At 50.5% G+C, this 285164-nt stretch overlaps 8 protein-coding genes and 1 long non-coding RNA gene across 15 annotated transcripts in view; 6 read left to right on the top strand and 3 right to left on the bottom strand.

Annotated features, from left to right (window-relative positions):
- The window catches only part of SH3PXD2A (SH3 and PX domains 2A), a gene marked incomplete at its 5' end in the record, with an annotated part of 237019 nt that extends 158908 nt beyond the window's left edge, over window positions 1-78111 (top strand). The window contains 9 exons of one of the 4 annotated variants that reach the window (XM_079715282.1): window positions 19500-19544; window positions 26417-26548; window positions 55773-55886; window positions 60118-60201; window positions 65271-65388; window positions 69039-69376; window positions 70499-70548; window positions 73839-73958; window positions 76089-78111. In XM_079715282.1, coding sequence (XP_079571408.1) covers window positions 19500-19544; window positions 26417-26548; window positions 55773-55886; window positions 60118-60201; window positions 65271-65388; window positions 69039-69376; window positions 70499-70548; window positions 73839-73958; window positions 76089-78062 — 2975 coding nt within the window. In that variant the 3' untranslated portion in view covers window positions 78063-78111. The remainder of the gene's footprint in view (window positions 1-19499; window positions 19545-26416; window positions 26549-55772; window positions 55887-60117; window positions 60202-65270; window positions 65389-69038; window positions 69377-70498; window positions 70549-73838; window positions 73959-76088) is intronic. The other 3 variants (XM_079715283.1, XM_079715284.1, XM_079715285.1) reach the window with 3 other exon arrangements.
- Window positions 78112-88926: 10815 nt separating this feature from the next.
- NEURL1 (neuralized E3 ubiquitin protein ligase 1) lies at window positions 88927-168824 on the bottom strand (the record flags this gene model as incomplete). Of its 2 annotated transcripts, none has more annotated exons than XM_079705121.1 (6): window positions 88927-89165; window positions 89703-89849; window positions 93286-93975; window positions 106198-106519; window positions 107040-107281; window positions 168740-168824. In XM_079705121.1, the coding sequence occupies 6 exons, from the start codon at window positions 168822-168824 to the stop codon at window positions 88927-88929; spliced, it is 1725 nt and encodes a 574-aa protein (XP_079561247.1). The 2 variants fall into 2 exon arrangements, with proteins under 2 accessions (XP_079561247.1, XP_079561248.1); XM_079705122.1 differs by lacking the exon at window positions 168740-168824 and adding an exon at window positions 121259-121292.
- Window positions 168825-185233: 16409 nt separating this feature from the next.
- CALHM3 (calcium homeostasis modulator 3) lies at window positions 185234-190905 on the top strand (the record flags this gene model as incomplete). The annotated part of the gene is made up of 3 exons (XM_079711996.1): window positions 185234-185520; window positions 187463-187718; window positions 190387-190905. 3 exons carry the CDS (start codon window positions 185234-185236, stop codon window positions 190903-190905), a joined length of 1062 nt encoding a protein of 353 aa, XP_079568122.1.
- A 14-nt stretch (window positions 190906-190919) lies between these two features.
- Window positions 190920-209303, top strand: CALHM1 (calcium homeostasis modulator 1; the record flags this gene model as incomplete). The annotated part of the gene is given in 7 exon segments (XM_079711976.1): window positions 190920-190998; window positions 192132-192198; window positions 205437-205591; window positions 205594-205907; window positions 205909-206034; window positions 208821-208931; window positions 208935-209303. Coding segments are annotated over 7 exon segments (1221 nt in total).
- A 5382-nt stretch (window positions 209304-214685) lies between these two features.
- CALHM2 (calcium homeostasis modulator family member 2) lies at window positions 214686-217661 on the top strand (the record flags this gene model as incomplete). The annotated part of the gene is made up of 2 exons (XM_079722398.1): window positions 214686-215240; window positions 216579-217661. The coding sequence occupies 2 exons, from the start codon at window positions 214686-214688 to the stop codon at window positions 216993-216995; spliced, it is 972 nt and encodes a 323-aa protein (XP_079578524.1). The 3' UTR covers window positions 216996-217661.
- A 1237-nt stretch (window positions 217662-218898) lies between these two features.
- PDCD11 (programmed cell death 11) lies at window positions 218899-259645 on the bottom strand (the record flags this gene model as incomplete). 2 transcript variants are annotated; one of them, XM_079728585.1, is made up of 35 exons in its annotated part: window positions 218899-219238; window positions 219975-220140; window positions 220637-220790; window positions 221352-221520; window positions 222216-222466; window positions 222685-222834; window positions 223521-223637; window positions 223835-224141; window positions 224522-224644; window positions 225205-225327; window positions 225801-225857; window positions 228223-228400; window positions 228834-228936; window positions 229128-229217; window positions 230735-230843; window positions 235676-235738; window positions 236627-237168; window positions 238617-238732; window positions 239154-239303; window positions 240107-240326; window positions 241075-241245; window positions 242204-242398; window positions 242901-243035; window positions 243586-243837; window positions 245193-245339; window positions 245981-246041; window positions 246197-246321; window positions 246976-247182; window positions 248289-248396; window positions 252819-253000; window positions 253500-253623; window positions 255322-255483; window positions 256975-257142; window positions 258215-258346; window positions 259547-259645. In XM_079728585.1, the coding sequence occupies 35 exons, from the start codon at window positions 259643-259645 to the stop codon at window positions 219067-219069; spliced, it is 5628 nt and encodes a 1875-aa protein (XP_079584711.1). In that variant the 3' UTR covers window positions 218899-219066. The 2 variants fall into 2 exon arrangements, with proteins under 2 accessions (XP_079584711.1, XP_079584712.1); XM_079728586.1 differs by having other exon boundaries at window positions 222216-222463.
- Window positions 259646-261215: 1570 nt separating this feature from the next.
- ATP5MK (ATP synthase membrane subunit k) lies at window positions 261216-266513 on the top strand. Its single transcript, XM_079705488.1, has 4 exons — window positions 261216-261337; window positions 264756-264851; window positions 264940-265032; window positions 266413-266513. The coding sequence occupies exons 2-3, from the start codon at window positions 264765-264767 to the stop codon at window positions 265027-265029; spliced, it is 177 nt and encodes a 58-aa protein (XP_079561614.1). The 5' UTR covers window positions 261216-261337; window positions 264756-264764; the 3' UTR covers window positions 265030-265032; window positions 266413-266513.
- Window positions 266514-267339: 826 nt separating this feature from the next.
- Window positions 267340-280594, bottom strand: TAF5 (TATA-box binding protein associated factor 5; the record flags this gene model as incomplete). 2 transcript variants are annotated; one of them, XM_079714478.1, is made up of 11 exons in its annotated part: window positions 267340-267557; window positions 267884-268061; window positions 268694-268871; window positions 269634-269798; window positions 271496-271625; window positions 272375-272495; window positions 273189-273324; window positions 273432-273595; window positions 274363-274678; window positions 277881-278118; window positions 280036-280594. In XM_079714478.1, 11 exons carry the CDS (start codon window positions 280592-280594, stop codon window positions 267340-267342), a joined length of 2403 nt encoding a protein of 800 aa, XP_079570604.1. The 2 variants fall into 2 exon arrangements, with proteins under 2 accessions (XP_079570604.1, XP_079570605.1); XM_079714479.1 differs by lacking the exon at window positions 269634-269798.
- Window positions 280595-280623: 29 nt separating this feature from the next.
- On the top strand, window positions 280624-281176 carry LOC307066959. Its single transcript, XR_013811397.1, has 2 exons — window positions 280624-280754; window positions 280925-281176. It is a non-coding gene; the product is annotated as an uncharacterized lncRNA (long non-coding RNA).
- Window positions 281177-285164: the final 3988 nt, after the last annotated feature.

Genomic DNA, 285164 nt, shown 5'->3' with positions numbered 1-285164 from the left:
GGTTCTAGGCGCGCCGGCTTCAGAAGTTGTGGCGCAGAGTCTCAGTAGTTGTGGCTTGCGGGCTCTAGAGCACAGGCTCAGTAGTTGTGGCGCATGGGCTTAGTTGCCCCGCGGCACGTGGGATCTTCCCGGACCAGGGCTCGAACCCGTGTCCCCTGCATTGGCAGGCAGATTCTTAACCACTGTACCACCAGGGAAGCCCTGGGCTCAGATTCTGGCTCTGTGTGACCTCAGGCAATTTTCATAACCTCTCTGCCTCGGTTTTCTCTTCCTAAAAAAACACAGATAATGATGGTCTCTACCTCACATGTAGAAGATTCAGTAAGTTAATATGGAAAAGTCCCTAGGACCAAATAACTGCTGTAGAAGTGTCAGTTTATTGTCATCAGCATTACTTTCTGAAGCCCTGAGACCCTGGGTGAGTCCCTTCTCTACTCTAGGCCTCAGTTTCCAACTGTAAAGTCAAGGGCTGGGCCTCATAACCTCCCAGCTGCCCCACCCTCAATCTCTAAGGCTCAGGTTCTGTGCTGCTTCCTAAGCAAGACAGGGCCCCATCCAGGGAAAGCTTCCCCAGTTTCTCTGCCTTCCACTCTCCAGCCAGGAAAGGGATGGATGGAAAAATTTAATTTACGCTGGCGTGCTTATGATAATGGCCACTTAGTGTCATGGTTAAAAGTGCCAGCTCTGTAGCCAGACTGCAGGAGTTCAGAGTCTGGCTTTTCAGACCTTGGGCAGACTTCCTACCCTCTCTGTGCCTGTCCTCCCTTCTGTAAATTGGGGATAATATTCTTACCCATCTGGTAAGGTTAATTTTATGTGTCGACTTGGCTGTGCCCAGATATTTTGTCAAGCATTTTTCTGGATGTTTCTGTGAAGACTTTTTTTTTTTAATGAGATTAACTTTTAAATCAGTGGACTTTGAGTAAAGCAGATTACCCTCCCTAATGTGGGTTGGCCTCATCCGATCAGTTGAAGACCTTAAGAGAAAGACTGACCTCCCCCAAGCAAGAAGGAATTCTGCCAGCACCTTTGGACAACTCTTCCTTGCGTCTCCAGCCTGTCAGCCTATACCGTCAGACTGTGGGCTCACCAAGCCCCCCCAGTCACGTGAGCCAGTTCCTCTCTCTCTCCCCCTCCCTCTCTCTCTCGCTCTCTCGCTCTCTCGCTCTCTCGCTCTCGCTCGCTCTCTCGCTCGCTCTCTCGCTCGCTCTCTCGCTCTCTCTTTCTCAATATTCTGTTCTGTTTCTCTGGAGAACCCTGACTAATACATACCTCATATGGTTATAATGAAATTACATAAACTTCTATATGTAAGTGTGCTTAGACCACTGCCTACAACCTGGACAGTTCTCCCAAAGTGCTAGCTACTGTTATTATTTAGTGAGCATCTACTATGTGCTGGCAACTTTACATATATTTCTTTATTTGCTGCCCAGAGCCATGTTGCATGGTGGCTGGTGGGATTCGCATTTCACAGATGAGAAGCTGTGTCTCCGAGGGTGGCTGCCCGGAGTCTGTGGCAAAGTGAGGGTTTGAGTTCATATTTTGGGCTTCACTCTGCTGTGTGATGAAGCGCATGAAGCTTCCCAAGGTCGCTCCAGTCAGGGATGTTTGCATGGAGAACATGAATGCTTGTTCCCTGGTCATTTCTTGTCACATTTTAGTCCCCGAAGACCCTGCTCATCCTTGGAGGATCTCTTGGAGGGCTCTCCTGTTGAGCACAGAGCCAAGACTACAAGGCAGGCCTGGGGAGGGTGGAGTCAACAGGAAGAAAGTTCTCAGGCGGCTGACAGCCTCACAGAGGAGGCAGGGCTGGCAACCTTGAGACCCCGAAGACAGTGTAGCCTCAAATTTATTTCTGCTCCTTCCCTCCATAGAACCTGCTGCTTCCTTCTTGCTCCATCCACCCTGTTGCTCAAGCCCAGCATCGAGAGGTCATCCCTGACTCCTCCCTTCCTCTCACTTGCCCACCTGACCTCCAGATCCATCCCCTTCTCCCACCTCCACCGTCACACCTGTTGGAAGCTCCCTTCGTCTCTCAGGAGGACCCCAGCTTCCTCCTCAGCCTGTCTGCTCCCACCCCAGCCTCTCCACACCGCAGCTAGAGTGAGCTCTTCCACACATGGATCAAATAATGTGCTTTTCTGCCTAAATTCCAAGCTTTCCCATCCCACCCAGAAAAACTCCTTATCCCGGGCTTGCAGAGCCGTGTGTGCTTTGGCCCCTGCCTGCCACCCTGCCCCAGGCTCTGCCCTCATCCCCGTCCCCCATTCCCACCCCAGCACTCTGCTCAGCTGCGCCCATTACCTTCCATTCCTTAAACATTTCAGGTTCGTTCTCTCCACACAGTCTTTGCATTTGCTGTTCCCTCTGCCTGAATACTGTTCCCCATTCCTCCACATGGCTAGCTCCTTAAGATTTCTGCTTGTCACCTCAGAGAAGCTGCCCCTACCTCCACTGTGTAGCTGCCCCTTTAGGTCCCCCTGCTTCTTGTACATCACCAACCGCACTCTTACCTTGTGGGTTTTCTTGTTTGTTATCTGTGTCCCACCACCTTGAAGGCAGAGACCTCGCGGCAGGGCTCGCACCAGTAGCAGGGTCCCCTGGTGCTTGTTGAATGGGAGGGTGGATGGAAGAAGGCGTGGGTGCATGAATGACACTGCAGGTCAGGAAAGAGAGGTCGCTGCAGCCTCAAGTCAGGAACATTATCTGGGAAAAGGAGGAGTTTTTCTGATTAGGGGTGGGGAGCGGGGGCTTTGCTAATCAAGAGACAGCACTTGCGCAAAGATGGGGGAGCAGGACCAAGTGCAGCTTGTTTGGAGACCAGATACTGCAGCTGACCTTATTGAGCACCAGCTGTATGCCGGTACCGTGTAAAGTGTTGACGTTACAGGAATGTGCCTTTCTGCCCTCGAGGGGTTTGCAGTCCGCTCTGGGTGATGAACTGTGCAGACAAGAATGTACTGTTGGACAGGGAAGCAAGGAAGTGGCATGGTTACCTGAGGAAGAGCAGTCCAGACCAAGGGCACAGCCAGTACAAGGGCCCAGGGGTGGGAGGTCTGTGGCTGGGTGGAACGTAGGGGAGGTCAAAGCAGCGATGTAGTGGGGTTGGGGCAGCAGCAAAGACCGTGTAGGGCCTTGCCAGCCATTTTAAGGGCTTTGGCTTTCACTGTGAGTGAGATGAAGAGCCCCTACGGGGTTCTGAGGAAAGGGACACATAATCTGACTTAGATCCCAGAAGGATTTTTCTGACCGGTGAGTGGAGACGGTTAAGGGGGAGGAGACAGGTGACGAGAGGATGAGGACTCTGGCAGCAATGGAGGGATGAGATGGATTTCCATGATCGGGTGTGGACCGTGGGGGGCAGTTTATGTCAGATTGCCTGGGCTCCCATTCTCAGCCGCACGACCTTGGGCAGATCACCTGAGCTCCGCGACCTCACTTGTTCTGTGGTATCAGTCAGGTTCAACTAGAGAAACAGAACCAGCAGGAGCTATCAAATTTCTGGCAAGGAACTGGCTGATGTGATTGGGGGCAGGGGGGGTGAGTCTGAAACCCAAGAGCCGACTGGGGGTTGCCGTCCACAGGTGAAATTTCTCCTGCAGGGAAGCCTCAGCTCTGCCCTTAAAGCATTTCAGCTGATGGACCCAGGACCCCTCGGAGTATCAAGTATAATCTCACTGAAAGTCAACCAATTATGAACCTGACTCCACCTGCAGAATACCTCCCCAGCAATTCCTGGATCAGTGTGTGGTTGAATAACTGAGGATTGTAGCCTAGCCAAGGTGACACATAAAAGTGATGGACACGCCCATGAAAATGGAGTAGCAGCCACCTGCAGGAAGGTGCAGATGATTTAAGGATGTGATGCAGTTAGAGGGCTTTGTGCCGGACCTGGTGGTAGCAAGAGCCTCTTGCTGTTAGCTGTGATTGGCCGCCCCCCCGGTGAGCACTGCTGCGGGAGCTCAGAGGTGGGCTGGAGCAGGCCCCCCCCACCCAGAGCAGGGGCTTGTCTTCAAACCTGAAAAGATGGGCTGGGGTGCCCAGAGTTCTGGGAAGCTGCCTGGCTCCGGCGCTGGTGGCTGGGGAGTTCTGACTTGCACCACGAGGGGGCGCAGGTGGCCACGGATACTGTGAGGTCATCCTGGCCCTGGGATTGTGTCTGAGGCCCCGTCCCACCCAGGAGTCCTGTGATGAGCTGCAGCTTGTTTAAATGCAAATGAGGTTGCTCAAGTGTTGCAAGTTTGTTCTTTGGGGCCAGTGTTGATGTTCCTCGTGAAATCCTGTTTATACTTTTCCTTGGAAACTTGGTGAGCTCTGCCTGCTTCCATTTTAGTACCATACAGTCTGCATCATTGGATGGAGTTAATGAGATCAGCATTACTGTAGTTTCACTGAGGAGAAGCATGCTGCTTGGAGTTCAGAGTTTAGGTTTTGGCATCAGACAGGGTTTGAACTCCTGCTCTGCCATGTGTTTGCTCTATGACTGGCAGCTGCTTAACCTCTGACCTTCATGCCCCCATATGGAAAACAGGGGTAAAAATAGTACCTGCCTCTATTAAAGGTAAGGATTGAATTAGCAAGGGGCCCAGCACATAGCAACTCCCAATGATAGCAGCTGCCATTGTTGTTATTTTAAGTGTTGATAGGTTCAGAAAGGAGGGGAGAAGTTGGTCCTACCTTGGATTTGAGAGTAAAAAGACACGCTTGAAGCATTATTTTCATTCTTTGAGCCCAGGGCCTGGCCCCAGAGGAGACAGAACCTAGACTCAGAATATTCTGTAGAGTTAAGAACACAGGCTCTGGAGCCAGAATGCCTGGTTTTGTGTCCCAGCTCTGCCAGCTGTGTGGTCTTGGGCAAGTCCTAACTTCCCTGTGCCTCAGTTTCCTCATCTGTGAAATGGGTATAACAATAGCTCTTCACCAGGTTGCTTGAGGCTTGAATATGTGTTAATACGTGTGAAGTGTCTGGTGCAGGAAACACTAAGGGTTAAGCCTCTTCTATTATGAGTAAGAGGCAGCACCGTGGATGTCTAGCAGAGGTCCACCGTGGAGGTCCCCCAGCAGAAGGGACCACTGGCTTTGGCATTTGCCCTCCTGCAGGAGAGACTCCTCTCAACCAGAGGGGGAAGGCAGAGGGTGCACCATCTCCTAGTTGCCAGTCAGCCTCCCAATAACCTGGGCAGGTGGTCTTGTCCCCCTTTTAAAGACCAGGAGAGGTAGGTTCAGGAACCTGCCCAAGGTCACCTAGCCAGGTAGATGCGGGATTTGAAGCTGGTCCTTCTGATCCAAACCTCTTTCCACTGAAGTCTGTTCCCTCCTAAGCTAAGACCCAAGGGATCCACAGGTGAACAGGACTGGGCTCTGGAGACCTCTAGCAGGAGGTTCCACAGGCTGAGAGAGGGACTGCCCCAAGAGAGCCCCCCACTGCGGTTTCTAGAAGGAACCCATTGGTCACCAGGGATTCTTAATTGGGTAAAGGGTCCCTTTACAGGGTGTGACTAATATCCCCTTAATCTCTCTTTGTCTGAATTTGGTCTTTAATAAGGTGTATTTGTTTTAAAGCAAAACCTGCCCATAGGTTCTGGCTACTATAAAAAGTTAGTCTACCCTCCTCGTTTTATAGAGGAAGTAACTAGGAGAGGGCCTGCCGCCTGCCCAAGGTGAGGGGCTGGGCAGAACCTGGCTTCCTGCTCATCACATTCCCACCAAACCCTGGAATGAGGCGGAGGTGTGAGGAGGGCCACGGTGAAGCAGAGAGCAGGTCTGTAAAGCCTCTGGTGCCTCGTCTTCCCACAGGATGAACGCCCAGTAGGACAGAGAGCAGGGCCAGGCTCTCTCTTGACCCCCGGCCTGCCCTGCTCACCAGCCACAGAGGGAGAAGGGTAGAGACAAAGCAGACGGCAGCAGCCTTCACACCTCTCCCGGAGGCTTTCATTTCTCTTAAGCGATTGCTGGTCTCCGGTCTCCGGCCCCACGGAGGTCACAGCTGAATTGAGAAAGCAGGATGCTCTCAGTGATTCATTGATGAATGCAGGGCAGGATGGGTTGTGATCCACAAGCAGTGGGAGTCAAATAGAAGGGGCTGGGGGCGGGGGGGGTGGTACTAGTCAAGATGGGAGGGGCTGGAGATGCGTCCTGGAGGATGGAAGGGGTTGCGATGAGCAGAGGGGTGGGCGGACGCCCCTGGTAGAAGGGCCGGGCCTGAGCAAGGACTTGGAGTCTGGGATGTGATTGAGAAGTCTGAGGGAAGAAGAGATGTCTAGCCTGGCAGAAGTGAAGGGCTAGGGAAGGGGAGGGCAGGAGATGTGTCTGGAAAGGGAACCTGGGAGAGTGTATCAGCAAGACATTTCCTTTTTTTTATATATATAAATTTATTTTATTTTATTTTTGGCTGCATTTGGTCTCCGTTGCTGCGTGGGCTTTCTCTAGTTGCGGCGAGTGGGGGGCTACTCCTCGTTGTGGTGCACGGGCTTCTCATTGCGGTGGCTTCTCTTGTTGCGGAGCATGGGCTCTAGACGCGTGGTCTTCAGTAGTTGCGGCACGCGGGCTCAGTAGTTGTGGCTTGCAGGCTCAGTAGTTGCCACGCAAGGGCTCAAGAGCGCAGGCTTAGTAGTTGTGGCGCACGGGCTTAGTTGCTCCGCGGCACGTGGGATCCTCCCAGACCAGGGCTCGAACCCATGTCCCCTGCATTGGCAGGCGGATTCTTAACCACTGCGCCAAGGAAGTCCCAGCAAGACTTTTTCAAAGCTTTCTTTTCTGCCCAAGCCATCCATCCTCAGGGAGAAAGGCCCAGACTGCTTAGAGAACACGGCCAAGACATTACTGGCACCCTCCAACGGCCGAAAGTGAACATGTCTTGTGAAGGCATTGTCTTCTGGCACATCTCACCCGCGTTGGTGTTTTTAAATAATTTTTGTTTTCGTGGCTCTGGGTCCTCAGCCTGATGTCACCCTGGAGTTCAAAGCCAACTAATTGGAAGTGAAAGGAGGCTGATTGATTTGGCTGCTCCACAGCCAGCCAATGTGGCAGCAATGTGATGGAGAAAGTGTGTGTCTGTGCCACGACTCCCCTGGCACTGACCTACTGGCTTGCACACACAAAGCAGGGGCGAGGGAGGTGAGGGCTCCCCGAATCCTGGAATCAGGTATCTCACTCCCGGGAAGGAGGCAGCTAGCTGGTATGTGGCCTTGATTCCCTCTGCCCTGCTTGCTTAACTTCTTTCTGCTCCCTCATTCCTATCACCCGACCTCTCCTGCTGGGGTAATGGGAAGATGGTCTGGAAGGGGACAGCATGGGCAAAGGCCCGGAGGTATGCTGAGAGTCCTGAACCTGCTTGTTGAAGTGCAGATTCCCAGGCCCTGCCCAGACCGACTGAATGAGCATCTCTGGGGGTGGCGGCCAGGAACACCAGGCAGTTTTGATGGGCTCCCCAGGGATCCTGAGATAGAGGCGGGGTTGAATTTGGGATGGGTCGTCCACGTGGGTTGATGGCAGTGTTCAGGGTAGGCAGGCAGTGAGGAGGCCGCAGGATCAGACCCCCAGGATGGAGTGTGACTAGAAGGGGCTGCTCCTGGAGGGTGCATTTAGTTGTGCCCCAAGTTGGGGGTGGGGGGCAGAACCAATATGGGAAGGGGAGCGCAGTTAGAGGACAGAGAACACCGGCCCGGCATTCGGGGCCTTGGAGAATGGCTGTCCACTGGGCCTGCCCAGCCACTAGCTTCCCTTCTGCCCTCATCAGGAGACTGTGACGAGACCCCCGTCTGCCTTTTATTTCCACAAGGTTTTCCTCTTCAGAGGAGGAGACACCCACATTGTGGTCCAGCAAAGAAATGCTTCCCACCACGGCCCTCAGCCAGAAAATAACTTGTTCCCCACTTGGGCTTTTTGACTTATAAACATGTGACAAAAGAGGCAACATTTCCAGTAACAACAAGGCCAATGGAAAAACAGAGATTTGGGGGAAATGTGCATTATTTATTGTGTTAGCACCTTTTTCTGATCTAAAGTTACTTTGTTTAGAAATAGAAATGTGGCGTGTGTAACTCAGTTGGCTTGTGACATTTTTATAATTGGTCAGTTTTGAAATGTGACGGCAAAGAAAAATTTTCCAAAGTTTCAGTGAAACTTAGAAGTTTGCGGGGGGGAAAAGTGTTTTTCCCCAACTCTTTCTGCTTTGCCCTCGGGATCTTGTCATTGCCACGTGTGACCCAAGCAGCTGGTATGAAGATGGATTTTCTTAATGTTAGAACTGGATTCTTGTACCAAGAAAACTGGGCCATGTTAGAAAGTCCCTTCACTTCCCTGTGCTCAGAAGGAAGAGCCACCACCTCTTCGAGATGCTTCCTCCCAATGTTGCATCTGGCCACCGGATGCCGTGTTGTAGAAAAAGGCCTCCCGCAGGTGTCTGGGAGCTGCCTTTCCTGTTAGCCAGGGTCTCCCCCTGGGCCCTGGACCACCTTAGGCTCCCTGAGTGTTGGGTCAGGGTCAGACTGGGTACATAACTGTTCCCGGAAGGAAGTTGAGGCCCTTGCAAAGCTGTGATGACAGGCTGGTGATAAGAGGCCAAATTAGGACTATCTTTGTTGGCAATAGCCACCCCCCACCCCGGGGTGGGGGGAACCTTGCAAACATGGCAGATTTTAACATCTCTTGTCCCTGATCTATCTGGGTGGGGCCGTTTCTCCTGGTCTGTCACCTCTTGGCCATATACCGTCCCTCCCTGGAGCCTAGTGGCTCTGAGAGCCCTCTGTCACTTCCTCATTTGCGTTTGGTCACAAGGTTCTAAGTAAGAGGGCCCTTTCCCCATCTTCCTTAGTGACCTCGGTTTCTCTCTCTGCTCTAAGCCCGGGGCTCAGTTGACACTAGTGGCAGCTCTGCCAGGAGTGAGGGTATGGCCAAACTGATAAGAAGCAAGTTTCCGAATGGATGCTGGTACCAGACTCTGCTGGGATTAGGTGGTTCCTGCCAGACCTAGAGCTGACTCACTGGCACTGGCCGTGGCTGTCATGTAGATTTGTTCAGTGAACATCTTAGTACCTCCTCTGTGCCAGGGCCTGTGGTCCAAGCCTAGGGATACCAAGGTGGATACAGTGAGGTCCACGTCCTCAGGACTCTCAGTTGGGTCAGGGAGGTGGGAAAGTAAACAGCAGTTATGATGTGATGTCCAAGTGCTACCATGGCGGAGGCGCAGCGGGTGGGATGTAAGGGAGCCTCCCCAGGGGAGGCATAGATATGCCTGTGGGTGGGGTGCCGAGTGAGACCTTCTACCCCCGGTTCCCGGAGGTTTTAAATGAATCAGCCCGGAGAAGAGGGAAAGCAGCCTGCAGAGGCATCTGGTCAGTCTTAGCGTTGGCTGTGCAAACGTGTCACATCCTCTAAACCGGGCTGGGGCACGTCCTCCGCATCCCCCAGGTACCTGCTGGGCAGTGCTGTTTCAGAGAAACCACTGCAGATGGTCACTCGTTCACTAAAGTTGTTGAAGCTTAAAAAGTTCTAATTATAAAATTAATACATGTGCCTGGGTTGGAGAGGACTTGCCCCAAAGGTCGCCTCTGACCTGTTTCTTATTGTTAGGAGGACTCTGGCTTCCACTGGTCTCCTAGGGGACACATGCCCTGCCTGTAACAGGAGGGCATGAATCCTGATTCCATACAGCTGCAGGGCCGTGGCCCACCCAGCCAGGTGCCTGGCATTCAGAAGTGTTAATAAGTATCTGACAACAGACGGGTCTCCATTGGGGAAATCTTCATCCAGTGGGTCTCCCTCGTGGTTGATGATTGACCGGGATTGACAGGACAGAGAGAGAGCAGCCCTTTCAAGGCACCGGTAAAGGCCAGGGGGATGCAGAAAAGTGGTCCCAGCTTCTCACACTTGTGCAGCGAGCCAGGACAGGGCCCTCTGAGCACCGGCCTCCTTCCGGGCTTCTCCCCGGGGTGGAAGCTCAGTATTAGCCAGAGTCCCTGAGCTGTGGTGCCAAAGGGTTAACTTCATGCTCCCCAGAGAGCTCGCACACTCCTGACCCTCCCCTGTCCTCCAGGCCCTCCCAGCTGCGGCCTCCTGGGCATAGCTCAGTCACGTGAGAGCCAGATGTGGGGATTTCCCAAGCAGTGATATATATGTGTATGTGTGTGTGTGAGCGTGCACGCACGCACACACACACACACTGCTCTGTTTACGTGGCATCCGAGAGCTCAGGGGATTGGTCCAAACGCACGCAGAGCAGGAGCGGGATGGGGGTGAGGAGAGGCCCCAGGCTCCAGCCACACACCCTGGGAGGCTGCGCCGAGCCCTGCTGAGCCGTGCTCCCACCAGACAGCATAGATAAGCCAGTTGTTTTTGCTCAGACTCCCATTTCCTGCAGCATCCATCTTGCCATAGACCATATTGCTTATGGATAAAATTTTTTTAAATCTCTTTGAAGGGCTTTACCACAGATGCTGGAAGCCCGCAGCCTTCCAGGGATGTTCTGCCGGGCTTGGGGGCCTGCCTGTGAGTTACTCTGCACAGCACCAGCTAGGCTCAGGGCCTTTCCTGGCCTGAGGATGCCCGTATGTACCTCAGGCCACCCCAGCCAAAACCTAGACTAGAGGAAATACAGGGCCCTGGGGGCCAAGAAGGCCCTGGAGCAGTGGTATCAGCTGGACCTCAGTTTCCCCGTGAAACCCTTGGGACTGAGGGCATTGAGTGTGTGTCCTTCCAACAACCACCATGGACCTTCTGGGTACCACCTACTGTGTTCGGTGTGCTGTGAGGATGCTGACAGGGTTAAGACCCTGAAGGAACTTCAGATCTGATTGGAGAGACTCATAACCAATTTTGATTAAGCGCCTACTATGTGCCAGACACTTGCTAGGATGACAACACTATCCAGACATTCTGGAGCCAGTTGACACAGAGACCAGTTGAACAATACAGAGACCCTGCCCAGGGCAAGATAAGGGCAGCCTGCAAACCTTGAAAAGGGGGTCACCCTCAACCTCAGTTCACAAGTGAACTCTGCCCCTGGCCCCTGCCCCCCTCATCCCCACCCCCATCCTCCTCTGGCAGTGTCCAGCCAGGTGTCAGCTGAAGTATTGTGAGCCCTGCTCCGAAGGTGGGGTCCAGTTACAGATGCGAGGCCTCCAGGTCTCAGCCCTGCTGCATCCCCCCTTCCCACCGTGAGCCCGCACCCGGGGCCCTGCCTGCTATGTTTGGCTGCAGCCTGCTTTGCGGTGGGGTCTTGGCAGCCTGGGGCAATGAGGATACACTTGAGTGGCAGCCCTGCCGGCACCAGGCAGGTGGGTGAGGGAGCCATGCAGCCTCCCCCAAACCTACATGACCCCCGAAGCAGTCAGGAGCGCCTGGGAGAGTGTCTCTGACTGTAAATATCTGTGCCCCGTCCTGATTGTAAATATCTGTGCCCCATCCTGATTGTAAATATCTGTGCCCCATCCTGATTGTAAATATCTGTGCCCCGTCCCTAAGGCTGGAGAGTCAGTTGGTCGTAGCCAGGAGCCTCCAGCTGTGGTAGATGCTCGTTAGATAATTGGCGGTTGATTATTGATAATCTGTTAGTGAAAGTCCAGTCTGGGGAAAATAAAACATTGCTTTTTTTGTGGCCCTGGGGTGGGATTGTCAGTCCTGGGTCCATTGCTGTTGACTCCATCTCTCAGGGCTCTTGTGGAGACTGAGCCAGGGGAGGGGGTGGACTGGCGGGCTGGGGGCTGGAGACCCAGCAGCTGCTTACTTCATCCTGCACCACTGGCCTCTGTTTCTGCTGCTGCCGCTGCCTCATCCTCACGGGCTTTGGCGGGGGGAGCTGGTGGGTGGGGGAATAGGAGGGGGGATACTCCAGTAAGTGGGGGAGGACCACCAAGGCAGCCACCCCAGGGAAGGGGGTGGCTGGGATCCGGGAACTCTGAACGGTGTTGAGTTTGAATCTTCTGTGCACACCAGCACCCCGGCATGGGGAGAGGTGAGAGCCTGAGAGCGGAGGGGGAGGCCACCACCCCAGGGGCTACTATGGGGTCAGGCAGCAGCTGTGTGAGCACAGGCTCAGAGCCCTGCTGGCCTCCCCACACAGTGCCCCTCTGTCCGCCCACAGCACCTGTGTTTAACCAGAAGCTGAGGGGTTTTGAGCAGGGTGGGAGAAGGAGGCAGACCTGCCTGCCAGGGCAGCCCCCCTGGGCAGCTGCGGTGCTCCCGGGGGCAGCCTGGGCCTCTGCCCACACCCACTTGGGCTGGGCTGTCTCTACTGGCCCGCCTTGGCCTAGGTGGGTGTCCTTGGATTTAGTCCCTAAGGGGCTGTGGAGTGGCTCCAGCCCTCACGCACCCCATTCCCCACCTGAACCGGGAGACTGACTGTGCTCTGACTGCATGGCTTAGCGGTCAGAGGGTCAGCGGTGCATTCCTGCCCCGGGTTGGGCTGCCCCGACATGGACTCTGGGTTCTGGGAAAGGCAGCTCCTGGAGAAGAAGGCAGGCCCCTTCCTACTGAGAGTAAAATGAAAGGAGTATGGCTGCATTTACAAAGGGAAGCCCAACAGAAATAAGTGAGCCTCCCTTGGCCAATGGCTGGGGAGGATCCAGAGAATGAAGTCCCCTGTTTTTAGGCCCCTTTGTTCCCCATTCCCAACCAGCTTGCCTGGGCTGGAGTCTGACCCATCACTCCCTTGCTGTGGGGCCTTAGGAAAAAGCTTAACCTTCCTGAGGCTTACCTTCTGCATCTGTAAAATACAGATTGTTATAAGGATTAACCGTTTAGTCAAACGTTTAACCCAGTACCTAGCATGCACGTTAAGAAAGTGGGAACTGGGGGCTTCCCTGGTGGCGCAGTGGTTAAGAATCCACCTGCCAATGCAGGGGACATGGATTCGAGCCCTGGTCCGGGAAGATCCCACATGCCGCGGAGCAACTAAGCCTGTGCACCACAACTGCTGAGCCTGCGCTCTAGAGCCCATGAGCCACAACTAGAGCCCGTGAGCCACAACTACTGAAGCCCTTGCACCTAGAGCCCGTGCTCTGCAACAAGAGAAGCCACCACAATGAGAAGCCCGCGAACGCAACAAAGAGTAGCCCCCGCTCGCCGCAACTAGAGAAAGCCCACGCGCAGCAACAAAGACCCAACGCAGCCAAAAATAATTAATTAATTAATTAAAAGAAAGTGGGAACTGGTATGCTTGTTCTAGCCTCAACCCTGCCACTAACTTGCTGTGTGATCTTAGGCAAACTTCTCCTCTCTGGTCCTAAGTCCCCACATGCTCCTTCCAGCCTTTATTTAGCTCAGAATCCTGTGGCCCAGAACCCTCAGGCCCTGGGCAGGACCAGCTACATGATTTACGGGACCTCTTGTTCATAAATTATTAAAGATTTCAAATTGGGGACAGAGGGTATTAAACCAAGAGCAGGGCCCTGCTAAGTATGGGTCCCTGTGTACCTGTGCAGATCACACCGCCTGAAGCCAGCCCTGCCTTGGAGGCTGTGAGTGTAGAAGGCAGGGCCAGGGGTCTGGGCTGCTGGTGTAGCAGCATTGACCCCTCACCTCCCCAGTCCAAGGGCATGATTTTTTCATGCCGTAGGTATTAATGATGAGCTGGAGGCTGCTGCTCACCCTGGAGCAGGCTGCAGAGAACTGCCCCTGTGGGTAGCAGCTCACACACCTTACAGCAGGACACTCTCCAACTTCCACCCGTGTGACTGTGGACTGGAAGTCGTGTTTTGAGTTATTGCTTCTTCTCTGTCTTGACCATCTTAATTCATGCCATGCTTTTTCCGGATGCCATTTGTATCACTTTCACTGTTGTGCCACTGTTTCTGCTGCTCTGAGCATGATGACCTATTTCAGGCCCTATATATCATGTAGGTCAAGCTGCTACTTCTTTGTGAAGCACCGTTAGCCCTCGAGGGCTCTGGTAAAGATTTGAGCTACTTCATGCCTATGACAGTGCAGTGCCTGCCACAAGGGATGTGCTCTCGTGAAAGAGTAGCTCCTTCTCCTTCTACTGTTAAATAAAATAACAGGGCTAGCAGCTGTCAAGCCCTAATTAGTTGATGACCTGAAAGCAGTGGCTGAGTTCCCTGGTGGCCTAGTCAAAAAGGAAAAGAAACATGTGGAGTCTAGGAAATGTAAGAAATCTAGCCCTATGTAAGGTTCAGTTGTACAAAAAGAGAGAAAAGACTAGAATACAACAGATATTTAGAAACCAGTTCAAGGCTGCAGTGAAGTAAGAACAATAGAATTCCCAAAGAGAGAGAGAGGTCTTGAGTGTTCAAGTACGCTGAGATATTGAAGAATGGAAGGACACAGAGACAACAGGGGGGTATTCATTCCTGGCGGGGGCCCTGCTCCTCCTCCCCTCCCAGGAGCCCAGGGTGGGGGCTGTGTAAGCCGATAAGGCGGGTGACCCTGCCCTGGTCCCCCAGAGCCCTTGGTTTGCTTTCATTCTCCGAGGAGTTTATGCTATTGGCTGTTCTCCTGTCTCTCCCACCTGGGCTTTCAGCCCACTCTGGATTTATTAGTTTGGATGGGTGGAACTTGCTTTACACCAGGGAAGAATTTCTAGAGGCATGGTTTGAGACTACATTTGGGTAAATTGAACCCAATTCTCCCTGCTCTGGAGTTACTCAACATTAAAAGAAACATTACAGAGCAACAGGAGTCCTTCTCCTAACTTAAGTCTATCCAGTTGTTTGTAACATAGTCCTCGGGTGTATATGTGTTTGGGGGGAACGTCCTTAAAGTGAGGGGCCCCTGTAATATTGTTCTTTGATTTCTCATAATCACCTGGACTTGACAAGAGTCAGGTTCAGCACCTAAGTGTCATCAGGACTTGCAGGCACCTGGTTTTCTCTGGGCCTGGATTCTTGCTGGTCCAGCAAGCCAGGAGGAGTGGCTGTGGCAGGAACATGAGTCCTGTGGGATGGCCATGGGAGGGACCCTGTCTCCATGCCTTCCGTCTCCCAGGCACACACTGCTTTAGTCATCAGCTTTGTCCTTGTCACCCACTCCCCTTCTGTGTTGCAGGGGCCCAATTCCTACCCCTCCAAAACCTTTCACAGGCACTAGGCCATTTCACTCTTTTTTTTCTCCCATTGCGGAGCATAGGCTCCGGACATGCAGGCTCAGGAGCCATGGCTCATGGGCCCAGCTGCTCCGCGGCATGTGGGATCCTCCCGGACCGGGGCACGAACCCACAACCCACGTCCCCTGCATCGGCAGGCGGACTCTTAACCACTGCACCACCAAGGAAGCCCCATTTCACTCTTAAAGCAGACCTACAACAAAAAAGACGTGGTAGATATTTTTATCCCCATTTCACAGAAGGAAAGGGGGCTCAGAGATTTGCTCAATGCCCCAGAATCAGTGAGCTAAGTGAGAGAGTAAGTGCAAGAACCAAGATTTTTTAAAAATTCTTGCTCCAGTTCCTCTCTGTCTTATGTGCCTCCCGGACGAACTGTTGGACTTCTTCACTTGAGTTTCCTATATTGAGCGTGTGTTCAAGTGGTTTTCCCTGGAAAGGTGGTCTGTTTCTCTGGAAAGATTTGTTTTGACTGTGGTGTACTTGCATTATGGAGATTAGCAGGTTACTGCTGGAAGAGTCTAGAACATGAAACAAGTATCTTGGAGATCAGTGGGCCCAAAACGCTTGATTTTACAGATGTGGCCCAGAGAAGTCAAGCCATTTGCCCAAGGTCACACAGCCAGTTCTTAGCAAAACCCGTTGTGCAGATTCCCAGTCTCACGCCCCTTGCTTTCCACCAGGCCCCGTGACTCTGCTCTGTAGGACCCTTGGTTCTGTCACCAGAGAGAGGGGGGTAGAGACAGCAGGGAGGGCAGGAAGCAGTTGGTTTGTGTCACTCACAGCTGCTCATTTGGCTGCGCCTGCCTTTTGCTCCTTTGCCCCATCTTTCCTTCTCACCATTTTCCCAGCCCTGAGCCAGCAGCCATGTCTGCCTCCTGGCCAAGGGGCCAGGGTTTGTGAGCCAGGGGGCCACTCCTCTGTTCATCGCAATGAGGTGGAGGGGGGTCCTTCCCGCCCTGGGGGAGGGCTAGCTCGGGTGGGCTGGAGAGAAGGCACTCCAAAGGGGGGAAATTTGGGGTGGGAGCCATGGAACTGGATTAATTCTGCGGATCCAGGGGACTGGGAAATAAATCATGTTTTAAAAAGGCTTTTTTTTTAAAGACAGGCTCGTTTCTGGTCCGCTTCCCATTTTCCTTTGGAAAGAGGGAAGGCCTGCTTATTGGGGGGGAAGGGGGTGGGCATGAGTTCAGCTTGTTCCACATTTAGGAGTGGGGGCTCGGTTTCCAGAGGCCGAGGGATCTTTTCCTGTCTGCCCTCCCTGGCCTGCCCAAATGCCCACACCCCAAAGGCCCAGAAGGGCATCGGACCCTTCAAGATGACTGTTGAAAAAACCAACCAAGCAGCAAAGGCCTCGGGAGCATTTAGTCCACATGGGCCAACAGCCTCCACTTCTCTCCCCTGGGGATTTGGAGCAGTTCCCCTTCTCTGACAACCTCATCTCCCAGCCTTGGGTCTGGCAAACCACTGCCCACAGGCCAAGCCCAGCCCACCATGTGGTTTTTTAAAAATTTATTTAATTAATTTATTTTTGGCTGCGTTGGGTCTCCATTGCTGCGCGCGGGCTTTCTCTAGTTGCGGCAGGAGGGGGCTACTCTTCGTTGGTGTGCGCGGGCTTCTCATTGCGGCGGCTTCTCTTGTTGCGGAGCATGGGTGCATGGGCTTCAGTAGTTGTGGCGCACAGGCTTAGTAGTTGTGGTGCACGGGTTCAGTTGCTCCGCAGCAGCATGTGGGATCTTCCCAGACCAGGGCTTGAACCCGCGTCCCCTGCATTGGCAGGCGGATTCTTAACCACTGCGCCACCAGGGAAGACCCCCACCATGTGGTTTTGTAAGTAAAGTTTTATTGGCACACAGCTCATTCATCCCTCTACGGATTGTAACAGCAGAGGTAAGTAGTCTCGACAGAGACCACGTGGCCCACAAAGCCTAAAATATTGACTCTCTGGCCCTTCACAGGAAGTCCGTCGACCCCTGTTTTAGCAGAACACATCTTCCTGGGTCCTCCAGGCCCAGGCCAAATGAATTCCCTTGGCTCACTGACGGACATTAGCACTTCCCAAAACGTTTCCTTCCAAAGAACCCAAAGCAAAGTGTACAAAGTAACGAAGCCAGCAGAGATGGAGAGAGGTGTGGGCAACCTCTTAGTTGGCTCAGCCCAGGGCTGGGTACGGCCAGATGGTGTTGGGATGGGTCTGGCGTTAGGCCTGCCCAGGGGCGTTAGGATGGCCTTGCTGGGTGGCAGCCACTTGGCCACATTTGGGGCACAGCATCAAGAAGTCATAACCCCAGCAATATCTGGCACCAGACAATGAAGCCCCACATTCTGAACCGAGACCCCCTCACCTCAGCCACAGCAGTTGAAAGCCTCGGAGTGTGTCTGCTTTGTCTCGGCCCTGCCAGGGCATGAAAGCTGGGCCAGCATGGCTCCTGCTGTCCCAAGAGGCTTCTGGCTGCTAGGCCTGGTCAGAGACTCTGGCCACAGGTTGCTTGTCTGTGGGTGTAGTCCCCCAGAGTCCCTTTACCCCCAATTCCAGCTGACCCAGTGTCTGTGGGAAGCATCTCTGTGTGCCAGCATTTTCTTGATGCATCTAGTATTGAAATGCCATCTGGTTCTCGTCCTTGCAACTCCAGGAGCCTGATTTTCCTGCTGCCCCCCAGAGCTGATTGAACCAAGCTCATGGGATATGCCGAGGGAAGCGGTTCAGAGAGGTTAAGTAACTTTATCAAAGGGGCAGAGCCTGGATTTGAATCCAGACAGACTCCAGAGGCCACGCCACACCTCTCCAGCGGATCCCCACTCTGTTGGTTTACAGTGAGCTCTGGAAGGGCCAGGCCTCCCAGGTCTACATGGTGAGCCAGCCTGCAATTGGAAGGTGGCTTGCTGAGCGAGGGAGAGTTAGGTGCTTTAAATGGTGAGTGGCATCAGACTGAGGCCTGAAGCCTGTGTCACCACAAGAGATGAACACTGTACTAGCTGCGTGACCTGGACCAAGTTACTTAACCTCTGGTTCATAGTCTTCACCTGCAAAATGGAAGGAGTTCCTTATCACTGTAGGTTTATTATGAAAAACAGATGAGTTACTATATGTAAGTGCTCAGCACAATGCTTGGTGTACAGTAGATGCTGTATAAATGTTGCTGCTGTGATGATTACCATTACTATCTATCAGGCCGCTCTCCTGGCCAACACCAGGCAAGCAGCCCAAGGGTTTGCCTCTCAGACTTGCATCTCCACGTTTCCTTCTCACTGTAGCCACTGTAGCCAACGCTGTTCTCCTTTGGAGGCAGTGAGCAGTTCAGCAGGGGAAGCACCAGTTGGGGTGTCCCAGACCTGGTTCCATTTCTGGCTCTGCTACTCTGGCCTCATGGGAACTTGGGCCAGTTCCTCCCCTGTCTAAGCTCAGATTCCACCCCTGTAAAATGGGGCAAAAGGTGTGTACCCAGCTCAAGGACCTGGGTGTAAATGAGCCACTGTTCACTGTAGGTAAACTGTCAGCATTACGTGTTGACCCTCTGATATTCTAGAAATGTCCACACCATTGATTAGGCTAAGAGCTTTTTGCCTCGTGATGTTACTGTATCACATCTCATGATCTTAAGTTGTTTTAGGTGCTTTGACATTGTTCCTCCCTCTCGGCAGGAAGACAACTTTTAACCTCATTTCACAGATGAGGAACCTGAGGCCCAGATCACACATGGCTGTCTGAGCCTGGACGAGAGCCCTCGTTTCTTCTGGTCACTAAAGGTCCCCGTTCTTCTGGGTTGGAGTTGGGGTGTGAGACTTTTTTAAATGAGGCTTCCTTCCATTTTGCCAGGCCCTGTCTCTCTTCCTCAATGCTTAGGGCTGGGGTAAGGGCTGGACAAGACATTGAGGCCCAGAGGTGTGGTGGCTGGAGACTGGCCTTGGGCTCCCCAACCTGACGTTTAAGGTTCCAGGCCCAGGCTGCTGAGCGTGCTGGCCTGGTGAGGATCAGGGCCAGCCACCCACATGGCCAGAGAGGAAGGTCCAGGCTGCCTTCTCCAGGGCAGCGATAACCCACGGGCCCTGTTCCAGGCCCGGATCGTGTAGGATTCTCTGTGCTCCAGAGGATTCCTGTGTTTTGCAGACACCTCATTATCCCCGTCCTGGCCAGCAGTGTCCCAGCTCCTCTGTAATCACTCAGGCCCACGCCCAGCAGCACTTCCAGGGCCAGGAAATCACTCGTCTCTCCTCCCCTCCCCTCCCTCCCCTCCCTCCCCTCCCCTCCCTCCTCCTCCCCTCCCTCCTCCTCCCCTCCCTTCCCCTCCCTTCCCCTCCCCTCCCCCGCCTTCCGCCCCAGCGGCCTGACTCCGCGCCTGCAACCACTCGGCCCCGTGGACCTCCTGCCTGCCTAACGGTTCTCTCTTCTCCTCTGATTCTCTTCTCTCCTGCTGCTGCTTGCTCTCGGGGGACTCGGAAGTGTGGCTCTCCAGCTGGGCTGAGTCTCCTAAGAAGAACGTGACAGGTACTGCCTGGTGTGCATGTGAGTGCATGTGTGTGAACATGTGTGTCCCTGGCATGCAGGCCCACGGAGCCAGTGCCCTGTGATGTGTAGCAGCTCTTTGTCAGCATGTTGGCGTCTTCTCGGCCGTCCCCTCTGCCTTCCTTTCAACCCTTTTTAGGTCCCAGATCCAGCCTTGGAGCCCTTTGATGAGTGATGACCACATAGCACAGTGTGTCAGCAAATGCACCCTGGGCCCGGAATGTGTGGGTTTAAATCCCGGCTCTGCCACGTCCTGGTCTCGGGTTACGTAACCTCTCTAGCCTCCCTAAGCGGATGCGGTAGCATCTCACTGGGAGTCTGGTGCACAGAAAGTGCTCAGGTGGTGGTGAGGCTCCCATCACCTTCCACCCCTGTGAGATGGGCCAGCTGAAGACGATTAGTCTCCCTTCAGGCTGTTAACCCGAGGCAGACAGCTGAAGTCTCCAACACCCCAGCTGAGGCAGTGGTGGGTAGGGGGGTGGGGAGTCTTGTAACTGTGATGAAGTCACAGCCCCCATGCCCCAGGGATCCAGAGCTGGGACCTGCCTCTGGTCTCGGGGCTCCTGGACCTTGGGCTTCCTGGGCACCCATAGCCCTCAGGGACGTGGGCTTGTGCTCTGTGTCTGGGCAGAGCTGGGACAGAGGTCAGAGGCTTACCTTTAGCCTTGGTTTTACTGGACAATGGTAGAAAAACCTGGATAGCAGTGTTCTCAGCTGTTAGATGGAGATGGTGTCAGGTAGAGGGAAGGGATTTCCAGAAGGGACTTCTAGAAGCCCCTCCATTTTTGCGAGTGCCACCTGGCCCTCCTTCCCCAGCCCAAACCTGAGAGCAGAGGTGAGGGTCGGGGTTGGGGGACAAAACGGAAAGGTCAGAGGTTGAGGGGAGGGGTTTGGACCAGCCCCTCCCCTCACAGCCGTAGGCAGGAAACAGGAGGTGAACAGCCTGGGCGGGCGGGCAGAGGAGAAGGCAGCAGGCAGAGGACCTCTTGCCTGTCCCAAGCCCCTCGCAGTCATCCTTCTCGTGTTGCCTGTGACGAGGGCCTCGGCCTGAGCTAATCATTGGGCTCCCGTCCCTTTTTTCCCTCTCCCGAGACAGTGAGCCAGAGCCCACTTGGCCCACAACAATACATTTTATTCACCAAACGTATAGCCTGGCTGCCCGAGGGCCTATGGAGAGGCCGGCAGGCTGAGGCTGGCCTGGGAGGAATCAGTTGTGAGAGACTGAAGGGACCTTGGTGGGACACCCAGGGTTTGGGGGGTCATGGAGAGCGTGGGGAGCCTGGGATGGGAGCCACCGTAGGGCTTGGCTTCTCAGGATGAGCCCAGCTGTTTGGAGAGAGAGCCTGAGGGGAGGCCATGTGGGCTGGGCGAAACCGCCAGACCAGGGCCGGAGTCCTGGGCGAGTCGCCACGTCTCTCTGGACCGGCCTTGGTTTCCCCATCTGGAATGTTGGCAAGTTCAGTGAGACTGGAAACTCAGAGGTAAGAGGCTGATGCTGGGGATCCTTGTAGATAAGGGGCCTCAGGCTGCTTGGGCTGGCATCCATCCATAAGTGGGCCCTGGGGGTTCTGATATGGCTCTCCAGCTGGCAAATTCTGGCTGCCTACCGGGAGGTGGGGTCTGAGGAAGGCATGAGAAGGAACGCAGCCATGGCCGCTTCTCCTGGCAACTGTGGTCCTTGCCCTGACCTGCGTGCTGGGGGTTTTTTGTTTTTTTATAAATTTATGTATTTATTTTGGCTGCATTGGGTCTTCATTGCTGCACGCGGGCTTTCTCTAGTTGCGGCAAGTGGGGGCTACTGTTTGTTGAGGTGTACGGGCTTCTCATCGCGTTGGCTTCTCTTGTCGTGGAGCGCAGGCTCTAGGCGCGCGGGCTTCCGTGGTTGTAGCACGCAGCCTCAGTAGCACGGCTTCCGTAGTTGTAGCACGCAGCCTCAATAGCACGGCTTCCGTAGTTGTAGCACGCAGCCTCAATAGCACGGCTTCCGTAGTTGTAGCACGCAGCCTCAGCCTCTCGCGGGCTCTAGAGCGCAGGCTCAGTAATTGTGGCACACGGGCTTAGTTGCTCCGTGGCATGTGGGATCTTCCCGGACCAGGGCTCGAACCCGTGTTCCCTGCACTGGCAGGCAGATTCTTAACCACTGCGCCACCAGGGAAGCCCCTGCATGCTGGTTTTGAGGCTTCAGAGGAACCTAAGCCCTTCCCCTCCTCCCCAAATCTCCCATTTCCTGTTTGCTTTATAAACAGTCTACAGTTTACATAGGGCATTAACCCCATCACCTTATACCATGCTCAGAACAATCCCACAAAGTAGGTACTGTTATTGTTCCTGTTTATGGATGAGGAAGCTAAAGCTCAGAGAGATTAAGTGTCCTCTGCAGGGTCACAGAGCTAATAAGGACAAGGCAGGACTGGACTTCAGACCCTCAGACTCCAGTTTGGTGCTTTTGCATCACGACTCTCAGGCAATTATTGTGTCTAGTGCCATGTCCTATGGCACCAGTCTTGAGGCGTCTGTCTACCCTCATCAGGGAGACTCTTGTCTAAAGCACATGATCTGGTTGGGGAGCAGTGCTCCACAAGAAAATCCAGTGCATGACAGGAGCAAGCACTGTAGCTGAGTGATTGGATGGTTCCTGGAGGGGCAGAGATGGTTGGGTAGAATTGGGGTTGGTAAAGGGGAAGGCATTCCAAGCAGGGAGAACAGCTAAAGCAGAGGCTTGGGCATAAGAACCAGCATAGAAGAGTGTGACTGGCACACAGTGGGTGCTTGCTATATGTGTGTTGGATAAATGAATGTTGCCTGGATCAGAGGAGTTGTGTGTCAGGGAACTTGGGGAGCTCAGGTTGTCAGGAAAGACTGAGCTTGAATTTGGCCTTTCTTCTTTAGGCAGCAGGGACCCAGTGAAGGTGCTGGAGCAGTGGATTGACTTAGCAAAAGCCACATTTAGAAGCCTAAGTTGGCAGCCAGATCAGGCAGGAGCCAGGGGTCCATCCAGTTGGTAGCTAGAGGAATGCAGGTGTGAGGCAAGCGTGGGGCAGGGCTCTGGGGCACTACCAGAGCCCCAGGAGATCCAGCCAGGGGCTCTGAGAAAGGCACAAAGATGAGATGGGTGAGACCCTGACAAAAAGTCCCCTTCCAATCTGGGAGGGACTCTTCTCTCTACAGGGAGTACTCCCCTTCTCCATGCCACTGCCAAATGCTTCCTATCTGAAGACAGGAGGCTCGCTCCACTGCATCTCCCCCTCCCTCGGGCTGACTCCTTCAGCCCCCAATTTTCCAGGCCTTGGCTGGGAGGGGATCCAGAGCAGCCTCTGTGGGATGACATCACCCACCGGCCTGCCTGCCGAGTGGTTTCTCATCTGGATACCTGCTCCCAGCTCACGCCCGTCCGAACAGCCCTGGGCAGGCAACACCCTAAGAGGTAGATGCCAGAGAGCGTGAGCTTGTGCTCGGGGAGGGGAGGGCAGTGAGGAAGACAGAGTGTCTGTCTGTGTGTCCATCTGTCTGTCCCCTAGGCTGTGTGCTACTGCCTGTCTTCTGTGCTCTGGAATGCCTGGAGAACATTTTCTTAACTTTTCTACCTGTGTCCCAGAGTGTCAGACTTCAGAAAGCTCAGGCCAATTTCCAAGGGGTGGCGTGGAGGTGGGAGCAGTATGTGGGTTTTTCCCCTTTGAAATCTTGCCTCAGGTTTCCTTGGCTTGGATTAAAATGACCTGATGTCTCTCCATTCCCCAGCACCCCGCTTATCCTCTCGAGCAGCTTTTGGCCACAAACCCACCACTCCTTGTTTCTCCCTGCCTCTGTTTCCCCAGCTCCCCTTTTTCTCCCTTCCAGAATTTAGTTCTCTAGTTTTCCCAGATTTCGAAGGTGAGGCTCTGCCTGGTTTATCCATGTTGGCTCAGAGCAAGCCGTTAAATCACTGTTCATCTATCTGTCCATTCATTCATTCATTTCACCAACAGTTACAGAGTGCCTACCCCGAGTGGCCACTGTGGTCTGGTCAACAGATGCTACAAGAGTCGAGAAGAAACCCACACTCCAGTCTTTATTAAGCAGCAACTATTTGCCAGATGTGGGGTGGGTAGGATGAGGCAGGGCCCCTCCTCGGGATCAGTGGCTCTCTATAGGCCACAGACAGGGCACAAGTCAGGACACAAGCAGTGGTGTCAGCAGGACACGGGTTCGATCCCAGCTGTGTGACCTTAGGAAAATTGCCTCATGAGCCTTACTTCGTCTGCCTGTGTGTGACATGGGGCTATAACAAGGGCCTACACCAGGGTTGTTCTGAGGATCAGATATGGTCTGCATTAGGTAGTGCTGTCCCGAGTGAGCCCTAATGAAAGCTTGCTATTAATTGTCAGCATCATCTGGGCTCTCAGGATTTGGAAGCTCTCTAACCAGCTGGAGAACTCCTGTCTTCTGTTTGTATCCCGAGTTTTCCTTTCCCACAAACTGGAAAAGGAGCCCCTGGGTCCCACAAGGGCAGGGGTGGCCCTTTTTGTGCTGGGTGCACTCACTGCCAGCCCCCCGGGGACACAGTGGGAGGTAGGCTCTGTCAGCTCCGTGCCCAGCGCTGCCTCTGTGCAGCTAGCAGGGGTAGGCACGGAAGCTGGCCCAATCTGAGTGTAGAGCCGGGCCCGCCCTGCTGCCTAGCTGTGGGTCGCATTTTGGCCTGAAATACAATCTTGGCTTCGGATGGGCTGCCTGGGGCAGTGCCTGTGCACATCCATGTGGCAGGCCTCAGCTGGGACAGGGTCCCTCCTGGGTCCCCAAAGGACTGAGCTGGGGCTGCAGGGTCCACACCACATGGGAGAAAATTGCCAGGGGCAGTGGGTTTCTTTCCCCTCCATCGCCCCCACCCTAGGTTGGATGGAGCCTCCCGCACAGAAAGACCCAAAGATCTAAGCAGCGTTTCACACCCTGGCTGTGTATGAGAACCATGGGAGAGGAGGGTGTGTCTAAAAAATACCTGAGACCAATTCAGTCTGCATCTCTGGGCGTGGGGCTCAGGCATCAGGGTACTTTAGAAGCTCCCCACATCTTGTGGGACCAAGTTGAGGATCATCGTGCTAGGAGAATGGGATGTCTGGAAACAGAAAGCAGAGGCAGTTCTGTCATGGAAAGAGGGATGGGCTTGAACCTAAAACACTCAGTGAATTTGGTTCTCTCCATAGCAACTGTGTGAGCTGGGGCAAGCCTCTTGTCTTCTCTGGGTCTCTGAGGTGTCTTTTGTGAAGTGGGAAGGTAACAAGGTTGTTGTGGGGATAAAATGGGACTCAGGCATGTGGGGAAGGTAGCTGCAGGCTGACGCACCAAGGGGGCCGTGTGGAGCCTGGGGGCCCTCTCAGCCATTTCTATAGCCGGGCTGGTGGCGTGAAGGAGCCCCCAGCCTTTCAGGAGGAGACTGGTAGATGTATAGGGTGATAGACACAGAGTTTAAGAAGTATGCTAGGAATTCCTCTTGCCGGGGAGATGGAGAGGGGCGTCTGGGAAGGCTTCCTGTAGGAGGTGACCAGTGGGTCTCTGGTTCATGGATCCTTTCAGCTCCTAGCCGGCCATGTGTTATCTTAGGTGCTCAGTCCCCACTGCACCCTAGTGATGGTAATAGTGAGGTGCAGAGAGCTTTCAGCAGCACATTCAATGCCGCACAGCCAGTAAGCCGAGATGGGCTCCCAATCTGTCTACCTTCCAGCCTGGCGTTTGCTTAATAAACGTTGCACTGGTCTAGTGGCTAAACAGGACAGAGAAGCTGCTCGCTCCCTGCCCTCTTCCCGCTTAGCCCCACCTTTTGACCCCTCAAGCTCCTGAAACTGCCAGGAGAGGGCAGCTGGTGGCTTCCGGGAGCCTGACCACAAGCCCCAGCAGAGCTTAAAGGCAGAGGGAGGCTGAGTCGGTCTCCATGTGGCCGGAGGGCGGCAGCCAGGCCGGACGATGCCCCGTCGGGAAGCGGGCCTGGGGGCACGGGCCTGAGGCTGGTCCCCGGGGGACCAGGCCCGTGGGCTCAGTGGCCGCGCCTTGGTGAGCCCGAGGGGCAGCAGTGGAGCCGAACTTGAGGAAAAGTTGGCGGGGGGCGGGCTGGGCTCTCCAGCGCCGGCGCTGGGACTTTCTTCTTGGGTTTCAAGTAAACAGTCTCGGCCCTCCTCCCCCTCTCCTGCCTCCACCCCCGGCTCCTCATTCGATGGGTCTCATGTGTTTCTATTTAAGGGCTGCGAGTAAACCCCAGTGATTGGCGGCCTCAAACCCTCTTGACTTCTCGCCTGGGCCCAGCCTGCCGTGGAGCCGTCCTCTCCCGCTCTCTCCCTCTCCCGCCCGAGGGGAGGACTGCTGACTCTCTTTCTCTGGGTTTACAGGGGTTGGGGAGAGGCCCGAGCCCTCCTCCTCGCCTGGCCTTTCCTCTCGCCTCTGCTCCGGCCTCAGCCCCCATGGGCCGCCCTCCCGCCCTCCCCTCGCACCCCTGCGGCCGAGGGGTCCGGAGAGACCACGTCCGCCCCAGGCCTCTCCTCCGACTCCCTCTCCCTCGTGCCGGGCTGTGATTGATTCATCGCGGCCGCAGGCTTTTTCCTCTGAGTCCCCTCGGCCTCTGTCTCGTCTCTGTCTCTCCCTCCGCGCCCCCCACCGCTGGCCCCCGGCTCCCCATGTCCCCCGGTCCCCGCGGCACAGCGGGCCGGTGTGGGGCCCTGCTATATGGCCTGTCCTTGGGGCCCGGCGAGCTGCGAGCCCTGGCTGCGGGCGGCCCCTCCGAGCGGCGCTGGCGACCGAGCAGCCTCCCCCGAGGCCGATGGACAGGGGGCGCCCCGGCCGCGGGGCCATGGCTGGCCGCTGGCTCACCGCATGCTTTCTGCCCTCGCCAGGTGCCGACACCCACGCCGAGCCCATGATCCTGGAACAGTACGTGGTGGTGTCCAACTATAAGAAGCAGGAGAACTCGGAGCTGAGCCTCCAGGCCGGGGAGGTGGTGGATGTCATCGAGAAGAACGAGAGCGGTGAGTGCCCAGCTGGCTGGCCGGCCACTCGGGCGAGGGGCCTGGCTGGTGTTTGTTCCCCTCCTCCCCCCCCACCTCTGCAGCTATACGTTATTTCCATCTGGCGGGGAGAGGGCCGAGGAGGCTGAAGTTTCCCCTGTTGGTTTGGGCTGCAGGCCAGCAGTTTGCCTGATGGTGGAAGAATGTCTCCACCACTCGGGGTAATTAACTGGCTTGTGTTAATGCAAGGCCAGGGTGGCAGCATGGGCACGACTGTCCAGCCCATGTTCAGGGTCCCTGTGCCCTCTGAGGCCGGGGGAGGTTGCTCCCAGCTCAGGGGCATCCTACAGCAGCTTCCCCCTTGGGGCCATATTCCAAACTGGGGACGAGGCAGGGGTGGGAGGACCTGGCTGGCTGGTGGGGAAGGCAGGCCATGACGTCACTGTGGGGTCCCGGGTCCTCAGGCGGGTTGTCTGAGGAAAGGCCAGGCCTGTGGAGGTTGGCTAGTGTCTGGGCGGTGAGCTGACTGCCCCCTGCTGAGCTGAAGGCTGCCAGGCCCTGGGAAGAGGGCCCAGACAGGGGGATGAAGTCAGGTCCTGGGGCCAGGGAGGGTCCTGCAGCAGCCGCCCTGTCATTGCGAACTGAGGCTTTGTCTTGGCTATCCAGGGGCCTGCCAGTTCCAAGGTTCTCACCGAGTAGGCCTCAGTGCCCTTGGCAGCAGAGGTCTCTCAGGTGGAGAGAGGAGAGCCCGAGTCCGTCAGTCTGAGGTGCAGGCGTGTGTGACCCCTGCAGAGCCAGGGATGAACTCTGGCCCAGGACATCCATCATCAGTTTGCTCGTGACCTGCTGGCGCTTGAATTGGTTCCTGGGGTGTTCTGTTTTGGTTTCGGTTTGCTGTGGGGGAAGGCCCCCGTGCGGGCGCGTTGGAGCCTCTCTGAGCTGTGTTTGGAGGACACTCCCAGAGGGGAGGGGCCTGTTCTTCTTTTCCTGTTCCACTCTATTCCCCTCCAGTATTTTAAGCTCTGACAGGAAGACAGATCAAAGGCTGTCTGTGCCCATTCTATAGGTAGAATAACTGAGGCACAGAAAAATTGAGGGAAAGTGAGTCACCTGAAGTCAAAAACAGAACAGAACAGTTCTTGGGCCCCTGATTCCTATGCCTGTGGGCAGCAAGTAGCTGTAGAGATACTGAGGAAATCCCAGTGGGCCTCCTGGAGGAGGTGAGATTAGTTTCCTGCTGCAGGAGTCGCAAGAGCTGTGCTCTCTTGAGAACAGGGCTGTGATGCCAACAAAGACCTGACTCATGGCCCTCTTGGATCTGGAGTCTTCAAAGCTCGCTCCCCTCAGAGGTGTCAGGCTCTGCCCTTGTGCCTGGTTGGCAGTGGCTGTCACGAGCATAAAGGCCTGGGCCCTTCACCCCAGGTGCCCACACCTGGTCTCCTTCCTGCACCGCTTGGCTTTCAGCCTTTGTCACAGTACCAGCCCCACCTCCTCGCCCCCACCCAAGCTGCATTGTCAGAGGGGCCTGGCCCTAGGAGCACTAAGCACCTCAAGACCCAAAGGAAGGGTTCTCTAATGGTGAGATTGGAGACACCCACTGAGGAGAGAGAGAGATGTTTGTTTTGGGGCTTGCTCCAAAGGAGGGCGTGTCGGCTTTTCCATATAAGGTCAGGGCTGCTCAAAAGTAGACTTCTGGCTTAGGGACCTTCTGCCTTGTGTCACCAGCACAGCTATATAGCCCTAAAGCAGCAGGAGGAGTGAGCCCCCATGTCTCTGGGTACCAGCCACTCCAGGATGGCTGAAGAGGAGACCCCACACAAAAGGCAGTCAGCCTGTTATCAGACTCCCTGCTTCCCTTTGCCTCCCACCCCGCATCCAGGACCCTGCCTAGGAGTGGAGGAGGGAGAGCCTGGACAAAGTGGGGCTTTTGTAGCAGGGCTGCAAAGTATTAGGCACCTCCTTCTCCTGAGGAGTCCCCGATGGCTGTTTGAGGGGCTCAGGTGGCCTGAATCCCCAGAGCAGCCCAGTCTGGTACACTGATCCTCTGAGGGAGCTGCCGTCTCTAGACGCAGGATTCTGCCCACTACCATGTACCGGCTGGGTGACTTCAAGCCCCTTGCTCCCTCTGGGCCTCAGCGCTCCTTTCTGTAAAATGGAGACAGTCTCGTGGCTGCTTGGAAACAGGGCCTGGAGTAGATGACCCCCTCCCAGATCTGGGCTCCGTGGCTCGGAGACTCCTTGGGGCCCTGGGTGTTGGGGTAGACAGAGCCCTGAATGTGGCCTTCCCACTTCTCTGGGCTTTGTGTCTCTCCCCTTGATGCAAACAGCTGCTCAGCAGCAGATATGTACACGGGGACCTTGGAGTGCTGTGTCCATGGTGCAAACCCACACCGTCTGTTGCTGTCAGAAACAAGGAGGCCTCCTAGAGTGTACAACCAGCGTAACCAGAGGAACTAAGTGGGTGGAGGGCAGCAAGGAAGAGGGCCAACTGCAGATCCTTGGGAGGGTGGTTTCCCAGTTCAAGGAAGCTGGATGGCTGACGGCGGGGGGGAGGGGAGGTGTGTTGGGCATCCTGCAAGCTGGCTTTGGAAGGAGTGGTGAGTGAGGCTTTTGAACTCTGGAACAAAGACCCAATTGTGAGGCCTTTGACCTTAGGACTTGGTGGGCGTGCTGAGGCATTTCCACTTAAATTGTTGGGGCAGTAGCCCCAGTTAGCACCACCCTGCCCCCTGGGGCCTTGCCTTGCCCCCTGGGAGCCAGGACTCTGCCTGTGTCCCCTTCTCGCTTGGCTGAAAGTCCCTCGAGTAGAATGTTCCAAGAGGGACCCAGCCATCTGTGGTTCTGCTTGCTCATTAGAGCCCTCTGGCAGGGACCACAGCCCCTGAGGGATTTGGAAGTGTGCTTGTGCCAATGCTCTGTAATCTCATTGGTCTAAAGAGAGATGTGTCTGATGAGAGGCAATTCAGAGTCAATAAACAGTAAACACCAAGTCCAGGCCATGCACTTCACATGCATCATCTTACTGGCATCATGGAACGACCCTGTGTGGTAGAAGGCATTCTAATCATTTTGTGGCTGAAGTAACAGGCTAAGAGGTTAAGTCATTTCCCTAAAGTCCCAACAGCTGAGATCTCTCCCTTCTACAGAGGAAGTGTGGGGAGGGTGAGAATGGGCTGATCCCGGGAGGGATCTTCACTGAGCTGGTGATGCTGTGGGTCAGGGACAGACATGGGCTACCTGAGGGTGGTGTATACCCAACACCAAGGACAAGCCTATTCTAGGGAATGTAAGTGGATAGAAGTCAAAGACACCCACAGTGTTGGGACCTGAGTGGCTTCAGGGAAAGCATTTTTGATCCAACAGTGGGCCTGGGGCCCAGCCAGAAAAGGACTCTTTTCCTTCATTGATCAGGGACAAATCTAGCAGAAAGATTAGCAACTTTGTTAGCTTTGCCAACCATTTTTGTCTTGTCCTTGAAAACCCCTCCACCCTGACATAAACAACAATGCCTGAGATACCACCTTTGTAGGACATTCTTACACCTCAAAGACCACATTGGCTTTACCTTCCAGGAGGCAAAATCTGGTCTAACTTCTGGCAGAATGGTGATGGCAGGGTCCCAGTTGCTCTGACTTCTGTGTTAAGCAAAGCTGCTTCCAACTTTCCAGGATGGTTTCCTTCTCTCAGGGTTAGGAGCCAGGGGAGGATGTGGGGATATGAGTCAGCAGATGGTCATTCTTTTCCTGCTCCAGCTTTCCTTCTCTGAGTCTTTGCGTCTTTCCTGGCACTAGTGTGATAACCCTGGGAGATCTTATACTTCCTTGGAGGCACATAGCTATTCGACTAAGGTAAAAGCATTGTGTTGGCAAGAAGTTTTGAGCTCCTGGTCCATCCAGGTGAGAAATTGTACAGGTGAGAAAACTAAGCCTTGGGGAGTTGGAGAATCTTCAGTCCCCTTCAAAGTCAATGCTTTAGTCCCAATTGACTTGTGAGCAGAGGACAGATGCCCACTTAGACTTGCTCAAGAGTCTACTGAAAGGATTTGGGAAAATCGCACCAGAATCCCAAGGGTGGGAAGTACATCCCAGCTGCACAAGGACTGGGAACCAGAAAGCTGGCACGAGACAAAGCAGCTACTCTTCTTGGGTACCATGTGGATTTAAAGTCCAACTGTCATCTTCTCCTAACTGCAGACCAACCTTCCTTGTCTTCCTGTTCACTTGTAACAGTGGCCTGTTCACCTGCTATTGGTTTGTTGAGATAACTGCCACCAACTGACAATGGTCTCTGGTTCTCTGAGTTCAAAATTTGAAGTTTGAATCTGATTAGTTTCTGGCCAGCCAATGGATGGGCAGACCTTAGATCAGGTGTCCAACCCTGGGCCAATCAGCTGTGTCTGGGGGAAGGGTCATGGGGTATAAACATGGCTACCTTGCCAACCTATTCAGCAGTGGCTGCTGGAGCACAGGTTTTAAAGAGAGGAGGTATGGGGGGTAAGCTACCCCAGAACATGTTGGCTGCATCTATTTTACTTATTTAGCAGCTGTGTGTAGTGAAGAGAACAAAGAAGCAGGAGTCTATTAGGTTTAAGATCTAATGCTACCCTAACTGTGTGATATAAACAGGAATCCATTTCCTCATGAATCTAAGAGAATAGTGATACATCCTACATGGGCTTTTTTTTTTTTCCTTCAATGAAATGTAACTATTCATTATTTGAGGAATATCTTTATCAAGAAGACAAACTAATAAGCTTTCCCCTCAGATTTGTGTGTCATAATGATTATTTTGTGTTGTCAAAGATGATGCATTCTTCAGCCATGTATTTTGTGAGTTGGAATCTTCTTAACACTGAAGATGTATCTATTCTGTTACTCAGGTATTTCTTCATGAACATTGTTATAACTGGTTCTACATGGACTTTTTGTAAGTGAGAAATACACTGTATATACTCATCATTTATTCACTCTTTCATTTATTTCTCAAGTCTTGAATACCTCTTTTGTCCCAGGCTCTATGCCAATTGGGTGCATACCCATACGATTCCTGCCTTTATGGAGTTTAAACTCTAATTAATGTGAGCATGCTGGGTACTTAATGGGTGGACTGTATTGTGAGACTGGGATAGCTCTGAAGATTTTCTGCTGTCTTAAATGGACTTCTCCTATATATCTTCTATGTCTTTTACTTAGATTCTGTGCTTACTAAGGAACCTGCTGATTGGTAATTCAGATTGCCAGTCTGTTCTTGAAAAGACATGTCCCAATAAAGATAGGATAGGCTCTTTCTAGAAGGGCAGGTTTGTTGCAGTCTACATTACAGATAAGTGAACTAACACTCTTAACTCTGTAACAGCTTTTTAAGTGTTTGGTTCCAGGGAGCCAGCCCCATTTAGATGTGGTGACTGGTCCCCACGAGGTCCTGTCCCAACTGACAGAAAGCCTTGATCTGACAGCCTTCTCTCTCTAAGTACAGCACATGTATGGTCCTGCTGTGTCAGGCTAATCAGCAATTCCAAAGTCCATTCTGGTCCAAGACTGTCTCTGGTGTGCGGTTGTTGCCCACTTCATGAAGCTGCCTGGAAGGGAAGGGGCCATTGAGTATAAATCTAGGAACAGAAGTGAGCATCTAAATCCAGACTTGGGCCCCTCAGCCCAGCTTTAGTCACCTGGGCTGGAGATGGTTTTGAGAATGAGATTGCACGATAGCCTAGCAATTAAAAATATGGGTTCAACTTAGATAAGCCTGGTTTTAATATTGATTTGGCACTTACTAGTGGTGACCCTGGGAAGTTACTTGAATCCTCTAAGCATCAGTTTCCTTACCTGCAAAAAGGAGATAACTGTACCCACAGCTGTAGGGTTAGTATCAATGTATGCTGCTTCAAGAGGAATTCAATGCTCAGTATGTGATAGTTGCTAGTAAGACCGCTGGACTGGGGCAGCTCTACCACAAACCGACTTTGGAACTCACCTCTGGTTAGATGCCCTCTTGTGTCCTCAGTTTCCCCATCTGGTTGGAAAATGGATTGCACTTCATGGTATCTGAAGATTCTCTCAGCCCTGATGGTTTAGTGAGGTGGGTAGGGCATGGAGGGAGCTTACTACAGGGTAGTGACAGCAGGAGACCATGCTGGGGACCAGAGTCGCCGCCCTGGAGCCTTTGCTTGGCAGCTATCCTTGGCCCAGCCTGTGACAGGAAGAAGAGTTGGAGTCAGATTCCCCTTGGTGACCCAGGAGTAGACTTCATAGGATCAGGAGCTTCATGCAAGGCCGGGAAGAGGAGAGGCCCACCTGTGATACCCTCATGCTGGCTGTCACGCAGTGGCTCTGTTGCATGGCACAAAACTGAAGCGCTGGGGGCAAGGGGCCTAGCATCGTCGGGAAAGCCTGCCTGGAGGAGTTGGAGACACTGAGCTCGGCCTTGGAGAGTGGGGAAGGAATTCCAGTTCCATGTGAGTGGAGTGTCAGGTGGAAGTCTGGGCCCACTGAGGCTAAGACAGGAAGGCAGGTGTGTGGTTGGTTGCCTCAGGAGGTGTGTCCTGGTGCAGAAAGCGGAAGTTGGGCAGCAGTGGATGGAGAGGAAGAATGGGGCCATGGAAAATAGGTGAGCAGGAGAGGGACCTGAGAACAGTAGTATTTGAAGCGAGTGATCCTGGCTGTGGGGAGGAAGATGTCAGGGGAAGGTGTGTCTGGGACTGGCAATAGCTCTTCCCTCGAGCTAGATCTGCACGGACAGTTGTCAGGAAGACATCCAAGGGCTTGTCAGCACTGAGTGCTGCCAGCCACCTGCCTGGAGCCAGCTGCCAAGCGGCCGGGTGGGGCAGTGGGCCCCCAGGCACTCCCTCTCTCTCACCTCCACCTGTTCAGGTGGGGCAAGTGGAGTGGCCGGTCACACTGACCTCACATTAGCTGTATGGACCTATCGTGCCCCACGGCCTTTCCTTGAATAGACATTTCTGAACAAAAGATGTGGTTCCATGGTGACCTTGGAAATCCATCCAGCTGAAGTGCCAGAGTGACACCAGCTCATCCCAGCCTCAGCCCTGGAGCAATATGTGGCTGCCTCCCCTTTTTTGGGGGAGGGGGCAAGCAAGATTGCACTGAGTCCTTTCACAAGCATCTCAAATGCTGCTTTTCTGGGTTTGAACACCAGGGGACCAGTTGAACCACACACTGCCCAGACCCCAGCAAGGCCAATCTTCAGGTGATCAGTCGTCACTAAGTCCATATTACTTGACTAAGTGCCAGGCTGGTGCCCAGAGGTGACAGAAGCCAACAAGGTCCTACACTTATGGGGCTCACATGTGGTAGAGAAACAGCCATATGTAAACAAGGAAGACAAGTCTAGATTTTGAAAAGTGCAACGCAGGAAATAAACGGGCACGTGATAGAGATTCAGCAGAGGAAGGGGATAGAGTGTGGCCGGGAAAGGCCTCTCTGAAGAGGTGCCAGTGAAGCTGAGAATGCTTGAAGCTTGGTGAATAGAGGAAGAACCAGAGGCTAGTTGCTCTGGGGGAGAGGTGGTAAGGACAGAGAAGTAGGAGAGGCCACGGGGTACCAGGCCAGGGCGTGCTGTTCTAGGGGTAATGACCACCACACACCAGGTGGGAGTCTTCTAGTGTAGCGAACTGGTGACTCCACTCCCCTCCCCAGACATATCCTGGCCCAGGTGCCCCAGGAATGGGCAACACCGGAGACCCTCCACCTGCCGCCAACACACACACACACACACACACACCCACACACACACACACACACACCCTTTTGTCCCCAGGAGAAGTGACAGACCTGCTGAAGTGCAGGGCACATTTCCTGCACTCTTACATAACAGATTTCACCCTGGGACTGTAGCACTTTCTGGGTTATAATTTGTCAGGACCAAGGGGAATTTGGGTTGAAAAATTGCTACCCCTTGTTCTTTCCCCAGATCATCCCGCAGCTGTGTGCTATTACACCCCTCAGCAGTTGGGTTTTCAGTAATCGCTCTGCTGGATATGGGGTTTGCCCCGGGTGACAGCCCTCATCTCTATCAGCATCTTTTCAGATTCCGTAACCTCATCCTCTGGGTTCCCGGGGCTGACCTGGACTCCCTGGCCTCATTGTGGGGGAACAGCCAGGGTGACTCAGTCGTGAAGCCTGGTGTTCACTGGGGTCTCCATCCTGGGAGCTGAGCTGTCGAATCCCAGGAAGTGGAGGGAAGCTTCTGGCTCATGTAACCCCGAACTTCATTTCTATCTATGTTTGGAATATGCTGGATGGAATTACTGGGGGGAGGAGGGGTTGTTATTTCATTTACTTGTCTCAGCCCCAGCTCTACATTCCCTTCTAAGTCAGGGACCTCTCAGCCTCATGCTAAAATGCAACTGCCCGTGTAAGCTTTTATTGGACTGGATTGTGGGGAAGTGGCCCAGGCACCATGGGAGGTGATAGAAAGCCAGACTCAGAGAAGGAGTCAGCCAGGGACTGGCCACAAAGTGAGTGAACCACGAGTGGGTTTCTGAGCCTGGTGTGCTGTGATAGCAGAGCCCTCTCTCCTGTTGTATCTGGCCCATTGGCATTGCCACTGGCCACCCTTGGATCACTGTATCCCAGAACCTTGTGTTTTAAGGGATGTTCTAAGCCCAGTGGCCTGAAGCCTGCATGTCTATTCTCTGGAGACTCGGCTAGGGGGATTATTGGGGAGGTCAAAGCCACCGGGGGAGCAAGTGGCTGCTTATGCCAGCTAGTAGGGGATTTGGGACATTTTTCAAGGTGACCTGTTTCTGAATCAGAATAGCTTGTTTTACAATATATAAAACCATGTGGTTTATACAACATCTTGGTAAGAGGAATGGCAGATGTTGGCATTCTCTCCTTTCCAGGCAGAAATTGAAACCCAGAGTAGTTAAGTGACCTGCCCAGAGGTTGCACAGCTGGGAGGTGGGGCATGGGCTTCCACACTGTTTATCCAGTGCTGTCTGTACAGTGTTTGGAAATCTGTAATGCAATCAGTGTTTGCATTTCTCTTCCTTGTGGATTTTACTTCTTTGAAAAGCCAAACCCCAGAGCGCTCTGCTGTGTGAATTCTCCAGGCCACAGAGAACAGGGGAGCAGAGGTCAGTCCCGCTGAAGCCCCAGCTGGGGTAGGAGCAAGGCCAAGGGGTAGGGCAGAGGGAATATGAAAGGGAAGGGGAGTTCGCTAGCTCGGTTTCCTGCAGAAGAGTTGCGAGTGTTCCAGTGTTTGGCTCAGCCAGGTCCACGGGGCAGGGCTGGACTGGATGGGTGGATGGGTCAAGGGCACTTGGGATCTCACCAGAGATCCGCTCACCAGGACTGAGGGTGTGAGAGCAGAGCCTGGGCTGTGCCTGGGTCACACCAGTCAGGACGCCTTCCCCTTTGTCCAAATAGATAAGGCCTGTCTTGGCCCCGCCCCAAACCCCACAGGACCCAATGAAGAGCTCCATTGAAGTAATTGTCCCTATCTTCCCATTGCTGGAGGTGACGATATTCTAGGGCTCTCTCTTACCTGCAGGGTAAAGGCCCAGATGCAGTGAGTCTAGCACATTCACAGAGCACCTACCATGCGCAAGCCAGAAAGCACAGTGCTGCTGGGGCCAGATGGTATTACTGAGGGGGCGGGAGGGCCGGACCAGAAGGCACAGTCTGCTCCCGGTGACTTTGGGCTTTCATGAATACTGTCAGGTTCAGAGATGGGGCAGTGGCTGGTTGGGTGGTCAGGGAAGTCTTCTGGAGAAAGTAGGCCTTGAACAAGGATCTGAAGGATCTGAAGCGCTCCAAGCTAAGTGAATGACATGTGCAAAGGTGTGGCATGACACAGATGAGGGGGGTCCAGCCAGGTGCTGGGGCTGCCCGAGAGGAGACGTTCCCCTAGCGATAAACAGGCCAGGGGGGTGCCTTGAGCACCTCAAATGTCAGGGGCAGGAGAGAAGCTGCAGGAGACATTTCTGACCATCTGCCCGAACCGCCCTTTGATAGAGGAGGAATGGAGGCCTGAAGTCACTTGCCCAGTGTCCCACAGAGTTTGTGGCAGGGCTGCCACATGGCTGAGGACCGTTGGTGCAGAGGTGCCGTCTCCGAGGCGTGCTGGTATCTCCTTTGAGGCCGTGCTGCCCGCCCAGGGCTGGGTGCACCCCATCTCCCCTGACTGACTGAGGCCCAGCCTGTCCCCCAGGTGAAGGGAGGAGGTGAACTGGCTCTTCAGCTCCCCACCTTGGGCCGCTCAGCTGCTGCTGCAGCTGGAGCCTGGACACAGAGAGCAGAGGCAGCCCCAAGAGAGAGCCGCTCCCTGTGTGTCCTCCCCAGCCCCCTGCACTCAAACAGGCTCATTTTTCAGACAAGGTGCCTTCCCCCACAGTGAGGTCATTTTCAGACACCCCAGCTTGAACGCAGACTCCCCCTTTCAGCAACGCCACTTCTCGGGGCTTAAGTGGGGCTATCCCACTGGCTAGCTGTCCCCCCACCAGTCCAAAGCACTGCCTTCTCCACCTCTTATGTTCCTCCCTCCCCCCGAGGAAGGCGGTGGGGTCGCTGTGGAGGTTGGCCAGGCCTCCAGGCCTGGTGTTTCTGGACACTCTGTCTTTTCTCGTTTGTTTTCTGTACTTCTAACTGGTGCCCTCACAAAGCCCTAGCCTCCTCTCTGCTCAGCGTGCTCTCCGTCTTTTGACCGAGGCAGAATTCTGAGCTGCTGCCATCAGGATGCACCCGCAGCAAGGCCTGGGATCTTCGCCCTGCCCCAGTGCCTGCAGTGTTGGCTATAGGCTTCTTCACAGCCAGGCCAAGTGACCTCCTTGTGCCCCGGGGGGCTTTCTGCCAGTTCCAGCCACCTACTTCTTGCTCAAGGCATTGGGTCAATGGGTTGCCACTTGGCACTGTGCTCGGGGTGTCATCTGAATGGGCAGAGTGGCCGTGTGCCCTCGTGGGAGGAATGACAAGCTTTGCATGAGAGGATCTCAGTCAATCTAGGTTCCAAGCTCAGCCACCCACTAACCAGTGGTGGCTTGATCTCAGACAAGTCTCTTTACCTCCTGAGCATCAACTTTCCTCGCCTGTAGAAGGGAGGTGTGATTAGGAGTGAAGACAGTGGCCACGGCTGCTTTCCAGATACCAAGCTCTGCCGTTCCCCTGACCATCATGATTTTATCAAGCCAGGCAAGAAGGAGGCCTTTCATCTCCATAGTTCCAGAACTCCTAAGATCCCCTCTAACCCCTGGGGCTCCAAGAAAAAGCCAGTTTCAGCTTAGAGGGAGCAGACAAGGGGAATCTGACCATGCTGACAACTTTCAGCCAGCTCTCCGAGCAGCCAAATGGGTCACTGGCTACAAACATCCCTAGGTTTGTAATGATCACAGGGCCTGTGGGCTCCTGGACACCTTTGGAATGGGCTTTGTGAGGCCAGATGCTCCACAGATTAAATTTCCAGGGAGAGAACAGCTGAGAAATAGTCTTGAGCTTTGCTAAGCCCCTTCTGTGCTATGACAGCAAAAGGGGTGTGTGTGTGTGTGTGTGTGTGTGTGTGTGTGTGTGTGTGTGTGTGTGTGTGTGTGTGTGTGTGTGTGTGTGTGTGTGTGTGTGTGTGTGTGTGTGTGTGTGTGTGTTCTCCACTAATAGAAGGGAGGGGATAGGCAAAAGAGGGCGACTGTCCAATCCTGAGCCTCCCTCTCTCCTTCAGTTTGCATCAGCCAATGGGACAGCTGGTGCTGCTGTGTTTTCCAGGATGGTGCTGGTAACAGAAGGAATATGATTAGTGTTGTGGAATTTTATGGTAGGGGTTGGGGGTGGCTTTTTTTTCCCTCCTTTTAAAATAAAGTGATGTTTTGAAGAGTTGCCCTGGAGAACTGCTGAAAGCAGATAGGCTGACAGATGTTTTTTGGTCATGTCAGACGAGGACAAGATTATTCAAGTGAGCGAGGGGTGTCTCTCCCTGTCAGCCGTGCTGTGGGCTTCCAGGGCTGTCCTGCCAGAAAGCGAGCAAGGGGCCGTAATCGCAAACAGGCCAGGATCAGTTACAACCAGAAGTATTACTTTGGACTCTCGGCTTTGATGGGGAAGAATGCAGTTTTCCTCGCCCCTCCTCCCCCGTCCTTCTCAAGTTAAACAAGGTCTGTGAAAGCAATCACTCTGGGACTTAAAGAACGGCCAAAATTCAAGCCAGCGCAGGGTCCCGAAGGCCCAGCATAGGAGAGTTCCACCAACATCCACTCATTTGGGGGCAGGGGTTTGCCCGCCCCGTCTGCTGTTCCTCCTTGAAGTGAACTGGAGAAGCCCCTTTTCCCTGAGTCTTTTTTGTCTACCTGGGGCATCCTCACCTCCGTCTTGCCCACCAACCAAGCGTCTTGACCCTTCTGCATATTTAAGCTGGCATTTTCTGCATGTCTGCCGTGTACTTAGCACAGTGGGGTGGGGATATAATGAAAATGGCTTAGCGTATTGGAGCAGACCCTGACCAGCCTGTAAAGATAACAAAATAATGGGACTCTCACCCCTCCTAGCCCCAACCCAGCCCTGGGAGGCCTGCTTCTTATCCCCTTCCCCTTGCCTCGACCAGCACCTCCTCAGCAAGCAGCAGATCAACTCCTTCACACGTGGGTGTATATAATACTGCTTCTGGAGTATTGACATTGTGAGGGGCATGCTTCCCCCTGGCCTTGGTAATGGGAGCAAAACCAGAGGTGGTGAATGCCTGGACCTCCTTGCCAACAGAGCCAGATTGTAACTGACTGCTCTTTGGAGGACAGAGAGGAAGCTGACCTCTTCGGGGATGGAGCATCCAGGGCTCCTGCCGCAGTGCCTCCCTGATGAGTGCTTCACCCCATTCTTCTGCTTCCATGCCAGCCCTGTGTCCCAGTCCTCACTGCACAGCTGACACAAACTCGCCTCCTTAGACTTAAAAAGCCTCCACTTTTGGTGGGGCCAGAGTGTCTTGTTGGTGCTGATGTGGCAGCTGGGAGGAGGATTCTAGCCTGCCCTCCATACCCTGATCTCTTAGCCCCCTTGGGGCTGTCCCCCCACCTCAGGGGCCTAGATAGTGTCAGAGCCAGGTTTGGTAGGAACTCTGATCCAGAGGCCAGGACAGAGAGAGGGGATGGAGACATCCACATCCTAGGCTAAGGGGCAGGCCAGGGTCGGGGAACAGGAGCTGATGACGATATTGCTCACTTCCTGGGAAGTGAAATTAGAGCCTGCCATCGCTGAGGGCTGGGACTCAGCTGCGGTGTGTTGGACCTGTCACTGCAAAGGCATATTTAAAGGGGGGAGCTCTTCAAGGCCCACCTCGATCCCCAGACATCTGTTATCTTATTCCACCCAGGCCTCCCCACCTTAGAACCACTTCTAGAACAGAGTCTCTCCTCCAAGGGCCCTGAGGTGGTGGGATGACCCCATGGAGGCCAGGAGATGGGGTTCTGGAAGGCAGGCTAGGTCAGTGACTTCCCAGCTTCCTACCCTCTCTCTCTGCCATCAGGTACCAGGATCTTCCTGCTGACCCTGGTGTGGTGTTGCTCACAGGCTGGCTCTCATTTAGAGTGGAGAAAACCAAACCATGTGATTAAGTGAGTGTGTAGTCAGGGGCTAGAAATGAGACACTCATTCATTCTCCAATTTTTATCTCCTGCTATGCGCCAGACATCGAGGCACAGGGATGAGCAAGGACGGCTTGATCCCCATGTCATGGAGCCTTCAGTCTCATGGGGAAGGAGGGGACTGCGATTGCTGATGTGCCAGAAGGTGGGGTGATGACTCTGCAGACCCTTCCCCTTTGAGTGTTGGGGGCAGGGTCACCAGAGATTGACAGGGCAGAGGTGGAAGGAGCTCCTTGATAGGTGTCCATAGGTGTCAGTCACTCCTGCCTGACCAATCACTGTAACTGTGGTGAGACTAGAATGAGACACCTGGCCACAGGCAGTCTCTGGGGCAGCTGGACCAGGGGTGTGACCTTTTCTCCTTGGATTGGGGTAGGAGCTGTATTAGACCACATCTTAGGAACTAAGAAGACAAGATGTTGCCCAGAGGCAGGAGAAGCTCAGGGAGAGAACCTTCCTAAATCATACACACCCAGCTGGGCTCCAGGATGGTCATCCCAGGCCCAGGGTATTCCGGCCTCAACTTAACCCATCTGCTGCTCTCCGGATACCACTGATAGCAGAAACTCCGGGAAAGGCAAGAAAGGGATTGTTGAAGCCCCTCCTATATATCACACGGTGAGCCAGTCACCTCTGTGCTATAATCACCGCCCCTGCCCTGTAAAGCACAGGTAGCATGACTTCCATTTTACAGGTGGGAAGTTGAGGCCCAGAGAGTTAAGGTAGTTTGCCAGCTTCTTCCCCGCACACTCTGCTGCCTCTTGGTGAATCCTCTGTTGTTCCCTAGGGCAGAAGCACCATGCTGGGAGAAGCTGTTGCTTCTGTGTAGCTTTTTCCCCACCCACCCTCTGGGGCTTGGAGGCAGCAGGGCTCTGGGGCTGCTCTTTCCGGAGGCCCCTCCATGAGTCGCACCCACCATGGAGGAGGGCTTCGTGTTTCCTGTATGAGACACCGTGGCTCCAAGAGTCCCAGTGGAGGTCTGCAGCCGGCCCACGAGGCTGCTTTGAGTGGGTCTGGGGAGGGGCCGCTAGTGCATGGAATCCCTCTGCATTCTTCCAGAAGCCTCACCCAGGGCATGGGCTTGTCCCTGGCACTTGGCCTGTGGGACCTCCCTGAGCTTTGCTTTTCCATTCCTGTGAGGGGAGAGGCCCAAATGAAAATGGCCCAGTCAGGTGTGTGAGCAGACAGGTGGCAGTATTAGCTTACTGGGCGATCTTGGGCAAGTTAGGCAACAAGCAACAGAAACCTCCCGGTCTCAGGTTCCTGTGGGCACATCCCTCCAGGTGAGCTGAGGGTGCTGTGAATCCGAGGTCCCTCCCCAATTTAGGGGACCGGAGGAGGGAACACTGCCCAGGGGCTGAAGAGCTGTGCTGGACTCTAGCTGGGCAGAAGGCCCTGGGGCCAGAGGAATGGGAGCTGTAGAGCAGATGCCCAGCTGACCCCAGGGGCTGGACTCAGAGATAACTGAGGCCAAGGGAAGCAGGAGGGACTGTGGTGTGGATGGAGAAGCCAGGCAAGGTGGAGGAAGCCTTGTGCCCATCTGTCATTGCATTTCGTGTTCAACAGCTGCTCACTGGTCAAACACTGAGCCAGGCAGGAGCTCAACAGGATGCCAAGATGAGCAAGACTTGGCCTTTGTCCTCAAAGACCTCTTGGCCTAGCTGGGGTGACAGCCAACCCAAACCTAAGGTCAGGGTGTCAGGGGAACATAAGGACACAAGAGCAGAAGGGCAGCTCATGGGGAGACACAGGAACTTCACAAAGGTAATGGTTTTGAAAGATGAGGCCCAGGCACAGCGATGGATCAGAAAGACCAACATATTTGGGGCTTCTGAGCTCTGCTGGGTGTGCACCAAAAAGCAAGACAGAGGGCGTGTTTGTTTGTTTGTGGTATGCGGGCCTCTCACTGTTGTGGCCTCTGTGGAGCACAGGCTACAGACGCGCAGGCTCAGCGGCCATGGCTCATGGGCCCAGCTGCTCCACCGCATGTGGGATCTTCCCGGACCGGGGCACGAACCCGTGTCCCCTGCATCGGCAGGCGGATTCTCAACCACTGTGCCACCAGGGAAGCCCTGTTTGTTGGTTTTTTAAAGAAAACACTAGTACAGGTGCTACTCAGACTGTTTAATTGCATGCCTGCTGCTTTATAATGCCTGAGGTTTGGGAAACACAGTTACAGGACCCCAGGCGGGACACTCCCAGGTACCATTCTTCTCCCACAGTCTCCTAGGGTGACACCAGTGGCTCCCAAATCCCAACTGGGAAAGAAGCCTGGAAAAGCATCAGCATTCACGGTGGCTGCTCCCCACAGCACGTGGAAGAATCCACGTTGTCAGAGAGCTGTTGACGTCAGGCGGTGCAGGTTTTTGCAAGACCTCTATTTAAAATTCCCCAGAAATTAAAGAAGGAGGGTTTGGAGGGAGGGATGCCCTAGACAAATTGCGGAGTGGGTTTGTCTTGTTTATGGACATGGTCTTTAAAGTTGAAATTGCCCCTGTTTTATTTTTGCGCCAATTGAAGAGGGGCTGAACTCAGCTAGAAGGGAGGGGACGGTTGTCAGTCTAAGGCTTTTAGTTGAAACCACCTCAATTCTGGGACCAAGAATCCTCCATTTTTAGCAAAGAGAGAAAAGGGGAAAAGTATACAAACTCATCCATGTGTACTTCTTTTTTTTTAAAGAAGATGTTGGGGGTAGGAGTTTATTAAGTTATTTATTTATTTTTGCTGCGTTGGGTCTTCGTTTCTGTGCGAGGGCTTTCTCTAGTCGTGGCAAGCGGGGGCCACTCTTCATCGCGGTGCGGTGCACGGGCCTCTCACTATCGCGGCCTCTCTTGTTGCGGAGCACAGGCTCCAGACGCGCAGGCTCAGTAGTTGTGGCTCACGGGCCTAGTTGCTCCGCGGCATGTGGGATCTTCCCAGACCAGGGCTCGAACCCAAGTCCCTTGCGTTAGCAGGCAGATTCTCAACCACTGCGCCACCAGGGAAGCCCCCATGTGTACTTCTTAGGCACTGGAGTAAACTAGTTAAAAGGATAAGGATAACCCCTTATATTTCAAATGACAGGTAACAGTTCCGGAGGGTTCCCTCAGCTCTTTTCTCCAGACTGGATATACTCATATAAGACACCAGAAACGTTGCAAGGTGCCCCCCATTCTTTTCTTTTTGATTTCTCAGCACAACCCTGGTAAATATATGCTATATTAATATCCTTATCTCACTAGTGAGGATACTCCATCCTCTTTTGTCAGCCATTTTGGACGACCAAGTAGTGTTCTAGCTCAAAATTGGTTTCCTAAAAACGTCACCCACGCAACACCGTGGTACACAGGGTGCTTCTAGATGGTATAGAGAGGCAGTATTTAATATTTCCGCAACACACGGTGAAAAAAAACTTTGTCCTGTCCTGTTTCAGTTCTCTTCCAAGCCTGATTTATCTCCGCCTGCTGGTCACCTCTCTCTGACCACTCTCTAATAAATCTCCCTCTGTAACAAAAAGGAAGCAGCCTACAGACGTAGCCTCTTTGGTCACAGCACAGCTCGAACTTACTCTGTTACTTTGTTCTCTGCAATTTTATGGTTGGGGCTGGTGGTCCTAACTGTTTATTCATGATGGCAATCTGAAGTTTCCTAAACAAATTATTTTCTTGAAGTTAAAAAACAAAGGGAGATTGCTTTAAACATATATTTACTATGTGAACCACGGTATATGTAGTTCCAGGATATGGCAAAAGTCATCCATGGCGTGGAAATATCTGAGGTTTCAGAAGTGCTGATCCAAAGTCACTCTCTCCCGGCAGAGCCCTCGGGTGAGATCTTGTGCCAGAAAACTCTGTCAGCCAGGGTGCCCCTGCCTCGCCCTGCTCTGTGGGCTCGGAGAGGGTGAGGGAGAGGCTGCCTAGAGATGGGGGCAGAAATCACCTGTTAGCCCCTTCCTGGGGGAGCATGGCAAGAGGGGGAAAGGCCATGCCCATGACTCTGCTGAGAACTGGGTCTGCTTTGTGGACACTGACAGAATGGAGGAGAAGCAGATGAGGGGCTGGTTTCCCGGCTCACTGGTCAGATGGAAATTCAGGGGACCTACAAGAAAGAGCAGGCGGTGTTGGTCTCTTTCTGCGAGGCAGCAACAGATGGAGTCGTTTTTAAGCCGAGCCGCGTGGCTGCTGTACTGGGAGCCAGACGCGGGTGCCCGTCCTGGCACTGATCCTTTTTAGCCAGCACCTGGGTAAGTCACCCAGGCCGGGTGCTTCCTAACGCAGCCTAAGATTTCGCAGGCTTATAGTCCACCCCCCAAACTCCAGGAACTTTCTCATCGTTGCTGCCAAGTAGGGTGACCCATGCGACCCAAATGCCTGAGACACTCCCAGTTGGCACCTAGTATTTTGGCATAATTATGAATAACGTCCCCATAGACTCCAAAAAGTTTAGACAGTGAAGTATAACACTGCTGTCCTGAGCCATGTCCTTTTGTCTCTCTGTTTACTCCTTTTCTCTTGTCAGATTTGACCTGTCATTACCATCTGTTCAGATCTTTCTTTTTTTTTTTTTTTGGCTCCTGATCCTGGCACAGCTTTTACTAAATGAGATGGTGCGGCCAACACAGCTTCCGACCTTGTACTATGTCTGATTAAAACATCCAACGGCACAGGTTCCCAGTGGGTGCAACCAGTGAGTTGTCACACCCTCTTTGGATGTGACCTCTGTGGTCGGCCATCAGCTGCGAATCTATTGCTGCAGCCCTGCAGCCCCCAGCAGGATCATGAGAGCCCCAAGGTCCAGGTGGCTCAGCTGGGACACATCCCAGACCCGCTGGGACACATCCCAGACCCGCCGGGCCAGCAGTTCATGTCTTACCAACATCCCACATGGTCTGGCCCCCTTCCTTCCTGTTGTCTCTACTCAGGGCTGCCTTGGTCATGCTCAGAACCGCATTCCAGGCTTTCCAGCCACCCCTCAGGGAACCCAGGTTTCCCTTCATCAGGACCCATATTGAGGTCACCTCTACTCTGGAATCTACCTTCTGCTTTGAAAGTTGGGACTGTGGCCCATTCTGCATCCTCTGGCCTCTCTCCCGCCTCCGCGTCTTTCAGGGTTGCTCATGGTGGCCTGGCAGGCTCTCGGTCAAGTGCTCTCTGGCCTTTTCTCACGCCAGCTATGCGAGCTCGCGGAGGGCAGCTGTCCGTGCCGCGTCCATCTCCGCCTTGCGGCCATTTGCCCGCCACCCTCCCAGTCAGCACCCTCCAGTGTGAGCCCCTGACTCCGGAGGGGAAACGCCGAGCTTCGGACAGGTGCCCCACAGGCCCCCTTCCCCGTAGAGCCACGCAGTCTGCGCCCACACTCAGTCTCTTCCAACTTCCCTCTTTCTTACTCTCCCTCTTGCCTGGAACATCAGGGGAAACACCCTTTTGTTGCCCTGAACATTTTTTCAGGGATCCACGTGTGAGACTTTAACCTTCCTGTCGTGATTCTGAGAGGTCCACGCCTCCCTCCTCTGTTTTTCTCGCTGCCGCCCCTCCCTGCATCTGAATGCCTCACTCACCCTGCAGAGCCACGTCTCGCCCACCGTTTGCATCCTTTACAATCATGGCAGAAAATACCTTGTTGCAATCCTACCCTCCTGAGCCACCTTCTGTCCAGGGTAGGAGGAGGACAGTGACGTTGAAGGTGATTGCCCCTCTCACCGTCATCTGGAAGAATCCCCACCGTGGAGCATGGTGAGCATTACTGGTTAGGGCTGCATGTACTCCCATCACCTGCCCATCCTGTTCCTCCCGCCAGATTGCCGTCTCCCCTCCCTCCTTCCCTCCAGATTTAATCTGAGGTTCAGTTCAGGTCTCCTCTCTTCTAAGAGTTCTTCCCTGACTACTCAGTTTCATCTCTGATGTCTGCAGTTTCCTCAAATGTTGCATCAACAATCACTGTGTCTATGGCATGAGGCTGCCTGGGTTGCCCTGTCCCCGCCCCCAACCTGTGCCAAGCACAGAACCAGATCTTCAGTAGAGACCTTCTAAGGTCAAGGCCAAGTAACAGTGACACCAAGAGGCTTTCTCTCCAAGAAACTCCAGACACCTAAGACCACCTGCCTCCCTGCCCAGCCCTGATACCAGTCATTGAGAGGCATTGAGGTCTTGGTTCCTTCTTTAAAATTCGCTGTGGTTTGCAGTTAAACTTTAGTGATAGCTCTTTGGTGCGCCTTGCCAGGGACCAGGCGCTATTCAGAACCCTTTTCATAGATTTACTCATCCACCAATACAGTGAGATGTGGGCATACTATAGGTCCATTTTACAGTTGAAGAAATTGAGGCGATTGCTCAAAATCATGCAGCTCTAGTAAGCAGCAGAGCTGGGATTTAAACCCAGGCAACCTCACTCCAGAGCCCTTGGCTTAAAGACATGATTCTCCTCTACCCATCGTTCTCGCATGTCCCCCCTCTCTGCCTTCTGCTGGGTGCCTCGCTCATGACCTTGGCCTGCCCAGACCCAGCGCTGGACTTCTGGGCTCGTCCAGTGCGGTGGGCAGGCTGGAGCAGGGTTGGGGGAGGAGTGGCAGCGGCCCAGTTCTTGCTGTCTTCTTGCCACGGATCTACAGAGCCTTCCAAACTGTGACGTAACAGCCTGTGCTAATGGTCTTGGAATTCAGGCCTCAGGCACCATGGGAAGGTTCTGGGGCCCTGGTGGCCTGAGAGCCCCATCTGGGGGAAGGGGAGGCTGTGGGCAACAGAGAGGAGGGTAGGGGCCAGAGGTGGGACCAGAGGAATGGGTCAGGCAGGAAGGCAGGGGCTGTGGAGGTACTTTGGAAGGGACTAGGGGAGCCTCTCCGAGGGGGCGGGTGACTAGGAGGGACCGTCACCCGCTCCTGTTTGCTTTGGACTGTAGAGGCCACGTGCTGTGAGCTGGAGTGTGTCTTGGCAAGAGGCTGCAGTGACAGAGCCTTCTGACCAGGGGAGGCCTGGCCCAGGGTGGCCTCCTTTCATTGTTCTTAAAGGCACAGCATGCCGTGGACATCCTGCACTTCCCACATCTCTGGCCGCTCTCAGGTAGAAGCCTCAGATCTGCCCCAAGGTTATGGGAGGGGGGATCAGGGCAGAAGCGGTCCCTTAAGGCTTAGCCTTGTGCCAGGTGTAGTGTGGCCAGGTGGGCAGGGCTGGTGACATGTGCCTGGCCAGGCCCCCTTAGCCCCTTTCGTCCTCAGCATCTCCCCTCCGTCCACCATTCGGTGCCCCCAAATTCTTCATCCCCTCCTCCAAACCACTCCAAGGAAAGGACACGAGAATGCCTGGACATTTCACTCTCACGGAGGGGCCAGAGCCTGAGCCAAGCGTACACGGAGAATGGGGGCAGGTGTTCGAGGCCTGGGACTGTGTCTCTGCTCCTGGCTCCTCACCCCTTGCCCGCCTGCACACGGAAGCCCTCGCATAGGCCTGGGCATACAGTAGCACTGCACACACAGATACTCTGGGTTAGACCACGTGAAGGACCAGGCGGGGAAGAAAAGGCAGGCTCGGAGGTTACCTCAAGGCTGCTGTGTTCCAGACTCCGCCCAGTCTGTCTCATCCTGCCCGCTATCCTCTGGGTGGGCGCCCAGGGCTAGTGGGAGGCAGACCAGCCTTCTCGCTGGCCCCAGCGCCAGTGCACAGGTTGTGTCTGTGCCCACCTTGGGTGCCGTGCAGGGGGAGATAGAGGAGGAGAGCCTGAGTCCTGACTGTGGGTTGTTCTCTGCAGTGTCCCGATGCCTAGAACAGGGCTTGGCACATGCCAGGTGCTCAGTAAAGGTTGGTTGTTGGGTACACCATGTGTCTTCAATACACCAGCCCAAGTGCACCACAGGATGCCAGGCAACCCTATGGGCAGCTCGTACTATTTTTTAATTAATTGATTAATTAATTAAATTTTTTTGGCTGTGTTGGGTCTTCGTTTCTGTGCGAGGGCTTTCTCTAGTAGCGGCGAGCAGGGACCACACTTCATCGTGGTGCGCGGGCCTCTCACTGTCGCGGCCTCTCTTGTTACGGAGCACAGTCTCCAGACGCGCAGGCTCAGTAGTTGTGGCTCACGGGCTTAGTTGCTCCGTGGCACATGGGATCTTCCCGGACCAGGGCTCGAACCCGTGTCCCCTGCATCGGCAGGCAGATTCTCAACCACTGCGCCACCAGGCAAGCCCCCAGCTCATACTATTGCGGTAAGGTCAGCCCTGTTCCCGGTCACCAGTGAGTACGTGGTGAAGCCAGGATCCAAACTGAGGTCTGTCTTGGAAGAGGGGCTAAGAGGTGCCTGCGGGCTGAGTCCTGGGGTGAGCAGGCTGGGGAGACCTCATGGAGGACGGCTCCGCAAAGGACAGGGGCAGTTTCAGAGGGAGAAGGAGGAGTGGGGTCCCCCTCCCCCACCAGCTGTCTTGTTCTAGTCGGAGCTGTGACCTCAGAGGACTTTATTCACATTCTGATTGCATGCAGCTGGCCTCCTCTGGCCCTAATGAGCTCATTATCCACTCTCATTAAGGAGGCCATTGTGGCCTGGTCACCCTGGGGACAGCAGTGGCCTGGGAGTGCCCATCACTTCCTGCCACCCATGGCCAGGCTCAGCCCCCTTCTAGAGAGGCTAAGGCCCCCAGTCCCTCTCCCAAGTCCTCCCATTCCCCTCCCTCTGTCTCCATCTCTGACTCCCTGTGTGTGTGTCCATGCCTCACTCTGTTTCTAGCTCCACCCTTTCCACCCCAGTTAGAGTCAGTTTGAAAGGGCTTTGAAATTGGCCCAACAGCTAAGGACTACGCTCAGCCTGGACAGAGGGAGAGCCCGCCTTCTGGGCCCGAGCTTTTGCCTGCTGTGGCTGAGGGGCTCCCTGCCCCACCTGGTGTGGGGAGTCCTCCAGCGCTGCCCTGAGCTGGAGGTGCTGGCCAGGCCACCTGGTGCTGCCTTCTCCCACCCTCGGCCCCTGAGCCATTGTGAAGTGGGTTATAGTGAGTCCCACTGAGCCGGTCGGATGCTATGACAGGTGACCTTGACCTTGCTGTTCTTTCTGGGCCTTTGTCTCCTGGAGAGGGCTGGGCCCTGGCCTATAGGCCAGCCTCGCTGAATTCTGTTCTTCTCTGGCACTGTGGACACGCGGTCCTCACAGAAGGAGAGGCCAGCATGAGGCGGCTCTCGGACGCTTGGCCAGTTCAGCTCCCAGACAATGTCCCCAGCCCGGGGGCTTAGCCTGGAGCTGCCAGAAGGAAGCCTTCTCCTGTACGTCTGGCATCTGAGTGCTCCTGGACATCAGCTTGCAGTTTCCCATTCAAAAGAATGGACATGGTAGCCCTCTCTTGCCCCGTCTGGGGGGCATCTCATCATAAGGCACTCCAGCTGGGAAGACCTACCTGAGCAGTGGCCTGGCTGGCGCTGGTAGAGCATGGCTGCCGGGCTGGGGTTCCAGGGCGTGTAAGGGGCCTCCCAGCTAGCCCAGGCCCCTTGGGGGCTCTCCACTAAGTCCTCTGCCCCCACAACAAAAGAGAGCCTGCTCCCCTCTTGCCTGGGAACCAGGGTTGACCTCTTGGGAAAAGGCCAAGTCTGGCAGCCTGTCGGGGAACAACTGGCCCCAACTGGGCACAGGTGTGGCCACTTCATCAGTCCAAAGCTCAGTCCTTTAGTAGAACCTTGCTGAATTTCCTTTCCCAAGAACGGAGGCTAGGAGGATAGAAGAGGAAGGGTAGCAGAGGCCAGCTTGGAGTTTGGATCCATCTTCCGAGGATGTGAGATATTGTGGCTCAGGCTGGTCCCTGGGCATCCACGAGTGCTGGCCACCTTACCTCCCACGTCCTATGGCTTTAGTCCTTCATTCAGTAAAGCTCATGGCTTCCATTTAATGGGCGCCTGCTGGTGTGCCAGACCCCACGCAATGTTCTTTATCTCATCCTCACGCTAGCCTGTGTGGTAGTCTTACCATTTTACAGATGAAGAAACCAAGGCTCAGAAAGGTTAGGTCACTTTCTTGAGGCCACAGAGCATGGAAGTGGCAAAGATGGGATTCAGAGTCAGATCTTTGGCTCCAGCACTTAGGCTCTGTGCCTCAGTTTCCTCATCTGCTGTTCTGCTTGCTGCAAGCTGAGCTCTGCCCTAGAGACAAAATCGACGAGATACTTAGAGTCCCAACGAGACTTATTCTCAGAGTGCATAAGCTGCTGTGAATTGTGGGGGTGATGCTTTGGACGCTATTGGGACTTGGGGGTCAGTTAGGGAGGGCTTCCTAAAGGAGAAAGGAGGCTGCAGGACCTCTGTGCTGGGGAGCTGTGTGAGCTGAAGGACAGGAGCCAGGCCGAGGGGGCCCTGAGACATGTAGGGCAAGGAGGAAAACCCCAGGGACATCTCCCCCCAGCCCCATTTCTCACCATGCTTGCTTTCATGCATTGCATCAGCTGAGAAAAGAGCAAGCCATATTGCAAAAGATAGCCTTCCATTCTTCTGAACCCCCTGAAGACAGTCCCCAAATTCCATAGATAGCAGTAAACACACACACATGTCAGTTCACCAAGCTGTATTGAGTACCTCCTGCCACACTCCTTGGGCACACACACCACCTGGCCACCCATGGATGCTGACTCGGTTAGTCTAGAATACCAAATACCCACCACCACCCTGATCAGAGCTCAGGGTTTTCAGCTCCTACTCTGTGCTAGGCCCCAAGCTAAGCTACTTATGTCTCATCTGTTCATTTCAACAACCTTAGGAGGTGGGCTCAGTTTATTACTCCCATATCAGAGAGGGGAGACTGAGGCTCAGAAAGGTTTAGTAATTTTCCCCAAATCACACAGCTAGGAAGTTGCATGCCAGGACCTGAATTTGAGTCTTTCTGACCCTAGATTCCTAATTATTACCCTCTACCCCCAGAGGATCCTCACCTGTAGACATAGACTCTCAAACCTGCGACTGGACTCATGGTGTACGCACAGAAAGCAAATGCTCAGCGACGTGGACATACCCACTCACAGGTGGCACATGTATAAAGCACCAGTATTCAGGGACCCTCGTTCTCAGGGAGTCACGTCTGCGCTTTTGCGTACCACAGATGTGCACATACTCCACTTCTGTGGTGGTTAAGAATATGGGTCGTGAAGCTGGACTGCTTGGTTTTGAGTCCAGCTCTGCGTCTTCCTAATTGTGATCTATTCTGCCTCAGTTTCCACATCTGTCAAGTGGGGATGATGACGATAGTAAAACATAAGGTTCTTGAAGATGAAATCAAGTAATGTGTGTAATGTTAGCTCCTGACAGAGTGTTCTTCTCAGCATCTGACCGTAATCATCATCATGTGATGCATGTACAGACACACCTCTGTTCCAGGTGCACAGGCAGCCATCCACGCATGTGTGTGTGGACATAACCTACCTCCCACTATGTGCCTCTGCAGGAACAAGGACACGGTGTGTGCTGGAGGGGAGCCTGGGAGCCCTGAGGGCTGGCTGACGTCTGAGTCCTCTTGGCCAGCTGGGCTGCCCCCACAGTGGTTCAGGTTCTAATTGCTCCTTGGTGGAGCAACAGTGACCTTGGTCAGGAGCCCCAGTTGCAGCATTTGACGTCTGAGCTGCTGGCATCTGGGAGAGGCCTGTCAGCAGCTGTAGGTGGGTGCAGGCCCCGGGAGCCTCCCCCAGAGGCCCAACTGTGTGACTCACACCAGGGCTCCCAGGAGGTCTGCGTGTAGCTGGGTAGGGCACCTCTGCCCCTGTTCAGCCACACCTGTCTGGGCAGTGACTGAGCCTGTCCACCTTTGCTTCGCGGAGGTGCCTACAGCCCAGCCAGTGGGGAGCTCTTCTCCGCAGGGCCTGGTGCAGGAGGGACCTGAGACTTGAAGCCACACAGCCCAGCTCTGCGTGTGTCAGGGCTGGAATGGAAGTCCAGGCCAATGTTCTCGGGCAAGGTCGGCAGGTCCACAAAGCCGTGAGGATGGTGAGAGTCTCAGCCCCAAGTCTTGGGAGTGCAGCAGGAGAATAGGATCCTAAGTTGCTGCCCTGGGGTGCGATGATCACAGTCAGCCAGTAATGTGGCCCACGCTCCATAGAAACTCGTGGTGCAACAGAGATTTTGAGGTGGGAAGGACTCAAGACAGCCCTGGCACCTCCAAGGGGCACCCAGGTGGTGTGAGGCGCAGACCATCGTGCTGCCCTGCCCATTGGGCACCTCGGCCCCACTCTCAGCCCCTCGGCAAGTCCCTGCCCAGCTCACCCTGAGTGCCAGGCCTATGCAGCAGAGGTAGGAGGAGGGCCAGCCCTGCCCTGCCCCTGGGAGATTCTCTGCACGGACAAGTCCAGATCCATCCCTCCATCACCCATCTCTGGCTCCTGGGGGGAGGGAGGGAACAGAAAGTACATGGAAGGTTGCAAAAGTGTGAAGTTAGGAGGGAGGGGAAATGATGCCACCAGCAGAAAAGAGCCCTAAATCCTGGGATTATGAGGCCCTTGGAGCCAAGGAGAAAGGTCCATGCAGGGCCCTGGTCTGGAGATGGCCATGGGAAGAGGTCAGGAGAGGGGACAGCAAGAGGTCAGCAGGCTGGTGGGCTTGCTTCACACATGTGAGGACACAGACAAGCTTGGCTGGGACTGATGGAGAAATCCCCTGCAAGCCCTCCTGGTACCCATGGAGGGGCTTGCCTCCTTCACCTCTGCTGAGGATGACTTTGGAGCCCAGATTCCAGAAGTAGAGAGAGGGCTTAGGAGACAGTCAGCCCAGCCATCAGGAGATCACCAAGTCGCCTTCTTTCCTGGGAAGCCATGGGGTCACACAAGGAAAGGAAAGACTGTGCTCCTACTGAGACAGCAAGTAGGTTGTTTCAGAGGGTGGAGTTGGTGGTGGACACACCTTGGTGTAGAAAGAGAGGCTGAGAGGGGCTGGGCATGGGAGAGATCTTGGCAAATCCTCCACGAGACACATGCATCCAACCTCCGCTGTTTCTCCAGGCACATCCCTGTTCTGTCTGATGACAATAAGGTCCCTGGCCCCAGCCTGGGCCCATCCTGGGGAAACCCTCTCCTGGGAAGAGCTTCCCTTTGAGACTAGGCCTTCAGGGCACTTCCTTGGCCTACTGGGACTTGGCTTGGCTTTGGAGGCTGGGACTGGTCTTTCATCTCCCCAGACACAGTTTGGTGAGGGTCTGGAGGGTGTGGTAACCAAAACCTTTGAGCTTTTGGCATTGGGACCTGGACCTGGGCAGGCATGTGAGAGCCTCAGCCTTCTAGACCCTCCCAAAAGTGACTCCAAGTTGGGAATTGTGATGCCTGCTCTTTGGGGCTCTTGGAGCTTATCCTGTGAGCGGGAGGTCGGGGAGGGACCGCTTACCCAGAGTGTCTCAGAGGGCTTCATCCTTACATGCCAAAATCCGTGGTGGCAGGTGCCCAGTGGGCTTGGGTTTTGTTCTCCAGACTTGACTCATGATGGTGGACCTTCGATTATGAACCTTGCTAATTGCTGGGTAGGGGTGGCATTAGTGAGTGAGTGAAACCCGCTCTGGCTCAGTTGAACAGCCCAGGAAGGTCACTGGCTCACTGTAATTAGCAAGTCCAACAGGGCAGTCTAGCTTTAGCACACCTGCGCCCCAGGGTCCAGTCATGGTCATCAGGACTGACTTTCTCCATCTCCTGACTTTGTTTTATTGACTTAACTCTCAGGACGTCTCTTCCCACACACCCCTGCGATTCCTGGTTAACGTGGGATTTAGGGTTCAGGTCGCCAGAGCACCCATGTCAGTTCCTGGAAAAGCCCCTGAACCATTACAGTGTCCGGGGAAGTGGCAGACGAGTCAGAACGACTCCTGTGGCCTAGGAGGCGGGGCCGCAGGGCAGGAGCCTCTACGAGGTCGGGAGCTCTGTCCCGTGACCTCCAGTCGGGCTCTGTGGAAGAACACTGGGCCCGGGGCCTCTTGGCAGAGACTGTTGGGGTTCCTGAGAGTGTTCCCCCAGAGCCTGCGAGAAGGGGAGAAGACATCCCAGGCAGAGACCCCTCTGGCTTCTTTGGAGTCTCTCAGCCACAGCCTTCTGAGCAGCTGTGCCGCTGTGGCCTGGGTGTCAGGGAGGATGGCGGTGCTGCCCCAGGCAGGTAGGCCCAGAGGGTGCACGTGGCCGTGGGTGTTGTGAAGGTGGCCCACACCCATCCCACTTGGGGGAAGGACAAGGGAATTGACCTGAATCTGGCAGAGGGAGGGAAAGAAGGCATCTATCCCAGGTTCCGGAGGGGCAGTGACCACAGAAGTCCAGACCGTTGTCTGAGACTTTCTCTTAAACTTTTTTTTGAAGACTTTGGTTTTTTTAGAGCAGTTTAGGTTCCCCGGAAAATTGAGTGGAAGGTACCGAGGTGTCTCATACACACCTGCCCCCACGCACGCACAGCTTGCCCCATCCTCAACCTCCCGCACCAGAGTGGTGCATTTGTTACAACTGATGAACCTGCATTGACACATCCTAGTCACCCAGAGTCCCTAGTTTACATTAGGGCTCGCTCTTGGTGCTAGACGTTCTGTGGGTGTGGACAAACGTATAAGGACATGTATCCAACATTATGGTATCATACAGCTGTCATGGTGTCTCATAGGTTTTGCACAGCTGCTCACAGAGTGTTGTGGAACTTCCTGGAAAGGGTGGGGTGCAGTGGGCATTCAAGACTAGACCACAGGCTGTTTGCTCTCCCAGGCCTGTGACGTGGGGCATCGGAAGTTGAAGACCTAGGTGCTGACCCTGGGTGCTGAGGTCCTGTGCAGTGGTGGGACTTTGGTTGTCCATCCCTCTCCATTGCTGTCACAGCAGCCCCCAGGCAGCCTCCACCACCTCCCAGGGCTAAGCCCAGCTGGGAGCACCTGGAGGTCCCCTTGTGCCCCTCCTTGGGCAGCCACTCACTGCTGTGGCCACGTGGTGATGGGGCCTCAGTGCTGGCCAGGGAGGAACCCTGGGGTCTCCTGACAGGCTCCAGTCCAGGTTTGGACATGCTGAGCTCTGTCATGGACAGAAAAGAGAACTGGTGCCACCAAGTTTGGAGTACTTTTGCTCAGCGTTTATTTGAATGATGAATGAACGAGCCAGCAAAGGGGGAAGAAAATGAATGAGCCGTTATCACTTGGCCACAACCCTCAAGGGTCCCTCAAGGGTCACTCAAGGGTGCAGCGCCCACTTACTGTGGTTGAGTTGTCAACATACTGAAGGGCAGCTGTGAGTAGCACTGATGGGAAAATACCACTGACCCGAGGTGGGGAGCAGGAGCAGTGACCATTAGAACGTATCTGTGAGGCCTTTACCCCCAGGGTGCCTTTAAAAGCAGAGAAATTGGTCCAACTCCAGGTCACACCGGTGGTCTTAGTGGGCTTGAAAGACCCTACACCATCTCTGTGTTTGGTCGGAGCTCCCTTGACCTTTCCTGCAAGGTAACTTTCACGTGTTGGGCATATCATTGTGTCAATTTCATTTTCAATTTTTTTAATCAAATGCTGTGTGAGTGGATTGCGATCCATCAGGCCCTCTTCTCAGGGAGCGTGTTGGTTTCTTCTTTCTCAGCGAGGAGCCTGGGCTCCAGGAGGCTGGACGTGGGCAAGACGTTTGCCAGGCACCCAGGCCGTGGGGCTCTGTGCCCTCGCCTCCACGCTGCTCCTTCCCTCCTCGTCCTGGCCCCATCCACCTCTGCCATCTGCTGGGCTCTCATGGCTGCTCTCTTGTCCCCGCTGCAGGCTGGTGGTTCGTGAGCACCTCTGAGGAACAGGGCTGGGTCCCTGCCACCTACCTGGAGGCCCAGAATGGTACTCGGGACGACTCAGATATCAACACCTCCAAGACTGGGGAAGGTAAGCTCCTGCAGGTTCAAGGGGTCAGGGAGATGACGCAGCTTTCCCACCCTTCTCCCTAAAACCATCAGAAGCTCTAAAACGATATGGATCATGTCTCCCCCCCTGCTTCTCCCAGGATCCCGTGTCACTGAGGCCAACCCACAAGCTCACCTCCTATGCCAGGTCTGTCCTTGCTGGTCCCACATGGGGCTAAAATTAGAGGGGAGATTCCCGTGGGGTGTGGATCTCAGGTTTTGGCAACTTTGGGGCAGAGACTGGGGAGAAGGGTCTTAGGGCTGGTCCCTGTCCCCACCAGCAGGCCTGGGTTCCTCTGGGGGTCCCCACAGAGATCCACCTTTGCCCCCCTCATCCCACACTGTGCTCTCTGCGACAGGGACGACCCCAAAGGGACTGTGTGCACACAACTTCCTGCCGTGCACAGTCTGTGCAGACATGGAGGGCAGGTGTGTGAATCATTTCTCAGTGTTGCAGGAACCCGGGGATGGCTCCAGCCCCTGCACCGTCAGCCTCTCTCATTAGCTCTGCCCTGGTGAGGTTTTTCTGGGGTTTTCTCCAGTGCATTCCAAGGAGCCTGCCCCCGCTCCCAACCCCAGCCAGCACTGGCCTGTTCAGCCTATCCGTGGACTTGGGTATTCCCCAGAGCAGGCTGCCAGAGCCCAGCGAGTCTGAGCCACCCTCTTCCCGGCTGCCTGCTCCTAGTGACTTCCAAGCCTCCCTTATTCTAGCAGCAGGAACGCTTGCCCTAACGGTCAGTGGGGACCGTCCAAATGGGCACATCTGAGAGCCAGGGGGATGCATGCCTGCCACCCGGGGCTCAGGCCACCTCCAGGCCTGCCCCTCCCACCCCGTTCCACACGGCCCAGGCCCAAATTAGCGGCCTGCCGAGCCCCAGCTCCGTATTCATCCTTCCCCCAAACGTCGGTTACTCTGCAGGCAGGCAGTTGGAGCCCCGCCCTTCCTCCCATGTAAATGCTGTATTTCAGTCCCTTGACCAGTACTGCAGCCCCTGCAGTGCATGTCTGCCTTGTGACAGGTTTCCAGAGACCAGGCCCCACTGAGAAGGGCTGGCACGTTCAGGCCAGGTACTCAGTCTTTCCTGGCTGCTCCCCGAGCCCAGGGGATGAGCCTGTCCCCCATCTCATCTCTGGTTCCCTCTCACCTCTGCAGCGATGCAGGGTCTTAGCCCCTGAGCTGGGTCCGGTCTGTTTTGTCTGCAGTCACCAGGCCTCACCTCCTATCTAGTTCCACATTCTGGGGGGTATCCCAGGGCTTTTCAGAAATAACAATCCCTAGAGTGTACTGAGGTCTCACTCACTCCTAGGTGTCTGCCCTGGTACTTGAAATGCCCTCACCGCCCTGGGAAGGCTCTGTCACCATCTCCATTTTCCAGATGCAGGAACTGAGGCTGCAAATATTTAGATATGTATTTGTCCTCATAAGGCTTGAGCCCTGGTCAGCCTCCTCCGCCAGTGGTCTTCCCACCGTGCCGCATGCCTCTCCGTGAGCATTTTCTTGTGAGCAATTCTAGGAGGGTGTATGTGTGTCTGTGTGTGTGGAATTGGAGCCCCACCTGAAAAGGTGATGCCAAGAGAGTCAGAGTGGAGACGTCAGGTAGATGCTGGAGGACCAGGACACCAAGTGGGCAGGAAGGAGGCTGAGAGGTGCATGGGCACTGATGCTACCAGGCTGGTTTGAAGAGAGATTGGGTGCTTTGCACAGAACAAGCAGTAACAGGTTATAGAGAATTTTGACCTCCATGGAGTAAGAACCAGGCAGCCAGTGGAGGTTCCGCCTTCAAGCGGGGGCGGGGGCGGGTGTGTATGTCCACGTGCGTGTGTATGCTCAGGGCGAACCTCCTGATAATAGGTTCCTCTGCACACGTCGATAGGACCTGTATGCCAGCACCCCTGGCAACATTTGGGCAGCTGTGAGTTCCATCATCACATCGTGGGCATCTCCCCGCAGCTGTACGGAAAGGCTCAGGACTCAGTACCCCAGCCCAAGGCCCAACAGCTGTGGTGTGTCCGCCAGTCTGCACTGGCAGCCATGTGGCTAAGAGATCAGCCCACCCTGGTCCCATCTCTGGCCATCTCTACCCCAGCCCTGTTGCCATCCCACTGTAGGTCCCCTGAGCTCTATAGGCAGAAATTGGAAGCCTTCATCCCATCAGAGCTTCCCGAACAGCTCATGTTCCATTGCTTCGGAAAGAAAAGAGGCTGTTTCGGTTTATTTCTATTATCAGATATTCTGGCATATGTTCATGTTTCTCCTGAAGCCAGGTGTGCTGTGGAGAATGCAGAAATGTTTCAGTAGGGGGCAGGAGGGCCGAGGTGGGGGCTGAGACCCTCTTGTCCATTGCTGATGAGGAGGGTCCAGGCCCGACGTTGGCAGGGTGCTTCAGTGAGGCGCATCACCTCAGAGGTGAGGAAGTGGAGGCCTAGAGGGGTGTCACCTCCATGGAGTCCCCAGATCAGTTAGTGGCAGAGCCAAGACCCGAACCTGGGTCTCTGCCTGTGCCCTGCGCCCTGCAGCCACCGGCAATGACCTGCCTTTCTCCCTGGGCTGGCATTGGCCCCAGGGTCCAGGCCTTCTCCACTGTTGGTGCCTAAAGGGCGCAGGGTCTAGAGTCCAGGCTCCAGAGCCAGACTGCGTGGATTTGCGTGCCGCCTTGACACTCGGGTGTGTGACTCAGAGGGTTCCTGAACATCCCTGTGCCTCTGGCCTCCCATTTCTAGAATGGGGAGAGTGCCAGCTATGTGGGGCTTCTGTGAGGCTCCAGTGAGATGGTCTTGGTACCTGGTTTAAACCGGGTAAATGTCACTTACTGCTAAGGTGGCCCCAGGCTGGGCATCAGCTGAAGTGAAGCTCCTCTGCCCACAGAGAAACCAGGTGGACACACCCCCAGGAGGTCAGCTGTCCAGGTTCCTCCCGGTCTGACCTCACACAAGACCTCATCTCCATTCCACAGAGCCCGTCCAGTCCCTGTCTTATTTCACGCCAGGGCAGGTGGTGTCAACCCCAAAGACAGATGAGGAAACAGAGGTTTAGGGAGGGATGGCAGCCTGCCAGGGTGACACAGTAACCTGGCAGTGCAGCCTGGACTGAATCCATACCCCTAACCTTTTGTCCAGGCCTCCTGCTTACAAGAAGCAGGTCAAACAGGCTTCTCTTCTCCCTCTGGAAAAATAAGTACTTCCCAGGAGGCCCTGGGGGGATGTGGCTCAGTTGTGTCTGGACAGTTTGACTCTTAAGTGCTGGCCTCCCTCCCCCAGACCTGGGCAGCCTGGCACCCTCCTTCTGCAGTGCCAGCAGGTGGGGGCCCCGATCCACCTGGGCGTCCCATAGGAAGGCGGGGGGCATATGGAGCTTGTCCATAGCAGCCAGAGGACCTGTGCAGATGAAAGGAGTGTGGAGCAGTGAAAAGCTGGGAGGCAGGTCCTCCGTTGTCAGAAATCCAGCGGGTAGCATGTGGGGAAGGAACAGACCAAGGCCTGTGGCATCCTACTGTGTGTGCTTCACTCGGCATCATTTCTGAAGGATCAGCCCCGTGCCAGGCCCCGTGCCAGGCCCTGGGGACGCAGAGATGCAGAGTCTTAGCCCTCAACAGACTTGATCCATTGGGGGTGACTGAAAAAGCAAAGACATAAACCAACCCAGGATGGTGAGAGTTATAAGCCCCCCAAGGAAGAGACCCCACGTCTCTGCTGGGCACATTTATTCTTCTACCCGCAGTGCCTGGCCCGTGGTGGCAGGTTCACAAGCAGGACTTGCTTAGTGAGTGGGGGCAGGGGAACAGGTGGATGTGAGCCCTGGTGGAGAGTGGGGCACACCCTCCTGGGAACCATCACTGCCCAGCATTGGTGGGAGCCGTGTCCTCCCCCTAGGGCTGCAGCCAAGGGTCCTCCTTGCACTGGGCTGGAGCCAAGGCTCCTCTTCCCCTCTCAGGTGCTGGGATTCTAAATTCCTAGCCCCTCCCAGGCTCGGGGGCATAACCCGTGCAATTTGGCTTTGGTTGAGTTATTCCCCACCTGCCAGCGTCCTGCCACTGGTCAGATCCGCGCCCCTCCAGCAGGCATGTGCCACCGGGGCTCAGTCCAGGCGGTGAAGACCTGGGGGTGCGAACCTTCCCTCCCTCCATCCCTTCCCCACCCATCCCATCTCATGCTCATGTCCATTCTCTCCGCCGGTTCCCGTCGGCCGCGTGTTCCATCGCCATCTCCCACACCAGTGTCCAAGAGACGCAAGGCCCATCTGCGGCGCCTGGATCGCCGGTGGACCCTGGGCGGGATGGTCAACAGGCAGCACAGCCGAGGTGACGATGCGGGGCCGGCTTCTCCTCACCCAAAGCTGCTGCCTCTCTCTCTCTCACTAACACTTCTCCTCCTTCCTGGGCTCTGCTTCTCTCTGCCCTGTGGCCTCCTTACCCAGATTCACCAGCCAGACTTTCCTCTCACCTACTCTAGCTGGCGGGAGGGGGGCGCAGGGGCCGCTTGGGAATCGGGGTGACAATGGGGGCAGCTCTGTCTTTGGCCAGCATCCTGGGGGCAGGGGTCATGGGACTTAGGACAGGATTATGGGGGCAGCTGGACTCTAAGAAAGGCCACATTTACCCTGAAGCTTCAGATTGAGAGAACTGAGCGTGTCTGGGTCTCTGCCTGGGCCGTGCCCCTCACACCTGCCCTTCATTGCCTCCCTCCTCTGAGGAAGGGCTCCCTTGGCCAGAGCTATTCTAGCAATTACTTAGGGACAGTGTAGGAAGAAGGAGCAGCTCACAATCTCCTCATTCAGCTCCAGGGAAACTAGAGAAGGAACAAAACCCAGACACAGCCGGGCCCCAGGGCACAGCCTCAACAAGTTCTGATGGTGGGGTCAGGTCCAGCTGGGGGCTCCAGCAGCCCCAGCACTAGCTGTTGGGACTTGAGCCTGACCAAGACTATTCCAGGGAAGCCCCTGGCCTGCCATACAGGCTGATTAGGAACCAAGACGTTTGCCAGTCCAGGGCCTTTCCAACATCCAAGAGCTTGTGAGGCAGGGAAATTAGGGACAGGCCTCTGAACAAACCTCTAAACACCTCCAGAGCCCCAAGGCCAGTGGGTGGCCCATTTCTCCTGCCTCAAGGAGAGTGGAGGGTATGTGTTCCGGACGGTGACGGCACAGCCGGAAGGGTGTGTAATAAGCATTAGCTTTTCCAGAATTAGCAGGGATGCCCCATGACTCGCACCCTACCCCCAAAGCTTGTTCCTGAACCACTGTGAGACCCTGTTTTGGTATCTGCCCCAAGCCCCAGGCAGCAGCAAGCCTGGACTCAGGGGTGGCCACCACCCGTGGCTGGCTCAGCATCAGGCTCAGAGCACTGGCTGCGAGGGGTCCCAGCTTGTCCTGAGGGTGGAGTGTGGGTTGGACCCTGGGTGCTGGCGCAGGGCAGGGGGCCAAGTCGTGGAAGCAGAGGGAACAGGCTGAATGTGAAGCAAAGGCACCCTAGAGGTAGGACGGGTGGGGCAGCATAGCTGGGGGGCCAGGCTGGGAAGCAGCCCTGAGCCTTGGCAGCAAAGGAGAGTGGGACACTGGCCTGGAAAAAGAGCAGGGTGGAAGGTTTGGCCTGTCCCCATCCCGTCCCACATCTGCTCCAAACACCATCACACACTGAACCCCAAACACACCTCTTGTCTCCACAACCACATGGACTCTTGGACACTTCAATCGGTGAAGCATGACCGCCAGCACACAACCCCGAGAGCCACGGGCATGGCCACGGTACAGTGTCCCATCCAGGCCCTACACAGCTGCACGTCTGCGGTCCCGTGCACACAGCCACTCACAGTACACACTTACGCAGCCTCGCGTAGACCATTCCACGTTTGCATTATTTACACGGTCACAGATGCATTATCCACACAACCACATCATAGGTACACCTCTGCAGCTACCCCCCAAGTACACGTATAGCTTCGTATGCGGTCTCGTATACATACCTCCTATACCACGTGTATATCGGCAACAGTATTTACAGTTATAAACATAACATGATGTAAGTAGACACAGATACCCAACTAAATGCATAATTCTGTGGCCAGCCACACATTTGTAAATATGTAAGCAAATGCAGGCCCACGACTTCTCTCTCTTGAATAAGAGACCTAAACAACATCATTTCCCAGTCTTAGCCCTAAGTTAAATTAGGGCTAAGTTAAATCAGGCAGCCAAGAAAAACTTGCAGGAAGTTGGCTGGGAGAAACTTCACTGCAAACAGCCGAGCTGACGAGGGGGGAACAGGCAGTGGGTCGTATATAACTAGACAAGAGAAAAGCAGTGCTTCCCTGGGGCCTCCACTCCCCCAGTCCCAGAGCCAACCAGGCCTCTGGAATCAAAAGGCCTCTTGCATCGGGGTTGGGTAAGTTGTAGGGACTGGGAGGGGAGCCAGGGAGACTGCTGACGGAGGGGAAAGTGTTTGGAAAGGGGAGGCGTCTGTGGTTTGGAAACAGCAGGGCTCTCCAGCCCCTGCTTTCAAAACCAGAACAGGCCCGGCCACCTACCCACCCCGTGGGCAGCCTGGCCAGCCCTCCCTGGGGTGAGGTGGCAACCGTCCTTCGAGGGTATATCGGAGTGACCTTGGCGTCAGCACCTCCCAGAAGCCCAGAGGTGCCCCCCAGAGCTCCCAGGCCCCTTCCCACAACTTGATTCCTAAGGGGCGTCTCTTCTAGAGACCCCAAGCAACGCAAACGACTCAGCCCCCTCCCCCCAACCAAGGTCATTTCCTTCAGTCTGGGTATCCTCCTGTCTGGCCCCCTAAGGTGGGGTTTGTGGCCCCTGTTCAGTGGAGGGGCTGCCTCTGCTTTCCCCCCAGGGAAACCTGTGAGGAGGGAGCTGAGGCCCACAGGGCACGCGGCCACACATAGGTAACCCACACCTTTGTCATCCCAGCCAAACATGGCGGAAAACCGAGCCCCCAAACACACCAGCTGGAGGGGTTGCCCTGCCTGGGACCAGGGCTCTGAATTCTCACCTCCTGGAACCTACAGTGCCAGGGTAGGACGAGCCTCCAAGCCAGCCAGATCTCTTCCTGGGAGCATAAACTCCCAGACATCTGTTCACATCAGCCCCAGGGCCACCATGAAGAGGGCTTTGTGCAGGAGCAGCTCAGCTTTCCTGAGTAAAACGGACGTCCTTGGTTCTGCCCACCAGGAGGGGCAGGGGAACGCAGGATGCTTACATGGCCCTCGGGGCTCTGTCCTCAGCACGCACACTGGGGACTGGGGAGGCTGGTGCTGGGGCCTGGCCCCCATGACGCAGTCTAGGCCCTGTCCTCTGCCGTGGGGCAGAGAAGGGCTCCTCTGATCTGCCCAAGAGAAAGGCTGTAATTTTTCTCTGCAAAAGTAACTTTGCCTAGGGAAACTTTAATGATGGCTTCCTGCACGAACCACAGGCTTTTAAAAATAGCCCAACTGGGCAAAGGCAAAATGTGGAGCCCAGGCCTCGGCTCACCCAAGCGTCAGAACCCTGGGTCCCTGGGGCCTGGCGCTGCCGCTCCGGCCACCACCCGGGCCAGGATTTACGGTGTCCCACTGGAAAATGGAGCGAGACCAGGAATAGGCGGGAGCGCAGGGGGCTGGACTATAAAACATGGACCTTCTCAAAGGCCCGAGTCAGAATCTGGCAGGGCCAGGTTCTCAGGCGGAGGCGGTCTTGGCGGCTCTCCCCAGCATGGCTGGATTGGAATCTGAAAGCTTCCAGGAGCGAGTTGACGCTGAGAAAGGCTTGCATTTGAGAAGAGCGTGCTGAACTGTGGAGGCTCCCGTGGGGCATCACCTACCTTTTGCCCTTTGGCAGCCTTTCAGATTCGGCCAGCGGCCCGCCAGCTCTGTCCTTGCGGCCTGGCAGGGCAGCTGCCTCCATCCCAGAGGAAGCTGCTATCTCCGCCCGGCACAGGGCCGCAGACAGGACCCTGATAATCTAGGGAAGAATGAACAGATGGCCCTCCTGAGCAGGGGGTTAGGGTGGCAGCTGCCCTCTCCCCCACTACTGCCAGAGGCTCAGGCAGGCTGCCTGGCAGGGTCCAGCTGAGGGGGTGGGGAGCGCCCGTCTCAGAGCCAGCTGTTCTGTGCCAGCATCCTGCTATTTTGAGCTCAGAGAGTCTCCCACTCGGTGCCCCGGCTCAACACACCTTTGTCCTCATCAATGTACTCCATAGTCTCTTTGCAGCACCTACTGTGTGCCAGGCACTGTCTCAGCCCCCAGGGAGAATCCAGGTCGGAGAGGACAGCACAGGTTCAGGGTGACCCTCCCAGAGTGTGTGCCAACCTCTGCCGCTCACCCTCCACTGAGGGGACAGGTGGGGCTGGGTGTTCCTTCCCAAGCCATTCCTCTGGGGAGACTCTCCCCCCAGGAGGCAGGGTGTCTGTGGCCGGCCAGCTGTGGGTCTGCCAGTCCCCAGCAGACAGGAGGCCTGAGCAGGGACTCCCCTGGAGGCACAGGGTCCCTGCCAGGAGAGAGGCCCAGGAGAGGCCCAGGAAGACACAAACTGCCCAGCCTCCCCACACTTGCCCCCCACGCTCCTGCCCAGCTCCCCACGGTGCCTCTCTCCCAGTGCCTGGGGAGCCCAGAAGAGGGCGTGCAGTCCTACTGTGAGACCAGAGCAGGCAGCTCCCAGAGGGGCTCCACCAAGCTGTGTGGTCAACTCAGCCCCCCCAGGGCTCCCGCCTGATTGTGCCGCAGTCAGTGTTGCCCCTGCTCATTTGGCCCCTGGACCCTTAACAGGGCACATAACCACGCCCATAGCATCCTCTCAGGGAAATTATGTGATCAGGTGATCAGATGAGTGGTCAGGGGAGGCTGAGGTGTCCCTGGAGCTGTCAGAAGGTTGGGCAGAGGAGGGGTTTATGGGTTTGAGGTGGGAGACAGGCTGGGAGAGCAGGTCTGGGGCATAGATGGACGTGTGGCATGTTCAGGAAGGAGAGGGCTTGCCTTGAGGCCTCCAGACATTGAGGGGACGCCTGGGTTTGTTCTCAGACTCCCTGACTCGGGCCGCAGGAGGGCCAGGTTCCTCGTGGCCCTGCCCTCAGCCCAGGGAGTTTCTGGGACCCTGAGGACTCCAGGCCCCGGCAGCCTGGCTGCAGTTATTGGACTGGGAGGCTGGGAGAGCCAACTCTATGCTGCCTGGGGCTTGCAAGGCCACCTGGGGCCCTGGCCAGCTTTGGCACATGCAGGGCACAGCTGTGAGGCCTGATCCTTTCTCTTCCCTTTCCCGGAAAAGCCAGAGGCTGATGCAGTACACCTTGGCCACCAACTAAGTGAGGCCAGGCCAGGGGGAGAAGGAGGCAGGACAAAGGGCCTGTACCCTGTCCTCAAATAGTTGTGCTTTCTTGCTTCACCCACCACCCACAGAGGAGAAGTATGTCACTGTGCAGCCTTACACCAGCCAAAGCAAGGACGAGATTGGCTTTGAGAAGGGCGTCACTGTGGAGGTGATCCGGAAGAATTTGGAGGGCTGGTGGTACATCAGGTAAGAGCCCCAGCAGAGGAGCAAGGTGCCTCTCTGCCACCCTGGCTCCCAGGCTGGCCCTGGGCAGCAGAGTGGCTGAGGGCACCAGCTGGCAGGTAAATCCTGACAGCAGCTTTGCACCCATGGCCTGGCTTGACTGCTTCAGCACCGCGAGGCTGAATGGCCGTAACAGAGAGTGCTCATCTTGCACATACCCTCCCGGGACACATAAAGCAGAACCTGAGCCACAGCCAGCGGGGCACAGGGGCCCCGGCTCGGCTTGCAGGCAGTGGTGCAATCCCTTCCCATGCATCCGCCAAGAGGGTCCAGCACATCTGAATTTGGTTTTCTGTGTCCGGCCTTGGTTGCTTGGCGTGCTCTGCAGCTCAGGCCGTCTGCAGTGCTGGCGTCCACGTGCCTTGCCGAGGTCCCAGCAGGCAGCCCCTGCTGCCCACAGATGCAGACTCGGTCCCAGGCTGTTCCGCTCCGCAGGGCTGGCTTCTGTGGTTGAGAGAGCTGGGGCGGAAGTGAGCCCGAGCCCAGGCCTCGTTCAGAGGCCCCTTGCTCGGCCCTTCGCTCTCCTTGGGCCTCATCACACTTCCCAGCTGAGAAACCCATTCGGGGGTGTGAGTAGGGGAGTGGGGAGCTTCCTGACACTCCTGGAAGCAAACTAAACCCTATGGGTTTCACTCACCTCTCCCCTACCAGGTTCTTCCCCCCAGGCCCCTCTGCCCTGGGGCTCCCAGGCCAGCTAGCACCCCCCGCAAGGAGGGGCTTGTTCCCAGGAAATGTTCCTGGGTCCTTTAGAAGCAACTCCGCTGTGATGATTTTACCCAGTTTCTCTTCTCTGCCTGTAACCCAGATGACAGAGAGAGTCCCCGTCATGGGCTCCGGGGACCGCCTCTCCAGCCCACCACACCTGGGAACCCCAGACCCACTGTGGGTAGGATGCGTGTTCTGAGCTCTCCCCCACCGAGGGCACAGATGGCCGAGGCGGCGGGGGCACTCACAAGACAGTTGCTCAGAACACAGAACGCCACGTGGTGTTCAGATTGGTCTGTGCTGACGGGTAGGATGAAGGTCGTTGGCCACATGGGATGGAACCTTAGAGTGACCTGCCAGGACATAGTCACCCCTGCCCCCGGCCCTGTGCACACCAGTCAGCGGGCTGAGGTGTCCCTTTCTGTCCCGTTAGGTGGGACAGGACTGTGTTTGCCCAAATCCACTGCCCCTAGGCTTTGATGTTCTCTGAACAATGGAAACTAGAGCCAAGCCCACAATCCAGCCACCACGAGTCTGCGTGGGAAGGCCAGTGAACATTCTGGCAGGCTGCTAACCTAAACCACTCACCCAGAGGTTTTCTACAAGGCTGCTGGGTGTTTTAGTTTTCTAAAATGACCAATAAAATCACTCTGAGTTGGTTCATCTAGTCAGCTCTTGTCCCCATGGCCTGGCCATTCAGCCAGTGGGAGCTGCAACCGAGAAAACCCTGCTGAAAAGGTTCCACCTTAAGAAGGCTGCCAGACACCCCCTTAAATATGCCTTTTCCCAGCATCCCAGGCTCTGTGTTGATCCTTACTTCCTGTCTTTCTTCTCCACCCCCCCACCCCCCACCCCCATCCCCGCCAAACACACACACACACACACACACACACACACACACACACACACACACACACACACACACACACACACACACACACACACACACACACACACACACACACACACGCGCTCTCCCTCTCTCCCCATCCTCCTTTTCCAGTTTGCTTCCCTCTGGAATCATTCCGTGCTCCAGAGCTGGAAAGCAGATGTGAGCAGAGTTGGACCCAAACACACACAGCCTCTCCTGATTCACTTCCATCTCACTGCCTGGAATCTAATTTTATCCATGTAACACTGAAGGAGCACATCAGGGTTTAGAATGGGAGCCCTCAGGACAGTGCGCAGTCCTGACCATCACCCCCAGGAGACCTCGCGCCCCATCTCCGCACAGGTGCTCCCAGTGGCTGGCAGGTTCCTCATCTTTCTTCCAAGATGAAGGGCACCAGGTTCTGGGCCAGATGCTGCCAAAAGCTAGCCGTGTGACTGTCTGCTACTTGCTTTGCTTTTCTGAGCCTTGGTTGTCGGTATATGTAAGATTAGGTATCTTTACTAGTTGCTTCCATCCACCCCTGAAATTCTGTGCTTCTGTCTGCCGGCTCCCTGGCTTCCATCCATTTGTTCACTGATGTCTGCCTTCCAAGCCCCAAAGCGGGGATAGATGGCTGAGCTTGGGTCAGCCTGCCTGCACATTCATGTGACGTGAACATAAGAAGCCGCCTCCTGCCTGAACTTTCCAGCAAAGCTCAAACACGTTAGAAACTTGAACTTTCACATTTCCTTTCCTCCTACCTAGTGAGCCCCCAAGAACAAGGTCAGATCAGGGAGGCAGGAGGGCCGGGGATTATCAGACATCTGGCATGGAGGAGCCATTCCAGAGAGCCAGATGTGTCCCGGGGAGCAGGCGGGGACATTGCACCCCAGGCTGCAGGGCATTGGCCAGGAATTGCTGGACCAGGAAGTAAGTTCTCAGTGGGTTTGGGTAGAAGCTCAACACCATGAGGGAAAAAGGGAAAAACTTGTTTTCAGAAGTCAGCAAATCCCCTAAAATTAAGTCGGCCCTGTCATTTGCCTTTTGCTCTGTTTATGGGTTTTTGGTTTTGTTTTGTTTCATTTTGTTTTTGTTTTGCCATACCAAAGGCTTTAATTTTATCCAGTCATGTGCTTTATTTAGTCTTTTCATTTATGGTTTCTGCTTTTGGAGTTCCACTTAGAAAGATTTTCTCAGCCCCCAAGATTAAGCAAATATTCACGACTTGCATTTTTAAGTTTGCTATATGGTTGTAAGGCCAGAGTCTCACTTGTTTTTCCTAACTGGATCAGTCATCCCCAAATCACTCATTGAATAATCCATCCTTCCCCCACTACTTTGAAGCGTCACCTTTAGTGTTGGTCTGTCTGTGGACTTGTTCTGTGAACTTGATCCATCTGCTTCTCCTGCAGTGGTGTCGATACTTTTCCCACTTGGTCACTCACTCTTTATACACGTCTTCCTAGTTGGTCTCAATATGTCTATCCTTCTGTATAAATGTTTGCAGCTACTCTATCCCAGCATTTTTCAGAAGAGAAAAAATTGAGCTCCAAGGTTGGGACTTGTCCAAAGTACCGTAGGCCAGAACTCGGGTTTCCTAACTCTCACCTATGCTGCCTCTTCACCTCTCTGATCACACTTCCCTTTCTGACTGGGCATTTAACTCTATATACCTTCTTATTTCTTATCTCTAGAATTGCCCTCTGCTCTGGTGAGGTAGTAGGCCATTGCAAAGTCTACCTTTTAGGCAGCCCCAAATCTGAGGAATCTTCTCATCTCAATGTCCCATGTTTGCCTGACGTTGCAAACAATGAGAGCCCGCACCAAAAGGGATCAGGCAAAGAACTAGGAGACAGAGAGGAAGAAGTGATGTTCCCGATGTCCTTCCACTGGCCCTCGTTCCAGTTCTCTCCAGAGTAGTGGCTTTGCCAAGTGTCTTACAGAGCGCAGCAGAGAAAGCTCAGCTGGGCAAGGCCCAATGGAGACTGGGGCCTGGACAGGGTGCTCTCATGATGCCATGTCCCACTCCTCCCTGCAGATACCTGGGCAAAGAGGGCTGGGCACCAGCATCCTACCTGAAGAAAGCCAAGGATGACCTGCCAGCACGGAAGAAGAATCTGGCAGGCCCGGTGGAGATCATCGGGAACATCATGGAGATCAGCAACCTGCTGAACAAAAAGGCGTCTGGGGACAAGGAGACCACCCCAGCTGAAGGCGAGGGCCCAGAGGCCCCCATCACCAAGAAGGAGATCAGCCTGCCCATCCTCTGCAATGCGTCCAATGGCAGCGCCCTGGGTGTCCCCGAGAGGACCGTCTCCAAGCTGGCCCAGGGCTCCCCAGCCGTGGCCAGGATTGCCCCTCAGAGGGCCCAGATCAGTAAGAGCCTCACTGATCCCCGGGTCCTTGCCACACAGCCCTTTAGAGAAGGGGCGTGAGGTGCAAGGAAAGCCTAAGGTGGGGGGTGGGGGGTATGTCTGCATGATCCCCATGTTATTCTCTTCCTGAGTTGTAGGCTGACCCCTGACCCCAGGCTCGCTTTGCCAGCTTGTCTTAAATGCTAATCACAAGCATGGACAAGGCAATTCCTTCCGACTCCTCCACCGAAGATGAATTGCATGCATATATAAGCTGGTAGCATCCCCTCCTCTTCTAGTGGGGAGCCATGAATGGTCACGCTGCAGATAAGTCACCTGGGCTGTGAAATGGGTCCCTCGATGCAAGGCTGCTCTGTGAGTGACAGCTGACAGCAGATCACCTTCCTGAGCCTAACCCCTTGTTGCCTATTGTCTTCCTCCAGTTACCGGAAATCTAAGATACTCGGAAGGGTGACTGTACCTCCCTCCACAAGCACTTTTAAACATCATTCTTCCGGAATCTCCTCCTTTCGTACAGGAGAAACCCAGCTGCTGGCCCCTCCAAATCTCTAGCATCTCAGGGGCAAGGATGCCTGCGGTTGAGGGTTAAACTGTTCTGTATTATGAGACCAGCTTCTGTTTGTGTCCAGCCATTCTTAAAATCTGGAGGAAAGCTGTTTTTTAGTTTAGTTCTGAACTTGGTTACATTAGCTTTATGCCTGAAACCTTCTGAGCAGTCCGTCGGGAGCTGTTTTGGGGGTACTTCCTCTTGCTTAGCACTGTGCTAGCTTCCAAGGATTCGGTAGTGAGCAAAAAATAGACATGGTCTCTTCTCCTAAATTTGGAAATCTGATAAAGCTATCTACCCTTTCCCCTGAAATCAGCCCCTATGTCGTACATTTTGAAATGTGCACATCATTTTAGGGGGTTCACGGATCCCCTTGAAACACGGCTAAGGAAGCTTAAAGATCTCTCACTTCCACTGAAGAAGCCCAGCTATCGTGCCTGTGGTGACCGAGAACATGGGTTCCTCATAAATGCGGGAGAAGACAGGAACTTCCCAGCATCAGGAGGTCGCACCCAGGGAAGGCAGGGAAGCCACTGTGTCTGGCTGCGATTTCTGAAGCGCTGTTTCTTCTTCTAGGCTCCCCGAACCTCAGGACAAGGCCTCCACCTCGCAGAGAGTCCAGCTTGGTACGTGTGCTCAGTTTCTTCTCTCTTTCTCATTCCCTTTCCTGGGTGCCCTGTAGCAGCTCCCAGTAATTGGCTGTCTCAGTGCAGAGTCTGTTGGTCCAGAGCTTCCCCAGGGCCATGCTGGAGCTTCCAGCTTTGTGGGGCTGGAGGCAGGGAGGGAAGCCTGGGGAACCCAGCCTTCCTGGGGCCTAGCTGGACAGTTTTTAATCGAAAACACACTGCACTCTAAAGCTAAATAAATCCATCCCAGCCACGGCACTGGCAGACATAAACATTTAGACTGGCTGGCGAGAGTGTCCAGCCAGGGCATTGCCAGGGGTGGGAAATAGGGCTGCTGTCCATGTGAGCCTGGAAGACTTTCAGCTTTGCCTTCCTTGCCCGGGAGTGCCCAGTGGATGCCAGAACCTGGGAGGGCACAGGGCAGATCAGTGAGCATCCTCTCTGGGGAGGAGGGTGGTAAATGGCAGGGACTGGTTTATGCTGAAGCTCAAAGAGGCTCAATGCTGCTGGGGTCTGTGGCGCCTGTAGGTGGGGTTTCCTGGCATCCAGACCGCCACGGAGGTGGATGTGTACTCAGGGTACCGGGGCTTTGGGTGAGAGGTGGCAGACTGAGAGGGCTAGAACCAAGAACTGTCATCTGGGGCAGTGGGATGCAGTGGAAAGAATGGGGCTTCAGGCCTGCAGGCATGGATGCATACTCCGTTTCTGACACTGAGAAACAGCAAGCCCCTGGCCAGGTTGCTTACCCTCCAGAGGCCTTGGTTTCCTTATTTATAAGAGGGGGACAGTGCCAGCCATCTCCTAGGGCTGTTGTAAGGATGGGATGAGATGGTGTATGCAGAGGGCTGGCCATCGACTTTCCACTTCCTCTGTCAGCGCTCTGTGCACTATGTGTGGACAAGGATTCTGAAGTCACATCTGGGCTTAGCAGCAAGATTTACTGTGGTCAGTGACATCCGCCCCAGGGGGGCGGACAGCAGCAGTCACTGGAAGAGTTGGCCTTCCATAAACAGGATTTTTGAAGATTTGGCCCCTGGAGATGGGACCGTCCTGGCCCTGGCCATCAGCCCCAGTGGAGTTTTCTATCTTGTTTCTCCTCCCATTTTACACAACTGAACGAGTTCTCCCCTCCCCCATCTCTCTCAGCCCCAGCTGATTATTTTCAGGCAGACTTGATTTTGGCAGGAATGGGGTAATTCTTTCCACACCTGCCAAAAGCAGGGCTTGCTAGGACAGAGCTGCCCTTTCCAGCTAGGTCCGTCCGGCTCCCACCTGGCCGCGGGGGTCCAGGCAGGGCTGGGACCTGGGCCACATCTGTGCGCATGCACGGCTGCAGAGCCAGCCACCAGGGCAGGGAAAGTTGACCTGGTCCCTCAAAACCAGCCTCCCCCGCACCTTTCTCTCACTTGACCTGAGGCAGCTCAGCTGTGACTGGCAGGATTAGAACATGCTGAGCCTTGAAGGATGAGGCAGGGTAAGAGGAATAGGATGGCGTTTCAGGAAGAGCGTTCGGCTTCAGCTTACGTTTATAGAGCTTTTCCTGTGCTGTTGGCTGGACCAGAAGTTATGTTCATTATCTCATGACCCTGTTATTAGTTCCATCTTACAGATGAGGAAACTGAGGCTCAGAGAGCGCAAGGGCCTTGCCCAGGGCCACGCAACTGGTGAATTGCTGAGCTGGGATTGGAGCCCACATGCATCCACCTGCAGGCAGAGATCTTTTGAGGTCTTCCTGCTACACTGTAGCTGCTTCCCCCTTCTAGCCTCCCAAACACATGTACCTTTTTTATAAGATTGTTTTATTTTAACTCCTTTTTTTTTTTAAGGGTTTCAAATGCTTGGCTTTTTTTTAAATTTTATTTATGACTGTGTTGGGTCTTCATTTCTGTGCAAGGGCTTTCTCTAGTTGTGGCAAGCAGGGGCCACTCTTCATCACGGTGCGCAGGCCTCTCACTATCGCGGCCTCTCTTGTTGCGGAGCACAGGCTCCAGACGCGCAGGCTCAGTAGTTGTGGCTCACGGGCCCAGTTGCTCCACGGCATGTGGGATCTTCCCAGACCAGGGCTTGAACCCGTGTCCCCTGCATTATCAACCACTGCACCACCAGGGAAGCCCTAACTCCTTTGTTTGATACCAGGCCATACTGGGAGTGATGGGGAGGCGCCAAGGCCATGTTGGCTGGAGTAGAGACTGGCTGAAGCTGGAATGTCCTCTCCACGAGGGCAAGGGGGTTGTCCTGTCCCTTTGGTTCACTCTTGGATGCCTGGTGCCTTGGACCAGAGTCTGGCACCCAGTAGACACACAACAAACATTTGTCAAGTGAATGAATGAGGCTCACAACTCATGGGCTGTGGCCATATTCTACATCTCCTTGCATGTCAGGCTTAGTTATCGACGTGCCGGCATCTAGGAAGCATTTAGGCTGCCCAGCGTGTTCTACCCAACCCCAGAGCAAAGGATCCTGAGTTTATTCCGTGCTTGCCTAACCATTTGGCATCATCATGATGACAGACCAAGGGGTTTTCTGACCAACCCCACACCCCCTTACATCCACCCCACCTCTGCAGTCAGGTGTCACCCCAGTGGCCCTTCACCTGAGACTCAAGGACATGGCTCTCCTCTCCCAGGGAGCAGTGTGCATGGGCTTTGCTACAACAATTTCTCTGCTTTTGACTTTCTTTTTGGGACCTAGCTGTTGAGGCTTCTGAAAACTGGATTCCAAAGATGTAAGGGTGGAAATTTACTTAGATGATCATCTTCATAGCTCAGACAAGTCTCAAGCGAATCCTAGGTATTCTTTTTTTTTTTTTTTATATTGGGGGTAGGAGTTTATTAATTAATTTATTTATTTTTGCTGTGTTAGATCTTCGTTTTGTGTGAGGGCTTTCTCTAGTTGTGGCAAGCGGGGGCCATTCTTCATTGCGGTGCGCGGGCCTCTGACTATCGCGGCCTCTCTTGTTGCGGAGCACAGGCTCCAGACGTGCAGGCTCAGTAGTTGTGGCTCACGGGCCTAGTTGCTCCGCGGCATGTGGGATCCTCCCAGACCAGGGCTCGAACCTGTGTCCCCTGTGTTAGCAGGCAGATTCTCAACCACTGTGCCACCGGGGAAGACCCCTAGGTATTCTTAGAGAGCCTGGTCAGGAGAGTGGTCTCTTGGTGAGACACCCTGAGACTCAGGTGATTGATACATCCTCAGGTCATCTGCTCTCCACCTGGTGTAACCGCCACTCTCACCTCAGTTACGGTTCTGATCAGGTGGGTCTTGCTGACTTGAGTCCTTCTCTGCCTCAGGGGTTCCAGCTGCCTAAGCCGCCAGAGCCCCCTTCTGTTGAGGTGGAGTACTACACCATTGCCGAATTCCAGTCGTGCATTTCTGATGGGATCAGTTTTCGAGGCGGACAGAAGGCAGAGGTGAGCCTTGGGCCATGGGGCTAAGGGTTATAATTCATGATGGTCAAATACCTCCCGTGTTTCCCATTTATGTCTTGCTGGAGACATTCCCGAGGGGCGGGCAGGAAAGGTGCAGAAACAGGACCCACAGGGATTAGAATTTGCCTAAAGCCAGTCAGTGCCACAACCAGGACTAGAACCCACGGCTCATGTCTCCACCCAGCTCCCGTCACAGCAGCAGTTTCCCAAAGCATAGTATAGGAGCTTGTGATGGGGGTACTTTGAAACAAAGGGCCTCTGGGGTTGAATGAGTTTGGAGGACAGTGAGTTAAACAAAACCCAACCAGCTTTGTTGTTTTAATTGCAGAACTTCTCAGAGCCTAGATATGGGGGTATCACTGTGTGTCTCTTAGAAGGGACTGGAATAGGCAGTATCACCTAGATTCCTCTCCCAGGAGCTCCTGGGGGCCAGGGTTCCACAAGACCCATATTAGGAAGTGCTGCTGTTGGGAGAATGTGGTCCAGGCAGCCGGAGTAAGGCACTGAGGACCCCAGTTCTGGCCATGTCCATACCACAGGCACCTCTGACATTTGATGCAGTCACTTCTCCCCCAGGTTCTGATGATTTCTCTCTGCAAATGGGCAGTAGACCCTCTCCTGCTCCCTCCCAGCTGGTCTCCTAACATTTATGAAACCCCACTTTGTGGCCAGCGCTGAACATGGCATTCCAGGGGCCAGGGAAGATCTGTGACTCAGATCTTTCCCTTGAGTGGCTCTGTGTAGTAATGGAGTTAAGTCCAATTAATACCTGTAAAACCATCAGAAGAGTAATTGGGCAGCCTCTGCCCATTGAAGAGGTGATATCTCCAATGTGAATGTTTTAAACCACATGCCTGGAACTTAGAACTAAATTTCTAAGAGAAATCATTCTCTCAGTGGTGCTTATGCTTCCAGAAGAGCCTATGAAGCTCATCATGTAAGAGAACTGACAATATTTAGGATCTACCCACGTATGCATTTTGAGTATGGAGTGGGCAGAGTGAAGGATGGAATCTAGCACCCAAGGCGGGGCGGGGGCTGCAGAGGGCTGACCTCAGGCAGACCTTGCCTTTGGTGGTCTCTATCCCCCCTTCCTTCCTTGCCCCTCTTCCCCCAGTGCCGGTGCTTTCAAGCTTCCCTTCCCCTCCCTGGGACCTCTTCCTCCAGCAGTGTTCCACAATTCAAAATTACAGTTGTTCCTCGGGATCCGTGGGGCATTGGTTCCATGACCCCCAGTGGACACCCAAATCCTGGGATGCTCAAGGCCCTTATATAAAATCATAGTGCGGTTGGCCCTCCATATCCAGGGATGCGGAACCTGCGCACATGGAAGGACAACTGCCTCTTCCATTCGTACTCCCCGATCCAAACGGACCTCAGTACAGCCAGCAACCACACTCCTGGGCTGTCTCCAGTCCAGTTAAGAAAGAAGCTTCTTGAACGAGTTTATACTAACAGGGAAATGACTGAGAGGCCCTAGCCTTCCCCCAGGAAGCCATTCAACTCAGAGAAATCTCCTCAGCTGGTAGGATTTCAGTGGGATTCCACATGTAGTGAAATGACCACGAGCAATGGGGAAACCAGAGAGGTCCGGCCTCAGCCTTACCTCCAGGTTCCACTCACCTGCACCCTCCTATTCCCTTCTGCCCTGAGAGACCCTTTCCAGGGTCACCGAGGGAGGGCCTAGCAGTATGGGGGTGAGAGGATGGAAGTGGTGGGATGGCAGTCTTTTGTACGTATGGGTCCGTGGTGAGTGGGGTTTTGTAGGGACTGAGAACAGCGCATCTTCCAAGTGTAGTAGCTCAGCGGGAGGAGAAGTGAGGGTCTGGAGAGGCCAGCTCGGCCAGGGTGTTGGAGGAGACATGGAAGAGCAGGAGAGGGGGCCTTGGAGAGTGGGAGCCCCCCCATCCAGGAGATGATAGAGACCTGGGTTTGAATGCCAGCCCATCACTTCCTACGCTGGGTCCTGGGCCACTTACTCAGTGGCTCAGTTCACTCATCTGGGAAATGGAGATAATGTCTCCTAGAGCCGAAGTGTGAAGCTCCCCCCCGGCACATGGTAGGGCCCCAGCGATCCTCCCAGCTCACTGGCCTGTCTGCCCCTTCCCCCAGGTCATCGACAAGAACTCGGGTGGCTGGTGGTACGTGCAGATCGGTGAGAAGGAGGGCTGGGCCCCCGCGTCGTACATCGATAAGCGCAAGAAGCCCAACCTGAGCCGCCGCACGAGCACCCTGACGCGGCCCAAGGTGCCCCCACCGGCACCACCCAGCAAGCCCAAGGAGGCCGAGGAGGGTCTGGCAGGCGCTGGTGAGAGCCAGGACTCCCCGCTGAGGCTCAGGTACGAGGAGCCCGAGTATGACATCCCTGCCTTTGGCTTCGACTCAGAGCCAGAGCTGAGCGAGGAGCCCGCAGAGGACGGCGGCTCGGGGGACAGGCGGCCCGGCCAGCCCCGCAGGCCCTCGCCCGCCTTCTCGCTGCAGCGCGCCCGCTTCAAGGTGGGCGGATCTGCAGAGGACGTGGCCCTGGAGGAGGAGACCATCTATGAGAACGAGGGCTTCCGGGCATGTGCAGAGGACGCCCTGTCGGCCAGGCGCTCCTCCCGGGACAGCGACTCCCCAGGCGGCTCCCCACTGTCCCTTGCCAGGAAAAACTCCCCCAAATCAGGCTCCCCCAAATCATCGTCGCTCTTGAAGCTCAAGGCAGAGAAGAACGCCCAGGCGGAATTGGGGAAGAACCACTCCTCGGCCTCCTTTTCCTCGTCCATCACCATCAACACCACCTGCTCTTCCTCTTCCTCCTCTTCCTCCTCATCCCTGTCCAAGAACAGTGGGGACCTGAAGCCCCGTTCTGCCTCGGACGCAGGCATCCGCGGCACCCCCAAGGTCGGAGCGAGGAAGGATGCTGACCTGAAGACTGGGCTGACCTCCTGTGCCCGGGCCAAGCCATCAGTTCGGCCCAAGCCGTTCCTGAACCGCACAGAGTCCCAGAGTCAAGAGAAGATGGACATCAGCACTTTACGGCGCCAGCTGAGGCCCACTGGCCAGCTCCGGGGTGGCCTCAAGGGCTCCAAGAGCGAGGATTCGGAGCTGCCCCCCCAGATGGCCTTCGAGGGTCCCGGTGAGGGGTCCAGGAGAGGCTCGGCCGACCTCATCACCCTCCCTGCCGCCACGCCCCCGTGTCCCACCAAGAAGGGGTGGGAAGGGCAGGCCACCTCCTACACGACGTGTAGTGCCTACCAAAAGGTCCAGGACTCGGAGATCAGCTTCCCGGCAGGCGTGGAGGTGCAGGTGCTTGAGAAGCTGGAAAGTGGCTGGTGGTACGTGAGGTTTGGGGAGCTGGAGGGCTGGGCCCCCTCCCACTATCTGGTGCTCGGTGAGAACGAGCAATTCGACCCCCCTGGCAAAGAGCTGGACACAGTGGCCACCAAGAGCAAGCAGAACGAGGGCAAGTCAGACAGCCTGGAAAAGATCGAGAAGCGGGTCCAAGCGCTGAACACCGTCAACCAGAGCAAGAGGGCCACGCCGCCCATCCCCTCCAAGCCTCCCGGGGGCTTCGTCAAGACCTCGGGAGCCGGGGCGGTGAAGATGAGGAATGGCGTGCGGCAGGTGGCCGTGAGGCCCCAGTCGGTGTTCGTGTCCCCACCGCCCAAGGACAGCAACCTGTCCTGTGCCCTGAGGAGGAACGAGTCACTGACGGCCACTGACGGCCTCCGAGGCGTCCGCCGGAACTCCTCCTTCAGCACTGCCCGCTTGGCAGCCGCAGAAGTCAAGGGCCGCCTGGTCGAACGGGCCGCCAGCCAGGGCTCGGACCCTCCTCTGCTGCCCACTCAGCGCAACGGCATCCCGGTGTCCCCTGTGCGCCCCAAGCCCATTGAGAAGTCCCAGTTCATCCACAACAACCTCAAAGATGTGTACGTCTCGATCGCGGACTACGAGGGGGACGAGGAGACGGCGGGCTTCCAGGAGGGCGTGTCCATGGAGGTCCTGGAGAGGAACCCCAACGGCTGGTGGTACTGCCAGATTCTGGACGGGGTGAAGCCCTTCAAAGGCTGGGTGCCCTCCAACTACCTGGAGAAAAAGAACTAATGAGGGGTGGGGGAGGGCCTAAGTCCTTCCAGCCTCAGTATGGGTGAGCTGTGAGATAAGACAAAAGGGAAAGGGAAAATGGGAGGGGGTGGGGAGGACAACATTAAACCTGCAGAATGTGGGGCCTCGAAGATGCTCCCCTCCAGGCTGTCCCCCAGCTGGAAGGTAGGGTCTGGCGGGGGCCCACATTTGAGCGGGGAGTGGAAGGGGCAGGGGTGTCCTGGGCCTGGGACCGGAGGCAAGAAAGCTGAGCTTCACATGTGCACCTTGGGGACTTTGCTGATGGACTTGGCACCATTTGGGACAGGCCATGTAGGAAACCCCGATTTGTGCCTTGGCCGCAAATCTGGAAAAGGTGTGGTTGTGCGGGCGTCCTGTGCCCTGCCCCTGCCTAGCCTGGTTTCCGTTGCTGGCATCTTGTACCCTGGAAGTAGCCCTTGTATCATCCTCATCTATGTTTGTGAGTTATGCTGGTTTCCCAGGAATCGCTGCCGCCGGCCATGGGTGGGTGTGGTAGGAGATACCACTGGCTCTGGGGCTTGGAGGCATCTCCTGTGAGCTCAGGCTGTCCCTGGGCCAGGCCACTGTGTCTTGTTAGTTGAAGGAAAAGCAGTTCCCCAGCTGCCAGCAAGGACCACCATTCTTAGCCGTCACTGCTGCTGGCCTTGAGAAGAGAGCCTGCCCTGCCTGGGGCACCCCCGTGGAGGACCACCAGCCCCAGTGTTTACAGAGAGGGCAGGCAGAGCCGTCGGTCTTTTCACAGTCTGCACAGACTTTATTTTGGATATTTCTGGGTGGGCAGTTCTTTGCAAGTTTTGGGAGAGATGTATTGCTTTGGGCCTTCTATGTCAGGCCTTGGGTTTTGGTCTTACTTTAGGAGTTGTTTGGGGACCCAAGGGCGGTGAGCCTCACGGGACGGGAGGGGTAGTGGATGGCCTTTCTATCATACTCTTGTGGGGAGGTTGTTTGGTTTGTGTTTTGCGTTCTCCCCTCCACAAGCCAAAGTCGCTTCATTTGGTTTCCACTGTGTGGACAGTACCGGTGCTTGCCAGAGGGATCTCAGGCTGGAGGAGCCCTGGTCCCAGACGCGGCAAGGCAGAGACACTGTTCTCCTGGTTCTTGTGCAACCTCAGCAGGGCAGAACCCTCAGCAGGGAGGAGGGTGGTGTTCAGGAGAGGGGCAGCGAACGTTCTCTTGCCTGGGCAGGGCCCGAAGCCTTATGTGAAGGCTGTGGAGAAGCAGCCATTGCCCTCACCCTGGGCCAAGGGGAACCTGCTGGGCCGACACCACCAGCCACCCCCTGGCCTGCAAGCAATGCCGCAGGTGCCCGAGGAGACGAAGATCCCTGGGCCAGGAGCCAACCTGGTCTTTCTGAGGGGCAGTGCCCCTGCGAAGAGAGAAGGGAGAGAATGACGTCCCTGTCAACTCTGGATGGTGTCTTTCAGTCGACACTTCAGAGGCCAAACTGGCTTCCCCAAGGACTCACTCTTCACTGGGAGTGGATTTCCACACGTGCCTTTGATTGTGGACAGATCAGGCTTCACAGCCCCTGACTCAGCTGCCAGATCCTGGACTAAGGAGGAAAGGCCCTCCCTCCACCCACACTCCCCCCCCCCAGGCAGCGTATGATGCCTGAAGAACAGCGGGGGACCCGCACCTCGTGCCCTCAGTCCCCAGCCGCCCCGCCCTCCTCCTTTGCCGTACACTGACGCCTGGCAGCTCTAGCAAACTGCTCCCGTTCTATGTTGAAAGGGCCGTGGTGAGATTTTGCTTCCTTTTGTTTTGTTTGTTTAAAATTAAAATTAGTTATTATTTTCTTCTGCTGGACAGTATTAAATAGAGCAGGATGTTGAGTTATCTGCTAGATTGCAGTACTAATGGTAGTGTTGTAGTGTCTTCATATTAATATTATTTGGACTTATTTGAACAATAATGATAAAGAAGTGGTTCATTATTTTTTAATTAATGCACTTTAATACAGTGGAATGGAAAGAAACCCAGAGAGCAAAGTGCATTACTTAAAGATGCAGTATATACTTTTCTCATTTTTAAGCAGCACATATTTATTAAAAGAAAAAAAAGTAATTTATGATTATTTAAAATAAAATTTAAAAGTAGAGTGATTGTCGGGTTAAAGGACCTTCCACGTAGCTATCTTCCAGGGGGAAGGCCCCAGCGGCCTCACTCCTCAACGTCTGCACTGAGCCAGTTCAATCAGTAACACGCCAGCCAGGCCAGGAAGGAGTGCAGGACGCATCTGCCAAGCACAGAGCATCTCAGTCGGACTGGACCACAGTGCTCCCCAGAGCCTGCCTTTCCCTGCCCTTCCTCACTGCACTGCCTTGTGGGACTTTCCACCACCCACAAGGCAGATGTTCTCCCAGCCCCCCAAGGACTCTCTCTCCTCAATCCCCAGTGCCCTTAAGTGATAGAGTCATTATAAGTGACCTTCAGGGTCACTCCAACCCACACCCTCTTGTTACTGCAGCCCAAAGACAGGAATCAGCTTTCCCCAAATCACATAGCTAGTTAATGGCAGACCTCCCCATTGCATCCACCCCTGCACTCCTCCCCAGCCCCGCTGGAGTTTATAGTGTGGTCATCATGTTTACAATGTGACATCCAGCCCTAAGGATGGCTGGGGGTTGCTCAGGCATCCAGGAAAAGTAGAGAATGCTGCCACCTGGTGACAGCATGTAGCTTTGGGCAGTGAACAGGGATTGCCATGCCCCGTCTTCGCCCCTTGCCCCTCACCGTCACCCCCTTACTCACAGCACAGCACAAACCCTGCAAACCCAAAGAGAATATTAATACTTGAAGCAAAAAGGGTGCATGCCAGTCCCTCTCAGACATGGCCAGGGGATGCCAGGCCTTGTGCCCCTGGACTCCTAGCCCTGCCCAGGGCAAGAGGGCTTTTCCCTAGAGCTACTGAGCTGCTTTGTGATGTTGGAGGGTACTTCTGGCAGCAGGTAGAGGAGGGAGGGGTCTGTGGCTCTGACCCATCTGGAGGAAAACCAGATCGGACTTTAAAAGGTTAAAAAAAGAAAAAATCTCAGCAGTGTCCAAACCTAGTTTTCCATTAGTTGCGATTGAAAATGTGAAATGACGTTGTATTGCTGTATACTGCAACTTTAATCAAAATGAGCCCTTCTGAGGTCATTATTGAGGTTTATATAATGCCCGAAGATGCATCATTTGGTGCTTTTTCTTTCAGCTTAAAGACTTTTTTCTTTTATTACAAGGGAAAAAGATGTCTTCATCTCTCTCCCACTTTGTAACAGGGGCCTGGCTGGGCTCCCTGGCCCCATCATGCTGTTCCCACGAGGGTGGCAAGAGGGAGCTGGAGGGGGCAGCCTGAACAGCAGGTGTGCCATCTGCCCCAGCTGTGGCTGGGCCCTCCGGCCAGCCCTCAGCCCCGTTCACCCCCAGCCTAGCCCCACAGGGCCCTCTTTCTTCCTCCTCCATGCTCCATCTTGACGAAGGCATTATATAGAATCGTTTTAATCACTTTCAGATGTTAGAGCAGCATATTTTACTGGCATTTATATCCATTGCTTTCCTCAGCAAGGCATGTTACTATTATCATCTAAGGAAAAAAGACAAGGGAATTTCGGTCAAGCATTATTTTCATATTACTAGTATTTGCAGAATAGGTGTAGAACTATTTAAGTTTAGACCTTGGTTTGGTAGTTTGTTTTGTTTTTATGGAAAAAAAAAGATAAAGTAACCCCTACTTTTCCTGTTTTTGTATTTAACTAATATATTATTTCTTTAAGGTTACTCACTTCCCCTACCCGCTCCAAATACTTTGCATTCTCAATCGAAAATGAAAACAATCTGAGAGACAGGAAAAGTGCAATATTATCAAGAGGGATGCCAGGGCTTGTTGGGACGGTGGCGGGAGAGCCAGCAACCCCGTCTCTCGCTAGGGGAGGTGGGGCTCCTGGAAGGAGTGGTAGCTGTGGAGCCTATAGGTGACCTGGGTATTGATTTTTTTTTTTTTTACTCCTCCTCCCCTTCCCCCTTCCCTGGCCAGATGGCAGGGGTCCCCGCCAGAGGGCATCCCCTTCTGCCGGGTGTTGTCCACCCAGAAGAGAGGGATTCAGGGAAGTAGCATGGGGCACTTGGCCTCCCCGGGGCCCCAGCCCCAGGCACAGAGCAAGGGCCTCCAGGAACCGCTCCTTGTTTTCATTTCCGTTGTTTTTCAGCCAGCTGCTCAGAAAGACCTGTCCCAAAAATAACCCTCAGCAGCCCTCTCACGCCAATCTCTTGATGTTTGGGCCATGATCCTTTTGATGTGTGTTTCAGTCTTTCTAAAACTACGTAACCTCAAGTTCAGTTTATGGGCAGGAACCCTCGATGTAATCAAACCCTTTTGCAGGGATGTGGGTGCCTTGAGCCCAGCATTCCCCAGTGACGCACCAATTCCCACAAGCCTGCAGCTGGGCCTGGTGCTGAGCCAGGGCCACCCATTCATCTCAATGACTTCAGCCCGAGCGTGAGCCCTGCCTCTGCTCAACACCCCGACAGTCCCCAGAAGGTCTTGGAGAAGCGTCGGAGGAGCCTGCTGAGGTCCCTGCAGACAGAACTTCCCACGACAGGTACCAAGCCACCGCCTCCTACCTGGGTGCCGGTAGAGAGGGGACAGGACGGGAAGTCTCTGGGTCCAAAGCTCTGCCCCTCAGGGCGACAGGGACACCCTTGCGGGCTCGTCCCCTCCACCTCCAGTACTGTACGCTTGCTGCTCCATCCCGTTCGGTGAATTTCTGTACAAATGGGAACCTGGCGCCCAGAGTGGGACCGTGCCCCCGTGTGGGGGTGGCTCTCCTTGGAGTGTATATGTCTATAGGTCCAATCTTCAAGAATCCTGATGCAGAGCTCTCTGGAAAGAGAACCATCCACAGTGCTAAAGAATTAAGATTCCCTCACTTTTTTGAGGGCTGTGTGCTGTTGAGGAAGTGTGTGTGTGTGTGTGTGTGTGTGTGTGTGCATTCGAGTGCGTATGTGAGAGTGTTGGTCATTTCCCACTTGAACTAAAGAACATGGGGTTAGAGGAAAAAAGTACTGGGCAAGCTGTCTCCATTGAACAAGTCCTTGGCATCGGGCAGGCCCCAAAGGACTCGCAGCTTCTGGCAGCAAGTGTATGTGTTATTCACACGTGTATTTCTGGCTGGAGAGTGCAATGTGTCTTTTTTTTTTTTTTTTGGTAATTATTTTATTAAGTATTTAGTTGGAAACTTCACACTGGCATTAACAGATCTAGCAGAAGCCGCCTAGGCCATCGTCCCGGGCTCCAAAATGAAGATGTGGAAAGGTGCCGCCACTGGGTGTGGAAGTGCCGAGGCGGTCAGATGGGGCTGCCACCTGCACAGTGTCTCTAGTAGGCTGACGCCCAGCCTTTGCCATGCATATCGCCACTGTGGGAATCCCCATGTCATGAGAGCAGCTGGCCCTCAGTTCTTATGTTGCTGAGGGTGGATCAGGCTGGTCGGGGCGAGAAATTGGACAGTGAGCTCAGTGGACCTACCCGTGCGCGTACGTCAGCACCCCTGGTCTAGACTGCAGGCCTGACTGAACGCTTCATGGGAATCATGTGGAGGGCTCCCCCTTGACAGCACTGAGCTTTTTGTCTAAATCATGATCTCTGGTTGGGGCAGCCCCTGGTTCTCACGCTCTGTGATCAGAGCCAGTGACAGAACAGGGTCAGTGACCTATAGCTGCACTTCAGGAAGAACAGCCCCACTGACATTAGCATCCCTCCTGTTTTGTCCTGTGCACCTGGGTCCTCAGGCCAGAAGTTGGGCACACTGGTGCTTATAGACTGGGCAGAGACTCTGTCTTCCTGGGCCTTGGTCCCCAGCTGCCTATGATGTTGGTTTTACCATGCCATCCCCGTTCGCGGAGCCTGTCTTTTTAATCTTGAGTTTGCACTTGACCTTGACAATCAGCCCCCTCTCCCGTCCCAGAACTTAGTGGCCTTAGAGAATGGGTCCCTACGATGAAGGTCCCTCCTTTGCTCCCATTTCCGTCCTAGCTAATGGGCTGGACCTCAGGAGGCAAGAGAGAAAGGAAGAATTATCGTTTTAAAGCAAAAGTATGGATTGAGCACGTTGGAGGTGAGTGAGAGGCACGTTGGCAAGATGAGTGTGCACGTGTTTGGGGTGGCTGGGGCTTACCGCCCCTTCCCCAAGGAGGAGGCTTCCAGAAGAGGAGGTCTGCTAGGCAGAAAGGGAAGAGTATGAGAAGGTTGAGAGAGGGTTTGGAGTCTGGAGTTTCATCTTTATTAGAAAGAAGGAGGAAGTCTATTCTGAGTGTTTCACGAAGAGAGCAGGTAGGGAGGGAATTTAGTGATTCAACACCCAAGGGTCCAGCCAGAACAGGTTGGAAAAGCCCCAAGATTTGGCTGTAGAAGAAGCTGGCCTCAGGAAACAGCTACTTGCTGGGCCGCAAGCTGGGTCCCCAGCGGGTTCTTAATGGTCATTGATTTACTTAGTGGAAAGCGGGAAGTTGCCAGCAACAAACCAGTCTTTGAGTTTGAGGCCCTGGCTCCAGAACATTCATCCATCTCTCAGGTTCCAGGCTGGGCTTGCCCACCTCCCTTTGTCCAATCCAGAGCGAGCCTCTCAAATTGCTTGAATCAGAGACCAGTGACCATAATGGGTCACGTAGTAGGGACCCACCACCCCCAAACTGGAACCTTGGGGTCCAGACACCATCAAGCATTATCTGGGAGGAAGACAACTTCGTTTGCTCTTCTGTTGACACCAATTATTCTGAAGTATCTCTAATGATGCCTGTGGTGGTTCAGTTTGCTGAGCCTGCCTCAGTGGTGTGACTTAGAAGATGGAGTGCAATGCACTCATCATGTTTAGTGGCCTGTGACCAAGGCATACTGCTCTTAAGCATTTCAGAGAAAGAAGGGTAAAGAGAGCCACCATTCTTGAATCTAGAGCTTGTTCTCTGCAACAGGTTTTCTTTAAATCCGGGACACAGGATGGCAAAAGGGCTTCAGGGCCAGTTTACAGGAGGTCTGCATGAAGGTGACTTCTGAACAAGGCAGATGTTAGTGGCAGGTTCGTGAAGCGTGGGTTTGTGCACTGCATGGTTGCATGTGAACTGCTGGATGCCTCTGGGCACTCCTCACGGTGTCCACTCAACCCCTCTCGGCTCCTAGTGGGATCTGTGGGGTCTGAAGGAGGTTGTTCCCTCTTCCCCCTCAGCAGAGAAATTTAAGAAAAGGGCAGCGAATCCAGTGCTGTCAATTTGAGTGCTAAAAAATTTCCAGGATCAATGGTGGTGCTAAACTCTCTCCATGTTTCTAATATTTTTAATAGTGGGTTTTTTTTTTTTTTTGAATTGTTCTCATCACAAAAATGCAGCGTCCTTGGGGAAGGGACCCAGCCCCTTGACCTGCCGCTTTCCAGGTGTCCTTTATCATTTTGACGGGATTCTTTGGTCTGCAGAAAATACTCTGTCTTGGCATGCTTCTAGACTGTAAGATTTGGGTTGTTTTGTATTTTGTTTATGTTTACATGCATCTTGTATTTCCCTGAAAACTAAATAAAGTTTTTGCCTTTTTAATTGAACAGAATCACCTCCCGATTCTCCCTGCCACAAGAAAACATATCCAGCTGAGTGGCAAAAGCCACATCACCCCAAATGAAACATGAACTGCAGGGTCCGGGCCCTCTGAGGACACTGGAGGGGTGGGGGGACAGGTAAGTTCCCACTGTCGCCGGTGAGAAGCGTGCTCAAGCCCCGCCACCACCACCCCGCCTTTGGGAGGCTTTCTGGGCAGTGGCCAAGGCTTTTAGAGAGGGATACAGATCTTGGGGCCAAAAAGCCACATTCAGTGGGCCTACATGGCCCCTCAGCTTAGAGCCCCTGACCCTCCCCTACTTTTGCTGGACTCCAGTAAGCAGGGCTGGGCAGTCCTGGTGTGGGGAGTAGCCCATGGCTGTTCAAGGCCAAGCAGAGGCTGGGCAGCTAGAGCATCCTCCCAGGAGAGAGGAAGGCAAGCATCCCATGTCCCTCTGAGGCCCAGCCTGCCAAATGAGTGCAACTCCCACATTGTGCCCGGACCCCGTCCAGCACTCCAGCTTCTACCGCCACCCAGAGGTACTCAGCCCATCTAGAAAGTTTTTCCGAAGGTCCCTGACCGAGGCCTCCCGTTTCCTCCTAGCTGTGCCACTCATTTGGCATAGGCCTCCGCACCGGCCAGTGGGAGCGGCAGCTGAGCTTCCAGGTCTGGGCTTGGGGTGAGAGACCGGCAGGCCCTGTTCTGGGGAGCTCAGCACAGCGCCTGCCACCCTTTAGCCCCTAGGTGGCGCTGCCCCTCCACAAAGGTTGCACTCCAGATTTAGACCCAGCTCAGCCTCGGGAGCGCCACGGACTCCTGCTCCTCCCGGACCCAGGGACCTGAGGCCACCGAGGGGCAGTAGAGTCTCCCTTTCAGCTTACAGTGAGGCTCGCCTGGCATTCTGGCCCCTGCTATCCAAGCCCCAGGTCACGCTCCAGCCGCCTCCCCGTCCCCTGATCGTTGACTCCCCGCCCGCACACCCACCCACCCGCCCGCCAGCCCTCCGTCCCCAGCCCTCCAGACTGCACAGCACAGCCCTCAGGCTGGTACGATATCACCTTTATTCACAATCATCAATCACGGTGACCCAAGTTCACAGAGGAGGCAGCAGCTACCCCTAGGCTAGCAGAGACAACAGGACGGTGGCTTCCTCTCCCTGGCGCGCAGGCTGCACAGCCCCTGCATGTACGAACTCTCCTTACCTGAGAGGGGACCCCTGACCGGGTGGGGCCACACCAGCCCCACCTCATCCCCCTCCCACAGAAGGGGTCTACAGGGTCAGTGGGGAGGGGAGACCCATGGTAGGACTGTGGCTCCCCTGCCAGGCAGGTGCAGACAGGGCCTGCCTGGCATCCTGACCCCCTCCTTGTGCTGTCCCACCACACCACCCCATAGCAGCCCCCACCAGAGAACCCCCGAGAGTCACAAGGAAAGTCCCCCCCCCCCGACCCCAACAATCACTTTACAGAGGTGCCAGCTGAGGCTCAGAGAGGCTATGACCTGGTCAGGGCCACACAACTGGTCAGTGGCCAGGTCCAGAATCCCACGCTCTGCCAGCCATACGGCAAAGCAGTCTCCGACAGGCGTAAAAAAACTATCTGAGGGGGACGAGAGCCGGGAGGCTCGGGGGAGACTAGGCCAGGACTCTGAGAGCTGGCCCCAGCCATGGCCTATCAGGACAGGGCGTGCAGGGCTGAGATGACTATAACCTAAGAGCAGCTGCGGGGGGCACTCCCTCACCCCAGCATCAGGACTAAGAACCTAGAGGTGCTGGGACCCATCCCCTTCCCTTCTCCTCTTTCCTGGGAGCGGAGAGCCTAAGGACAGGCTCCCTACCCCTACAATGATGAGGCCAGCTGGCCTTCCCTCCCTCAGCCTGCCCAGAACGTTATGTCCTTATGGAGGAGGGAACTCCTGGGCCTTGTGATGTCTAATGAGCCAATTATGATAACCCTGCTCCAGCCCAAGAAGAAGGGCATTTTGTGGCTCTGGGGTGATCCCCTAGTCCCAGGGCACCGCAGAGGCTCTGCTGCCCTCTCTATAAAAGGGATACAATTTGTCAGAAGGCCTCCCACTTCAGCCCCTTTGGAGTTCTACTTCATGGTAAGCAGAGCTGGCTATGGACTTCTGGGCTGCAGTCTGGGGAAGATTTTGAGTGATGACTACCTCTGCTGACCCCTCTAACCAGGCACTCCGTCCACCAGGGCAGCATTTCTAGGGGTCTGGGGGATGGGAATTCAGTCCCCACCCCCTGCCAAATAACCCCTACAAACCCAATAAATAAATAAATTAAAATACAGAAAAAGCCTGTTCTTACTCCAGGGAACCCCTACTCCCAACCCAGGGCCCTGCCCTCTCCTGTAGGGGATGCTACAGCCTCTATGAGTATCAGCCCGGCCCAGAATAGCACTGAAATGGGGGAGGAGAGGTCACAGAGGGTAGCTGCAAACCTGTTCTTAAGAGAGCCTGACAGAAGACAGACCCTGCTCTCCAGCGCACACCAAGGGGCTGCCCCTGGGCAGCAGCATCCAGCAAGATGACTGGGGCAGACAGGCTATGACCAGAAAAGGGCCCTCCACATCTCAACCAGGCCAGGGGGCTAGGGACCCAGAACCTGGAGGCTTCTGTAGCCTGTCGGTCCACCCATCCAGGGTGAGTGGGAGATGGACATGGCATGGAGGCTGCAGCCTGCCCAGGATATGAGAGGTATCCACTGGCCTTCTTACCCCTGGCTTCCAGGCCCAAGGGGCAGGGAAGAAAGGAAGGAGAAGGTAGGTGTAGGTCAGAGAGTAAGGCAGCAGCTCAGGAGCTGCCTGCCTAGGGCTGCTGTTGCACAGGTTGTGCACTGCTCAAGGGCAGTTGGCTGAGGGAGAAAATGGAGGCTGAAGTCCAAGTCCACACTCCACTAGCCAAGCCACATGTCTGGGCTCAGGGCCACATCTGCCCAGAGGAAGGGACACACTTTCTAATTCTCACAAAGGTGCCACACAGGCTAGAAGGACCTCCTGGGAATCTACCCCAGATGGGGAAGGATCAGGAGAAGCTGAGACCCCGGTTTAGCCCCTCGGCGTGCAGGGAAGAGCAGGCGATTGGCTTCTGCCCCCACCTCCCTGCCTGACACCCCTTCCTCCCCAAACCTTTGGGGGCTGTTTCCCATGTTTAACGAGAAGGGAAAAGAATTTCCAAAATGAGGAAGGAGAGAAGGGGCCCTGTTGACTTGCCCCTCAGGTAGAGCTGGGCCGGAGTCTGAGGAGGTGGGCGTGAGGGGTAGGGCACCACGACGGGCTAGGAGCTACGGTAGGTCTTGATGATGTCCTTGATGGGGCGGCGGCAGATGGGGCAGCAGGCGTGTAGAGCCTTCTTGAGGCGCAGGCCACAGGCATAGCAGAGGCACATGTGGCCGCATGTGTAGATGACCGTGTCCACCGCGTGCTCATAGCAAATGGTGCACTCATCGCTCCACGGGCCCCCGCCTGGAGTCACTGGCGACTCTGGCAGGCTCACCGGTGAGTTGGGGGCCGTCCCTGGGGGCAAGGGGAAACCAGTCAGGAGGAGACATGGCCCAGCCTGGTCCCAGGTTCATGAAGAGAGCCCCCTGGCCTCTCCCCCTCCATTTATCAGGATCGGCCTGTCTAACCTACCACCCAGCTTCCTGGGCACAAGAGAGGAGAGGATACACTCTGGACAGCCCCACTTCTGGCCCCTCAGTGCCCAGACCAGGGGCCAGGGTGTCCATGAGGCATTGAGAGGAGGAGGGAGGGATGGAGGAAGGAAGGGGGCCCCAAGCCATTTAAGGAAGGCCCCTCCTGAGTTACCCTTTGGTGTTCTTTGTGCTAAAGAAGTCCTTTGGAGAAAGCTGCCCAGCTGGGGGACAGGATGGGATACACCCCGGAAATTACCACTCAACCAGGGCTCACTGGGCCCATCTCCAGCTCCTCCAGGGCCCAGTCCTGATACAGAGGCTGCATGCCTGCCTCAGCCAGGGCGAGGGTGGGGATGGGGTCCTCAGGGTGGGAGGCCTGGCATGGTCACCATGGAACTGGAGGGGTCAGCCTACGTACCGCCAGCAGAGTTCCCCAGAGGTCCAGAGCTGCATGTGCTGAGCAAGGGGTCAGAGAGGCGGATGCCCAGGGCGCTGGGCGAGGTTGGTGTGGAGGCAGGGGAGCAGGAGAGTGATGGGATGCCCCGCTCTGCCAGGATGGTGGAGCCTGCAGAAAGGGTGGGAAGGAGGGAGGGACACACTAGCCACTCAGAGGCCCACTGGGAGAAAGCTCGAATCTCCACCCCTCTGTTAGGTTCCCAGGAGAAAAATGGGTGGTACAGCCCGACCACACGGCCCAGCCATAAGGCTCAGGGTGGGACTCCACCGACTGGCTCAGCACCCTGCCCCAGCTCTCTGTTCCCGCCTACAAATTGGAGGGCCACACGCATCACACTCTGGTGTTACTGCATCTGCCGTCTCCAAACAAGCCCCCTGCCTAGAATCCCACCTCCACCCTTCCCTCACCTTCAAGGTTTCCCATGCCAGAGAACAAAGTCGCCTTCCTCCCACCTAGCATGGCCCTTCAAGCCCTGGCCTCACCATCTTAGTCAGAACCCCATGCTATCACCCCCCTTCTCCTCTGCATTGGCACCTTCGAAATACTCCACACCATCTCCCACACTTGATCTGCCCAGCCTTCTTTCCTTCCTTTCTTCCCTCACTTTCCTCTTCCCTTCCATCCCTCCCTGCCTCCTCCCTTCAACAAGTCCTTGCTGAGAGCCTACCAGGTACCAGACACTGTGTATATATAAAACTGGGAATGAGGCAGACAGAGCCTTTGCCTTCAAAGAGCTAACTGTCCAGGGAGTCTCTTGGGGCTATCCTCAACCCCCTCCTCTGGACAGCCTTGACCCCACCCCACCCCGACAACCACATATCTCTATCTAGCACTGACCAGCCACACACGCCATTCACGGAAATAAAAAACCACAGAGGATAGGAAATTATTTGTTCTTTGCCCAGGAACGTAACTTTGTTTCCCTACTTAAACCTTGAGCTTCCTGAAAGCAGGAAGTCTGATTCACCTGTAAGTCTCCCACAGGCCCTAACATAATGCCCTACACATAAATAAGTGCCCAGTGAGATATTTTTTACTACTGGTTATTCATTCTAATTCATTTAATACTCACTGTTTCTAAGAATATTCATTAGCTGTCCATAGGATTTCTCTTATTAGTGTTAACAGGTTTCAAGTTAATTATCATCTCCTTTCAGAAATTCATACCTATTTGCTTTTCTTGCTTTATTGCACTGGTTAGCACTTTCAGAACAATACTATAAGGCATCTCTATCATATTCCTGACTTTAATAAGAATATTTCTAATGTTTCACCATTAAGCATGAAATTGACTGTAGTTTTGGAGTGAAGGAAATATCTTTCCATTCTTACTTCAATAAAGCAAAGCATTCCTCTATAAGGTAAATAATTATCCTTCACACATTGTTACTGATTTGTTTTTCCTTTAAAGTCAGTCAGGATCCCCTAACACCAATTTGTTAGTTGAGATGCCCAATTCTCCAAACAGCTCAGGAGCACTCTGTTTAGCATACATTAAATTCTGAATGATTATTCTTCAATACCCACCTTGACCTACTTCCCTTTGGGGACATTTAAGTCCTGGGTTGTTTTTGTTTGTTTGTTTTTAAGCTTCTCCTTTGCTCCAGTCTAGTAAGCTTCTTTGGGCAACAGAAGCTTCACTGGAAAGCTACTTATCTATTATTAGATGGTGCTGAGTCAAGAGAGTACCTTGCCATTATGCTATTTCCTTCATCTGAGGAACAGTGTCTCCTGGTGAATGTAGCCAAATATCTGTGTACCTCAACCTGATTTTTTTTTTCTGCACCCCAGTCCGGTTTGTTTTTATTCCATCCTGAATTTTCACCCCAATTTCTTTCCTTACTGATTGATGGCTTTTCATCTAGCCTGATTTCTTTTCACCTCCTTCCTGACTTATCTTCCCTCAATCCTAACTCCTTAGCACCCCAGCCCCATTTCTTTTCATTCCTTTTAAAATTTATTTTACACTCCATCTTCATTTGGTCTCTTTCCAGAGGAGGAAGTCTCCACTGATTTTATCTGATTTCACAAAACTCTCACACACTCCCACAATCACCAACAGCATTACATACACAAATACGCATACATTTAGTTACTCACGTGTGCCTAGACACAGTATGCCAATCTTACAGCGTAAACTCATGCTCACTCACATACACACATTATATCTTGTCTATGAAGCCTCTTGGGGTGAGGTCTAGGTCAGGGGCTGTGAGACCCAGGGGTCTCCAAATGTGTCTAAGCAAACTTGCTGAGGAAAAAAAAAAAATTCAGATGCCCAGGACCTAATCCGAGATCTACAGAATCAAAATCTCTGGAGGTGGGATTCAAGAATCTGCACTGTAGTAGGTTCTCCGAGTGAGTCTAATGCTGCTGCAGAGCAGACCAGCACTTGGAAAGCATGAACACCTGCTCACTCTGGGGTAACAGAGGTTCCTGAAGATACATGTAAAAAAAAAAAAAGATTTCTGGTCAAACGAGCTTGGAAAAGCTGGACACCATAACCACCACCACCCTCTCCTAAAGGTTCACATTGTATATTAAAGGCTCTGAGAAGTTCTACAGTAAAGAACCGCCTTCTTTTTTATTTATTCTTTTATTTTTTTTATTTTTTTTTTTTTTGCGGTACGCGGGCCTCTCACTGTTGTGGCCTCTCCCGTTGCGGAGCACAGGCTCCAGACGCACAGGCCCAGCGGCCACGGCTCACGGGCCCAGCCGCTCCGCGGCATGTGGGATCTTCCCAGACCGGGGCACGAACCCGCGTCCCCTGCATAGGCAGGCGGACTCTCAACCACTGCGCCACCAGGGAAGCCCCAACTTCTTTTTAAAAACTCAGTATTTCCCAAACATTTTAGACCCAAGGACCCGTTTTCAATGGACACCTATCCTGCAGAACACTCTGGGAAACATGGATTACACAAGTCCGCATCACCCAGTCCATTCAAGCTCTGTCCATTCAAACCCAGGAAGGCCCAGACATCTGCAACCCCCTTTCCTCCAAGGCCCTCTGCTCGGGGATTCCCCACAGACCCCCAATCTAGGCACCACCCTGCAGAGATACCTGGCTACCGACATACCAACCTCTTTTTCTTATTTAGACACACAACCACCCTTGGAAGCAGAGAACTTTACTACCATTTTAGGAGAAATGGAAACTGAGCCTCAAAAAGTTCGCTGCTGGTGGAAACAATTTTCTTTTTTCCCATTTTTAAATGGCCACTGGGCAATGTGTAAGAGAACTGTTTACGTATCTGTGGGAATGTGGGTGAATCAGATTCTGAGCGTGAAACTCAGTGTTCCCCGCTTTTCTCCCCCCTCTCCAGGGTTTATCTGGTGAGATCTGAGAACTATGGACTAGATAATTGAGTCCCACCCAGAACTCATCTTCGGTGTCTGTGACTCCTTGACTAGACCCCATGAAGGGCGGGGTGGGCGCTCTTTCCCCCTACCCAGACACGCCCCTCCTCCAGGGAAGGCTGGGTCTGGAGGCGCCAGCCTCTGGGTGCACCTTGGGGGAGGCGGGCACGTGGCCAGGGGCACTCACCGAGGATGCGGATCTGCGTGATGGCCCCGTGCAGGCCGAAGAGCATCCAGAGTGGCTGCGAGGCGTCCACGCACAGCTGCATGCCCGCCGCGGAGCCATTGTGGCTGAGGTGCAGCTCACCGTCGGGGTTGACCACCAGGCCCAGGATGTCGCCGCTGTGCAGGGGCCCGGGTACGCGGCACACGGCCCAGAACTCCTTACGGTCCACCAGTGCCTCGGGGCTGAAAGGCAGGTCGGCTGGCCGCAGCGTGCCGGGGTCGCACGTGGTGACGCCGAAGGAGAGCGCGCCAGGCCGCGCGCCGCCCGAACGCGTGACCTTGACGAAGATGGTCTCGGCCACGCGCAAGGGCCGGCTGGTGAAGACGAGCGCGCGCTCGTCGCGCCCGTGCTCCAGGCGCGCCACCGTCTGCTCGTCCAGGATGCGGACGTGTGCGCCGGCGCGCAGCGCATGGAAGCGCAGGTCACCGTCGAGCTGCGCTGGCAGAGCGCGGCTGTGCTGGGAGTTGAGCGAGTTCTGCGGGATGGGGCAGCCAGCGGCAGGCGCGGTCTCGTCGCCGTCCGCGCCCGGCACGTTGAGGTCGCACAGGCTCACGGAGAGGCGCGCTTCCTCGGCCTCACGTCGCAGCGACGGCCGCCGCAGGGCGGTGAAGGAGCGCGGCCGCAGGCAGTCCGGGAGCACCAGCTCGCTGTCTGCGGCAGGGAGGGAGACAGGGCGACCATCACGCGGGCCACAGCGCCCAGTCCCCATCGCCTGCGCACCTCCTCCCACTAGTCTTTAAAGCGCGCACCAGTAAGACGCACCTGGTTTCTAATGGCACAGAAAATGCTAGGACATAACGTTGTGCAGGACTTCTAACTACGTATTTGTTTAAGCAAAGGATCAAGGCCGGCAGGAAGGACACCAAAACTAAAAACATGATTACTTCTAAATTGTATGCTTATTAAAATTGGATTTTTTTTTCTAACTCCTGGGGCCCTCCTGGGTTTTTATCCCAGCAGCCAGAAGACCACCCAGCACTTAGAAGGCAGCAGTAAATAATATTTGTTGAATGCATGTTGACATCCTACCCGTCTGGGAGGCCAGAGGGAACCCCCCCGCCCAGAACGCCTCTCTGCACAAATTGCAAAGAGACGTTCTTACCCCAACAATTACCTTGTGAAGTTATTGCCACGGAAGGACATTGAGGCTGAGAAGTTAAGTGAATTTATCCAAGCTATCCTTTCAAAACTGACAACTGGAAATCAAACCCTTTCTCTTTTTAGTCATGCAAGTAATACAGACTGTATTTTGTAGAAAAGACAGTTCAGCAAAAAGAAAAAGTAATCTCCTGTCAGCCCACCATCCAGAGGAAAATACTATTAAAATACTATTAATTAAAATTAATTAACACACACCCCACTATTAATATTTAGATGTATGAGTTTCCAGCCTTTTTTCAATATATTTTAGTTATTTCTTTTTTTAAAACAAAAATTGAATCATGCTATATAAATGCCAGTAGTTTTAAACTAACTCTAACGGGTAACAAATCTCTGAAAATGTCGCAACTTTTATCTATCTTCTCAGAAAAATGCATGTTCTCCCTAAATTCCGTGGATAATTTCAGGGCATCAAGTCCAGGCGAAGAACTCTGCTATACAAATTTTCTTTTCAAAACTAGCTTTTCCATTTACTGTGTCCTGAATACCTTTCTACACTAATAACCATGTTTTTGATACCATACTTTTTAAATGGCTGGTTATCTCTGCTTTATGGAGTCCTATAATTTGTAATAAAAGTCATCAGTTGCAATGAATTACCCCTGCATTTCATCCTTAAAACATCCCATGAAGTTGTTCCCATTGTACAGATAAAGCTCGGAATTGTTATGTGACAGCCACGAAGTGGCAGATCCAGGATTAAAGTAAGATCTGTCCAACTCCCAACGCCACATTCTCCACTTTCGGGCCCTCCTTGTTTACTGAACCCTTTCTGTGGGAGTCCCTACATTTGGCTAGTACCACCGCAGCTCACATCATGGGCCAATCCCTTCTCAGGAGGCTTTTCTCTGAGCCTCCCCCAGGGAGAATCTGTGCTTTCTCTCCAGGAACTGAGTAAGGGCTGCTGGAGTGCTTGGTGTGAGAGCAAAGCTTGGGGGACTGGACTGGTAGGGGCCTCAGAGGCCAGAATTCAGCTCCAGCTGAATCTAGAGACGCTCTCTAAAGCCTCTCTCTCTTTGTTCTCCCCCAGCTCCCCTGCCCTTTCCAGGAACAGTGTTGTTTGGACCCCAGCAAGGAGAGGGTGCTGGGCCGGCCCTCCCCCCAAGGCTCCTGCTTCTCTGGAGAAGCCTCTTGGGGCCTGGCTGGTCAGGATTCCCAGCATCGTGTTTGGCAAGGAGGAGGGAGCCGACCGGAAAATGTGATTATTCCAGGGAATTGACTCTGTGACAGTAATGGTGCAGAGAAGCTGGGGGGCTGCGGAGAGGCAGAGGCGAGGAGGGCAAGACACGGGAGACAATAGCGGGGGGCTGAGGAGGGCTGTGGGCTGACCTGGACCCCAGGAAACAGCCCCTGCTCCCCCACCCCTTAGGGATTCCAGGCAGCGGCCCTTGAGGAGTCCAGAGGGTTGGGGACAGAAAGGAGAAGGGATGGGGAAGGAGGAAACAAGTGGCTCAGAGATGCCCAGCCGGGCCTATGGGAACAAGGCTGTCATGGGGGCCCACACACACACACCCCACACTCCTCTCTCCAGCCCATCCCACACGCTCAGGACAATCAGGCCAGAGCCCATGGAGCTGGGCAGACGCTCAGAACAGACTCCTGAATGGGGCTGGAATGTGAGCTCTGCTGCTCTCCGCCCCTTCAGGAGTCCTCTTCTGCTTGGATATACCCACTACCTCCCAGCAGTGCCACTGCTGAGCTACTCTGTCTTTAGGAAAATGTTTCCTACTCTTAAACTGAAATCTACCGCCCTGTTTTTTTTTTTTTTTTTTTTTTTGAACTCTTAAAAAAGTCATTTTATTGATCCTTTACCATACAAAATGTATTCAAATTACACCCATTTGAAGTGGTAAGATCACAGCTAGAAAACAGGTTACCCTGTAACAAATTTACAAAATCTACCATAAAAGCTTTTTTTTTTTAACATTATATTACATATTATCTTTTTTAAACTAGCATACACACAAAGCTTAACTGATTGGTAGTTTGCCTACTCCCAATTTTGGGAGAAATACTTCCTTTTGACAAAATCACATACCCCATAGGAAAAGAAATTCCCACAACTGACAACTGCCACCCAACTCTCTCTTCAAGGCATCTTCCTTCAAATCCCTCCTCTCATACACACAAGGTGTCATGCTGAAGCTTTAAATACTGCAGTTGAATTTACAGATCTACACTTACAATAAAGATCAACACAAGAACCGCCACCATGACAACAAACACAAACAAAATAACTCTTAAAAAATTACAAACCAGCTAGAAAATATTCTGGCAGCGTTTACAAATTACTTGCTATTTTTATACAAAATTGCTAGATAATGAAAATGAGTAGCCTGCGTATCAACCTAAATAAAACAATCACTCCACACAAATCTGTACATATAAACACACACCTATCACGTGTTGCTTTTTATACAGTTTACTTTCTAGGGCTCACTCAGTCATGATCTCCCTGTATTTATACCTACTACCTCTGGGGCTGCCTCTCAGCCCCACACTGAGGACCGCTTTCCTCAGGGAATACTCAGACTCCCCACACACCTTCCCACCTCTTAGACAATGAACACAACCAGACTCAGTATTCCAGATGTGCCCTGACCAGCTCAAGGCACAATGCGGCCATCACACCTCCCCTGATAAGTACACTATACTTCTCATAATGCAACCTAAAAGTATTTTAGGTTTTTTGGTTAACAAAATCCATATACTGGTAGGCAAGACAGGAGCATAGTTAAGTGCAAGGACGCTGAAGTCATCAGCTTGGGTTCAAATCCTAGCTCTGCCATTTCCTGGCCGTATGACCTTGGGCAAATAGCTTAACCCCTCTGGGCCTCTCTTCTTTAGCAGTGAAATCAGCATTTACTTATTGGTATAAAATATGGACTCTAATACTCCCCTCGGAAGGGATGCTGAGAAGACAAGGTGGAATACAGTACCTAGGGCACCTAGTAGAGTACCTGGCACATAATAATCATGAGGTTAATATGAGCCACTGTTATTGTTTTCATGCTACATGGTTCAGAAGAATATGCATGGGCTTTGGGTTTAAATGTCTGATCCAGCACTTGGCTGGTGGCCTGTGGGTAAGCAACTGTCCTCCAGCCCCCGATCACTCACCATGAGAACAGGGGTACTACTACCTGCTTTGCGATGTTGTCGCAGGGATCAGAGGTAGATTGAGAAGCCCCTGGCACCTGGGTACTTGATAACTTCAGTTATTACCATTTGCTCAGGTTGAGTTTATCAACCAAAGTCAGGTCCACCTGCACTCAGACAACTAACTTTTTGAACCTAGGACTTTGCATCAGTCATGATAAGCACCCAGGACAAAATCATTGAATGACATTACTGACTAAAGACCAGGAAGGAGAAGCTACAAATGGTGATTAGAAACGAAAGAAGGAGAAACAGTGGGCAAAGAGAGAGAGAGAGGGGAAGGGGTAGGAAAGAGGTCCTTTTGGCCTTTGTTGAAATATCACAGGAGTTAGGAGAGGAGGTACAGGAGATGCTGGGAAACAGCTAAAAATGGAATATCTGGGGCCAGTGCCCAGCCCAAGTATGTCTTCTCTCCCATCCCCTCCACCCCTCGGGGTCAGGAGCAGCTGCAGGCCACCAGCAAGCTCCAAAATAACCATCCCATCAGTGTGCCCGGCTGCCCGGGGCCCTGAAATAGATGAAACCTGAGATGGAGGAACTGGTCACAGCACCCTCCACAGAGGGGACGGCAAAGGTCACATCACCTTGATGTGAGGCCACATCAAGCTGGAGGTCAGGGAAGGGTCCGGGCCCCCGAAGCCAGGGGAGAACAACCATGGGCTGAACCTCAGCCCAGGACTGCACCCTGGGGTACAGCTTGGAAAACCCTGAGGGCCAGCCTGTGACCCCCAAGCAGTGGGGTGGCCCCACGTTTGATGCAACAAGTTATTTAATCCGTGCCTGGGACACACAGCTGCCCACTTGGAGGTGTTTGTGATAGGGGAGGGGTGGCACAGGGCCACGGGAGAAGCTGCAAAGCTGGCTCCCCTCTCGTGTCCCATCTTTCAGGAGAGAACTTGTCAGTCTTCAGCCCCTGCCTAATCTGGTGCCTGGCGCTGGCTCTGCAGATGCCCTGGGCCCGGGCAGAAAGAGCCAGGCCCTGCAAAGGGCAGGGAGGCCTGGGCCAGGGTTTCCTCCCCTCAGGGTGGCACTCAGGGCACCCACTCATTGACCCCCTGTGTGCCCAGCCCTGGGCAGGGGTTAAGGAGAGGGAGAGCCAGGACCTGGGCCCTGGAGAGCCCGTAGCCCTTGGGAGCTTTGAAGCTTGGAGGCATGAAAATATTTGAGTACAATTTTGTTACAAAATTCTTAGTGCCTCGGGTAAGACAGGACCTCAGAGGAGAATGAGGAAGTCTGTTTATCTCTGCCAAGTTCTCACCCAGCCTTGGCTAGAATGCCCCTGGGGACAGGAAGCTCACCACTTCTCAAGACCATCTGTCCTCTACTTTGACTCTCTCTGAAACAGAAGTTCTTAGCCTCAGTTGGACAGCATTATCCTAAAAGGAAGATTTATCCTAAAGAAGAGAAGGCTCAGAGGGGGCCCCAAGGAGTGGGTACAGGACACTTGGATCCATGCAAGGAAAGTTTTTCTAACAGTCACAGTTGTTCAGAGACGGTATCTCAGGAAAAACAAGATTTGACCCAGGCCCTGAAGGACAAGAGGGTCTGGATTGACAGAAGTGAGAGTCACTCAGGTGGGAAAACTGCATTAGCAAATGCCTGGGGAGAACAGTCTGAGCAAAACCAGTGAAGAGAAAGGAAAGGAGTGGAGGAAGAGGCGCCAGGTGGAGGACACCAGGGCCAGCTCCCGCCCAGAGACCCACTCAGTCCTTCACACGTTGCCGGCCAGTGCGGGGTAACCAAGGCAGGGCCTGGGAACTGGGGCAGAGGCTCCTTTGAAGCAGGGCCTGCCGTCAGCCCAAGTCTTGTTTGTTTAGATTCGCGCATCCGCAGCGCTGGATAATCTTTAACCACGGGTCAGCCTGCAGCCGCCCAGCCGGCTGGCAGATCTCTGCTGGCCCCTGTTTGGAAGGCGCGCCAACCCATTTACTGTGTCCATAAACATCCTCCTGCCGGTCCGCAGCTGGCGTGGAGCAGGAGAAGGAGCCAGGAGGACGGGTACATGGCTTGGATGGGCGAGGGGTTTCTCCACCCTTCTGGGCAGTGCCCTGAGCCCACACCACCTCCACACTCTCCATGTAAACCCAACCACGGGAAAGCAAGGAGAAACAAACACACTTTCTGAGACTTGCAGAGGGCAGGACAGAATGTCCCAGAATCACTCAGAGTCATAGACTCTCAGGTTTATAGAATCTTCAAGCCACAGGATCTTAGATGTATAGATTCTCAGAATCATCTGGTCTGGTGGTTCTCAAACTTTTTTTTCAAGCAGTGGAACCATTCATCCAATGGAACGGAAAACTGCTTAAAGTCTAAGAGGTGGCCACAGAGCCCTGCCACTCAGCTGCCTCAGAGATGCCTCTGTGGAATCCCAGCGCTCCAAGGAACCCAGCTGGAGAACCACAGATCTTGTTCCAAGAAACAGTTTAGATCGCATGGTTTGACTTTCATCCGGACACAGGGACTTGGTTTTAAGGCTCCCTCTTCCAATGAGAGGACTGGCAGGGGACTGTCTATTTTGGTGGTGTTTCTAGATATTCCTTTTTAACCGAAAAAGACAGCCCTTCCCATTTGTATAAACACTTTTACATATGTGAGCCTCACAGAATATCTGTGAGGTACATGGTGCATGTATAATTATGTCCAAATAACAGACAAGGCGGTTGAGGCATAGAGACGCTGAGAGACTTGCCCAAAGCTAGTGAATGGCCAAGTGGAGTCGATTCAGTCAGGTCTCCTGCTTCTGAAAATGACAGCTTTGTCCCCAATACTACAAGGCCCCAGCTCCTCCCCTACACACACCCCACTCTGGGCCACCAGATCTCTCCAAGGTCCCCAGAACTACATCTTGGGCCAAAGAGATACTAGATGGAAACACATAAAATTGCCATTTCTGGACATTACAAACAGTCAAATATTGGCAATTATATATGGTTGCACTTTATATATATTCATTCTGGTAGAAAACTAGAGCACACTGTGAACAACAGAATCAAACAAAGCCCTCAAGAGCCTTCAGGGAACTACAAGGCAGGCAGACCTACCCTCACCACTGAAACAGGACGCTGGTCACCCACTGCCCCTCTTTGACTCTGCCAGGGCCCTGGTGGCCTATCTGTGCCCAACACATATGGCTGATCCCTGATGCCTGGAGCTCTCACAAGCTCTATTCTGGAAGACATAAGGGGCCCAAAATCCCCACCCTTGAGGGGGTATCTAGACATAATAGGGAGACCAGAGAGACTCATATTTAGAGAAGCTGGGAATTAATGTAGCCCACACTCCTGGGCTCAAGTCCCAGCTCCACCAAGCTGTGTGACCATGGACAAGTTATCAGACCTCTCTGAGCCTCTGTTTCCTTATCTGCAAAATAGGTACAGTAATAACTTACTTTATAATATAGACAAAAAGGATTTCTACTGTATTCTTAAAGAGGACAATATATGATGCAGAACTGCTGATACTGCTTAGACCTCCACTCGCTTCAGGAAGAGGAAGGCTCACGAAGAACACGGTAAGTCAGGGAAGGCTCCCTGGTGGAGGGGAGGGTTTGGTACTGGGCCTTGACATAAGTGGCAGAATTTGAGGTGAGAAAAAAAGAAGCACCTGGAAGAGTCTCCGAAGCAGAAAGAACAGCAAGATTTTTTTTTTTAACTAAGAAGAAAGGAAAGGCTTCCCTGGTGGTGCAGTGGTTAAGAATCTGCCTGCCAATGCAGGGGACACGGGTTCGAGCCCTGGTCCGGGAAGATCCCACATGCTGCAGAGCAACTAAGCCTGTGAGCCACAACTCCTGAGCCTGCGCTCTAGAGCCCACATGTCATAGCTATTGAGCCTGCACTCTAGAGCCCGCGAACCACAACTACTGAGCCTGCGCTCTAGAGCCCGCAAACCACAACTACTGAAGCCCACGCGCCTAGAGCCCGTGCTCCGCAACAAGAGAAGCCACCGCAATGAGAAGCCCACGCACCGCAACAAAGAGTAGCCCCCACTTGCCGCAACTAGAGAAAGCCTGCGCACAGCAATGAAGACCCAATGCAGCCAAAAATAAATAAATAAATAAATAAATAAATAAAAAAGAAAGAAATGAAAACCATCAAAAAGGAAGAAATCACTATCAGCATCTTCAGCTTTTTCTCCATCCCAAGAGCCTGGCTCAGGCTCCTTAAGCCAATATTTGCCTCTCAGCCCCTGGCAGCCACAGCTGAAGGTAAATATTGGTTTAGCCTGGGAAGCGGAAGCCCCAGATGGCAGTGTGGTCCTCAGCCGGCCAGGATGCCTCACGCTCTGTACCACAAGCTGAGGCACACCCGGGACAGAGGCCTGACCCCAGGCCTTATCTACGGAGAGGCCCAGGCCTCTCAATGCTGAGCAGCCAGGCTGGCCCACCACCCCAGAAACTGGTGCAGCAGCAGCCTGGCCCCCAGAAAGCTACCCTGAGAGTCTCTGTGCATCCTTCTCCTCAGTAGGCAGGTGGGGTCTTTTACCAAGACCTAGGATGACACCATGAGTCCTTGGGAGCCCCCCTAATGGCCTCCTAACACCCTCCTGGGCTCAGCCACAGACATCTTGATGTGGCAGTAAGTCTTCTCACACTGACCTTGTGCCCACGTCAGCTGGGAGGTCTGAATGCCAGGCCCAGCCTGGCTTCTGACTAGTTGGGAGAACTTGGGTAGGCCCCTCCTCATCTCTGGGCCACACTTCCTCTTACTGAAAAACTTGACAGCAAGAAGCTGCTGGAAACTTTCTACTCTCTTGGCTCTCTCCTCTGTGATGCATGAGCATACCCACACCGGCACACCCCTGCTCTCCACAAGTCATCCACTATCTTCCCACTTCAGCCCGTCCCCTGAAGGATCTGCTCCCCAACTGACCGCCAATTCCCCACCTCTGTGCCAACGCACACCCCTCCTGTCTGGCCTAAATTGTTCCTCCTCAACCGGTCCATTCTTTTCACCTGCCCTGGTTTCTGACTTGAAACTCATCTCCTACAGGAAGTCCTTCTGGACTGCTCCCCAGCTGCACACCACCCCCCACCCCCCGCCAGTTTTATTCTTCAGCCACACTTTTTTGCAGTGTTGGATTTAGGTCACCTCAGAGCAGTCATATGGCATGTCCCCCAACATAAACACTCTTTAAGGAGAGGGGCTGGGTTTCCAATTCTAGTGTCTCCTCCGACCCCCGCACAGCACCTAGGCTGTGGTGGGCACAGCGGGGTGCGCAGGAACACCCTACAAGTGGATTCCTGGCTCACCAGCTTTCTGCCAGGATCCACAGCTGCTCTTCCTGAACCAACACTTCTGAGAGGAGGAGGGAGACCTTGAAAACTGGGATAGGAACTTATCTCTCCAAGTACTAATCACCCCATAAAACTTGTATTTATTTAGTTGCTGGCAGGTCCTTCTTCCTGGAGGTAGGAAGCTGTTATTCTTCCAGATACCAGCCTGGGCTTGGGCCAGGGTACCCAGAGGGAAGAGGGTGATCTGCTGTGAACTCCAGCGTAACAGGGAGCCTGGAAGGCCTGAAGCAGGTCTGCTGGGGCCATGGCATGGGCATCAGGGGGCCTAGGTGATGGTTAGGGCAGCGGGGGGTGGGGATGGGGACCCCACCTGGAGGTGTCCATCAGGGAGAGACACCAGCCCCTACCTCCACTCTGTGGCGGGAAGACGGCCAATCTGTCCATGGCCTGACTTGTGGACCTACTATGTGTCAGGGAGCCCAGGATGTCTCTGGGCTGAGGAGCTTGGAGGGCTTTGGCCACAGGTTCCAGGTGGAGGCAAGAGGGGAGGGAGCAGGCCTCTGGCAGGTAATCCCCTGGCAGGTAATCTCTAAAGATGAGCCACGGTTTTGGGGGACAATCACCCAAGGAAAGACAGGCCCATCCTCAGAGCCCCCGAGACAGAGAGTGACTTCTTCAGAGGAGAAACTCAGCTGAGGAGGAAGACGAGGGAAAGCAGAGGAGCCGGCGGGATCTGGGTGGAGGGAGAGAGAGAGAGAGAGAGAGAGGCCCAGAAAGACACAGGTGCAGTGACGTGGCAGGTGAGGAGAGAGGGGAGATGAGAAGTGGGGAGGAGAGGGAGGGAAATGGGCCCCGAGACTCCACAGGGCAGCAGGTGTGTCCCGGGGGCAGGGGCACAGAATGAGGGCATAGTGCAGCGGGCCCACCTCCGAAGATAACTTGGGTGGGTCTCTCCTTTCTTCACAAAAAAAATTAATTTAGGAAGAGCAAATCGAGGAGCTATTTTAATCTGCTAATTCATTTTAGGGGCCATAATCAGTGTTTTAAAATGCCCAGGGATTATGGTGATTTACAGCTGTGATGGGAATCAGCTGGGGCCTTGGCCTTATTGGGTATACAGAGAGGAGGCTGACAGGAAATCCAACTGCAACTGAAAATACTGCGTGAAAACCCATTTATAGTCAAAGAGGCTGGGCCAGGTCAGTGCCTGGGCTCTGCCCCAGGGTGGGGCCCTTCAAGATTACTCTCCAAGCCCCTCCCTCAGCCCCTGAGATTTGGAAGTCCCATCTCACCCAGTATGTCCCCTTCATCCTCACCCCCATCCCAACCCTCCTGGAACTTGTAGGCCCAGTCTAAGCCTCCTCCACCAAGAAGCCTTCCTAGACTCCATCCTCCCACACTGACTTCAGCCTCCTCTGACTTCCTGCTTAAACCCACCGCGGCGGCTGCGGAGGGGGACAGATGGGGAGCGGGCAGGTAATGCCAAGGTACTACTTTTGGCATCAGAACACCCAGTTCAAGTCCCAGCTCTGCCACACCCATACACGGACAGGACAGGCCTTCCATGGGCCTCAATTTTCTCCCTGACAAATGGGGATAATAATCACTCCCAATAGGGCCAGCTGCTGACAGGTTAAATGAGATAACTGGATGGAAACCATCTTGGCAAATGGATGAGATCCTATGACCACAGTGTTCAGAGATTTACTGTTGTCTCTTGGGTTATGCCCTGATTGTTCTGGAGGGTTTGCTTTGTCTCCCAGTGAGCCTGGGGCTGCCTGTGAGCGGGGCTGGGTCTACCTCGGCCACGCCCCCAACCCTTTCCTTCATCTAACAAGTCATCCATCCATCCCACCACTCTCCCCTACCCACCCTGCAAATATTCCTCAGGGTCCTGTACACACCAGGCACAAGATTCCACCCTGGAGAGGAAACTAGCTGGGTAAGACATGGATCCCTCCTTCACACAGAAAGACTTCTAACGATTACTCATTTCTTTGTTTTTACTTTCACAGGCTTTTTTCTTTTTAACTATCTGTTTACTCAAATAAAAGTGTTTTGAAAAAAAAAAAGAGCTTCACTGTTTCTAGGCTCTGAAGTCAGAAAGGACAAAAAGAAAAAACGTTTTTCCACCACCTCCATGGCAGTTTTCTCTGCAGGGACATGGGGCAGGGATGGGAGATGGGAAGAGCAAGCATTGGCTTGAGCATCGACTTGGTACCCAGGACTATGCCGGGCACTTTACTCGTAGCCTCTTTAGTTGGATTTAATTTTCCTACCAACCCATTTTACAGATGGAAAAGCTGAGGTTCATCCAGGATCCTCCTGGAGACACAGCCAATTTGCCAATGGGTTGACCTGTGCCCAGTCTATGTGTGCACAGACACATGCAGACACACTTGCCTACACATGCTCAAGTGCAACAAAGTGGGATTCCTGGACTGGGAGTCAGGTGACCTGGATTCCAGCCCCACCTCAGCCACCAACTCGCTGTGAGACCCAAGGAAGTCTGAGACTCTGAGGCCCCTTCCAGCCCTGGCATTTTAGGGTCTGTGTGTGCCCTTGCCAGGAAGCCTGGTACTTTAGCAGCCCTAGAATACTTTCTAATGCCCCTCCTCCTCACCTCCCACAGGATGTCTGCCCTCTCACTCCCCTGTAGTAGACTTACTCACACTGGGGGCCCAGAAGCAGCCAGAAGAGTCTTAGCCCCCCTCGTGCCTTCTGCTGTCCCCTCCTACCCCTTTCACCCATATCCCTGCAAAAAGGACTAAGGTGGGGTTGGACCTCCTGGAAGGCTGCAGAGCCCAGGGGCCAGGGCTCACCTGGGGCTGAGCCTTGCAGCGCCTCCTAGGGCCAATGACAACTTCTTTGAGCTTGAGGCTCACTTCCACGGGCCCAGTGAGGGAGTCTGCCTCCCAGGGTTGCTACGAGAACGGCAATAACAAAGTGCCTGGCACACAGTAAATGCTCTGTAAACTATAGTTATGATGATTAACATTAATTACTTCCTGGGGGTGAGGGGTTCTTTGAGGCTGCCACACATGATCATGAAGGTCGCACACTGCTCAAAGGCACAACCTGAGGGACCACAGAGGGCAGAAATCTTGCCAGGCTCCACTTGCCACAGCTGTGGGCCTGGAAGAAGGGATGCTCTGCAGTTCACATCAAGGCTCCCAGAGCTGTCCCAGTGCCCACTCAGCCCCAGGGCTGCTACCAGTGGGGGAGGGAGCCCCATGCCTGATAGAACCAAGTCGAGTCAGACCACAGCACCAGAAGTGTGCCCTGCACCTAAGGGGCCAGAGGGAGTAGGCACTCACCAAGTAGCTGGACGCCCCGCGTGAGGCCGTAGACGTCCACCAGGGCCCAGAGCGGGTCGGCTGTGCGGACCCCATTGAAGAAGAGCATGGTGGCCGAGTCGTTGATGCGGTAGAAAACACGGCCCTTCTTGTCCACCCAGAAGGCGATGATGTTGCCCTCGTTGGCAAACTCCTCGGGCAGCGCCTTGGCCCAGAAGCCGCTCTGGGACACCAGGTCGGGGCAGGCGTACTTGGGCAGTGAGTCAGGGTGGATACGGGATGGGTCCTTGCTCGTGAAGCCTAGCCGCAGCGCCCCGCTCCAGCAGCACTGCTTCTTGGTGATCTGGGCGGCAGGGGATTGGCCTCAGACAGCCCGCAGCCCAGCCTCTCCCCCACCGTCAGTGAGCCCAAGGGGAAGGGGCTGTGCCCTTCTCTGAAGACCACCCCCAGACAGACTCCTATGGGGAGTCACACCGCCCAGCTCACCCGCTATTTGGGCTCCTCTCCCTCCCCCAGGAGCCCCCACCAGTCGAGTGAGAGCTAGTTCTCACCTCCCACCATCACCTCCCATCACCTCCCCATGGCCACTCCCCTCTCCGGTTCCTTCTCTGTCACGCAGGGAAGGTTGAGAAAGGAGTAAGGAGGAGGGGAGAGAAAGAGGAGGGATGAAGATGGGTAGAAGTGCGGTAGGGAGGAAAGAGAAGGGGAGAGAAAGAGGAGGGATGAAGATGGGTAGAAGTGCGGTAGGGAGGAAAGAGAAGGGGCAAGGGGTAGTGATGGCCGTTAGCAGAAGGCGGTGCCTGGCAGGAAAGTCCAGAGGCCCCAGGGGGACGCAGTGACGGGAACAGGGAGGGAGGTCCCACCTTCAGCCTGACTTGCTCATAGATGAGGACCGGGCGGTTACTGAAGGTGATGGCATTGCAGAAGCTGGCCTGCCTCTTGACGGCCTTGTGGCTGAGGTCCATGAGGATCTGGGAGCCCTTGGTATGTGGGTGGAAGAGCAGTGGCGTGGCCGGGAGCCCCCCGCCAGGCAGCACCGGCGGGCAGTACTTCTGCTTGTGGTGGCATCGGTGAGAGGTGACAGGGAAGGGGCCCCCGATGGAGTCTGCAAAGGAACAAGCCACAGCGTCAGAGAATTTGACAGTCCAAGAGCTGGACCAACTTCCCCTAGGGAAGGGCAGAGGGCTGGGGCATAAGCAGAAGTCACCACTGCCCAGGATTTCCACCATCATTGCCCCTTAGCACCACTGCCACTTTTTGCCACTTTCCTTCTCCTGCTACTACCTACTGCTATTTCCCACTTCACCACCTACCACCATTTGTTACCCACCGCCATCTGCCCCCACCCTTCACCTGTCACCTCCCACCATCTGCCCCCACCCTTCACCCGTCACCTCCTACCATCTGCCCCCACCCTTCACCTCCCACCACCATCTACTCCCACCCTTCACCCGTCACCCCCCACCCTTCACTCATCACCTCCCACCACCGTCCACCCCACCCTTCACCCGTCACCTCCCACCACCACCATCTACCCCCATCTGTCACAGACCAACAACAACAACAACTACTACTACCATCTACTGCTCCTCACCAGTATTTACCACCATTTACTTTCCGCCCTCTAGCATGTGATAAGCCACCATTTACAACCAACATCCAACACCATTCACTGTCACTCACTACCACCACCATTTATTTTACTCAACAAATATTCATTATGTATCTACTGAATACCAAGCCCTGTGCTAGGCACTGAAGATAAGGCATGAAACATACATGGATCCTGTCCTCAAGCAGCCAACAGTCCAGGAAGGGAGATAAGATAGGGGCAGAAACTGCAATACAAATGGCAGACAGTAATATGCACCAAAAGGTAGGTCACTTCCCAGGAAGGCCTCCTGGAGGAGGGGAGGAGGAGGAGAAAGCTTTGGAGCTGGACTGACAAGGCTGGGCTGCAGTGAACACATGACCATGGGGCTGGCATTGGAGACCGGGAAGGTGGGTGAGGCAGCCTCTGCAGCGTCAGCCCCAGGAGCATGCCCATCTCTCTCCTCCCTCCTCCGGGGCCACCTCCTCCTCCCTCCTCCCTCCTCCCTCCTCCCCAGGCTGCCTTCCTGCTTTACACTGCCCATGACCACAGCATCTTGGACACAGGCAGGCCTTTTCGCCCAGGCTTTCTAGGAACTTGGATCTGCTTCAAGAACCCCTAGCCAGGGAGGCACTGTGCTTTCTTCCATAAACAGGGCTTGGTTCATAAGGCACTTTACAAACATGTGAGGTTGGTATCCAGGAGACAGGGCAGAGAGAGGAAAGAACATGGGATGTGGTGCCAGGTGGCTTGTGTCTGTCACTAACCGGCCATGTGACCTTGGGGAAGTCACTTACCCTCTCTGGCACAATAAGTGGCCTCCACTCCGTGACTCTAAGCCATGTATCAGCAGCATTGGTAGCATTAATGCACAGCCTTGGCAGCTGGGGGCTCGGGGTGGGGGGTTCATTTCTTCCCCAAGATCTGTGTCTCATCCATCAGGAAGGGCAGCTCCTGCCCATCTGGTCATCTTGAGAAGAGACACAGAGGATGGGGAAGATGGGGTGGGGAAGTAGAAAGCCACAGAATGTGACTGAGGCCACCTGGGATGTTTCAAATTTTGGTCCCTCCAAGACAAGAATTTAATAATACAGAAAGCCTGGTTACCCTAGAGGCCTTCCCCTCCCTAAAGAGAGGGGAGGGGTTTCCAGGAAGGGGCTGGAAGACAGGCAGAGAGGAGAGAAGTAGGGGAGAATCCCAGGAGGTGGGAAGGCCAGGCTTTGGTCCAGTATTTGCACCGGTTTGCATCACTTTGCATCTTTGCTTCCTCCTTCCCAAAGGGCCCCAGACACCAGCATCCACAGTCCAGAGCCAGCCAGATACCCTGAGCATCAGCCTCCTGGCCTCTCTGGAGTTGCTTCCTGCATGCCAGGCCCACGAGTTGAAGGCGGCACAAGGCGGAGCTCACCTTGCTCTCACTAAGGAACCAAGAATGGTGCTCAAGGTCTTTGAAAGCCACCAAGCAGTGAAGGCTGGAATTGCTCAGAGGAGATCCAGACAGTCTGGGAAGGCCACCCGAAGAAGCTAAGTGACCCCTGAATAGCACAGAGCAGGGGAGATCATTCCACGGAAGAGGACAGTTGAGGTGAGAGCAAAGTGTGGCACTGGATATAGGTGCCCCACCTAGAAGAGGTACCCACTGGGCTCAGGCCAGTCTCAGAAAGAGCTTGCCTCTTGCTTTCAGAAAATACTGCTGGTGAAAGGTAACATCACACACTGTTTAGGGCTGTGTACATACGCAGAAATGAAAGCATAAAAGAAGAAATACCTGCTGGGTGAATGGATAACAAATGTGGCACGTCTATACAGCAGAATACTACTCAGCAGTGAAAAAGGAATGAACGACTGACAGTAGCAGCAACACGGATGAATTACAAAATCATCACACTGAGCGAAGCCAGTTTTTTTTAAAAAATGCAGACACAGTCCACAGAGCAACTGCAGGGCCTCCACCCCTTTCAAAACCCTTCCTCTCCTTCCACCCTGTCCCACTGGTACCAATTCTATAAAACAGAAACTAAGCTAGAGTGATAATAAGCAGACTGGTGGACACCTGGGGATGGTGGGGGGCAGGAGGGAATACTTGGAGTGAGAGGTGACAGATGTGTTCACCATCTTGATTGTGGTGATGGCTTCATTGTTATGTGCATATGTCAAAACCTATCCAGTCATACACCTTAAACACCTGTGGTTTACTGTGTGTCAATTATCTTTCAATAAAGCAGTTTTTAAACCTGCTGAGCCCAGCAGCTGATGAGAGCCTCTCCTATGGGGCCCCCGCTGCAGCCTCCGCTCAGAATCCATGGACAAACTGCAGGGTCTCAACCTCCTTCAAAACACTTCCTCTCCTTCCTGCCTATCCCAGTTGGGATCCTGGGGCCCTGGATAAAGATCCAGGAAACACTGGTTCGGGGCAAATATGGTGAAGAGACCCAGGGACCAGAGACCCAGGCCCTGGAAGGACCATTTCCCAGGGCCTCCCACCCACAGGGAGGGTACTGCGTGGGCAAGTGCAGCACAGGCCCAGCCTCCCTGGCTGCCAGCCGAACAGATGGAGAATGGGAATGGGGGAGCCTTGATCCCTGGGGGTACAGTGTGCACCCAGACAAGTGACCTCGGAAAAAGGCACGCTCACGGGTACACACGTACACCTGTGAGCATGTGAGGGTAACCCAGAACCCAGGAGACAGAGGAGGGAAAGAGACTTATTCCTGCCCTTACCTATTAGACCAGGAATCGCACATTTACACATGTAGTGTGTGCACACACATGTACTCATATACACATGGATGCACAAGGCAGTACACACAGAACACACATCTACTACATATGGGCCATACATCTAATAATAATGGCAGCCATTCATCAAGTGCTAACCCGTGCCAGGCTCTGAACTGAGAGTTTTACATATACTTACTGGTTTCACCCTCACAGCAAACTGATGAGGTAGGAGGGACAGTATAAGCCCATTTACCTGATGATGAATCGGCCTCAGAGAGATTGAGTGGCTTGCCCAAGGTCACACAGCCAGCAGGAAGGGGCTTTCGGAGCCAAACCCAGGCAATCTGACTGCAGGGCCAGGGTCTTAGCTATTCAGCATTAATAGCCAAGAAAGCATGGGTTTGGATACATTTTTTTTTTTTTTTTTTTTGCGGTACACGGGCCTCTCACTGCCGTGGCCTCTCCCGTTGCGGAGCACAGGCTCCGGACGCACAGGCTCAGCGGCCATGGCTCACGGGCCCAGCCGCTCCACGGCATGTGGGATCTTCCCGGACCGGGGCACGAACCTGTGTCCCCTGCATCGGCAGGCGGACTCTCAACCACTGCGCCACCAGGGAAGCCCTGGATACATTTTTTAAATGCACTTTTAAATATGGTCATAACTGATAAAACATGAAAAACATATTCATCCATGCCCCACCTAAAATCATCTCATGTAGCACACAGGGGGATACCTGGCATTCTATTATGTTGCCTCCACAATACATGTGTGTATGCCGCCAGACAAGGAAATGCAAACCGTGTTTTCATACAGGGCCCTCATCCATCACTGATAGGATGCAGAATGGTGCAGCCAATGTGGAAAATGGCTTGGCAGTTTCTTATAAGTTAAACACCTACCATATGACCCAGCAATCACACTCGTGGGCACTTACCCAAGAGAAATGAAGACATCTGTACAATGACCTGTACGCAAATGGACAGCAACTTTATCCATAATAACCCAAAACTGGAAACAACTCAAATGCCCTCCAACTGACGAATGGATAAATAAAACATGGTACCGCCACACAATCAATACTACTCTGCAATAAAAATGAACAGAACTATGACACAACAAGAAGGAACCTCAAAAGCATGTTAAGTGAAGGAAGCCAGACGCGAAAGGCTACATACAGTCTGATTCCATTTGTATGACAGTCTGGAAAAGGCAGAAGTGCAGACATAGAAAGATCAGTGGGTATCGGAGTTTGGGGAAGAGGAAAGCAACACAGAGATGTTTTTATGGCGACAGAAATGTTCTATACCGTAATCGTGGTAGTGGTTATACAAATTATACATTTATCAAAACTCACCAAAATATACACTTGAAAAGGGTGAGTGTTAGTGTCCATAAATTATACCTCAAAAGCAGCAACGATGACTAACAAACCAGGTCTTTATGAAGAAGGGAGGAGAGGGGGACTGGAATCCCTGACCCACAGCCCCCAGCATCCCACCACAGGCAGATCCTAGGACTGGACCATCTGACAGGAGACCCCAAAGCCTGGTCGGGCCTGCCACTCTCAGCCTTCAGTTCCTTCCACTTCTGTGAAGTGGAGGTGCTGTTCCCTGTCCCCTGTGGGTCTGAAGAGAGCACTCTGGCAGCTGCAAAGCACCTTCACCGATTCCTGGGCCTGCTAAGTCCTGTGCCGGCCTCTTCCTGCCCACAGTGTGGTCTCTGTCCACTGAGCCACCTCTGTGGGAGCGACGTGAAAACCCTTTCTGACTTGTTGGGCATCTCCTGCCCATGGACCATGGTCACTTGCTGCTCAGCAGGCCCCCGTTGAATTCCTGACCCTAACCCGCCAGCCCCACCATGTTCCCAGGCCCCAGTGGAGTCTGAGCACCCCACATCCAACCTGCCAATCCCACCTCTGAGATAAACACCCCTGGGCCCCGCACCCTCCTGTCCTCCCCACCGCCAGTGGCCCTAGTCCAGTCCTCATCACTCCTCTTTGAACAAGGGCCAGGGCCGCCATGTACAGCCATGTAGGCTCTGCCCTGCATGCCTCCAGGGGGCGCCATTCTTGTGGGCTACAATAAGAAATACAACCCTCACAGGTATCCAACATGGCAGCCCTGACAAGGGTGATCACTCCCTCCCCAACCCCTGCTGTCCCTGCTTCTGCTACCTCCCTCCTCCATCGCAGCTGGTATTATGATCCTGGGTGAGGAAGGAGAGAAAGCAAAATGAGAATTAATCCTGAGCATAGCTCTGACGCCAAGGGCCAGAGGGACAGCTGGGGGCAGGGCTTTCTCCCTATACTTTAACATACACTATGACCCCTTAAAATCCCCATTCTATGGATGAATGAGTTGCAATTCAGACTGGTTAACCAACTTGCCTGAGGTCACACAGCAATTAAGTGGCAGAGCTGGGACCTGAACCCTGATCTTCCAAAGCCACATCCAGGGTCCTTTGCCCTACTCAGCAGCTAACACTAGAGCTCATTTTCCCCAGGAGCCCAAGATGGCAGGCATAGTGGGGAAAGGCTGTGTGGAGGAGGTGTTGGCCAGTCCCAGCCAGGGGAGCAGCCACAGCAAAGGGCCTGAAGATGCTGGGCCTGTGAGCTGCACAACTGCTCTCCCAGTGGCCAGCGGTCCTGGATAGAGCCCCAATCTTGCCATCTGCTCCCAGCAGAGCTCCCAGCGAGGCTCCCCTTAGTGACAGGTTTACAGGCGTTTCGGGAGCCACGGTGGGAGCACCCCGTCAGGCGAGGCTGCTGCTGACACACTGGAAGCTCCCCCACCCCATCCCGGCAGCCCATTCCTCCTGGGCATTTATGAGCTGCCAGACACAAGCCTGGCCAGCCCTCCCGGTGACCCTCAGCCAGCGCCGGACCACATTCCTGCCTCTCGGTAGGGTCCCAGGCAGAGATGCCAAGATACAATGGAGCCTCCAGAGTGACCTTCCTACTGCTCCCACCCACACTCTGCCCCAGAACCAGCCTGGCAGAGCCCCGGGTGCCCAGGCTGCGTTGAGCTGGGCTGCCAAAGAGAGAGGGAGGGAGCAATGACAATTGACAATAACCAACCTCTATGTGGCTTAACAGGCAGTGTCTTCATTACACTCCCAATGACACAGGTCCTCAGAAGTGAAGTTACTCACCAAGGCCACCCAGCCAGAGTAAAGAGCCCCGATGTGAACCCAGGCCTGCTGCCTCCAAACCCAACTCTGAGACCCCATTTTCCTCATCTGTAAAATAGGGACCATGGCAGACCTTCCTGGTATTCTTGCAAGGATTAAAGAGATGCTGTATTTAAAACTAATCTAGTAAGTAGCTGCTATAATAATCGTTATTAATAATTCTATTAATTATTAATAATAGTTGCTAATAATTTTATTATTATTGTTGCAATTGACACCAATCTGTGCTCTCCTATACCTTTGCTCAAGATATGTCCCCTGCCCCGCGTATCCTCTCTCCCTGTCCCACCCACACCTCTCCAAATCCCACCCATCTTTCAAGACCCAGCTAGGTCCCACTATGCTCAGGATCCCAGTATGTTCTGAGCCTGTGGACCTGAATACCAGGGCTGACATGATCCTTTGCATCTCCAATGAGGGAGGCTTACCTCACGTTCTGGACAGGACAGGGCAAAGAGCACGAGCCCTGGAGGCAGGAGACAGCGGTTTCAAAACCTGGCCATGCCACAGACTTGCTATGTGACTCTGGGCAAGGTGCTTCACCTCTCTGGACCTTACTTTCTTTCTTTGTAAAACAGGGTCATCATAGCTGCCCTGCCCACCTCTCCAGGCCACTGTGAGAACCCAGTGAGTTCACAGGTGTGAAAGAATGTTTCAGACTTTAACACCTGATTCCAACATAAGGTATTATTTCTTATAAAAGCAACCACCACCACCACAGGAAATGATCTGTTCATTTACGCCCAGTGGGACGCCAGACACTTCTATTTTAATTTATCCCAAACACCCTAATCCCGGATTGCCAGGGTGGTCCTGACTTGGGGCTAGTTTACACACAGTCACTGAACAGGGCTCCCTCTGGGAGAAAAGCTTGGGAGATGCGGGAGAGCAGGTGGGGGAGGGCCCTGAGTGAGAGAGATGAATGTAAAACTACACAGATGTGAATTTCTCTGGGTTCCCCCTCAAGGGGCCCACCTCCCTCACCTGCCTCTAGCCTCAAGGGCTGGCCTAAGCCCCTTTCTCTGCTGGGAACCATTCCTTCCTCCTTCCCACCTATAAACCTGCCTTTCTCTCACTCTTCCTTCAGACCTTGATTTTAAAGCCCACTTTCTCCCAGAAGTCTCTCTGATCCCCAGACCAGGTCCAAGGATCCCATATGCCCCTAAGAGAGCATCCATCACCCAAGCAGCCTTTTCTCAATTCTGGATCCTCCACAGAATTAAGCCCAAATGCCTTGAAGCACCCACTATATGTAATGCACTGACTTGTTTTCTTCACACCCAGAATGGTTCTGGGCATGTGCCATCCTTGGTAGAGGTCGAGTCACTCAGACCATTTTCTGTGCTCTGTGGTGCAGCTCTCTGGCTAGGAAAGGCTTCAGGGTTATTTGCTTGTCTCCCTGATGGGCTGTGAGCCTCCCGAGGGCAGAGACCATAGTCTTTTTTTTTTTTTACTGCTGTTTCCCCTGGGCCTAGCTCAGAGCACACAGCAGGTGCTCAATAAAAGCCGTTGACTGAACTGCTACTGTTCAGTTCTTCAATCCACTGATAACTGGCAAGTGTCCAAAGAGCACCTACTTGGTGCCTTGTCCTTTCTGGTGTCCTGTGGAGAAATTAGAGAAAGAGGGGACCAAAGGGACAGCTTCCTTCACTGCCCAGAACCAAGATCCCACACTCCGTGTCTGACTACAGCCCTGCCTGCTCCAGAACCTTCCAGCACTCCCCATTTGCCTGCAGGAAGAGGGAGAAAAATCGCGAGGGTTTTTTTTCCTATATCAGGCACCAGATTCCCTTCTTGTACAACCTTGTCTCATTCTCCCAAGCCCTGAAAGTTAGGGATCTGTGGGAAGCAGCCTCGAAGATGCCCCAGTGATCCCCACCTCCACCTCCTGGCAGTCCCTTGTAATCCTATTTGTAATCCTCTCCCCATGGGTGTGGAGTGGACCTAGCAACTAGCTTCTAACAGCTGAAGTAATGGGACAGGACTCCCAAGACTGGGTTATAAAAAACCTTTGGCCTGGGCTTCCCTGGTGGCACAATGGTTAAGAATCCTCCTGCCAATTCAGGGGACATGGGTTCGATCCTTGGTCCAGGAAGATCCCACATGCCGCAGAGCAACTAAGCCCGTGTGCCACAACTACTGAGCCTGAGCTCTAGAGCCCGCGAGCCACAACTACTGAACCTGAGCTCTAGAGCCCGCGAGCCACAACTACTGAACCCATGTGCCACAACTACTGAAGCCCGCGTGCCTAGAGCCCGTGCTTCACAACAAGAGAAGCCACGACAATAAGAAGCTCGCACACCGCGACAAAGAGTAGCCCCAGCTCACCGCAACTAGAGAAAGCCCGTGCACAGCAATGAAGACCCAACACAGACAAAAATAAATAAATAAAATTAATTAATTAATTAAAAAAAAAAAACCTTTGGACTCTCTCTTGGTTACTTTCTCTTACCTCTCTCGGGTCACTCCCTCTGGTGAAGCCAGCCATGTAAGGTAGCCCTGTGGAGAGGCCCATGTGGGAGGGACTGGGGACCACCAGTCACCATGTGAGTAAGCCTGGATGTGGCTCCGCCTCCAGGCAAGCCTTCAGGTGAACCTGCAGCCCCAGCCAACAACTTGACCGTAACTTCACAAGGGACATTAAGCTGGAGGCACCTAACTAAACCGTGTCAAGACTCCTGACCCACAGAAAATGTGAGATAATTAAATGTTTGTTTGTTTGCTGTTTTAAGCCACTAACTTTTGGAGTAATTTGTTGTGCAGCAGTACAGATCACTTAGTTCCATCTTATAGATAAGGACACAGAGGCTCTGAGAGGTAATAACTTGCCCAGGGTCACACAGTTTAGTAAGTGGTGGAGCTGGGCTCTGAACTCAGATCTGTCTGGCTGTGCAGCCATCCTCACTGGGCCACAGCTAGCTGGCCAGCATGCTCGGTCCCCTCTGCCCTACATGAACGCTCCACTCCACCCTGGTCAGTTTCTCCATGACCTCTGCAGCCCCCATGAACATGCCTTTGTCATTTAGGGTTAGGGGCCACGTTAGCACCCAGTCATCTGTCCCAGAGAGCTCGGCTATGCGTACAGCAGGTCCTGCTGCTCCCTGGAAGACCGAATGAATCCACAGTGACGAGGTGGGCAAAGGAGAGTGGCAGAGAGTGGGCAGGATGGGCACCCTCACGGCCAAGTTAATCTCCACATGGAGCCTCCTGCTCTCATTCACTCCACGGCATCCCAGTCTCTGACGTTTCCAGCAACCAGATGTGCGTAGAGATGTGTCTCCCAATATCCTCACTTCAGGGAGGGAACCAGCCCTCCTCCTCCCCCTCCCCTACTCCCCCCTGCAAGATTCCAGAAGGAAATTCCAGATGATAACCATTCTGAGTTCAGCTCCTGGTCCCTGTCTTCCCAGCGCCCTCCCCCCACCCAAAGCCCCCAAGCCAGGCCTGAGAGAATGAGGGGGAGCATGGCTCAGTCACATAAATCCACACACCACGCAGACCATCACCCTCAGTTCCCCTGACGCAAATCCACACTCACCCGTGTGCACGTGTGTGCATATACACACAGTGGGTGTGCGCCTAATGTGGACACAGCACCCAGGGAACGCTCAGTCCCGGGGGCCTCCCAGGGCTGGAGGAGACAGAAGATGCAGTCTTGGTCCTTAAAGGCAGACAGGCGCTTGTGTGTACACACTTACGAGCACACACGGGCCTGGAGGAACCTTCGGGGAAAACTTCACATTCGTTTACAGAGTGCTCGCTGTGTACCAGGCGGGCTGCCTTTTATGCCAGTTAGCTCACTTACTCTTCCTACAGCCCTTCCAGGTAAACCTTCCCACCCCCAATTTATGAAAGTGGACACTGAGACTCAGACAAATAAAGGCACTGACCCCAAGTCACACAGCCAGGAAGAGCAGAACAGGATTCAAACTCTCACCAAGAACACGCTTCCCACTCCCTCTCCAGCCCTACCTGGCCTGTCACCAAGCTCAGGGCTCACATCTTCCACCCCATCTGCCCCCCCAGGCCACCTGCAGCTCCAACTGCGATGTGGTCCAGCAGCCCGGGGCCCGTACCCTATACTCTTCCCTCTTACTCGGTGACCAAGCATCTGCTGGATGCCACCGGGTGCCAGACACTGGGCTGGGTGAAGAGAACACAGAGATGGATCAACCTGATTCCTCCCTCCCCACTGACCCTGGAGCCTACAGGCACAAGTGGGGTGTGTGTGTATGTGTGTGTATGTGTGTGTGTGTGTGTGTGTGTGTGTGTCACATATGTTCAAGACACACCTGCCACGCTCTGGGGAGCTCACCTTGGCCTAAAACTCCAGAGCTGCTGCCGGGAGAGAGGAGGCTCCTTCTGTGCTAATCCCAGATCTCCTAAGTCCATGTGATGGCCTGTCCCCTGCTGCCTGAGTGAGAATTAGGAACCCAAGGAGGGGAAGCAGGGAGTTAGCTGCCGAAGGATGAGGTCTGGATTCCCTCTGAGCCGCTAACTACGCAACCTCAGTCAGCCATTTCCCTTTCTGAGCCACAGCATCCCCTTCTGTAAAAGGACAGCGGGAACCAATCTCTCAGGTCCCTACACCCCAGCATCTAGGATTTGTTGGTCCAGAGACCTGGGGGTGACATGTGTGTCTGGGCACATGTGTGTGTGTCATCCGCGTATCAGTCCCTCAGCAACGGGCCCATCCCTTGCCCTGAGGCGGGGGGAGGAGCATTAAAGAAAGTAAAGGAGGAGGGCAGGAAAGAGGAGGGGAGGGTTGGGAAGGAGAGGGGAGGGGGCTTCCCAGGATCGGGGCTGCCTCCCTCTGTGCTCTCCCCACCCCCATCCTGCCCTAAAGACGGGGAGCAGCTCTGGAAATCTGCCTGATGAAAAAGATCAAGCATGTAACTGCTGAAACCATTTTCCAAATGAGAATTAATCTCTCCCAAGGGTCCCCTGCCAGGCTGGTCTCAGAGGAGCCGGACTCACCACCACCAGAGCACACGTGCGTGCACACACACACACACACACACGACTCACGCAGAAACACTGACCTCTACAGAATAACAGAGTTTCACAAATGTGAAACTGTGTGGCCGCTCACACATGGAAACGCGGACACAAAATATTCAGTCTCTTAAATATGGCACAGATAGTTACACATTACGCGGGTATACACAGAAAAAGACCTAAAACACAGATACACACGGTCTGCAGTCACCAGAAACATAAACAGCCAGGACACGCCCACAAACACACGACTAGATACGCCCACACAACCCCTCACCTCTCACTGTAACCCAGCAACCCAAAATCTCTTCGGCTCCAGCCAAATCAAACCCCCAAGGCTCACGCGAAAATACCATCAGGAGCCATGTAACTAGGTCCTCAGGAGTCAGGCTGCTGAGAGCACCCCTGAGGAGTGAACCCCCTGCATCTCCCACGTCCCCCAACTCACCTCCCAGAAGGGGGTGAAACCAAAGCCACCGGGGCAGCCAGTGGACAGGTGTGGGGACACGTAGGTACGGACATGGCTGAGGACGTGTGTGGACACGCATGCAGGGTCCTGGCTAAGGGGCCATGTGGGCACAGTCAAACACCCCCTCGCTTATTAGTGTTGATGGCGGGCTGAGGCCGGGGCCAGGGCCAGCTTACAGGGGACCCAGGCTAAGGAAGGTGGTCCAGGTAAGCGGTTGGAGGCCACGGCAGATGGGGCATTGGATCAGCACTCACCCAATGGCCCAACTCCTGGAGTTCTCAGTGCACCCCAGGCTGTCCTCCTGTCCCCGTTGGGAGAGGAAGGAATAGGACCCTGGCCTCAGAATGCCTCTCCGCTTTGGCTTTCCCCTGTGTTAAGTCCTTATTCACATGGTCTCCCGTAGTCCTCACAATACTCCTATGAGGATGCCACTATCATTAGCCCCATTGACAGATGAGAAAACCAAGGCTCAGGGAGACACTTGCCCTTGCTACCACCCATGTGTATCTACTCCAGAGCATGAGCTCTTGACGGCCATAGGCCATCTCGGGTAGTCTTGGGGTCCTCAATCCCCTCTGAATCCTGCATTCTAAGGCAGCTGGAGGATAGTGTGCTGCGTCCTGAGCCTGTTCTGAGGGCTTCTCTGTCTTTCCCAGGCCACTGGCCTGCCCAAGTCTGACTCCAGTGGAAAATGACAGTCGGCTCCAGACCCTCTGCCAACAGGCTCCACTGGAGCCAATGAGCCCAAAGAGGTGCCCCCACCCCACCAGGCCCAGGTCATCCCAGTCTGAGTCTCAGGCCAAGGCCCAGGCCACTGGCACTGCCTCTGGCCAGCTCCGGATTATGTGTCTTCCAGGGCCTTCCATCTGTCACTTGGCCCTCTGGGCCCAGGACGAAATTCATTGCCTTTTAAGAGAGACAATGATTTGCTTTTCCCGTGTCTCCTTCCCTGCCTTTTTCTTTTTTAATTAGAAATTACTCTTTCAAAGTCCAGGGCCTGGAAAGGGGAAGTCACCTGGTCACCAGTCCTGGCCACAGCTTCCCATTCACTCCTGCCACCACCCTTCTTCCTTCCCAGCCCTTTCCCGGTTCCCACTGAACCCAGCAGACGGAGACTGCCCCACCTCCCAATGTCCTGCCCGAGGAGGGGAGGAGGGCACACAGGGGAGTGTGGCAGGGACCCCCCAGGGTCAGCCCACACTGTCCTGGAGCCAGCCAGTTTGCACAGGAACCCCAACTACGAGGGCCCAGTGATGACAAAACAAGTCCCTGGGAAGGCCTTCCCTTCTGGGTCTGGTGCCACATCGGCCATGTTACTCCCAAGACCACAGTACTGGGGCCAGGCAGATGAGGGGACAGGAGCAGGGGCAAGCAGGGGCCACCCAGTGCTCCTTCCTTTCACTGCTTCATCTGCCTGCCTGTCGGTCTGAGCACAGATGTGAACCCCAGGAGTCAGAAGTTCATTGACCTCCTCGGCAGAGCACACGCTTTGAGAACTGAGATCAGGCAATGTGGTTTGCACCCCTGTGTGCTGAGGCACAAGCCAGCACAGGTACCTACCCACAGACACCTCCAATGCACACTCATGAACACAGACACACACACACACACACACACACACACACAATTCTTGCATATACGCGTGTACCCACACATCTCTCCATGGCTCCATCATGGAGCACAGCACTGACCTCCATGGCCCGCATCCCAGAACCCACAAACAGGTCCCCCCAGCTGTCTAACTGTGGTTTGCCTCAGCTCTAGGAGAGGGGAGTATGGACACTGGGACCTCACATCCCCCCTGGATGCTGAGCAGCACCCTGGGGAGGTAAGAGGACAAGGAGACTTTGTGGGGAGACTCAGCTGTCTGCCCTCCTGCTGTCTGCCACGGAAGGACCTCTCTTCCTGCTTGTCCCAGCCCCCCGTGCCTTCCCCCCGACCCCAGTACCTGTCACCCAAAGGCACCCCCTCCCACGGCCCCGGAGCCCACCGAGGAGTGAAGAGGCAGGCAGCATGGCCATGCCCTCAGCCCTGGTGCCCTTCGGCCCCAGCCTCCCCAGGTGGTCCCCAGGCTGTGGACGGGCAGACCCTCAGGCATCAGCTAGGGTCTTACCGTGGAAGGTGCTCCGGGTGATCTGTCCCCCCATCGTGGGCAGCGGGTAGCACGGCCACCTCCGTTTGGCTGGCTGGCCTCGTCACCGAGACGCCCTGGCGGCCAGCTCCCCTCCTCCGGGCCCCCCCCCTCCGTGGCCAGCAGCAGCCGGCATGGCAGGGCCGAGCCTGCCCCTCCCACACGCAGCCTGCCGCCCGCAAGGCCGGCCACACATGCACACACGCCCCTCTGGCCCCGCTCACGGCTGCCTCCCAGCTCCCACCCACTCCCGGAGCCTCCCCCACCTCCCTGCGCTGGTACAGGCAATGGGATCTGTCATGTTTATTTACATAAGGAGGAGGAGACTGGAGGCTTCCTGAAATAGCCGAGCTCCAGAAAGCACTGGAGATGCCCCAGCCAGAGCAGGCAGACACACACACGGACACACACACACGGATGCACACATGCACATTCCCTATCACACACCTCATCACACACACACACGCACACGCACACAACCTCACCATTCACCCAGGCTACAGTCATTCACATGCCATTCTGCACCTACTACATGCAGACACTGGGGGAGACGACAGGATGCCATGGTAAGCAAGACAGACCTTGTCTCTGCCCTCAAGGGGCTTACAATCTGGCTAGTGCAGCTTAATGACAAAGAGCTGCCATCACTCCTATCGTCTTCCAGGCTCTACTGCAAGTGCTTTACGAGTATTAACCCCTTTGGTCCTCACAGGCTGAATGATGAGGTCAGCATATGGTTCTTATCAATAGGTACCATTATTATTACTATCTGAGAAATGAGATGAGAAAACTGAGACAAAGAGATTACCCACCTAGAAGGTGGCAGGGCTGGGCTGCAAACCCAGGCAGTCTGGTACTGGGATCTACACTTTTACCCCCACACTAAACCATTCCTTTAATCACAGACATACAAAACACACACCAATATACACAGACCGCACTACCCGTCTATACTACATCACAGGTATATGCACAAACACAGACTGATGAGCACTTGAAAGCATTCACCACTGTGCACACAGCCACCTACTGCCCACCAGCACACATACCTACACATACACACCTCACAGTGTATACCCACAGCACACGCTCACTCCCACAGACTCACAAAGCCTCTGGAGAAATCCTGAGGTGCAGAACCTGGCACCTCACACTCGGCAGAGAGGGAGAGGTGCAGAGAGGGCAGTGGGCGGTGGAAGGGCAGGCCCCTCTAGCCCTAGGCAAGCATGTCGGGATCCCAAGGCATCACCAAGAAAGCGGCCGCCACGTATTGAGCGCTCAGCGTGCAGCACACACTGCGTGCACTGTCTGATTTTTATTCCAGGTGGCAGGGGCTTCTGTTATGTCCATTTTACAGAAAAGAAAGTGGAGGTTCTGAGATGCTCAGGTTACCCAGCAGGTCAGAGGCATAGCCAGGACTCAAGCAGACAATCTCCCAGACATCACCCATCAGAGGCTCTCCCAGGAGAACAGGACAGCTCCCTCCTCCCAGGCCCTGGCTCAGCCCCAGCTCCTGTCCCCAGGGCCAGGGATCTAGTTTTCCAAGGAAAGATCTGGGTGGGACAAGATGAATTTGGAGAGGTGGGCAAGAACCAGAAAATAAGAATCTTGTAGGCCATGGTAGGAAGCTTAGAGTTTGTCTAAGTGCAATAGAAGTAACTAATGAGAAAAGAGGAGAGTGATATGATAGATTTTTTTTTTAAAAAATCAGTCTTACTCCTTTCATAGAAAATAGGTTGTGGGAGGGTCTAAGAGTGAAATAGGGATATCTGTGGAGGGAAGGCTAGTGGGCAAAGGGGTGGGGCTGGGGAAGGAGCCATGGGAAAGGCAGGGGCTGTCCTGTACCAGATGGAACTCAGAGACCTGCACGCTGTGAAGGGTTGTGTTGGGCCCCGCGCCCTCAGCTCAGGACCCTGCTGCTGCTGTCATCCTGAGTGGGTCTGGGGGAGGGGAAGAGAGGGGGGAGGGGCATTCGGGATAGACCTAGGGTCACCAGCCAGAGGGCTGGGCAGGCGTGGGGTGGGAGAGCCCCCAAGCCCACAGTGCCACACCCCCTCAGACCAGAGGCCTGCCTGAGACTCCTCTCTGGGAGAAGCTTCAACACCCGATTCCACACAGAGCGGTTCCTTTCTACAGGTACGTGTGGCCACATGTACACACACATACACAGTCAGTGGCACACGTACCCAGTTCCTCCGGGACAGGGAGGCTAAGTCAAAACCTGACCGAGAGGAAATAACCCAAATGCTTTTTCTGGGGTAAATAATCACAGAAATGGCAAAAACAAGGCCTTATTGTGTGCCAGACAGTTCTAAGCATGTTACACATATTAACTTGTTCAATCCCCACAACAACCCTAAGAGATCAATTGCATTCTTATGCCCATTTTACAGATGAGGAAACTGAGGCAAAGAGGCTGCTCTGGAGGCTGTTCCTACAGCAGCAGAGTCAACACCCCTCAACCTGTCTGCTTTTAAATGCACCAGCTAGGCCCTTCCTCACCAACCCCTCCCACTTGGCCAGCCTGGTCATCCCACCTACACCCAGCACTGGGAACCCCTCTTCTGGGAAGCCCCGCTAGGGCCCCTGGTGCAGACTGAGTCCCCCTTCTTGGAGCCTGTCTCTCCTCTGAGCCCGAGCTATGCCTCTCCCAACCCCCTGTCTTACTCTACCCTACACAGGGACAGCCATAGCCTAGCTGTGGCCTTACCTGCTTGCCCTGGCTTTTTGGATGCATCTCAGCAATTCAACATGACCAACATTTATTGAGCACCTACTGTGTGCCAGACACTAAGCTATGCACTGGGGACACCATGGTGATCGACAGTAGACAGGCCCTGGCTCTTGTGGACTTACAGCCCAGAGGGAAACAGACATTTATCAAGTAGTATAGTGAGGAAGATACAATCACAATTCTAGAAAAGTGCTCTGAAAGAAAGCGGGGCTCAGGGCAGGCTTTCCTGAAAAGCAATAGTGAAGGGTAAGGAGGCACGTCTCTGTGTTGTGGAGGTAGGTTAGGGGAGAGGGTGCTCCGGGGAGTGAACATAACATGTGCAAAGGCCCTGTGGCTGGAGGGAGCCCAGCCCATTCAAGAAGCAAGGTTTGTATGTCTGGAGCAGGGACAGCAGCAGAAGCCTGGGAAATTTTCTGGGGGCAAGCCAAGGGGGCAAGGGACAAACCAGGAGGGCCTCAAAGAGCAGGGTGAAGAATCTGGCCTGTCTTCAGTAGGGAACCCCTGACAGGTTTCATCAGGGGGGCAACAAGACCAGGCCTACACTGCTGAAAGGTCACTCTGCCATCCAGCGTGCAGAAGGCACGGGAGGGGGCAGAAGGCACCAGGCGAGAAAACAGCGGCAGTCACGGGGTCAGGCCTGTCCCTGACTCGGCCTGGCTCCTCGGGCCTCGTGTCACGCCTGTACAGCGCTGCCTCTCAGAAAATACCTCACCCATGGAACTGAATCTGCGTAATGCTCTGGAGACAGGAGGGGGGGGAAGTAACCCAGCAGGGATGGATGGGGGCAGGGTGAGCCCTTCAGGTGAGCGGTGGTCCTCACTCTGGTCACATGAGTGAGAATGGAGAAGAGAACTGAGACACGGCCTGGGCGGCCCCTGAGCCTTCACAGCACCATTGTCCGAGGGGTTTTCTAGCAGATTTCCCTGGGTCACCATTGTCCGAGGGGTTTTCTAGCAGATTTCCCTGGGTCCTGTTTCCTACAAATCCACTTCCGCAAGTTAAGTGGGAAGTGGCAATGTCCTGTGTCTGAGGGTTTCCCCCTGCTGTCTCCCCAGGGCAAGTGTCCAGGCCTTTACAGATGACGTGGCAGCCAGCGCTGCACCTCTTCTCTGTTTTATTCATTGGTACATCACAAATTTTCATTTGGCCAAAGCATTCTGTTACTAAAAGGGGCGAGAGAACCACTGACCTATATCACTCATTCATTCATCTCGCATTCACTGAGTGCCAACTATGGACCCACTCGTGAGCGAGACCCAACTTCTGCCCTTCAGAAGCCAAGCAGGAGCCACGCTGGGATCAAGGAATGAGGTTCCTTTGGCTCTGGCTGAATGTTTGCAGTGCTTTGTTCTGCAGCCAGAAAGGGTGTTAAAGGGGGATATGAAAGGGAAATCTACAAGCAAATCTATGGAACTGACTACAAATGCCACCATTTATTGAACAGTTACTGTGTGCCAGGCGCTGTGCGAAGTATTTCACACACCTAATCACACCTACCCCCCACCACATCCCCGCAGGATTATAATCATCCCCATCTTGCAGGCTACAAAACTGAGACAGAGAGGTTACACTGACATGGAGTTCGAAGTCTACTTGAAGTGGAGTTCAGCTGGGTAACACTCAAGGCAGAGTTCAAACCCAGATCTGCCTGGCATCAAAATTCACGCTTTATCCAGAAGAGGTCAAAGGGCAGGGACTCTTCTTGCTTGGGGAAGAGAAGACAAGGGGCCAATGACCTTCTCCTTGAGGAATCAGAAGGGTTCTAGGTGGAGGCAGAACCTAGGAATTTCCCAGTAGACAGAGGGTGACCTCCCAGGAATGGAGCTTAAATGAAGGCAAGGGAGACCGTGGACTCGCACAAGACTGGACTTCCCACCTTGCTAACAGGAGAACCCAGCCTGGAAACCTTGGAGAAAGTAGACCCGTCTGTGACCTGGGCGGCTGTAGTCCCTCAAAGTGCACAGGCCCAAGGCAGGCCTGCGTGCCCTTGGGGAGCAACCTGGTCTGACAGAAACCCTGCCCAGGCTTCGGAGAGAACCCCTCCCTCTCTGGCTATAGCCCCCGCTGCTTCTGCCCTCTGGCCCCATCCAGGGAACCCTCGCCCCCTTGGCTCTCTGGGCCCATGCAGCTCCTGAGACCCTACCCCCCTTAGGACCCCCCTCCCCTCCCTGCCATCTCCTGTCTCCTGAGCCCTCTCTGCCCGCCCTTCTTCCCTCCCGGGTCCCATCATGGTCTCCGCGGCGAGCTCCCCACCTCAACCCTCCCCTCACCACATCCTTTCTCATCGACATCTCCCAAGGCCCAGCACCTCTCAGAACGTAAAGTCTAGTGCAGACCCAGCAACTGCAGAATCAAACCTGGGGGAATTCCCTGGAGGTCCAGTGGTTAGGACTCCACGTTTTCACAGCCAGAGGCCCGGGTTCCATCCCTAGTCGGGGAACTAAGATCCCACAAGCCTCTCAATGTGACCATAAGTAAATACATAAACAAACATACAAACACAATAAAACCTGGAACAAGTTCCCTGGACAATAGAAACCATCCAAATCGCAGACTCCAAGCTCTCTGCGGGGGAGGAGCCTCGAGAGCGTTGGGTCCAGCCACTGCCTTCGGGTGCAGCAAAGGAGGCCTAGTAAGTTGTGGATTTTCCTGTGGTCGCACAGCGGGTGGAGGGTAGGAGGACTGAACGCAGGTTTAACGTCTTCTGGTGTTTAACGCGACCTACAGGTCAGGGCATCGGAAGGCACGGAAGACTGGACAAGGAGAGGGGATAACTTCTCTTTAGGAGGGGGAACAGAGGGGCCTGGTAGAAAGAGAGGTCAGGGAGGGGAGGCACCCCTGCTGGGAGGAGCTGGGAGGCCCCCCTGGTTGCTATAGTGTCTTCTTTTTTTTTTTAATCAAGAACAAGGGATAATTTGATTGAGCTGATGAGTCACCTGGCATATGGGGCTTAAGGCCAATGTCCCTGCCTCATTAGACTGGGCTTGGTGCTGGAGAATGGGGAGCAGGGAACCCCCCCATACACACAAGCTTCGTCCCACGCCCAGAACCAGGATGCGAGTGGAGGCCGCTGCCTAGAGCCCGGGAGAGCGAGAGCGCGCATGGAGGTGAGGACAAAGCCGCACAGGGACAGAGAGCAGAGCGGGAGCTGCGGCTGCAGGGAAACCGGAGCCAGGGCGCTCGCGGGGCATCCTCGGGGGCTGGGTCAGGTGCCCCAGCAGTGACAGCTGCCAGCTGCCCAGGATGATGGGAACACAACAGGTGCAGAGGCGGGGGCTGGGGACTGAAAGGGAATATGAGCAAACAGCCTGGAGTTGGGCGCCCCTCCCAGGCCCCAGGCCCAGCGCCAAGCAGCCCTTTCTCAGATCCTCCGAGACTCCTCCTCCTCCCCAGGGCTTGGGCCCCAGGTCTCAGGCCAGCCTGGACTAGACAGAGGGGTCACCGTCCATGCCAGGCAGAAAGGACACAACGAGGAAGAACAAGGTTTCGATTCCCAGGACAGGGTGTGCCCGATGGAGCCCACACCCACGGAAACCCCAGCTGGAAACAAACATTTGCCTGTGATAAGATCTATGTCCCTGGCCAGATAGGGTAGGTGATGTGCCACCCACCTGTGTGGAGGTTGGGAGCTCTGGTCTGGAGGTCAGTCAGGCAAGCTCCACTGCCATGTGACTGGGCAAGCTACAGAGCTTTTCTGAGGCTTGGTGCTTGGCTCAACAAATAATAGTAACTATGGCTGTTGATGTGTTGTTCAGGGACCCAGAGAACTCAGGAATCCAAGGAGAACCTGGAGGAGCTAAGATCTTCACCCCAACCTCAGAGAGGAGTGACCTAGGATACAGAATGTGAACACAACACCGAGTATATATGTTACACCAAGGAGAAGAAAGGGAGGACCTGCCTCCATAGGTAATGACCTTCATCATCACCATCACGTACTATTTACTTAGCACTACACCCCTTGCCCCAGTTCTAAGCTTTGCATGTTATTGCACGCATGCCTTTCACGCAAATGTCATCAGAGTGCTAGGTAAGAGTGGGTTCTTCTAAGTAAGCAGAATAAACATCGTCCTTTGTCACCCCGTTAGCGCTCTATTTTTGTTCGGGTGGAATAAATTTCAAATGTGAAGCCATCCCAGTGATCACAAGTGATAAATTACCAGGTTCTGAACTCATAAGATTTGCTCCCTAAATTATAACCTTGCTGAGGAAGGTGGGGAAGGGCAGACAATGAGACATTGAAGGGGGAGGTGAGGCAGAGAGATGGGGAGACCCAAGGTGATGCAGGAGATGGGACACATGCGCCGGAGCAAGACAAGAGCCTCGTCCGCCGGAGACGCATAAACACACTCGACTGATCCCCCCGCGCCTGCTGGATTATGAGGGAAGCTGGCAGCTAATAGCAGGAGGTTAAATCCCTCCTCCGCAGTCAGAGACCACCCTCCCCACCCCTCCCCCTGCCACACACACTCCAACACACCCCTCCAGGGCTCATGGTTCAGCCAGGTCTCCGGGTGCCCTTTCTGGTCTCAGCACCCGGACAGCTGGAGCCACCCCAAGGCGGGGAGGCCCCCCTCCCCCGGGCCTCCTTCGGCCCACCCTCCTGCCTCTGAGAGTCCACTTCCTCAGGCTCTCTCCTGCTTCCTTCCCCTCCCAGATCCGGTCTACTGAGGGATGGCAGAGTCTAGGACCAGCCGACTTGGCCCCCAGCTTTACTCCTGTGCCTTGACCCTGCCTCCTGCCCACTGCCAGGGCCTCTCCCTCCAGCACTTGGGCTTAGGCATCAGGCACTAGTGGGCATGAGAGAGTGATGGTGCAGGACCCCACAGGGGCCAGGCTCCGGGGTGCTGCCAGAAGGGCCACTGGCAGCCAGACCCCTAGGATCTGACAACACCAAATACTATTCATTGCCACCACTTACATGTGTCTACCCCAGGTGCTTCACAGGTGATGGTGAAGAGTGGGCTGTGGAGACAGACGACCTGGGTTCAAATCCCAGATCTAACACCTACTTGGTGCCTGTGTTCTCAGTTGAAAATTGGGTTGACAATAATAGTGCCTACCTCATAAGGCTACTGGGGTATGAACCGAGTTCCCACGTGTGGTGTGCTCAGAACAGGGTGGATGCACAGGAAGTACCATGGCCGTGGGAGCGCTACTGATGAGACACTTACAGACCTGAAGTCGATACAAAGGCACTATCATTGCCCCACCTTATGGATAAGGAACTGGGACATGGAAAGGGGAGAGTTGGGATCTGACCTCAGGTCAGCTGGCCTCCAGAGCCTGCACTCAGGCAGTGCATGGTGCCCCTCCCAGGAGGGCAGGCGGTGGATACTGTCCAAGCGAATGATCACGGGTACAGCCTTGGTGAGGACCAGTGACCATACAGGGCCCAGGCCAGATCAGGGTGCAGGGGAGGGGCTGGTACTCAGGAAGCCTCAGCAGAGCAGAGAGGCTGAGCTGTGAGTCCCAGGGGCTGTCGGAGGGCAGGTGGGCCCTGAAGTCCCGGAATCCCCAGTCCAAGGAAGAGGCCTCTGCCCAGAGCTGCTCTGCCAGCCGCCTGAGGGCTTCTGCCTCTCAGAAGTCCTTAGTCCCCCTGGGCCTGGCTGCCCCTCCCTCCTCACCATGGCCTCTGACCTGGTTCCCCACTACCCATCAGTGCGAGTCCCAGCACCTTCTCCTCCTCCTGCAAAAATTAGGTAGAAACTAAAACAAATAAGTAGCCAGATCAATTAAGAAAATTACATTTGCTGCCAGCACCTTGAAACACCTGCTCTGGGTCCACAGAAAGAAAGGGTAGCACTGGGAACTCAGCACCTAGATGAGGAAATGGAGGCTCGGGAAGTGGAATACTGCATCCAGGTCACACGCAGCTAAGCTGGGATTTGGACACACATCTACCAGATATCAGAGCACAAGCGCTGGCCTCTCTGCTGTGTGGCCTCTTGCAATAACAACCCAGCTTTAAAAGCTACAGAACACTTTCACGAAAATCTTATTGGATTTGCAGAAGCCCCTGTTAGGTATACCACAGGGCAGATGTTCATCCCTTTCAACGGATGAGAGAAACAAGCTCAGGGAGACAGAAATGAATTGCAAAAGCTATATAGTGCCAGAGCGGGTCCAGAACCCAGACCTCAGACTCAGGAGTCCAGGGCCCTGGGCTTTGTCTACTACACAGTGCTGCCCTGAGAAAAGCCACTTTCAATTAAATAAACACAGCATCAGTCCGAGGGGCCCAGGGTGGCCACAGGTGCAAATGTAAAACTTGCCGATCCCGATATTAGCTGGCTCTGGACTTCGGCTGTGTTGTACCCACAGTCACTGTCCTGCCCTGCCTGGGTCCCTGCACCACCCGCAGACCTCGCCCCAGCCGAGCTCTGGGCCCACTCCCATGCTGGGGGGTGAACAGGGGCTCTGAGTTCTGGGGACCAGATCTTTACACCACGCCCATGTGCAAAGGGGAAGTGGGGATTAATGCAGAGGGGCACCTGCCCTCACAGGCCTGAGACACAAACCTGAAAATGCTCTCAAAAGAGAAAGGGGATGGCAGGTCCTTTTTGGGAACAGGGGGCTCAAATTGGCTCTGAAACAGGGGCTTCTGTTCACACAGAGCCAAAGTGAGTGGCTGAGCTGTGGTCCAGCCACTGAACTATGTCAGCTCTGCACCCACCACTCAGGGGCCATGACTGGAACACGCTGGCTGCAGAGCCGGGCGCAGGACGCCCAGGCACAGAGGCACCTGTGAGTACTTGGGTCTATTCAAGGCCTGTCAAGAGAGGCCTGTGGCTCTCATGCCCACTGAGCCCACAAAGGGACTCAATTTCCTGCCACTACACCTCCAGCCCTACACCCTCACTCCAAACCCAGACATTCTCACATCACATCATCGGTCAGCCCCACAAACAGGGGCTCTTGTCCCTAAAGGCCTGGGGAGACCACGAGCACGCGGCTGGCTCAGTGCTGGCTGCTGCTCCCTCTGGAACCAGGGCTCAGGTGTGGATGATGGAAGGTGACTGTCGGGACTGTGGTCTGCCTGCCTAAGGGACTGACCAAAAAGGGTGGCCACCGCAGGGTGCATGCAATGACAGAAAACCCATTTTCCTCCCTACAGCTGTTTCCTGCCGCTGCCCCATCTCCCAATTTGTACCTTCATCCGTTGCTCCACCTTCCTTTCCTCTCTCTCCAGTAGCATATTCAGGCTCCTCCTCCAAGATGCCACACCCACCCTCCCTCCTCCCAGCTGCTGGAGCCCCAGGTCAGACAATCCACCAGCGACCCCAGCAATGCACAGGGTGGACTCTCCAGCACCAAAGTTTAGAGAACAAAGCCTTCCCTGAGAGCCAGGACTCCTGGGCTCCAGGACTCCTGTGGCCCATGCTAAAGCTTGACCAAGGCTTAGGAAGGCCTGCAGAAGCCTGCGTGGGTCTGGGGAGCCTCAGGGAGGGCAGCCTCTTTTAATGTCTGCACAGGTTCCTTCCTCCTGCTGGGGGTGAGGGCTCCAGGAGGTGGGTTAATGCTGCTCCTGGGTTGGGTCCCACTACTAGGCGAATAGGAGCAAGGATCTCTCCCCAGAAAGCCCCCTTCCCTCTCTAAAACAATGCCCCACCCACCCATCACAGCCTCAACCCTGCTTAGCTGAACCCACTTCTGCCCAGAAAACAGGTGTTCTCAGCACCAATTAAGGGAGGTGGGCTGCATTAGCCTTTGTTTGGAGGTCTGTTTTTACTAGTCATGACACCACCTCCATAGTTGCTGTGTGACCTGGAAAAAACCAATCTCCTCTATGGGCCACAGTTTTCACATCTGTAAAATGGATGCATTCGACTTATGTATCTTTAACTCTAAACCAGGAGTTCCCTGAAGCAGGGATGTGGGAGGGGAATCATTTGGGGAAAGGCAATCAAGAATTCCCCCCCACACACCCTTCACCCCTGCTTTCCACCAGGGTCTGGTGGAAAACCAAGGATGGGCCAGCATGCTCTAACTTACTGCTTCTCAGTCCCCTTCCTGACCCCACCCAACACAGGTACCTCCCCAAGGTTCCATGGCCTGGTTTACCACTTGAGTTCTACTAGCCAGGCCACAAGTCTGGTGTCAGCCTCAATTCCCCCAGCTGGGAAGTCACGGTGTCCTTCTATAATCCATGCCCTGGCTATTCCCACAGTTCAGGCCACCAGCATCATCCTGATCTGGACAATTGTTTCCATAGCCTTTCCCCTCCTCAGGGCTGCCAGGCTGACCTTTCTGCCTGACTGATCGGCTGGGTCACTGCCCAGCTCAGAGCCCACAGTGGATAAGTTCAACCCTCCTTTGGGGAGCATTCAAAGTCCTCTGTGAACCGACCCCAGCCCATGCACCTGGCCTCACCTCAGGCTGTGACGTCCCCCAGCCCCGAGCACCCACACTCTGTGCACTTGAACCATCTGTGTCCCAGAACGTAGCTGCATCACACAGGTCCATGGCTCTCTGAACATAGTTCCTCTACCTGGAACGCCCCACACCACACCCGTCACTCAAAAACTCCTACCCTGGGGCTTCCCTGGTGGCGCAGTGGTTGAGAGTCCGCCTGCCGATGCAGGGGATACGGGTTCGTGCCCCAGTCTGGGAGGATCCCACATGCCGCGGAGCGGCTGGGCCCGTGAGCCATGGCCGCTGAGCCCGCGCGTCCGGAGCCTGTGCTCCGCAACGGGAGAGGCCACAGCAGTGAGAGGCCCGCGTACCGCAAAAAAAAAAAAAAAAACAAAAAACTCCTACCCTGCCTTCATGTCTCAGCTGGGAGGGCTCCTTCCTCTGAGGTCATCCCGATGCCCCGGGGCAGACTTGGCCTTCCACCTCCAAGGCATACCTGTGCATTTGTGCAGCCTGGGCCCTGCAGTGATGCCAAGGGTCCCCTTCCCATACTGGGAGCAACTGAGAGCAGACAGGTGTCTTTTTAGCTCTGGATCCCCAGCACCGAACATGGTGGGCACTGGGTATGCTCAAACTATATTTTATGAAGGAAGCAAGAAAAGGAAAGGAATTGGAATATGGAAGGAAGAGAGGCCAGGGCTAATGGTGAGTGGTTCTACTTGGCCCCATCTGACTCTTCTCCAGGCTCCAGGCCTGAGGCCACCCTCCCAGCCACAATGCCCTAGGCGGACCCAGTGGTACCAGAAGGCAACAAACTGCCTGCCCCATGACCTCACAGCCCCCCGGGTGGCCCTCTTTGTTCCCTGAGTTCTAGTGGCAGCACGAGCCAGTGTTCACTTTGGTAGAAACAGCCAAGAAGCCAAGCAGCCAGGTGTGTCCTGGAACACTGAGGAACCAGAGCCTTATCTGACCATCTTCCCTGGAGGCAGCGGGAGAGCATCCACCAGCCCCTAACCCCCCACTGCAGGACTGCACAGAGAAGACGCTGAAAACCACGCACCTGACTCCTTCCCAGTCTCTCCCGGATTAAGGCAGCACGGGGATGAGCCCCTCCAGCTCGTTTACATAAACCACTTATAGCAGCGCATTCAAATCCCACGCCATCCAAGAAGGAAAAAAGCCCGCTGCAATTGCCCGTGGCTCCCCAGTCGGTCGTTTTCCCTTCTCTTTTGTTTTCTACTTTAAAGGCAGGAAGCTGTGCTCCGGAGCAATCTTACCCTGGCTGCTCCTGGCAGCAGAGGAGCTGAACTTTCCTTTCAAATTGAAGGAAGGCGATGAGGAAACACCCCTCAGGTGTCAGTGACTTAACCGTTTGCAGTTACGAGCATCCATGAGCTCATTCAGTCTTCTCAGTGACTGCAGGAGGCAGTTCTTGTCAGCCCTCACTTTACAGATGAGGAAACTAAGGTTCAGAGAGGTTGACTTGCCCAAGCCACACAAAACTACTAAGTGACGGGAATGAACATTGTGGCTGACTCCCCAGCATCTATTCTACTCCAAGATGACAGGGGTTCTCCACCCTGGCTATACATTAGCATCACCTAAGGAGGTTATAAAACTACTGTTGCCCAACTCCTGATTCCAGACCAATTAATACAGAAACTCTGAGGGTGGGACCCAGGCATGCGTGTTTCTAAAGGCTCTCCAGGTGGTTCTAATGTGAAGCCAGAGCTGAAATCCGCTAGTATAAACCAATCACAATGGTTCCGTTCCCCTTGCCAGTGATTGGGTCAAGTATGGCCATGTGACCCACTTCTGGCCAATGAAGCATACTGGGAAGTCTGCAAAACCCCTCTGAGAAAGGTTTGCTTGCTCCTCAGAAAGAAACACAAGAGGGGTCATTCTTCCTTCTTTAGATATTGTGTCTGGTTGTGATTCCTGGGACTGCTATGGCCATGCTGCTACCAGCCCAAAAGGATGCCAACCCATGGACGGCAGAGCAGAGAGATGGAAAGTCCATCATCCGTGACCTCATCTTAGAGCCCAGACTCCACCAACCCTGACACCCACCCACCTCTGGGCCTCCTGTGATCTGAGATAGTACAGCTCTTCATTGTTTAAGCCAGTCCAGGTCCACATTTGTTACTTGCAACCACGGCCTCGAGACAGCAGCAGTCACCTTCCCCGTATCCTCCATCGCCGTCATCCCCTCTCAGACCATCCACCACAGGAAGCATAACTGACTGAGGGCCCCAACTCTGGAACTCTGAAATCCATCCCAGAGTTTGCTCCAAGGCCTTGCTTCCCACAGCGGCTCCCAGCCAGTGACTGAGTGGGGCAGGGAAAGTAAGGCAGGCCCATTCCTGGGGAACATGGGATTCCTCTGACCAGTGACTATGGCTTGGGCTTGAGGACTCCCCAAGGGCCTTGAAGAACTTTCCTTAGACTTGCACTGTCACCTAAAATGCTTCCACCAAACTTTCTTCATTACCTCTCTCCTTCACGCAGGCTTACTTGCACTGAGGTCTAATGGCTCATCCAGCCTCTCCTCATTTCCTTCCTATTTTTCCTCACACAGACATTTCCTCTATTTTAAAAATTATTTTTGCATGTTTACTCCTCTCCTGATGTCCACTTAATAATACCTGACCCGCGTAACAATGGACCTTCACCACTTCATGCCTGGACCACCATGAGAGCCTCCTAAGTGGCCAACCCACCTTTGAGTCCCCTCCAGCCCATCCCCAATCCTTCCTACACAAACCCTGCTACTCCCCTACTCAAAAAACTTCAATCATTTGGGAGTTCCCTGGTGGGAGTCTAGTGGTTAGGATTCTGCACTTTCACTGCCATGGTCCGGGTTCAATCCCTGGTCAGGGAACTGAGATCCTGCAAGCCACGGCCACACAGCGCAGCCAAGAAAAAAGAAAACTTTCAATCATTTCTCATTTCTTACGCCATCAAGTTTAATCTCCTCTGCCTTTCTTTATAGGCAACGGCTGACTCAGACCTGCCCCACCAGCCAATCCTGTTGTTTCATTTACACACCTGGAGGGCTTCCCCATGTGGGAGCAATGCTGGCTATTTGCAGGGCAGAAATGATTGACACAGCCCACTCCCAATGAACACCGAAGCTGCCCAAGATCTGAGTACCAAGTCTACCCATTTCCACAGATGTTCTCAATGGCAAAGCCTCCCTCAGACTCCCTCCCATTTCTTTACCGCCCCCCCACCCATGGGATATTTAACAAGAGAAACACATTTTACACACAAACAGTCCTCCATCAACAAGAAGCAAATCCTCTCAAAGACTGTTACAATAATGAAAATGACTATTATTCAAAATAATAACAATATGAAGAGGAGGATGATAAAGCTGAAGATGGTTGTGATGATGAAGAAAACAGTAGTAATGATAATGTATGAAAAGCAGGAATAAAAAGTATTCTAACAATATGATCTCGATGATATAAATATATATGCAAGTAGAACTGACTTCCCCTTGACTCCTTGCCATATTAACCAAATTCCTTTAGAAACTGGATTTGCTAGTAACAAAAAACAGGGATAACATAGACTTTTAAACACATAAGGTGTTTCCTCTCACATAGAAGTCTGCACGCATGCAGCCCAAGGCTAGTGTGGCAGCTCTGCAGTCATCAGGGACCAGGCTTCTTCTATCTTTCTACCCCACCATTCCAAGGTTGCCTCATGGTCCAAGTTAGCTGCTGAAGCTCCAGCCACCTTGTTCATATTCCAGGTAGGAAGCAGGAGGAACACAGAAAACCAAAATCAAAGGACCTACATCGGCTATCTGCCCCTCTTTAAAGGAGACTTACTCAAAGTCCACCCAACAATTCTAATTTACATTTCATTAACCAGAATGTAGTCACATGGCTAAACCAAGCTGTAAGGGAAGGTGGAACATCTAGTCTTTTCACTGGACACATTGCCACCCCAAATAAAAACTGGGACCTCAGCTGTAATGGTGAGCTCCATTCCCTCTGGAACACATGATTGATGCCACAGCACATAGACTTCAAAACTGGTGAGGTCTTCCCTGGTGTGGCTGTGCACCTGCTGCTCCCTCCAGCTGAACTGTATGCTCAATACAAGAAGTTGTTTATGAACTTGTTTATGACGGGTTGAGATGCCAGAAAACTATGTAATTTATTTAAATATTACATAAAACGTATCAAAAGTCTCTTTTAAGAGAATGAAAAGAATGAATGAAAAGAAAAGCCACAGGGAAAAAATTACTACAAAGTACATATCTAATGTAGAATCTAGAATATATAAAGAACTCTCAAAACTCAAAAGAAGACAACTCAATAAAAAATAATAGGCCAATGAGAAAGAAGGAAATCCTGCTGTTTGTGACAAGTTGGATGAAACTTGAAGGCATTATCCTAAGTGAAAGAAGTCAGAGAGAGAAAGACATATACTGTATGATCCCACTTAAATGTGGAATCTAAAATAATCAAACTCAGAGAAACAGAGAAGAGAGTGGTGGTTACCAGGGGTTGGGGGTGGGGGAAATGGGGAGATGTCAGTCACAGGGTACAAACTTCTGTTATGAGATTAGCGAGCTTGGGGATCTAATAAACAGCATGGTGATTATAGCTAAAAATACTGCATGATATACTTGAATGTTGCTAAGAGGGTAGATCTTAAATGTTCTCACCACAGAAAAGAAATGGCACCTGTGTGACCACCACAAAAACAAAATGGTAACTATATGTTGGGATGGAGGTCACAGCTAATGCTATGGAGGCAATCAATTTTCAGTATATAAATGTATCAAATCAACACGTTGAATACCTTAAACCTACACAATATTATGTGTCAATTATATTTCAAAAGCTGGAAAAAATAGTGGACAAAAATTTCAAAAGACACTTCGCCAAAGTAGATATACAGATGGTAAATAAGCATATTAAAAAAAAAGTGTTCAATATCATCAGTCACTAGGGAAATGCAAATTAAAACCCTGGTGAGGTACCACTACACACCTATTAGAATGGTCCAAACTAAAATGACTGAGCATACCAAGTGCTGGTGAGAAGGTGGAGAAATTAGAACTCTCAAAATCTGCTGGTGAAAATATAAATGGTACAACTATTTTAGAGAACAGTTTGACAGTTTCTTTTAAGTTAAACATACACGTACCATATGATCAATCCATTCCACTTCTAGGTGTTTACCCAAAAAATCAGGAAATATATGTCCATACATAGATCTGTACATAAATGTTCTTAGCAACATTATTTGTAATGGCATAAACTTGAAAAGAGGCCAAATGCCCATCAACGGGTATACAGATAAACAGATTGTACATCCATACCATGGAATACCACTAAGCTATAAAAAAGAATGAACTATGAATACACATCACAACATGGATGAATCTCAAAATAAGTATACTGAGTGGAAGAAGCCAGAGGAAAAGTAGGTACATTCTATCTCATTCCATTTACACTGAACTCTCAAAAAACGCAAACTAATCTTTAATGACAGAAAGCAGATCCGTGGTTACTTGAGTATGGGGGCAAGAGGCAGGGAGGAGTAGAAGAGAGGGATTACTAAAGGCACAGGAAACGTATGAGGGTGATGGAAATGTTCATTAACTTGATGGTGCTAATGAATATATACGTATGTCAAAACACATCAAATTGTACATTATAAACATGTGCAGTACGCATATTGTATGTCAATTATGTTTCGATAAAGCTGCTTTTTACAATCCATTAAATATGGAAGTGAGAGGAGGGGTGGGGAAAGAAAATTGTTGTTTCTGTTAAAAATAAGTTGAATCAGTTCCTCAAAAAATGAAAAACAGAATTACCATATGATCCAACAATTCCACTTCTGGGTTCATACACAAAAGAATTAAAAGTGAGGTCTCGGTCTTCCCTGGTGGCGCAGTGGTTGAGAGTCCGCCTGCCAATGCAGGGGACACGGGTTCGTGCCCCGGTCTGGGAAGATCCCACATGCCATGCAGCGGCTAGGCCCGTGAGCCATGGCCGCTGAGCCTGCGCGTCCAGAGCCTGTGCTCCGCAACAGGAGAGGCCACAGCAGTGAGAGGCCCGCGTAGCGCAAAAAAAAAAAAAAAAAAAAAAGTGAGGTCTCAAATGGATACTTGTACACCTATATTCACAGCAGCATTTTTCACAATAGCTAAAAGATAGAAACAATGCAACACAGATGAATGAATGAACAAAATAATAATTGAAATATTATTCAGCTCTCAAAAGGAAGAAAATTCTGACATATGCTACAATATGGATGAACTTTGCAAACATTAGGCTAAGTGAAATGAACCAGTCACAAAAGGACAAATACTGTATGATTCCAATTATATGAGGCACCTGGAGTAGTCAAATCCATAGAGACAGAAAGTAGAATGGTGATTGCCAGGGCCTGAGGGCAAGAGGGAATGAGGAATTATTGTTTAATGAGTATAGAGTTTCAGTTGGGGAAGATGAAAAAGTTCTGGAGATGACTGGTGGTAATAGTTGCAAAACAACGTGAACGTATTTAATGCCACTAAACTGTACACCTAAAAATGGTTAAGGTGGCAAATTTTATGTTTTGTGTATTTTACTACAATTATTTTAAAAATATAAACAATAAAAAAATAAGTTGAATGCTTTGAAAGGGTTCTCTAATTGCTGGACCCCGCACACACAAAAAATGCTTTAAAATTATATATAGGGCTTCCCTGGTGGCGCAGTGGTTGAGAGTCAGCCTGCTGATGCGGGGGACGCAGGTTTGTGCCCTGGTCCAGGAAGATCCCACATGTCGTGGAGCGGCTGGGCCCGTGAGCCATGGCCGCTGAGCCGGCACGTCCGGAGCCTGTGCTCCGCAATGGGAGAGGCCACAACACTGAGAGGCCCGCGTACCGCAAAAGATAAATAAATAAATAAAAATAAAATAAAATTATATATAGGCAAGACAACTGCAAGATACGATCTGAAAAAGAAATTAAGAAAGTAATCCCATTTACAATGGCATCAAAAAGAACAAAATACTCAGGGATATATTTAACCAAGGAGGTGAAAAATCTGTACACTGAAAACTGTAAAACATTGATGAAAGAAATTCAATAAGACACAAAAAAATGGAAAGATATCTAGTGCTCATGAATTGGAAGAATTAATATTGTTAAAATGTCCATACCACCCAAAGCAATCCTTATCAAAATTCCAATGGAGGGACTTCCCTGGTGGTGCAGTGGTTAAGAATCCACCTGCCAATGCAGGCAACACGGGTTCGAGCCCTGGTCCGGGGAGATCCCACGTGCCGCGGAGCAACTAAGCCTGTGCGCCACAACTACTGAGCCCGCGTGCCTAGAGCCCGTGCTCTGCAACAAGAGAAGCCACAGCAATGAGAAGCCCGCACACCACAACGAAGAGCAGCCCCCCCTCGCCACAACTAGAGAAAGCCCACACACAGCAACAAAGACCCAATGCAGCCAAAAATAAATAAATATAAATTAATTAGAAATTCCAATGGAATTTTTCACAAAAATAGAAAAACAATCCTAAAATCCATGTGGAACCACAAAAGACCCCGAGGAGCTAAACCAGTCTTGAGCAAGAAGAGCAAAGCTAGAGGCATCACACTTCCTGATTTCAAACCATAACAAAGCTAAAGTAATCAAAACAGTATGATACTGGCATAAAAACAGACATACAGACCAACAGAACAGAACAGAGAGCCAACAAATAAATCCAAGCACTTACGGCCAACTGATCTTCAACAAGGGTGACAAGAACACAAGATGGAGAAAGGACAGTCTCTAAATAAATAGTATTGGGAAAACCAGATATCCATGTGCAGAATTATGAAACTGGACCCCTATCTCACACCATATACAAAAATCAACTCAAAATGGATTAAAGACTTAAACATAAGATCTGAAACTGTAAAGCTCCTGTAAGAAAACACCGGGGAAAAGCTTGACATTGGTCTTGACAATGTTTTTGGGGGTATGATCCAAAAGCACAGGCAACAAAAGCAAAAATAAATAAGTGGGATTATATCAAACTAAAAAGCTTCTGCACAGCAAAGGAAGGAATCAACAGAGTGCAGAGACAACCTACAGAATGGGAGAAAATATATGCAAGCCACACATCTGATAAGAGGTTAATATCTAAAATATATAAGGAACTCAAATAACTCAGTAACAAAAAACAACCCGATTTTTAAAAAATGCGCAAAAGACCTGAATAGAGGCTTTTTCAAAGAAGACATACTAATGGCCAGCAGGTACACAAGAAGGTGCTCAACATCACTAATCATCAGGGACATGCAAATCAAAACCATGAGATATCACCCCACACCTGTTAGAATGGCTGTCATCAAAAGACAAGAAACAGCAGGAATTCCCTGGAGGTCCAGTGGTTAGGACTTGGCGCTCTCACTGCGGGGCCCTGGGTTCGCTCCCTGGTCAGGGAACTAGGATCCCTCAGGGCACACAGTGCTCCCCGCCCCCCCACAAAAAAAGACAAGAAACAGCAAATATTGATGAAGATGGGGAGAAAAGGGAACCCTTGTACACTGTTGGTGGGAATGTAAATTGATACAACCTCTACAGAAAACAGCAAGGAGGTTCCTCGAAAAATTAAAAATAGAACCATGATATGATCCAGTAATCCAACTTCTGTGTACATATCCAAAGGAAATAAAATCACTATATCAAAGAGTTACCTGCACCTCCATGTTCATTGCAGCACTATTCACAATAGCCAAGATATGGAAACAACCTAAGTGTCCATCTACAGATGAATCAATAAAGAAAATGTGGTACATATACACAATGGAATATTAGTCCATTATGCTATACTCCTTTTTTAAGAATATTGTCCTGCCATTTGGGACAACATACAAGAATCTAGAGGACATTATGCTAAATAAAATAAGCCAGAGACAAGTCCTGCATGATCTCACTTATATGTGAAATCTAAAAAAGTCAAACTCATAAAAGCAGAGAGTAGAATGGTGGCTGCCAGAGACTGAGGGGTGGGAGAACCAAGGAGATGTTAGTCAAACGGTATTACTCTTTTTTTTTTTTTTTGGCTGCATTGGCTCTTCGTTGCTGCGCACGGGCTTTCTCTAGTTGTGGCGAGCAGGGGCCACTCTTCATTGCGGTGCGCGGGCTTCTCATTGCCGGGGCTTGTCTTGTTGCAGAGCACAGGCTCTAGGCACGCGGGCCTCAGAAGATGTGGCACGTGGGCTCAGTAGTTGTGGCTCACGGGCTCCAGAGCGCAGGCTCAGTAGTTGTGGTGCACAGGCTTAGTTGCTCCGTGGCATGTGGGATCTTCCTGGACCAGGGCTTGAACCCATGTCCCCTGCACTGGCAGCCAGATTCTTAACCACTGCACCGCCAGGGACGCCCCAAACGGTATTACTCTTATAACTTAAGCAATAAACTGTTTTTAAAGCATCTGTTGCTGGTGATGGTGTTAGAGTTTAAAACGGTGACAAAAATGATGAGGAGGATGCAGTGTGATGTCCGTGACAGGGGGGTCCAAAACCACACAGGTTCAGGAGGAGGACTGGGGGTCTTCTAGAGAAGTCCTTAAGGGGTTCCTTAATTTCTATGGAGGGTAACCAGACCCAACCGGCCCCCAGAGGTATGAGAGGCGCCATCATTGACTCAACCCACTCCCTCCTTCTTGAAACGCCGTATGGGCAGTAAGTGGAGAGGAGGCCACAATGAGGTGGCCCCCATGGCACTTGGCAATAAGCTTTCCCTGAGTTTTAGTCTAAGAAATTGACTGGTCATGGATCAGAGCACGCAAAGTTACCATCAAGAGACAAAACAGCCCCTGGGACTTACAGGAGACTTGACTGGAGGTATTAATAAACCCAAAGCAAAGACATATTCATTGGCTACCGAGGATTCAGGAGAAAGTGGGTGTCACCAAGGCAAACTGTGGTGGGGGCCATGGAGCACAGCCAGGGAGATGATGTCCTGCCGAGCTGGTCCAAGTGTTGGGTCCACCTGGCAGGCATTTCTCTGTTGGTGAAGTGGCCTGGGCAGGGTTCAGAGCCCAAGGTCATTCAATCCTCAGATTGTGTCCCCAGCTCTCTGTTGGATGCCAGGTTCACCCAGCACTAGAGTAGCTTCCTGCAAGGGGAAAAGGTGCCAATAGTCGACACACTGTCCAGTCCATCTGACAGTCCATTTCTCACTGGGAAGTAGTAAACTGACATCTGATTTGATTCATGAGTTTTTGTGAACTTGATGAGATGAGCCAGGAGCCCCCAGTCCTATCAACTCAGGCAAGACACAATGGAGATGGAAATTGGGGTCAGCTCAACCAAGAGGCAGACTCTGGGCAGGGGAGTGCTCCCCTGAGACGGACCCATCTGTGTGGTCAGCAGCCTGCCCTGTCCAATTGCTCACCATCTTCGAACTTCTAGTAATAAGCAAGAAATGCCTACTCCTTACTGAGCTCTTACTAGGCACCAGGTCCTTAGCCACATGACCTACAGCTGTGACTTCATTTAATTCACACGATAGCCCTGCGAGGTGGGAACTAGTATGCCTACTAACTGACAAAGATATCCAGGTTTGGAAGATCAAGAGATTTGTCCAAAGTCAAGACCCAATAGTCAAGATTTGAACCCAGATCTGACTGACCCCCAGACAAGTGTTTCACAACGGATGGTCCATGGATCCTTCACACTAGTATTGCCTGATTTTCTTGTTTTAAGAAGCAGATCCCATGGACTTCCCTAGTGGCGCAGTGATTAAGAATCCACCTGCCAATGCAAGGCACACAGGTTCGATCCCTGGTCCAGGGAGACCCCACATGCTGCAGAGCAACTAAGCCCGTGCGCGACAACTACTAAGCTTGCACTCTAGAGCCTGTGAGCTACAACTACTGAGCCCACGTGCCACAACTACTGAAGCCTGCGCGCCTAGAGCCCATGCTCCACAGCAAGAGAAGCCACCGCAATGAGAAGCCTGTGCACCGCAACGAAGAGTAGCCCCCGCTCGCCGCAACTAGAGAAAGCCCGCGTGCAGCAACGAAGACCCAATGAAGCCAAAAATAAATAAATTTATTTTTTAAAAAAAAAGCAGCAGCAGATCCCAGGAACGCTCCCCTCCCTGCCAGATTTACTAAACTGGATTAACTGGAGGGGGGCCCCAGGAACCCGCAGTTTTTCAAGCTTCCAGGCAATCCATAGGCCGATTAAGGTCTGAGAACCACGGTGCTATGCCATATCACAACATCTAAACCCCCACTGCCACAACCTCCTTCAGCCTCTCTGGCCCTCTTCCCTTTCTTGGCTCTCCTCCCACTGCAGCCACAACCTCTCCCCTGAGCTTCAAGCTCACACATGGAGCTGCCGACCCAACAACTCCCCCAGAATGTCTCAGGGCTCCTCTGACACATCCCCAAACTCTGACACATCCCCACCATCTTCCCCTCCAATCCTCCTCTCCTGCCCGGTGTACTGTGGAATCACCATCCTCCCAGCTACCTGAAAACCTGGGCACCGTCTTGGATTCTTCCCTCTTCCTTAACCCCCCACCCCGCCCCCATTCATGTACCAGTGATGCCAGGCACACCTCCTAAATGTGTCTCAAATGTGTCCCTTCCTCTCTTTCACCAAAACTGCAGTTCAGGTTTTGGCATCCTTCCCCCGTAACAGCTACACTCCCATCATAACTGGTCTCCCTGCTCCCACTGTATCTCTCTTAAATCCACCCTCCACAGGACCACTAGACTGAGCTATCCAGAAAGTGAATCTAAAACCTTCACTGGCTCCCACTGCCCAGAGACGCCGCAGGCCTGTGCGGACATTGGTCCATACATAATCTCCTTCTACTTTTAATGCTGAGTTAATGTTTCACTCGGTGACGGTTTGCTCTTGGCAACGAGATGATCTTTGGTAAATGAGTGCCTCACTAACCACGCAGAAGCAGATGTTCAACGTACCTTTATAAACAGCCTTGGATACTAGCACTAGCGTCACTGCTAAGAGAGCAGTGAACGGAATGCTCATACTGAACGACACAAGGTCTCTCACCCTTTGTTCCCCAGCACCAGGGGCTTCTGGTTAGGATTTCTCAGGCCTGCACTTTCTAACATCTCTCTTTCCTCCTCCAGTCTCGGGAATTCCTACACTGGTCAGTCACAGCTCCCTATGTCTCAGCTGTGTGTTCTCTGTGTAAAGAATCAGTGAATAGGGCTTCCCTGGTGGCGCAGTGGTTGAGAGTCCGCCTGCCGACGCAGGGGACACGGGTTCGTGCCCCGGTCCGGGAAGTCCCACGTGCTGCGGAGCGGCTGGGCCCGTGAGCCGTGGCCGCTGGGCCTGTGCGTCTGGAGCCTGTGCTCCGCAACGGGAGAGGCCACAACAGTGAGAGGCCCGCGTACCGCAAAAAAAAAAAAAAAAGAATCAGTGAATAAATGAGAAGTTCTTTCTAAAGGATGTCAAATGGGGTTGGGGGGAGCTTCCTGTACAAAGAATATCTAAACATGCACTTGCTGGTTTTCAGTAGGGACCTGGGATTGAACAAAGGAAGCAGGGCCACAGAGCCCCAAGGCTGGCCCGGGTGCACTGTGCAGCTCGGAGGTCAATGGCTGTTCCCCACTCTGGTTACTGGGCACTCGGTAGAGACCTATGATATACATGAGTTCATGTCATCCTTGCAAAGACCCTCACTGCTCCCTCTAGAGCCCTGGGTTTTGAAATCTCTGTCCATAATTAGTAGCCCAGCCAATAAGCATCAGAGTCAAAAATGGAACCCACGTTCTGGCTCTAAAGCTCATGCTCTTGCAGAGAAAACATAAAGAGGCCGCAACCCTCTTACACGGAGGGGCCCCCGGGCATAGGGAGGGACAGTAACCCACCCGATGAGCTGGCTCCCACAGCCCATCACAGGTAAGGGACGCCCCCTGACCTCTGTTCATCCAGTGCACACCCTGGGAGATGCACACAAAAAGGCTGAGCCTCCAGGAGAGGTGGGAGCCCAGAGTCACAGTGACCGCAGCAGAGGCGGGACCAGAGCCCAGCTCTCCGAGACCCCTCAGCCACCGCTCCCTTTCCTCTCACCACCCCTCCTTTTCTTCCCCTGCCGCCTCTCCATGCCCCCTCCCCTCGGCTCACTGCCCCGGCCTCTGCAGTTAGCCGCTTCCCCAGAAGCCTTGGGAGATCCCCAGACTGTAGGCCACTTCCAGCCACATTCATCAGCCCTCACCCCAGCCAGCTCGCAGCCCCACCTCCACCAGCTCCGAGGCCCAAGGCGCCCAGCACAGCAGAGCGGTCTGAGAGCCAGGGAGCCAGGAGCCCTGCATGCTACACCTCCAGCTGCTTCGATCCGCCCTGTGGCTCTGGGCAGGTGCCCTCTCCTATCCGAGCCTCAGTTCCTTCCCGTAAAAGGGCAGAATTGAACAATACGACTCCAAACCGTCTCCATCCCAGAGGCACTGGGTGTGGCTGGTGTCCTAGGGCCAACCTCTGTGCCACAGACACCTTGGTGACCTTTGGAGGGGCCACTCAGGCCACACCCTGGGGAGAGGGTGCAGCGGGGCCTCCCCAAAACCCCACTGCCTCCCAGTGAAAAAGAATGAATTTCATTCCAAATAAGGGAACTTAGAGCAAAGTTCCCTGCCACGGCCCAGTTCCGGCTGGTTTATGTTAGCTGGACAAGACTAAACAGACCTTCACAGTCTCAGTATTAAGCACTAAAAATGAAAAAAACGACTGTTTGTCTCTGTACCATGGGGTGAGGGAGAGGTCGGTGCTCCCCTAAGGCCCCCTGAGAGGCTCAGCAGGCTTGGGGGTGCCGGCCTCCTGGTGGTGTGGGTGTTTGAGGAGAGGCCCTGGGGAGGACAAGGGTTTCAACAGGCAGCAATGTGCAGCAGGCGCAGGGTGACGGCGCCAAGGGGCCTGGGGTGGAGGGGGCACGAGGCCCTGCGTTTCTGCAGAGGGGGGACTGTAGAGGGGAACCAGACAACGAGAACGTGGAGAGGGGGAGAGAGAGAGAGAAACGAGGAGAAGGAGTGATGCGGTCAGCGACAAGAAGACCCTGGAAGACTGCTCCTTACCACCGCCTCCCCCGCCAGGACCAGGAGACCGGCGGGGGGGACCCCACCACTTTCTGGATAATGCAGCACCTGATCCCAGAGGCTCCACCTGCGTCCTGCAGTGTGGACACCACAAACCTGAGATAAGAATTTAATTATTTACCAAACAGAGAAGCCTGAAGCAGGACCGCCTTCCTGTTTTCCCACAGGCTCCCTCCAGACACCCACGCCTTTTAGCCTGACTGGGCAGGGCCTGCCCCTCCAGCCCTCCGTCACTGGGGCCAGCTCCTTTTACAAAGTGCCTTGCCACTGCGGTCTGACAACCCCGGGTGGCAGGCATCACAGTTCCCATCTTAGAACTAGCACTTGGGGAGTGACGTGTCCTGCTCAAGGTCTTTCGTCTGTGGGTGGCAGAGCTAGGATCGGCGGTGCCCACAGCTTCTGAATCCATCTTCAGCCTGATAGTCAAGGCCTCCGCACGCACAGGCCACACTGTCATTGGTCAGCCTTGCTTTATTGCCCACACACAGGCAGCTCTGTCTGCTCCATCTGATTCCTGCCCACCCCGCAAGAGCTAGCCCATCTCTATCCACACTTCCCTGCCATTCTTCAAAGCAAATCCCTCCTTCTGGAAGCCCTCCCTGACTCCACTCAGCCTAACTGACCACCCTCCTCTACTGTGACCTACCTCAGCCCCCGTGATCAGCTCCACAAGCACAAGGAGGGCAGGAATCGTGTCTGTCCCCAGAGGCTGGCACGAGGCCTGGTACCTGGGAGGCACCCAAAGAACATCTGTGCCATCAGGGAATGAACGAATGAACCAACGTTTCCATAGTGCTCTCACCTTCTCTTGCCTTTGCCCGAGCGCCTGGTTTGCAGGAAATGTCATTTCGACAAAGAAAAGAAAGTGGGGCTGTAGCAGCAGCCCTGAAGAGCCCATAGAAGAAAAGTCTGAATTCCCGAGAATCAGCCCATTCTTGCATTCATTTCAAAATATTTGTCAAGTGCCCACTGTGTGAGCCAGGCACTGGCGGCAGCGATACAATGGTGAGTAAGCCAGGCAGTAACAGATGCTAACAAGGAAACAGGCCCTGACAGCCAGTGTGATCAGTGCCATGAGGGGAATGCAGGCCAGCAGTAGGAGGGGATACAGAGGCTATCTAATCTAGCCAGAGTGTTCAGGGAAGGCTTCCTGGTGGAAGTGATGTCTAAGCTGGGAACTGATGACTGAGCCTAATGATGGCAACAATAACTAATATTTATTGTGCATTTATTACTAGTCAAGCTTTACCTCCAATAAAGAACTGGGGTGTGGAGAAGTGAAGCATCTGGCTCCAGGTGGCTCAGGAAGGAAAGTCTGACCCCAGAGCCTGAGCCTCAAGCAACCTGCCTGCCTCCCCTCCCTCCTCACATCTGAGGTATGACCGACTGGCCCAGGTCCCTCCAGATGCCCTGAGGGAACTCCAGAGGCCTGCTGGATGGCACCAGAGTTCAATGTCTGGGTTGGGATTCCACAGCCCAGTGGGACCCCCAGGCCTCTAAGCTTTCCATGTACCTTGGCCAGGCCCAGAGAGTGGGGCTTGAGGGTCCCTGCAGACCCAGATAGAGCTACCCCTACATCCCCGGGACATACTTGGTGGTAGAGAAAACTCCATCTTCTCAGGTTTCCTGAGTTTCCTGGCCACAGGAGAAGGGCTCCTTCCCAAAGGAGAATTTCTTCTGAAACACTAGAGAATTTTCCCCCAAGCTGGAAACTCCCTGCTAGTCTTATTCTGACAGCTCTGCAACATTCACCGCTGGCCCCCATTGGACAAAAAAGAGGAAGACCTCTAAGACCAGAAAGTCCACCTGCAACAGGGCAGATGGGGGCTAGGAGGTCACCAGCAACAACCCCTCTGCATCCCAGCCATCCTGCAGAGCACAAGGGAGAGAGCAAGACCCCTTCAGATCACAGATCATGTCTCCCTGTACCAGCCAGGATGCGTGTGAGCTGGCCCGCTAGGGAGGGAAGCCGCTGGCCCAGCCCAGCCTCGCTCCTGCCTGCCAGAGCTACACACCAAGCCCCAGAGACCCAGATTTAACATATCCCACTCCACGTGGGCTCCCTCTCCCCAGGGGCTCCTCAGCACAAGTTAAGATCCAATTGGCACTAACTGGACCAAGCTGGCAGTGCCCAGGGTGGCTTGAGTGCTGTCATCATGGATTTGACTCACAGAGTGATGGCTCTCGGGGCCTCTGGAGCCCACCATTAGTGTCATTTTGGGAGGATCAAGCAAGCTTGGGTGGTGCTTTGTGAGTCAACACCACGGCCTGGCCAAGCTTTCAGCTAGAGACCTCGAGCTTTCAAGTGATTTATTCTCTGTCTCACATCCAGGCAAGGGCTGGAATCCAGCCTCCTGATCATCAGTGTATTGGTCCATTCCTCTGCCGGTGGTCCCAGAAAGTCTTCCCTGGAAACAGAAGTGGGTTTGAGTTCTTCCCTTCCTCCCAAGGGCAAAAGACTTTCCATCTGTTAGTAAATAAAACCCGAAGCCCAAGAAGGGAACTTCAACCCAATCGTAGAACATGGAGCCCCCAAATAGACTCTTGGCCCCCAAAATCAGTGCTCAACTGCAATCAAGAATCCTGAACCCTGAAGTGAAAACTCCTCCTAGGAATAAGATTCTCACCCCAGCATGCAACTCAGACCCCCAAAACAGATGCATCAATACCAAGCCAAAATCTTGTCTGCAGAAATGGCAGCTTCACCCCTAAAATAGAACCTTTTATCCTGGGAACTAACCCTTAGCACCAGACAGCAAATCCCCACTTTCAGAACAGGCCCTGAATCTTAGGAAATTCTGTTCTCAAAGCCAATCCAGACTCCTCTTGTATTTTGTTTCTTTAACACAACCTCAACTTGGGACCAGACAAGGAAACCCAAACTCCCTAAAACGGCTTCCTTCACATTTTGCAGTAGAAGAACCTGAGGACTCTCATGCAACAGGAGCCCCAGTTTTCAGGAGGGCTGCCCTCTGATGCAGACACTTCCGTGTAAGTGGCATCCTGGTCACTCATAGCCTCGTCCCACCACTTCCTCCATCCTCTTGGCTCCAAACCAGGGTCTGCGTGTCTGGCTGTTCTCAGCTCCAGAGGATCTGCTGGGCCCGGGCCGGGAAAGCGGAAACCCCCTGTGCATCTCTCAGGCACTGGCTAGGTTCTCTCTGCCCTGAAAAGAGGAGTTTTCCTTATTCTTTATTGGTCTGTTCAGATTTTTTTCTTCATGATTCAATCTTGGTAGGTTGTATGTTTCTAGGAATTAATCCATTTCTTCTAGGTTATCCAACTTGTTGGCATATCACTGTTCACAGTGTTCTCTTATGATTCTTCGTATTTATGTGGTATCAGTTGCAATGTCTCCTCTTTCATAAATGGTTCAATTTATTTGAGACTTCTCTCTTTTTTTTCTTAGTCTAGATAAAGGTTTGTCAATTTTGTTTATCTTTTTTTTTTTTTTTTTTTGGTACGCAGGCCTCTCACTGTTGTGGCCTCTGCCGTTGCAGAGCACAGGCTCTGGACGCGCAGGCTCAGCGGCCATGGCTCATGGGCCCAGCCACTCCACAGCATGTGGGATCCTCCCAGACCGGGGCACGAACCCACGTCCCCTGCATCAGCAGGCGGACTCCCAACCACTGCGCCACCAGGGAAGCCCTTGTTTATCTTTTTTAAAAAACAACACTTAGTTTTGTTGATCTTTTCTACTGTCTTTCCAATCTTTCATTTATTTTCTTCCTTCTACTAACTTTGGGCTTAGTTTGTTCTTTCTCTAGTTCCTTGAGGTATAAAATTAGGTTGTTTATTTGAGATCATTCTTTTTTCTTAATGTGAACATTTATCACTATAAACTTCCCTCTTAGAACTGCTTGTGCTGCATCCCATAACATTCCATTGGTATGTTGTGTTTCCATTTTCATTTGTCTCAAGATTTTTTAAATTTCCCTTTTGATTGTTCAGAAGCACGCTGTTCAACCTCCAAATATTTGTGAATTTTCCCAATTTTCTCCTGTAATTGATTTCTAGTTTCATACATTGTGGTCAGAAAAGATAATTGATATAATTTCAGTCTTCTTCAACATGTTAAGACTAGTTTTGTGGCTAACATATGATCTATCCTAGAGAATTTTCTGTGTGCACATAAGAAGAAGAATGTGGGGCTTCCCTGGTGGCGCAGTGGTTGAGAGTCCGCCTGCCGATGCAGGGGACACGGGTTCGTGCCCCGGTCCGGGAAGATCCCACATGCCGTGGAGCGGCTGGGCCCGTGAGCCATGGCCGCTGAGCCTGCGCGTCTGGAGCCTGGGCTCCGCAACGGGAGAAGCCACAGCAGTGAGAGGCCCGCGTATAGCAAAAAAAAAAAAAAAAAAAAAAAGAAGAAGAATGTGTAGTTTGCTACTTTTGATGGAATATTCTGTATGTCTGTTAGGTCCATTTGGTCTAAAGTGTAGTTCAAGCCCAATATGTCCACACTGATTTTCTGTCTGGATGATCTACCCATTGTTGAAAGTGGAGAGGACTTCCCTGGTGGTCCACTGGTTAAAATTCCACGCTTCCAATACAGGGGGCGTGGGTTCGATCCCTGGTCGGGGAACTAAGATCCCACATACTATGTGGCAAGGCCAAAAAAAAAAAAAAGAAAGTGGAGAATTGAAGTCCCCTATTATTATAGTATTGCTATCTATTTCTCCCTTCAGATCTCCTTCAGAGTACTTGCTTTACATATTTATGTGCTCTGATGTTGGGTATATATATATTTACTATAGTTATTTCCTCTTGATGAATTGATCCCTTTATATTATCTGATATAAGTACAACTACCCCTGTACTCTTTTGGTTTCCATTTGCCCGAAATATCTTTTTCCACCTCTTCACTTACAGCTTATGTGTCCTTAGAGCTGAAGTGAGTCTCTTAGAGTTGGGTAATTTGTTGGGCCTCTTTTTTTTTTTTTGATCCATTCAGTTACTCTATGTCTTTTTGTTTGTTTGTTTTTGTTATCTTCTCTTAGGGATCCCTGTCCTGTGCTTCCTGACATCCATTGTCTGAAAAATCATTGTTTCTTTCTTTTTTTTTATTGGAGTATAATTGCTTTACAATGGTGTGTTAGTTTCTGCTTTATAACAAAGTGAAGCAGTTATACATAACATATGTTCCCATATCTCTTCCCTCTTGCGTCTCCCTCCCTCCCACGCTCCCTATCCCACCCCTCCAGGTGGTCACAAAGCACCGAGCTGATCTCCCTGTGCTACGCGGCTGCTTCCCACTAGCTATCTACCTTACGTTTGGTAGTGTATATATGTCCATGCCTCTCTTTCGCTTTGTCACAGCTTACCCTTCCCCCTCCCCATATTCTCAAGTCCATTCTCTAGTAGGTCTGTGTCTTTATTCCTGTCTTACCCCTAGGTTCTTCATGACATTTTTTTTTCTTAAATTCCATATATACGTGTTAGCATACAGTATTTGTCTTTCTCTTTCTGACTTACTTCACTCTGTATGACAGACTCTAGGTCTATCCACCTCATTACAAATAGCTCAACTTCATTTCTTTTTATGGCTGAGTAATATTCCATTGTATGTATGTGCCACATCTTCTTTATCCATTCATCCAATGATGGACACTTGGGTTGTTTCCATCTCCGGGCTATTGTGAATAGAGCTGCAATGAACATTTTGGTACATGACTCTTTTTGAATTATGGTTTTCTCAGAGTATATGCCCAGTAGTGGGATTGCTGGGTCATACGGTAGTTCTATTTGTAGTTTTTTAAGGAACCTCCACACTGTTCTCCATAGTGGCTGTACCAATGCACATTCCCACCAGCAGTGCAAGAGTGTTCCCTTTTCTCCACACCCTCTCCAGCATTTATTGTTTCTAGATTTTTTGATGATGGCCATTCTGACTGGTGTGAGATGATATCTCATTGTAGTTCTGATTTGTATTTCTCTAATGATTAATGATGTTGAGCATTCTTTCATGTGTTTGTTGGCAGTCTGTATATCTTCTTTGGAGAAATGTCTCTTTAGGTCTTCTGCCCATTTTGGGATTGGGTTGTTTGTTTTTTTGTTATTGAGCTGCATGAGCTGCTTGTAAATTTTGGAGATTAATCCTTTGTCAGTTGCTTCATTTGCAAATATTTTCGCCCATTCTGAGGGTTGCCTTTGGTCTTGTTTATGGTTTCCTTTGTTGTGCAAAAGCTTTGAAGTTTCATTAGGTCCCATGTGTTTATTTTTGTTTTTATTTCCATTTCTCTAGGAGGTGGGTCAAAAAGGATCTTGCTGTGATTGACTCTATGTCTTTTGATTGGATAATTTAGACTATGTTTAAAGTAATTATTGATAGATAAGGACTTATTGCCATTTTATTCATTGTTTTCTGGATATTTTGCACGTCCTTTGTTCTTTTCTTCTTCTATTACTGTCTTCCTTTGTGACTGGATGCCAAAGTGGTATGTTTTGATCCCTTTCTCATTATCTTCTGTGTATCTACTACTGGTTTTTGCTTTGTAGTTACAATGAGGTTTACATAAAACATAGTTACAACCATCTATTTTAAGCTGAAAACCACTTAATTTTGTTAACATACAAAAGCTCAACACTTTTACTCCCTCTTCCAACATTTTATGTTTTTGATGTCACAGTTTACATCTTTTTTATTATATATCCACTAACCAATTATTGTAGTTATAGCTATTTTTAATTCTTTTGTCTTTTAACCTTTATATTAGAGTTATAAGTGATTTACACACCACCATTACAATATTAGAGTATCCTAGATTAGACCATATATTTACATTTACCAGGAAGTTTTACACTTTCATATGTTTTCATGTTACTAGTTAGTATCCTTTCTTTTCAGCTTAAAGAACTCCTTTAGCATTTCTTGTGAGGTAGGTTTAGTAGTTATGAACTCCTTCAGCTTTTGTTTGTCTGGGAATGTCTGTATCTCACCTTCAACTCTGAAGGACAGCTTTTCTGGGTAAAGTATTCTTATATCTCCTAAAAATAAAAGTCCAGGACCAGATGGCTTCACTGGTGAATTCTACCAAACATTTAAAGAATTAATACCAATCCTTCTCAAACTCCTCCCAAAAAATGAAGAGGAGGGAACAGTTCCAAATTCATTTTATAAGGTCAGCATTACCCTGTTACCAAGGCCATACAAGGATACTACAAGAAAAGAAAATTACAGGCCAATATCCCTGGTGAAGATAGATGCAAAAATCCTCAACAAAATATTAGCAAGCCAAATTCAACAACACACTAAAAGTATCATACACCACGATCAAGTGAGATTTATCCCTAGGATGCAAGGATGGTTCAACATATGTAAATTAATAAATGTCATATAACATATTAACAAAATAAAGGCTAAAATCATATGAGCATCAGTCACAGATGCATAAAGAGCATTTGATAAAATTCAACATCTTTTCATGATAAACACTCTCCACAAATTAGGTATAGATGGAATGTACCTCAACATAATAAAGGTCAAATATAACAAGCCCACAGCTAACATCATACTAATAGTGATCAGAAGCAAGAGAAGGATGTCCTCTATTGCCACTTCAGCATATTCAACATAGTACTGGAAGTCCTAGCCAGAGCAATTAGGCAAGAAAAAGAACTAAAAGGCATCCAAATCAGAAAGGACAAAGCAAAATTGTCTCTGTTTGCAGATGACACAATCTTGTATACAGAAAACTCTAATAGACTCCATCAAAAAACTGTTAGAATTGATAAATGAACTCAGTAAAGTTGCAGGATACAAAATCAACATACAAAAGTCAGTTGTGTTTCTATACACTAACAACAAACTATCTGAAATAGAAATTAAGAAACCAAACCCATTTACAAGAGCATCAGAAAGAATAAAATACTTAGGGGTAAATTTAGCCAAATCCTTACATCTGTACAAGGAAAACTATAAACTATTGATTAAAGAAATTGAAGAAGATAAAAATAAATGCAAAGATATCCCATGTCCATGGATTGAAAGAATTAATATTGTTAAAATGTCTATACCACCCAAAGCAATCTACAGATTCAATGCAATCCCTATAAAAATTCCAATGGCATTTTTCACAAATATAAAAAAAAATCTCAAAATTTGTATGAGACCACAAAAGACCTTGAATGGCTAAAGTAATCTTGAGCAAGAAGAACAAAGCTGAAGGCACATCACATTTCCTGATTTCAGACTATACTACAAAGCTATAATAATCAAAACAGTATGCTATTAGCATAAAAAACAGACATATAGATCAATGGAGTAGAATAGACAGCACAGAAATAAACCCACAGATATATGGTCACCTCATTTTCAACAAAGGTGCCAAGAATATACAATGGGTAAAGGATAGTCTCTTCAATAAAAGGTGCTGGAAAAACTGGATCTCCACATGCAAAATAATTAAATAGACCCTCATCGCACACCATGTACAAATATCAACTCAAAATGAATTAAAGACCTAAATGTAAGACCTGAAACCATAAAATTCTTAGAAGAAAACATAAGCAGAAAGCTCCTTGCCATTGATCTTAGCAATGATTTTTGGGGTTTGACACTCAAAGCAGAAGCAACAAAAGAAAAAATAAACAAGTGAGACTACATCAAACTAAAAAGGTTTTGCACAGCAAGGGAAAAAATCAACAAAATGAAAAGGCACCCTATGGAATGGGAGAAAATATTTGCAAGCCATATATCTGATAAGGGGCTAATTTCCAAAAAAATTTAAAACTCTTACAACTCAATAGCAAAAAAATAAATAAATAAATAACTCAATTGGAAAATGGGCAAGGGACCTGAATAGTCATTTTTCCAAAGAAGAAATACAAATGGCCAGCAGCTACAGGAAAAGATGCTCAACATCACTAATCATCAGGGAAATGCAAATCAAAACCACAATGAGATATCACCTAACCCTTGTTAGGACGTCTATAATCAAAAAGACAAGAGATAACAAATATTGATGAGGATGTGGAGAAAAGGGAACCCTCATCATTCTTGGTGGGAATGTAAACTGATACAGCCATTTTGGAAAATAGTATGGAGATTCCTCAAGAAATTAAAAATAGAATTACCATATGATCCAGCAGTCCCACTTCTGGGTATATACCCAAAGGAAATGAAATCACTATCTTGAGGAGATATTTATACATCCATGTTCATTGCCACATTATTCACAACAGCCAAGATATGGTAACAACCTAAGTGTCTGTGGATGGATGAATGGATAAAGAAAATATGGTATATATGTATATATATACAATGGAATATTATTCAGTCATAAAAAGAAGGAAATCTTGCTATTTGGGGAAACATGAGTGAACATGGAGGGCCTTATACTAAGTGAAATAAGCCAGAGAAAAGACATAGAAAGATAAATACCATACAGTATCACTTACACGTGGAATCCAAAAAAATGAGGGGGTGTTGAATTAAAAGAAATAGAGAGTAGAATGGTGGTTGACCAGGACTAGGGGTGGGGAAAATGGGGAAATGTTGGTTAAAAGATACAAACTTTCAGTTATAAGATAAATAAGTTCTGAGTATATAGTATACAGCATGGTGACTATGGTTCATAATACTTGTACACTTGAAATTTGTTAAGAGTAGATCTTAGGCATTCTCAATAACAACAATGAAAAAAGTAACTATGTGAGGTGATGAATGTGTTAATGAACTTGATTGCAGGAATCATTTCACTATATATATATATATATATATATATACCTAATCATCACGTTGTACACTTTAAGTGCATTACAATTTTATTTGTCAATTATACCACAATAAAGATGGGGGGGGCTTCCCTGGTGGCGCAGTGGTTGAGAGTCCGCCTGCCGATGCAGGGGACGCGGGCTCGTGCCCCGGTCCGGGAAGATCCCACATGCCACGGAGCGGCTGGGCCCGTGAGCCATAGTCGCTGAGCCTGCACGTCTGAAGCCTGTGCTCCGCAACGGGAGAGGCCACAGCAGTGAGAGGCCCGCGTACAGCAAAGAAAATAATAAATAAAGTCTATTAAAAAAAAAAAAAAAGATGGTGGGAAAAAAGAGGCTGTTTCCTGCAAACAACTGGAGTGTGGGGCCAGGGATAGAACCTGTTGCCTCAGGCAGGGATGGGCAATCTATTGGGTCCAAGCTCTGCCTTCATGCCTGGAAGCTAAAGGAGAGTCCAGGGGGCTCCAGGCAGGAAGAGGCCCTGGCTGGTACTACTGGGATCAGGATGGGGTTCTTCATGCACTCCAGTCTAGCCTGAGAGCCAGGGTCAAGAATGGGTATTAACCTAATGTTGATTCTGGGCCCATGAAGAGGCCCAGAAAGAGGCTGGAACAGGACTCAGAAATACAGACTTTCATAAGCCTGTGACAATCTGGGCCTCAGTTTCTCCTCTGTAAAGTGGGGCTATGAATCCTGGTCATGGGACCCCAATGAGAGCCCAGAGGAGGAAGCAGGAGGGAATTGTTTGAGGATATTCAAATGCAAGGTTCACAGCTCTGGGAAGTCTCCAAGCTCAGGGCAAAGACAAAGAGCTTTTTTTTCTCTCCTCTTTTCCCCTTTCCCACCCGCTGCCTCATTTCTCAGCCAGTTTTCCTCGTTCTCTTTTCCTCTATGGCCATCCATCCAGTCCTTCCTGCTTTCCCTTCCCTTGACAGTTTAATAATTTAATAAGTACTGAGCCCCAGGGTGAGGGTCTGGGGCTTTGATCTCAACTGTGGGAAAACCAGAGCAGCCTTGGCCTGTCTGGGCTGATTTATGGCCACCTGTTACAGTTTGTGTGTGTATGCTGGGGGAATTGGCACCCACGGGGAGCAAGGAGCCACCTGAGAAAGCTTGGCTAGGTTGGGACTGAAGGCCCTGGCTCGGAGGCCTGCAGAAGCCAGATGCACATCACAACACAGGTGTCAGGGCCCCACCTCTGTCCACCTGGGAGCCACCTGTGACAGGCAGAGGGGACATTAACTATCGATGATGTCCCAGGGGGTAGGGTGGAGCCAAGAGCTCAGGGCCAGCCCTGCCCTGCTCACCTGTCTCTCTTCGTGGCTCTAAGACCTCAAGGCCTTGGGTGGGACACAGCTCTCAGGGGAACACTCACACATCAGCATGCTCACCCCCGACCTCCCAAGAGGCCCACCCTCTCAGTGTGTAGCCAAGCTCCTCCAAGCCAAGCCACCTGGATGCCTCACTGACCACTGCCCCAGAAGTCAGAATCCTCTGACACGTGTCAGCACAAGTAGTCCCTCTACATCTCCCTCTCCACCTCCAAATCTTCAAGTCGACCTTCTAAAGGATTCCCCAAATCAGTCTACTTGCCTGGCTGCTCACCGCCCTGCCCGGTAGAAGCCACACCTCTCCTCCACTGGAAGACTGCAGCAGCCTCCTGCCTGGCCCTCCCCTGCCCCTCTCTTGCCCCAGAGCTTTCTAAGGCATCTAAAAGATCCTGTCACTCTTCCTTTTAAAGCCCTTCAATAGTTCCCCTCGGGACAGCACACATCACAATTGGCACGATCATTCGTCCCCCTCGGGGGTCCCTCTGGAATTAACCTCTGCCAAATCCTGAGAGCATCATCCAGCAATGTCAGAGCCTTGAGACCTCATTAGCACCTGGTCCAATCCAGCTGTATGACCTTGGACAAGTCACTTCCCCTCTCCAGGGCTGAGCACTCCAGATCTGAGCTGAGAAAGGAGGTAGGACAAAATGACCTCTGATTTGGGTCTGATGTTGGAAGTCAGTGGCCACCACCCCTTCCACCAGCCCCATGCACACACCTGACCACCTGCCAGTCCCCTCCCTTCACGGAGAATATATTCAAAGGGGGCATTTGCTGGGAAGAGCAGGGTGAAAAAAGGAAAGGAAAGCAGACACAGAGAAGAAAGGCTCCAGGACCCTTCTGCCGCTACGGACTGATGTCTGAATTGGATGAGCGATTCATGGGCCATGAGCACCTCAAGGGCAGAGACGATGCCCAGTACTCACCTCCCAATTCTCCAAGCCCAGCACCAGGCCCAGCACAGAGGGCACTGACACATGAAGTGAATCAGCTGGAGCATCCTCTCAGTTTCACTCAACTCTCATCAGGGCAAAGTGCCTCCTCTCCTCACTCTCAGGGGCACCTGGACACCCCCACCTGGACACACACACTGTCCCATTCCGTGGAGAAGATCAGCCTTTCAGCAGATGCCAGGGAGAGGCTGGGGCAAGCCAAGGGGAAAGGTGAAGGTGAAAGTCAGGAGCGTGTGGAAGTGCCACCATCCTAATCATAAGACAGCACCTTCCCCTGGCAATGTTCTCCCTTCCCTGTCCCCACCCCAACCTCTGGAGCAGCCAGCATGGCATTCTGGGGCGAGAGAGGCCAAGGAGGCCATCCAGAAAAGCCAGTAGACATACCTCCCTCCCTCCTCCCATCATCCCAAGAGGGTCCTCTCTCCTCCTCCTGCCTCCCCCCGACACAGACAGCCTGTGGGACCAGCAACTTGCCTCCATGGACAGAGAGGCAAGGAAGTGGCCATTTAATGATTTTCTGCTGTAAGTTCCGTGGCCTGGAAGGCTGGGATGACACAGCCGGGACTCAGCCCCTGAGTCAGCAGCAGCGGTGAGCCAACACCCAACTCCATCTTCAACAGGGGATTGTGCCAGGCCCCTTCCAGGAACAGCCTTCAATGCGCCCTCCACACCCAGCTCAGTGCTCTCAACTAGGAGTGGTACTGCCCCCTCTGGGGTGCTTTTAAAAATATGGGAAGAGTTATTTATTTTTTTTTAATGACAGTGACATTTAAGCTGGCCAGTGACATTTAATAGTCAGGGATGCTACAGGGAGATCAGCTCGGTGCTTTGTGACCACCTAGAGCGGGGGGATAGGGAGGGTGGGAGGGAGGCGCAAGAGGGAGGAGATATGGGGATATATGTGTGCGTATAGCTGATTCACTTTGTTATAAAGCAGAAATGAACACACCATTGTAAAGCAATTATACTCCAATAAAGATGTTAAAAAAAAAAAAAGAGTAGGGCTTCCCTGGTGGCGCAGTGGTTGAGAGCCCGCCTGCCGATGCAGGGGACACAGGTTCGTGCCCCAGTCTGGGAGGATCCCACATGCCACGGAGAGGCCGGGCGTGTGAGACATGGCCGCTGAGCCTGCACGTCCAGAGCCTGTGCTCCGCAACGGAAGAGGCCACAGCAGTGAGAGGCCCGCGTACCGCAAAAAATAAAGAAAGAAAGAAAGAAAGAAAGAAAGAAAGAAAGAAAGAAAGAAAGAAAGAAAGAGTGGATATATGTATATGTATAGCTGATTCACTTTGTTATACCGCAGAAACTAACACACCATTGTAAAGCAATTATACTCCAATAAAGATGTTAAAAAAAAAGAGTGGATATATGTATATGTATAACTGATTCACTTTGCTGTACTGCTGAAACTAACACAACATTGTAAATCAACTATACTCCAATAAAAAATTTTTTAAAAGAATTTAAAAAAATAAAAATAATTTTTTAAAAAGTCAGGGATGCTAAATGAATAGTTCCACAGCCAACATGGCAGGAGCACCCCCAGGAACATGAAGCCACCCCCTACTCATTTTCAGGTCACTTCCCTGGTCATTTCACTTCCCAGACCCCCAAGACCAGGTCAAGTTCCCCCCAAGTTCCCTGGTCTTCTGTTTCACAACCCTTATTCAAATGTAACTGCTTGGGTAAGGAACTAAAGAAAGAGTTGACAGAACAGTTAAAGTAGTGCCCCCGCCTCAACGAGGTAGAGCATAACTCTCTGCCCTTTAGTGTGGGCTGCACACAGGACTTCCTTTCAAAGAGCGCAATATGGGGAGAAAAGTGCACCTTTAACTTTACAGTGGAGAAACCTGACAAGCACTCTCTCAGCCTGTGATCAAGGTCAGCATTCACAGTGATAAATCATGTTGAGAACACACACCGTTGATATAATGCAACTAAAACGGCACTTCACCTCTGTGGTCTTTCTCTCCAAAACCTATAACCACAGTCTAATCATGAGAACAGCAGAAAAATCCCAGTGAAAGGACGGTCTACAAAATACCTAACCAACACTCCTCAAAACTGTCAAGGTCATCAAAAACAAGGAACGTGAGAAATTGTCACAACCAAGAGGAGCATAAGAAAACACAACTATATATATATAAAATGTGGCAGCTAAAAATATACTGTGGTATCCTGGATGGGATCCTAGTATAGAAAAAGAACATGAAGGAAAACTGAGGAAATCGGAGTAAAGTATAGACATTAGTTAATAACCACGTATCAGTATTGGTACGTTAATGTCACAAATGTTCCATACACATGTAAGATGCTAATAATGGAGGAAACTGGGCATGGGCTATGTGAAAACTCTATTTTGCAATAATTCTGTAAATCTAAAACTGTTCTAAATGAAAAGGGGTTTTTTTGGGGGTTTTTTAGTGGTAGCGCCAAAGTCAGAGAGATCTTGGCTAGAATCCCAGCTCTGACTCATACCAGCCACGTGACCTTGGGCAAGTTACTTAACCTCGCTAAGCCTCAGTTTATAAATGGGGCTAATAATCATACTTACTTCACATGGTTGTTTTAAAGGTTAAATGAGATAATAGGTGAAAAGAGCTTAGCACAGTTTCTATCGAGCACATAACATGTTAGTAATTATTATCATACTCTGATGCATTTGTTCATTTGCCATTTTTGTTCCCTGCTCCATGGAGGGAAAGCTCCATGGCAGCGAGCCCTCATCCTTTTGTGTTCCACCGTATCCTCACGCCTAGGAGAATGGCTGGCTCATCACTGATGCTTAGCATGTTTGTTAAACAACACAATGAGCCTCCGCATCAGAGCATCCCTGGAACCCCAACTCTCACCCTGGGAGAACTTCAGTTCCGGAGCCCAGCACAGAGCCCAGCCTACTCCAGAGCTGCAGCTAGAGCAGAGAGAAAGCCAAAGACTCCCACCTGCCTGCCTGGGACTCTTCCTCTTCTTCTAGCCCTGCTTTTCTCTTTGTCCTGGCCCCCACAGGCATCAGCACCTGCTCATTTCCCAAAGCAGCAGGATCTGGGTAATGACCTCTGATAAACATCTTTTAATAAACCCTGTAGCGGGATCTGTCATCCAGAAGCTATATTCTCCCCCCTTCCCACCCTCACCCCCATCTCCTCCCACTTCCTGGGCTGGCCCATTAGTGCCTCTGGTCTCACCAGGCAGGCCCCCAGGCCCCCAGGGCCTCTGGACTCTGGCTTGCTGGGGAATGGCCAACAGACTGCCTGGGCTATTCCATAAGCCTGACCTTCACCACAGGCCTGCAGTCTCAGTGGCCTGGTCTGGCCTGGCTCTACCTGTGCCACCCAGCCTGACCGCTGGCCAGTCCACTTCCCTCCAGCCCTGCAGGCAGTTTTCCCAGGCGTTACCAAGGAGACCACTCGCATCCTGCCCAGGGTTGCCAAAGCAACCAGATCAGGGAGAAGCAGCCTCCAGCCCCTGGGTGTGCAGGACCAGGAGCGAGAGAGTCACAAACCAACAGGAAATAGGCCCAGGCAGCTGGCATACCCAGATGGAGGCATCCCTGGCATTGCCTGGGCAGTGCCCCACTCCTGTCCTCCTTCCTCCTGCCTTTTCCTCCTTTTGTCACTGCCCTTGCCCGTACTGTCACCATCTTGCCCTCTGTGATTTACAGCCAATGCCTGGGCCTAAATGTGCACATCTTGGAAGTGGGCACATGCCATTTCGGAAGTGGGTACATGCCATCTCAGAGGGTCAGGGAAAAGAAAGCCCCAATATGCAAAAATTCCCCCCAAGGCCAATTTTCTCCCTCATGGGCTTTGGTGTCCTAGATAGAAATCTCAGCTCTGCCATTTCCTAGTTAATGTTTCTGGACAGTATTCTTAATATGTGTGAGTCTCAGTTTTTGCACCTATAAAATGGGAATAATAATACCTACTTCACATTTATTGAGAGACTAAATGAATTAATCTATGTGAATGAACCTAGCATAGTGCCCAGCATCAGGACTTGTACTTCTTAAAAATCTTTTTTTTTTTCCTGATGTGCAATAGCCCTGCTGACCATAGCCATTGGTCAGAAATGCTTCCAGATTCACCCACGGGAAAGCCTAGATGAGGTCGTCAACTTGGCTGGCCCACCCAGCCCTTTCAGCTTGGCCTAGGACAGAAGCCCTGTAGCTCCATTAACCTCCCAGCAGCTCAGGATGCTTCATTCCCTCCTCCCCCCTCCTCTGCTGATGCTGCTGTTTAAAGGAAATCACTACACTCCTCTGCTCAAAAGCCACCCATAGCTCCCACTGCCCACAGGATCAATCTAAACTCATCCTGGAATCCAAGGCCCTGCAAGATCTGGCATCAGTCTGTCTTCAAAGATTGATCCGTTCATCTCCCCACTGGGGGGTCTCACATTCCAGGTGAGAGGGACCACTCACTGTCTCTGTCAACACCTTGCATTTTCCTGCCTCCGTGCCTTTGCTGCCATGCCCTAACCAAGATGCCCTTGAAAAGGTCCATTCCAATTCTCCATCCAACTTCAGGCTCCCCTCCTCTGAGAAGCCTGATCTCACCAACTCCAAGAGTGCCAGAGTGGGTCTGTTCTGAGGCCCCACAGCCTTGATAATTCTCAGACTTTGAGGTATATCAGAATGAGCTGGGGCTCTTGTTAAACATTGCAGGTTTGGGAGCCCCATCCCCAAGGTATTCTGAGACAGTAGATCTGGCCTGGGGGCTGGGAACCTGCATTTTAGATGTGCTTTCAAGCTGATGCTAATGCTGATACAGGCAATAGAAAAACCTCACTGTGAGAAACACTGGCCCAAAGGAACAGAAAGTTCCCTTGAAAGTGTCTGATGACTGGCTGATGGGTCTACATCACTAAAAACCCTACAGAGGAGGTGGAAGGGGCAGGGGTTGGGAAGGAGCATCAGGAACCCCATGGTACTCCCTTTCCCTCCTTTGGGGCCCTGTCCAGAGGCCAGGACATTGCTCCCCAGTTCCTTTCCTACAATGGAAGACAGAGCCCAAGAGTGAATTCTATAAGGGCAAGATATATAGTGGTCAACACTAAAGTCAGAGAGACCTGGGTTTGAATTCCAGCTCCATCAGTTACTAACTGTGTGGTCTGGGATTAGTCACTTAACCTCTCTGAGTCTTTCTTTCCCCATATATTAAATGGTGACAATGATACCTCCCCCTCAGTAGGTTGTCAGTAGGATATTAATAGAAATAATCTACATGGAAGTACTTGGCACACAGTAACCACCCAACACATGGTGGCTGTTATAAATATTATTTTTTATGATTAACAATATAGGGTTGTTAATATTCATTCAGGTCAGACTGAATGAAAACCCAGCAGGGTGTGCAGGACAGATGCTCCGGGTTCAACATGGGGGCTGTCTCAGCCCAGCTTCTCTGAAGTCTTGGGGGGACAGAGGAGGCCACCAGCCCCCACCCCTTCACCGCGCCAGGTCTGTCTGCTGCATTGCTGGGAGCAGAGAGATGGATGAGCTCGCCTAACCTGCAAGTGTCATGGCAACTACGGGAGGAGCCCAGACAAGGGCTGTGGGAATATCTGTGGGTTGGCCAAAGAATGGAGGCCTTGAATTTCCGATTATGGCAGGCTGGGTCATGACATTGAAGACTGTTGATAGGGGACGGGCGAGATGAAAGGCATACTTTAGGAGGATCCCTCTGGCATCAAAGGAGGAATGGGAGGCAAAGAAGCCAGCTACTGCAAGATCTGGGAGGAGGACCCAGATCAGGAAAGTAGCAGCAAGGTTGTGAAGGCTGGAAAATGGTTAGGCCCTTGTCCTAGGAGAATGCATCCCCCACCCCTGGCCTCAGGGAGCAGAGAGGAGATTCAGGGTCTGCAGAAAGTTCCTGTAGCTCACTCCGGTCCACCTCAAAGAATCAAAGCTCCTTGGCCAACCTTAGAAGCTCCTCCCTCTCTGCCTGCCGGGAGCCTCAGCCACCATGGAAAAGAGACTCTGAAGACAACAGGTGTCTGGCTGGTGTCACACCCAACCAAAGCTGGACGGAGACAACCTCCCTACATCTGTCACAACCAGTGGCTTTGCGAAACGTCCAATTCAAAAGCACCAGCTTTGAAAAGATGGAAGGTTCACTCCTTGGTATATACCCCAAAGAACTGAAAACAGGTGTTCAAACAAAAACTTACACACAGATCTTCACAGCACAAAAGTCCCAATAACCAAAAGGTGGAACAATCCAAATATCCATCAAAAATATCCATCAACTGGCAAGTGGATCAGCAAAATGTGGCATATCTATATAATGGAACATTATTCAGCCACAGAAAGGAAAGAAGATACATGTTACAACACGGATGAGCCTTGAAAACATTACGCTAAGTGAAAGAAATCAGACTCAAAAGAACAAATATAGTATGATTCCATCTATATGAAATGTCCAGTATAGGCAAATGCTTAGAGGCAGAAAGTAGATTAGTGGTTGCCAGGGATTCAGGGGAGGGAGTAATAAGAAGTGACTGCTTAATGGGTACAGGCTTCCCTTTTGGGGTGATGAAAATGTTCCGGAACTAGACAGAGGTGGTGGTTGCACAACATTGTGAATGTACTAAATGCCAGTTAATTGTACACTTTAAAACGTTAAAATTGTGAATTGTATGTTATGTGAATTTTACCACAATAAAAAAAAAACAATGATAGGAGGTGGCCTATCCAACCCCCATCTATGGGTGACCACTGGGACTGAGCTGTCCTTCCCATAGGCTTTCCTAGTTACCTTTCCCCCAACACTTAGCACCAAGCAGGCAGGCACTCAGAAAGAGATGGGGAAGGAGGAAGATCTTCATTCTCTGTGTTTGTCTCCATGACACATGAATCCCCTGACCCAGTCACCCTGTGCCCATCACTGAGAATATATACACACACTCACGCATCCCACCTCCAAGCCTTTGCTGCACGTCCCTTGCCCTACCCTCCTGTCCACACCCTAGGACTCCCGCTGCACCCCTTGCCATCAATCCAACTTCTACAGTTCCTTCCATGTCCAGCTCAATTCTTCCCTGACCCCCCATTTCTGACCTCTGCCCACACATATCTGGGATTTCAACAATCCAACCAAGCATTTGATTCCATTCCTTCCCTCAGCCCTACCTTATCAAGTAGATCTTCATTCTGTGAATCTACAGAGATGTCATGAGCCCTCACCTCTGACCCAGGCACATGGCAGCTCCTCATAACTGTCTGTTGGTCCTAATCCCAGAGCTATACCTTGGACCTCTCCCGTGGACACTCCTAGACCAACACTGTTCAGACCCCAGTGGGAATCACCAGCAGTGGAGTGAGGTCAGTGTGTCTTCAGGAAGAAGACCAGAGTCTACCACCTGACAGGTGATGGACGAGCCTCATTTCGTGTCAGCCTGACAGCCAGACCAATCTTAGATCTCTAATGAGTCTCAGGGTCCCTGTTAGGCCAGGACCTTTCCAGTTGTTTTAATTAAAATGGTGAGAAATCAATAGATTGCAATTATGGAAGGAGAAAAAAAAATCGAGAGTTCCCTGCCTCCCACCAGCAAATTTCTGGATGGACACTGATAAGAATCAGAGCTGAATTCTGAGTGAGTACAAAGCTGTCCCAGCAGAACTCAGGGTGGACAGTCTTAGAATCACAGCCAGTATCAAGGTCATACCAATAAAATGGGGATGGAATTCTGGATGACCACTGATGTATCAGAGAAGACTCCTAGGTCAATGTTGATACAGTTAGAAAGGAACTTGGAGTGAACATTAAAACAACCACACGGGCTTCCCTGGTGGCACAGTGGTTGAGAGTCCGCCTGCCGATGCAGGGGACACGGGTTCGTGCCCTGGTCCAGGAAGATCCCACATGCCGCGGAGCGGCTGGGCCCGTGAGCCATGGCCGTTGAGCCTGCGCGTCCGGAGCCTGTGCTCCGCAACGGGAGAGGCCACAGCAGTGAGAGGCCCGCGTACCGCAAAAAAAGGGGGGGGGGGCTTTCCCAGGCCAGATAGGTGGGGATTCAGGCAGAGGAGGAGGCTAGGGTGGGAGCAGGGACATGGGAGGGCCTCAGACCCTCTCCTGCTCACCCTCCCTTGCCAAAGACCCCAGCCACAGAGACCTCACATCCCCACAATCCCAAACTTTAGGTTAAAAGGGGTGCAGTTATGGAGGTCTTCTCTGGGCTTCCCTAGGGTCATGGATGGAGCACAACCTTCTTGGGGCAGTTGCTGAGCATTCAAGCACCAAGTCAACTCACTGGTCCCCAGCTAACCCCTGCCCTTGAAGGACTTAGTCTGGCTTTGCTACCTTCTCTTGACTGACCCACTGAGTAACTGGTCAATTCACTCTCCCTTTCCCTCATTCTTCTCCCTTGTAAGGGAGGACATTGAACTGGTTCAATGTCCTGGTTCAACCACGGGTTCCTCCATCATTAGAAATCTGTTTTCAACGCTCAGAAACAGTCTTCATACATCTAATACTTACAGCTGATTTCTGATTATAAAAAATAATGCTTGTTTATTGTAGAAATTTTAGAAAAGAGCAGAATATAAAAAAGAAAAGAAAAAATCTTATGTGATCTCATTACCCAGAGGAAACAACTGTTAACCTTTGAGAAACTTTCTTTCAAGGGCTGTTTGATTTTTTTTGCATTCATAACATTTTAACAAAATTGGGCTCTTACAGTCTACACAACTTTGTATGCTGCTTTTTACAACTGTCATTATGCTGCTGTGGGCACTTTCCCAAGTGATCAAATATTCTTCAAAAATACTATTTTAAAGATTGCATAATACTCCACCAAGAGGATCCACCACGATTTCAGTGCATTTAGGTTGTTTTCCTAGTATAAACAACACTACCATAAGCATCCTAGGCCTAGCACATAAGTGTTTGCCTGCATTTCCATTTTCTCAGGATCAATTCTTCAGGTGGAATCACAAGGTCAATGAAGATGATATTTTAAAAGGTCTTGACAGGTACCGCCATATTAATTTCCAGAAAGACACAACAAACCCGCTGATTTTCCTGAGCCAAGTGAGAGCTGAAGTTCTGAAAGGGTTGGAGTTAGAATGCAGGACGGCGGTCCCGCCTCTCCTCCTCTCCCCCACTCCTGAAGGTTAACCGTCCAGCAAAAGAGAGGACTGAACTCCAAGTCAGAAGATACAGGTCTGCAGCCTAGTTCTGCTCTCTGGCTTTGGGAACGTGAAACAAGCATTGGTTCTCCTCAACTGTCACATGGGCATGATTAGCTCTGAGGACTCCCCAGAGCAGTCTCCTTGCCCACTTGAAAAGGTATTTGTGAAAGTTCTTTGTAAACTTCAATGCTTTGTCAAAGGGCATTACTGGTATCCTTCTCATAACCTGAGGGTCAGTGGGGGTGGGTCTCAAGAAGTGGGTTGTTCTTTGTGAAAGCCCAAGGGCTTCCCTTCCTGACTCTTAGCCATCAGAATGCCCAGCCAGTGCTGGCTGGTTTTGAGGGTGAAAGAAAAGGAGCTTCCCGAAGGGAATCTGTGGGCTCTGAGGGCCTGGGAGGATCCAGGTGTGTCTTCCAAAGGTCAGAGACAGCACTGAAGAGTTAAAGCCAAGAATAGAGCTTGGGGCCTCCCTGAGGGTGCTGGGTGGGTCGAGGGACTTGGAAGGCAAAGACCTTCTCGGTAAATGTTACTCTGTCTCAAGGCTCCCAGCCCCTCCTTTCTAGAGTTCCAACTGGACATCTAGCCTCTGGGGAACCAGAAACCAACCTGATTCAGTGGATACAAAAAGTCAGTAGCTGCAGAGGACTCCAGAGGCCACTGGCTCCGGCCCCTTCTTCCAGGCTGTTGTTAATCTGTCCTGGATTTTTAAGACCCTCCAATCGGAAATACAACTAGTGCTTCCAGCATCACCTCTCCAGCCATGGGCAGATGAAAAAGGAGACAATGGTGCTTCCCTTGGGAAGCACAACTGGCTGGCCTAAGCATCCTGCCACACTCCCCTACCCACCTGGCAAATGCCCTTCCTCACCCCTGCACGCTCGCCTAGCATCATGGCCTGAGGGGACTCCGGTGACGTTTCTGGTGCTGGCTGGGAGAACTGCGTAGACCCCACGCAACACCATCCTCCCTGATTTTCACCGTCATCACCAGCAGGCCCCCACCTCCAGCACACCTCCTTGGCCGAGGTGCATCTCCCATCTCCAAATACGCACAACAGGTGGCACCTGCCCGGCATCGCCAGCCACACCTCTCCACCTCTCCCTGCCCCTCCGCCTGCGCCGCAGTTCTCCAGCTGCGCCCGGCCCCGGTGGTGCCTTACCTTTGAGGTTTTGGGGGTGGCCCCGCGGTGCCCGGCTCGGGTTTCCTCTAGGCAGAGAGGGGATACTGGAGAAGTTGTTACCCATGGCATCCGGCCCCAGGGGGTTCGGCGCTCGCGGGGGGCAGGCGAGGCTGAGCAGCAGAGGAGGTACGGTGTGCAAGTGTGTGCGCGCCCGGGCGCGCGCGCCGCCGGGGGAGGGCCCTGGTGGGGCTGCGGCAGGGGGCGGGCAGGCCCTCCCTCTCCTGCCTGCCCGCCGCGGGGCCCTCTACCTGCCTGCCATTTTCCGCGGCGGGCGCGCCCCTGGGCCGGGGCTGGCGGCGCCCGGAGTTCCCCTCGTCCTCTCGCTGGCGCTCGGGTTCTGGCTGGTGGCGGGCGGCGCGGTGGCTCCGGCGCGCTCCCCCGGGGCCATAGAGTCAGGGCTCCCGGCGCGGGCGCTCAGCGGCTCGGCCTGCCCGGAGTCTCGGCGGCTCGGCGCCGGCTGGGTCCCCGCCCGCGGGGACGGCCGAGGCTGCGACGTGAGTGGCGCCCTCCCGCCGGCGGCTCGGCATGGAGCGGGGCTCCGAGGAGCGCAGGGTGTGCTGGGCGCTGCCGCGGTGGTGGGTCTCCCAGGGCCGCCACGCTCCAGCCCCCGCGGGGTCTCTCGCGCAACCGCCGCCCCCGCCCCCAGCAGTCGCCAGGATTCCCTCGCTCCGGTTGTTATGGTGACAGCTGCGCCGGTGAATGAGCGTCTTAGTGACACGCGCGCGCCCGCTCAGCCAGATGTGGCCCCTGGTGCTCCGCGTTCCCGGCTGCCACTAGTCCTCCGCGGCCCGAGGGGGGCGGGGGGGGGCGGTCCCTGGGCCCGAGTTGGGGTCAAATATCCGGCAGAGATTGAGGCTCCAGGGGTTGGGTTTATTCCTCTCATCGACAGTGGAACTTGGTCCTGAAAACAAGAGAAACCGTACAGCAAGAACGGTGAGCTCCCTGGGTGCCAGGCCCCGGGCGAGGTAGCCCTAAGTTCCAATTTCTCTAGCACCAGGTTCAGCGCCCGGCACATAGTAAAACTCCAGGAAAAAAAAAAAAATTTATAGAGTGGATGGATGACTGAATAAATGAAGTGAGATGAGGAATCCCAGCCCTTGACCCTTTGCTCTCAGTCAGATCCAAGGGGCGCTGGGACAAAGGCTCAGAACAAGAACACCAGGCTGTTCAGCTACTGGACGCATAGCGTCGGGGGGCCTTTAGATGAGCACAGACTGGACCTAGAAGATGGGATGGAGGGCCAAGGTGCAGGAACAAATCTCAGGGACAAACCGTCAGAGAACCACCAAATCTGAACCAAGTGGCTCTGTCAGCTCTAAGAGGTGGGGGCCTCTGTGGCCTGCAGCAGTCAAAGAAGGCTTCCTGGAGGAAGGGGCCTTCAGCACGTCACCTGTTCACATGACTCATCCATCCTGGAGCTCAGCACCGCTACCGGGACCTGCAGGAAGGGAAAGGGAGTCATTCTCCTCCTACCTAGACATGGGGGCATTTCCTTCTGCCTGTCTTATCAGGGCTAGAAGGTGAGACAAGTTCCCCCCCAGGACAGAGAATCTGCCTTCCTGTTCCTCTAGATCACCTCTAGCTCCCTGACTGGCTACAGCAACTCTGACCCAGAATCCAGCGAGGACGTGGGCTGGCATCAGGCATCTCGTCCATCCTCTTCTGGAAGGTTCTTTCCTCAAGTCTCCATATGACAGCTCCTCAATATTCAGGCACAGTTCTTGTGTCACCTCCTAACCTTCCCTGACTGCCCGCCCCAGCTAGAGAACCCTCACCACTCTCAGTCATGTTCCATAGCATTACTCTATGTTATCTTCCTGAATTAGTTTGAAAGTAGCCTTTCCCCCTGGTTTCTGTTGTGCCTCCCCCACTAGAACATAAGCTCTGTGAGGGGAGAGAACAGGACAACTCCATTCACCATGATGTCACCAGTCCCCAGGATTATGCCTAGCACATGACAGATTGTCCAAAAATGCTTTGTGGAATGGGTGAATCGCCCTGCCTGCCAGCAGAACTCCACCGGGAACCCTGGGAGGAAAGCCTCTGAACCACCATTTTCTCCCTCCCCTGCCCTCCACCCTCACCCCATTGCAGGCATCACATCCTTAAATGCCTGGGACTCCAGGCGAGCTAGAAATATCCTTGACAGCTGCTCTCTGGGGTCTGGAGGGAAAGACAGCCCCCACCCCCGCCCCCAGCCTCTTAGATGCCCAGGATCATGTGCCCAGCCAGCTGCATAATGGACGTGGCAGGTCAGGGGTGCTGTCTTTTTATGGGCGTATCTCCCCGAGGCTCACTCCAGCCGATGACTCATGCATCAGAAATCCATGGGCTCTGAATGGCAGCACACTCACACATTTGCACACACATGTCTACACTCTCTCACACACTCACTTCTACACAAGCGCACACACACTCTCTTGCACTCATATACCCCCTGAAGTCTGCTGGAATGAGGTCACTGTGGGCTACTGCTGGCATCGGAATAAATCTGAAAACTCTGTATAGATGAGACTAATTCCCCCGGAGTGTGGGCCAAGTGCAAGCCCTTGGTAGGATTTGCCGACAGTGGCTTGCGGGGAGGCTCATCGCCTCCTTCCCTTCCTCAGGAAGGGGCATAGGCCAGGGATGGGGGTGGGGTGAGGCCCCGAAGGTAGAGGATGGCAGGGAGGTAGGTCACAGGCCCCATGTGGTCTAAACTTGGGGCTGTGGGCCAAGCAGGGGAGAGATGGAGGAGGTCAAAGGGAAGGGGAAATGAGGGGACCAGACACCGGTGCCTGCCTGAAGAGTCCAGAGGCTCTGCAGCTCAGGACAGGCTGATCCGGGGGAGCCGTACAGGAAGGTGAGAAGCATTAGGGACCAAGACAGGGAACTGAGGGCAGGACAGAAATGTCCCCTGATCCCAGAGGGTTGAGGAGATAATGAGAGTATCAACAGGGCTGGGATTAGGATGAGACAAGGGAGGCCTCCCTGGTGTGAAATGTAAGGAGGCACTCGCTGTCAGCATCGTGCAACACCAACCCTGCACTTGCTCGAGCTTAAGCGTGATGCCCCTGAAATCTTGTACCCCATGTCACCTCCCTAGACTGGCCCTTGTTTTTCCAAGGAGTTCTGTGCTGTGGGAGGGGACACCACTGTCAAGTGGCAACTGGCTGGAAGTCTCTGGCCAGGCAGGGACCTAGAGGAGGTAGGTGTGGCTGCATGGGACCCAGAGCAGCTGAGGGTGACCCCTCTGACAGGTCCTGTGCCTCAGAAACCCTTTCCTGGCAGGGGCGGTGGTTAGACCCAGCTCAGAGGAGCAAAGAACCGCAGCACACCCCTCCCCCTGGACCTTGGATGGAATCCCTGAGGCCTTCACCAAGGCGGCTGCCAGGAGGCGGGGAAGCGGCCTGTGCGGCCCAGGGCCCTTCCCAGCCCCAATCAAGAAGGGAGGAGGGAGAAGGAACCAGCCAGGGAAACGGCTGGCTGGATGAAGTCACTGTTTTGGTGGCTTCAATGGAAGCTATTAATACCCATAAGGTGGTGCTCCAGCACCTGTCACCGTGGCAACCCCGCCTCCCCAGCAGTATAGATTCTGAAGGCGCTGCCCAAGGGTGTGGGTGTCAGTGCGTATGTGTTTGGCTGTGTGTACACATGTGTCCGTGTGGGTGCTGTGAGCTCTCACACCAACGCGGAGGAGAGGAAGGACCCCAGGCAGAGACTCAGTGTGGAACCGGGGCTCTTTCAGCAGCAGCTCTGGCCCCCAGTCCCCCCTTCTCTCTCCCTCGTTGCTCTCCCTTCTGCTTGGCTCCTTTCTCTCTCTCCCTCTTCCTCCCCCCCTCCCTCCCTCCTTTTGTCTTTCTCCCCTTCTCCCTGCCCTTCCCTGCTTCTCTCTGTCCCCATCACTTTCTCTCCTGCTGTCTCTCTGCCCTTGTTGCTCCTGCTTGGTCTCCTCCTGCTGGCTCACCTTTCCCTTCCCTTTCTTTCTCACTCTCCACAGCTCCCAGATCAGTTCAAGTCTTGAAGCATCTCCATGTTGATAAAATAATAAAATATTTGACTGAGAACCTCCTTTCTTCCTTCCCCGAGCCCCTGGAGACTGAGCCCAGAACGAGCCACAAGGATGGTCCCCCACCAGGCAGGCAAGAGTGGAGTTCATCTAGGCCAAGCCAGGCTCCCCTAAACTTGAGACCACCTTCGTCAACAGCATGACACTTCCCTCCTTGTTGAGAAACTAGCCTTCTGAGGCTACCATCCTCTGAGGCCCAGCCCATAGTTATCAAGCCATCAGAAAACATGTACAGGGCTTCCCTGGTGGCGCAGTGGTTGAGAGTCCGCCTGCCGATGCAGGGGACACGGGTTCGTGCCCCAGTCTGGGAAGATCCCACATGCCGCGGAGCGGCTGGGCCCGTGAGCCATGGCCGCTGAGCCTGTGCGTCCGGAGCCTGTGCTCCGCAACGGGAGAGGCCACAACAGTGAGAGGCCTGCGTACCGCAAAAAAAAAAAAAAAAACAACCCAAACAAACAAACAAAAAAAAGAAAACATGTACAGAAGTTGTCCTGCTTGAACTGCAGGGGGCAGCTGGACATCTTAGATGGGGAGATCCCTGAGTTCATAGTAGATTCTTAACAAATATTTATTCTTAACAAATATTTATTCACCAAATCAATGAATCAATAAGGCAGTGAATTAACCTATCAATACAGCCACCCAGTAAGCCCAAGAGCCTTGTCCAGAGCAGTCTCTCTGGCCAATGTCCTTCTCAACAGTACCTTTGCCACAAAGTTTTCCCTGAGGCCAGGCCTTTCCTCTGAAGGATGGGAGTCTTTGCTAACCATCATAGCATGGAATGGCCACCTCACTGCCCTGTTCCCAGGCGCTTTGGGATTCAGCTTCATTCATCGCTCCAGTGACCATATTGAGCACTGCCTGTATGCCTAGAACTGTGTGAGGTGCAGTTTCATTGCCAACACTATGGGGGAGCCTGTCCTGCACTCTTGTGTACTCCAGTCCAGTTTCCTACCTCCCAGGGCTAAGTTTAGGGCTGAACACACTAGTGGTTCTCAGTATTGTCAAGATGTCACTTATTCCCAACTTGATTTATAGGTTCAATGCATCCCAAGCAAAATCCCAGCAAGTTATTTTGTGGATATCAACAAACGGATTCTAAAGTGTATAGGGAGAGGTAAAAGACCCAGAATAACCAACACAATATTGAAGGAGAAGAACAAAGTTGGAGGACTGACACTACCCAACTTCAAAGTTTACATAAAGCTACAGTAATTGAGACAGTGTGGTATTGGTGAGAGAATAGACAAATAGATCAATGCAACAGAATAAAGAGCCTGGAAATAAACATAGCCAACTGATCTTTGATGAAGGAGCAAAGGAATATAATGGAGCAAAGGTAGTCTTTTCAACAAATGGTACATGAACAACTAGACATCCACATGCAAAAAAGTGAATCTAGACACAGACCTTACACCCCCACTCACAAAAATTAACCCAAGATGGGTCACAGCCCTAAATGTAAAATGAAAAACTATAAAATTCCTAGAAGATAACATAGGAGAAAATCTAGATGGCCTTAGGTTTGGTGATGACTTTTTAGATACAACACCAAAGACATGAACTATGAAAGAAATCACTGATAAGCTGAACTTCATTAAAATTAAATTTTCTGCTCTACAAAAGACACTGTCAAGAGAATAAAAAGACAAACCACAGACTGGGAGAAAATATTTGCAAAAGACATATCTAAAACAGGCCTATTCTCCAAAATATACAAAGAACACTTAAAATCCAATAATAAGAAAACTCAATTTTTTTAAATGAGCCAAAGACCTTAACAGACACCTCACCAAAGAAAATATACACATGGCAAGTAAGCATTTGAAAAGATGTTCCGTATCTTATGTCATCATGAAAATGTAAATCAAAACAATGATGCCAGGACTTCCCTGGTGGCTCAGTGGTTAAAAATCCACCTGCCAGGGCTTCCCTGGTGGCGCAGTGGTTGAGAGTCCGCCTGCCGATGCAGGGGACACGGGTTCGTGCCCCAGTCCGGGGAAATCCCACATGCCGCGGAGCGACTGGGCCCGTGAGCCATGGCCGCTGAGCCTGCGCGTCCGGAGCCTGTGCTCCGCAACGGGAGAGGCCACAACAGTGAGAGGCCCGCATACCGCAAAAAAAAAAAAAAAAAAAAAAAAAATCCACCTGCCAATGCAGGGGACACGGGTTTGAGCCCTGGTCTGGGAAGATCCCACATTCCTCGGAGCAACTAAGCCCGTGCTCCACAACTACTGAAGCCTGCGCGCCTAGAGCCCATGCTCTGCAACAAGAGAAGCCACTGCAGTGAGAAGCCCGCGCACCGCAACAAAGAGTAGCCCCCGCTTGCTGCAACTAGAGAAAGCCCGCGTGCAGCAACGAAGACCCAATGAAGCCAAAAATAAATAAATTTATTAATTAAAAAAAAAACAATGATGCCACAGCACAACTATTAGAATGGCCCAAATCCAGAACACTGACAACACCAAGTACTGGTGAGGATTCAGAGCAATGGGAACTCTCATTCACTGCTGACAGGAATAAAAACAGTACAGCCACTTTGGAAGACATTTTGGTGGTTTATTACAAAATGAAACATTCTCTTACCATATGATCCACTAATTGCACTCCTTGGTACTTACCCAAAGGAGCTGAAAACTTATGTCCACACAAGAACCTACACGTGGATGTTTATAGCCACTTTATTCATAATTGCCAAAAGTTGGAGGCAGCCAAGATGTCCTTCTGTTAGGTGAATGGATAAATAAACTGTGGTACATCCGGACAGTAGAATATTATTCAGCGCTAAAAAGAAATGAGCTATCAAGCCATGAAAAGACATGGAGGAACTTTAACTGCACACTACTAAGTGGAATAAGTCAATCTGAAAAGACCACATACTGTATGAAAAGCATAACTATGGCAAGAAAAAGATCAGTGGTTGCCAAGGGTTAGGGGGAGGGAAGGATAAATGGGTGGAACACAAAGGATTCAGGGCTGTGAAAATACTCTGTGTGATGCCATATTGTGGATACATAACATTATACATTTGTCTAAACCCATGGAATGTACATCACCAAGAATGAACCTTCATGAAAACTCTGGACTCTGGGGTATAATGATGTGTCAATGTAGGTTCATCAGTTGTAACAAATGTACCACTCTGGTGGAGGATGTTGATAATGGGGGGGAATACACATGTGTTGGGGCAGAGGGTATATGGGAAATCTCTGTACCTTCCACTCAATTTTGCTGTGAATCTAAAACTGCTCTAAAAAATAAAATCCGTTTTTTTAAAACTGGATCATCTTGCCCCCCTCCTGTAGTGCACACCCACTGTAGACTGATGAGTCTCAAACTCAGTATGCATCAGAATCATCTACAGAGGGAGGGACAGGGGAAGCACGTCTAATAAAATGCAGATTCAAGGGCCTTGCCCCAAGAGACTCTGGTTCAGTAGAATCTCATGCAGGTCATTAACCGATCACACTTTGGGAGACTGTGAACATGGACATGTGTTCTAGGTGAGAGGATAACGTTTAAAGAATGCCTGCAGGCTTTCCTGAGGAAAGTTGAACACCATATGGGGCCAGACCAGCGCAGGCTGCCACCCAGGCAGGGCTAGTCACGTTGGAAGGTAGGACAGGAGGTGGCTCTGCAGGGAGGGGTAACACCTGCTCCCTCCCCCTCCTTTGCTCCACAGACAGACTTGCCTCCTGGGAGGCAGCCCTAGGTCCGGGACTAACTGTAAGATCTTCACAGACCCCCAAACTCTTATCTTTGGTGCCTAACTGTATAAGGTCAAACATAGTAAAATAGACTACACCCCAGGTTAAACATAATTTTCCTGTCTTAAACATTTTGAAAGGATTTTTGTAAATTTGGCTTTTGAAATCACTGGAGTAAAAGGAACTCACTGAATTTACAATTGGTTTTATTTCTAAACAATCTTGCATGTGTTGGAGTTCTTGCCAAGTGAGAAAAACCTACGATTGTCTTCAAATATAATGAAATATTTATGAGTACTCATTTAACAGTTAATGAAGTTGCCACAACATTGTTTTATAGACATTTAAGTAAACATTTCTTAATTTTGATTTTGAAGTTTTCCTTTCATAATTTGGAGCCAGTAATATTTTTTTCCAGTCTTAAGCTGGAGTCTTAAGTCTTAAGTCTTAAGATCCTTAGAAAGCACCTAGGCCTAAGTCCTGGGCCTATAGTGCTTATAGATAAAATCCAGGCCTGAGACCAAGCCTTCTTAAGATTGCATCTAAAAGGACAGATGGAGATCCCTGCAAGAAGCTGAAAGAAAAATGTGCAACACCGGAAAGAGGACCACATGTATCCCTGTTTGGAAAACTTGTTTAGTAATTTCAAACAGCATCCCTTGACCCATCTCAGGGCCACTGGCTTAGGTAATACTGACAGGTGATATTTATGGAGCACATAGACATACATACCAGGCCTTGGTCTAAGCAATTCATCTGTATTAATTCATTTAAGCCTGGTAATAACCCTATGAAGTAGCTACTATTATTATTATTAGCAGCAGCAGCAGCAACAGTGTCCCCATTTTACAAATGAAAATCCTGAGGCTTAGGAAAGTTAAGATACTTGACTAGGAGCTGATAAGTGAAGCACTGAGGTTCAGCCCTAGGACAGTCTGAGTCTGAATCCCTGCGATGCTATGCCTGCCCCAGGATGGGATTCCTTTAGGTGCCAGCCTGAGGAAGACACCTGTTGCAGGGGAGGTGTCCTCCCTGAGTTCCTGAGCCAGCCTCCTCCCACCGTAGAGACCCTGAAGACTCCCAGGGGCTTTGGCTCAGCCCTCTGGAAGTTAACCAGGAAGCACATAGCCACTAATGAACATGAAATAGATTTAAAAATAACAAAACTGAACTCAAAGAGAAATGCTCAAAGTGAATGTAATACCCCAGCATCCTCTTTCTCTCATAGATGTTTTAAATGACCTTTACTTGGCAGGAAAGCTTTTCTAAGAACGTTACAAAGATCAGAGAATCATAAAAGAAAAGTATGATAAATAGGACCACATAAAAATTTAAAACTCCTTCATGGTGAAAGTTGAAAGACACATAGGAGCCAGGAGGCACATCTCCAGTAAGTCAACAGCCTTCAGTCAGTTCAAGTGCCCTTCATCCCTAGACCCAGAATAGGCAACAGACGTTTCTCCACTGCCGCTGCCAGGGTAGCCTCCCACTTCTATCCTCCTTTCCCAAGAGCCGCCCCAGAGGCGCTCGCTTGTTCCGACCTTCACCCTTCACCCTTCACCCAAAGGCGCTTCAGGGGGACCTCTTTCCAATGAGAGCAGCCTGTGGAAAGTTTTCTCTCAGCCAGGTGAGCGGGCTTGTGCGTCCCACTGTCTCTTCCCTCCTGTCCCTCTGAAGTTCTCTCTCTAGCCACCACTAGGTGGCGCTAGACCTCCATTGGACTCCCCTTTGTCTCTGGCAAACTTTGGTGGGGGGGGGTCCTCGAGTCAATCAAAACACCTTTAAAATGTTTACAGGTTGCTCTTTTCCTGTTTCAAAACGGGAAGAGAATTTGGGGGGGCAAATATATCTTTATAGCTTCCATTAACCACTTCATTATAAAGAAAATATATCAATGAAGAATTAGCCCTACTCTGTAGCCACCCAGATGCTACCCTCTGGGCATGTTTGCTTCACAGAAGCCACTTTCTCATCTTTCATCCTGAGACTGGATCTCCAGCAGAAGAGCCCTCCCCATCACAGACACTCTCTCCCAGGATGGAAAGAAACTCCCCAAACTTCAGGCAAGTGGAGGTCCTCTTCAGAGCGCCCCAGCTCGCACTGCGATGCCCCACTGCCTACGTCTGGTACCTGAGGTAGGTACCTGTGCGTGCCCAGCACCAGCACAGCACCTAGCTGTGGGCTCTGCAGATGCCCAGTGAACAGCTATTGTCATGTGGCCAGAGCTTGAGGGTGTGCAGCCAATGCACCCAATTACCCTCAGAACTGGGACTTGCCACTCCTGGCCCAGGGCTGTCCCAAATACGTCTCAGAAGTCTCATGAGCTTGTGGGCACGGGTAACAGGGAAAAGAGGGTGCTCAGGGTTACTCTGACTTTCATATTTATGGAGTAAGGGTAGAATTCAGAAACTCCAGCTGGATGGGTGTCCCCTCCACCAAGAGTACCTCCCCTGTTTTTGCCCCCAAGTCTGTGCATTTGGCCCGACATTCATGTCTGATGCCACCGCTGGCAGGACCTCCACACCAGAAAACCCGCCCCCTTCACAGGGTCTGGAAACCACTTCGTTTCACTTTGGTCAGAAAATCCATTTTTATAGATTGTTAGGGATGTTTAAAAGAAGAAGGTGAAAATATTATAAAACCAGGCTTATCTGTTTCTTCTTCTGAGAAAAGGAGTTATAAATGTATTGTGAACCAATGCAACTGTTCCATATTGTGTAACCTGTAGGGTGAGAACCAAAAACTAAAGTGTAGAAGAATGTTAAGGTTTGAACTTGGTTATTTTATTTTGTGTGAGTCATATATTTCAATCCTATTTTTTTAATGTTTATCTATTTACATATTGAAACATATTTTAAAATCCATAAATCTCCTGCCCAGAATACTTCTGTTGATCTTTTTAAAATAAATTCATATGTACATTGTTTGAAAAGTCAAACAGCACAGAAAGGTATAAACTGGAAAGAAAATAAAGGTCTCCCCTGTTCTACCACCCAATAGTATTAACTGTCTACATTTTTTATATATCTTTCCAGCAAAAAGTGTATGCACAATACCAAAACTTTTCCATATTTATATCATTTTTACTCAGAAGGGATTATGCTATGCACAGTGTACTAAACTACATTTTTTTAAAAAAAAACTTAGAATCTATTAGAGTTCTTTTCATATGAACACACATAGGTTTGCTTCATTCTTTTAATGACTGCATAGATCCCACTTTATGGCTGTGTCATAATTTATTTAAACAAATTATTAAACATCCCCTATTGATGAAATTCGGGTTGTTTCCAGTTTTATTGCTATTAAAACAAATCTATCATGGACATCCTTGCTTGTTTATCTTGGCTATTTCTGCAAATCTATCCGTAGGGCAAATACAGAGCTATGTAATTGTTAGGTCAAAGGGGCACGTATATTTAAATTTTTGCTTTAAATATATTGCCAAATTGTTCTAGGAAAATTCGTACAAATTCATACTCCAACCATCAGTGTATTAAAGTGACTATTTCCCTAAGACCTCATCAACATTGGGTAATATCTATCTTTTAGTTTCTAAAAACTTAGTTTAAAAATGCACCTGCTTGTTCAGATACATATTTAATTAAGAATGAGGACTACAATCTTCACAGGATTTGGGGCCACTTGTCTTTCCTTTTCTGTGAATAGCCTGTTCACATCTTTTGCCCATTTTTTCATAGGATTGATCATCTTTTTTTATTGATTTATATGATTCCTCTGCAAATTAAGGAAATAGGGCTTTGTGTGGCTTGTGTGTGGAAAATGCCTTTTTTCAGTTTTTTGCTATTTTCACTTTGCTGATTGGCATTTTGCCCACAGAAGTTATGAGGCCCACTTCATCCATCTTCTCCTTCACAGCTACTGAATTCTGTGCTCTGATCACAAAGGCCTTCCCCAGCCTCTGATTGTGAATAAATTCACCTACATTTCCCCAAATGATTAGCCAGTTGTTCTAATGCCATGTGTCAGAGTCCCCCCCTTTTTTTTCATTCTCTTTTCAGTCCCTCAGGCCATGTGGCTCTACACAGTCACCAGAGTGGAGCCCACAGAAGTGCCATGTTGCTTTCAGCCAGGTCTGCCAGAGAAGACCAGAAAGACCTGTCCCCTGGATCCCACAGAGGCCTCTGTCATTTGGTAGAAGAGAGACAGGTCTGTCAGGGACAGAGAGGGCACCACAGCTCTGAGAGATGCGAGGGAACAATAGCCTCCCAGTCCTGAGAGAGAAGTGGGACACGCATCCAGTGTCTTCCTTCTGAAGAAACCCCAGGGGAGAGTGTGTTCTCTATACAGAAAGAAGAAACACAGCCACGCCTGTATTTCTGAGGACACACACGCTACACACCACACACACACTCACCACACACACACACACACTCACCGCACACATACACACACACACATACACACACACACATCGGACACACTGACTCCTCCAGTAGGGGGCACCCTTTCCTAAGGAGCCCTCTCCATCACAGGAATTCCAAGAACAGTCAAGCCAGTATCTCTCAAATACCTAGATTCCTTTTGAAGGAAATAAAAATATGGAGGACCCCCAAGAATATATCTCCAAGACCCCAAGTTGAGAAAAAAAGAAACCAAAGACTTGCTGTATAAAGATCTTCCAATTGCAAGTTAACACGTGTTTAAAACTGCTAAATAGATTTAAGTCAGCATTAAAATGAAAATCTGATTTTTAAAAAATTTCCCAGAATTAAAAGATCTGGAGGAACACAGCTGCAGAGCCCAGAGGTAGGGTAGGGAGTTGAGAACATCTGATCTGAGGCATTATTCTGCAGCAGATCTACAAGTTAATATTCTTTCCACACACATGAGTAACATAAATCTTTCTCCTATTTTTCTTCGATTTCTGCCTCTCCTTGTATATCAGGCCCAGCCTCCCGACAACAAAAGATGATCTTCCTTCCTTTTGCCTTGTCCCTTAATCCCTGTGAGGTTTTCCAGTAAAAGTACTTATGATTTTTATTGGAAAATTTTAAAAATCATTATTAGAAAATAGGCAATTTAGAAAATACAGAATTTTTGTTTAATGTAAAGCCACCTGCTCACCCTGAGAGGTAATAGCCCTTTAAGTTGTGGTGGGCTTCCTTCTTGCCTTTTTCTTTGCTTGAATGTTTTCCGGTAAATACCCAGCAAGGGCCAGTGCAGTCACACGACCCAGGCTGACCTGGCAGGACCATCTCGCCTCCCAGAGGTTGGAGCTGTGAACAGGCTGGCCGGGGAGAGACCTTGTCCCAGTTTTCTGCAGTGTTCCCCCAGAAACACTGTCCATTCTCTTCTGGAAAAATCCCTAGGTTAGAAGCAGCTGGGGGCCCTTTGGCCACCCTCCCCTCCGTGAGAGTAGAATAGGCGAGAGGGATGCTCAGACACCCCCAGCCCATTTCTCTCCCCTCCGTGCTCGGTGGGGGGCCCAGCCCTGGGGTTCACAGTTGAGAAGCAGGGTCTTGGGGAGGACAGCTCCCTTTCCTGGCAGCAGCCCAGAGGGTGACTAGGGCTGGAAGGCACAGAGGACGAGCAGATCCTTCCTGGGCCTGTCCACACCAGGCTGTGTGACCTCGGACAAACAGCCCGCCTGTCCAGGACCTGCGCCAGGGCTGTGCTGGGTGCTGGCGGTTCTCTGTTAGCTAGGAGCCCAGGACAGGGAGCGGCTTGAAGGGCTTCTGCATTATGCCCTCGCCTCTCCTCCCCGCAGAGCCACACTCGCTGCCTCTGACGGCGCTCCCGCCCTCTCCCACTCCCTCCCCACTTCCCCTCACACAGGTCATCCTGTTTTACAGGACCTGGACTAGCACACGGACTGGGTAAAATACAAATAAGATACAAGACTCGGGTTTCCGTCTGTCGCTACCTCATCGGAGGCGGAGACTGAACAGATACTTAGGAAGTTTGCAGGACATGTTGGGGATGGTCTGTCTTAAAATACAGGCTAAGTGATCTACACAAAATTCATTTTCAGGTCCCACGGGTCCCTCAAGCTGCTGGGCTGTCATCTCTCAGAGAAACGGAAACACAGTGAGTCCTGTGTCATGAAGGTTAAGAGAAGAGAGAGACTGGCCTCAGATGGGGGTCCCAGAGGCCGCCTGAGCTGCCTCTCCCCCAGCAACCCCAGGGCTCCTGGGCGAGCAGGGCACCCAGTGCTTCGCTCACAGCGTCCCTGGCTGTCTCCCGAGGATTCCCAGGCGGGCCAGCCAGCACATGCCCGGGTGGGCAGCAACAAGTCTGGAAGGACACACACTGATGCAATGACAGGGAGACTTTGGGGGTTGCAGTCATGGAAATACTTTTATATTAGATATTTTTTAATGTTTCATAATGGTGTGTTTAATCAGAAAAAAACAATGGTGACATTTCCATTTTCTAAAAGTTGTTTGAGAATACAGGAAGAAGGGTGGTCAGTGCAGCTGCTGCAGTCCAGGTGGGCTCTGTGGAGACCAGAGGGCATTGCTGGGCCTCTGAGCCGGAAAGGATTCAGAAGGATGCTTACCTCACATGCTCCAGAGGGCTGGGGGTGGGGAGTGGCGCTCCAGAGGGCTGGGGGTGGGGAGTGGCACTCCTGACTGTGAGGACCCAGGGTCTGAGGAATCGCTGATGGCATCACTGGGAGTCCCACATGCCCACTGGCCCAGGCTGGATGCAGCAGGGCAGGGGCCAGTAGGGTCAAGGCCATCCCAGTCCCTGAGGTTTTCCTTTGTTCAAGGGTAGCGCTGGGCTAGAAGTGAGGGAGCCAGAGGGACGCAGATTGAGGAGGAGCCTGAGCCTCACGCACCCCTAGCCCAGGCTCCAGGCCAAGCCCATGGATCTGTGACCCAGGAACGGAGCCCTGGGTTCCTGTGGCTGCTTCCACTCCTCTCCCGAGGTCAGGCTGCCAGTTTCAGGACCGGGGGCCAGTAAGACAAGGGTGCTACAGGGCGGGCTGCAGGTGAGAGGAGGGAAAGATAGACAGGAAGAGGCTACAGCACAGAGAGAGGGACAGAGACAGAGGGACACACAGAAAGACTCAGAAACACACAATGAGGGACACACGGAGTCACACACACAGAGAAAGGTAGACTTAGAGATGGAAAGCGGGACAGAATAAGAGAGAGACAGAGGTAAGAGCAGGACCTACATCCCATTCACCTCCTAGGAGCAGACAGGGGGGCAGGTACAGGTCAAGGAGTGGGCAGAGAGGACAGAGATGGAAAAAGGGGGTCTGAGCGTCAACATCACGGGGAACAAACATCTGCCCCCCTTGCAGTCTGCTTGGCACCTGCTGGAGGCTGCAGGGACGGGCAGGTGTGGGTGCAGGTCCCGTCCTAGCTGGGAGATCCACCTCCACACCTGGGTGAAAGGAGCAGCAGGCTGGGGCGGCCTTTCCAAGGGCCAAAAGGGAGGAAAGGTTCCCACGGAGCTGAGGTCACCAGGGGCATCTTGGTGAAAGAGCTGCACCTGAGTTGCCTCTTGAAGAGCAGGTGGGAGGAAGCGGCACGGGTTCTCCAGCGGGGAGGACGCATCAGCAGAGGCATGGAGGTGGGAGGACATGTCTGGGTATGGTTAGGAGGGCCTTGAACGCCGGGCTAAGGAAGCTGAGGGGGCCCTGGTCACACTTGAGCACAAGAGTGATGTAGTGGGAGCTGCGCTTTAGGGAGACCTAGGCCAGTCGGTGGCCAGAGCTGAAGGGCAGCAGAATAAATTGGAGGAGAGGGTTGCAGGCACCCACTGAGCACCCCCTGTGCCCTCTCCCGACAACCCCTGTCAGACACTACATTCAAACAACCACAAACTGCCTACCCACACCTGGCTGCTTCTCACCTCCATGCCCTTGCCCAGACGGTACTCTCTGTCTGGAAGCCCTTCCATTCCACGACCCTGGCAAACACTGAAACATGGTTTAAACTCTCCTCAAGAGACTTCTCTTCCGGGAAGCCTTCGGGCAGGGTAAGGCGCCCCTGGTGGTTCATCCCAGCTTGAGAGCCAGCGTGAAATCTCCCTGGGCTCAACTGAGTCAAGTCATGTTTTTTGGGGTTTTTTTTTTGCCGTACGCGGGCCTCTCACTGTTGTGGCCTCTCCCGTTGCGGATCACAGGCTCCGGACGCGCAGGCTCAGCGGCCATGGCTCACGGGCCCAGCCGCTCCGCGGCATGTGGGATCTTCCCGGACCGGGGCACGAACCCGTGTCCCCTGCATCGGCAGGCGGACTCTCAACCACTCAATCACTGCACCACCAGGGAAGCTCCAAGTCATGTTTTTAACCAAAACAAGAAAATGTAATTGGCTCCATCAGCGCCGTGGCCTTACCACACCCAGAATTTGCCTGTCCCCCCACGGGAAGCCCCAGCAGCTGTCAGGCATCAGTATCCAAATCCTGAAGAGGGGAGGGATGGAGGAACAGGGTGGGGACCATCTGCCTAGAGGTGCTTTGGGCTGGCTGGTCACAGAGCAGTGACTCATCTCCCCAGAGAGGAGGGGAGTAGCAGTGGGGGGCAGTCGGGCTGGCCAGGGGCCTTGGTGGAGAGAGCCTGCTCTGCCCTTCACTCCTTGGCTAGACCCCACCTCCTCCTTGTCCCCTCAGGCCCTTGGAAGACAAGGAAGAACCTCCCGCAGCCCCGGGCTCGCCCCCAGCAGGGGCTGGCATTGACCAGGAAGGCAGCTGAAACGTCCCCGCCCGCCACCCGCAGCTGCCCTCTACCCAGGCCCGGCCATGGATAAATTCCACGCGCTCTTCCAGCACTTCCAGTCCAGCTCCGAGTCGGTGATGAACGGCATCTGTCTGCTGCTGGCCGCGGTCACAGTCAAGCTGTACTCCTCCTTCGACTTCAACTGCCCCTGCCTGGCGCACTACAATGCCCTCTATGGCCTGAACCTGCTGCTCAAGCCCCCAGCGGCCCTTTTCCTCTGCAGCCTCCTGGCCAACCGGCAGTCCGTAGTGATGCTGGAGGAGTGGCGCCGGCCTGCGGGGTACCAAAGAAAGGACCCAGGCATCAGCAGGTACGGTCCCACACCACCCAGGTCCCCGTGGGCATTGTCAGGGGCTCTCCCAACCACACAGGCACTGCCAGGTGCCAAAATCCCAGTGACCCCATGGGTATTGTCAGAACTCCCCCACCCACCCCCATAGGCACCCTCATTTCCCCTAGGAAATGATACCAAGGCATCATCAGTTCACAGAGACCTATCTACCAGTTTCCACTCTGGAAACAGATATTTCTGATCCTGTCATCTGTCACCTTTCCATGCCCAGTGCTGGAGACGCACTAATGATACAGGATTCCCAAGAATTATCCAGGTCACATCTGTCATGCTGGCCATGGATTATAACTCCCCACATGCATGAAGGATGATCCCATGACGTGCATAGCCGTGTTGCCATACGAGAGGCATCATTGGCTTGAAGGCTGCATCCCCTCTCCTGCAAGCTCCCCAAGGGACACTGTATCACAGTGTCCTCAGAGCCTCACGCCTGGTTGGTGCCCTGATCAGCTGATTGAGTTTAGGGATTCATAATGCTCCCTGGCCCACAGGGAGCCAAGCTCTGTGCCAAGTGCTGTGTGTGCACTGCCTATGAATTCTCACCTCGGCCCTGGGTTGGCTCCCGTCTTGGACCCATTTTTAGGGATGGGGGACCTGAGGCACAGAGAGGGTGATTCACTAGGCTGAGTTCCCACAGCGAAGAAGACGCTCAGATTCAAACACAGCCCAAGCCAGAACTGCTGCCCTGACTGTTTTAGACACAATAAGTGCTCTAGATCCATGGGCAGTGGCAGGAGGGGCTTGGTGGGCTTTAGCTCACTCACCATCTCCTCCTCTCCCCTATTCTCTGATATGGACAACGGAGGTGTTCTCAAGGGTATGTAATGTAACTTCATAACAAGTCCTGGGTTCCACCTTCTAACCACATTGCCCCCATAGAAAATGCTGGATCCGCCCCTGCCTACAATATATTTATAATTCGTTGGCCATGCACACACACACCCAGCCAGCACACACCATCTTATGTTTTATATACAACCCAAGTTAAAAACATCTGCATTCTGTGCACAAGAGGCCTCTGTTTCACGTTCCCCAGGGGTTCCATGCTCCCTGTGATTCAGCCACGCAGGGAGGGTCACATTCACTAAGTGTGCCTTTTACCTTTTCCTCTGGGGTCTAGTGGGTACAGCTCCACTGGGCTCCTGTCCTGTGACCAACACCCAATCCAGGCCACTAGACGGGCAGAGCGGGTCAAGAGCGGCACCTGGGGACAGTCAGAGGGCGGACTCCCAGACACTGCAGGGAGGTGTTTAAGGTGCTGTCTCTGGGAGGGTTATTCCACAGGACCCTCTTAGTTTAGGGTCCCCCCAAAAGCAGCCTCTGGGAAGAATGTGATAATATGTAGGCAACTCAGGCTCAGTCCTTCTGGGGACCCTCTAAAAAGTGGGTAGAACACACCTCAGAATCGTCCCACCAAGGGTCCTGGAAGCTGGGGTTCTTATCCACCAGGCCCTGCCCTCTTGGATTGAAGGTTGATTTGGGGATATGAACCCTCCAGCACTTCCAGCCTGCGCCTCTGGGAGCAGAAACTCCTCCAAAGTCCCAGGCAGAGCCATGCAAGTGGTTGAGGTCAGAAGCTCTCAGGCCCTCCATATGAATAGGAACTACTCACCAAAACTCTAGATGCTTCTGGCCAGGACGGGGCACCAACAGAGTCTGCTACAAAGCTAGAGCAGGAAAAATACCAGCTCCCCCGTGTTCCAGTCCTGAGACTCCCGGGACCCTCAGCCCTGCTTCTTCCCTATCCTCTGCTGCTCGGACCTGTAGCCCTTCCTTTGGTGTAATCACACCTGGGATATCCCCCCTCCTGGGAAGTCCGTCCACGCATCTCCCCTGTAGCCTTCCTGCTGCAGCTGAATTCCGGCTGCCCTTTGTGCCCCCTTCCTTCCTCTGCTCCCAGGTATATGTTCTCCTCTGTGTTACAGAGAGCACTGGCCACCTCCCTTGTCTGGATCCTGCTGGCTCTCCTCGATGGGAAGTGCTTTGTATGTGCCTTCAGCAGCTCTGTGGACCCCGACAAGTTTCTAGACTTTGCCAACATGACCCCCAGCCAGGTGCAGCTCTTTCTGGCCAAGGTTCCCTGCAAGGAAGATGAGCTGGTCAGGGACAGCCCCGCTCGGAAGGCAGTGTCTCGCTACCTGCGGTGCCTGTCACAGGTAATTCGGGTGGTCCTCTCCCAGCCCTGGGAAATGTCCTGCATTGGTTCCAAGGGGCCTGGGGTGAGGAGGTACAAATGGCTTCCTGAGGCCCCTCCTAATGCTGCAGGCACAACCATGGAGCATGTGGTCCCTGGGGGGATCAGGAGTGTGACTCACACACAGGACAGTGTTGGACCTTAGGAAGTGGGGACTCTGCCATCAATGCTGACTCACCCCAGGGTGGATGCCAGGTGCTCATACCCTCCAGGAGTCCACTAGGCTCATCCCCAAGTTGGATGGCAGGAAAACACTGGAGATAGACTGCTCTACCCTGCCACCATCCCATACACACATTCTGCCCACACCTCAGAAATATGATACTAATTACCATTTATTAAGCACATATGTATCAGGCACTGTGTTAAGCATTTCATATGCATTACTTCATTTAATTCTCAAAACAGTCCTATGAGGTGGATGCAATCATGATCATCCCATTTTGCAGATGAGGAAACTGAGGCTCTGAGAGTTTAGTTCACAAGGCCAAAGTCACAGTTTGTAAGAGGCTGGACAGGGATCTGAAGTGCCATTCCTCCAAACCCTCTCATCCACCTCCCTACAATGCAGGCTCCCCAGATGTCCAGCTCCCCACAGGGCACAGAATCCATTATCCTGGGGACAAACCCCAGCCCCATCCCCAGCCCAGGCTCCAGATTTTACCTCCACCAGTCCCAGAGCCCAGCCTGGGCTGTGTCCCCCAAAAAGTGTTTACATGAACCCACCACATGCAGAGCTACAACCCAGCACTTTGGGGTGCCAGGACAGGCTTGTGGCAGATGCAGGCCTGTGGAGTGGCAGAGAGAGAACCAGTGCTCAGGATACACTTGGTTCTGCTTCAGACTGTGACCTTGGCCATGTCCCTCCCCCTCTGGGCCTCAGTTTCTCCTGCAAAGTAAATGGAGGTCTGGTCTCCTCACCTTGATGTCTCCTACGGATGTAAACACTGTAGGCTCTCACTAGTTCCCTGGAAAGAGTGTAGAATTCTCAGTCAGACCAGGGTTTAAGTCCTGACTCAGCTGTAAATGATCAGTCACACTAAATGCTCCTCCAGGTAAAATACTCACACGAGTATTTTAAATTTGGAGTGGGGGGAGGGAGGACCTTGTAAGAGGCCAAAAGAGAGAGCTTTGTCAATCACATCTGCAAATGATAAGGATTCAGATATATCTTTGTGGTTTAGAGGAGTGATATCTCTGCTCCAGGTCCACAAGGTTGCTCGGGTCTTCAGTGATGTCTCAATACCTTTGGCTGGGCAGAGGGGAGGGTGAGGGGCTGGCCAGGTGGGGTCTCCAGCCTCAGAGCACTGCTTCCAGCTTCTCTTCACGCTTGGCCTGGAACAGTATTCCCTATTCACATCTTGTAAACTATTGTCACCCTTCAGGTCTCAGTCTCAACCGCACTGTTGTCTGAGCCCTCAAGTTCAGGTTGGGTATCCCCCCTCTGATTTCCCACAACCCCTGATACATCCCTCAACATGGCGCTTAGCCATTCATCACCTATTTCATTGTATCTTCCACTAAAGTGTGAGCTCTAGGAGAGCAAGGACCGAGTCCTCAGTGTCTTCCCCAAAATATAGGATGGATGGATGCATAGATGGGATGGATACACATATATAAGCACGGATGAAGAACCGAATAAAAAGATGAAAGGATGCTGGGTGGATGGACGGATGAATGGAAGGGAGTGCAAAGGAGGCAAAACTTGACTTCCACCCACCTTAGGTTTTCAGCTGAGAGTAAAAAAAAGACAGTTTAACAGGAGGAAAACAAACAGTTTATTATTGTGTGCAGTGATCATCATGCAGGAGAAACCTAAAACAAAGAGTAACTCAAAAAAAAGAAGAAGAAAGAGTAACTCAAAGCGGTGGCTTAGAAGTGTGCTTATATAGCATCTTCAACCATGAGCAATACCATTGTAGAGAAATGTCAGCACAAGGGAAAGCCGTTTTATGCTTCCAAGGGTGGAAACTGTGGGAAGGTAAATAAATACATGGGAGGAAACGAATGGAATAAGGTTTGTTTGCAGATTCCTCTGCTGCTGTCTCTGGGCTGATGAGAGTCTGTCTCCAGCAAAAGGGGGATTTATATCCTGCCTTCAGGCAGAAGGGGAGGTTGCTCCTTCTTAATTGTCTTCAGCTCAAAATAATTTTTATGTCAAAGAGGCATATTTTGGGGTGACATATTCTGGTTCCCTTCAGGAGGAAAGTTGGGGGAAGAATGGCAGGTGGATGGATGGTTGGATAGATAAAATGAAGGAAGGATGCGAGTATGGGAACGTGAATGGATGGGAGGCTAGATGGCTGGATAGGAAGGAGGATGATGGACAGATGGAAGCATGGTTGAGAGGATGGCTGGATAGAAAGACGATAGATATACAGTCAGATAAGAGGATGGATGCCTAGATGGGTGGAGAGATCGTTGGATAGAAAATGGATGCAAGGATGAAAGAATAAATGGGAGGAAGGACAGATGGAGGTGGTTGGTAGGATGGATGACTAAGTGGGAAGATGGATAGATTTGGAAAAGGATGCAAGGGATAAACAAAGGGAGAGACTTTGGAACCTCCTTGCCACATTGTACAATATCTGTGTCCCACCACACTCAACCCTGCGCTCCCCACCCTCCAGGCCATCGGCTGGGGTATCACCCTGCTGCTGGCCGTCGTGGCCTTCCTGGCCCGCTGTTTGAGGCCCTGCTTTGACCAGACAGTCCTCCTGCAGCGCAGATACTGGAGCAACTGCGTGGACCTGGAGCAGAAGCCCTTCGACGAGCCATGCTGTGAGCACGCGCGGGACTTCGCGCACCGCTGCGTGCTGCACTTCTTCGCCAGCACGCAGAGCGAGATGCGGGCGCGGGGGCTGCGCCGGGCCTCCGTGGGCAGGGGTCCGGAGACCCCTGAGATGCCCGATCCCCGCGAGGGCCTGGACGGTGGAAGCGGGAAAGCCCACCTGCGCGCAGTCTCCAGTCAGGAGCAGGTGGACCGCCTCCTGGGCACCTGGTACTCCAGCAAACCACCACTTGACCTCATGGCATCTCCTGGGCTCTGGGTGGGGGGTGGCCCCAGGAACCAGGCCATCCCAACACACCGACGTGTAAGGACCCTGGCCGTGTCCCCACGTAAAATGCCCGCTCTGACAAGGGTCTGAGGGCTCTCCAGGCTATGGGGAGCCCAAGGCAGGGCAACCGAACCCCTGTTGGCCTCTTCCCCAAAGTAGCCCAATCTCTGGCCGAGTTTCTGGGTGTGGCCCCCTGTGTGCTCTACAGCTGTGCTTCCCAAGCTTCAGTGTGCTCACTGTTCACCTGGGCTCTTGTTAAATGCAGATTCTGAGTCAGTCCATCCAGGACTGGGGCTAAGACTGCATTTTTAACAAGCTCCCAGGTGATACTGATGCTTCTGGTCAGTGAACCAAATTTTGAGTAGCAAGAGTCTAAATAGATCTGCCATGGGTTCTGGGTCCTAGATGTCCAGATTCTACTTTTAAAATAATAATAATGACAGTAGCACATGCTTGTATGGTGCTTATTATGTGCCAGTCATTAGTCTAAATTCTTTCCATATATAATTCATTTAATCTTTATGATAATCTAATGAAGTAGGATGATTATTAGTCCCATTTTTTCGAGGAGAAAACTGAGGCATAAAAGGTTAAGCTGGGGCTTCCCTGGTGGCGCAGTGGTTGAGAGTCCGCCTGCCGATGCAGGGGACACGGATTTGTGCCCCGGTCCGGGAAGATCCCGCATGCCGCGGAGCGGCTGGGCCCACGAGCCGTGGCTGCTGAGCCTGCGCGTCCGGAGCCTGTGCTCCGCAACGGGAGAGGCCCCAACAGTGAGAGGCCCGCGTACCGCAAAAAAAAAAAAAAAAAAAGGTTAATCTGCCTGAGGTAACCCATGTAAGAGCTAGAACTTTATCCCAGGACGTCGGCTCTAGAGTCTGCTCTGAGCTACTACATTAGTCTCCCCTCTAGACTGTTGGTGTGTGTGTTTGTTTTCAGTGCTCTGGTTGGGTTTCCTGCAGCCTCCAGCACGGTTCTCTGAACAAGCTCAGCAAGCCCCACTTGTTGAGTTCCTCTTAAAAGTACTAATTAGTGCCTCTTGCTGACTACTGCAGATGAATAGCTTTATATCTTCCTGGCAAGGGGATTTTTCTGTTTTTGAATGTCAAGGGGGCTGACCTTCCAGCTCCCATCTTCCCAAGTCCTAGCAATTCTACTCCTAGCCCACCAAGGCTGAGCAGCCCTTCAAGATGCAGTTGCGTCGTCAGCCCAGCCTTCTGCTCACCTCCAGCTAGCAGATGCTTCCTCCCTCACCCCTCTACTCGCCACCCTCCCCACCACCTGCAGCCTGACCCCTGAGCTTAGCCTCTCTTTCTAAGGCTACCGCATTCACCAGGCATTCCAGGGCTATCTACCCACTGCCCTCAGCAAGAAGCTGGCATCCTGGTAAGGATTTCCCCAGGGATACAGTGTATGGACCAGATCTGCAAATGAGGGTGCAAATTCGGTGTCTAGGCAGCCCTAGACACCTCCACACTGAACAGGAACCCCAGGTGGCTCTGTAGATTCCAGTGTTTAAGAACCTCTGGGCCAAGTGTGGGTGTGGGGTCTGACTCAGGGATGAAGACCCTTGAAACACCAGGGTTAAATCTTGCTGGAAGAGCTGCCACTCAAGCTCTAGCAGCCCAAACCAGAAGGGTTGGGGGAGATCTAGCCTGTGAGCTCCTCTGGGTCTCTGCCGCTCTCTGATGACTCACTCACCACACACACATCCTGTTATTGCCGCCATCAGCAGAGTAGTGCTTGGTGGCCACAGACATGCACAGACTTGGGTTCACCCCATGCTTTTCTGGTCCTCAGGGCATGGGGGCAGCAGAGGGGCCCCTGGATGCCCTCCTGGAGCCCAGCCCCCTCCATATTGGGCAATCTCTGTTCTCCTGGGTGCTTGCCAAGGGACCTTGTAGGATGGACAATCCCTGCAGCTCAGCATTTCCCCTCCCACCCTGCTGTGGTCAGGCCATGCAAATGTCTGAAATAGTACTGGAGTGGGGAAAGATTTAGGCAAAGTGTTAGCAGAGATTGGGGGAAGGGGGGAAGGGAGGAGGGAGACCTTGGACATGGTCCAGTCAGCAGGGGTGAACTCCAGCCCAGGGAAAGGAGGCTCAGGGCCCCTACCTTGGGCTGCAAGGAAGCAACATCTGGACCAGTAAAAAGCCACTGACTGCAATCTATACTCTTGCCTTCTTATACTGAGCGCTTATAGGTGCCTACTGCATAGAAAGCACTATGCCAGGGAGTAGGGAAGAGAGGATACACAGATGATGTGCCCCGCCGTCAAGGAGCTCACTGTCTACTAGAGGGACACAGATGGGTATAGACATCATTATAGGGACTTCCTTGGTGGCACCGTGGTCAAGAATCTGCCTGCCAGTGCAGGGGACATGGGTTCGAGCCCTGGTCCAGGAAGATCCCACGTGCCGCAGAGCAACTAAGCCCGTGAGCCACAACTACTGAGCCCGCATGCCACAGCTACTGACACCTGTGTGCCTAGAGCCCATGCTCCGCAACAAGAGAAGCCACCGCAGTGAGAAACCCCCACGCACCACGACGAAGAGTAGCCCCCGCTCGCCACAACTAGAGAAAGCCCGCACGCAGCAATAAAGACCCAACACAGCCAAAAATAAATATATATTTTTAAAAATCATTATAATCCAAAGCAAAAGGTGTGATATGATAGAAGTTAGCCAGGTGCCACAGAGATTCGGCATGGAGAATAATGGCTCCAAGCTGGGGGATCCAGGAAGGCTTCACTGGAATGGGCCTTAAAGGATGGGGAGGGTTTTGACAAGTGGAGTGAGAGATGGGGGTGGGGGAGCAGAGTACATACAAGGAGGAAACAGAGAGAACAAAGGCAAGGAGACGGGAAAGGGGCAGCGTATGGTTCATTGGTTCACTCAGCAAACATTGATGGAATGCCTGGAGTGCCAGAAAGCAGGACAGACATCGTCCAATCTTAGTGGAGCTTCCAGTCTGAAGGGAAGATAAGACATGACCTGGTGAACAAACAACCAAATGCGGGGCGTGTGGTCCAGCCTGGCAAAAGTGAAGGACCTTGGCCAGAGGGCTGAGGAGCCTACTGCAGAAGAGTCCCACCAAGAGACGCTCCCTGAGCCTTGCACCCAGTGACACATTCTTGGATCCTTAGCCTTCGACAGTCCTCAAATTCGTCCTTACCCTCTTTAGTCCCCAGATGACATGGTTTCAAACCCCAAACCTCTTTGCCACCCTCCCTTCACACCACCATTTATTCATATCCTGTGAGAGAGAGATGCCTGGTACAGTTAATGCCACCCCACCTGGGGGTGAAGGACACAGGTGGGAGGCTGCCACCTGCTCCCCTCCCAGGAGAGCAGCCCTCGTGGGTGCCTGAACTCATTCCCCTAGCCTCATTCAGCTCTGGGAGATAGTCCTCCTGACCACACACTATACACAGGGCCTCTCTTCTGGGAGACACGGTGGGCAGCTGGGCAAGGCAGAAATGTACTGGAAGAGTGGCTTTGGCTGCGTAAGTCCCTTGTCTCGTACAGCCTGGGCAGCTGCGGCTCTGCGTGAGAAGGGGAAGATGGCGGCAGCCTTGAGGGTTTTGCTCAGGATTTTGAGTTTATCCTACAGGCAAGTACTTGTGGGCAGTCAGGAGGAGGGATAATACACGGGATTCATCCACATGGCAGTGATGCCTGAAGCTGCCGGAATGGTAGGGCCAGCAAGAGAGAGGGAGGCTGAGTGGGAAGAGGAAGGACCGAGACCTTCAGAGTTTTGGAGGAGAAAGAGGAGGCAGCAAATGGGAGAAAGGGAAGGAATCACAGAGGCAAAGCGTCCAGAATAATGCCAGGGAGGAGTGAATTTCAAGATGGGGGGAGGATGAGCAGTAAATCCAAAGCTTCAGAGGAACCCAGGAGGGAGGGGACTGGGAGAAAATCATAGGTTCTTGGTAACTGTCCAGGGCAGGAGACTGATCATCCAGGGAGGCGGTCCCGGCAAAGCAGATGGGTGGGAGTCAGATAAATCCCTGGACACCTACTCCACCCAGCATTATAAAGGAAGAGTGGGAGGTTTGGAGTCTGCCCCAATTTAGGATATGGATATGGAGGACGGCACCAGGACCCAAAGACTATGATGGGAGGAGAGGAATCCACACCTCTCTGCCAAGAGGCCACCTCTGCCCAACTCTTTGAGGCCAAATGAAATGACCTCTCCTTGCGCCTTGATCAGCTCTCACACGGGGAGGGCAGAGGGGCTACGGGAAGGGGGGAGTGGCCCTGAGGGTCCAGAGAAGAGCAGTGGGAGATGGCCTAGGGTGGCCAATGGTAGCAGAGTGGAAGTGGCTGTTGCCATGGCAGTGAGCTTTGAATGTGCACCAGCACTTCCTGCCCACCGCCCCCGGCACATAAAGGAGGAACTGTTCTTCAGCCGTCCCCACTATGCTCACAGAAGCCAACCCTGAAGGCAAGCCCAGAGCCAGAGTGGCCAGGGCTGTAATATCCTGTTTGTGTCGGAATTCCTGCTTCCTCCCAAGTTTATCTTGGTCCAAGGCACACTTTTCTCTTTTATTCTCTTACTCATGCATTCATTCATTCTGCACTTACTAACTGAGCACCTACCAAACCAGGCACACTGTGCTGAGCCCTAGGAACATAACAGTAAAACAAAACAGATGTTGGCCTTCAGCCTTTATGGCCCAATGGGAGCCCCAGATATTAAATACACCCTCCAAAACAAGTAATTACCTGAAATTGGTGCTGTGAAGAGGAAGTACATGACTGGGGTGGGGGGCATGAAAGCCTGTATCAGGGAATTCCCTGGCAGTCCAGTGGTTGGGACTCTGCGCTTCCACCACAAGGGGCCTGGGTTCAATCCCTGGTCAGGGAACTAGGAAACTAGAATCCCACAAGCCACGCGGTGCGGCAAAAAAAAAAAAACAACCCAAGAAAGCAAAACCTGTATCAGCGGGACTCAACTAAGCTGAGTGTTCAGGAACTTCTCTCAAGAAGAGCCATTAAGCTGAGACGGTAAGGATGAACAGGAATTTCTCAGATGAAGAGTAGACAGAGAAGCATTCTAGGAATGTGCAAAGCATGTGCAAAAGTCCTGAGATGGAAGGGGTTGGTCCTGTTTAAGGATCTGAAATCAGGCATGTGAGCTGGAGAGTAGACATTGGGCGGAGAGTGGCCCCGGGACCAGCTCTCACACGGCCATATAGGCCCTGTTAAGGACTGTTGGACTTCAACCATTGAAGGGAATTAAGTATGCACTAATTTAATCAGATGTGTAAAAAGATCACACTGTCCACAGTCTGGGAACAGTTTGATAGGGGCCTGGTATGAACTGTAGAAGGCAGGAAGAGCTGATGGAGCCTGGGTGAGGGTAGGAGAGAAAGGACAGATTAGAGATATTTGGGAGGTGGGATGGACTCTGGGTGCTCTCGTTTGTCAGTGTCCTGCTTAAAATAAACACTTAGAGGGCTTCCCTGGTGGCGCAGTGGTTGGGAGTCCGCCTGCCGATGCAGAGGACTTGGGTTCGTGCCCTGGTCCGGGAAGATCCTACGTGCCACGGAGCGGCTAGGCCCGTGAGCCATGGCCGCTGAGCCTGCGTGTCCGGAGCCTGTGCTCCGCAACGGGAGAGGCCACAACAGTGAGAGGCCCGCGTACTGAAAAAATAAATAAATAAAATAAATAAAATTTAAAAATAAAAATAAACGCTTAGAGCAGACCACCCTGTATTTGTCAGATTAAACCAAGATGTAAAAATAAAATGCAGTCAAAACCAAAATGTCAGTGCATTCACACAACAAGACATATTTCTCACGCAGGCAAAGTCTGAGGCAGGTAAATGGGAGGGAGGTGGGGAGTAGGGAGACTCCCCTGCTCACCTGGTGACCCAGCTGATGGAAGCTCCCCCATCTTGGGATGCCGCCATCCAGACACATGGCATTCCCCAGATCTTGAGACAAGGAAGTGAGTGGAAGCCGTTTACGTGGAAGTTGCTCCTAAGAAACACCAGGAAGGAACAGGGAAAGTGATACAGGAAAGGGAAGAAAGCCTGCAACGGGTGTGGAGCTGGTCGGTCACCACTGTGGGAAACTCTGGGAGCCCATGCCCCACAGTCATCCCGACCCAGGGGGGAGGAAGGTGGGGGGTTTATTGTCATTGCCGGGGACCCTAACGGCGGCACCTCCAGCTTGCTTTGGGTCAAATGTCCCAGGTGTGCCATGAGCAGCCTTCAGAAGTAGAGGTGAGTGCTGACAAAAATAGGTAGGTGCAAATAAACAAAGGGACTGCATCAAACTAAAACTCTTTTGCACAGAGAAGGAAACTATCAACAAAATGAAAAGGCAACCTACTTAATAGAAGATATTTACAAATGATATATCTGATAAGAGGTTAATATCCAAAATATACAAAGCACTCATACAACTCAATGTCAAAAAAACAACCTGGTTAAAAAATGGGCAGAGGACCTGAATAGACATTTTTCCAAAGAATACATACAAATGGCCAACAGGCATATGAAAAGGTGCTCAACATTACTAATCATCAAGGGAAAGGCAAATCAAACCCACGGTGAGATGTCACCTCACACCTGTCAGAATGGCTATTATCAAAAAGACAATAACAAGTGTTGGTGAGGATATAGAGAAAAGGGAACACTTGTGCACCATTGGTGAGAATATAAATTGGTGCAGCCACTATGGAAAACAGTAGGGAGATTGCTCAAAAAATTAAAAATAGAACTACCATATGATCCAGCAATTCCACTCCTGGATATTTATCTGAAAAAACCAAAAACACTAATTTGAAAATATATATGCTTCCCTATATTCATTGCAACATTATTTACAATAGCCAAGAATATGGAAGCAACCTAAGTGCCCATCAACAGATGAACGGATAAAGAAGATGTGAGAGATATACATATGTATGTATATATATATAATGGAATATTAGCCATAAAAAAGTATGAAATCTTGCCATGTGTGACAACATGGATGGATCTAGAGAGTATATAAGTCAGATGGAGAAAGGCAAATACAGTATGATTTCACTTACATGCGGAGTCTAAAAAACAAAACAAATGAACAAATGTAACAAACAGAAACAGAGTCATTGATATAGGAAACAAATAGGTGAATGCCAGAGGGGAGAGGGCTTGGGGGAGGAGTGAAATAGGTGAGGGAGATTAAGAGGTACAAACTTTCAACTACAAAATAAATGAGTCACAGGTATGATACGTACAGTATGGGAAATATAGTAATTGTGTAATATCTTTTTATGGTGACAGATGGTAACAATTTCTGGTGATTGTTTTGAAATGTATAGAAATATCAAATCACTATGCTGTGTACCAGGAACTAACATAGTGTTCTAGGTCAATTATACTTCAAAAACAAACAAACAAAGAATGTGTGGGGTTCAGAGGCACCTGTTACACTGGTGTCCAGGGTCCGAGAGACAGGAATGAAAAAGAGCGGGGACAATAGTCAGAGGTGAGGGGCCTATGCCAGAACTCAATCTCATGGCCCCAACCTACATGGAACAGGGGCTAGGAATTGTAAGGAAGCACATGAAATATTTAGGGAGCACTACCATTTTTCGGCCACAATATGCAACCTCCAATATAGGTTGGCTGATGCAGAAGAGAATAGCATTGTATCCCTCTTAGTCAAAGCCCTCATACCTCGGATAACACAGCCTGACAGTACTTGAGCTGTCCCGGCAGCCCCATCTGGCTGATGGCTCCTGCCTCCTGCCCCAGCCTGTTCTCTGGGCACTCCCACAGTTGCTGGAAGACAGCAGTGCCCACTTGAGCACCACACACTCATGCCGTCCTATGCAAATTAGGCATTTTCCTAAGGGTACAGCGTCCGCTCTCCAGAGGCCCCCCTTGCATGCTGCTTCATGACACTTAACTCTTCCAAGGAGGAGAGGACTCACCAGTGGGGTTGGTGCCCAGACAACACTCCTGAGGGCAGGAGGTGAAGGGGGTGGTGCACACCCCACAGCAGTGGCTGCGGTTGGGTTTGCCACCAAAGCATCGAAAAGCCTGAGCAGGGTTGTGACATCCTGCTTTCCATTTACACGCAGTCGTGCTCTAGGATTTACGGGGAGAGGTGGAGAAGACACGAAGCACTGCTAAGTACACTACCAAACACCCCTACCACAGTAGGCAGAATAACGGGCCCCCAGGGTCCACCAAGGGCCCCCAATTTCTGGAAACTGTGAATGTGGTACCTGCAAAAGGGACTTTGCAGATGTGATTCTGTTAAAAAGCTTGAGATGGGGAGACTATCCTGGATTAGCCAGGTGGGAGCTTCCTAACCTTCTTCATATCCTGGTGCATCATGACACTGGTAACCTTGGTACATGACATTGGGGCAAACTGAGGGGATCTGTAGACACCTATAGAGAGTCTGTTGGGAAAAAAAGCAATTACATCTCCTTGATCTTATATAATTATGAGACTAAGAGGGAAGATGTAATACAACGTATTAGGAAAGACATTAAATACTGAATTGGTGTAAAACCTCCAAATGGAATCTCCCAGACTTCTTAAAATGAGAAACTTGAGCTTGCTTTGGCGAGCACAGCTTTTTAACATCAGACTTTTTGCATGAAATGACCATAGGCAATTCTTATTCAAAGATCTTTTTTTTATTGACAGATGAAATTATATTAGTTTCAAAAAAATGGTTCTGAAGAACCTAGGGGCGAGACAGGAATAAAGACACAGACATAGAGAATAGACTTGAGGACACGGTGAGAGGGAAGGGTAAGCTGGGACGAAGTGAGAGAGTGGCATGGACATACATACACTACCAAATGTACAAGAGATAGCTAGTGGGAAGCAGCCACATAGCACAGAGAGATCAGCTCGGTGCTTTGTGACCACCTAGAGGGGTGGGATAGGGAGGGTGGGAGGGAGACACAAGAGGGAGGAGATATGGGGATATATGTATACGTATAGTTGGTTCACTTTGTTATACAGCAGCAACTAACAAAACAATGTAAAGCAATTATACTCCAGTAAAGATGTTAAAATAACAAATAGAGCTACCATATGACCCAGCAATCCCACTACTGGGCGTATACCCTAAGAAAACCATAATTCAAAAAGAGTCATGTACCAAAATGTTCATTGCAGCTCTATTTACAATAGCCTGGAGATGGAAACAACCTAAGTGTCCATCATTGGATGAATGGATAAAGAAGATGTGGCACATATATACAATGGAATATTACTCAGCCATAAAAAGAAACGAAATTGAGCTATTTGTAATGAGGTGGATAGACGTAGAGTCTGTCATACAGAGTGAAGTAAGTCAGAAAGAGAAAGACAAATACCGTATGCTAACACATATATATGGAATTTAAGAAAAAAAATGTCATGAAGAAACTAGGGGTAAGACAGGAATAAAGACACAGACCTACTAGAGAATGGAATTGAGGATATGGGGAGGGGGAAGGGTAAGCTGTGACAAAGTGAGAGAGTGGCATGGACATATATACACTACCAAACGTAAGGTAGATAGCTAGTGGGAAGCAGCCGCATAGCACAGGGAGATCAGCTCGGTGCTTTGTGACCACCTGGAGGGATGGGATAGGGAGGGTGGGAGGGAGGGAGACACAAGAGGGAAGAGATATGGGAACATGTGTATATGTATAACAGATTCACTTTGTTATAAAGCAGAAACTAACACACCATTGTAAAGCAATTATACTCTAATAAAGATGTAAAAACAAGATGTTAAAATAATTATATAAGTTTCAGGTGCACAACATAATGATTAACTATTTGTATATATTGCTAAATGCCCCCCACAGTAAGTCTAGTTAATATCCATCAGCATGCATAGTTACAATTTTTTCTTGTGATGAGAACTTTTAAGATCTACTCTGGCAGCAACTTTCAAACATGCAATACAGTATTATTAGCTATGATCACCAGGCTGTACATTACCTCCCTAGGACTTATTTATTTTATAACTGAAAGTTTGTACCTTTTGACCCCCCTTCACCCATTTCACTCACCCCGTACCCCTCAAGGCTCTTTAACGATGATCTCTTCAAATGTTTGATAAACACCACCCACAAAAATCGTGATCCAAGGAGGTGATAAAACTAATTTTTACAGCCATTCCAAAATTCATGGGACTTCCCTGGTGGTTAAAAATCCACCTGCCAATGCAGGGGACATGGGTTCGATCCCTGGTCCAGGAAGATCCCACATGCCGTGGAGCAACTAAGCCCGTGTGCCACAACTACTGAGCCTGTGCTCTAGAGCCCACGAGCCACAACTACTGAGCCCTCATGCCACAACTACTGAAGCCCAGGCACCTAGAGCCCGTGCTCTGCAACAAGAGAAGCCACCTTAATGAGAGGCCTACACACCACAACGAAGAGTAGCCCCCGCTCACTGCAACTAAAAAGAAAGCCGGCGCGCAGCAACAAAGACCCAATGCAGCCAAAAATTAATTAATTTAAAAATAACTGTAATCAAAATTCTAGTGATAATGAGAATAATGGGTTGAGAATCCAATCAAGCTGTTTTATTCCACGTATTTTAAAATAACACTGAATTTAGAATTTGCAGAGAGTGTATATGTGGTTACAGCAGACACCTGAAGCCAATTTGGGCACCATGAAAAGGGCACATCGGCTACAAACAGGGAGCCGTGTCCACTATAGATGGAAGACAGAGATTCCAGACAGCCTTTTGGAGCAACACTCCTCCTGGACTCCTGGCCTCATTTGCTGGGTCTCTCTCATCCTGCTCTCCACCTGCGGCTGTGCCCCTTGGGAGCCCCCAACAGGGTCCTCCAGGGGCCTCCAGCCTGGGTGCTCCAGTTACCCAAGGCCCAGGTTGAGGGCTAAGGGGAGCAATATCCTTCCCCACCTGTATCCTGCTTGTGACACGCTAGCATTTCTACCCAGACTCGTAGAGCAGGAGAGAGAAAGGCAAAAAACCAAAAACAAAACACACTTCCCTGCCTCCTCCTCCACCCACCCCCCTACCCCCACTCCCACCTGGTCTGGGTTCAAATCCCACTCTTTTACCTACAAGTTGTGTAACTTTTAGCTGGTGCTGGGGAGGAAGAAAACTTTCCTCTACCCTTCTAGGCTCTTCTGGCTTGTTTAAGAATTAAATTGAAACAAGGCAGATGAACAGGAGGAAATCAAATTTAATTTCGTACGTATGGGAGTCTCACGTACATGAGAGTGTCAGAGACAGAAAGGTAAAATCAGGTACTTACGCCATCCTGAGCTAAGGAGTGGGATAGGGGCCTGGGGCTTCCAAGGGCAGGAGGCTCATTCACAGGACGATAAGTGTTACCAAAGTAGGTCTGTTTACCCAACACACAGCAAACCAAACTCTGAGATGCCAAGATTTGCGGCAGAGGAAGAGTATGTTCACAGGAAGGCAATTGAGGAGACGGGAGAACAAGCCTCAGATCCGCCTCCCCCAAGGCGAGGGGGTTGGGATAGCTATGGAACAAGCAGGTGGGCTTGGCACGGGGAAAGGTGATTGGAGGCAGGAAAAACGTGTGGTAACTGGTGTTCTGCACAGGTGTATCTGGGTTACATGCTTCTGCATATTCAAAAATACAGGCACTTACCGTGATCTGAGGGTAAAGTTTTCCAGTCCTCTGACGTCAAAAGGCCATTCATGGGCTTCCCTGGTGGCGCAGTGGTTGAGAGTCCGCCTGCCGATGCAGGTGACACAGGTTCATGCCCCGGTCTGGGAAGATCCCACATGCCGCGGAGCGGCTGGGCCCGTGAGCCATGGCCGCTGAGCCTGCGCATCCAGCAACGGGAGAGGCCACAACAGTGAGAGGCCCGCAAACCACACACACACACACACACACACACACACACACACACAAAAGGCCATTCATCATACACCTCTGCAGGCCCAGTTTTAGGGGTGGTGGTCCCAACCAGCCTTAGCTGGCTTGCACTGGACAAGAACTGGCTCCAAGTTCCTGTAAGACAGTTGGGTTACGTGAAGCTGGGAAGCTATGCAATTAAAGAGGAAAAAAGGGAAAGACAGAAAAAATAACTAAAACAAGCTTAGTCAGTGAAGGCAGCTTACAAGCAGAGGGGTTTTTACAAGCTCTTCCCCTGTCTGTTGCTCTGAAAGACAAGCTCAAGAATTCCTCTTAGCTAACCATCAGCTTTCATTAACCCTGTGAGGTACGGTTTCACAAGAAGATGAGCAGATGTTTGGTAATTAGGTGTTTGCCCTGCCATGTAGATGGTGCCACTTAGATAAAATTTACCTCTGGGAATAACTTTCTCTGGGAAAAATCCCCAATTTAAATTCCTGTAGTTAGTTAAGGGAGGAGCAGTAGTTTCTCTCAAGCCCACAGGGTCTCTACTGCCTTTAGCTCAAAATAACCCACATGCCAAAGTAGCACATCTTGGGGAGGCCTGTTCTGAACCCTACACTTGTAACTTAACCTCCCTGAGCCTCAGTCTCAACCTCTGTGAAATAGGGACAATAAAACCTACCCCATGGCGTTGTATGAGGATCCCGTGAGGTGATGCGTGTGGCGTGCCGGCATAGGGCCTGACCCAGGGGAAGCCCCGATCAGTGCCAGTTCTTGTCAGTCACACAGAGACACACAGACACAAAGACCACTCATGTGGTTACATAAGAGGATGAGGCCAGTACTGAACCCAAGTTCCGCTGCTCGCCACTCAAAAGGCCAATACTGGGGTTCCCTGGTGGCGCAGTGGTTGAGAGTCCGCCTGCCGATGCAGGGGACACGGGTTCGTGCCCCGGTCCGGGAAGATCCCACATGCCGCGGAGCAGCTGGGCCCGTGAGCCATGGCCGCTGAGCCTGTGCGTCCGGAGCCTGTGCTCCACGACGGGAGAGGCCACAACAGTGAGAGGCCTGCGTACCACAAAAAAAAAAAGGCCAATACTAGGGGGACAAGTGTTGGTGGGAAAGGAACATCTGCTTGATTCAGCAGTCTTCATCTGGCAGGGGTCGGCTTCCTGTAAAAAGAACTTAGGAACGTGTGTCAGGCCTTTATCTGTGTCTTCGGGGAACTGGGAGTTTGGTGCCTCTGCTCTGTGGCTGGTCTGTCATCTAAACTGTTACCAGTTTCCCAGCACAACTAGTCTTTGTTTTTACATCTTCATGTTTCCTAACCATTAACTCTTGAGCCAGCCTTCTGAGTCTCAGGGGAGGCCTGGGAGACGAAAGCTTTGCTACAAACAAGAGGCAGGTGGAGGACATGGGTTGGGGCTGGGTTGGGGAGGTCTGTCCCAGGAAGGCCCCACAGGACCCTGCTTGGTTACAGTTACACTCACACACCGCAGAGCCACAAACACTGAAGCCCAAAGCCACAGCAAGTTCACACACAGACACACACAGAGGCACACAGATCTGAGGGTCCCAGGGAGCTGCCCTGTCCAGGCTCTTGCTCAGCCTCCGCAGCCCCAACCTCACCCTCTTGCCCCAGACAGAAGCCATCTGGCTGGAGCTGGATCTGACCCAGTCTTCTGAGAGAGCTGGCGACATCAAAGGGAGCCCTTTAAGCCCCTTTCCACTTTGCTATGCTGGTGGAGGGGGCCCTACCTTGGTTCCTGCAGACGCTCTGGAGTCCCCAGCCCCAGGCGTGAAACCCTACCGCCCACTCCTTTATTTTTTGATCTGGCGGAGTAGAGGTAGGAGGTAGACAGGAAAGGATTTTTCATCTGTAATCCACAAAGACACAGACACACCCACCGAGACACAAGCAGACAGGACGTAAAAGCATCTGCATTATGCTTATAGGCCACAGCTCTCTGCCCGGCAGGGAGGGGACCTAGCACCCTCTCAGATCCAAATCCACTGACTCCAAATTCAGGGCTTTTTACTTTATTCATTTACCACTATCTCCACCACCATCCCCATCCCCACTGGGACCACTATCACCACCATCATCACGATTATTACTGTGATCACCGCCACCACCAGCAATAATAGCACTGCCATCACCACTATCGCCATCATAACTGCCATCACCACCACCATCACCACCATTAACACCATCCCCACCACCACCATTATCACCCCATTATAGCCACCACCACCACTGCCATCGCTACATCATACCATCCTTGTCTGAACAGATGGAGGAGCCCTCTTGGATCCTGACACAGCGTGGAGGAAAGACCCAATGAGAAGGGCAGAGGGAGGGCGACATGCTTCCTAGGAGCTCAGGGGACAAGGTCCAGAAGCTCAGGCCTCTGCAGCATCCCTAGTTTCTCCCAAACTTCAACCCTACTGGAGACAGTGTCTTCCCGGCCAAGTCTGAGCCTCCTTCCCTGCCCTCCTCCCAGCCCACAAAGAACTGGTCCCCATCAAGCATGGTCCTCGTGGTTTCCCTGTGCCAGAGCCAGCCGTGGAGAGAGAGAAACCCAGCAGGGGCAGGGCAGGGAGGGGCAGCACCCTGGCTGCACCCACGGGATTGGCCAACCTGTGCCCTCTCGGCCAGCACCTGACTTAGAAGGTTCCTCAAAGAGACAGTGGCCTCAGCCTCCGCCCTGAGCTCTGCCCATCTCAGCCATGAGGTACGCACCCAGTGGGCAGAGTGGGCCTCAGGGGCCATCCTGAGGCAGCGGTGAGGTGGGAGGAGGCCAGCAGGCCCCGTGGGGGACACCGTGGACAAGTTCCAGATGATCTTCCAGTTCCTGCAGTCCAACCAGGAGTCCTTCATGAACGGCATCTGCAGCATCGTGGCCCTGGCCAGAGCCCAGATGTACTCCGCCTTCGACTTCAACTGCCCCTGCCTGCGGGCTACAACGTGGCCTACAGCGCCAGCATTCTGCTGGCGCCACCTCTGGTGCTCTTTCTGCTCGGTCTGGTCATGAACAACAACGTGTCCATGCTGGCTGAAGAGTGGAAGCGGCCACCGGGCCGCCGGGCCACGGACCCCGCCGTGCTGCGCTACATGTTCTGCTCCATGGCTCAGCGTGCCCTCATTGCACCTGTCGTCTGGGTGGCCATCACACTGCTGGATGGCAAGTGCTTCCTCTGTGCCTTCTGCACTGCTGTGCCCGTGACCATGCTGGGCAACGGCAGCCTGGACCCCGGCCTGCCCCCGCCCGGCCCCCGGCCTGCCCCCGCCCGAGCTCGCCCGCCTGCTGGCCCGGGTGCCCTGCCCCAAGGTCTATGACGGCGACTGGCTGCTGGCCCGCGAGGTGGCCGTGCACTACCTGTGCTGCATCTCGCAGGTAAGGGGCCAGATGGCCTTGGACTGGGTCTCCCCTCACAGACTGGGTCCCTCAGAAAGGACTCCATCCCCCATCTCGAAATGGGGCTTCATCAGGACGTGGTCATGTTTCCCCAAATAGATGTGGGCCCCCAGCCAGGGCTGGGTCTCCCTCCTCAGACGGAGCTCCATGGGGCAGGGGCATATTTCCCCAAAGGAGGCCAGGGCTTCCGAAGGCAGAACCATGTGTCTTCCCTCAGGTCAGTGCCACCTGGGGAAGGAGCACTGTGCCGTGTGCTGAGGTCCCCAGAGGGGACCCAACTGCTCAGCCAGCCCCTCATCCTCCACCCTGAGCTCCAGTTTGGAAATCTGGGGGAATGTGCATCCATTTCCTCTTCCAGGCTGGGGCAGTGGTGACGCCAGCGTGTGGTGAGCCATTTGGATACATTTCCCTGGTAAATGTCCCCAGCTGGCACTCCCTGCTCAGGGAGTGGGAGCTGAGGGGCCGGTGCCCCTGGAAGGGAGGCCTGAGTGAGGGGGATGCACTGTTGGGATGTGCCCCAAAGGAAGGGATGGAGGACCCACTGATGGGGAAATCTAGAGCTCAGCTCCCTCAGCCTCGCTCCCACGTCCTCTGCCCCTCTGGTCCCTCACCCGTCTGAGCCCCTCAGACCTCCTCTGCAGTTATTGTGCGTGGGGAGGAAGACCCAGGCAGGGACCCAGGCTGTCAGAGAGGGAACAGGGGGCTGGGCCTGCCCTGCAAGCCTGGTGAAACATGCACACTCTGCTCCAGCGAATCCAGACACCCCCGCTCCCCCTCCAGCCTGGACTCTCCCCTGTGGGGCTTGCGTCGCCACCAGGCACCCAGGTAAACCTCACGCTCCGAGCGTACAATCTGAACTCTGCTTCCCCCCAAGCCTGCACCTCCTCTCCTGTGGGTACTTGTCCGTCATCCCAGGCCTCGGGGCCTGGGGCAGCTGTCCCTCCACCTGACCTTTAAACCATCAACTCATAAACTAAAAGGGCCCCCAGATGGCAGACTGCCTGGCCTATAGATATGTTTCATTTGGCCTTCAGGGGTTGAATTCGAAATTCAATTTTACAATTAGTTGGCATCATCTAAAACCCAGAAATTTTCACATGAAAATGAGATTGTCCAGCTTTACTTGAAACTTCAGGAGATTCAGCCAAGTAGGGTCCACATTTCCTCATCCAGCACATGCTCCGCACCTCCCCACTTGATGACTACTCTGCTATAACCCACTGACCCCACTACAGGCATTTGGTTTGCCCTGCTTCCCCATCCTGATCTGGCCGAATGCTTCTCTGTGCAACTGGGGTTGACCCTGAAGCTCAAACTGGGGGAGCAGCCTTCCCCACAGTGAGTTACTGGAAGAAGAGAACTAGCACCCAAGCATCCGGTGCTCTTCAGCATGGAGTTTGAGCAATTGTCCAGTTTGTCTCTGTGACCCCTGAGCCCAGCTCAGAGCCCACACAGAGGAGGCACTGACTGAGTGCTGCTGACTGAAAGGCAGACACTAGCAGGAGCCGGAGGAGAGATACAGGACTCAGAGGAGGAAGCATCACTATGGGAGGTCAAGGAAGGTTTCCTGAAGGAAGAGGCACGCTTACTGAGGGCTGGTTGGCCTAATAATAGTGGCTAACAGTTACTGAACACTAACTAGGTACCAGGCACTGTGCTAAGTTTATTATCACATTTAGTCCTCAGAACAACCCAATGGGATAGGTACTATCAACAGCCCCATTTTGTAGGTGGGAGATACTTTGCTCCTAGTCAACCGTTAAGGACAGGCATACTTCGTTTTATTGCAATTCACTTTATTAGGCTTTGTAGACTTTGCATTTTTCACAAGTTGAAGTTTCATGGCAACCCTGCATCGAGCAAGCCTATTGGCGCCATTTTTCCAACAGCTTTTGCTCACTTCATGTCTCTGTGTCGCATTTTGCTTATTCTCATATTTCAAATTTTTCATTATTATATTTGTTATGGTGACCTGTGATCAATGATCTTTGATGTTACTACTATAACTCACTGAAGGCTCAAATGATGGTTAGCATTTTGTAGCAATAAAGTATTTTTAAGGTATGTATATTGTTTTTTATACATAATGCTATTGCACACTTAATAGACTACAGTATAGTGTAAACATAACTTTTTTTTTTTTTTTTTTTTTTGCGGTACGTGGGCCTCTCCCTGTCGTGGCCTCTCTCGTTGCGGAGCACAGGCTCCGGATGCGCAGGCTCAGTGGCCATGGCTCACGGGCCTAGCCGCTCCGCGGCATGTGGGATCTTCCCGGACTGGGGCACGAACCCGTGTCCCCTGCATCGGCAGGCGGACTCTCAACCACTGTGCCACCAAGGAAGCCCTAAACATAACTTTTATATGCATTGGGCAACCAAAAACTTCGTGTGACTCACTTTATTGCAAGACTTGCTTTATTGTAATGGCCTGGAGCAGAACCCACCATATCTCTGGGATACGCCTGTAGTGGAGACAGGCAAACCCATGCAGCTTATTTCCAGGGTCTGCCCAGCTAACTCCTGTGTACTGAGTGCCAGACCTACATACAGGGCATTTTACTCACATGGTCTCATTTCCATGAGATGGGTAGGTCTATGCCCATTTTACAGAACAGGAAGTGGAGACCAAGAGGTGCTGTCATTTGCTCTTTGTTGTCAGTGCTCTTTTCCCTAAGGGCCCTGACATGAAGTGTGCTTTGGGGGGTTGGACAGGTTTGGGAGGCTAGAGGGCAGTGCCCAGCTGACTCTCTCTTCTCTCCCCTGCAGGCACTGGGCTGGTCCTTCGTGCTGCTGACCACATTGCTGGCATTCGTCGTGCGCTCTGTGTGGCCCTGCTTCACTCAGGCCGCCTTCCTCAAAAGCAAGTACTGGTCCCACTAATTGGACACTGAACACAAGCTCTTCGATGAGGCATGCACGGAGCACGCCAAGGCCTTTCCCAAGGTCTGTATCCAGCAGTTCTTCGAGGCCGTGATCCATGACCTGGAGCTGGGTCACGGCCATGGGGCGCTGGCTGCAGTCCCTGCTGGCTCGGCTGCTCGCACTGCCACAGACGGTGCCAACGAGGAGAGGGAGAAGCTGCGTGGCATCACTGAGCAAGGCACCATGAACAGGCTGCTCATGCGCTGGCACGAGCGCAAGCCGCCCCTGCGGCTGAGCCAGGAGGAGCCACTGGTGGGCAATGGCTGGGCTGAGGGCGGGTCCCGGCCTTCACGCAAGGAGATGGCCACCTACTTCAGCAAAGTGTGAGCCGCAGCCAGGTGAAGAGGCAGGAATGGGGGTCTGAGGCCACAGCACCTCAGACCCCCAAACCAGATGGAGAAATGAAGGCTGCAAGTGCTGGCAGTAGGCCCCAGAGCACTCACCTTGTGCCCAGGCACTCACCTGCCCATTTGGGGCAGGAAATTTGGAGCTGGAAGGGGACCTCTCTCCTCCAACTGTGACACTACCCTGGGTGGCCCTGGAGTAATAGGGCCATGAGCAGTATTAGTCAGAAGGGTTCAGAACTGGCTTGCGGGGGACAAGCTCCCTCCTGCCCAGCCCCTCCCAGGCCACTCCACCCCTGGTTCATTATCTCCTTTCAGGTCCTACGAGCATCCTTGCCCCAGCATCCACTCATCTGTGATTTTTTAGGATCTCTTTTCCCTTATGCTCAAGGCTCAGGGAGTGGGAGAGTGTCCAGCCATCTCATGAAGCAGGAATCCTCTGATTTTGGCCAATCTCCTGAGTGAGGCTGAACGGGCCAAGGTGGGCCATAACGACATGACACAGCCTCATGTGTCACAGGTGATAAGACAAGATGCCAGAAGCTATAGGTACACTCAGGAGAAGCCAGGGTGTGTCTCACCATGGAGTTCACGCAACATCATCAAGGTGGACTGCACATTTACTTAGCACTGGGCACAAAAGGCCCCGTGTCTTAGTCTGTTTGAATTGCTATAACAAATACGGCAGACTGGGTAGCTTATAAACAACAGAGACCTCTCTCACAATTCTGGAGACTGGAAGTCCAAGATCATGACGCTGCCATGGTCATGTTCTGACGGAGGTCCTCACTGGTTGGTAGCCAGTGCCTCCTCACTGTGTCCTCACGTGGCGGAAGAGACTAGGGGGCTCTCTGGAGCCTCTTTTATAAGGCATCAATCCCATGCCTTAAGCACCTCAAAGGCCCCACTCCCTGATATCATCACTTTTGGGGGTCAAGATTCAACATATGAATTTTGGGGGACACATTCAGACCATAGCACATCCATGGAGATGTCCTTGGAGACTGCCCTGACACATCCCTCACATCAAAAATCAGACCATCCCCAGAGCTTGAGCATTTAGAAAAAGAAGCTGATGCCTTCCCATTTTCTCAGAGACTACCCACCCCCGGCCCCGGGGGAGGGGGGTCTAAAGTGCTGAGAAGCTCCGCCCTGAGGTGGGGATGAGGGTGGAGGGGTGGGAGGGGAGCTGCCTAGGGTGGAAACAGCTCAGACTCCAGAGTGAGAGAGAACTGGGTCAAATGCTGGATCCACCACTTACAAACCGTGTCCCTTGGGTCAGTTGCTTCATTTTACTGTGCCTCAGTTTCCTCATCTGTACAGTGGGGATGAGGCACCTACTTCATGGGCTTGTGTGAGCATTAAATAGGTGAGGTGTGTAAAGTGCATGGCACGTGGTGGGCACTCAGTTTCTGGCGGATAATGTGTGTATCAATTTCCAAACCTGAGGTCTTATCCTCCTCCTCCCCCTGGACGTAGCGGGAGGGGACGTAAGGAACTGGAGCTACCTTTGTCGAGGGGGAAGCTGAGGGCCGAGAAGATGAGCTTCTTGCCGCCCCCCACCCCCCAAGACATCTTTGAGACTAAGTCCCACTCATCTAAGAATTCATTTTGATCTTGATCCCTATAACATTGTGTTAATAATTTCCATTCTTCCTTAGGCATCCTTCCCTGTGGTCCCACTTCTGAGACCCAGTCTCCCTCCCTTTAATTATTTGGGAAGAGGGCGAGACCTGGAAGCCAAGGTGGGCTGGAGGGCTCCTCCAGGAGGTGGGACTTGCTCTAGGGGAAGAGTCAGATGAGTAAAGACCAGGGGTGTGTTGGCAGCTGCGGGGTGGTGGGCTCCAGTGGGAAAAGCCAGCCCAGAGGTATTGGGAGGTACAAAATATGAAGGAAAGAGTAAAGTTTGGGGTCAGACAGACCTGGGTTCAAATACTAGGGCTGTAGGACCTGTAGTTACCCAATCCCTCTGACCCCCAGTTGTCTGCCTATAAAACGGATGTTACAAAGACCTGCTTCTTAGGGTTATAGTGAGGTTAAAGGATGACTTTTGAGGAAGAATCGGGAACTTTGTTTGGCACATGGTAGGATGCGAAAAAATAAACACTGGTCCTTTTCTCTTCATTCCTGCATGTGAACAAGCCCAGCTCAGGGAGGCCAGCACGTCACTCAGCAGTTCCATGCTCCCAGAACCACAAGCAATGCAAAGCAGACAGGGGTCTGGGGGAGGGGGGGGTCTCTCCCTTGATCCTGGGGGTCATCTAGACTGTCCTTGGACAGGGCTCTCCCTTTCAGCATTCATGACCCATGGCTTTTCAGCCTCAGCTTGCATACTCCCACAGACGGGGAGCTCATGATCACTTTCTGGGACAGGCTGGGCAGCTCTGATTGTTACAAAGGGCTTCCTTGAGGAACCTGCCTCCTCCTCGTTATTTCTACCTACCAGTCAGAGCTCTACCCACAGGGCCTTAGAAAATCCCTAGAGTCCAGAATTTTCTCATCAGTGCTCCTGAGATTTGAAGCAGCACCTGGGGAGCTAGCTGAAGTACAGACAGAAGAGCCAGCAGGGGGAGGGTTTGCTCAGAGAGGGGCAGGACGGCTCTGAGGGAGAAGGGCCAGAGCAGGGGAAGGGTACCCCTGGCTTTGCGCACCCCGCTAGGAGGCAGCGTCAGTCTGGTGGCACCTCTCCCTTGACCCTGCTTGGGACTCGGTTCTGGCAGCTTCTGTCGGTGGGGGTCAAGCAGGGGGTGCTGCTGAAGCCGACCTGGAAGGCAGGCCGGGGCCAGATCTGGCTGAGGCCCCCTTCCTGGCCTGGAACTGGTCCCACTGGCGTGGAGCCTCAGAAGGCAGGCGAGCCGCCGCCGCAGGCCCCTCCACTTCCTCTCCTCTCCCCGCGCCGCCCTCCCCCCCACTGCCTGGCGCCCGTCCGGAGGCTGTTTTTCCACTGGCTGGCGTGAACCATCCATCTCACGGGTTCTGCCTCTTTTCTGGAGTTAAAACTTTTCTGAAGACACCACAAGCCCCAGGCCCTGCTGGTCTCTCCGGAGCAGAAGCAAAGCGGAAGGGAGCCCGCCGAGGGCACGGGCTGGCCCATGCCCGGGAGCTCCAACGTCCTCACCCCACTTGGAGAGCCCAGCTCCGTGGAGGCCAAGGCCACTGGTGCCCGCAGCTGACCCCAGGTAAGGAAGGGGAACGTGGCAGGGCCACTCCGAGGCTGCCCAGAGGAATTGTCCCGGGGAGCCAAGCCCCTCGTTGAGGCTCCCAGTCCCCAGCCACCGGTTTCCTGTCCTGACTGTTGCTGGTGGCGGTCCCATCCCGGGCCTGGGGGCCAGGGGCAGTCGTCTCAGAAGATAGCCTGTTCCCTCCTCTGTTCGCCACCCACCAGTGTTCAGGCATCTTGTACCCCACTTTGGGTGGTTTCTGAACCCAGGGGAGCATATTAGGAGCCCTGAAGCCAAGAGGGGAGAAGGAAGAGGGAGAAGGGGCTGCCTTTAACCCATTCATCCCCAGCAATATCACAAACTCTCTTTCCCGAGGAGTTAGGCTGGAGCCCCTGGGCCCCCAGGCAGTGAGTTAGGGAAGTCAGGTCTCCTCTTCCTCCTGGAAACCAACCCATCTGGCCTCCTCGTGGCCACCCAGCTCTGCACCAGCCAGTCTGGCCGCGTTGGCAGTGATTAGGAGGGGTGGTGGTCTAGAGAGGAGGCATAGAAGGAAATGTGGGCAGGTCTCCCCACCTTTGTTTGCTCCGTCCCTCCACTCCCCAGCTGCCTCTGGCCTGAGGACTTTTGTTTTTCATTCCCGGGATGGAGAGTAGAACATGGGGCCACACCCTGGCCTGTGTGGGTGGAGCCTGGGAAGGGAGTTGGGGCAGAACATGGCTGGAGCCCGAGGCCATGGCCACTTCCTGGCAGGCTGCCAGCACATCTGCTGCCCAGACCAAGGCAAAGCAGGCTCGAGAGAGGGTGGTGGGTATGGCCAAGCCTTAGCCTTCATCAAGGCTTCCTGTTGCTGGCCGGCTGGGCGGTCCCCAGGCCTAGGGACCTCGGTGGAACAGAGCTGCTGGATAAGGAAAGGGTAACAGGTGGGGAAGGGGAGGTTTGCCAGGGCTCTTGCGGATGGGCACAGAGCAATGTCAGTAGGAAATCAGGAAAATAGAGGGCTCACTTAGCTTGACCCACCCTTGTCCACTTCCCAGGCCTCCTTAGGTCATGCTCAGAAGTCCTGTCCAGGCACCTCCATATCTGAATAGCTTTGAGCAGAGTACTTTATCCTCTTAAGGCCTTAGTCTCCTGATCTTTGCCAGAAGGACAGTCATCCCCCATCTGCCTCACCTCTGGGAGGCACCCTCAGGACTGGACAGGGTGAGATGGAGGGTTTCATATATAGGGCAACTATCAGGCACTGTTTATTCCCTTTCATTTTCCTCCAGCATTCCTAAGAGGAGAGCAAGGACCAGATGATTTATCCTCTTTTCACAGATGAGGACACTGAGGTCCAGAGAAAGGTCATGAAGTATGTTGAGAGCCAGGATCTCCTAAACCAGTCCAGAGCCTGAGGTCTCCAAAATGAAAAGGTTCTTATGAACTCCAGGGATGCTGCACCAGGCTCACCACTGACGGGAGGCCCCTTCCTCCGCCCCCCCACCCCCCCATATCACAGGGTCAAGTCCAAGTCCCTTATCCACCAGGACACCTACTCTGGCTTTTATACCCATGGGCTAGACGCCTTGGGGACACACCCTCCAAATAGTCCTAGGTCCCCCAGCACATTAGCAGTACCTGGAATCCCAAAGGGAAAGCCAGTCAACAGCCCACAGTCCCCAATGCCACAGGGCCAGTCCTAGTCCCCATATCAAGGGAAGCTTGTGGTGATGACAAGAACCTAAGTGTCTGAGGCAGATAGAGCTGAGCTTGAATCTCAGCTCTGCCATTCATATGTGAGCCTGATAAGCACTCACCCCAAGGAAGCCTCCACCTTCCCTACGCGCACTGGGATATCAGAGCTCAGTGCAGGATCTTGACGATGGGCAATGAGGGATGTAAAGCGCCCGATATAGTAAGAGCTCAGTGAACAGTGCCTATTCTCACTCCACCCAGGCCCTGGGGCTCCCCGAGTCTCCTTCCTTTCTCACCAGCCTGACTTGACAAGATCCCCTCGATCCCTGTTTTTAGAGGCAAATACTGATCAGTCATCTACAGTCCCACAGGAAGCACCAGGCCAGCCACTGCAAGGGATCAAATGGCAAGACTGTGCCCTGCCTTCAGGGGCCCGTAGCCTGTGCACTTTCCTAGTCCCACCAGGAGCCACCATCCCAGTCTCCTCCTGCCTCCACCCTTGCCATCGGTCCCCCAGCTGACCCGTCCCCATGGCAGCCCTGATCGCAGAGAACTTCCGCTTCCTATCACTCTTCTTCAAGAGCAAGGATGTGATGATTTTCAACGGGCTGGTGGCACTGGGCACGGTGGGCAGCCAGGAGCTGTTCAGTGTGGTGGCGTTCCACTGCCCTTGCTCACCAGCGCGGAACTACCTGTACGGGCTGACAGCCATCGGTGTGCCCGCCCTGGTGCTCTTCCTCATCGGCGTCATCCTCAACAACCACACCTGGAACCTGGTTGCCGAGTGCCAGTACCGGAGGACCAAGAACTGCTCAGCGGCCCCCAACTTCCTCCTTCTAAGCTCCACTGTGGGCCGCGCAGCCGTGGCCCCCATCACCTGGTCTGTCATCTCTCTGCTGCGCGGTGAGGCCTATGTCTGTGCTCTCAGCGAATTCGTGGACCCCTCTTCGCTCACAGCTGGGGAAGACAGTTTCCCACTGGCCCAGGCCACAGAAATCCTGGCCCGGTTCCCATGTGGGGAGGGCCCTGCCCACCTGTCGGGTTTCCAGGAAGAGGTCAGCCGCAGGCTCAAGTACGAGTCCCAGGTGAGCCTGTGCCAAAGGAAGCTCCTCTTCCTTCTCTCCTACGCGGTGGCTGGTGGGGAGGTGCTGGGATGACCCATATTAACGCTGGAGTCAGTCCTCAGGGGCTGAGCTCTCCAGGAAGTCACTAGATTATCAGCGTCGGGCATCAGAGTTGGGTAACTATGGGTCAGCGCTTGGTGGGGCAAGGGTGAATGCCATCCCCAATAAGAGAGTTTTAAACATTAAAGGAATGTTCTTCTTGCTCAGACCAAGCCTTGATCCCAGTCACAGAGTAAGCCCTTTGCTCCAGCCAGATTGAGCACGAACCCCTGCCATCTTATGAAATATTTGCTGTCGACCGTGAGCTGACAGTGGAGTGTGGCTGGCTCAAGGGATGAGCATGCTCCTATACCAGGAAAGGCCCCTGTCCAGCACTGAGTCAGCCTCAGGCATTGCTGACAGGAGGCGAACCCCTTGAGACAGGAAAGGGTGTCCAGTCGGGAGGCAGCAGCTGCTGCCCTGATCCTAGCCTCAGCCTTGGCTTAGTTCTGAAGGAGCGGAGTTGTCAGGGAGAGAGGACAAGGGCAGAGACCTGGGCAGAAGCAGAAAAACAGCTGAAGTATTCACTTAAGAGAAGCAGGGCATGAGGGAGAGCTAGGAAAGAGCAAAGATTTTCTAAGGGGCTCCTCTTGGGTACAGAAGAAACACAAGTAGAAGCAGGGCTGGAGACAGCACCAAAGGAGATGGAAGGTGGTAGACAGAGAGAAATAAAATGTATTTGATGATGCTCAAATGCCCACAGCTCTCTGTACAGGCTTAAATGGGGAAACAAAGATGACCTTGACTGTCCTAGCCCTCAACAGGCTCACAGCCAAACGAGATAAGCACATGGGTAATTTCAAAACAAGGCAGAGAATGATGATATAAGAGGAACCAGGCCATGAGGACTCAGGGAAGGCAAAATTGCTCCCAGAAGGGATTTTTGAAGGCTTCCTGGAAGTGGTATCTGGGCTGAGCCTGGTAGATTGAGCTGGATTTTGGTGGGCTCAGATGATGTGGAGGGGGCCCTTGGGGCTGCAGGAATGGCAGCTGAAATTGCAGGAGGCTAAGTCTAAGTACAGAGATGGCGGAGCTCAAGGGAGTGAGGGCAAAGAGGAGGAATTACAGTCAGAAGGGCCTGCCGCCCTTAGAGGAACAGAATCTGCGGCCAGGGAAGTGACAGAACCAGCTCTCAGGGGGTTGTGACATCAGGTTCAGCCCAGCCCACACGCCCTGACCAGCTCCCGCTACTTCTTACGGGGGCGTTGGCGGTCCAGGCAGCTCCTTGCCTGCCCTCAACCCCACCCTTTCTCTGGCCAGCTCTTCGGGTGGCTGCTCATCGGTGTGGTGGCCATCCTGGTGTTCCTGACCAAGTGCCTCAAGCACTACTGCTCACCACTCAGCTACCGCCAGGAGGCCTACTGGGCGCAGTACCGGGCCAACGAGGACCAGCTCTTCCAGCGCACGGCCGAGGTGCACTCGCGGGTGCTGGCTGCCAACAACGTGCGCCGCTTCTTCGGCTTCGTGGCACTCAACGAGGATGACGAGCAGCTGGTTGCCAAGTTCCCGGTGGAAGGCACACAGCCACGGCCACAGTGGAACGCCATCACCGGTGTCTATTTGTACCGCGAGAACCAGGGCCTTCCACTCTACAGCCGCCTGCACAAGTGGGCCCAGGGTCTGGTGGGCAACGGCGCGGCCCAAGACAACACAGAGATGGTCCTGCTCGCCTCCTAAGAGTCCTGTTCCCACACTCTTTGCCAATGACACTACTTGGTCCCAAACAGAACCCCATGGCCTGTTTACATCAGCACCAGAGGGGAATTGTTTTTTGTGGGGGGCGCTTGTGGGATCTTAGTTCCCCAACCAGGGACTGAACCTGCACCCTCAGCAGTGAAAGCGCGGAGTCCCAACTACCTGACTGCTAGGGAATTCCCCAGAGGGGAATTTTTTTTTTTTTTTTTTAACCATAGCTTTTGGGGAAAACAGGCTAGGAAGAAGGAACACAAAGTAAAACTGGGGAACAGATGTGAGAGCCAGTAGACAACGCGGTCAGCTCTGGCAGGAAGGCTCTCTCTCATACCCGAAGAAATTCCCTCTCCTGTTGCCACCAGCCACATGGTCAACAGCTTTGGAGAAAAGACCCTTTCCTGGAACTGGTCCTTAATTAACTATGATGTGGATGACCTTCGACTGGTAGGACCCAGTCCCACCGGTCTGCGAAGCCCCGGACAGCAGAGCCAGGTGACGGTGAAACTCACCAGCAGGCTCCTGTGTGGAACGTTGTGTGTAACTGCATATGGACACCTGGCCCGGTGCTGCTCACCTGGGAAGCAGCCCCCAATGTACGCCTCTAGCTTTATTTTCTATAAATTTTTGATATAAAGTTCAGTCCCCAATGTATGCCTCTAGCTTTATTTTCTATAAATTTTTGATATATAAAGTTTTTCTTAGTATAAAGGACTAGCTTGGTGTCTGCACGATTGGATGGGCCATGCCACAGCAGGCTGGAGGTCATGGGGATGGGCCCAAATCCCATTCCTGGGGAGGGAAGAGGACAGAGACTCTGGGCAAGACTGAAATGGATGGAAGGGAAGGCTGGGGCACAGGGAGAGCCAGGTGTTCCCCCACACAGGAAGGCCCTGGGATTGATGACGCCTTAACTGGGTTCAGTTTTCTGATTTGATCTGGGAAACAGATGGAACCCGGCCTTCCTCAGAGGGAAGCTCGGCTAAAATTTCATGAGTCAGCAGGTCCCGCCCTTGCACTCAGTAGGGCAGTCTAGCTCTCGTAACCTAGAGCTAGTGACCAAGAACCAGGCCAAGCCCTGCTCTGCCTCCCTCCCATGCCCGCCCCTGCCTGAGCCCCTCCACCACCTCTAAAATCTCTGATGCTCTCTCCCTTGTCCCTGTCCTGCTTCCTGGCATATGACTCAGTCACTTCCCACGGAAAAGCTCTCCAGCTCTCAGGACATTTAAAGCTCTGCCCAAGAAAACTTTAATTCCCTTAAGACCAAGCCGAAAATGAACTGGCTTCAACAACTAGCTGGGTGTGTGCTGGCCTCGAGGAACTCTAGAACATACAGGATTATTACTTATCAAGGAGGAGGAGAGACAGTCTTTCTGGGAACTTTACAGGGAGGTGGGGGTAGAGCGGGCCCGTCATGTCCCCTTCTCTCTCAGGAATCAAGGAACAACCAGCAAAGTCAGTCGAGGCCCTCCGCCCAGCAAGCTCTCCTCAGGGGAGCTACAGGGAGCCAGAGAAACTGTGCAGCTCTCCCAAAGCCACACAGCACTTGGATCTACATCCCAGCCTCACAGCCTCCACAAAGGGGCACGAGGTACTAGCTGAGCTGAGGCTGAGGGAATGCTCAGAGACTCTGCGATCTAGGAAAGCGACCCGCTTCCCGGACCCTGCTGACCCCCACTAGCTGGACCAAGAGCCTGCCAGGGCCAAAGTGGGATCCTGACCACAGAGTCCCTGGGAGTCGGCCCTCCATTCCTGCTCCCCGGGGACCTCCCATGAAGGAGAGACTCTCAGCTTTTCTGGGAGCCCAGGAGCCTACTGCCTGCAACCACTGATCAGCCCCAGAAAAGGAAAAAGATGAAATAAATTGGTTCCTAAAACAAGCAAAAAGGAATTATGAGAAATCTTAAATCCTTTTTTATCTTGACAGGATTACCCTATGCTGCAGAAAAAGCAACACTTAAACAGAGTCCTCAGGCAACACAGTTTCTCAACTGCCCAGGCGCCTGAGGGTCGGCCTGGCTGGCCCACTGCCACCAGTGTCCTTGGAGCCAGCTGGCCACTAGTCCTCCCACATGGAGCTCTTAGCCTCCACGTATTCCAGGGCCTTCGCCTTTACCGCCTGCACGTCCTTCTCGGTGCCGTGTTGCTTCTCGTAGTCCAGGTAGCGCTTGAAGAAGAACTTCATTCGCTTGGGGGCCAGGCTCAGGTGAATGACCCGCTCGAAGATGTCCCTGGGAGGGAGAGCAGCCAGTGTCTGCCTCTTGGTCCCCGGCCACACGATTCCTAGCTAGCCTTCACCCACCTGCTCTAAGGCTCTGGAGCTAGGCCCTCTGTTATCCAGCACTCCCACTTCTACCTTTATTTTTATTCCCTTTATAAACTCCCATCATGTCTGTGGAGAGGGAGAACACCACCCTCACTTTCCAGAGGAACAGAGATGTTAAAGGACTTACTGGCCTGAAGTCACACAGTGAATCAGGACAAAGCTAATGGGATGGGGACAGGCAATGAGGTGTGGCTCTGTGAGGAAAGCTCTGCTTAAAACTCACTGATGGGCTTGGGTGAGGCATCAGTTCTTTCTGGACCGAAGTCCACCACCGGTCTCTAATCCTCCCTGCCTTGGGGGGATGCTGGCGGTGATCAGTGAGATCATGCCTGTGAACACTCTCTACCAAGAGAGCCAGGCTCAGCATTAATTATGAGGAAAACCCAAGTCTCCTGATTCCCAGGCCTGGGGCTAGCCTACCTCCCACCCAAGGTTCCAGCCAGACCAGAGGCTAGCCGCTGAGGCAGAAAAGAAACTGGAAAAGTGAATGTCATAGGACATGTCATGTCAAAGCCGTTTTTCCAGACAGAGTAAGAGAACTGGGGTTCTGGGAGCTGCTGGGGGGCTAAAACGCCTCCAAGTGGCCAATGTTCCCAACCCCCCAACAGGAAATTAGGCCTCAGCCTGTCCTCCCCTCTCACCGGACTTCCTTCTGGCTGCCACGCTTGATGATCATGTCGATGTAGACCGACCAGACATCCGTGCGCTTTGGGTAGGTGCTCAGCGTGTTCTCGAAAATGGCTTTGGCGCGCTCCGCATCCCCCAGCTGGAACTCAAGCTGGGCAAACTTGGCAATCACATCCACGTCTGCAAGGAGAGGACAACTCAGACACAGAAAGCAGACAGATGCCCTCATCAAAACACACTACCCTACAGGGACAGAGTCTGATGCCTGATTCCCTGCTCTTGGGTCCTAAGACCTAGGTGATGACAAGAGGGACAGTGGGGCGGGTTTGGGGCCAAATACACAGATGGGCACTGATCTCTGACTCCCAACAGCAGACATCCTACTCTCCGGACCGAGAAGGGGGAATCAGGGGATGAGAGGTGGGCCGTGGGGCAGGCAAAGGCAAAAGAATTAGTGCTAATTCCTTTCTGTTCCTCTATCTTCAGAGTTTAGAGTTTTAAAATGCAACACAAGCTATGTTCATGAGCATACGATCAAGAGAGAGATAGCCACGTATGCTCCACAAGGCCTTCCTAACACCAGCCCTTGGATGAGGAGACCCCCAGCCCTCTGCCCAGATGGGAGACAGCCTACTGCGCCCTGGAATTGGGCCGGTGGGTGGGAACAAGCACTCACGTTCTTTCTTAGGCAGGCACTCGAGGGCTCGCTGCATCACGCGGTGACTGGCCCCAGCCTGGCCCCTCCGCAGAAGAAAGGCGCCGTATTTGATCCAGACAGCTTTCTCCTGCCTGAAACGTTTCAGCATCCGGTTGTAAAGTTCACCAGCTTCCTGTGGGAAAGACGACATAAGCTGAGAAGAGTGATTAAGACAGAGGGGGCGACGGCAGAGACAGGCACCTACACTCGTGGGAAGCTAGACCTGGGCTCAGACTCCATCAGTATCCAGGCCCAATGTCAGGTACGCGGGGGGAGAGGGCAGGCGCACAGGACGAGGAGAGCGCATGATGGGGAGTCTCCCTCCTAAGCCTGTGCCGTGAGAAGGTCCTAAGACTAGAAGAGAGAACGTGAGCATGACGAGGGGGAGGAGGAGAGATGAAAAAGGGCTACTGGGGTATGTCGCCTCCTGTCGGTGACACCCGTCGGCATCCCAAGGGGTAGACCCCGGGGTCTGCTGTCCCTTCCCTTCCCTCATCCCGGCCCCACATTCCCAAAGCGGAGGCGGGGGAAACGACTTCTCCCACCTGGAAGGTGAGCAAGCCTGGGGCAGGACTGGGTCCAGATGCGGCTGTTCTCCCCCCGAGACTTCCCTGCTGCCTCTGGGACCCCCAGGAGCTCGTTTCTAAGTGGCTGAGGTCCCCCTGGCAGCCGGCCACCTGGCCCAGACTCCTACCTGGAATTTCTCTGACTTGGTGTAGATGTCAGCCAGATGGAGAAAGACCTTGAGAGGCTCGTTGTACTGCACGGCCCGCTCGAAGACCTTGGTCAGTGACCCCTGGGAGCCGTACATGTTTTCTAGGTTCAGCAGGGCCACCCACACGTTCAGCTTCTCCTGCTCCTCTCTGGAGGGAGAGCAGTCAGTGCGTGAGCTCCATCATCTTGGCCCAACGAGCCCCCCACTGCTGTCGGGGGACTGGAACTACATCCTCCTCCCCAGGCTCCACCCACGTCCTCAGTTCCCACCCCCAAGTGCAGGCCCCGAGAGGCCCTGTCCCCACCACAGCTCACACAGTAGCAGGAACCCCGACCCCATGGCTGTGGGGTCTGGGGCTCCCCGGGTTTCTGCCTCCACTCCTGGGAAGGAAACCTACCAAATCTCAAACCGGCCTGAGGTCTGGACTGGAAGGAATCTGTGGTCTGAATCTCCCCCCAAACTAAGAGAATGACGCAGAGGAGCACCATCCCTCTTCACTAGCCTTTGGGAAACCCGCTCTACCCTCTGCCTGGAACATGGTCACCGACAGCGTTTTCGCCCAGGGATGTGGAGAGGTGTTTTCCCTCTTGTACTTCTGCTCCGAGTGGGGCACCTAACTGAGGGCCCATGTCTTGTGTAAATGTTACCCTTAGCTATCTCGGTGAAGAGGACTATAAAATATAAATGAGCAGATCTATTTCACAGACGGCACATCTCTGAGAAAAAGCCCGTGAACCCACGGGCGCCCGGTGGCAGCCACCCAAACTGCCGCCAGCCTGCTGAGGAGACACAGCCCCCCCTGGAGAAAGACAGGGCCCCAAGGCAGGAGGGCGTAGCCGAGACCTGAAGGAGATTGTCTTGAGCGCCCTCTCGGCCACGGCCCGGGCCTTCTCGATCTCCGTGGCCTGCAGGTGGAAGGCCATGTACTGCAGCCACAGGATGGAGCTGTTGGGGGAGCTCAGCACAAGTCGGTCAAAGTCATCTGCCGACTCCGGCTGCCGCCCAGGATCCATCAGCGCCTCCTCAATGCGGGACAGCTCTTTCTCTGCCTTCTGCTTCTCCAGCTCCCTTTCCTTCTTGCTTTTCTTCTTCTGCTGTGGAAGGCAAAACACCAAGTGAGTAATCTGCTCCTCAGCCCCGGGGAAGTCTGTGGTGGAAGTCGGGAGCCGGCAGGGCAGCCCCCGAGTTCCACAAATACTCCCAGCCTGAGACGGCCCCACCCCTCGGAAGAGACACCCAGGCTAGGACAGAGCACGGGAGACCGGCGCCAAGGGTCCCTGCAGAAAGGACGAAGCCCTGGAAAATACGGCACCGTGGCCTGCTCTGGCTTCTCGTCCTCCTCGCTGTCGGAGCTCTCTTCGCGAGGTGGCAAGGCCGGGGTCAGAGTGTCCAGCTCCACATCCCAAGCGAAGCCGGAAGACAGCTGCAGCCGGGGTGCTTCTGCCGGCCTGGTCTGCTTCTCCTGGAGGATCACAGGCGCATGTGAAAAAAGCACTGAGCCCAGGCTGCCCCTGTTCCACAGCCCCTTTCCACCCGGAGGAGCTGGGACTCCCACGGTGCCCAGAGACCTTTTCTCTCCTCCCACGGCCAGGCTAGGCCCCGGTGCACTGGGGACACTTTTAGGAGTGACATGAAAGCTTCCTTTGTAAATAAGTAGATTTAAGTAATATTTTTAAAAAGCTACATAGGCAAACACATATAAACGTGCAGGCATAAAACAGCAATAGAGCTAGGACAGAGGTATGACAGATATTCCGAGGGTGGCAGGGATGCGACACCTGAAGTCTGGGAAGCCCTTCCACACCTGCCCTCAGTCCCAGTAGCGCTGTCCTCATTTCTCAGAGCAGGACACAGGCTCAGAGGACAAGCCTCCTTTCCTTTGCCCGTCCCCCGACCCCCACTAATTCAACTCCACTCCAGCTAATAAACATCGACTAGAATTGACTTTCACAGCCCACTCAGCAGGTGAAGCAGCGGCCCTGTTCTCAGGAGCTGATGACCAACTGAGGAAACTAGGCACTCCACCTCCTCACATTTTACAGAAAATGAAGACAGGAGGGTGGTGCTGAGGACAGCCCAGCCCTCAGGCAGGGGAGCAGGGACTCCCTCCTGGGGCGGCCCTTCCCCCACATCCGGCGCCGCACTCACCTGGGGCCGCACACCCATCTCCTCCACCTCTTCTTCTCCTTCCCGGTAGTACACTTCCACACCGCTGTCGTCCTCCTCGCACGGGGCAGCTCTCCTCTGTCTCTTGTTCCCGCTTTCCTGGCATGACAGGCGGGGACGACGCTGAGCCTGGCTTCTCGCCCCGAGCGCCCTCCGCGGCCCCGGGCGGGACCCTCTCCCCACCCAAACTCAGCCTCTCTCGGGGGTCCGCGAGGCTGAGGCGAAGCGGCTGCCGGGCTGATTCTGGAAGGCTCTCCTTTTCCTGTGAAGGAGGCCATCCTCCCCGAGGGCCCTACCTGCTCACTGCCAGACTCAGGGCGCGGCCGCTTGCCCAGCTTCTTCGCCTGGGGCTTCCGGGGCTCTTTCTTCTCCTTGCTGGGCAGCTGTGCCCCCTCCTGCCCCTTCCCAATCCTCTTCTCTTTCTGTTTCTGATTCTTTCTCTCCTCCTTCTCTTCTTCTCCTTTGTGGTCTCTCTCCTCTGCCTCTGTTTCCCTCCCCTCTTGCTTCGGAAGTGGCAGTCCCAGGGAGGCAGAAAACACGTCCGGCTTTCCAGTGTCGTCGGCGGGGATTGACAGCTCTACCAGGTTCTCCCGGCGGTTCAGGCTACGACAGGGAGACCAGGCGAGCGGACCATGGGGACAGCATAAGGAGCGCAATGGTCACAGCGAGCGGCAGGCAGTGTCTGGGCCTGCCCCCACCTGCCTTGGAATCCGTGCAGTGATCTCAGGAATGATCTGCACAATTGCTTGGTAGAAAAATACAGAGGGCACCTGTGCTATCCCTTCCTCCGTCCCCAAAGACGGATGCCTATGCAGAGGAAAGTCTCCACAATTGCCTTTAGGAGCTGAGGTAGAAGGCTCCACACAAAGGGAGCTCATTCATCGTTACTTACCATTGCCTAAGCCATCATGTTTATAGTTCACCTCTCCATCTCCACCCAGCGTTCCCAGAGAAAGAGGTGAGAAAGAGAGAAGAACACCTACCTTAGGACCTTGGCTGTGAGCAGCTTGCCCTCGGGGAGATACCTGTCAGAAGGGGCATCCTTGGACAGGCTGTACTGGGAGACATGTGGGTATCGGGCCAAACCTGTAACTGAGGGGCCAAGGCTGACAGGAGAGAGAGACAAGGGTCCTGTGGTCAGAAACACAGCAACAGAGTCCCCAGCCAAGCCTAATGCCTCCTCTCTCCCAGAGACTCAAGTTGTGAAGAGGATTGAGGACAGACATAAGGTTCCTGGCGCTCAACAAAATAAAGAGGGCTTTGTAAACTGGAAAAATCATCAAGCGTAATGAAGACATAATTGAAAAACACTCTTTACCCCATATCAGAGCATCACAAAGCACTCACAAGCTGCTAGAAAGACCAGAAGAAAATGAGGAAACAATTACAGCAGGGAAGGCTGTAACATCTGGGGGTTCGTGGAACATTTACAAATCATGACCATGGACATGCCACATTCTTTGTCAAAAACACCAAACAAGAGTAATTCAAAACTTTTTTGAAAGTATAAAAAGACTTGGAATTTAAAACACTGGTGGGAACACAGACTCTCCTTCCTTCATGTTCCCTCCAGAGGTGGTGACCGGGGGCAGCAGCGGGCCAATCAAGACAAGCCCTGGGAGAATGCTCGGGGCTGGTCCACGCCCAGGGGTTCCGCCTCACTCACCCTAAGAGCACACCGGACGGCTGGACGGACTTCACGTAGCCCCTCAGGAGCTGCCCTTCCTCAATATCCTGGATGGAGTTAATCTCAGGATCTGTTATTTTGCTTTTCGTCTCCGGGTTCGTCCTAAAGGAATAAAAGGTTTACTACACATTTACCTCTGACCCCACTTCCCGACCCTCACCCCCAAAATCTCCTGTGATAATCACACTTTGTAAGAATACGACTCTGGATCTGTCAGTAGGATATCACCATCAGAGCCCAGCCCTACCCTCTCCTGAACTCCTGGCAGCTGGGGACGGCTTTAAGAGTAACAGGGAGAGGCTGAGCAAGCCCGAGGGAGGTTAAACCTCATACATCCATTTCGAACCGTGACTTCAGGCCAATCCACTTCATGGCACACTTGTCCCTACTGTGGAGCCCTGGGGGCCTCAGCTTTTCTGGATAAAAAACGGGGCCGGGCATAAAGGGGGTGAGCAGAGAAGCAAGCTGGGAGGCCCAAAGCTCTGTGTCAGATCCACACAGCCTCTCCTCAGTCCTCTAGGGCCGGGGGTGGGGAGTTCTCCCCCAATTCTTCCCCCAACAACACAGACACTCACCTGGATGATCGCAGTGACAAAGTCAATACAGGGCCTGTAGTGGACAGCACATAACACCTGGAGTGAGAGCAAAAGAGAAGGAAAACGCTGACGCCAGCCAGCACCTCAGGAGACGGGAGAGGGCCTCGGCTTCCTCTCCACAAGGCTGAGCAACAGGCGCGAGCGAGGGCTCTGTTCGTCCTGCTGACAGCCTGCTGAGGGACTCGGGACAAGTCCCCTCTCTAGGCCTCAGTTTACTAGTTCGTCAAGTAAAAATACTGCTACTTTCTCTCCTCACCCAAGAACGGTGCTGGGAGGAGGAAACAAGAGGATACATGCAAGCCCTCTGGAAGGCGCACAGGGCCACGCGGTGATTACTTAGGAGGTGAGACCAGCCCTGCATCGCGGGCTGGGAGGGTCTGGTCTCGTGGAGAAACAGACTCAGCACAGGAAACCATGACAGGGGACAGCCTGGTACCACTGCCGACTCAGAGCAGCGGGTCAGAGGAGCCCATGAGGGAGGCCTGAGCAGGGGAGGTTTCTGGGAGGGAAACAGGATTTACTCTTTGGGGGGGCGGTTTCCAAACCCACCACGCAATGGTGGTGTCATTTATACCACCATGCAAGGTAGAGAATCTCATCAGTAGAAAGGATCTCAGCAACAATGTAGTCCAAATTCTCCCATGACAGGCACGTGCCTTTTCTACCAGGGAATCACAGCCCTTAAAGCAGGAAAGGACCTGAAGGGATCATCTGTCTTTAGGCATTTAACTCATTATTCACATTGACAGATGAAGGAATTACAACTGAATGCTACTCATACATTTAACTACAATAATGTTATTTATTTATTTATTTATTTATTTATTAAGATGTTGGGGGTAGGAGTTTATTAATTAATTAATTAATTTATGCTGTGTTGGGTCTTCGTTTCTGTGCGAGGGCTTTCTCTAGTTGCGGCGAGCGGGGGCCACTCTTCATCGCGGTGCGCGGGCCTCTCACTATCGTGGCCTCTCTTGTGGCGGAGCACAGGCTCCAGACGCGCAGGCTCAGTAGTTGTGGCTCACGGGCCTAGTTGCTCCGCGGCATGTGGGATCCTCCCAGACCAGGGCTCGAACCCGTGTCCCCTGCATTAGCAGGCAGATTCTCAACCACTGCGCCACCAGGGAAGCCCAATAATGTTAAAAATATTTTGCTAAAAAAAAAAATCACACCTGTATTTTGTAAGCCTAAATAAGCAAAGCAGAGATGATCTTGGATTTCCCTCTGACTCATTCTTTTTCTTCTCCTAGGCCCTGGGCATTCTGTGCTGTTTAGCCCTGACAAGTGGTTGAGAATTTATGCAGGTGCTGGTGGCTGGGACACTCAAGATGGGATGACAATTACTACTTTCCAGTCTCTGCCTCCTGAAGGTGTCTGCTCCACTGTTGGATAGCTGTGGTTGTCAACAAGTTTGTATTGTACAAGGCTGAAATATGCCTCTCCATGCTAGTTTATTCAGGCTATAAAATGGTTTTAAAACTCTGAGGTAGGTTCAATTTTGTGCATCCAAAATAGTTCATAAAGCACCCCCCAACTGCAAAAGGTTACTGCTATCCTCTTGCAGAGAACACATACAGATCAATTTTTTTTTAATTAAAAAGATGAATGGTTCAATAGTAAAATGAGGAAGCAACTTGGCCAAGCAAAGCACAGAACAAATGTAAACAGCCAATAAACATGAAAAATGACCAGTAAGAGAAATTCAAATTAAAATGCAAGATCAATTTCAGCCTATTCAATGGCAAAGATTAAAAATTAAGAATATCCAGTGCTGACAGGGGTGTGAGGAATGAACAGTCATATTTATTGTTAATTGAGATAAAAATTAGCAAAGTCCTTTTGGAAGGCACTTTGGCAAAATGTATAACATTGTTTGACCCATCAATTTTACTCCTAGGAATTTATTTCACAGTTATACTTTCACTAGTATACAAACATATGTGCAAAAGATATTCACTTCAACATTATTGTCCATCAACAGAATTGTTTAAATAAACTGTGATTTTTAAAAAAATACATCATGCAATACTAAAAAAAAATGTTAAAAATAAGGTAAAAGAACAAGGCTGATTTTAATATACTAGCACAGGGAAGAAAAAGTGTATGATAAACTGCCGTGAGAAAAAAGCAAGTTGCAGAATAGCACATAAAATGAAATTCTACTATTACATACGGGCAAATTATACCCATATATGTTAGAGTCTTGAAGGATAGAGATCAAAGTATCTAATGGCAAAAAGTGGTGGAGAAAGAGAGGAGCAACAGCAATTTTCATTTTCCATTTTATATACTATTTTTTTCTGGTACAAAATCACACATCTATAATTAAAAGAAAAACAAAAACAAAAAAAACCCCACCAATCCCACAGAGAGCTGAAAAGAGGAAGAGAACTCAGCCTACCTGACAATCTTCTGTGGGGTAAAGTTTTCCAGGGGCGTCTCTGAGTAGGAGTCACTCAAGTGAAATATACTGACTCTTCCGATCTTCCCGAAGGGGAAGGAGACGGTCAGTCCCTCCTTCGGAAGCACCTTCACCACGCGGCCCATGGCCACTTCGCCTTTCTTGAGCTTGTGAGGACCTGGCAGGAGAATGAACCAGATTCAGGGAAGAGGAAATGAGCCAAGAAAGAAGCCGAGACACTGGCCAACCAGAGTCCAGGGGAGGTGGAGGCATCCAGACTCGGGCTGTCTAGGCTGAGTGGACCTGAATGATCACACCAGATGATCAGACCCGGATCACCATGCCATGTGGTCAAGAATGCGAGGGCCATGTGGTGGACAAACCTTTCTGAGAAACCTAAGAAAAACAACTGTGTAGGTCAAGGTGACTCAGACACAGGCCCAGAGCAAAGCCCCGAGAGAAAAACTGTTCCAAGGACATAGCCACCAGGCTAGGCTTTCTAAGGACTCCGAAACCCACAGCATCCTTCAACCTGGGCAATGACTGAAGACCTCTTCCCGCTCCCTTCCACCCCCTCCCTTCCCTGACCAGGTCCCATTTCATCACCACACCTATGAGTGAAAGACACAAGAAGGCCTTGGAGGAATCTGGGCCAACCACGGTGGCCTTCAGGGCCTGGCCAATCCGGAACTTCTTATCTGGATGTTTCAGAACCTGGAAGGGCAAGAAAATTCTTCTGATGTTTGAGGAAAGACCTATCATTTATCCAAAACCACAGCATTTAAGTCTGCACGGTAAGTATCTCCCACGGTACAGTTCCCTGTACCCACTGCGAGCACACACCAGACACTAAGTTGAGCTCAGGGAGCTGGGGTTTCCTCTCCAGGGATCTCAGGCACACTGACCTTGAAGCTAAGAGAAGTGAGCAGTAAGGGAATTCTCCCCCGGATGTCTGGAGCGATGTCCACCTCAAGCCATTTCTTAACCACGTTGTACTGGGGAAAAAAAAAAAAACAGGAGGAGAAATGGAATGGGCAGATACAAGCGTCTCTTCTCTTCCCTTCACTAAAACAGACTCTCCTAAAATCACAGGGCTCAAAGGGCCCAAAGCCTACATTTTCCCAAGGAACAGGAACGCACCCCTACGTCCCAATGCCCCTGTCCAACCTCCACTTCTCGCAGGCTTCACTCAGAGTCTAGCTCAGAGCCTTTCCCAGCCCAGCAGAACATGCATCTCTTCTGGTGCCTCAGCTGATTAAGAGGCAAAAAAGACCTCAGAGATATCCTCAAGCAGTAGGACCAGTCCCACTGACCTCTGTCGCCTCCCCCAAACTCAGTTGTGCCCAGTGACTGTTAACCATCTTCAGGGACTAACATCTTTTTTCTAAATCAATTTAGATTTTGCTATTGACACAGTGCTCTGTCCTAAATACACACCCCGATTTTCAGGTCAACTCAACAAAACATGTATCAAGCAGCCACTGTGTATATGGCATGAGAGTGGTAAGTAAGAGCCAGGCCCTGCCTTCAAAGAGATTACAGTCTGCAGAGAGTAAGTCAAATGAGTATGCAGGAGCAAGCAACAAGGAAGAGCACAGCATGTTACGGGACCCTGTAGGAGAACTAGTAAGAAGGGAGGGTTATCTGTGCTGGACCTTGAAGGGTTGTAGGCAATAAGAATAGACAGTACCCCCAGTGCAGAAATAAAGGCAAGAAGGGAAAAAAATAGAGGAGGTTTTCAGCATGACTGGTATACCAGATTCATAAAGCCAGATTATGAAGGGCTTAAACACCACTCTAAGGCATCTCGGGTTTATGAATGTCTACAGACAACAGGTAACTAAAAGGATCAAGCACCACAGACATACTCAGATACATGCTCATGGAGGAAGAATCTGGCAGCAATGAAGAGGAATTATCCCTCAGGGTCAAGCTCAGACCAACCCTCTCTCTGATGTATTCCAACTGGTATAGTTCTCACTGATCTCTTCCCTTTACTCAACTCCTGTTCCACTTGGGGTTAGAACACATAACCTGGCACCCAATTACATATGGTTTTGCACCGTTACCGAACTTTATAAAAGGCAAGAATCTAAAATCCAACATTTTATTTTAAATAAAACATTCTTATTTTTATTTAAAATATTTGTGTGTGTGTCTTCTGATAAAACTTTATTTGTGGACACTGAAATTTGAATTTTACATTATTTAAGATAAAATAAAGAACTGTATTTAAAATCTTGCTCTATGATGTATTTTTCTTTCCATCTTGTACAATTAATCTATAAATATGTAGAACTGTGAGTTGCTTGCTAGCTGTTTTGTAAGCCATAGACTTAACTCCTTGATTAGACCAGAAGTTTTCTAGGAGCAGAGGCCTTCTACTGTCTTCTACAAACCAGCATGGCAGCAAACACAGAAGCAAAGCCTAGTGCAAATGGTCATTGTCAGTTTCTCCCCGTTTTCTTCTGTAAGAGGGACAGCATCGCATTGCAGGGCGTGCACTACTCACCTTCTTCAAGAAGCAAGTGACAGTCTGACCAGCCTGGTACTGTTTAATCTTCTCCAAGGGGCCAACAGAATGAGTGTTGAGAGCAGTGTGGCCATCCTTCTCCAGCTCACTGGTTGCAGAAAGGCAAGGGAAAGAGGAAACCAACATCTGGATAAGCTTCTAGCTTGAAACCATCTCCCTCGAGTGGCCATGGATTGATTTTACAGGACTCCGCTAACTCATACACACCCACCATGCACCCCCGCCCCCCGCCATTTCTCTCCTTAAAGGGGAATGAATGTTCACAATACCTGCGTGAAAATTAATCCCTTCCAATTCACTCACCTAGGTATGAACAAGCTGTAAAGTAGGTAGCCAACAATAATCTTTATAAGTATAGGAAACAAAACTATTTTACTTCTTTCAATGCTTTAGCTACTGCTTTACAGTTTGCAGAACTGCTTTCACAAATAATCTCTCACTGAATGTGACAACACTCTCATGTGTGAATCAAGTAGGACAGATATTACTAAACTCATTTTATGCTACAGACCCAGGAGTTGAAGTCAGAGTTCCTGATTCAAAAATCCAGTGCTGTGTCCCCTATGCTACCTTCGCATTATCACTTTCTTGATTCTCTTTTTCTTCTCAGAAAAGCCACAAGGAGATGTGGTCTGAAAGTTATCAGTCCACAAATCACTTCAAAGGAAGCACAGAATTCCCACCATTCCAACCAGCCCAGCTTACCAATTCAAATTTCTAAAACAAAACAGAACTCATCAGTAAAATGGTACAAGTAATACTGGTAAAACTGTAACATATAATAGCAAGTACTGGTGAATATAGGAACACAGGAAACTCATACACTAGTAAAGCTGAAACACACCCAGCAATTCCACCCTAGAGAAATCCCTGCACAGGCGCACAATGGAACGAGTTCAAGGATGTTCACTGTGGCATTGTGGAAACAACCGTAAACGTCCTCCATCAACTTGAAAATATATACAGTTTGGCACAGGCACAGGATGGGTTACTGTTTTAACTCTAGGCCCCGAAATGGAGAGATCGCAAAAACAAAATTTTGAGTGAAGAAAACAAGCTGCAGAATATTAAGCACAGCATGCAATTTATGTAAAATTTGAAAACCATACAAAATAATTTTTGTATATATATATATATATATATATATGTGTGTGTGTGTGTATATAACGAAAGTATAAAAGCAAGAGCTGGATATATGTCAAATAATGGAGAATTCATCCTCTGGGGGTGAAGGGAGAAGCCTGAGAAGGGAACATCTGTAAAATGTCATTTCTTAAAACACACACAGAACATCCATGTGCCTGGCACTCTAACAGATAACTAATAGATAATTTACATTCATTATCTATAATGCCTTTATACATATATATATTATATATATATGTATAGTTATGATAAAAAAATTTATTCCTCAATAGCTGATATGGGAGTGCCTCTGTTATGAGCTGAATTGTCTCACCCAGCCCCCCAAATTCTTATGTTGAAGCACCAACTTCCAATACCTCAGAATGTGACTGTGTTTGGAGACAGGGAATTTAAAGAGGCAATTAAGTTAAAATGAGGTCGTTAGGGTGGGACTTAATCCAACACTACCAGTATCCTTAGAAAAAATTAAGCTACAACTCAATAATAAAAAAAACAAATAACCTGACTGAAAAACAGAACTGGAACAGACATTTCTCCAAAGAAGATAATACAAACATCCAGGAAGCATAGGAAAAGGTCCTCAACATCACTAACAGGGAAATATAAATCAAAACCACAGCGAGATATTAACCTCACATCTGTAAGGATGGCCATTATCAAACAGAAAATAACAAGCATTGGCTAGGATGTGGGAAAAGGGAATCCATCCCTGCACACTGCTGGTAGGACTGTAAAATGGTGCAGCCACTATGAAGAACAGTATGGAAGTTCCTCAAAAAACTACCATATGATACAGCACTCTTACTTCTGGGTATGTATCTAAAAGAATTAAAAACAAGATCTCAAAGAGATATCTGTATATCCATGTTCATTGCAGCACTATTCATAATAGCCAAGGTGTGGAAACAACCTAAATGTCCACTGATGGATGAATGGATAAAGACAACATATATACACACAATGGAATATTACTCAGCTTAAAAAAGAAGGAAATCTTGCTGTATGTTACCACACGGATGAACCCTGAGGATGTTGTGCTGAGTGAAATAAGCCAGTCACAGAAGGACTGTGCAGGACTCCACTTATATGAGGTATCGAAGTAATCAAACTCAAAGAAACAGAAAGTAGAATGATGGTTGCGAGAGGCTGGGGAGTCAGGGGGAAATGAATGGCTATAGAGTTTCAGTCATGCAAGATGAAAAAGTTTAGAGATCTGTTATATAAAAATATGCATATAGAACAATACCATAATGTATACCTAAAAAGTGTTAAGAGGGCAAATTTATGTTATTTATGTTATTATTTTTTTTACATCTTTATTGGAATATAATTGCTTTACAATGGTGTGTTAGTTTCTGCTTTATAACAAAGTGAATCAGTTATACATATACATATGTTCCCACATCTCTTCCCTCTTGCGTCTCCCTCCCTCCCACCCTCCCTATCCCACCCCTCCAGGCGGTCACAAAGCACCGAACTGATCTCCCTGTGCTATTCGGCTGCTTCCCACTAGCTATCTGCCTTACGTTGGGTAGTGTATATATGTCCACGCCTCTCTCTCGCTTTGTCACAGCTTACCCTTCCCCCTCCCCATATCCTCAAGTCCTTTCTCTAGTAGGTGTGTGACTTTATTCCTGTCTTACCCCTAGGTTCTTCATGACATTTTTTCTTTTTTTATGTTATGTTTTTACCACAATAAAAAAAATTTGAAAAAAGAGGAGATTAGAACATAGATAAATACAAAGAGAAGACACTGGAGAAGATGGCCACCTGCAAGCTAAGGAGACAGGCCTCAGAAGAACAAACCCTGCTGATACCTTCATCTCAGACTGAAAGCCTCCAGAATTGTGAGAAAATAGATGTCTGCTTAAGTTTAAAAAATATATAAAACACAAACACACATAACAAGTATGTGTTATCTTTTTTCTTTTCCCAAAATGATTTTAAACTGACTCTCTTAAAAAAAAAAAAAAAGGTGGGTGCAACTACATTAACGGCAAGAGAAAACTCAGTGACTAGCAGGAACTCCAGAGATACATGTAATGACTTCTGAACTGCTCCGCTGTCTTAACTTCCCCGCCTCCAAATGGGTAAACGAGCAGGTACCGTTTTATCTAGCTAGAGTGTCCCTCACCAACCCTGAACTCAACTCGAAGACACATGACATTCTCTTTGTGCACAAGAGCTCCATATACAAGTGGGAATGAAAATATGATGGCATTTCGTAAGTAAGTCAACGCCGTCAATTAAATACATGTTTTTCCTCCTGACTTCAAAACATGTATTTTAAAACATAAAGCATTTGAGAAATATAGCAACAATAGCATTATGTTTATACTAAGTTTCTCGGGGGCCTTGATTAACATAAAATAATTAACAATACAACATAGGTGCGTGGAGGAGGTGGAAGATGTGCTAGAGTTTGTTACCTGTCCATCTGTCTATCTGTCGTTATAACTCTCCATCCTCCATCTCCTCTATGGAATGAACTCATTTCCTGGCTTGGCCCGCACTGCCACTACCAAGGACCACCGCTATGGCTCACACCAGTCTCCACAGACAGGAGAGTGGACCAGCACAGCAGTGATAGTTCATGAGAGGCTCCAGACTCTGAGGGTCAAGAACCATTCAGGATGTTAGTAAGTCTTCCCACAATGCTCACTGACTCGCCCCTTGCAGTATTCATTGATTTAACATACCTACCCTTAGCCTGGGTAAACTACTTGACCTTAACCCTTAATTAAACAAGACGTCCAGCCTCAGAGGTGAAGACACCGCAGACTAAAACAACGAATATGAGGAGGTCTCTGTTTTCACGACAAAGGGACACAATCAAATCTACAAAACTAAGGAAACCACAGATTAAGCAAATAGGAACGTGTGCATCCACCAAATCTCATCATTCTGGAACTAAAGGGCTTACTTTCACATCCTTCAAAGTAAACATTGTTACCATCTGGTACTTCAAGGTTCCAGGAATATTTCCCTACCTCAGACACAAGCCTTCTCAGAACTATTCCACTTCTATTCTGATCCCTTCAGGATGCTAACCAAACCTTATCCTCGGAAAGCTGCTTAAGAGGTCTTTCCATGACATCCTAGGCACATAAGACTTACAGCCTGTATGGATCTGGGCCTGACCCTGCAGAGGCACTGGCACAGTCATATGTATCTAGCTTCATTCACTGATGGCCTATCAGTTCCTAGAGGCTGGGTTTTTTTAAATGGGGGAAGCAGAAGCAGATAGGCCCATAGATCAACATGCTTAAGATCCTCTGAAAGAATGACCCCAGACAAACTGGATCCACCACTTCACGGAACTACTAGTTCCACCAGTCCACCTAGAATCCCTCGTGGAACATCCCTCTGCAGAATCCACCAGAACGTGACCTAAGATTTCAGTCACCAAGCAGTAGTCTATTATCAAAGAACAGGCATTCTTGGCTACGTGGTGTTTATTTAGGGAATTACTGAGTTCTAGAAAATTAGGTTGAGAGCAAAAATGTTTCTTTTTGTTACATGCCAACAAACAGAACTGCAATCAGCCTTTAAATTGATACTTAAACCCTGAATACAGCTTTCACATTAATTCTCATATAATCCCTCTAGCCAGCTGTATGAGAACCAGACAAATATCCCTCCTGGAGAAAACAAAGACAACCTGGACAGAGAGAGGCAAAGTAAGTCACAACCCTGGCTGAATCAAGCCTAGAACTCAGGCTCCTGACTCCAAGCCCAGCGCTCCTTCCATGAGACCACTGGAGTTCCCCTCACCTTGGCCGAACACTCAGCTCCGGGATGGTTCGAATAAATCTGGGATGACTTATTGGGAGAAACCTGGAGAAACAAATAATGTCAAATCATTTCTCTTATTCTCTGTAACACCATAATCGGGAGACCAGAATTTCTAACTGCCCACCAAACCGAGCTTAAAAAACCGCCCACTCCACTGCCACACCGCCCACTGGTAATACCAGGCCTGAGGGCTTCCATTCTCATCGTTTGAGTAAATGTTAAGGAACTGGCTCATCTGATCTTTTAGGGTTGTCATATTAAACCCTGAAAAGAATTTTCCAACTCTTTCATTCTAAAAATAAGGAAATTGAGGTCTAGAGAGAACAAATGACTTACTGAAGATCCCACGGTTACTGAAATTAATATGCAAATCATTGGCTAGACTTTGAATTCTCTTTTTGGTTTTCTTATAGCAAGGACTTCTGCTGAAATAACATAATGTAACTAGATTGAAAGTAAATGAGTATAATTAAGGTATGCTGTGGAGGATGGATTACAGTAACTGCTGACATATATGGAGCAATAACTATGTGTCAGACAACCCACCAGGCACACTCAGTGCTAGGTGTTCTCTCTTCCAATCTTTGCAATGGCCCTGCAAGGTGGTCACTACCATTACTCTCACTTTACAAATTAGGAAAAATAAAACTCAGAGGGCTGAGTAACTACTTAACTCCTGGTCGCATAATTTTAAGTGGCAAATCTGGAACTCGCCCCAGATCTGACTCTAAATCAACGCTCTTATCCACTACATTATACACCATTAAAAAATAAAGACATACAAAAGGATTATTTGGTGAATATTTTGGTTAACTAAAAGAAAATCTAACGTATGCACAACTTTTTGGAAACTGCCTCAGTTCCCATGCCTTCTCCCACGATTACCACCATCTCCCCTCCAAGCCAGTCCCTCCCCCAAAGCCTCCATACTTGAATGTCTTCATGTCTCTCCCGCCAATCACTCGGGCAGTGACCTTCTTCCCAACTTTCAGCTTGGCAGTAGGAGATGTGCCCACTGGAACATCATCTAGAATGTGGGAGGCATGGATGCAGCCAACGATGCCATCTTCCAGGGTCACAACCACATGGGTGGGCTTAATGGACTTGACGGTCCCTGTGACCACGTCCCCAATGGACAGGGTGTGCTTCCTTACAGTCCCTAAAACCAGAGCTGGATCTACTTCCTCATCCTCGTCGACCGTCTCAGAGTCCTTCCGGGTCTGTCTCATGGTCCTCTTAGCAGCTGGCCCCTCAACGGCCAAAAGAAGACCCGTCACTCCTGGTTCTGTGGTCTGGAGGGTTAGGGAGACACCCTGTCCCACCTGCAACTTCTCTGAATCAAAGCGGAAGGTGTCGTTGAGGTGAGAGGTCAGGGAGAAAGCTGCTAGCTGGCCAGTCTCTACCAAGGAGGCAAGGGCAAAGGGCTCCTCCAAGTGCTGCACAATCGCCTGGTGCTCACTGCCTTTCTTCAGCTGGAAAACAGAAAACCCACCATCCCTGCTTCTTACAGAGCACAAGGACTTGTTCCTCACCCACTGCGCAGAGTGGGTCTGGGAAAGTCCTCTGAGTCCAGGGGCTCAAGGCTAATCTGAGCTGTAACAAACTAGCCTCCACTCCCTGGACAAAGATTTCCCCTCCTGTACACTGAAGCGATGACACCACACTCAAGGCGCCACATCAGGATCACCTGGAGTTAGCCTCTGTTTTGAATTCAGATTCCGAGATCCTATCCTGGAACTAGTGAAAGCAGAACTTTAAAGGTGACTCTGATGCACAGCCAGGTGACCTCTAATGGTTCTCCAGCTTTAAGATACTGTGGTTCCTCCTCTCTTAGTCCTGCAGCTCTCCACCCAATTTATTCACTCACTCAACAAAGACAGTCATTACTGAGAGCTTATTGTGTGCAAGGCATGTAGCCTGTCTTTCTCCAACATCCAACTTGTGCTCATGCCCTTACATGCACTAGCTTCTCTCGGATGACAGAATGGGACAGGGACCTGCTAGAAAGCTTAGTGAGGGGTTAATACTGTTTTCTATTTCTCTTTGTCTCTCAAAGTCTTAAGATTATAAGCAACTGGAGGTTAAGGATTACATCTATATAATTCTCTGTAACATACCCTATGTGATTAGGGGATTAATAAGTACTTTAGACAATGACGAAAAATACGTGTCATCCGGAGAAAAATACCACTCATTTTAAGACTTCTCTTGAACCCATTCTTTGCCCACACAAAAGTGGACAGAAGAGGGTGTTAGATGAGCAGCCTGGAGGTCAGAACTACCCACAGACATGTTTTGTTTGGTTCACGTGATGTTTAAAAAGAAAAATAGTTTCAACATTTCCTACATTTATTTCAAATAAAAAATGCACATTCTGCCTTCTCTTAAAATTCAAAGACTTCCCAACACTAGACCCAGATGTTCTCATGTGGCAACAGTGAGATGGAACCGAGTAGTCTCTGCTCCTCTGTGGCAGTGCGTGCACTCCACAGCCTGTCAGTCCTACTGTCGAGTCCTACTCTCACCACCCCCCAAGACACCTGGCCTGCTTCGCTCATCCAAGTACCTGCTTGGCCCTAATCAGGGTGACCACGTGATTTACAGCCCGAACCACAGTGAAAGTCACTGCAACTAACAAGCACACCAGGGAAGAATTCCCTGGAGGCCCAGTGGTTAGGACTCGGTGCTGTCACTGCCAGGGCCCGGGTTCAATCCTTGGTTGGGGAACTAAGATCCTGCAAGCCGCATGGCTCGGCCAAAAAACAAGCACACCAGGGTGAGAGGTACACCTGGCAATGACCCAGACAAATCCAGGCACACGGCCACCCTGTCTACAGGTATCTGTGAACCATGTGGGGTTGAAGGGGTGTGTAACACCTTTGAAACCATGGGAATGGAAGTCCTCAATCAGCAAGCTTACCTTTTTAGCTTTTCTATTCACCAAATCGTGGCAGAGGGAAACATGTACTTCCAACTTCAACATATCAACGTTTAAGATCACAACCTTCTTTTTCTGCCCAGATTCCACCTCCTGCCCTGCAGTGCAGAACCAAACACAATGTGATCACCCTCCTGGAGCAGGGGCGAAGGGAGACAGCATCTCTCCAACAGCCCTGCAGCCCACAGGCACAAAAAGGAAAAGTGGACCTATGTCCTAGGTTTATATGCGCTAGGGAAGCCAAGGGTCTAGCTCCCATAATTCACATTCAGGTTGTGTCGATTTATGCAACCTGGTATATAAAAATCTAGATTTACCCAAATACAACAATAAAGAGATTCATACCTAAACCTTCTTTAGTATGCTGCTGTCTTGATTTGCATTTACACAAGATAAGCATGCCAAAAATTTCTGCTGGATCAGCTCATCTATGTATTTGGAAATTCTGTACCCAGAAGAGGAAGCAACGGGCAAGTGGTTTCCTCTACAAACCATGATGGGCGAGAGAGATGCACTCACCTGCCCGATGATACTTGCTGGCTCTTAGGACCAGGCCGGGCACTGGGCCCTCACTGAACAGTACAGAGCCATCTCCCAACACCTCCTGCACCTCTAGATCAAGGACCATCCCTGGGGTCATCTCAGCCAGCGTCTGGATCAACACAGAGTCTGCCAGAGACCCAAAGGAAATAGGGATTAACAAGATGAAATGACATTCACCATTCTTTTCCTCTGGAAATACGGTGACACATGGAGGACATTTCCAACATGGAGCATTGGAACCACTACGAAGGCAAAATCGCTCTTGGTAAAAATGTCTGATATCCATGAAAATTCCCAGTACAGGCAGAGACCTATGCCCCTTGCTCATCCCACATGGCCATAATTCGTGGAATAGCCAACGAATGCCAGAAACACATGCTTTCCTTTGATTTCAGAATTTTCATTCTTTCTGTTTGGAATCTACTCTCTCAAGGTTCTTATTCCCAAATCCCATCAGGGTTCCAACAAATCTACACAGTGGTTCAAAGCTTAGTAGGGTCAGATTAATAACCCCCCACAAAGTCTTCCAGCAGGCCCCTGTTCCATTTTATCATCCACTACACATCTGATGAATAAAGGAACAAAAAGTGAAGAAGTGAATGGATTCACAACAAATGCAAACCTGAGCTCACAGAACTCAGGGAAATTTTGATTCTGGACTGGGAGGGAGCCCCAGGGGAACTTCTGGGATACCAAGTAATGATCTTTTACCTGAATCTGGATGACAGTTAAACAGGGATGTTCACTTTATAAATGTTTACTGAGCTGTACTCTAATAGATTTGTGCACTTTATGGAGATCCTACTCCCATTAACAAAAGTGTACCCATTTTTTTTTTTAACGTCGGGGAAGACCAACAACTCATTGGAATAGACTGAAGACACACACGCCCCAGCCCTGGCCCTCATCCTCCGCCCTCCTGCCCCCACCTCGGTTGCTCATGAGGCTACGGACGCCCTGCCGCTCCTCCAGGCACTGGCTCAGGAGGAGGAGGCTGGTGGTGGCCAGGTCCCCCAGACTGCAGTCCGACAGCCGCAGCGACAGCAGCATCCGCTGCTTCTCCTCGTCCACGTTGGTCACCTTAGCAACCACCGTCTGCCCCTCGACAAAGTGGTCACTTGTGGAGGTCACAAACTTGTCACTCATGATCTAAAGGGGAAGAGCGGGCGCAAAATGAAGAAAGGAAAGGAAGTCTTTATTAAGACAACCCACTTGAAACACCCAGAAAGAAGTGTGTGAGGCAGGAGGTGGACCCCAGGAAGGTCCCCCCAGCCCTCTGAGCACAGCTCACCTCCCCTTTCGTAAAAACACAGGAGGCGCCCTGGCTGCCAACCCAGCTGAGAAGGCCCCAGAGCAACTCTCTGCCCCTCACTGTGCATGTTTCTGGGGCTCTCCCCACTCTCCCATTTTAAAAATTGTTCTGGCAGGGGATGCAAATGAGACCTGCCCAGGCGAAACATCAGGGGAACACACCTACGGAAAGGATGAAACACTTATAAATTATCTGTGGCAGGAATGAGCGATGAGCCCTTTGCTCACCACCATCTTACACGGGCTTTGGTAAGACTCCTCCCCGCTCTGGGTGTCAGTTTATGCGGCAGGCCTGAGAGGGGGTTCAACTACGGGATCGCTAGGATCTTTTCCAGTCTGAAAAGTCTGCTATCCCATGACCTACCCAATGCTGTAGCATGAAGTAGAAAAGGTGCCCCTTCCTCCAGGACACAGGCTGGGCAAGAGGACTGCAGACTGAGTCTCAGCTCCACTCCCGCTCAGCCAGGTGCCTCTGTGTCATGCCCCTGAAAACCTTTCAAGAGAATCGATTCTTTCCCACCAACCCTCAGGTTCCATGTCCCTGCTGTCTCCCCTCAAAGACCCTTGTGCAGGGAGGTGAACTTACAGCTTTGGGAGCCAGTCCACTAAGGCCTGACGGGAACTGGACGAACACACCGTAGTCCTTGATGTTCTTCACAAAACCAGTGAGCAGCATTCCAGGATGGATTTCTGAGAAGCTCTTGGGATCCTGGCCACTCTCTACTGCAGACACCAAAGCTGGCTTCCTGCAAAGGAGCTAGTGGCACTTGGTCAAGGAATGTTCCAGAAATGGCAGATGAGCTGTCCATCTCTCCCATCTCCGTTCTCCACTCTACACCCTCTCTACCACAGTGATTCTCTAAGTGTGCAGATCAGCAGCATTAGCATCACCAGGAACTAGTTAGAGAGGCAAATTCTTAGGCACCAGCCCAGACCTACTGAATCAGACACTTGTGGGGCGCGGGGAGCAGGCTGTGTTGGACCAAGCCCTCCAGGGGATTCTGATTCACACTGAAGTCTGGGAATCACTGTTTCGTTCCTGCCCTTATTAACTCACCTCCAGATTACCAGAGGGGACCTAAGGGGAAGGCTCATCCCTGTGGTTTGGCAGCTGAATCGGCCGTGACACCATCCTCCTGCCTCTCTTCACACTAACCAACCCTATTTCCCCTCCTCTGCCTATCTCCACTCTACGGAGAATCGATTTTACATTGTGCAAGAGGAAGCACTGTCTTGCTTCTAAGCGCCCACACGAAGACCGAAAGCAATACTCTGAGACCTCTATCCCAGCAGGGGGAGGCGGAGGAGAGAAAAGAGGACAGCAGGTACTTATTAACTGTTCCAACTCAGGGGTGAGCACCGAGTGCCCCAAGAAGGCTGGACGTGCCACTGGGAGCGTCCCGCTGGGCCTGGAGTGCCACGTGGCCCTCTCCCCAACACCCTGGGCTCCCCCTCTGCCCTGACCACCAGCATCTGCCAGCAGCACCTCGATCCTGCTCTAACGCCCAGCAGGGGAACAGAGGCAAAGTGCAGGCTTGCCCACTGGTTTGGTCTGTGGAGGTATTTCTGCAGTCAGAGGGCCGACTTATTTCCCATGGAGTTTCCAACTAAGAGCAGAGCCTGACCCGGAGTTCCCCAGTGCCCCCCTCCCCACCGAGGGCCCACAGCTCCCACACCTCCACCTCTGCAGCCCCCCAGAGACCAGTAAAGGATACAACACGCCCCTCACCCTCGCTCAGACACAGGACTCTGTGAAGGGTGTCGCCTGCCTGGAGCCAGCTATGCAACAGTGGGCCGTTGGTGACGTGGTCTGACAGATGAGGCGTGGGAAGGAAGCCGGGGACGTTGTGAGGCAGGACAGCCACCTGCAGCCCATCCTTGGTCTTCTCCAGAACCTTCACATCCACCAACTACTCAGGGAAAAGGAAGACAAAAAAGAGCGCTTGTCTCGAGCAGAGAGCAACTCCTGTGGGTCAGGCAGAGATCAGAGGCATCGAATATCCAGCACCAGGGATGACTGAGAGGTCGAGATCAGAGAAGCAGCTTTCTCCCACTCCCCACCCCACGCTCCCAAAGACCCAACAGGCACACACACCCGCACACACAGCAGGACCCATCTGGTGCTCACACCACTCCTCTCCCAGGTCCCTCCACTGGGTCCCAAAGGAAAGACAGTTTTGCAGGCTGGTCCTAGGGACCAGAAAGGAAAGAGAGCAGCAGCACACCGCTGACAAGCCACACCGTAACAGCACTTTCCTTCCTAGACAGTCCACCTGCTCTGACACACAGCCCCAGAGCCTTATCTAGCTTCCTTGATCCTCCCCCTGCATGGTTTCCAGCACCCCAGGTGTCAGTGGCGCCCTGCTCTCTACCACCATAACTAAAATAATTTGTCTGGAGAAGTCCAGGTACCTGCCCAGCGGTAATGGCTTTTTTTTTCTTCTGACTGTGTCCCGCACATTCTTTCTTGGGATCACTTGACAGCTTGAAGGACAAGAGCATCCTCTCTTTGGATGGCTCACAGTTCAGCACTGCAACCTTCACCACCTGGTGAGAAACCATACCTGCTTGGCCCTGGAGAGAGGTGCCCCCCACCAGCACCACAGAGGCCTTGGGTGGTTCACCAAGACCCTGGATCAGATCAGAAGGCAGTGAAGAGAAACGTACTGAGAGCTACACAGAGTCCCCACAAGTCAGTCTTTCGGGTGACAAAAGACATGAATGAATTTTGGGGTATAATCCTAAGTTTTAAAAAATCATTTTTTCCTAGACAGACCCAGACTCATCAGATGTAGGGCAGTGCCCCCTTGTGGTGATAGTGGCCTCAGAACAATTTCTGATGTGAGGGACACCAGTGTATTACAGGTGAAGATTAATTTCTTCTAGGTTGAGGGCCTAAGGTCCGTTAGTTTGCTAGCATCCATTGAGCCCCCTTGAGGGTTTCTCTCTGTTCTGTTCCATCTCCTCCACTTAGCTGGCTCAGGCCCGCTACCCCACATGCTCTCTTCTGTAACCCTTAAAAAGTAGCCTTCCTACTCCTTCAAATCTGTGTTCATGGGGTCACCAACGGTAGGAGCCTATCCAGGGGAAGGGTTACCTGGCCAGTGTAAAAGACACTCTCTGGGTCAGGGATATACTCGGCACTGAGCTCATGCCTGGGTACCAGTCCCTGCACGTCATTGTAGAACTTCACAACGCAGCCGTAGTCCTTGACCCTGAGGATAAAGCCGTGTGTCTGCAGACCAGGCTTAGCATCGGCATAGCTGGTAATGGCAGGAAGTTTGGACTCAACCAGGGTTTTCTTCAGGGTCATCATCAGCTTCCTGGCTTCAGGGTCACAAAGCAAAACCTAGGGAAAGGATACTGGCCATGACCAAGTCATCCATTACCAAGAGAGCCACTGAGATGGTCTCTGCATCCCCCTGAGAGCCATGGTCAGTCCCTAAAAACCTGCTATCTCTTTCCCTCTGAGAATAATAGCTGCAGACCGTCCCCGCTTCCTGCTGAATGATGACCTAGGGAGCATTTATCTCTATTTCAAATGTACTACCTCCCAAAAGTCCCCTCCTGGGCCTAGAGCAACACTCACCATCCCGGTGCACCTCCAGAGAGTCCTGTGTCGGTTACTCCTACTCTGCCTCCACTCCCTCTCCCTCCTGGACCGCTGCATCTCATCTAACAGAATGAATGACTGAACCAGTTTACCCCCTCAACAGTGTTGTGGACTAGCTGTAAACTAAGACTGAGTGCGCCAACCACCTCTCATTCCTCAAAAAGTCATCTCCTCGAGGGCAGAGAAATTCCTCTATTTCTAACTTCCTGACCCCACCACTATAAAACTTTGTACCAATGGGTAATCAATACCTTTGTTGAGTCCATAATGAAATAAAATGAAAATAAGAAAATCCAACATTCTAAGTGTCTGCACACACCAGGCCCTAAGCACTGTATATTATCATGTTTAATCTTCACAACTCTGTGAAGTCTCTCTCAGCATCCAAGCCTTTGTTATAAAACGCTCAAGTTTTGGCAGCTCTGGTTGGGCTATTTCTGTGCCTAACACAACCTCTGCTCCTCCTCAACCTTCTAAATCCTACCCATCCTTTCCAGTTCAAGCCCCGCCTCTGCCAGAAATCTAGAAGACATTATAAGAGCTCAACTGAGCTCAAATTGAGCTCAATTTGAAAACTGGTTCTGCCATTTATTAGCTGTGTGACTCTGGGCAAGATACTCTGCTTTCCTAAGCTTTCATTTCCCCATCTGCAAAATGAGGATAACAGTACTTCCTTTATAGGGCCATTTTAAGGATGAAATGAAGTAAGGCGTGTTACGATGTGCCTAGCACAGCAACTGGCACAGAATACACGTTACATGGTAGTTGCTATTGATCATATTGATCATCATTGATTATCAAAAATTCTTGCTGCCCCAGCCTACCCTCACCTCCCCGTTCTGAGATATGACCACAGCATACAGCCTGTACCAAACCACCTGGCCTGCTCTCTTCATGTATGGATATTTTAACTACCAATTATACCATACAATTATCAAGGGAAGGGACCCAGTTTTCTCTTCCCAATGCCAAGCACAGGACTGCAGATATTATGTGGTCACTTTGTGGAAAAAGGCAGAAACTTCAGCTGAGAAGCATCATTCTCTTCCCATATGGCCAAAACCCCACCAGAGACCCTTCAGGAGGCTCACCCGGCACTTGACCTCATCCCCAGCGCGGTACTTCTTCTCCGGATTCTTCATAAGGATGTCGGCCAGGTGCATGGGAGGTATCAGGGCCCTGATTTGCTTGCCCACCTTCACCAGCATCCCGTATGGCTTTATGGTCATCACTTTGCCCTAGGAAAAGATGTCATGATGCCTCAAGAATATCTTTCCTATACTTCTTACCACAAAGCATCTCACACCTCTCTTTCGAAGCTCAGCTTCCTGAGGTAACTGTGCCTGTTATTCCAGATCTCATAGGGACAAAGCACATACCCTACAGTGATCTGGATGCAGTAGGGTTTATTTATGAGAACCTTCACATCTTTTTGTGTGAGGATCTTCTTTCTATCTGCCTTACAAATTCATTATCCAACGGAGAGGACTATGTCTCCTAAGGAATGAACTCTACATATAAAGGGGAGCTGCTCAATTGGGGCTAAGTGGCTGGACAGGAGCAGCAACTGGCTTCTTACTAATATCCCAGCTGGCTCAATTATCAAAGAACTAACTTTTGACCTGGTCTAATCAACACCATCAAATCCCGGGACTGATGACCTACTGCCTCTGTGTAGTGGGGTGGTACTAGCAAGACCTTACCTTGAAATTAATTACAAGTTACCCAAGGGAAGAAAAAGAAATCCCAGTTAGCAGGCAAAAAGAAGGAATATGACTTTAAACATGTTCACATGGGGATTAATAAGCTGACAGTTGGCCTGTGAACTAAAGACTATCTGAAGGTCGTAGAGTATCTAATTATATGCTTGAGATCTTACCTTTACCAAGGCCCCAGGTTTGATGTCATGATAACTAAGGAACTGAGCTTCAATAACAGACCTAGAACAAAAGGCAAATACAAGATTAAATAAATTAGGACAGAGGCTGCCTAAAATTCAGGGCTACCAAAATCATGTTGGCAAGAAAGGAAACCCTCACCAAGCAAGGCCACGAGACACACCTCTACACCCCACACAAGTTAGTGACAGACTTACGTCCTCAGAGAGAGCAAAGCCAGTTCATCCATTTGGCTGTAGTCGATGATTCTACACTTGTGAGTGTTCCCTGGCTTGAAGGTCTCAGGTTTGAAGACTTTCTTAGAATTGGAGAGATGGCTGAGCTACAAAGTACCAAGTGATTAAGGACCAGCCAGAAGCAACAGATCTGAGGCAATCAGACATTAAATCAGACAAGGAGTTGACTCAGTACATTTGTCACCTACCATAAAAAGAGCACTCTGATTACCTGTTAAAATAATTGCTCTAACTAAAGAACTGCTTTATACTACCACAGACTCTCTATAAAGTCAGAGAAGAGTCTAGATCATGGGTCGATAAATTACAGCTCACGATTAAGTGCCTATATTTGTAAGTAAAAGTTTGACTAGACCACAGCCGTGCCCTTTCATTTACATACTGTCCTTGCTGCTTTCAGGCTATAACAACAAAACTGAGTAGTTAGGACAGAGTCTGTATGATCCATAAGCCTAAAATATTTACTATCTGGCCCTTTAAAATAACTTTCCCAAGCCCTGGTGTAGATCCTAACTCATTCTTGTACCTAGCATCAACCAGGTATCAATTAAGGCAAGTCAATCTTAAGGCACTCTAATATAACAAACAGACCTTGTTCTAGTCCTTATGAACTGTCTGCCACGTTTGGGGAAATTCAAAAACAGGAAACTAATACCCAAGGATGAAGGAAGCAGAAAAGAACTTGTGTCCCCAAAGTCCTTCTGGTGATAAGATCGTGATGAAACAAAGAGCCTCCTTACCCGGGCATAGGCCAGAGCCCCATCCGTCAGCCTGAAGGTGGCCCCGGCTTTGCCGAAAAAGCCCTGGACAGGAACATCATCCAGTACAGCTCCCAGCTGCTGGCAAGAAAGCCGGGTGAGTGGACGCCCGGGCTGCAGGAAGACAGCGTGCAGGCTCAGCCGTACAGCTCTAGTCCGAGGATGGACGCAAAGGACACAGGCCCGTACCTAGACAAGGGAAAGGGCATAATGAGCAAGACAAGGCACACCAGAGACAAGGCACCCTGGAGCAGACTTTCAGGGGTCAAGACTCTCCATGTGTTGACCAAGCTATAGATGTAAGTACTAAAATCAGCTTGTGCAATCAAACAGAATGTCCCAGAGGAACTATGTCCGACTGAATCAATGCTTACACAAGGCCAGGAAAACATATACCAGGGTCCCCTCAACACCATGAGGCTAATAATACATATGCAACAGGAGCCATGTACTGGCATCACTATATCAGAAGCTCATCTGAAACACACCAGAAACAGCCTGCTCTGATCACAAGGCCATAGCATGTAAAATGTCTCAACTCTGCAGACAAATATGGCTACAAGGAGAAAAAAATTACTAGAAAGAGGTTCACCAAAAAATTAACAATATTATTACTAGGTGGTGGGAAAACCTACTTTTACTTAAAAAAATAAAACAACAGAAAAAACCAACAGTCTCTATAGCTTACATTAGTATGTGTTACTGTTAAAAACAAAAAATAAATCATTTTAGGATTTTTAATAAAAAACAATGATTACCATATATTGGGATTTTCTTCCCAAATATCCATGTTCATTGCAGAAAATCTGAATATTTAGACAAGGGTAGAAAAATCACCCAGACTTAATCACTAACACCTGATTGCATAATCAGCCAGCATTTTGACCAGATGTACTTTTTAAGACTTTTTTTCTCCAAAATTGAATCTATATTATAGCACTTTGTAAACTACATTTGTGTATTTAAACATATATCTTGTTCTATGTTAAACACTCTACTAGAACACTTTAAATTATAAAAGCAAAAGATTTACTACCAAGAAAAAAAAAATCAAAGAGTATGAAATAAAAACTACAAGTTGCCTTCTTCTCCACAGGCTCCTCCTCTAATCTCAATCCCCAGAAATAACCACTGGCAGTTTCTTGTGGCCCTTCCAAGACACTTTTCATTCCCCTCATCACCCCTCTGACACCTGTACACATGCAGTCCTAGGACCTGCCTGTAGCAGCTGTGACACTGGATGGCTGGTTGAGACACAACTGAAATCCAGAAAAGATAAGTGCAACATTTCTTACTGGCTGATTTGAGAAATATGTTCTGGCTTTCTTAGGGTCCAGGTGCATAAAGTCAACCACGCCACTGAAGAACGAGAGGAATTTTAGCGTAAGGCCAAATGGAGTCACCTAGAAATAAAAAGAATCAGTTATGAAAAACATCTCTCTGAAGGAACCAGGAATGAGACTGTTCATAAAGCCACATTATCCATGATGATAACTGTGTGTCTCTCCTCCCCCAGCTAACCCTTATCATCTTTCTTCCCATAAAATGAAATGGCAGCACATCTCCTGGCACTGGCTGTTCCTTAATTCAGTAAGCTCATCGCGCCCGAGCCTGAGAGGACATCAGTCCTCCTCCCTCAGGATTTCCCAATGGGATGGAAGGCGCTTTACACAAGGAACCTCGGGGAACTGCCAGCCTGACAACTGGGACAAATTGTTGCTAACTTGGTGATGTGCTCAGACTAAGAAGGTGAAAACCCACATGCTTGCCAGAGGGAGATACTGACCGGAGCAATTCACCCTACAGAGCCCCACAAAGCTAAGAAAGTAGAGGTGACAAGCCTCTCAAAAGAGAGCAGGGAGGCAGATGACTGAAATAAGGGAAACTAAGTCAGATCCCCAGGTCCTCTCCTCAAAACTATAGGGTCCACCCTTCTCCCATCTCCACAGAAAATGGGAGAGTTATTCTCTGGGAAACTGTACCAGACTCAAAACACAGGAACAGTGCAAACCATGAAAATGTGAATTAAGAAAAATTCTGACTATCATATATAGATATGGAGACCGCCAGCCCCTTTCTGCCATCTAGCTCTTTGGCAGCCAGGCTTATATGCTCCTGATTCGGGTGTCAGTAGATCCTTTCCAGAGAAATCTAACATGCCAGAGACTTCTAACAGTGACATCTGGAGGTTGCCACTAGTTCCTGACCCTGACAGGGAAGTCAGCCAGTCAGCAAGTCACACCCAGGCACACAGACTTCCCAGCAGTTTTTTAGTGCCTCTCTCATAACATGGCAGTCAAAACAAAAACTCAATAGAGAATGTGAAGTTTAAGTTGAGAGACTTTCCCAGAGGTAGGATATAGACAAATACATGCATGTACCAAACCAAAGAAGAGAGGAAAAAATAAGAAAATTAGAACTGATCCATTAAGTCCAACATCATACTAATAGGAGTTCTAGAAAAAGAAAAGAAAATTATATTAAAAATTTTAGGGCTTCCCTGGTGGCACAGTGGTTAAGAATCTGCCTGCCAATGCAGGGGACACGGGTTCGAGCCCTGGTCTGGGAAGATCCCACATGCTACGGAGCAACAAGGCCCATGAGCCACAACTACTGAGCCTGCGCATCTGGAGCCCGTGCTCCGCAACGGGAGAGGCCACGACAATGAGAGGCCCACGCACCGCGATGAAGAGGGGCCCCTGCTCACCACAATTGGAGAAAGCCCTCGCACAGAAACGAAGACCCAACACAGCCAAATAAATAAATAAATAAATAAATTTATTTATTTTTATTTATTTATTTTTTTTTTTTTTGCGGTACGCGGGCCTCTCACTGTTGTGGCCTCTCCCGTTGCGGAGCAACAGGCTCCGGACGCGCAGGCTCAGCATCCATGGCTCACGGGCCCAGCCGCTCCACGGCATGTGGGATCTTCCCAGACCGGGGCATGAACCCATGTCCCCTGCATCGGCAGGCGGACTCTCAACCACTGCGCCACCAGGGAAGCCCAATAAATTTATTTAAAAAAAAATTTTTTTTAAGATCTGATAAGGGGCTAGTATCCAGAAGATACAAAGAACCCTTACACCATTCACACTAAAAAGATAATCTAACTTTTAAATGGATAAAGACTTCTGATTCAATATTTCTCCAAGGAAGATTTATAAATGGCCAATAAGCACATGAAAAGATGCTCAACATCACTAATCATTAGAGAAACGCAAATCAAAATCACAAAATACCACTTCACACCCACACCCACTAGAGTGGCTATAATAAAAAGAATAATAATAAGTGTTTGTGAGAATGTGGCGAAATTTGAACCCTTATATTGCTGGTGGGGATGTAAAATGTTGCAGCCACTTTGGCTGTTCCTCAGAAAGTTAAAACACAGAGTTACCATATGACCCAGCAAGTCCACTCCTAGATATACACTCAAGAGAAATGAAAACATATGTCCCTACAAAAACTTATATACAAATTTCATAGCAGCATTACCCATAACAAGACAAAAGTGGAAACAACCCAAATGTCTACCAACTCTATATGATGGAGTATTATTCAGCCATAAAAAGGAATGAATCACTGATAAATGCTACAACATGGATGAACTTTGAAAACATGCTAAGTACAAGAAACCAGACATAAAAGGCTACATACTGTATGGTTCAATTTATATGAAATATCCACAACAGGCAAAGCTAGAGATAAAAAGTAGATTCGTGGTTGCCAGGGGCTTGAGGGAGGGAATGCATGGAGAGTGACAACCAATGGGTACGGGGTTTCTTACTGGGGTGATGAAAATGTTCTGGAATTAAATAGTGATGACAGCTGTACACCCTTGTGAATACACTGAAACACCACTAAGCTGTACACTTTAAAAGGGTGAATCTTACTATATGTGAATTATATCTCAACTTAAAAATTGGAAAAAGAAAAAACCCCACAGTGATACAGAAAACTTTCCCAGAACTTAAGGATCTACATTTCTGGATTACAGAAGGTCAGCACAAATAAATGGAAAGAGAGTCATATAAAAGCACATCATCGTGAAATTTTAAAACGAAAGGGATAAAGACAAGATCCTTGAACATACAAAGAAAAGGAAATCAAGATAACATCAGGCTTTTCAACAGCAGTAGAGGCCAGGTGACAATGGGAACAAGAACTTCAAAATTCTGAGGTATTGTTTACCTAGAATTCTAACCCCAGATTAACTACCAATCTCACGTTAGAGCAGAATAAAGGTATTTTCAGATATACTAGGTGTGCAGAAAACAGTTAACATAGCAGGCCTGAGACTGCGATCCTTGGAAAAGTATGCTTGCGGTGTTGGCCCTGGCCTGGTGTCTGGGAACTTAGACTTCAAGAGGGTTCCCACCACTCTCAGAACTGAGTGGCTCACTGTACCTAAACTATTTGTGCAAACAATATGGTTTATGCTAAACACTCAAATTCCTTAGGAGAGTCAGGAATTTTGGTACATGCCAGGCAGCGGGTGCCTATGTGACCAGCCGCAAATAAAAACCCTCAATGAGCTTTGCTGGTAGACAACATTCACCCATGTTGTCATAACCTGCTGCTGGAGGAATTAAATACACCCTATGTGACTCCACTGGAAGAGGATTCTTGGAGGCTTGTGCCTGGTTTCTTTCAGACTTCATTCCATGGGCCTTTTCCCTTTGCTGATTTTGCTTTGCCTCCTTTCACTGCAATAAATCACAGCCGTGAGGACCACTATATGCTGATGGTGTGAGTCTTCCTAGTGAATCATCGAAAGTGGGAGCGGTCTTGGGAATTTTAAGACACATGAGGTGAAGAAATTAACCTCCCGTGTACTTTTCTGAGGGTGCTTCTGGCGAATGTGACACATTAAAATGAGTGAGTAAACCAAAAAAGAGGAATACATGGAATCAAAGAAGATTCTATCCAATACAGAAGAGTGGGGAAGGATCTGGGATGACAGGGAAGGGAGCCCTACAGAGCAACCAGTCCAGACTGGAGCCGGATGACAGTACAAGGGGCTCCGCGTAGGGGGAAAAAGTAGCAAAGATTATTTAAAGGGTTTGAAAACACAGAAAATAGTGAGAGAAAAATAACTACAGGATGTATGAAGAAATAGTGAAAGGTAGGAAGAGAATTCAGCAAATGACAAAAACAAAGCTGATTAGCAACTCCAGGAAAAAAAGCTGTTCAAGAAACAAATTATATTATCTAGCCCAGCAAATAAATGATATCTATGTAGTCATATAATTTAAACACTGAATAATGATTTAGCCAAAATTTTAATATTCCTTTGTTGAAAGGTTGGGAGAAGGTAAGGATAAGAGAGCCAAAACTTCATCTACCTTGATAAGAAGTTAAAACTCAATGCCTCAAAGTGATAGGATGCAGCAGAAGCTTATTATTATACTTCGAAACACAGAGGTAAATTTCAAAAGATAAGCTAAGAGTTAAAGATGGGGGTTAGATGGGATGAGCGTTCTTCATCATAAGCCTTTTAATACTATTTGACCTTTTAGATCAGCACTGTCCAAGAGAAATATAAGCCACATATGTAATTTTAAGTTTCCTAGCAGTCACACTGTAAAAATTACAAAGAAACAGCTGAAATTTATTTTAATAGTTTATTTAACCCACTATAGGCAAAATATTATCATTTCAACACGTGGTACTGGCTACATTTCCAGTGCTTAATGGTCACATGGGACCAGGGGCTACCCTACTGGACAGCACTCTTTTAGACTGTGTGCACGTACTATTTTAATAAAAATTTTAATAAAAATTATTTTTATTTTAGAAAATAGTAGTAACAATGAACGGCTTACCTTCTGTACCTGGGCTTTGACTACCAGTCCTGGTAACAAGCTGTTGAGGGTCCAGTTTTGCTCCTCAGTAGCAATGGCAGCAGAAACTTCTGAGTAACCAACAGACAGACTAACAACTCCTCCGTTGCCTTTCACCTCTTCAATAAGGCAGTTCAGGTACTGACCCACCTTCAATTTAGCACCTGCAAGTCCAGCCCCCAAAATGAAAAATAGCTATTATGAGAAGGTCTTTGAACTTGGGCTCGAGTGATACCTGAGAGATCCATGGCCTACTTGCCCAGTTACCATGCAATACTCCCCATACTCCCAATTTCTCAGGGACCAACTACAAGAAGGGCGTGAAATGACCCTGAATGATCTGGAATCAACTACCACACAAAAATACGAAAACCTCAACAAGGCGGGAGAGTACTGGTTCAGAGGCTCCGGGGGCCCAATTTCAGCGGAATCTTCTAAGTGAGAAAAAGTGAAACTGGTCCATCAGATCTTAATGAGACTGCCACTCCCTGACCCTTCACACACCTCCCTTTTTCTATCACCTAAGATTAACAGTTGATTTTAGCAAAGCCAAACATGCTTCAGGGTCAGCATTCTGCATTTTACTCACCAAAGTGGCATTTAAATATAACCCCCCCATATACCACCTCACTACCATGGACTGGTCACTCTTCTTCCTCTTACCTTTGTTCTTCTGTTGGATGTACTCCTGGGCTTTCTGCAGTGGCAGAAAAGCTCTGGCCCCACTAACACCAATGTCCACTAGATAGCCATGGTCTTCCAGGCTGGACACAGTGCCCGTGAGCAGCTGGAGGAAGGCAAAGCATTCCCAAAAGTTCAAAAGTCAAAGGTCATGGGACACATAACAAACATCCACTACCAAACATGACTGTTGCCACCATCCCATAATCCCACACATCCTCTCACTTTTAACTTTAAACCTCAATCCCTACAACACAGGGAATATAGCCAATATTTTATTATAACTATAAATGGAGTATAACCGTTAAAAATTGTGAATCACTGTAACGTACACCTGTAACTTGTATAATATTGTACATTAATTATACTTAAAAAAAATTTTTTTTAAAGAAAAGAAAAAAAACCTCAGTCCCACTACAGGATAGAAGAGGGAAAGACATCAACTTTAATTCTCCCAGGGTTTGAAGGAGCTTATGGTTTCCAGACAGAGAGGAGTTGAATAATGGAATGACAGAGAGGGGATTCTCCCCTGGAGGATTTTCAAAAGATAGGAAAGACTTTCATGTTATGCAAAGAGATAAACCAGATGGCCTTGCAGTGCCAGCACTCTCAGCACCATGACTAATGAGAATCCAGAACTACCCTTCTAGCTGTCATCAAGTCTTTTCTAAGCACCTCCAAGATGTCTCCCCCCACAATCCTGCCAACCTCCTTTACCTTTCACGGGAAGCACTGTGGCATTCAAATCCGGCTCTGACACTTACTAGCTATTTGTTGTTTGGCCACTTAAGTCACTTAAACCTTGTTCAGTCTGTTTTCTCAAATGTACAAGAGGGATACCTACCAGCCTCACAGGGTTGCTATGAAAATTTCTTCAGAGAAAGTGTCTAAAACAGCACCTGTCAAACAGCGGCCTCTCTTGGGCTTCCCTGGTGGCACAGTGGTTGACAGTCCGCCTGCCGATGCAGGGGACGCAGGTTCATGCCCCGGTCCGGGAAGATTCCACATGCCGTGGAGCGGCTGGGCCCGTGAGCCATGGCCGCTGAGCCTGTGCTCCGCAACGGGAGAGGCCACAACAGTGAGAGGCCCGCGTACCGCAAAAAAAACCAAAACCAAAAACAGCGGCCTCTCAATACCTGTCAATTTCCTACAACTTGGCTTACTGTTATTCCCCACTCTACCCAACGTTCAGGGCCTGGTCCAAACTCCACCGCTTCTAACCAAACGTTCCAAGCTCATACTGATCTCCTTCCTCTTAAGTGAGTATAGTTTATATGAGTGTGTTTTGTACCTACTTGACTTGGAGGCACTGAGTGGGGATACATTTCTGCTGAACCTGCATAGGACTAGGAGAGTCAGTAGTGGATCATCCATTAGTACGGCTGACAGGCTAATTGCCCTGTCTACCCTGTCTCTCGCTCTCAGAGAGCAGCCCTCAAGCTCTCCCCACAAATGCCAGTGGCCTCTGAAAAAGACTTAATCTGTGAAGAAGTCTCGGTAAAGAAGGCACTTCAAGGAACTCCTTCTTAGCCTTGCTAAGATTCCTTGGAAGCATTTTTTTTCCCCTACCAGCAAATCGTGGACTTGCTTTCCCTTTCTCCCCTCCAGGGTAATGTGATTAGGTTCAAGTCTTCAATTTCCATTAAGTACCCAAAGTACCCTGGCGACCTTCCCCCCAGGAAAACATGCACCCCCATGTGTAACAGTTAAGCTGAAAGTGAAAGGTAGTCTAGACACACCCCAGGAGGCAGGACAGGGAGAAGGCATAGTTGCCTGCTCCTCTGCCCTGGCCCCAGAGACGTACCATGCCGGGTTTCAGGGCCTCAGCACTCAGCACTTTGTTGACATTTCTGGGGTTCAGAGACAGCTTGACATTCTTTTTGCCCCTCTTTGTCATGTCCAGACTGCTCACCACACATCTCACCAGCATCCCAGGTGAGAAGAGCTCAGGCAAGCTGACCAGGTCCTGCAGAATATAAATGAGAAAAACCTGATACGTACCCTTCCCCTGCACTGAGAATTCATTGCCTGGTCCTGGCTCAGCAGTTTCTCATCCTCAGATCCCAAAGAGCCCAAAAGGCAGATGAAGAGAGTAACTGCTCACCCACAAAGGAAGCGGCCTGTGGCCATGTCACAGTCTTGGATTACAGCTTAAGGTCTCCAAACATCTCCACGCAATGGGCAGATGTAAAATGACGTGTTAAAAGAATCGTCTACAATTACGGTCTCTACTTCCTCATCTTCTCCTCATTCTTCAGCTCACTGCAATCTGAGTTCCACCCCCATCACTCCATACTTGATCTCCCAACAAAATCTCCAATGACTTCCATGTCGCTAAACCCAACAGTCCACTTTACAGTCCTTCTCTCACGTGACCTTTACAAAGCATTTAACTCTGGTGCTGCTTCCTTAAGCATTTCCTCCCGGCTTCCAACCCTTCGTTCACCTTTCTTCCTTCTCTGTGTCTCTGGTCCCACCTTCTTCTGACAGCAACTCTCCTATTATCCAGCAACTAAAATATAGTATTTGCCCCAGGCTCGGTCTTTCAGTCTCTTCTCCCTCTATGTGCTCCCTCTAAGCAACTTCTTCCCCCTCCATAGCTTCAATTACCACCTATACAAAGAAGTCTCACCCATTCATGTTTCTAACCCAAACGTCCCTGAGCTCCAGCATCACCTATCTACTGGTTGTCTCAACTGTACCTCAAACTCAACATAACAGAAAATCATATCATGATCATCTCTCCTAATCGAGGTCCCCTTTCAGGGTTTCCTGTCTCAGGATGGCACGGCCAACTGTCAAGCCGTGCTCAACAGAAACCTAGGACTCACCTCTGACACGTCTCTCGGCCTTGCCACCCATATGGAATTCATCACTAAGCGCTGACTTTACCTCCTCAGCCCTCAGTAAATCCATCAATCTCAGAGCCTAGACTACGACAACAGCCTCCTAACTGGTCTCTAAGCAGCTACGCATGCCTCTTCAATTCATTCTCTGTGCTGTCTACATGGCACCCACCCCAGTGAGAACATTTCAAGGGCTTCCCACTGATTCTAGAAAAACAACCCTAAACGTGGTCTGGCCTCCACCCAGCCCTCCAGCCCCATCCCACTCCACTCTCCCCGGCTCTCTCTGCTCTAGCCACACTGGCCTTCTGCTGCATGTCGGGCTCCTTCTGCCTGAACCCCCTTCCTTCCTTCCTTCTCTAGCATACCCTCATCCTTCCTACCTCAGCTCAGGCATCCCTTCCTCAGGCAAGTCTTCCAGGTTCCCTGGGCTAAGTCAAAATCCCCTTATTTAAAAAAAAAGAAGAAGAAGAAAAGAAAAAAAATTTCCCTATTATAAACTCTCTTGGTACCTTGTACCCTTCCTTCTTAACACTTAGCAAAGTTGTCATTTTACATTTGTTGGTGTACTACTTATTTCCAGTTACAGATTTCATGCGGGTTTCCCTTACCTGCAGGGGTTCTTCTTGTGCCACCTGCTCATTCAGCTTTGCAGTGTAGGCATCACAGATTTCAGTCACTTGCACACACCCCTGGAGGCCGTTGGGGAGACTAATCACCAGTTCCAGTTCATTTACCTCTTTCACGCAACCCAAAATCCGCATCCCCTCACACAGGGACTAGAAGAGAAGAGTGAAATGTATACAACAGGGAAGAGAACAATGATTGGGGAGGTTGGGGGGGGTTCTGGCTTCTAGTCCCAACTCTGACATATAAAAGCTACGAGACACATATGTGTACATGTCGGTACACTCATCACACATCTGAGCACGATGAAAGATCGAAATTATACAACAGTGTTTCCAGCAGGGTGCTGGAGGGCACTCTCGCCTTTTCCTTTATTCCAAGCAGCCCAAACTCAAAGGCCTAGCAGGCAACACAATGCAGGACAGAAGTCAGTGGAGACAATGGCAGTCTGGAGGGTGCATGCCAGGTCTAAAGGGCGCAACCACTATGCAGCTCTGTGTGTCTACAAACATGAGGGAGTGTGAGCTTGTATTATCAGCACTTTCAAATTTTTACAAAAAAAACCGGAAATCACATTTTTATGGAAAATTTTTTAGTTTTCTAATGTTGGCATGAAGTTAAACAATTATTTTTTTAAGTAGCACACAGGACAAAGAAAATACTTCTGCAGGCTGAATCTATATCTTTCCCTTCACTATCATTTGACTTTTTTTTTCTTTTTTTACAACTAATGTGTATCAGAGTTATCTAAAAATTTAAGGAACATAATAAGACTGCTTCACTTCTCTGAGATAATTTCCACATCTATGAAATGAAAGGGAAGAATTAGAGTGATTGCTAAAGTTATTGCCAGTTCTAACCTACGACTCTACTAAAACACAAGTTCCATGAGGGCATCGGCGGGATGAGGGACTCAGCAGCTAAAAAGAAAAACTAAAAAAACAACACATGATCACAGGCACTGGTTAATAATTGAAGGAAATAATGCTCAATTCTGAACAAAACTGGAAGAAGTTCTAGAGACATGAGCTACACACACATATTTATATGAAAAGAATGAAGGAAAAAAGGAAAGAGGAAAGGAAGAAGACATACACAGACTTAAGCAACTCAAAGAGTTTGTTTAAAACAAAACCAGTTATAAAGCAGAAACTAACACACCACTGTAAAGCAATTATACTCCAAAAAAGATGTTAAAAATAAGAAAAAAAAACTTTGACAAACCTCCACACTAAGGATTTCAAACTTCTCTCTTACAAACTTGCTGCTTTCTCTCTTTTCAACTTTCAACTTTTTTGTTTTTGCTGGCTCTTTCTGGATCTTTTTCCTTTTGGTGGATTCCTCTTCAGTAGAAATCTAAAGGGGGCAAAAGATCCAAAAGAATAAAAACCAGTAATCCTAGCCTTTCCCTCCAACTTTAGGTCATCTGTCACCTTGCTTTGTTTCCCTTCTACTCCACCCCACTCCCAATTGTTCCTTTCATTCCTGCCTCAACGCCAATCTCCCGTTCTGACACCAATTCTCCCTTTGACCAAAATCCGCGCTCTGTTTTCAAAGCCCCTTCTCTCCTGTGTTCTTCCTCCCTTGACTGAGATGAGCACTGGGGTTCCCCGCTGGGAGAAGCAATTTGGAACAGTGCAAGAAAATAAAAGGTGGAGTTACGAAGACCCGAGTTAAATTCCTATCCCCGCCATTACAAGCTGTGTGATTTCAGCTAAATTATATAACCTCTCTGGGCCTCAGTTCCTCACCATGGAATGATGATCTCTACTACACAGTACAGCTGGAAAGATTACATAAAATAGACATGAGACCATACAATCAAATGTTAGTTACCGTCCCTCTAGCATTTGAAGCACAACCTACTCTAGGTGAAGATTTCAAATTCTACTGCAAATTATGATCACTTTATACAGCAAGAACCTCATTCAAAAATGCAGTGATCAGGGCTTCCCTGGTGGTGCAGTGGTTGAGAGTCCGCCTGCCGATGCAGGGGACACGGGTTCATGCCCCGGTCTGGGAAGATCCCACGTGCCGCAGAGCGGCTAGGCCCGTGAGCCATGGCCGCTGAGCCTGTGAGTCCGGAGCCTGTGCTCCGCAACGAGAGAGGCCACAACAGTGAGAGGCCCACGTACCGCCAAAAAAAAAAAAAAATGCAGTGATCAAACTGTTTTCTCTCCATCCTTAATCAACATGGTAAGTTTCTAAGAATAAGAAACAGGGAATTCCCCAGCGGTCCAGTGGTTAGGACTCCGTGCTTTCACTGCCAAGGACGCGGGTTGGATCCCTGGTCAGGGAATTAAGATCCCACAAGCCGGGCGACGTGGCCAAAGAAAGAAAGAAACAATGGCACTGCAAACTCAAATACTAAATGCCATGCTTCAAAAGATATAGCCTTGTGGTGGCAAGGACTCTCTAACAAGTTTAATTTATAAAAGCAGACTTCAACAAGAATCCAATCTGGAAAATCACACATTCTCAAACAAGGCTCATTCTCCATAAGGACACTAGAGAGAAAGTGTTCAGTGAGTCTTATCAAAAAAGCACACCACTTACATTAAATAAGTTGTCTTGTTCAAATGACTGCTGGAAAGCTTTCTCTTTCTCTGATTTGTGGGTCTTTCTTGTACCCCCTCGGGGGAAGCTTTCTTCCATGGTTGCCGTGTTTGGGTGTCCTAAAAACAATGCAAAGAATAGGTGCGTTGTATCCTTAGTGTCGAGGTTGTGATCAATGGGCAAGAGATAGAGCCTTCTAGCACCAATGTGCTGGACAGCATTCAGGACTAAGAAATGGATGGTTTGATGCCAGGCAACAGATAATCCATAATTCATCTTTCCAAAGGTCTTTGTTTCAAAACCACAAGTCCACACATTTTTCTCCAGTAAAAGAAGTTAGTTTCAATGTAGTAAATATCATTAAGCAGCTTCAGTTAAGTCACAGATACACAGATGAATACATAACCCCCTACCTTCAAAGAATACGCACACTTTTAAGAAGACAAAACAATTACGCAAACTATCTAAAATACAAATCAGATTATAAACTATCAACAAGGAGGTAGGAATAATGAGGCTTCAGCAAAGGAGGAAAGCTTCCTAAAAAAGATGCGTTTGAGCTGAATGTTAAAAGATGAATAAAATTTTGACAGGTGGAAAGGGAAAAACAGAAGGAATACGAGAAAAAGCATGGAAATAGGAAAAAAAAACAATTATTTCGATAAGCACCAGCAATATGTCTGTCAAGCTGCTCAAAAGCTTGCTCTTGCCTTTCTTTGAAGAACTGTTCAACTAGATTACAAGGTGAATAAAGCATAATAATTGGAGTTAAATTTTAAAAGACACGTTGGGCTTTTTGTGTCAGATCTTTCATCAGGTGTGAATAGATTAACGTTCACTTTGGCAAGTCAGAGCCTTAAGAAGAGGGAAAGACAGAAAGTAACAAAAAAGATATATACTTCAGGCTATAGATTGGACAGGGAAATAGGACAGAAGGAAGGTACACCGGGTACAAGGATTCAACTGCAGTACAACAGAGAAATCATAAGAACCAGAACTACTGAATAGCTAAAAGTGAGAATAGAAGATAGGGGTTGGTTCTGAGAGACACTTGGGAATAGGAATCTAAAAAGGCTTGAGACTGTGAAAGAGGTGAAGACCTAGAGGGAGCCTAGGAGTTGGAATCAGGAATGGATGTGTTTGGTAGAAATAGAACAAGCAATGCCGTCCAGTTTATTAGGAATTTGACCCTTAATCTCATTTCAGACAAGGCGAAACTGAAGCTTCAAAGAGTAAACTGATCCCGCGACAAAGAAGGGCCTTGAGCTACTTCCTGAGGACATATTCTGACGTTACAGGGACCACTCCAGCAGAGCCGGCTTCGGAGCCCAACCACTCACCCGGCACTGCGGGTGCATGGCAGGGATCCAGAGGACCTAGTACTGGGACAGACCTGGAAGCCACTCAGTTTCCACCCTTGTCGCCTTTTACCCCCACTCACCAGCCCCAGGACGCCAGCACTTCTGCTTCGGAGGCCGAGCCACTGTAATCACACACGCGGAGTCTAGACACCAGCAGCCCAAGGCTGCTCTTCCGGAAGCGTGGGCGGGCTCAAAGCCTCCTTCGGTATGCTGTACCGAGTCCTATAGGGCGGGGCGGGGTAGGGGGGGGGGAGCCATTTAGAGACAGGAAGCGGAAGGGCGGGACTTAGAGCCGTAGCCAGTCGGCACGGAGGGCCGAATCCGTAAGGCCCGTTGAACGTTTGCGAGGGAGGCGGCTTCTTCCGGCGGGGCTGAGGAGTATCTTCGTCAGTTGAAGGACACTTGCAGCGGGGTCTGTTCGTTTTGGAAGGTGGGTGTGGAGGGGAACCCGGCCTCGAACCTGGCGGCTCCGTTTTGTGGGGCTGGCCTAGAATCCGCCCGTTTCCTGGTTCGGGCACACCGCGAGGTCTTCGCTTTGGGTGGGGGGCTTGGGGGGGGGAGAGTGATGGTGAATGGAAAAGAAATTAGAGAAAATGAGGGCCGGGCGTGAGGGTTCGGACAGTGGCTGGGAAGCTTTGGTGCGAGGTAAAGGCGCCTTTCCCCCGGCTCATAAAGGCCCTTAGAATGCATTTTCCAGTGGAGAAAAAGGCCCGCAGCGAAGGGAGTGTCCCAAGGTCACCCAGTGACGTAATATTGGATGAGAACTCGGGCTTTTGACCCCCTCTGGTCATGTTAACCTCTTTCCCACTGTATGCGCAAAGCAGTTTGTTTGCACTGAGCTGTGCTTAGGAAGCTGTCCAGCTAGGCCTCCTTTAGCTGCGCTGCAGCCTTTGTCAAGCGCGAGTGAGTGTAGCCCGCCTTCTGCGCTTCGCTGAGCCCGCGATAAGCGGGTTAGATTTCAATCTGTTCGATCAGTGGGGAAGGCCTTTCCTAGGAGGTAGCCAGAACAGAGAGCTGTAAACTCCTTTAAGTGCAAGAGGCTGCTTCTGGTACGTGAGCGGCTCTCCCTCGTCTTTGCCTCCTTTACCGCGTCATCTCACCAATCCAGGTGGGTGTCCGGTCCGACACAACAGCAGTACCCAGAAACAGAAAGTAGCGAGGGTAGTTTCTGAAGGGCCCATTTTACAGGTGAAGAGAGGCGTGGAAAGATTAATTATACTTAATAGCAGTTCGCCCCTTAATTAGAAACAAGCGAAGACCCCATCGCTTAGACTCTGCCATAGGCTACAGTTTAGCAGTTAGTACAGTTTAGTCTAGGTATTTTTCATTAATGTCTTTCTAAACTGAAGTATGACTCAGAAGGAAAGCAAGTTTCAGTTCAGTTATTCCACAAAGTACCCTCTAACACGAGGATTCCTGATGTTTGCCCAAAAGTAACCTGGAATTTGCTGAGGAAGCAGACCCAAGTGCTTGCAGGCTTTGCTCCAGTTGTTTATCTCAGTTTCCCCTCCATCGCAGCGTTTTTTAAGAGTCTTTCTTTACAACCTAGACTAAATTGCAGTTCCTGTACTGTGCCTTTCCCTGCAGTCAGAATTAGTCCTCTGTGTAATATTGCAAACATCAGCCTTCCTTCTATATTGTGTGGAGAGAAGTTCAAAGCACCTTAATATTGTTTCAATTGTACACCATTTCACCTCCTGAAAATGTTTGTTAAACACAAGGTAGTCGGAATTATCAGTTAATAATTGGACAAAGTTAAGCCCTTGTTTTCTGTAGGGTTTCTCCGAGAAACCTACTTGACACTAGGAGAATCCAAAAATCTGTCCTGAAGATGAATGGGAAAGCATGTGTTTAATAAGTTTACTAAAATAAAACAATTAATATGAAAGCTATATCATAAAGATTTCTTTTAATGGAGATTTTCCTACTGGGCCTGAACTGGCCAAGGCCCCTAAGGTGGCCCAGGGAAGTTTGGAATCCTTCATTGCTACAAGAACTTTCTTGAAACAGTTTTCAAAATTAAGGTCATTTGTCCAAAGTTTCATTGCCAATTCTATGCACGTGAATGCCTCTGAAGGCCTTTGAATGGTAAACTGGAGAGTGCCAGTTTCCATAGCAACAACTTCCTCGCAGGTCTCTCCCGCTTCCATTTCATCAAGAGCCAACTGAGTCACTGCCACTGCCTACCAATCTCGACCGGACCTCGACCGGCTCGTTTATATTGCCAATCGACTCGGCGTGGCGTCGGTCGTGGTAGATAGGCGGTCATACAGACGAATTTTCGAGTGTTGTTCTGGTGACCTTTGAATGTGCCTTTACTATTTTTTATTATAAAAGAAATACACGCCTTTGTGAAATACATAGGTTCTATAAATGTAACCCCGTTTTAAAGTTTGCTATATATTCTTCCAGGGTTTTTTCCCAATATAATTACTAATAAGCATCTCGTTTTGTTTCTGTTACTGCAGTGTTTTTCAAACTTTTAACATACATCAGAATCACCTAGAGGGCATATTAAAACAGATTGTTGGGACTCAGGGTTTCTGATTCAATAGGCCTGAGAATTTTCATTTCTAACAAGTTTCCATGAATAGTGACAGTGTGGGGACCAGACTTTGAGAACCATTGATGTGCTCTATAATGTCCAGAAATAGGATTTTTTAAATATTTAACATGACCTTGGGACGTGTTTCCATGTCAGTACATAAAGGTCTGCGTGCATGAGGACATCATTCCAAGTCTATATATAAAGATCTCCATGCATTCTGTTTCCTTCAGTGGAAACCATCACTTATCAGTCTCCTGTAGACGGACTTCTAGTTCTTTATTTTCATAAACTATTTCATTTACCATTTTTGAACCATACTATATGTTTCTACTTTGTAATATTTCTATAAGGATAAATTCCTGGCGAACAAATGAACCAGCTAGGTAAAAGGGTATGCTAAGTTTTTAATTTGATAGCTATTGCAGAAGAATTGCATATTAGGAAGGTTGTACCAGTTTACACTCCCTCCAGGCAACAGAGAGAATCCTTATTTTCCCACATTCCCACTACTACTGCTAATTATCATAAATTTATCTTTGTAGCCTGATGGCTAAATATTGGTCTCATTTTACATTTCTTTGATCATTAGGTGATGTATGTTTCACCTTTTTGCATTTGGCCACCTTTATATTTTCCCTTCCCTAAGATGATTAAAATATTTGCCCATGTTTTCGTCAGGATATTTTGGCTTCACTTTTAAATTTAAATCTTTTGATCTGTTTTGGTGTAAGGAGTAAGGATTTCAGCTCCCCGCCCCCACCAATAGTTAGTATGTATCAACTCCATTTAGTAAATGACCCCTTCTCCTCCTTCCCATGGAGGTCCTAAATTTATAAGAAAAACTGTAAAAAGAGGGGTTGCAAGGTGAGCTGTTCAGTTGGTGGCTACCCCTCTGAGGAACTTTGAAAAGTATCACAAGCTCCAGCTTTCAGCTAGTCTTAAAACTGATTAATTCCAGGTACAGTGTACTGTGGTATAGATAGAGCCAGGAATGAAAACATCAACCAATATTGAGTCAGAGGATGGACTTAAAGACTACTGTGTTCTCTTCCTGTGCCGAGTGATTTGATATATATTCTGGAGTGTTGTGTGATAACAACCAAGATAAAGTCCTCCTTCCAAACGTTTCTCTTATCAGCAAGGTTTTTTCCACCGTTTTGCTGCTGCTTTGTTGGGTGAGGCATACATAAAATTTACAACATTTATATGTAATGAATTTTTTTGAAATTTTTAATTAAAAAATTTTTTTCTTTTAAATTGCATCCAAACCAATTTGTTGCTTTCTTTCTTATTTTAAAAGATTGAAATCATGGCAGGTCCAGAAACTGATGCCCAGTTCCAATTCACTGGTATCAAAAAATATTTCAACTCTTACACTCTCACAGGGAGAATGAATGTAAGTATTAATGATACCTTTAAGCAGTTGTTTTAGAATAAAATAGATGTGACAACAACTCTTGTTTACTTTTTCCTTTGTTTTTCAGTGTGTACTGGCCACATATGGAGGTATTGCTTTAATAGTTTTATACTTTAAGTTAAGGTCTAAAAAAACTCCAGCTGTGAAAGCAACATAAACGGTAAGAAATTAACATTTAAGACTTTATATAACTTTGCCATTTTGATCTTAGGGTTTCCCCCCCCACTATACAAGTATATTGTTCAAATTTTATTACATTCAAGAAAAAAAAAAGAAAGAAAAATATTGTCCATGTCCCCATTACCCTGACAGTTTTCGTTAACATTTCGGTTTAGCTCTTTTTTAATATATTTGTTTGGTTTCCAGTGGCTATGATCCATATCTGTAATTTTGTCTTATAACATGCATGTTCTCTATAATTTGAATGCATGAGTGCTCATGGGTATATGATTTATTTCACAGAGGAAATGTCTCCTACTAGAATTTTTTCTTAATATAAATAACATTACAATGAATGCCTTTGAGCATGAAGTGTTTGTATCTGTGATTGTTTTCTTAAGGTGAAGCGCCTTCCCAGAGGGTTGTGGGGTGCCTAGCTTTCTTCCCCAGGCAGTGTTGAATAACATCAGTTTCTGATTTTTGTTAATTTGAGGAGTAAAAATAATTTCTTTTTGATAAAGTTGTATATTTTTTCCATTTGTTTACCACTTGTATTTTTCTTAACATTCTCTTTGTGTTCTTCTCATTTAACATTTGGGACTTTCTCTTTGTGAAGACCGTCTCTCTCTTGTATAAGCTCTCTTAATAGTTATTAACCAGCCTTTTAAATCAGTTGCAAATATATCTTGGTTTTTGCTAGTTTCAATTTTTATGTAAGCCATTCTGTCTTTTCCTTAAATCCCCCTAGACTTCATTTTCTTCTTATAGTGCCACCCAACCCCCATTTGCCCTTGCTCGAGTAAATATTTGTTGTGTTGGCGGTAGATGAGGTGCAGAAAACACAAAACCCCAAACCCAGATCTTTATCTAATGTAGCCCTCCATGACAGAAAATTTTTTCCTTTCCTCTTAAAAACTTTTCCAATCACAAAACTATTGACCTTAAGGGACTGACTGCATATCCCGGAATGCAGTGGCCCATGGCTTGTTCCTGACAAACAGGCAGTTTTTTGCCCAATTTTTCATGTTAGGTTCCTCCTAACTTTGTTTTTACAATGGGGATAATACACCCTCCGTTTTTCTACTGTTTAAAATACTACTTTATGAAAAAAGATGTTATTCTATGTACTAGGCTTTTCTAATGGTATACGTTTAGCATCATACTGAATTATTGGCAGCTCTTTTGTTAAAGGGGGAGTGTTAAACTGTATTAAGCTGAGAGACACCTAAATTTTGGGGGGTTACTGACTCCTTTGAGAATCTAATGAATTTGCATTCAATTTCAGGGGGGTTCATGGATAGTCTTGTACTAGTAATTACTGAATGTCTTAAAAGTAGAGTTGAACACATTGGTGTCTAAACAATTTTTGTTTTGTTTATAGGATTCTCAACTGTACCTCATCTGTTAAGTTCCCATGCCTGAAGAAGCTAATGTCAACTCATCATGTGATACCCAATTTGTACAATAAATTATGAACCTGGAAAAGCTGGTTGTCTTTATTTACAAGATATCAAAAATATAAAAACTGTACAAAATGCAACAAAGGCAAAAAACTGGCAGTGACTTGGTCTAAATCTTTTAGTTTCCCAAAGCAAGGCTCAGTACTGGAGGTAAGCAATTGAAATGTCTGACTTCAAGTGTACTAGGTTGTATGTAGCCATTTTAGCTGAAGTAGAACATGGAAGTTAATTTCTTCACCTGGTTTACAGAGTGTTTGCGTGCACTCAATCCAACCGGTATAAATTCAGATGTCGATGGATGGTTGTACTTCATCTATTTCTCAAAAAGGAATTGTAGTTCACCTTACCCAGTTAACGTACATTCCACTAATCATGAGCCAAGCAAAAATGCTAGTGGATCATTTAACATAGTACTTGAGTGCCATACAGTAACTACATTTTTACAGCAGGAACATACATGCTCATAGAATTCTTCAGCTAAAATTCAGGATGGTATTATATTACTCAATTTGAACCTTGAAGCAGGATGAATTACTGAAATCTACTGATTTTTTTCTAAACATAATAAATTAAAATAGCATTCGAACAGGTGATGCATAGTTTCCACAAAATCCAAAGCACCATAAATGTCCCCTCCATGAACATAATACCTCTTATTCAACTAACGGAAATTAGTTAAATGTGGTTGCTATAGAAATGTGGAACTATCCTGTTCAGATTTTCCAAGCAGCATACTTCCAGATCCATATAGACAAAACATTCTTTGTAGCTTAAATATTAATCACTGAGGTATTTGCTTTTAGTCTCCCTTTTTCAAACAGTAGCTTCCAAAGGTCTTTACCGATGGTTTATTGCGGACTATAAGCTCCTGCAGCTAGAACCAAGTTTCTTCTAGTAAAATGGAGGTGTACAACTGGTGTTGATTTGGTCATATATGTTCCCAACAATAACTCCTGTGAATTCTCAGGTAAATTTATATGCCCAGTGGCTGTAGTAAAGTCATCAGTCTCTAAGTCTTCAAATGCTTTGATAGCATCCCATAACCGTACTGTATTATCCATTGAACCTAAGGGGAGATCAAAGGAAATCATTTAGTAGCATCTGCCCTATTTAGATTCTGAGATTCTGTCAAGTATGCTTTATGCATTTACTTTTTATTTCTGGTGAAAAAAATCTAAACTTGATGAATAACTCTTCCCTCTAAAGAAGCACTTCAAGCAGTAGTTTTAACCTGAAAAGTCAACATACATATAGGATAACAATCTGGAATCATGGCTAAGGAGAAGCAAAACTTAAAAAACAGCAGGACTTAATTTTGCAATGGTCAACATTCAGTGCTTCCTTTAAATATACCATTGACCCTTTACCACAAAGCCATTTCTAGTCATTTACCTGATGCCAAAATTTCACCATCTCTACTAAATCTAAGTGAACAGACTGTATCACTGTGGCCTTTTAATTCTCCAACCATCAAACCATGTCCAATATCCCAAAGGAGTACTCTGCCATCTGTTGCTCCTGTAGCCAGGAATCTCCCATTGGGAGAAAATGTCAAGGAATGAATTGGTCCCTAGAAAAGAAGTCCATGGAAAGAATCAAAAATAGGGTTAAAAATACCTAAGAAAATAAGACAAAAGTTAGAATTATAAAGTCTAGTGGTGCGAATAGTATCTTTAAAATGTGTCACTGGTTAATTTTTTTTTAACATCTTTATTGGGGTATATAATTGCTTTACAATGTTGTGTTAGTTTCTGCTGTATAACAAAGTGAATCAGCTATACATATACATATATCCCCATATCCCCTCCCTCTTGCACCTCCCTCCCACCACTCTAAGTGGTCACAAAGCACCGAGCTGATCTCCCTGTGCTATGCAGCTGCTTCCCACTACCTATTTTACATTTGGTAGTGTATATATGTCAATGCTACTCTCTCACTCCGTCCCAGCTTACCCTTCCCCCTCCCCGTGTTCTCAAGTCCATTCCCTACGTCTGCGTCTTTATTCCTGTCCTGCCCCTAGGTTCATCAGAACCATTTTTTTTTAGATTCCATATATATGTGTTAGCATATGGTATTTGTTTTTCTCTTTCAGACTTACTTCACTCTGTATGATAGACTCTAGGTCCATCCATCTGGTTAATTTTTAAACTATTCTTATCTCAAAAGAACCTTGTGTGCTGGAATAATGAAGGTATAAAATACCTTGTGTCCAGTGAAGATCCTTACACAGTTCCCATTCAGGACATCCCAGAGCCGCACAGTTCTGTCTGCAGAGCCCGTAGCAACATAATTAGAATTCGGATGGAATCTGGTACAATTCACATCAGCAAGATGGCCAGCAAATATCCTTAAAGGCTGATAGTGATCTGTAGCCCAGAGCCTTTTTTAAAAAATTATTGAAAACAAAAGAAGGTAATTAGATAACTGTGAAATGCCAAAATTCTATCCAAAATAAATATAGAAACAACCATGTGAACTGTTAGCTCCAAATGGGTCCCACTCACTAGTTACCTGAGGGAAAGAAGATGGAATGACTGAGACTAAACATTCTTTTTTTTTTTTTGGCCGCAGTGTGGCTTGTGGGATCTTAGTTCCCTGACGAGGGATTGAACTCGTGCCCTCGGCAGTGAAAGCGCAGAGTCCTAACCACTGGACCGCCAGGGAATTCCCTAAACATTCTTAAGAAAAACTAACTGATACGGTACAAAATTTTTTTAATTCTATAATCCTTTAGTTCTCTGTATGTACACCCCCCACTCCAACTCCTAGTCTAACTTATAGAAGAGTATTTTTCCCTAGTTTTGGCCACCACATAATTAGTTTCTAACCCAAGACACCTCATCCTCAACTTCTAAGGAGATGACAGGGAAATAAACGTGCTCACAGTGGTTGTAAAAGACAAGGTTTAGCATCCAGTTGGGGAAGGGGAGGGCATGGACTCTTGGTATAGACATAATTGCAGACATAGTAATATTCCTGTCCCAAATTCGTTTTCAAATAAGGGCCTATAAATGCTGACGTTCTCAAAATGTTGATCCTGAATAATAGAAGCAAAAATGAGTTTGGCTGGAGTTTCTAATTCCCAACAAGAAACCATTCTGTTCCTTGAATAGGCCCAGTCCTAAGCTCATAATGTCCTTACCGAGCTACTCGGTCGTGGCCCCCTGACACAAAATAATATCCATATGGAGAAAACTGTGTGTCCCACACTGGATAGTTGTGTCCTTTATATCCCACCAAGCAGGTAAATGTTTGAAGACTCCACAATCTAACAGTTCCATCTTCTGAAGAGGAAAGCAGGTAGTTCCTGAGAGAAAAGAAGGTAGTACATTCGATTCCTAGAATAACTTAGTTACCTGTCCAGTTTCTATGTACATTTGTATATATTAAACATAGCTAACTGACATGCTACATCTCACTTTTAATTTATACATGAAATTCACAGTAGATAACAAGAGTTGAAAGTACTAACTAATGTTAGCCGTGACACTCTACTGAGCACCTACTGAATGAGGCTAGATTATTTTAAAAACATTATCTATTAAGAGGAAAATCACAGTTCTTTGAAAAAAAATACCAAAGATGTAATGACAAAAAGTATGATCAAATAAGGTCATCTGAGAAAGGCTTCTAAGAAATGTGATATGTCACTTAAAACTTAATTTTTTACTTTAAAATGGAGATGCTATTTTCATATCCTGTAAAAGTTGTGTAAGAATTTAGAAGTAAACATCTTTTGGACCCAAAAAAAAAAAAAAAAGCCAAAACAAAAAACACTATAACGAGAGAATAATACTCTACCTTCTTCAGGAATGAACAGAAAAGCTGAATTACTCAGAAAGTACTATGGTTTTCAATGAAATCAGAAGTTTCCCTCAAGTAAAAATGTACCATCTGGCTAAATCCTAAAAAATAACAAAAATCCTCATTCTCAAAGTTTCATAAGGATGAAAATCTCGATGGATTGAAAGCTATTATCTATCAAATAAGATACAGATGGTATTATTATAACAAAATACCCTCCCTGCGTTTCTACAGAATGTTAGAGATCATGAAAAATCGGCAAACATATTTGTGGGTTTCAAATTCCCTTTTCAGTATTCTCTTAGTTCTTTTGATTATACAAAGATAAATCTTCAATTGATAGGTAATATGCCTTTAATATCAGTAATCTGTTGTGAATTTGGAGATGACAGAAGACAGCAGTAGCCACAAAACCCAAAGAAAGAACCCAAAGAAGCAATTCAACCCCTACTGGAGTTACACAAAACTAAAGCTGATTTTTATAACCAGCAAACCCAAAGCTATGTATCCTGATTCTGTAAATTTGGGTATTATACACCAGTACCCCAATATAAATCAGCAGAGGGCAAGATGCTAAAAGATAATGCACTACTATGTATAAAATAGATAACTAATGAGAACCTACTGTATAGCACAGGGAACTCTACTCAGTACTCTGTGGTGACCTAAATAGGAAGGAAATCCAAAAAAGGGGATACATGTATACATATAGCTGATTCACTTTGCTGTACAACAGAAACTAACACAACAATGTAAAGGAACTATACTCCAATAAAAATGAATTTTAAAAAAATTTTAAAGGATAATAAAATAATTCTCTACAAAAAAAATAGTAATAATAAAAGATAACGGGGCTTCCCTGGTGGCGCAGTGGTTGAGAGTCCGCCTACCGATGCACGGGACACGGGTATGTGCCCCGGTCCGGGAAGATCCCACATGCCGCGGAGCGGCTGGGCCCATGAGCCATGGCCGCTGAGCCTGTGCGTCCGGAGCCTGTGCTCCACAACGGGAGAGGCCACAACAGTGAGAGGCCCGCGTACCGCAAAAAAAAAAAAAAAAAAAAAAGATAATGAATGATAGGCAACCACAAGATTTTTCTAAAGGAATTTTCCCCAACATTCTCATAATGTTCCCAGTAGTTAACTTTCATATAATCTCAATGTAATACAGCAGTATTTAATTCTTTTGTTTGTATTTTACCTATCTGGACTGAAGCTGGCTCCATAGACGGGCCCACTGTGACCATACAAAATCTTCAACTCACTTGCTGTTTTCTCATCCATGATTCTTTCTAAGACATCATCAGATTCTTTATCTATGAGGCTAAGATCTAAAATGGTCCAGAAATGTTAATTTTTTAAAGTACATTCATTAAAACATTTTAAGGCAATTACATCACAGTTCAGGAGAAGAACTAACATTTGAACTGTTCCTCCTACATACCAACCACTGTGCTAATGCCTCTAAATTAGGTGCTATCATCCCAGTGTATAAGAGAAGAAAGTGAGGTTCAGAACAGTTAATAATATGCCAGAGTGCACACAGCTACTCAGTGTTGGAACTAGGGCTGAAACTCAAATTTATCCATTATATCACCATGTTTCACAAAAGAAAACTACAGAAATATTAAAATAAATTATTGAAAATGTATTATCTTGTTTAACAATACAGTTAGCAAGAAACTTTCTTTAAAATGTAACCCTGGTCTTAGTTCATTTTAGCCATTTTTATGGCTAAAACAGAAAGTACTCTCCCACTATTTAAAGTTTTTTTTTTTAATTCACAAGCAAACAATCATAAAATATTAGATTTTTAACCTTAGGGAGTTTTCTAGCCTAATGCCCTCATTCTACAGATGAGAAAACTGAGGACCAGTGAAATTAAACCAGACTAGCACCCCAGTCTCCTGATTGCCACTCCAATGCACTTTTCACTGTTGGCAATGTTATTAGCCATTTTGACTTAAAGTAAAATCAAGTGAAATTCTGCTAAGATCACAATGTCTTCTGTATATTTCTTGGAATCAAGATTGGTATAAACTAACAATGAGCTTATATCCTGACAGGTCATCTCAGTTACCTGCTGCTTGTTTGACACTACGAAGCTTTTTGGGTGTCACAGACCACACTCTGACAGTTGAATCTGCAAAACCTCCAGCAATCAAACTAGAATCATCAGTGACATCCACTGCAGTGAGGCCCTGCCAATTAAAAAAAATATATATATATATATATACACACACACACACACTAAACGATACTGTTTTAGGGAAAAAATTATAATCACATATTAGAGAATATATAATGATAGCTATTTTTCTCATATAAAAGATCATTTGAGATTTCATTCTCCTTTGAAATCAACTGTTCAAAAGCACTTACTTTGAGAACACGTCATTTACCCCTTTTTGCCCTCTGAATTTGGAGTGCATCATATAAAGCAAATGTTAATCATTTTTGTACTTTACTAAATATATCCTCAGCAGCCTATTATAAAGCCTTATGTCTATAGAGGCTTACAGACATAAAGATGTGAAGAATTCTTAATAAAAAATATTAAGTTTACGTAAGTACTTAAGTTCAAGGGAGATGAACCACATAGCTTCCTCCTTTTTCAAAGGCTAGCAGAATTCTGATCAGTGAAATGAAGGACACATACAAGCAAGATTCTGGTACCTACAAGTCGCTAAAGGTCTTTTAAACATTGCCTTCTATCTATTCTGAGCAATGTCCAATTCTGCTTTCCTAACTGCTGTCTTTAAGCCATATTTGTATCAAGAGTTTAAAGAAGAAATCTTCATTTTAGTTAAGACATCTAAGTTACTTTTAATGGTAATCACTATTTTTCATGACTCCTAATTTTCTCCCAGAAATTGCCAAATCATTTTACCAACCTGGTAAGCATTGAGGAATGTATAGAAACAAATTGAGGGTAAACAATCTGGCCCAAGGCGTACTCGTTTGGTGGTTTCTTTCATATTCATGATCTTATCCAATTTATCTGAATCTTTCAACTCAGGAAGAGGGATTCTGTGAAAGAAAAACAGACTGGAAATTACTCTGAATATTAAATAACTTGAACCATCTATAACATTGTCTTAAACTTCCACACATGTTCCTGAGGTTTTTTTCCTCACCTGTTTTGAGGTGGAGCATTGGGATCTTGTTTTTTGCTTTTGGATCCGATACTATCTTTTTTAGGCTTCTTCTTTTTAGGTTTTCCTTCTTCATTTTCTCCTTCTTCATCCTCATCATCCAAAGGCACCTCAATTTCTGGCTCTTTTAATAAACCAAAAAATACCTACAAGTCAAAGGAGCCAATTTTTTAAATTACTTTTTTGTTCATTAATACATCCTTTTCATATCTTGATAGGAGGAATCACAGTTACAATAGGGTCATGTATATCCTGAAGCAGATTCTGTACTTGTCTACCCAATAGCCAATCTCCCCTTCTTCCTTACTAACAGAACCCTGATTTTGTTGGAGCAGCAGTATGCTCAGTTAAAATCATTTCTGTTCCCGGGCTCCCTTGAAGCCATACAATGGCCATATAATATCATTCTGGCCAATAGATGTACACACAGATATACTGGGTAGTGTTTTAGAAAAAAATACTGTTTTCCTGATAAAAAGGGAGAGATTCAGCAGGTATGTCTTTCATCCTCCCCCTTCTGCCTTCCTGGAATACAGATGCAAAGCTGGCACTGCAATAGCCACCTGTGGGCACAATGAAGAAAGCCACATTCTGAAGATGGCAGAGCAGAAAGTAGAAGGACCCAGGGTCCTTGATGGCACTGTGGAACCCTCACACCAGCCTAGGAGGGCCTTCTGCTTCAATTCATTTTATGTGAGAAAAACCCTTACTTGCTTCTGTAGTCAGGGTTCTGTTAAACGCATCCATTCCCAAATTCTCACTAATATATACATCATCCTTAGAACATGAAACTTAGTATACAGTGTAAAATTATTCCCAAACTAGCTATAAGAAAAATGTGTAAATTATGTAGATGGAAATGCTACAATTTTTCATAATCTGCATTATATAGTTCTTAGGTTTATTCCCATACCTTTGATTTGTTTGCCTCTCGTTTAGCCTCTCCTGCCAAACTTCCCACCATCGCATCTATCTGTTGCTTACTACGCGGCATCCCATCAAAGATGTCAATGTAGAGGTGCTCCTGAACTATGTTCCATATCTGATTGTTCTGTTTCTCCTGAAGATGCCTCTTCAAGAGTTGGTACGAGTCTCGGGAAATACGCAGAACAAATTTACTTGTTCGAAAATCCAACATGGTCTCATTCCCTTTCATGTGTTCCTTTTTGGTAAGACTAGATAATACTCGAAGGTCATCCTGGTAATAACATTCCTGATCTCCATGGAACCTGTTTCAGTGATTTTAAAAAGTCATTTTTCAATGTAATCGTTAAGGGATCTGCCTCTCCCCCATATATTTATAAACATCCCAGAATATTTTCAACGTAGTAGTCTGAATAATCGTGGACTAAGCTGTAGGATAAGAAGTAACGCATTTCAAAATGATTACAATTCAGTTCTGAATTCATCCTAAAAATGACCAATTTAATTCTCTAATGAAATAAATGCATCATAAACATTTTAAGAGAATTTGAAATAAATACCATAAATGAATGAAAGATAAGCTATCCACCATTGGCAGACAGTCTCATTTGAATGCCACCATTGGTAGACATTTGAAAATGTTAGAAACTTTGCTCTACTAAATTTTATGTTCTCTCAAAACTCACTTTTTAAAACTTTTTATTATGGGAAATTTCACACACATACAAAAGTAGAAACTATTATAAGGAATTCAGTGTACCTATCACCCAGCCTCTCAACAATAATCAACACATGACATTCTCACAAAACCCTTCATTTTTAGTGATTTCGCATATTCTTAATACCAGATATAAAGAATAAACATCCATACTTTAATAACATGACTAAAGAACAAACGTGTTGATATCAAACAGTGAGCACTCCATTTACTCACCATTACCAAAGGCAATTAAATAAAGCTTTCAGCCTTGATGACAATTACTAAATTTAAACGTATTTTTGTTTCTACAGATCTTAATTATCCTAATAAAATAAAATGTAAGGATCATATATTGACACTCACAAAGAGCAGCAAACAATGCAAAAACATTTAGAAAACAAATGATTAAACATAAGATATTAGGACTCTAGCTCTGACACACAGCCAGTAGATTCCTAAACTGTTACCTGTGCTACCCTATTATGACTCATCAAGACATGAATTAAGAGTTTCTGTCTAAGATTTGAATGAAATTAGAAATCTCAGCCTCCTGGTGTTGTATTAGTCGCCACCGATAAGCTCATCTGAGCATGGGGTCCTGGCAAGGGCTGAGACTGTCCATGACAAGGACACAGAAAGTCAGTCAGTCCCCTACAATATTCCAGTTTCCTATGTGAGGAGATGGCTACACCATGAGACTGGAAGAAGAGGTTTTTTGATGACAGTACTGTAAGAAAAATTAGCTTACAAATTCTGTCACCATAAGCCTTAATCTTTTCTTTCAGAAACAGTGAGCTACAGAACATTTGCCTTATATACCTTCTATTAGGCACTGTAGAATAATGAATGAATATAATGACACAGAAGCCAGGAGTCCTGAGTTCTATTGTTCCTCTATTACCACTACCTGTGTTACCTGACAAGTTCTAGCTTCTGGGTCTATTGCTTGTACCAAAGAGCTCTCATTTAAACTGTTCAGCACTGCCTCCTTCTTAAACACTCCTTTTCTTTGGCTTCTATAACTCAACACTCTCCTGGTTTTCTTCCTGCTTCTCTGGCCTCTCCTTTTATTTCTCTTCTACTCCAAATGTTGGAGTTCCTTGAGGCCCAGGCCTAGCCCTCCCATTGACTTAGTTCATACTCCTTCCTAGACAGTCTCATCCCTATCCATCAATATTGCACACACTCCAATTTATGGCTCCAGTCCCTACCTCTCCTCTAAGCTCAGAGCCTTATATATCCTCCATCTATCAACTTGACATCTCTTAAATAAGTCAACGGCATAAACAAATCTGAACTTAAGATTATTCTACAACCTGACAAAACCGGTCCTCTTCTAGGGTTTTCTACCTCAGTGAAGAGCACCCCTATAAAGCTAGGGGAGCCAGAAACCTAGGGATTATCAATTATACTTTCATCTCCCTTACACCTCCATATCCAATCACTCACCAAGTGCCTCACGAATATGTCTACTTCCCTTCACCAACGCTATCACACCCTAGTCCAGTGTTTCTCAACAGGGTTGCAACTAGTATTTGGGGCAAAAAATTCATTGCTAAGTGGGACTACCTGCACGTATTGGAACTTTTGGAATCCCTAAGACACCTGATCCTCCAGCCTAGTCATTACGACAACCAAAAACACCTCCAGTTTCAAACAGCCCAGAGGAAGGAGGCATAATATTACCTTCCGTTGAGAACCAGTACAATAACCCCCAAAATGGTCAATCTATAATCACTCTGTCCCCCACCATCTGTTTTCCCCACTGCATAAAGGTCCTTTCAAAATGTAAATCTAATAATAACATGGTCCTTCAATGACTTCTCTGGCAAAGATGTCTCACTGTCCCCAAATATCCATTTTTTTCTTTCTTCCTCCACAATAAAACACCTGAATACTAGCTGTCACATAGACACCTAGGTAAAGACCATATTTCCTACCTCCCTTGGCCATTGACTAATGACATAAAAAAGGGAGAAATATATGTCACTTCCAGGAAGGATGTGTGCCCTCCCTGCTGACTGTAACACTGATATGATTTCTTAGAGCCAGAGAATCACCTTGTACCACAGGTGGAAAATGCATGCCAAGGATGTCAGAGCTACAAAATCAACAGAGCCTGGGTCCTTGATAATCAAGGACTCCATACCAGTCCTAGACTGCCTACATTCATGAGAGAGAGAAATAAACTTTTATCGTATTCAAGCCTCTACTGTTTGGGGTCCAGTCACTCTCAGTCTAATCTAATCCTAACACAGCTTCATATTGCTCTTAGGATAAAAGTAAAAATAAACTTTTATTTATGCCAACATTGTTTTGACTTTTCAGTGCATCTCAGCCAAATCTAATCCCATCCAATACAACCTCCTACTGCTCTGAGGATAAACAAAGACCCTCAATAAGGCCCAAGAACCGCCTGCTCCAGCCCCTAATCAACCGGCCAGCTTCCTGTTGTACCACACCCCACCCTCACACTCTGCTCCAGCCACACTTGCCTTTCATCTCTGTACCTACCATGATCCTTCCTGCCACAGAGCTGTCACACATGCTTCTCCCTCTTCTCTTCCCCTGGTTAACTCCTGTTCAATCTTCAGATCCTACCTCAAGCATCACTTCCTCTGGGAGCCTTCCCTGACTTCTGCAACTAGATCAAATCCCTCATTTTAGGTTCTCATAGCACCAGGTACCTCTCCTTCATAAAGTACTTTTTGAGTTGCAATCTTACATTTGTGTAGTTACAGATGCGTGTATTCATTATATATATATAGCTATATATACATATTATATATATACATAAATTCACATACTTCTCAAAGAATGATTTTGCTTCATTCTCATGTTGATTGTAGACTAGTTCCAAATACATGTGTACAAATAGGGGATAAAAGAGTTGGGATAACTCTGCCCGATGGCAGTCCAAGGAACATTCAATGAAGTGTTTCAGTCCACTATAGTATTCTTCATACATTGTGGGGTCTCCTTGTTGGTTGTAGGCTGATAGCACGGCACTGACATCCGGCTGGTCTTCCACAGCTACACTTCCAACTGTTTAAAAAACGAAAAATAACTTTCAGGAAAGTGACCTGACATGCACCAAGAGACTAAGGCTGTTTTTGCTAAGGTCCAGAGGTGAACTGTTTCTCAGATGTTTGTCCTTCTCCTCTCAAATGCTCTTCCCCAACTCAATCACATAATCTTTTAATGGGATTCACTTTGTTTCAGTCACCCATCCAAAACTCCTTCGGTTTGTCCATATCTTAAAATAAAAATTTCAAATCAATAACAGAAAGATTCAATATTTTTCCTAGAGGTACCTTATTTTAAAGACAAATTTTATAAAACATGGTATGTGCAGATCAAACAACTATCTTAATCTTCTCTCAAGGCTCAGTGCAAATGGCACCCACCACCACCAAGCTATGCCCTGGAGTAACATTTCCAGCTCTCTGAACTACCTAAATATTTTGTAACTGTCCAGCAACACATCCTATCCTGTTACCTTCATATATGTACATCTATCACTCCCTATAAAATATAAGCATGTTAATGGTGGGAAGGACTTGCCTTATTTATATTTCCAAAAAACAAATCTATTTTATATGCTTAAAACAATTTCCATAACCATCATTTCAAGGCAAAAAGCATGAGTATTTATTTGTAATACTTCAATACCAAACAATGATACATCTGTCAATTGAATCAGAGTTTGTTGGAAATTTTTAAGTTGCAATTATAGTACTGTTATGCTCTTTACTGCACAAATTTTAGAGAAGTTCTTTAGAAGTTTACTCTGATGGCCTCTTTTCCTCCCTACTGGTTTCTGAGTTACAATCTAAAAAATAGGTCAAGTTTCTGAAGAGATGAGAGATTACAGCAAAATAACCAACAACATAATTCATCTATCTTATAGTTCATTCACAAAATTCAGCATTCAAAAAAGATTCCTCTCAATCACATTTGCATACATTTCTACTTATGGGGTACAATGCTACATATTCATACTTCACTTCTGGCAATGCTGCAAAGATTAGGTCTCATAAATACAAAAGGGGAGGGGGGGAAGCCTCAGGTGTCAGGGATGGATACCTAGGCATAAACTTATCAGTGCCAGACATTTTACATATATTTTATCTAAATCTCACAATAACCCATTTAATAGAGGGGAAAAAAAAAACTCTCAAGCTTAGGAAGAATAACAATCAGCATCACACAAGTAAAAGCAACAGAGCCAGAAACTGAACTCAGGTCTGCCCAACGCCTGTTCCTAAGTGAATGATTCTCAAACTTTGCCCTACATCAGTACCCCTTGGAAGCATTTATTTTAAAACGCAGATTCCCGGACTCCACCTGCACAGGGTCTGATTCACTAAGTCTGAAGTGACGCCCAAGAATCTGCATTCCTTTAAAAGATTTAAAACCAATGTTAGTTAGCCTATATTTTGAGAGAGACTGGCTACACTATATTCATCATTCCCTGGCTGTGTGGTCCAAACCAAGTCCCTTGGCCTTTCTCAGTCTGTTTTCTCATCTCTAAAATAGAAGTACTGTCTACCTCACAGTGGAACTGAGAAAATTAAGATACATAACAAAGTATTTATAGTAAAAGTACGCTAGTACAAAACTGTACAAATATTGCTAGTGTTAATATATCCCTGACCAAGGCTCAAGAGCCCAAATGAGAGGAAAGGGACCAAAAGCTTGAAAGTCCCCGCCTCTCCGCGCCCACCGTCCCCATACATCCCTCAGCTCAACAGCTCTCCACAGCCTCTCGCTGGAACTGACAGCTCGGAAGAGGGTTTGACTGCGCAGCCGGCGCACCAGGGAAAGGGGCGGGCATGTGGCCCTAGAGGCGGGCCCAGGAAATTCAAAACAAGCCCGCAGAGGTGCAGGCCTGCCAGCCTCTGCCTTCCCGGCTCGCTCCCTTTCGTGCCGGCCCTGCCTCCCCGGGACTCCGCGGCTCACCTTTCCCCGGAGCCGCAGGACCTGTCGCTAAGCCCGAGACGGCGGCGGACCCCGAAGCACCGCTGACCGGAGGGTCGGGGGCCGCAGGGCCGGGGGCCGAGGCGGTGACCCGACTAAGAAGCGCGCTAGCCGTCTCAGCGCCGGCGCCGTCCGCCTCTCCCGGGGCTCCAGAGCCCGCCACTGCCTCCTCCAGCAGCCGGGCCTCACGGCGCAGCGCCTCTTCGGCCTCGCGGAGGTTGCTCTGCCGTAGAAACTGCAGCACGGCCAGCAGAGTCTGTCGATCGTGGGGAGCGCCGGCCTCCGGAGCAGCGGCGGGCACCGGGGCCGCCCCCGCCGGGGCAACGGCGGAGACAGCCACCGAGGGTTTGGGGGTCCCACCATCCCCGCCGGTCGACGACGACGCCGCAACGTTCCCACCGCCGCCGTTGGGGCCGTTGTTGGTTGTGCCGCCGCCACCCTCGCCAGCGCCGTCCCCCGCCTGTGGAGGTAGCAGCGTCGGCGGTCCCTCAGGCTCTAACTTGACCGCCACCTCCGTCTGCTCCTCCGCCAGCGCCGCCATCTTGCGGCTGAGCCACCTTGCGCCGTCAAGCGTGATTGCGTTTTCGCCACATGGAGGGCGGGGAGGAGCATTTTACGACAGCTCTGCAGGGCCATTTACGGCAGTAGGAGGGGCGACTAAGGAGGAGAAAAAGGAATAGGAGCAAGAGCAACTTTCAAAAGTGAGTGACAAAAAGACAGGAAGTGGGAGTTAGGGGCCGCCTCGTGCTTTTGCCCGATAATAATTACGTTTATTACAGACCAGATATATTCAGGCACTGCGATAGACATTTTACATTATGTGACCTTTAATTCAACAGTTTTTTAAGGTACTATTATCTTCACGTTACAGATGACTCAACCAAGACCTAAAGACAAAATGCCAGATCAATATTCGAATCCAGGTCTTTAATTTAAAAGCATACACTATTTACCAGAGGGAGGCTTCTGAGATACTGGTAAAGTTTTATGTTTTGATCTGGGGGCGGTTACTTGTTTTTTTTCAATTTATGCTTTGTAAAAATTAATTGAGCTGCACGCTTACGTTTTGTGAACTTTATAGCATGTATGTTATATTTCAATAAAAAGTTTTTAAGGACCTGAATTTTGTGATTGTGAAATGTATATGTTATGTATTCGTGCTATGTTACCCATTATTACAAATAGACTGCATTTTAATTGTATATTTTAAAATAGTATGTGCCATTTTGCAATATGCTTCATAGGTTTAAAAACCTGCTGCATATTTTATCTCGTTTGAATCTCACAACGCTGTGAGATAGGTGCAGACAAGAAAAGTGAGCCTAGGACACGGGGAAAATCTAGCAGTTATTCAGGTTGTTGGTTTTGAGGTCTTACTGGCTTCCTTTGACCCTGCTTACTAGCTGAATGACCTGGAGCAAGTTACTTAACTTACACTACCCCAGTTGCCCAACTTCTAAAATAGGGACAATAATAGTACCTACCTCATAGAGTTGTGTGAGGATTAAATGACATAATGTATATATGATACCTAACACGTAATAACTATTGGTTATTTTTACTTAACCAACCTAAAGAGGTGTCCTGCAAATGTTTGATAAGAAAGTCCAATCATGATGTTCATGGTTATCTCAAGACTGAAATATAAAACTAATCTAATTTGACATAATGTAAGATTGTGAAACATGGGGAGGGGCAGGGAGTGGAGAGTGGCGGGGAGATGAGCAAGAATTGGTTAGCATTTAATCATCAGTGGCCAAGAGAAAAACTGAAATCGGATGATAACACTAAAGAGATGGGGAAATTAATCATTTTCCTCACGATCATTCAACTAATTTTTCTGACTCAGTATTCACTAATTGATATGTAATTAATTGGTAATTAATTGAGAACCGAGATGAGAAATGCTGTGAATAACAAGCCCAGGTGTATTTATAATTCCCTGGAAAGATGTTTTACCCATTATGAATAGTAAATTAACATCTTGATGCATACATCAGTCTCGTGAATCAGGTCCTAGCAACTGGATCCATCTGTACAGCTGAAGCCCAAATACTGGGACTACAAAAGTACAGCCACCCCGTTTCCTTCCGTGGAATCTAACTTTTTACCTGGCTTTGTGTCTTAAGTGCCAAAGAGTCTGGGTTGGGACTTCAGCCAAGGTTTCTTACACCAAGCTGAGTGGTTTTTCTGTTACACTGCAGTAGAGGTAAGTTTATTGAATGATTGCAAAGCCCACTTTTAATTTTTGTTTCTCTTTTCCCCTTCCTTCCTGATCCCTACTTCCTTTCTCCTACTCTCTCCTTAGAATGCTTTAAGAAGTCTAGTGTCAATCTCTATCTTGTTCCTTCATAGGAAAGCTGCTCTTTCTCTCTGGATGTTGTTCTTTCTCTTTGATGTTCTTTCATTTCACTCTAATGTGTCTAAGATTAGATTTTTCCTGTCTCTCCTGATTGGCCCTTTATGTACCCATTCAATCTGAGAATTTTTTTTTTTAGTTCTGGGAATTTAGCAAACATTGTATCTACAAATATTTCCTCCCCTCTATTTTTCCCCTTCCTATACTCTTTATGATGTAGATATTGATACTTCTATCCTCCAGGTTTGTTAACTTTCATATTTTCATGTTTACCCCTTCCTAATACCTTCTAGAAGACTTCCTGTACCTGATTTTTCAATGCGATAATTCATTCTTGGCCTAGATCCATATTGCTACATAACCCATTTATTGAGTTATTTACTTCAACCATTATATTTTTCACAGTGTTTTGAATTGGTTCTTCATGATTTATTGTTCCTGCTTCATGTAATCCAGTTGGGTGACTTTGTTCCCCCCACCATCGGAACATTCAGCAATGTTTGGACACTTTTGGTTGTCACAACTTGGGGTAGTGCTACTGGCATCTAGTGGGTAGAAGCCAGAGCTGCTGCTAAACATCCGATAATGTACAGGACAGCCCACCCCACCACAACAAAGAATTATCTAGCCCAAAATGTCAAGGGTGCCAAGGTTGAGAAACCCTGATGTAACCAATATGAACTCTTTTCACTTTGAGAATATTTATTTAAATTATCTTTCCGTATGATGCATTTAATCTGTTTCATCTATTCTAGGTTGTCCAGTTTCTTGCTTTCCTAGGAGGTGCACCTCCTTCTACATCTCATTACTTTTCTACATGAATTTGTATTTCCCAGAAGGTATCAGCTACCTTGACTGATATGTATACCCATAGGGAGAGACTGAAGCCCAGCATTGGGAAAAGGTGAAGGATGCACCAAAAACAAGAAAACCTGTGCTGTCATTGGCCCCATCACTCCCTGTTTGTCAACATACATGCACACATGTGCACAGACACATATCCTCAGGGTTTTCACAGTTTTTACAGATCTATCAATTTCTGTGCCATCTCTAGGGTTGGATGTGATGGGGGATCCAGCCACTGGTGTGAGTTTACAATCTTGTTTAGTTCCTAAGTTTAAATTCACACTGCTAAGAGTGGATTTAGAGTTTGCCGCCTAAGGTAGGTAGTTGCAAAACCTGACCTGCACTACCTACTACAGGAGCTACCAGTGTGGCTCTTGACCACTGCCACTGAATGTGGCTAGTCTGAGCTGAGATGTTCTGTAAGAGTGAAATACGTCCTGGATTTCGAAGACTTAGTATAAAAAGAATGTAAAATGGCTCAATAATTTTTATATTGATAACATGTTAAAAGGATATTATTTTTGATATGAGTTAAATATTTTATTAAAATTAATTTCCTATTTTTTTTTACTTTTTTCACGTGGCTTATGGAACTTTTTCTTTACATATGTGGCTCACCTTATATTTCTGTTGGACAGCACTGATCTAGACCAGTAGCTTTCAAGCATTTTTTGGCCATGATTCACAGTAAGAAATATATTTAACATCAGAACCCAGGACTCACATATGTATGTGGATATTTATTATAAGTGAGGCAGAAGTTGTAACAATAATATGTATAATTATTACATGAAATGCACTCTGATATTTGATATTCTTTAAATAAAATGTTCAGTTTAATGACTCATTAAATTTATTTTAGTTTAATTAATTTTAGATTGATCTGCAGTTTGAAAACCCCAGACCAGACTAATTATTATTAGCAGTATTAATATTGGAGGAGATGTGAATAAATTCATAAAATAATTGGTTTTGGAAACACAGGACTTCATAGTTAGATTTGGGGGATGAGGGCAAAGATTGGATTTGGCAGACATCCAGGCATCTGGCTTGGGTGTCTGAGAGGATGGAAATATAATTCCCTGAGAATTGAACCCAGATGGGGAGGAAGATTATAAATTCAATTTTTGACTTGTTGAGTTTGAGATCCCTGGAAGTGTACAAGGGAGCTAGCCAGTAGACAGAAACACATATGGTTTAGGGGTAAGGAAAAAACGCCTGGACAAGAGAGAGAGATTTGGAAATTAGCATATAGGTGGTAATTGAAGTCATATGAGTGAATAAGATTATCCCAGATAGTGTATAGGGCAAGAAATGAAGATCTAGAATAGAATTCTGAGGAACAACCACACTTAAAGACAAATCCAGGGACCACTCACTCACACATTCTTGAAACTATCTTTTCTCTTGGATTTTGGAACCCAAACCTTTCCATGTTTTCCTCCTTCTTCTGACCACTCCTTGACTTTTCCCTTGCCACTGCCTTCTCTTCTACCTCACTTTAATTTTTTTTTCCAGATTTAATTTATTTTTAAAACTTTTAAAATTAACAATTTCAGATTTATAGGAAAGTTGCAAAAGTGGTACAAAGAATTCCCAATTACCCTTCACCCACATTCCCCAAATGTTAACATTTCCTACATATACTTTATCCTTCGATAGATAAGATAGATGGATAGGTCTCTCTATATATAGATATAGAGTTCAGACTTACTCTCAGTGGTTCAGTTCAGTTCAACGTACTCTTTGTAGTTCAGAAAAAAAAATATATATATATATATATACACAAAAAGTTGTAGACATGATGTCCCTTTGCCCTTTAAATATCAATACTTCAGTGTGTATTTGCTCAAAACAAGGCATTCTCTTACACGACCACAGGACAATTACCAAAGTTAATAAATAA

The sequence above is a fragment of the Hyperoodon ampullatus genome (genome assembly GCF_949752795.1).
Source record: "Hyperoodon ampullatus genome assembly, chromosome: 1".
Classification (NCBI taxonomy): domain Eukaryota; kingdom Metazoa; phylum Chordata; class Mammalia; order Artiodactyla; family Ziphiidae; genus Hyperoodon; species Hyperoodon ampullatus.
This window is presented reverse-complemented; position numbering and strand designations above follow the sequence as displayed.

Bases quoted from the DNA above. Each gene is read 5' to 3' on its own strand.
- ATP5MK (XM_079705488.1), top strand. From the start codon at position 264,765: ATGGCAGGTCCAGAAACTGATGCCCAGTTCCAATTCACTGGTATCAAA. The intron at 264,852-264,939 runs GTAAGTATTAAT...TTTGTTTTTCAG, and splicing joins CTCTCACAGGGAGAATGAAT to TGTGTACTGGCCACATATGG.